General features: G+C 42.8%; 6 protein-coding genes and 1 long non-coding RNA gene across 11 annotated transcripts; 5 read left to right on the top strand and 2 right to left on the bottom strand.

The window, feature by feature from the left end:
• The first annotated feature begins 2,922 nt into the window (after positions 1–2,922).
• On the top strand, positions 2,923–22,170 carry npdc1b (neural proliferation, differentiation and control, 1b). Its single transcript, XM_040046547.1, has 9 exons — positions 2,923–3,269; positions 9,829–9,993; positions 13,682–13,771; positions 13,862–14,056; positions 16,298–16,364; positions 17,294–17,375; positions 19,710–19,789; positions 19,893–19,992; positions 21,411–22,170. The coding sequence occupies exons 1-9, from the start codon at positions 3,200–3,202 to the stop codon at positions 21,480–21,482; spliced, it is 921 nt and encodes a 306-aa protein (XP_039902481.1). The 5' UTR covers positions 2,923–3,199; the 3' UTR covers positions 21,483–22,170.
• A 15,533-nt stretch (positions 22,171–37,703) lies between these two features.
• Positions 37,704–43,571, bottom strand: LOC120742958 (fucosyltransferase 7). The gene is made up of 2 exons (XM_040046487.1): positions 42,279–43,571; positions 37,704–40,054 (listed from the first exon to the last, which is right to left on the bottom strand). Exon 2 carries the CDS (start codon positions 40,000–40,002, stop codon positions 38,965–38,967), a length of 1,038 nt encoding a protein of 345 aa, XP_039902421.1. The 5' UTR covers positions 40,003–40,054; positions 42,279–43,571; the 3' UTR covers positions 37,704–38,964.
• Positions 43,572–56,271: 12,700 nt separating this feature from the next.
• On the top strand, positions 56,272–158,565 carry abca2 (ATP-binding cassette, sub-family A (ABC1), member 2). Its single transcript, XM_040046497.1, is given in 49 exon segments — positions 56,272–56,660; positions 75,662–75,755; positions 81,716–81,827; positions 82,280–82,443; positions 83,238–83,359; positions 84,835–84,948; positions 89,300–89,518; positions 100,234–100,604; positions 102,749–102,908; positions 104,041–104,169; positions 104,323–104,490; positions 106,530–106,626; positions 107,403–107,576; positions 108,896–108,998; positions 109,243–109,357; positions 111,969–112,159; positions 114,547–114,697; positions 114,827–115,031; positions 115,121–115,285; positions 115,787–115,967; positions 116,287–116,499; positions 116,771–116,967; positions 117,213–117,386; positions 118,067–118,260; positions 120,419–120,539; positions 120,643–120,933; positions 123,526–123,599; positions 123,602–123,746; positions 125,053–125,155; positions 126,079–126,404; positions 127,595–127,808; positions 130,109–130,214; positions 130,295–130,406; positions 130,502–130,562; positions 132,263–132,437; positions 132,532–132,647; positions 133,198–133,345; positions 133,568–133,691; positions 133,976–134,108; positions 138,086–138,206; positions 138,349–138,527; positions 138,693–138,834; positions 149,509–149,643; positions 150,292–150,395; positions 150,498–150,590; positions 152,969–153,071; positions 154,064–154,201; positions 154,285–154,494; positions 155,249–158,565. Coding segments are annotated over 49 exon segments (7,389 nt in total). The 5' UTR covers positions 56,272–56,594; the 3' UTR covers positions 155,285–158,565.
• LOC120742968 lies at positions 91,003–94,456 on the top strand. Its single transcript, XR_005698006.1, has 2 exons — positions 91,003–91,049; positions 91,542–94,456. It is a non-coding gene; the product is annotated as an uncharacterized LOC120742968 (long non-coding RNA).
• A 4,757-nt stretch (positions 158,566–163,322) lies between the features above and the next one.
• Positions 163,323–174,335, top strand: hmgcra (3-hydroxy-3-methylglutaryl-CoA reductase a). Of its 2 annotated transcripts, XM_040046533.1 has the most exons (20): positions 163,323–163,455; positions 163,754–163,927; positions 164,006–164,117; positions 164,202–164,289; positions 164,373–164,457; positions 164,539–164,644; positions 165,119–165,225; positions 165,311–165,427; positions 165,507–165,667; positions 165,940–166,193; positions 166,268–166,428; positions 167,746–167,940; positions 168,867–169,025; positions 169,196–169,353; positions 170,393–170,498; positions 170,965–171,135; positions 172,115–172,255; positions 172,331–172,489; positions 173,421–173,575; positions 174,045–174,096. In XM_040046533.1, exons 2-20 carry the CDS (start codon positions 163,766–163,768, stop codon positions 174,094–174,096), a joined length of 2,649 nt encoding a protein of 882 aa, XP_039902467.1. In that variant the 5' UTR covers positions 163,323–163,455; positions 163,754–163,765. The 2 variants fall into 2 exon arrangements, with proteins under 2 accessions (XP_039902467.1, XP_039902466.1); XM_040046532.1 differs by lacking the exon at positions 163,323–163,455 and having other exon boundaries at positions 163,766–163,927; positions 174,045–174,335.
• Positions 174,336–176,025: 1,690 nt separating this feature from the next.
• Positions 176,026–183,711, top strand: fxn (frataxin). 2 transcript variants are annotated; one of them, XM_040046534.1, is made up of 6 exons: positions 176,035–176,875; positions 176,957–177,037; positions 178,392–178,483; positions 178,578–178,698; positions 180,423–180,520; positions 182,765–183,711. In XM_040046534.1, the coding sequence occupies exons 1-6, from the start codon at positions 176,783–176,785 to the stop codon at positions 182,901–182,903; spliced, it is 624 nt and encodes a 207-aa protein (XP_039902468.1). In that variant the 5' UTR covers positions 176,035–176,782; the 3' UTR covers positions 182,904–183,711. The 2 variants fall into 2 exon arrangements, with proteins under 2 accessions (XP_039902469.1, XP_039902468.1); XM_040046535.1 differs by lacking the exon at positions 176,957–177,037 and having other exon boundaries at positions 176,026–176,875.
• A 2,491-nt stretch (positions 183,712–186,202) lies between these two features.
• On the bottom strand, positions 186,203–215,986 carry apba1a (amyloid beta (A4) precursor protein-binding, family A, member 1a). 3 transcript variants are annotated; one of them, XR_005698012.1, is made up of 12 exons: positions 215,646–215,985; positions 215,525–215,564; positions 211,722–211,867; positions 207,259–207,291; positions 203,253–203,339; positions 202,631–202,816; positions 202,378–202,557; positions 201,921–202,133; positions 196,470–196,589; positions 196,227–196,367; positions 191,316–191,460; positions 186,203–186,564 (listed from the first exon to the last, which is right to left on the bottom strand). XR_005698012.1 is itself a non-coding variant. In XM_040046548.1 (11 exons), the coding sequence occupies exons 1-11, from the start codon at positions 215,823–215,825 to the stop codon at positions 191,389–191,391; spliced, it is 1,398 nt and encodes a 465-aa protein (XP_039902482.1). In that variant the 5' UTR covers positions 215,826–215,984; the 3' UTR covers positions 189,344–191,388. The 3 variants fall into 3 exon arrangements, 2 of the variants coding, with proteins under 2 accessions (XP_039902482.1, XP_039902484.1); XM_040046548.1 differs by lacking the exon at positions 186,203–186,564 and having other exon boundaries at positions 189,344–191,460; positions 215,646–215,984; XM_040046550.1 differs by lacking the exons at positions 186,203–186,564; positions 207,259–207,291 and having other exon boundaries at positions 189,344–191,460; positions 215,646–215,986.
• Between the last annotated feature and the right edge of the window lie 403 nt (positions 215,987–216,389).

Raw genomic sequence — 216,389 nt, 5'->3', positions numbered from 1 at the left:
AGGTCAAAGGTCGAAGCGGCTACCACTGTTTCACTTTCATTAAAAAAAATGTAATTGACATTAAAAATGTATTTTTCAAAAAAGATTTCACTAAAGGGGCGGAGGAAACATCACAGTACTATCAAGAGATTTACAGCTGCTTAACAGCACAGGAATAACAAAGTCATGAAGTCACAAAGATAATTAGTAATAAGTCATTTCTTTTTTTATATATATAAACCCTTCAAATTCCCTCTGTGAGCAAAGGTACACAGAAAAACTGAGAATCTCTTTTTAGCACATCAGCAGAACAGTGTGAAGTTCATGAGAACATCCACTAATGTATTAGGAATTACTGAGACAAATGAGATTTATTTCCCCATTTCCATGTCTGGTGGAAATATCTCAAACAGCAGAAAGGTGTGCAGGCTCAGTGGAAACAAAACCTGAGAGTCAAACAGCTCACATCACAAGATCCCAGCAGCGTACGTTACAAACAAGCTTCATGGTCCACTGAACGTCTGAACCTCGACTATTTCAGATCTAAGTGTGAAAGGGTGAAATGTTGCAGTTAGTCACAGTTAGTGTGATAATTTAATGAAAGTCTTTTAGGTGGAAACACATTTAATCTTGTTTATTTGTAAATGTCACAGCAGCTTCTAGCTTGTGCAGAACAAACACTGATTCTGTGACAGCTCAAGTCTGGGGAGATAACTCGCATTTAATATTCTGCTCTCGCTCTTTCAAGCACAGCAAAGCAGACGAATAACTCTTCAACAAGTGACAGGTGTTCTGTCTCCCCGTTAAGAATGCCGACAGGTGTTGAGCTTGTCGGCGTTTGTATAACTGAGTCACTGTTGTAACTAACAGGAAAAGTGTCTGTTTCCTTTAAAGCCTGGAGTAACCTGTAGGACTTGTTCATCCTAATGAATAATAACACTCAGGTTTTTGTCTTTACTGTTTCACAAAGTGAAATAATCAAATCACTTGAATTATATTTATCTAATTAAACTCTGAGCTAATGCTGATTTGACTCTACTCTTTGGAAGAAGCGAGATTAAAGAGGAGAACGAGCACATCGAGGCCTGAAGACGCACTTATTTCTTCTCTGTAGATACAATCCAACAGGAAAGGAGGCAGCAGGAAACAATAAAATCCAAATTCATACTGTAACACACGAAAAATGAGCAGAGAGTCCACAGTGTGCAGGTGGTGCTGGCTCCTTTGTTGTTACTTGCTGCAGTTTCTAACTGTGGAGGCCTACGACTCAATCTTCAGATGATGTCTCCTGCTCATCATCTTCATCATCATCTTCCTTTCTGAGGAACATAGGTCGTTCTCTTCCTCTTGGTCGTGACAGCTGCTCAAATGCAGGAGAAAGACCATGGGAGGAGTCCCTGGAAATATGGGCAGCCAGGTCAGGAACATTGATGCAGATATCAGGGAGCAGGAAGTAAGTCCAGTCATTTTTGGTTTCAAGAACCATGACTTTTAACAAAGGTCTTCTGAGTAATGCATTACTTTTTTCTGAGTAATGACCCCAACACTGATCACAACAAAGAGGGCAAACACCTCCAACATGCACCAACATGTGACCACACAGCATGAAGTTCATTTGCATGAATGTAATGATGGTGAACAGTATCATCGGGGTGTTAGACCGCACATAACCTGATTATCAACTGAATCGATAAGTGATATCAATAATAATGATATTAATAATAATAATAAATAAATTCTTATCTGTACACATACCTAATCACAGTACTTTGTGTGCTGTACACTCATAATTCAAAACTCCCATTGCTGAAAAAAGAGCATTTTATTCGACATATTAAAAACAAAAAACACAGAACAAAAGAAAAGTTAACATAATAATAATAATAATAATAATAATAATAATAATATAATAATAAAATAATAATAATAATAATAAAATAATAATATAATAATAATTAATAATAAAATACTATAATATAATAAAATATAATAAAATAATAAAAAATAATAATAATAATAAAATATAATAATATATAATAATAATAATAAAATAATAATAATAATAAAATAATAATAATAATAATAATAATAAAATAATAATAATAATAATAATAAAATAATAATAATAATAATAAAATAATAATAATAATAATAATAAAATAATAATAATAATAATAATAATAATAATAATAATAATAATAATAATAATATATAAACCAAGTGCAGAGGACACCTTATGGCACTAACTTCATGAACTCTTCGTGGAGATGATCCTCTGCGATGTCCTGGCAGCCCCCCTGAGAGCAGCGAGAGTGGAGACTTGGTGTTGTGGGTGGAGTAAGATGACTCGAGCAGAGCGTGTGTTTAGTCCACGCCCCTCCTTTTGTACCCAGTGATGTGTTTCCACCCTTCCACATGTTTCTGGGATCAGTGTAGTAAAAATCAAAATAACCGTGTAGCACATGTTTCCGGTTTGTGCATTTCCTTGTTGCTTTCATTCCCACCGGATCTCCGGGTGTAAAGATTAAGTCGACTGTGTTTCCTCTATTTCTTTGTATTTGACGGAGATGTTTTAAGAAATTTGTTGAGTGGACATAATGCCCCACATGTGTAATCGCACATTGCTCGCCTGGTTACACCAGGTTAGCTACAGACCATACAAAGGAGTAGTAGGGCCACATTAAGAAAAAACAATATCATTTTAAGATAAAACTCGAAATTATTTCAAAGAAAAAAGATATAGTTGTCATTTCAAGACAAACAGCTGGACCCTCTGAGTGACATCATGCTCCAGGCTCGGTTTAACAAGGATTTAAAGGATTTCTCTTTTTGCACACAAACATTGTGACGATGAGTATAAAAACATGTGATTCTGCATAAAGTGATATCGGACTTTAGACGCGTTTGATGTCAGCGGCAGGTGAAGGCAGTGCAGCGTGCTTGCGTCATAGCCTGGCGTCGTTCTGCCACAGCTGAGCCTCAGCAGCAGCAGGGACTGCTGTCCGGTAGGAGCAGGGCCGGAGGAAAAATGCAGACATCCTGCGGAAAACACGCAGAGCAGCGTCCCGACGACACTCGCTGATCCTCGTGTCTTCGCCGTTTTTCGTTATTGCTTTGTCTTCTTGCGTCCCTCTCCTCTCTAAACACCGGAGGATGGGGGAATGATCAGTGCCGCCACCATCTCCCCGTCCTCCGCCTTCGTCTGGTGTCTGTGCCCAGGATGAGGGCTCGTCTGCTCGGACACACGGTGGTGTTCGTTGCCCTTTTGGCGCTGAGAAGCTGCCTGGCAGGTAAGGAGACACATTTGGAGGCTTTATGAAACCGCGCCGGGCCTCCGGCACTGCGCACCATCACCCTGGGAACAGTTCTTATTGTGGAGGTGCTCTCTACAGAAATCCGTCTATGAGGATGATATCTAATGGGCATATGTTAGCCCAGTGAATATATGAAGCCAGTTACTGTGTTTGCTCCATTCAGTGTGTATATTGCTGTGTATATTATGGGATTTCAGTCTAAAGTGATTTGATGTTGTCAGCCTGCAGGGACAGAGTGTTTATCCTAACGGGGATTGTCTGTTTTTTCCTGCATATACTGATTTATTTGAAGATGACTCAGATGGCACTGAGTCAGTAACAGCTGCCATATGAAAAAGAAGTTAAAGGTGACGCTACAGCATAGCTTGTAATGGTTGCATCATGCTGGTCGTCACTGAGTCTTTCGTTTCCAGGGTTAAGATGTGCACATATGTTTGCTGGGCTGTAGTGCATGCATGTCAGCGCAGTGCAGACAGTGGGGGTGGTACTACAGTAGTTCTGGGGTATTCTCACCCTGTGATGTGTGGTGTTGTGTCAGGCTGGAAGACCACAACTGCACAGATCCTATTAGGCAGCGAAGAGGAAGAATATGTTTTCCAGGTGTTGTTCCACATGCATTTGTTAGCAAATCTGTTATCTAAACAGAGTTTGTTTGCTGTGGCCTGGAGGTTCTCAGGAGCACATTCCTGATGTCACAGCTGAAGAGCTCCCTGTCACAGACGTCAGCGGCCACGTAGAGTCATGCTGATGACACAGGTCTGAAGTTCCAGTTCCTTTTATAGCTCATATCTATAGATCTGTGATGCTTTTAAAAACAATATACATCATTTAAAAAAACAGCTGTTTCTGTTTCCAGTGGTGGATTAACCCACATTTGGTGCTTTAGTTATTGTGTGTGGCAGAATGGGGGTGCATACAGAACTGATCCATAACATATCACAGTCTGTTCAGTGAAAGAACATGCCGCTCAGTTCACCGTGGTAGCCCACTGTCTAATACTTCATGGACAACAATGGTTTTATGGGCATTAATGGCCATTTGTAAATTAGCGCTTGCTGGATGCACAAACAACCTGAACGCCTAAAACGTGCCAGGGATCAGCTGGTGTTCTTATCATGTAGTATCTTTATTCAAACAAAGGTTCAAACGAGTGTTTGTCAGATGAATGAACTGTTAAGAATCTCGGTTCGTTCAGTTTAGACACGTCAGGCCCGTAGCGATGACTGCTGATGAGCTAAATCTAGACTCCTGTTCGGGGTGTTCGACCACAACCTGATTATGGACCGTGCTGTGTGATGGAGACCACAGCTGCTGTCTTATTTCTGTGCAATGTGCTTGGGTAACATATGGGCACTCTGCCTAATGAGTGGGCATTTACAAAGTGATTTTTGAATAATTAAAGGTTTTCAAGTAAATGTTTAAGTCTCCGTAGCAGTTAATATTCCTAAAGAGGGATGTTTTTGCTGTACTGGAAATAAAAATGATAGAAATGTATTCATTTGCTTTTCATTGCCTGATTTATTTTAGCTTCGTTTTTGTTTGTTTGTTTTTTAGGTGTAACGTGTAAATCCACTAGACTGTGTTATGTTTAGCAAACTGTAACAGTCAGAAAACAAAATGTGAACTACCTTTGCACAACTTTATAGAAAGTCTGGCGATCCAATCTCATTATACACATGTGGAGCTGTTAATGCTTAATTAGGTCAATGCCAGTTTGATGCAAGCTGTTATAGTTAAAGACTGTTAAAGTAACGAGGAAATACACCAAGTATGCTGATCCCTCTAAAAAACCCTAAAATATTTTGGTGTGCTGTTTCTTTACTACCCAAAGAACATTTATTTGAGATTTGTAAGATTTTTATCAGAAGAATTCTTATTATATTTCTGTTTTATTTGTAACATATCACATTTTATTATATGTGTTTATTTCTATGTGTGTGTGATTATTAAATGGCCGCATACTCACATACATATTTATGTAAATGAGGGAAGGTAGTCAGGACTAATCTGATTACACTACCAGAAGGCAAGAGTGTAGACAGGAGTACAGCTACAAGGAATACAAAGAATTCCACAGGGAAATGGGAACCAACAGGCCAGGAAAGCCACAACACCAAACACCTGCACACGGTCACACAAGTCCTTAGGAACTGATTCAGTGGGAAGAACCAGGATCAGACAGAGGCTCAGGCAAGTCCCGAGGAGTCAGCTGAATGCTAAAAACAAGATCCGGGCTGTCAACACTGACGCCCTGCCTGTCGTCAGATACTCTTCATAACCAAGAGGCACCATCATGGAAGGGCTGGTCCCTGCACAGCATGTCCCACGGGCAGACAGAAGAAGTTATACTGAGAAATCCTACCAGTGGCTGGACTGAAAGACCGCACAGAGGAGCTAATCATGGCAGCACAAGCTCTGAGCACAAGATCCATAGAGGCTGGCGTCTATCACACCAGGCAAGACCCCAGGCTGTGTAAAGATGAGACAATCCAGCAGGGTGCATGGCATACATGGAGAGCCATAACATTACTGACTGGCATAGTAATACAGGAACATTTGTGCCGAGTATAGTCCTGGGATCAATTAGCCAGTGACTGACGAAGCCCCATGCCACCCTAAAATCATGGTTGTAAGTGTTAAGCTGACCATCTGTCTGTCCATCTGGCCTAGATACAGCAGGCTGCCCTGACTGGCTTTGGGTGCCCACCAAGTTTATTATGGTAGGTAACAGTTGGTGCTGTTCTCTGATCCCTGTTGGTCTGCAGGTGCACATTAAAAAAATGGTAAATGGTCTGTATTTGTATAGAGCTTTCCTGGTCCCTAAGGACCCCAAAGCGCTTTACACATCCAGTCATCCACCCATTCACACACACATTCACACACTGGTGATGGCAGCTACATTGTAGCCACAGCCACCCTGGGGCGCACTGACAGAGGCGAGGCTGCCGGACACTGGCGCCACCGGGCCCTCTGACCACCACCAGTAGGCAACGGGTGAAGTGTCTTGCCCGAGGACACAACGACCGAGACTGTCCAAGCCGGGGCTCGAACCGGCAACCTTCCGATTACAAGGCGAACTCCCAACTCTTGAATCAAGATCGTTTAAGTGTCTAAACGATCTTTGGGGACTCGGAATTCAGGAATAGAAACCAATATTATTGGCAAACAGAGCTGAAGTTCCTTTGTCTTTTAAGGAGACACACTTAGTTATTTTCATCTACGGTGTGTGAAGGTTTGTGGATTCATCACTGACGTCTGAACCTCAGACAAATAGTCAACACAGTCAGAACTATGTGGGACATCCACTCTTCCATTAAGGCCCTTTCTGAAACAGTAAATGTATCAACAGAAGTCCCAGATGTGTCTCTCAGGTGCTGTGTAATGTCTTTGCCAGATTGTTTTCCTACTTCTCTAGAATGTTACATTCAGATATAGTTCATCAGCTGCAGATAGCTGTTTAGGCTTGCCACTTTTTTCCATCTATTTATCCAATGTCCTCAGAATACTTAAGCGACTCTATGCCAAGATCTGGCAAATGTTAAGCTAGTGGAATACCTGACTTTAAAGTGCAATTCTTTTTATTTATCCAGAGGACAGCAATGTAACATTTCAAGTGTTGTGTACATTCCCACCTCTGCAAAGGATGCACCACATGATCAGTAAGCACAAAAACACACATTTGGACAGTGTTCGCATCATTCTAGGAGAATGTAATCACTGGAACGTTTGAAAAAGCACGCCAAAACTGTTACAGTAACATCAGGAAGGCATGCACTGAACCAAGCCTTTGGTAAATCTGACCATGTGACATGTCTGCTAAGATCTGCCTACATCAAACAGCTAAAGGCTAGCCTAGTCACAGTGAGAACTATTAATACCAGGACAGAAAGTGCACTGGTGCCACTGGTACTCATGTACTGGCCTGCTGTACCTGAATAGCAATAGAACCTACGCTTTTCCTGGATTACAGTTCTGTCTTCAACACAATCAGACCAGGAAAGTTGGACTTTCTAACCTCCAGAGCAGAGGTGTTCAGGATGGGAGGCAGGGTCTCCTCTGAGCTCACCGTCAGTCTCAGCCCTAAACTCTTCACCCTGTGCGTCCATGACTGTGTTGCCACCTAGCTTGACACTGGCAGGATCGAGTATGCTGATGACACGAGCATCCTGGGCCTCATAAAGCTGCCGGAGGAGTCCACTTACAGGCACGTCATCTAAAACATCACGGTCCAAACAGAGGAGAATGACGTCTTCAACATAGACAAAACATCTGAAATAAGCGTAAGATTTCAGGAAAAACGCAACTAAATAAAATAAAGAATAAACTGAACTCTGATCGTAGAAAATAATAACTGAAGTAAAACAAGTGCTTATGTGAAGAGGTGGTACAGGAGTGGACTGACACACGGCTGTGGGGGTCCCTGTGGTACCAACTCTATCATCAGAGACGGTTATCATCCAGGTCACAGCCTCCTCTGAACATCCAGCCTGAGCCGAGCAGAGTCTGGTGATATGCACGCAGCACGCTTTCCTGCCACATTATTCCTGATGGGAGAAACAAAATAAGGACAGACACGCACAATCTAATTTAGTTGGTGCAATACACATTTCAACATGCAATACATCTCTAAATGACAAAAAAAAGCCTGGAGAGCTATTGCTTGGGCAGATGTTCCAAAGACAGGAAGTGCAGTGGTACAGACCAGAACATCTGGTTTAACAAGCTGTACCACCACATCTGTTGTATCTGTCTGCTTGTTCATTACACACCGTTGTACAGTTGTGTACAATGTTGCTGTTTTTCCCCTAAACCTCTGACGAGAAAGCCTAATTTCTGCTATTGGACACCAAAGAAATGTCAACTTTCACAAATTATGCAAACATGCAAAACACTTTGCTGTGTCTCAAATCAAAGACATTTCTTCTGGCTTTTTTAAACTACAAAACAAACAACTGGACAGTCTGGGCAATGAGCTATTTTATACATTTAGTTCTTACAGTTTAAGTCCAAAGAGTTGTGCTGGCAGACTTCCTTCTTTGTCACAGCAGCTTTTTCTTCATCTCGTAGAAAAACAGTTAAACATGTGAGTTCTTTCACTGAAGATCAAAGTGGGCTGTATGTGGCCCACAGTGTAAAACGACTCTGACACCACTGGCTTAAAGCTCCTTTAAAACTTATCAGGCTAATTGTTAATTGGAAGGAATACACAAAGAGATGAAAGGGCTTCATTAAGACTTTGCTCAGTACTTTTTTATAAATATTTAGAAAATTAGCACCAAACTGAAGAGAATATCTTGTTTGATATATTTGTCCCTTAAAGACTTTTTCAAAAATATTAATAAAATGCTACAAACAGTGCTTAGCCTCGCACATAGAATATCCCAGAGTACTTTAGCTCAGCTCGTTCAGCTCCTGTGTGGGTTTGTGATGCATAAAGAAAAAAAGTTAGCAGCTTGTTTCCTGATCTGACAGAAACTTGTTCATTTGCAAACAGACGTGTAGTTTCTGTAGAAGTCTGTCAGGAAAAGACGCGTTTTTGGGCTCATTTGCTAATTTCATTTTCTGCTGAACACGATGAGATGAGCGTTTTGTAAGGTCCTCATTAGCATTCAGAAGTGTATAAAACAGGCTTCAGGACGGTCCTGCTTAATCACCTATTTGACAAGTTGGTACCATTGAGGGTCCAGTGTCACTTTCCTCCCCACTGCTGTCAGACTCCATAATAAAGACTTTAACTGATCAAGCACACACATCCATACATATGCAATAATACTAAGTGCAATAATCCTTTCTGTCATCGTTGTATTTTTTACTCAGTTGTATATAGTATTTGTATTTGTATTCTATTTTTATCTTATTGTATATTTATTTTATTTTATTCTACTGTATATAGTATTTTATTCTATTCTGTACAGTTGTGTACTGTATTTATTCTTATTGTATTCAAATTTTTGCCTCGTAACTTTTGCACTGTCCACTTCCTGCTGTGACAAAACAAATTTCCCACGTGTGGGACTAATAAAGGTTATCTTATCTTATCTTATCTTTGTTGGTTTCACTTACGGATCTCTGCTTGTCTGAGGAGACTTGCTGTCTTTTTTTGTTTTTACACTCAGTGTAATGTAGCACGGCTCAGTTACCGTCACAAGTCTGTCAGAGTAAGCTGTTCTCTGTTTCGACTAAGTGAATATTTGATAGAAATTCAAGCTGCTGGAGAAGAATATCATGTGTTTTTATGCCTCCATACTGGTGCTAACCAACAGAGGAGGCGTCACTCTGTTGGCATGTTAACACATGTCTAAGATCTAAAACATACATAATGAATTGTGTGCTGTTGTAATGATTCTGTCACTAATGGCCTGAGAGAGGATTTCACTGTAAATCCAGGGAGCAAAATGTGACCACTGAGATGCTGAAATAAAAACGTAATTAAAGTAAAATAAAAATTCAAAGTGTAAAATGAAAATAGAAACGTGAGACGTCTTCACTTCAGAGTATTTTGAAAAATAGTGCTGTGTCGTATGTTCATGTACAGGTTCTCCTCTGTGCCCTCGGAGTTTAGAATGTGCCCTGGCAGGAAGACACTTCTGCCGGCCTGGCAGCTCCCACTGTGGGCCTTGTCTGCGCCCCCTGGTGGAAAACTCCCGTGGACGCTGTGTGGTCAAGAGGAGACATGCTCCTCACACTCATTCTGTTAAAGGTAGGTGCTCCTACCTCATATTACTCACTCTTTTCACAGGATGACCAGAACGTTCTGTATTCACGCAATTAGATTCTGTATTCCAACTTTTAGTGCATATTAGTTCCTGCAGAACATGCATTAACTTTTTGTACAAGATCTTCCAACAGGTAACCTGAGAAATAGTAAATATGTGAGAAGTCATGGGAGTCATGTTTGACCAGGACGTGTCCTTCAACGCACATATTAAACAAATATGTAAGACTGCTTTCTTCCATTTGTGCAACATCTCTAAAGTTAGAAATATCCTGTCTCAGAGTGACGCTGAAAAACTAGTTCATGCATTTATTACTTCCAGGCTGGACGACTGTAATTCATTATTATCAGGAAGTCCTAAAAACTCACTGAAAAGCCTTCAGCTAATCCAAAATGCTGCAGCAAGAGTCCTGACAGGGACTAGAAAGAGAGAGCAGATTTCTCCTGTTTTGGCTTCCTGTTAAATCCAGAATTCAAAATCGTGCTCCTCACATACAAGGTCTTAAATAATCAGGCCCCATCTTATCTTAATGACCTTGTAGTACCATATCACCCTATTAGAGCACTTCGCTCTCGCTCTGCAGGCCTACTTGTTGTTCCTAGAGTATTTAAAAGTAGAATGGGAGGCAGAGCCTTCAGTTTTCAGGCCCCTCTTCTGTGGAACCAGCTTCCAGTTTGGATTCAGGAGACAGACACTATCTCTACTTTCAAGATTAGGCTTCAAACTTTCCTTTTTGCTAAAGCATATAGTTAGGGCTGGACCAGGTGACCCTGAATCCTCCCTTAGTTATGCTGCAATAGACATAGGCTGCCGGGGGATTCCCATGATGCACTGGGTGTTTCTTCTTCACTCACTATGTGTTAGTAGACCTCATACAATTCTGAAGAATTTCTCAGGTTTTGAACATTGAAACCAGTTTTTCCAGTAACAAAGTATTAAATCTCCAGTTCCTAATTGGTGGTGTGACTGGTGCACTGATGGTAATAGAGGGAATCTGAGTGTCTGTAACATCCATCATAATGGAGCTGCTAACTAAACGAGAGTTTGAGTGGTGTGCTGAGGAAGAGGAGATGAAATCCCTGAGAGTGGGATGATGACCAAACACTGCACAGACCAAAGTCACTCAGACTGTGTGTAGACGTGCAGGTTCGTTCACTCACTGCTGGACTGAGCCTGGCAGTTTCTGGGTTGAAAGTTGAAGTCCGTATTATAAGTGTGGTGTCAGTGACCAGAGAGTGAGGTGAAAAACAATGTAACAAAGATGGGTCATTAACATTTGCTCCATAATACTATACTTGTACAAGCTATGTACAGGATATGAACAGGATATAAATATGAAAAACTATACAGAATATGAAATAAATAACTTTACAGAATCTGAGATATACAGCTATACAGAAATGGGAACTATGCAAGTTGTAAACAGTTGTAGGATTAAAGATTATCGAATGTACAGAATGATTATTTACACAGAGCTATACAGTAGTGCAGTTAAGATAAGTGAGGGTGTAGATAGTTTCTACAGAGGCTATATAAAGTGCTGGTGGTTGTGAGTGGTGGTTCAGTCCATGTTATTATTGTGTGTTTGAGGGTACAGTTGTCCATTGTGTGTGTAGGTGGTTGTGGGTGTGTGTATGTTCAGTCCATGAGTTTAACGTGGGTCAGATGTCAGGGTCGTGAAGGAGGCAGAGTTCAGGAGTCTGACAGCTGTGGGGAAGAAGCTGTTCCGGTACCTGGTGGTCTTAGTCCGGAGGCTCCTGTGGCGCCTCCCAGAGGGCAGGAGGGTGAAGAGTCCATGCGATGGGTGACTGGGGTCTTTGATGATTTTCCCAGCCCTTTTCAGACACCGCTTCCTGTAGATGTCTTTTATGGCAGGAAGTGGTGCTCCGGCGATGCGCTGGGCAGTTTTCACGACCCTCTGCAACGCCTTCCGGTCCGAGGCAGAGCAGTTCCCGTACCAGACTGTTATACAGTTGGTCAGGATGCTCTCGATGGTGCAGCGATAGAAGTTCACCAGGATGTCTGAGGACAGGTGGTTCTTCCTCAGAGTCCTCAAGAAGAAGAGGCGCTGGTGAGCCTTCTTGACCAGCTTGGAGCAGTTGGTCGTCCAGGTGAGATTCTCGGAGATGTGGACTCCCAGGAACTTGAAGCTGCTCACACGCTCCACAGCCGTCCCCTTAATGTGGATGGGTGGATGTGGGTCAGCATTCCTCCTGTAGTCCACGATGAGCTCCTTGGTCTTCTCGGTGTTAAGCAGCAGGTTGTTTGTGTCGCACCACTCAGCCAGACGATCCACCTCTTCCCATACATACATGCATATATTGATTAAAGAAGTATTATTAATCTAACTTCTGGATCTGTTATATTGTTGCAAGTTGTGACGTTTGTCTCTCTGTTCATTAATATGGCCACACCTCTTTGGTAGAGTTGGAGAAGTGAGCGCGTACAGACGGTTTGGACAAATGAAGCTCCGCACTGGAAACACAACGACTGCCTGCAAACAACTCATTTAACCGATTAACAATTTCCTTAGAAGCAGTTCCACATGTTCCATGTTGTCATGTTTCAACTAACTCGTTGTTGCTGGATGTTCACTGAGGGGTGTGTGTGTGTGTGTGTGTGTGTGTGTGTGTGTGTGTGTGTGTGTGTGTGTGTGTGTGTGTGTGTGTGTGTGTGTGTGTGATGAAACATACTTCATAATGAGGGTGATGCCTCCCAGGAAAATGGCCCAGAAGACCCAGAGCATCTGCAGCCCTCCAACAGTACTGAAGACTCAAAGCCATACATCTCCATGACAACTGCGTGACCACTCCAGCAGAAGGAGGGAGGCCTCAGACTCAGTGAGCCCTCATGGTCAAAGGGCAAGAGCCCTAGAGAACCAGAGGTCAGCTCTCCTGGAGCACTGGCATGTCTCTCACACGGCACACATACAAACATACCGAAGATGCAGGAGCCCATTGCTCCTCCCACTCGTCACTGTTGGGAGTGATATGTTGGGTGCATGTGTTGGTGTATATGAGTGTAGGAGGTGCAAAGGCAGCTTATAACTGCAAACAACAGTGCTATTAAAACTGTGAAACTGTTCACCCTGTGTACATCAGCACAACTCTGGTCATACCACCTACTCCATACTGTGCTTGGATGTATAAGTAGGAGACAACACGGAGCAGTAGCTGATGATTTTGTGGTATGGGGTAAATATCCATACCACAAAGCTCACACACATACACGCCCCAAGTCCAGCACCCTGATCCATGAGAGGCCCATCCATGTGCAGTCTGTGTAAAGATGCACTCCCAGGGTGGTCGAGAATGGCCGACCTATCATCCTATTCCAGATACAGACGGACAAAATGACAGTGATGGTAGACAAACAGAAGAAGACGGCCGTACTGATCGATGCAGCGATACTGAATGACAGCAACATCAGGAAGAAGGAACAGAAGCTGGAGATGTACCAAGGGCTCAGAGAAGAGCTGGAGAAGATGTGGGTGAAGGTAACTGGTCCCAGTGGTAATTGGAGTACTTGGTACAATGACCCCCAATCAGAGATCTCTGTCCAGAAGAGCGCAGTCCTAGGAACAGCTAAGATACTGCTCGGTGGTGGACCTGAGCTTTAGTAAACAAATGTTTAGATGAAGATGGTAAGAATCCTGGTGTTGTGTTCCTCCAGATAAAGTGAGCCCATACCCTGAGCTCGATGAGGAGATTGACTTTCTCTCTGCAATCATCAGGGAACAGAGACCCGAGTCCTACAGCTCAGGTATTACACTCTTCTTCTTATCCATATTTGCTATGTGACAAAATTCCCTAATGAAGTAATAAATCCACACTCTTTACTTTCTGGTTTTAGCCCCATCCTCCCAGGAGATCACATCCAAGCAGTTTGAAGAGCATGGCTACACTCACAGAGCATCTTCTGTGGAACAGCCTCCTACTCAGAGTGTCCTGCTAACTAGCATCGCTTCACCCACCCCTAGAAACCACACTGCCGCTCTGAGCAGTCCCATCATCCTCCGCTACCCTCCTGACGACCATGTCTTCATCAGTAAGTCTTTCTGTCCTTGAGTTAGGACCCAGCTTAATTTCAAGAGAGCTATAGAGTCGTTTTGAATAATAGAACAGAAGACGTCACCTTACAGAGGCCGCTGTGAGGATTCAACTTAAACTACTTTTCACCACATGTGTGAAAAAAGTAATTGTGCAGTAAAATGGATAAAGCCGACGCCTCCTCCTGATCTCGCTGTATTTTAGTCTACCAACATTGTCCTGAGTGCTGTGGTGTGTACTTAACACACACACACACACACACTACAGGAGGTACCGTTTAACTAAACGAAATCGAGTTTGGGTTTATGTTCTGCTGCAAGAGGCCATGGTGTAAATCAGCGTCCCCAACCCCCGTTCCATGGACTGGTACCGGTCCGTGAGTCGTTTGGTACCGGGCTGGGAGAGCTGAGGCTCAGGAGGACGTTACTCTCAATGTTGTTGGCGCATTTCAGGAGGACGCTGCTGATACAGTTACACAATCACACGTTTAATATTATATTTACAAAACACCACAGTTTTTGTCTTGGTCGTTGTCATTTTGTTTTGTTTCTCTGCGACACCTTAAAGGTGTCCGTGAAAATATTGTCTGACATTAAACCGTCCGTGGAGCAAAAACGGTTGTGACTGCTGGTGTAAAAGTCTAAATCCAGTTGGACCATCATCATCCAGTAGAGCTCCAGAGAAATAGTTCTTGTCCCCTCCTCAAACTGACTTCCCTCTAGAATTGTGTGTAGCAGAAATGTACACCTGCATTAAAACCACAATCCTCACACATAACTTTTTAAATAAATCACTTTATCAACGTGAGACCTCATCAAAATGATCAAATATGCAATCATTTTCAGGATTTTAATCCTTTAAGTGCCAATTTAAATTTGAATTATAAGTTATTCATTAAAAAACACATAAAAAAACCTAATTATTTCCCATGTACTGAGCATTAAGGGGATGGGCCACAGGTGGGGCTTGGATATGTCAAATATTAGCCGGACGAGCCCCCAAACTGTTACGGATTCAAATATTGGGGATGGACACAAGAGGAAAAACCACAATAACAACACTGGTCCGGCCGGGTTAAGTCAAACGATGATTTTAATGAACACACGCGTGGGAGATGGACACCGTACGCAGACAGCATCAGATCTCAAAATGGTGGAGCATTGATCAACCTCTTATAGCCTCTAGTGGCCCCCACCTAATCATAAAAGCCTAAACATTCACATGCTTTCTCTCACACGGCGCCTAAGCTACGACCTTGGCTCCCTGTTTATCTGCTCCTGCTGAGATGGGGCAGAAAACTCCAGCATGCTCTCTTCTAATCAGACAAATAAGGCGATGACTTTCTGCGAACAGTATTTCTTATAACTCAGCAGTATAATGCATCATAAAACAATATCAATCATTCACAATAAATCAGCAGTCTAATATAATGCAAATCAGTTTAACTAATGCAAGAGTTATCAGCTTCTTCTAATTCAGGAGAATAATGCAAACTAAAACTACATAATAATTCACAATCTTTAATTAGGGGTCTAACATGGCATAAAATAATATTATAATCCCACACAACACAGCTCATTTGATTGCATTAGTATCGGTGTCAGATTTTAATTTTTGCACCCTCTGGACACCATTGTGCCAAAAATGGACACGCACAATATTTGCAATAAAATCTTCAAACAAGTGCACGCGTCATCGGTACCAACAGACATAATCATGTGACAAAAATACGTAAAACCAGAGGGGATGATGAGAATTCCCCAAAAGAGATGCTGACTTGGATTTGCTATGGTCGGTGTGGGAGGCACATGCACTCAAGCACACATAATCAACAATTCAGCCTCCAGCCAAGTTCATGGGTTGTCAAATACACAGTTGTCAATAACTCGTCAGTAACTCGTCCTGATGTTATCATGGCATGTGTATCGAGTCAAACGAAATCTAAGCCCCGCCTACTTTAAAATCTTGGGCCTGAACCTGAGTTTAATGCAGGACACGACAGAACTCAGACGTTGCTGTGATTAGTTCTGCCACACTGCATTACTGTTATCAATGTTGTTGTCTGTGCTGCTGCGGGAAACAGGCCTGACTCACTCACATCTATTTATTTTCAGCTGCTGTCCTTTCAGCTCTTCCCTCATTTCTCCAAGCTTTCACTAAAGGATCATGTCTTACTCTGATGTCTGCAGACCAGCAAACACTTCTATCATTCATGCTGTCTGTTGGTTTCTCCTCTCAGTCATGAGCAGCGTCGTCATTGTGGCAGGTTCCCTGGCACTGCTGGTAGCGTTGGCTTGCTGGGTCAGGTAAGCTTATTATTTTCTCTCTAAGGTGCTGCATAAACCAAAAGGTCCCCACTATCCCTCTCAGGAGTGGACAGGATGGCCTGCAGTTGCACTGTAGACGTATCCATCATCATTATTCTGTTAGAGATGCTAAATTGATTGGAACCATTTGATTTACAGTATTTCCATGTAATTTATTGTTTTTCTTATAAATCTTAAAAAGAGATGACAAAGAAACAGAGCTGTTCAATGTGCTCAGAGAGAGTTTTCCTTCCCTTTAGATTCAGACACCGACTGAGCCCTCCAGGCTTACACACACACTTCCTTAACCCAGTGTTTTTGGGTTTTTAGCTGTAAACTTTGCCCCACTCTGAGATCCTAAGCGCTCTAGAAGAGGCAGTCACATAGAAGCACACATTTTTATATTTTTCTGAATTGACTTTCCCTCACTAGTCTACCCATCCCTGCCAGTTCCAGGTTTCCCGGGAGTACGTTGTTGGAAACTGTGGACAGTCTTCCTTTCATTACACCACTACAGGATGGAGGTTTTTATGGTCTGAGAGTCATTTGGGTGACACACTACACATACTTATTACTGAGACGTGTTCTGTGAAGATTGATGGAGAAAAAAAATCTATTTTTAAATGAATCTGAAAGATAACAAAATATTGAAACATAGACAGTTTTCAGACCTGCGATGTACTCTGTGGTTTCTTAAGTCTTCTTCGTGGCTTGTTTGCATGTAAGTCACAGAGAGCTGAGCTGTTCCAACCATACTGGGAACAACAGAGTCAAGAGCTGCCTCTTGTTGTGAAATTCATAAGATAATGTGTTTTGAACGTTAACTGTCACTGTTAATGTGTTATAATACAACTTATCAGCTCTTTTCAGTCAGCGCCAAATGTTTCACTATGTGTGTTTGTTGTGTTTATTTTGTTTAATTGTTACAGGTTTCAGAAATATGTTCATATAAATCAGAAAGTGGACTACCCTTCATCTGGACTGATGAGCGCTCAGGCATTCGAGAATTTGGTGAGGAAACAATGTGACTAAATGTTTGGGAGAAAACACACTGAAAATACTTTTTTCAGTGTGTTTATTTGTCTCAGATCACCACTGCCTTCAATGCTGAGCGATGCAAGGATCTAAACTCTACCAGCAATGCTCCACATGCAGTTCATAATCTGAGTGCTGTTTAGTGAGCATAAATGTACACAATGTAAACCAAACACCCGAAACGCCTTAAACAAAAATCTTAACCTGATGAACAGTATAGAAACAGGAAACACAGGATCTGAGATATTTGGCCCTTCAGTTTCCACCTGCTGCTCACAGGAGCCTCGTCAGAAACGGCCCCGGTGAAAGAATTGTTCGCCAGAAGCAGCTCTTAACCCTTCAAAGTCCAACATCGAAGTAATCGCTGGAAAATTCAATTTTTGGAAAATGCTGTAATTATTTGAAGTTTATATTTTTATCATATTTGCTACATCAGACTTTTTTTCGCAATGTATCAAATTTATTCTAAAAGAAATCCAGCAAACTGATGATGTAGAAGCCTCGAAAACTCAAATATATTGCACTTGGCTTTAATGATTTAAATAAGGGAGAAAACAGTAAGGTAACAGTAACTACATAAAAACTAGGCTGAAAATCAGTGAATTCTAAAATGACGACTCTCAATGTAACACTTGTGGTTTAAGTCATCACCAGTGTGTGAGAGATACTGAGACCAGGAGAGGCACCTTCTGTGGGCATCTGTAAAAAGTCATGATGGAGGCTCTGGGAGGAATTGGGGAAAACTGATGGAATTATGAATTCAGAAAAGTACCATCAGATCTTTTCACTGTTAAAGAGACTCCCTGGTGGATGTCTGCCTTTGGTTCTTCTTCCTGGAAGCTGCTGTGCTCTGCTGTAGGTCCACTTGCCCTTCTTCTTCTTCTTCCTCCTTTCCTTCTAAGATTGTTCACTCTCGAGTCTGCCATCGTATTGTTGCTCCCTGGTAGTTGACAGTACACACACCGAGTGGATCTTGGAGTACAGACGATCCCAGTGCATTCTTCTTTGGCAAATCTCTCAAGCTCCTCTAGATTGGGTACTCTCCTGCTATGGATCGTGATCTTCATTTAATCCCACAGATGTTCAGTGTGATTAAAGTAAAATCTTTGTGCAGGCCAGTCAGGAATGTTCACTTGTTTCTTCTTCTGTTTTGGATTGTGTAGGAAGACAAAGTCATGATCCAGACCCATTTTTTGCTGGTGAATGATAAAGGTGTTCTTTAAAAATCTTTATAAATATATGCCTCTTTCTTCATGATTCCTTCTACCTTGACAATATTCCAGTTCCAGCAGAGTATCTGACAGCTAGGATGGTGTAGGTGTTGATTTCCGGGTTATGTTCTTCCCATTCAGCTGACTCTTCAGGAGTCTGACCCTCTGCAGGTATTTGGTGGTTGCAGGTTTCCCAGTGGCCTCTTCATGGTTTCCATTTGCCTGAGTAGCCGTCCTCAATGTCTATATGTTGCTTTCTGGTAGTTCGATCCCCTCAGTTCTGTCTACCTTTCCTCTCTTTGTTACCATCCGACTATAATACTCTAGTTCGAATGACATTCCCACGTCATTGTAGTACATTCTAGTGGTGTGGATCAGTGAGTCGATGTCTGGTTCACTCCTGCCATACAGCTTGATGTCATCCGTGTACAGGAGGTGGTTAACAACTGCTCCATTCTGTAGTCGGTACCCATAGGCAGTCTTGTTAATGATCTGGCTGAGGCCCATACAGAACAGTAGTGGGAGATTTACCAAGCCCCCTGAGCTTGGTAAATCTTGTGCTATTGGCTAAAGGTTGGCCTCTAGTGTTGTACGCCACATTCCTAACGAATTCCTGATGAAGATTCTTAAGGTTCTGTTCTTTCTGCAGTTGTAGGCATTCCGGGATCCATGTTTGGGGCACTGAGGGGATTACTTGTAGTCAACCCATAGTTAAGGTTTTGTCCCTCTGGTGTTTCTGCCAGTTCCTTCCTGGCACCCACTCATGTGTTGAGCCATGTGCCTGTTAATCTTAGCCGCTATGATGGAGCTTCCATGTGGTGCTGAGCCAAGTTATGGCCAGTAGTTGGACGGGACTGGTTCCTTCTGAGGGTCCTTGGAATCAGGACTGTCATGCCTTCAGTTATTGTAGGTGTGTCTCATCCATGGACACTCTGGAGTGCAGTTAGCTTCTATAGCCGGTAGGCGTGAATCATGTCAGCTTCTGGTTGCTGTCCAACTCTTCGGGCTTGAGACTCTTTCTTGCATGTCCACTACTGTGATGGTTACTTGTTCAGGAAGGAACCTTCTCATCTCCCCTCTACCCCTTGTTTACTTCCAGCTTGGGGACAAGAAGCTGGCCCACAGTGCCCAAATGTACCACTACCAGCACCAGAAGCAACAGATGCTCTCCCTGAGAAAGTGAGTCACCCTCCCTGCGCAGACATGTTCATCCTACCCTGGCATGTGTATCTCTATCCTGTCTCGCTGTTATCCTTGCTGAATATTTGTGTGTTCTCCGCAGACACAGGGTTGAGCCTAAAGTTCCTGAGTCTGCAGCCTCAACAGATGAGGAGAATGAGGATGGAGATTTCACAGTGTATGAGTGTCCTGGACTTGCACCAGTGAGTAAACGCTGCATTCTTATCTCCACATTCAGTAAAAGTTCAACTGTGTCCACTGTGTCATTGTGATGGTGTAATGCTGAGTCAGTGGAATCCATCAACAAGAAATAAGGATAACATTAAGGCATAATGTGGGTACAGATACAGCCACTGAACTGACAGGACAGTTGTGAGTGTGTGACAGATTCCTGACTGATTACAGCTGATGTTTGGCGGTAATGATATTCCCCGCCTGTGACGTGAACGATGCAACCATGAGTAGTAACGCCCCTAAACAGCATTTAGGAAAACTGATGGTGTGTATCCAAAAGCAGTGCGATGGTGCATCCATTTACACGCTGGCTCCACTGTATATTTATATCTTTTAAATTGGTTCAGGGATTCAGTAAACTCTGACACAACCGGCAGTTCTCACCATTTACACTTTCCCAGTAAGTTATCAGTCACAGTGGAAACGATCACAGTCATATCTGCTTATTTAAGTCGTCTGCCGCTAATCTTAGTGCATCGCTTTTGTGATGTTAAGACTCTGGTTCAAAAATGTTGTGCTGTGAAAGGGACGCTCCGAATCCAGGTGCATGTCCTGCAAATAAGTGTCCAACCTGCAGTATTTAACTAGTTAGCTAGTTAGGCAGCTGTGGGTGTAAAAACTCCATGTGCTGACAGGTAAGAGAGAATTAGAAGTTATTAGCGTTCAACCTGGTCCTAATGAGCGACTGTGCAAACAGCACCCACAGACAACACTTTGAGATATGAACATGGGAGAGTATTCACAGCTGATACTGATTTTATACATTTTCTGTATCATTTCCTGGGATTGTGCAATCAAACCATCATCATCATCATCATCATCATTGTCATACCCGTCAACCTGAATTTAAGGAATAAATCACACAAAAGTTATGGGAAACTACAGGAACTGTCTGAATAATGACAATGAATAAATAAACCCTTTAATAAGTATTTTAAAAATTATTATGTAGATTATGTCATTTTTATGTAGCTGTCTTAACAGCAGTTTTACTAATAATGTATAGATTGCATAATACACAGCGTGTAATCCAGAAGAAGGTTCATTCAGCACTCACTGTGGCCGGGTTTGTATTGTCTCCAACGCTGTTTCTGTGTGAAGAGCAGGAAGGTTTCTCAGAGATTCTCTATGCAACACTCGACCCTTTCAGCTGCTCTTTCAATCTTTCTGAACTCTGCAGAGTCAGAACAAAGACTTAGAGTCATGAGACGGAAAAGATGGAACACAAAACAAAAAATAAGAGCAAAGTAAGCGCAAAGATGTATGAGAAGCATAAGCAAACTAAGGAATAAACTGATGACATTTAACAATAACTGAACTTCCCAGGGCCAAGACAGGAAGTGTGTTAATCTAAGATCTTCCCCTCTGTCTCTTTCTTCTCCTTCAGACGGGGGAAATGGAGGTGAAGAACCCGTTGTTTGACGACTCCACCCTCTACCTGCAGAGATTCCACAAATGAACCTGGACACAGAGACGTTTCAGGCTCTAAATGCAGCACCTGTATGTACAAATATTTACACGTCAGTTTAATTGTTTCAGTGGACAGATCGGACGCATACCCTAAACAGCCAAACTACATTTGGTTTTTCCCGTTTTGTTTACATATTTCTTTACTGTTTATTACACACATATGCAACCATACGTGCTCAGCATTTATGAGCTCACTGATAGAACAGGCTTTGCTTTTATTTCAGCATTTTAAATGGATGTAATGTTGATATGAACACAACTCAGCTCAGCGACTTCTCTTGTGTGTTATGTACACATTGTTTTTCAGTTGATTTCCGTCTTGCTGACACCATGTCTACATGCATCTGCATTCTTACAGTTCATCCAAGAAATTTAAATATTAGACAAAGATAACACAAGTAAATTAAATGTATAACTGAAGGTGTTTGTGATTAAGAGGGGAAAAATCCATACCTGCACAGCCCTGTGTGATGAAGCGAGTGGGAATGTGGACTGACGAGACAAAGGTTGAACTTTCTGGAAGGTGTGTGTCCCATTGCATCTGGTGTGAAAGTAACACAGCATTTCAGAAATGGGACATCATACCAGCAGTGATATATGGTGCTGCTGGTGTGACAGTCTGGGTTGTTTTGCTGTCTCAGGACCAGAAGACTTGCTGTGGTAAATGCAAACATGAATTCTGCCAACGACCAAAACATCCTGAAGGAGAATGTCCGACTATCTGTTTGTGACCTCGAGCTGAAGCACATTTGGGTTCTGCAGCAGGACAATGATCCAAAGCACACCAGCAGGTCCTCCTCTGAATGGGTTAAGAAACACAAAATGAAGACTTTGGAGTGGCCGAGTCAAAGTCAAGACCTGAATCTGGTTGAGATACTGTGGCATGACCTAAAAAGGTGGTTCATCCTCGGAAGCTGTTCTGTGTGACTGAATTACAAGAATTGTGCAAAGAGGAGTGAGACACAACTCCCCGACAGAACTGCAACAGACAGTTATCACAAACTTCGGATTGCAGCGGCTTAACCAGTTGCACACACACACACACGCACGCACGCACGCACGCACGCACGCGCACACACGTATAATTTGAAAATTCTGTATGAACTCAGATGGTCTTGTGTATTTGGTCTACAGCTGACATTGTGTTTTCATGGTTTTGTGAGCTGTAAATAGTGGCTGATATGTACAGGAGCTATCTTACCTCTCAGTCAGTCAGTGTGGCAGGAGGTCCTGAGTACTGTGTCAAATGCACATCTGTGATTCGATTTCTTAATGTGAATTTGTATTTGTTGGGAAAAGACAATGTCATGCATAACACGTTAAACTTGATGCATTCGACTTTTGTACCCATTGTGACGAAAGCAGCGAGGAGCCACACCTTCACGTTCAACATCCCCGCCCAGTTTTACTTTGAAGAGGTCTCGACCTGCTGAGGCATCAACAAAAATATGAGAAAAAAAAAGGAAAATTACATGTAGCTGTGGACACGTCGCCATAAAAGAAACTTAAAATCAAAGAATCCGAACAAAAGAAACGACTGAGAATATTTTAAAAACGGCGCCGACCACAGTCCCCAGAAATATACAACTTAAAGCGTCGCAGAAACAGCGTTCCCTTTATGCATCAACAGTTGCAGTGTGCGATTGCAGCCTTTTCCAACAGCCTTTTAAATTTACTCCCTGGGAGATGGGGACATTTTGAAATGTATTCTAGAGAAAGCAGAACATGTGTTGGCACACATTGGATCAGGTTTTCTTTCCTTTGTCAAATCTATGTTTGTGCATTTTACTTTGTCCTGCATAATAATCACTCAAAGAACATGAAGTTTGATTTATGATTTTATTTAAATATTATGGATTGAATATTACACTCACTGTTACGATATTTCCATCGATGCATAAATGCAAACGTGCAACAAATCCTCCCTTTATGATCGTTCAAACTGTTTACCTGCACTGTACAGAGTGTTTCTGTCATTCATCATCATGTAAAAAGGCCATCCATATAATTCAGCTGCCCGTGTTCCAGGGCTTTTATGTTACGCTGCATTAGTTTTATCCAATAACCTGCCTACTGAAGGTACAGTATGCAGTCCATGTAGTGGGCTCTGCCTAATAAAGCGCACCGTTATAATCAATGCAAAAATCTCCTTTTCTTTGCAGACTTCATAACGGTCTCTGTCACTAACAGCAGAAACTCTGGATTTTTATGTTGACTGGGCGTTCTCTGCTTTTCCTGTACTAGAGCTGTTCGTCTGACCTGGTTAGGACTTAATATGCACAACTGCCTTTCTATATATGCTCATATCGCCCCACATAGCTCATAGATATTCTTCATACATGTAGAATGAGTGTCCAGCTGCAAACAGTGAAACAGTCCAGGAAACCTGGATGTAACCGCGTCTCTCAGGAAAGCCGCTGTCTGCGGCTCTTTCTTCATCCTGCTGCCGTCCCCCTCAGCCTGTCAGCACTTCCATACTGGAGGAACACATTAATCTGCACTGGAGCTGCTCATGTACGAGTGTCCACGTCCAAACTCACATATGTACCAGGGAATATTAACACGGAAGCCCTTTACTATGTTAAACAGACTGTTGAATCCAAACCTCTTAAGCTTGTGCAGCAAAATGAGTCGTTGGATGAGGAATTACAAGAAGAGATGTAATTCTCATGTTGTTTGTCTTTGTAAAGACGTTCTGCAGCTCTGCTTCACCAGTGCTGAGCAAAAGCCCAGCTGGTTGTCTTTATTTGCTCCTTCTTTCTGTGTACAACAAGTCATTCTCTACATGAGCTACATGTGAGACTGTTTGAAGGCTAAGTGTTATGATTCTGTACATTTAGGACAACTTCATTACTTCATGTTTAGCATGCTTGTGGATATACCAGAGCTGAAAGAAATAAATATTTATATAATCGCTGTCTGAGTAGTTGTAAAGTGTTTGTTTTTCTTTCTTTGTTGGTTTTTTTTTGCATCATCTTAATCCAATATTTCATAGGTTAGCAAATATTTCTGTCCAATCTTAATTCAAGGAGGAATGTTTCTCTGGTATGAAACTGAACCCTGCTGTTTCACAAACCTGTACATATGCAGTAAACTTGCACTGCATCGACATCAGCACTGTGACAACTATATATTATCTTTTTGTTTTTGTTAATAAAACATTGTATAAAAGTTGAAATATGATGGTTATGATTAAGACCTGAGCACTGTGTGAAAGCCTTACTGTATCTGCTCTGATTACTGATATTCAGGCAAATGCATGGTCTTCCTAAGGGCCTAAACATACTGTAAAACTCGTGAAAGTCTACACATGCATCAGGTCTTTTGAGGATTTGGAGAATATAAAAAGGCTCCACAGCGCCACGTCTGAAAGTATTCCCAGCGTGCAGCTGACCGTATGGTCCACAGCTGTAACAACCCAACACATAAAAAAACGCTGTGTGGGTGCGTGGTGCGTCACACATGTCTTACTCTTTCAGGTACAGCTTCAAGGTGGTTGATCAGAGCCATCTCAAATTTTGTCAGAAAAATGTAAAGGTGTTACTTTATGTTCAAAGTTGTGAGTTTTAATCCGAGGACATGACCCTAGCATCATGAGAACTTTTGATATGTTGCCATGAAGCATGCAATTTCAGACTAAAAAACAGCGCGTCCAATGTGACTGAAAGTTTCTCCCACCGAGGGTAAATCGAGACTTTACAGAGTCCAGGCCCTCTCCGTGACACTGCTTCAAGAGTCAGAGCTGTGTGTTGAGGCGAGCCTGACTATATTAGCCAGTATCTCTCAACCTCACACACCAGCTCAAGCTTCTTCCATGTCCCAGTAGCCCAATAGATTGGATTGCCAGGGCCTCTGCCGTTGGCCGCCACCCAACACACATTGCACCCAAACCCTATGGTGTCTCCTGAAGGGGGTCGGCCTATCGCAGAGCAGGCCCCATGGGGAAAGCCTCAGCCACCAGGTCCTCTCCGTTGAGCTCCTTCCCCAGGCCTGGCTTCAAGTTGGGGCCCTGGTAAACCTATCCTGGGCAGGATACAGTAGCTCTTGCTTATTCCTCTTTTGTAAGTGTTAACTGAATTGTTTTTGGTCTGCCCCCTTCACCCAGGACCAATTTGCCTTAAGAGACCCTACCAGAGGGTAAAGCCTGACAACATAGGTCCTGGACTCATAGGGTCACACAAACCCCTCCACCATGGTAAGGTGGTGGCATTATTATTATTACTATTCTCATTATTATTATTCTTAAAAACATTTTTCTAATACATTAAGCTGCCAAAACAGCTCTGGCTCGTCAGGCCATGCACACTCATAGGTCGTTGCTTCAGGCCTACGATCACACTCCGAAATCCTAAATATTGGGACGTGGGTGTGTTCTGGGTATTGCCATATGTGATGGAGTTCATTATGCTTCCTACTGTCCAAGAATACTGTTGACATGCTGACGTTGCATCAACACCAGGTCTCAGGGTTTCCGAATACTGCATTTCAGATTGTTGCAATCATCTCTGTGCTGCAGCATAAGTGCTGCAGCATAAGTTCACCAGGCTCCAGTTTTTTACCAATTATGTGGTCATGATTGACATTGTGCCTGCAGACAGCTTCAAGTACAAGTGGAAAAAGGCTTCAGAAACCACTGAGCTCCAGGCTCCATGGTACACATACATGCACCCTGTCAGTCCCACAGCTACAGTGTATTTATCTTACAGACATTCTCTGACAATCTGAATGGGAGCAGTTTGTGTGTTTGTAGAGCTGTTTGAAGTTATTACTGAGCACAGTTCCACATCGTTCCAGCTTTCACATATGTGCGCTATATAAATATGCACCACATATATTAACTAAGTACAACTATACTGTATGGTGTTTCTTTTCAGCACATTTGACTGACATGCAGTAATAAATAATAAAGGTCACACTGTAACAACACTAACACGTGGCACTTTTTCTCACATGTTTCTTATTTTAATCAGTTAAATTATAAAATGGATGTAAAAGGATCATAAAATTAATTTTACATTTACTTAGCTTGTATTTACATTTCATGAAACATTTGATTATAATACACCAAAGAAAAAAATGAGTTACACTAAAAATGAATATATAGTTTCTATTCTGAGAAGTTCTGTCAAGTAAAACAAATTCGATGCCATTTACTGGATAGACGAGCTCATGAGTTGAACAGAGAAAACTGAAGTATCCTCTGTTTCCTGTATCCTCTTCATGCATACAGTTTACTGCATGTAGCTCCTGTTTTGTAAAATAAATCCGTATCATCAGATGTTTTAAGTCATACAGCACAGTTCAATACACCTGATGTCGTATTTGATGCCTTTTAAACTAAACGTGAAGCGACCAGAAGAAAAACAACAATCTTGTAAATCATTAATTTTTAATCTTTATAAATAAAATTCAAATGTGACGATTTCTGCAGTTATGTCTGTTTCTTTACACTGGCCCTATGATACAGAAATGCATTAACTATAAAGGACAAGGCACGAAGATTTCAGTGATTTATTGTCACAAAAGCCATATTGATAATTTGCCCCGAGCACCACGTTTAGCTTGTTTGTGGCTCAGTTTGTCCTCTGTATACCTTTTTCCTTTTTTTGCTTTCTTCTGACCACTACTCCTGCTGCGGCCTTCATCTGGGTCTGTTTTTTTTCCAGGACTCAGGTCAGACTTTATCTTTTCAAAGATTTATCTATTGCTATTACGTGATGTGTGGTCTTAGAGACACAGACAACCATTCACACTCACATTCACTCACAGATTCACACCTATGGGCAATTTAGATTAATCAGTTAACCTATCCCCACAAACTGCATGTCTTTGGACTGTGGGAGGAAGCTCCAAAAAGAAAGACCCCGGCCTGATGGTGGAATTAAACTCAGGACCTTCTTGCTGTGCGGCAACAGTGCTAACCACCATGCCGCCCAATGATAATAATAATAAAAATAACAATAATAGTAAAAATAACAATAATAATAATAGTAATAACAACATTTTATTTATAGGTGGCTTTATACCCTCAAGGTCACCTCACCTCTGCTAACTTCTAACTCTGTTACATTTATTAAATTCGGTTTTTGTGGATGCCTGGATGTTAAACTTAATTGTTACTAGAGATGGACCGATCCGAATATCAGTGTCGGTCTGATACTGACCTAAATTACTGGATCAGATATCGGAGAGAAATAAAAAATGTAATCCGATCCATTAAATATCACGAAAGCACCTCACAAAACTTGCGACACGGCGTAACTCGCCTCATAACCATAGCACGTAGGAGCAGTGTGGTCACGTGATAGAGCGGCTGTGGCGTGCAAGACCTGTCCTGGAGCCTCGCTACCAAACCTGCATTTCATCTCCCAGAACGTTACCCCAGAGAAGTAAAGCAAGTGTGTAAGTTCATGTCTGAATGTTTGTAAAGCATTCCAGCGTTAAGCTTAACGACCGATATATGGAGCGACTGCCTCTCTCTCTCTCTCTCTCTCTCCTGTTGCTGCCTCAATCATGAAACTGATCAATGATCAGCTGATCGGCTTTTCTCTCTTCTTTGTTTTTGGCCCAGAAAGAGGAAACCAGCGGCTGAACAACAGCAGCACGTTTAAGCTTGATCAGCTGTTGTTAGAATGTATTTAATATTACTTTCTACACCAGGATCTTTTTCTACAGCTGACGGCTGTAACTGTGCAGGGGCGGATCTAGCAAAGTTTAGCCAGGGGGGCCGATAGGGCATGAACAGGGTAAAGGGGGCACAAAGGCATACTTTTCTTTCTTATTTTCATGTTTAATTTTAATAAATAAATATCTGAATCTTACAACTAAAGTTTTCACCTGATGTAAAATGTATAGAAGTCCATTATAATATTATTATTGTATAGGAACTATTAAGTCTAATATACCCTAGTAAGCTATAGTACTTTTTCCTTTGGGAACCATCTGTGCAGTCTGCAATTCTGTTGAAGAAAGATGTTGAATCTATTTAATTATTGTGGAAAAATAAATAATTTATTGTGATTTTTTTTTTTTTTACACGTGCATTAAATTTAAGTTGATTACGTCGATTAAGCATCACGAGGTGGTGGGTGGGGGGTGGTTCCCTATTTTGCTCTGCTGGTAGTTGACAACCCTATTAGTTAGGTTTGTTAACCCTTTAAGATCTACCATAGAACCAAGTCTGCCAGATCTTATATTATATTTTTACAGGCTGTAGTGTCATTTTTGGGAGCATTTCAAGTTGCTATACATCAATACAACCGTTATAACCCAAATTTTAATAATATGCATGCATTAAGTGCATAGTAATTACATAAACTGCAAAAAAGTGCAATAAACTACAAAAATATTGAAAATCGTTTTTGTTTTTTTAACATATATTTCTAGTTAGAGAAATTTAAGAGGCTTATCCCTCAAAACTGCAAATACGAAAAAGTTGCACAAAATAGTTTCCCACCACAGGAAATTTTGTTTGAGTGTCTTCATAGTTTAATTTTTGAAATACACCATTTTTTATATACTGCAGGAAAAACGAAAATAAATATTATACTGCAAATTTGCAAAAAAATGGCATCTGCATCAAAATAAACTATTTCCAGCAGTGCAATATGAGTCCTGAGCATCCCAGAAACGACACAGGAAGTCATAAAGTCAAACATAACTTTTAAAAACACCAGTATAGGCTTATGAGGCCCTGAAGTTAAAAGAAAAAAACGCTTCCGGTTTCAGGGAAGGTCATGGCGGACATGCGATAGTTCGCGCTGACGTCTATTCCAACGTAGGAAGTGTTACAAACAGCTGATCGGATCGGCAAAGCGTGTTTCTGGAATATTATGTTTTTGTTCCTGCAAGCGCTTTTTACGCAATTTTTGCAAAGCTATATGTGGAAGGAAACTGTGACCGAGGACAAGCTGATGGCATAAGATGTAAGTACAACTCCTGTTTTCATATGCAAAAAAAATTATTGCGCTAGCTTACATGGTTGCAGTTCTACCGGGATTTAAAAATAGTTACGCAAAACGGAGCGTGTCCGCTCCGACCGGCTTTAAAGGGTTAATATTTCCACTAAGTACTCTTTAAAATACCAGAATAGGGAGGATGGAGTAGGTTTAAATTTATTAGATTGATCAGTGTTGCTGAACTATGAAATATTTGGGGTGCAGTGTATTTTTTGCATACAAGTATAACAGAATAGCTTTAGTGGGTTTAAAAAAAAAAACTTGAGTATGAACTTATACAAAATGCAGCAAGATATTTAAAAAAAAAAAAGGTTTATTGATTAAAAAACACACTATATCGGATTCATATCGGTATCGGCAGATATCCAAATTTATGATATCGGTATCGAACATAAAAAAAAGTGGTATCGTGCCATCTCTAGGCTTGATTACTGTAACAGCATCTTTACAGGTCTACCTAAAAAATCAGTCAGACAACTACAGCTCATTCAGAGCTCTGCTGCTCGAGTCCTCACTAAGACCAAAAAAGTGGACCACATCAGTCCAGCTCTGAGGTCTTTACACTGGCTGCCTGTCCGTCAGAGGATAGACTTTAAAGTCCTGATGCTGGCCTATAAAGCTCTGAATGGTTTAGGACCAAAATACATCAGTGACCTCCTGACCCAGTATGAACCTTCCAGATCCCTCAGGTCATCTGGATCCGGTCTTTTATCAGTTCCCAGAGTCAGAACCAGACACGGAGAAGCTGCATTCAGCTTTTATGCTCCTTATATCTGGAACAAACTCCCAGAAAGCCTCAGATCAGCTGAAACACTCAGTTTATTTAAATCCAGGTTGAAGACTCACCTGTTCTCAGCTGCATTTGAATAAAGCACCAAATCCACACTTTTAAGCTTAAATTTCAAAACTTACATTTTAACTACTGATTTTATCTACTGTTCCTTTTTTTCCCATTTTAAATCATGCTTGTTATTGTTTTTGTTTTTTAATGTCTCTGTAAAGCACTTTGAATCACCTTGTTGTTGAATTGTGCTCTATAAATAAACTTGCCTTACTTCGCAGGTCGCATTTGAAGGCCGAGTCAGTGCATCCTTCATAACCCAACCTATCCCAGAATTCATAGCGCTGCCCAGCCAATTCATTTCCAACAGTGGCGGCAGCTACTTAGTTTTAATATTACTCTTTCTGGGTCACAAAATAAACGTTTTTTTTTCATCATCAACAATTTTTATTTATTTCATTTTAAACTTTAATAACAGAACTTAAAAATAAATACATAAATGAATAATTTTAAAAAACAAACAAACAACAAAATAACAAAAAACAACAAAAAACAAAAACAAAGGGAAGTTATCCTATTCTTTCTTCGCGCACCAATCCCCACACCACCACTCTGTCATTACTCTTCTGTTCTTCAAGTTACAGAAAGCCAGCATGTAAAGGGCCAAATACAATCATATTGATGCAATTTGTCTAATAAACCATAAGCCACTTTTTCGTAAGACGCCAACTTAGCCATTGTCTTTAGCCACTCTTCATAGGGAGGGGGGCTCTTTTTCCACCAATGTCTTAGCAGCACCCGTTTGGCCGTAGTGAGAGCCAGAATAATCCATCTTTTTGTATAACTGGAAAAATCTCCATCAGAAAGTTCTGTGGTTATACCAAGTGTGGACAGTTTTGGTGAGATACCAAATCTCCTTTTTAAAACACTGAAAATTACCTCCATTATGTTTTCCCACCAATCCCGAAGTGCCGAACAGCTCCACAAGATCTGTAAAATCAAAGCGTTTTGACCATCACATCTCCAACATTCGTCCGTAGAGGCCAGGTTCCATTTATACAATTGTTGTGGTGTTCGATGCCACCTATGGATTATCTTAAGTTGAATAAATCTACTGCCTGTTTCTTTATACGTAGTATTAACATTTTGAAAACATGAATCCCATTCAACTGAAGATGTGTCCAATGCCACGTCCTGGGCCCAGTAGGCCTTAACTTTCAGGAGAGGGTCAGCTGACCGTTCTTGCAATAAGTGATAAATCTTAGTGTTGGTACCTTTACCCAAGGGTGATCTTGAGAGCAGGACTTCCACAGGGCCGCCCACAGGACAACTCAAGGGGGTTCCCAGCCACTTCGATAATGAACTATGTATTTGGACATATCTCCAGAATTGATTACGCTTCAACTTATATAACTCCACAATTTTATCAAAGCTTAAAAAACATTTGGTCCCACAGTCAAATAAATCTGACACATTAAGGATGCCTGCTTTACGCCACTGTAGCCAGTCAACCGATGTCCCTCCAATTAAAATTCTTTTATTCTCCCATAAGGTTGCCAAAGGTGATTTAATAAAGTCCCAGCGACCCACCCTATGTAATTTACACCACAATGTCTTCACATTTGCAATTATAGGATGGTTAGTTTTATGACTGGTATCAAACAGCTCCCTCCAAGGAGAAATACCGCCATTAACTTCCGTCTCTATATGGGACCAGATGGGTTTAACTGGTGCAGCAGGTAACCAAGCTCTAAGTTGTTTCACATTCATCACCCAATAATACCATTGGAAATTAGGCAATGAAAAACCTCCTTGTTTTGCACTCGCTTGAAGTTTCTTAATACGTAAACGATGCGGTGAGCTACTGCCGGATCAAAAAGTCTAGATCTTTGAAATACTTCTCTGGAATGTGTAATGGAATATTGGATAAAATATAAAAGATCATGGGTGCAGTCATCATCTTAATACAACTAATTTTACCCCATATTGTGAGACGCACTCTGGACCATCTACCAAATTCCATTTTTATTCTTTCAAACATTGGCTCCATATTTGCTCGAACCATCTTAGTGTAATCCGAGGTAATTTGTATCCCAAATACCTCAAACCATTCACGGACCACCGAAACTCCCACTGTTTAAATAAAGTATGGGGGCAGTGTCCTGACATAGGCATTGCCTCTGATTTATCCCAGTTGAGGCGATACCCTGAAAGCAGCGTAAAGCTTTCCCAGGCTGGGTCATAAGTAACAACATATCATCTGCATATAATAGAAGCTTATATTGATTATTACCCATCGAAATTCCAAATATCTTTACATTATTTCTCAGTTTTTGTGCTAGAGGCTCTATAGCAATTAGAAAAAGCCCGGGGCTAAGGGGACAGCCCCGTCTTGTGGATCTCTGTAAAAGGAATAGGTCTGATATGAGCCCATTCGTCAATACTCGCGCTGAAGGCGAATCATATAATATCTTTATCCACCTGATAAAATTGTCACCAAAACCAAACTTTTCTAATGTCTTACACAGATAATCCCACTCAACACAATCAAAAGCTTTTGCAGCATCCAGCGACAGGGCCACTGTTGGATATACTGAATCATATACATCATTTTGCAAATTTACCAACCGCCTAATATTATCTGAACCATAGCGGTTTGGAACAAAACCAGATTGGTCTGCATGAATTATTTTCGCCATTACTGCTTTTAATCGTCAGAATTCAGCAAAGATATGGGGCGGTAACCACCTGGGTCTAAAGGGTCTTTCCCAGTTTTAGGAATAAATGTTATAAGTCCAGAGTGCATTGACTGAGGTAATGAGTCTACTTTGAACGCCTCATTATAAACATCGAGCAACAGAATTAGAATTAGAATTCAACTTTATTGTCATTGCACATGCACAGGTACAGGGCAACGAAATGCAGTTTGCATCCATCCAGAAGTGCTTTAGTGATATAGATATATTACAATATATATTAGCAATAATATAGATATGTGAGTATATTACAGAAATGGGTCTATTATGGTATGTTATAATGTACACGGTATGAAGTATGTTGTGAATATTCTATAACTATAAGTATGTACAGGCTATGAACAGGATAGAAATATGAAATAAATAACTTTACAGAAATCTGAGATATACAGCTATACAGAAATGTGAACTATGCAAGTTATAAACAGTTGTAGGATTAAAAATTATCGTATGTACAGAATGATTATTTACACAGTAGTGCAGTTAAGATCAGTGAGATATGTGGATAATTTCTACAGAGGTATATAAAGTGCTAGTGGTTGTGAGTGGTGGTTCAGTCCATGTTATTATTGTGTGTTTGAGGGTACAGTTGTCCATTGTGGGTGTGTGTATGTTCAGTCCATGAGTTTAACGTGGGTCAGATGTCAGGAGGCAGAGTTCAGGAGTCTGACAGCTGTGGGGAAGAAGCTGTTCCGGTACCTGGGGACTTAACATATCTTCAAATGCTCCATAGAAATCCAATGGTAACCCGTCTAATCCTGGAGCTTTATTAAGTGGCATACTGTTAATTGCACGGGTAATCTCCTCCACTGTAATTGGAGCATCTATAATCTGCTGGTCAGTAGTAGAAAGCTGTGGCAGGTTTAAATCAGTAAAGAATGCTTCGAATTTCTGTTCATCTAAACTACCTTGAGTAAAATAAAGATTATTGTAAAAGGCCCTGAATCCATCATTTGTATGTCTAATAGAAGTTGAAATAACCCCATCTGGTTGCCGTATGCCTGCGATATGGTTCATACTGTCTTTCTGTTTAAGACGGTATGCTAATAAGCGACTCGGCTTTTCTCCCATTTCCCAATATGCTTGATTAATGCGAAATAAAGCGTATTCTGCCTTTCTGTTGTACAGTACATTCAACTTATATTTAACTTTAACGATTTTATTCAACGTAACTCTGTCTTTTGTGTGGGAATGTACTGCCTCAAGTGCCTTTAATTTGGCTTCTAACGTAATGATATTCTTGTTAGCTGCCTTCTTTTTAAAGGGAGCGTAAGAAATTATCCTCCCCCTTCAGTATGCCTTCATAGCATCCCACCAAGTAGCCAATGTAGTGTCCTCTCGATTATTTGTCTGTTTGTAGAATTGTATGTCATCTCTTATCAATTTAATAAACCCAGAGTCTTTAATTAAGGACACATTTAAATGCCCTCTGCGGCTTTGGGGGATCTGTAAAATATTTCCAAGACATAGAAAAATTGGCGCATGGTCCGAGAATACTATATTACCAACACTTGAATCTATAGAGTTATTCACTAAGGCTTCAGAAATAAGAAAGTAGTCGATTCTAGTATAAACATTATGAGGCGGAGAGTAAAAGGAGTATTCCCTGCCTTCTGGATGCATTGTCTGCCAAATATCATTCAGACCTAAATCTGAGGTCATCTGCCTTATGGCAACTACAGATTTACTCTCTGTGCCTCTCCTAGGAAGTGATCTATCTAGGTCTTGATCCAGTATTTGATTAAAATCTCCTCCTACCACTATTTGTACACCTTCTAATTCCAAAAGATACTGTGACAGGTTATGAAAAAAGGCGAGTATGTCCGCATTAGGTGCATAGATATTACATAAAATGATTGGTGTGTCCAGTAGTTGTCCATAAGCCAATATAAATCTACCTTCCTTATCTGTTATTACTTTTGTTTTAGTAAAGCTAACTGCTTTATGAATCAGAACCGACACTGCCCTACTTTTACCAGCTCCAGGACTGGAAAAGACTTTACCTGCCCAGGAACATTTAAGTTTTAAGGCTTCTGACTTACACATGTGTGTTTCTTAAATAAAGGCTATATCAACTCTTGGTAACTTTAGATATGTTAATATTTTCTTCCTTTTAATCCCGTTATTCAACCCTTTAACATTCCAGCTGGCTGTTTTGAAATCTGTCTGTCTATCCATGTTACAATGTGGAATTCCATATAATACTCCAATTCATAAGTATATCCATTGTAGAGGGTGGTTTTATGTGAAGATAAACCAATTTATAAATACAAGCATTCAAACTAAATAGAAACAAACTGAACAGCACAAGGGAAGCAAAACCAGAAGCACTGACATAAGACATAGACTTTCAAAGTAAAACAGGAAACATAACACAGAGGCGCTGACTTCACAAGGGGATACAGCTGACAGGATCGACCACAACCATGGACCACAGAGACAGAACCAGAAGACTTAGAACTGTAACATTGAAACAAAAGACTAGAAATGGTAAATGATGACAAAATCAAAGTCCAATAATAATGTAAAACTCAAAACACTGGGGCACTGACATATATATTATACTATAAGACTCTTACCAGCTGCTCTTGGCAATTTTATTTGAACTGTATTGTTTATTTGTATTTACCTCACCCATGATGTTGATGGGCCATTTGTATTAGTTGTAGTCATTTTAAAAGATCATCACATTAAAAACAGAAACTCAGACACTCATAGAAGATGAAACCACAGGGGGTGAAACATGCCCACAGTGATGTTGTGGTATAATGAAGTCTCGACTCTGAGGTTTTTGTCCCAACCTCCACACAGAGAGTTTGAATTAGTGAGGGGTGGATCTGAGTGTGAAACCACATGCTTTTATCTCAGTCATCGACGCACCCATCACATCTATCGCTGAAATAACACACACCACATTTTGATTGTTTGTTATTCTCTTTATTCATCCAATAACTAACAATCACTGGCTGACTTGACTTGTGACAAACCGGCATTTCACAAAGAAAGAGCCGAGCACCAAGTTTTTGATGATGTAGAGATTTGGACACTGACACTGAATCAACTCCACCCTCATCAGGAGGAAGTGGCACTTTATGCTTCAGAGAAATGCTTCACATTCTGCTTTGCATCTTGTGAAAAACGGTTCACACTGCAGCGAGACAATGGACCTCGTTCACAGAGCAAATGCACCAAACTGTGTGAAAACCCTGCATATCATAGCATGCTTTAGAAACATTCAATGCAACTTTAAACGGAAGCTCCAACCAGCACCAAATTAGTCCGTGTCATCCTTCGTCTCTCAGCAAATCGTGTCTGTGTCAGTGGAACGGTGGTGAAAATGAGAGTTTAAAAAACAGATGCAGCTAAATGTTGAAGTACAGAGAGCAAGTCAGCTACAAACACAAAAAATAGACACAGCCTATTTGTGTCTATGTTCTGTTTCATTCTGATATTTCCACATATATACACATATACTCTGGCTGATTGGATGGTGGCCTTCACACACCTTGAAAACTCTGTGTTAGGACAGACCCGTCTATCAGACACACACATCATTTTCAGTCTTTCAAACTGGAAATTATCACGTTAATAACAACATATGTTAAAAATGTCCGGTTGTTCTGCCCGTGCATCTTTTGTACAAACAGCGACACTCTCCAGCTCCATTTGCCATTAAAATTGTCATCAAATGCCAAAAAGACGAAAAATGCATATTTAACTGATGGCACTCTCATTTTATTATTACATAGCAGATATCCAATAATACCATTAAGGTGAATTCTTTTAAACCACACAATCAATCAATCAATTTATTTATAAGCACATTTGAAAAGAACACAGGTTGGCCAACGTGCTGTACATAGTAAAAAAGTGAAAAGTAGATCAAACACACAAAGAATAAAACAACACTCAGTAAAAATGTGTTTTCAGAAAGTGTGGGAGAGATCCTAATATGAAGATGATCCAAAGTTTGGGCGCAGCGATCGGCCCGATCTCCTCTGTGTTTTAGCCTGCTGCCAGGGACAGCTAGAAGCAACTTATCAGCTGCCTGAGAGTTCTGTTTGGAGTATTTTTAGTTACCAGATCAGAGAGGTATGATGGAGCTAATCCATTTAGAGATTTAAAAACAAGCAATAAAATCTTAAAATCAATTCTACAATGTACTGGAAGCCAGTGTCAACGAGGCAAGACCGGGGAAATGTGGTTGTGTTTACGAGAGCCTGTCAAGAGTCGGGCTGCAGCGTTCTGAACCAGCTGAAGACGAGAGCAGAGCCTGGCTGATACCAAAATATTACAGGCATCAAGCATGGATGAAGTAAATGCATGGATCACTTTCTCAAAGTCAGCAAATGACAAAATGTTCAGAATTTATTTTTTCTCAAATGAAAAACTGTCATCAAAGAACACTCGAAGATTCTTTGCAATGGGACTTCTGGACTTTCCAGAGCACCAAGGTCAACCTTAAGAGAAGAGTGAGGCTCAGAAGGTCCAAATAGTTCAATCTCAGTTTTTTGATCATTTACATTCAAAAGATTTAATGCAAACCATGATTTAATGTCATCACCCATATGGAAAAGATATTTATAAATCTTATAAAGTTTGTTTGGTCTTGTGTGAAACTTGTATGAAAAGCATACAAGAGTGAAAACAGATATAAGATCCCTTGAAAAATTATATAATGAAACTTGTATGTTTTGGATACTTACTAAAACAATATATGAAAGTAAAGAGAAAGTGGCCACTTTCATGAGTAAATCATGTAAGTTTTTACTATTTCTTTTCCATATGGGCAAGGCCGTCTAGCAAAACTTTTAGAGCCTTCATCATGAGGATGAAGAGCCACCAAACCTGACAGAAAAACTTGTATCAGTTAAATAAGATCTGAACCATGCAGTTCCTTTAATACCCACACAGCTCTCCAGTCATGATAAGAGAATCCCATGATCCACTGTATCAAATGCCGCACTTAGATCTAAAAGCATTAAAATAGCAGAGTTACCAGAGTCAGCAATTAATAAAAGATCATTAAAAACGTTTAAAAGCACAAGCACAGTGCTATGTAGCGCTTTAAAACCAGGCTGAATGTTTCTGAGATGTCATTAATCTGGAGCTTTTTCCAGGATTTTGGACAGGAAGGGGAGTTTAGAGACAGAACTGATTGTTTTTTGGGGAAATGGGTGAATGTGTGGTGAGTGGAGGGTTGACAACAGAATTAATGATGTTGAATAAGACACAGGGCGTGTAGCTGTAGTTAGAGATGATATCTGATAAATACTTAGTTTTGTTTTTCGAACAGCATCCTGATAAAGAAACAGGGCTCCTCCTAACATATGAAAGGAAATCTGGAGTTGATCTTTTTTCCATTTTCTTTCCGCTTTCCTGCACGTCCTTCTGAGGCCCGAGTGACATCGTGTAACCAGCGATCAGTTTTAGGTCTAGTGCACTAAGGAACATCAAGAACATTTGAACAAGTGGCATTGAACAAAGTAAGCAAATGTTAATGCGCCTTCCAAGGAAGGGGCACCAATATTCTGATAAACAGCAGAGAAATGTCCAGCAGTGGCAGGAGAATATCTGCTACTGCTCACAAAGAATAGCCCTAAATAAAACACAGTGGCCCAGCATGGAGCCCTGAATTATTATTTCAGTCTGGTACCATGTAATGAAATGTATCTGTAGTGTGTATCTGCCATCGCTCATGTCCTTTGAGACGATACTGCACACCAGCAGTCAGTACTAACAAAAACCGTGCTTCTTGTTCAGTGGCACATGTTTACCTGTAGTTCGAACATGTGTAACGTGATTATTAGCAACCTACCCACCTGCTTCAACTTGCAGTTTCTCACCGTTTACCAAAATTAACTGACTGTGCAACAAATTCTCTTCCACTGTACTTCAAGTGTTCTGCATTTTACATTTGCATGTGGAAACTCAGCAGAATCCGCAGTCTGAAACCTTTGGTGAAGAAATCAGACACTAGCTGTTCACCCAGCTGTCCAGGTCGTGGTAGACTTTCCTGGCTGGTAAACTGGGATACCTGACACAGATCTGACACAGCCTTTCTCTCCAGTCACTGTAGGTTTTAATTCGGTAGGTGTTGTGCCACTCCAAGTATTTCTCATAGGCCTGCCTGTCTGCAGACAAAACCTTCAGATATGTTGCCAGATCAGCTGGGCTATTGAAATCAGCTACATGGATAAAGGAATGTGGGGGGGTCATGGCGTCGTAGGTGGCCTTGTTGGGGCCGAGAACCACTGGTACAGCCCCTGCTTGAAAAGCGTTCCTCCAGAGTTTCTCACTGATGTAGTCTTTTTTCTCAGAGTTCTCAAAAGAAAGGTAGAACAGACAGTTTGAAATGGTGGGCAAAAGCTTCTTGTCTGGCAAGGGTTTCTTGTTCCACCTGCCATACACCTCTATGGGGATATGCTTCTTTAGTCTTTGATAAAAAGCAGCCCGAGTCTGTTGAGGCTTGTATTTGCTGACCACCCAGCTGGCAAAGCAGGAGCGATTTGGAGCAGCTGGAAAACTTAGATTATCACCTCCCAGCATTGTTTGCCCATAAGGAATGGATATGTCTGCATCACGCCTGTAGCTCATCGTCCAGTTAAAGAGGCCGTTGAAATGTGTGAGGTTCACATTATTGACAGGAGGTTCCAAGGACATCCACACCCAGTGCTGAGACGTAGGTCGATCCAGGTGTAGGGGCACAGATGAAAGACCTCTGCTCAGCTCATAGTGGTGGAACACAACCACGTCGGCAGCAGAGAAGTCAGCTCTGTCATCAGTGAGTAAACAACGGCTGATGTTATACATCTTGAGGCATTTGTTCCCGTCCAGACTGTAGGAGCGGCCAAACGGCCAGTGCCACACCAGAATCCTGATGTCTCCATGAGCACCGTTGGGGTAACTCTGCAGCTCGCGGTGGGTCAAGAAGCTGTTGTAGAACAGCAGTGAGAGAAAAATGACGACATGCAAGGTGAGAATAAAGCAGGCCCTGGGACCAGATGTTGTCATGGCTGCTGGGTGTATTCCAGGTCAAAAGGCCACCGATCAATGGTATGGAACACTAAAAGGGAAGGAAGGGTAGATCAGAAATATTACTTTCACACACTCTCATCAGTGCAGGAACTGCACATGGGCAAGATGTAATCAACCAAGACAGAAACTGTGGCAGGCATGTAGCAACAGTTTCATTTTATTTTATTTTAGATCTAATATGGAAAATTGCTGTTCGTACATGACACCTGTTCAATTCAATTTTATTTATATAGCACCAAATCACAACAAAAGTCGCCTCAAGGCGCTTCATAGATACAGAGAAAACCCAACAATCATATGACCCCCTATGAGCAAGCACTTTGGCGACAGTGGGAAGGAAAAACTCCCTTTTAACAGGAAGAAACCTCCGGCAGAACCAGGCTCAGGGAGGGGCGGGGCCATCTGCTGTGATTGGTTGGGGTGAGAGAAGGAAGACAGGATAAAGACATGCTGTGGAAGAGAGACAGAGGTTAATAACAGATATGATTCAGTGCAGAGAGGTCTGTTAACACATAGTGAGTGAAGAAGAAACACCCAGTGCATCATGGGAATCCCCGGCAGCCTACGTCTATCCAGTTGTTCAGTCTGACGTCACTAGCCGTGTCTGGACCTAAACTCCGCTGCAGGTCCATATATCAAACAATCACTATGGCATTACTGAGAGTTGAAAAACTGTCTAAAGTCTTTCATCTTTAATAAAATGATCAGCGTTCTGCTCTACCAGGTGTAACAATTGAGTTTAACATCCAGGCATCCATGAAAACGGAATTTATGACATTTAACGGAGTTAGAAGTTAGCAGGGAGTTAGCTCGCTAGCTTCTATCTAAATACAATATAGCATGTCCTGACTGCGGGGTTTTGGAAACAAATTCAAACGTACAGCTCTGTTATCACTTCCAGCATAAATGAAGACAGAAAACTAAACAGCAGTGACGTTTGTAGGGTTACTGAAGTTGGGCTAGCTGGTATATAATGATGTGCTACGTGACCGCTAGCGACACAGCTATGTTAGCATAATATAAACAAGCTAACTTTTTTTCCACTCGATAAAAGTTAACGTGAGTGTTCTCGGTGGTCAGGAACAAATGTAATCGCATGGCAGGATGCTGTAAAAGGACCAAACTTCAGCCAGGAGAACAACTGAGATAATCCATCCACAATACGAGGTTAGTCATTCATATACTGCTGCATGGGCTGGGCTGTAGTTACATCCTAAGGTTTTAAAAACTGAGCTTAAATAAATGATTAGCGGTAATAAAAGCCGAGGGAGGTCAACAGTGATCACTGACTGTTTTAGGAGCTTTTTGAGATTAAATAGAAGAAAATACAAAACATTAAACATGTTAACAACACAAAAGCCATATTAAACGCAGACTACTTTAGGCCCGGAAGTAGGATTCGTCGCGTCATCACTGAACAACCGGATTGCAGCATAACTAAGGGAGGATCCAGGGTCACCTGGTCCAGCCCTAACTATATGCTTTAGCAAAAAGGAAAGTTTGAAGCCTAATCTTAAAAGTACACAGCAAAGTCAAGTGTCTATATGGGTCCACACCTCTGAGTGTTAAATTAACACTTTTGACAGTGTTATATGTTTAAAAGTAACCTAGTCAGTTTTGAAGATTAACAATGGCTAACACTGAGCGGTGCTGATTTTCTAACACTGGAAAATAACTCAAAATGTTAGAAATATTCCAGTGTTAGAAAATCAGCACTGCTCAGTGTTAGCCATTGTTAAGCTTCAAAACTGACTAGGTTACTTTTAACCTGTAATACCTACAGCATGTTCTAATCGCTCTAATAGGATATTATGGTCGACAGTATCGAACGCTGCACCTGTGTGTACACAACCCCTGTCATCGTTCTGCTCCTGCAGTATGTTCATTACACACACTGTAGCTGCTACAGAAATGATTTAGGTTTCATTTTTTTAAAATGCCAGCATTTCTTTTAATAATAATCAAATAATTAAAACGTCAAGGTAATTATTTCTGACTATATTTCATTCCTTTTCTGATCACTTTCATATATTTGTTAAACAGCAGTCTACTGAAATGAAAGTGGCACAGTGACAGCTGGGAACACCACAAACATGCGTCTAAGAACAGAACAGTTTCAAGAGAGAGAAAAGGGAAACCTTTTTCCCCATTTTTCATGCATCTGAACACACAAACAGCCATATTTCATGATTATAATAAGCAAAGACAGTCTAGCAGCTGAAAACAAATCAAAACAAGTTTGTGCTGCTTACCTGGGTACCATACCAAGCAGTCTGCAGCTGGTGAAGCTTTTTCCTGCTCAATCTAAAGAACATAAAGGAAACCCTGCCTATGCCAAATCCTGTGACTCATTTCTTGCCTCACACACAGAGTGTGGGCGAGGGGTGTGGCTGTTAATCTGCATGATTAATTGATCAGCCATCAGCAGAAACAAACACTATCATTTATCATGAAGTAATTTCAGATGAACACATGGGGGCAGAGCTGATGATTTATTGTATTAACATTCACCTGACTCTCAGTGTGGTGTGTTTAGCTCGCACTCAGCTGGTTTTAGAGTTACCACAGACATCTGCCACCAATACCACCCAGTTTTACACTCATTTAGTTATTTCTTAAATCACTCATGCATTCTGTTTTGCAGAACTAGCACAGCCACCAGTGGAGTCAAAAACATTGCCATTGCTGATTTTCGATTCGTAAACCACAAGCTGGTCTTCCTGTTCCTGTTCCCGTATCTCTGCAGAGAAAAGGGGCATTGGGTTACACCGCTCAATGAATGTGCCAACCACAATGTAACCGTTTCAGCCTTTTAGTGTGGCCTCCCACCAGTGCCTCTGCAGCGTCAGCTTTGACTTACACATTTAAAATTGTTTATGAAGTTGTAGTTATCAGAACCTGGTAGACTGTGCAAAAACTTCCCACAGAAGCCCAGTATTCCTGTTCAGTGATACTTTTGATCAGCTTAATTCTCTAACCCTCGCCTTGAAATGCTCGTTTTCTCTTGCTGTCACCCAAGATTCACCTTAATGCTCATATCTGCTCATGCTAAGTGATGCACAGTGTTGGGAGGTGTAAATGTATTGTGTACTTTGAGTGCTGATGTGAGGCACTGTATAGGAGGCAAACAACAGGGTCCCACTGACATCATAAAGGTGTCTGAAAGCTGTATGAAACCATAACTGTTTGGATTAATTTTAGAGCTGTGCTAATAGTATAGAAGTTGTAATTCTACATTCAATTCTTCATTCAAATACACTAAGGCACCAGTTGAAAAATAAACCAGTTGAAAAAAAAAAAGTCAACCAGACACCATTTTTGCGACCCATTTTTCAAATCACCTTGGGAGAGGGTGAGGCATGTTTCTCATGCACATGGTAAAGACCAGAGAGTCATTAGTGAATTAGTGTGGTGGAGTGAATCAAGGGTATTGGGATGGTTTTTGAAGTTTCTTTTCAAGTTTTCTTGCTAAATTAAACAACAATGCAGACTGGTTTCGTTCTTTAGAGGAAAAATAACGGTTGCACAGGCATTCAAACGAGTCTCGCCTTGTTGTCTAATATATATATATATATATATATATATATATATATATATATATATATATATATATGTCTAAAATATATATGTCAAGGCCACTGAGGAAAGCAAAACTCAAAGACAGGGCTCCTAACTAAAAGTTCAACAGGAAAAACGCACGGTGCAAAGAGGAATAGTGATCCAGAGGTCCAGATAGGAAGGGAATCCACACATCTGGAATCCAAACAACACTCTCAAACTCAGGGCAACATCTCTGCACACCCAAGGAAGGAATCCAGAGGAATCTGTGCAGAGAAAAACACAGTAAGTTGTACTGTGAGTGCTCAGGTAGTATAGAAAAGCACTGTCTCACTACAAGCAATTAAAGCACAAGAACTACAAACAGAGTATGTTGATATATTTTCTCTTTAACACATGTTAGAGTTAATTGGCTGAATGAGATGTGTTAAAAGTTTCACAGTCCTTTATTTACACATTGCCTTTTTCAGGCTGACACTGCCCACTAGCTCACAATGTTCCGCTCTGGGCTCCTTTCCTCTGCAGGTCCCACCATGTGACTCAAATAGGGGAGCCATGACCTGCAGATGATCCCCTCACACTTGCCCCTGAACCCACTACACCTTGCAGTTGAGCCATAAACCACACCCACCACACCTCTTATTTTGGAATTCATTTGAGAAAGAAACCAAAAGCAAATAGTAACTCACACACACACACACACACACACACACACACACACACACACACACACACACACACACACATCAATATATAACCCCAACCCAAGAAAAAAGAAAAAGAACAATAAGCACATAAATAATCTAAACTTTTTAAAGAAAGAAAGGGTCAATGAACACAGGATTAACAAAAAAATGCGAGGGCAAGGAATAGGCTTACTTTATGAGATTATGTGGAGTTATAATAAACTAAAATACATCACTTGGACTAGAACTTGGAGCCACTGTGTTAAAGGGAGCACCGCTGGACTTTCAGAAGAAGATCAGGTGTCATCTTGCCAAACTTTATGAAAATGCTAAGACCTGCAGCTGATTAATAGAGAATCAGTCGTGTTCTACTGTGAGACCAAAGACAGCAAAGCGGGATGACTGTGTCAGGTGTTGAGAAAATATTTTGGAAATTGTGTCATGATAATGTTCCCAAAACTTGTAAGCAAGGAAATAGTGGTAAAGTATATGAGTGGTTGGAATGTAAAATCTGACATTTATTGCAGTGGTCAATGACACTGGTAAACTTTTTTTGATAGGTGAATGCTACTGAAAACCTTGACTTGTGCAAGAGTGAACTGAGTGCATATGAAGGCTTTGAAAGACAAGAGCTGCCTTGTACCAGTCATGGCTGAGTCATGCAGATTTAACCTTAGATATTGGAATAATACAGTGAGTCTGCCGGCAATAAAAACATGACTTTGACACATCAGAGAAGGAGTCTCCACATCGCTTAGGGCTATGCGGGAACATGGGAAACAGGGATCTTGCACCGTCTGTAATCTGAAAGAAACAAAAGAGGAAGGTGGGCAGTGGGGAGAACTTGAAGGATAAAACAGTGAAGTTGCAAAACACACCATCTTCATAAAGATCCTTAAAAGATCAAAACAGTAAAGAGAGCCTAATTCCTATCCTTCACAAATGTTCTGCTGTGAGGCGTTGCCATCTTGGAGTCCTGCTTCATTTGAAATAGCAGGAACATTGGGAAAATGAGGTGCGTCATGCGAATCCGAATCGATGTTTAATCGGCCTTAACTGAATTTTGGAGAGTTGATAGGATTGCTGGGGTTAGTATCAGGACATAAGTGTAGATAACCACAAGAGATTAAATGGGCAGAAAATCCAGCAAAAAGAGGGATGTTTGCCATAACACGCAAAGCAAAACTAATGGATAACTTGTTTAGTGCCCCAGGAGTTTAAAAGATTAGTGTGTAGTTTGTAGACATGCAGGCCAGTGGGGGTGTGTATAGAAGACATACCTCATTGCCAGACCTGGCCCACATCTGGTTGACATACACTCTGTCATGACACCAGTCAGTCAGAAGTGCCAGCTTGATGCCGGATCTGGGCCAGACCTGTTTTCTATGGGCCTGGGCCACATAAACCAAACCATAATCGGGTCAAACATGGCATGCCAGCACATAGACAGTGGCATCACTGCCAGCCCTGGCCCATATCTGGATGACATATGTCTTATCATGCCAGAAGTCAACCAGCAGTGACGGCTTGATACCAGATCCAGGCCAGACCTGCTTGCTATGTGGGAGTTGTGCATTGGTCGAGTAAATTAGATGAAGGACAGCTAACAATCCGCTGATCTAATGTGGCAATGTGAGTAAATAATCTTTTAAATTAAGCTTTTATTCAGATGGGCAAAGAAGGAAATGATCACCCCACAGAGATGGGCCTTTAATCATTCCCAGCATGGAGTATGAAAATGGCTATTTCTCTGTTTGATTCATTGTGTCAAAGGCATTTTGAAAATACAAGTTTGGTGAAGTTGTCATTGAGCAACAGCAGTGGATTGCAGCTCCATGGGGAGGGAACGAGGTTGTGGATGGGATGAGACTTGTGTGTGATATTCAGGAGCGCCAGGTCTGTCCAGCATCCTCCCCCTGCAACCTGATCCACCATCAGGTGGTGATCAGTTGCTCAACCCGCAGATTGAGACACAGGCATTTGAGCCTCTTAATGCGTGTTTTGTTTGGGTTTCCACCAGCGTGGAATTACCAAAAACAGAGAGAGCATAGCCTAATATATGAAACAGGAAAAGACCGCCGTGCAATCCATGTATTTCAACAAAGTAACTGTATTCTGAATGCCACCCTTTTAAACGCTAACTGTAACAGAATACAGTTACTCATATTTTGTATTTTTTTTCTTTTTGTGTGTCCTGTCTGGCACTGTAGCAATCAGAATTATTGTCTGAAGGCCAAGAAAAATGCCCAACAGATTTGCTTTCCCAAGTGGGCCTTTTGCTATACTGGTCCACTTATTGTCATAGTTTATTTGATCTTTATTTGTTATTTTTATTCTAAGTTATTGTAATCGGGCCAGACTGGACTCAGGGACGGGAAAGAAAAACAAGAAGAAAAGCTCAGAAGTGTGTACACCTGTGAGCATGGACGCGCTTGTTTTTTTAAAAGGTTCCTTCATGTAATGAGCTGCTAGAGGGTGTGGGGGGGCCACAGCCCCGTCCTCCAGGGCATGAAGCAGGTATGGAGGAGATCAAAACTCCAGACATCCAGAGGCCCCCAGAACACAAGAGACCAAGGAAGACCAACAGAGGGGCAGCTGCGCCACTGTCCCAGAAAGAGCTGAGGAGAGCCCCAGATGAGGGCTCACTCAGCAGCCGCGGAGCAGAAGCCAGGGGGGGTTGCAGTGACGCACCCGTGAGCTCCGCCGGCAGCCAGCCCGAGAGGCCGGGGGCACCCCACCTCCGAAGTGGGTCCAGGCCCCGATTTTTCTAAAACCTATAAACAATAAAAACAAAGACAGATTTAGCCACAGTATTACACCAAGGCCTACCAGGAGATCATATGTCCAGTGCAGATGTCACACAACCTATTGCCACTCGTGTGAGCGTAAGTCTCTAGTTTACAGTTAGCATATCCTCCAGAACCTAATCCCGAGTTCAAACACAGGGCCAGGAGCCAGTAAGGGAGACAGTCATCCAGAGAGCATAGACTCAGACCTGGTCCAAGACCATTGCAGGACTGCAGCAACCACAAGAAACAACAAGAATTTCCCCCATTACAGCAACAAAGCAATCCATCTGTCACAGGCAGGAACAGTCTTTCATTCAAATGCAGCATTCAAGGTTTTTGTAAGAATGCCATCTTCAGCTGTAACAAATGCAGATCTTGGAAGCAGAAGAATTAGTGTAACCCAAATGTGACAGAGCCAAGAGATGATGGAAAATTGCTAATAGCGCTTGTGGCCTCTTTCAGCAGTCTTCAGTCTTCAGCTGTGAAACTGCAATAAACCAATAAAACTGTAGCAAAGCTGCAACTTCAAGTTCATTTTGCTGGCTGGTGCAAGAACATGTAGGTGTCGGCAGGGAACAGGTGAGAATGGAGGAAGATGAAACCCCAACCTGATGTCACCTACACTGCAGACTTTGTTTTTCACTCCAACATGTCCATGGGTGGTGAAAGATGGTTTGACTTTCAGTGACAGGATATAAAAAGAAGGGAATCTGCTTTGTGCAGATAAAGTGTTTCTCTGTTGTGGAAAATCTTTCTTTAAACTGTGAATGGAAAGTAGAAATAAACGGATACTGACTTGCAAACCAAGGTTATGCATTTTGCTGCCTGACAAACTCACCTGCTGGCCTCTACCACTCATCCCTCCCCAGCTTTCTGGAAACTCAAAGGTCAGCTTGCCATCCTGCTTTTTGCAACTGCTCAAAGTCAGACCTCTTGTTTCCTCCACTCTGACTCTCTCTGACACTCACCCAGAAACATCCTCCCATCTGGGACCTTGGATCTTAGCCGTGTCCAAGTAAGCAACCACTTCTGCCAGTTAATAGACTCACCTTGACTCTCTGTTGCAGTGGGCTCCACTCCTGTCTCGTCTGTCCAATAAAGCTTTGCACTTGTTGCCTATCGTGTCTGCTTTTGAGTCCCAACTTTGTGCTGGTCGTTCCAGCCTTGACAATTTTCACTTTTGTATAGCACTGAAACAGCTACTTCCCTGTCTGAAGTCACGACTGTACAGTGTCAAAGTTTTTACTTTGTTTTTAGAAGAAATTGTGGAACCTTGAGGTAACTGTTGTTATGATATGGTGCTGTATAAATAAAGCTGAATTGAGTCAGATAACTCCCATTTCAAACAGGGGTTTAATATCTGCACATGCAAATGAGCTTATTTATTTTACAGTCATGTTTTTACACTTTGAGGGACAGCATGTGGCAGTATGCACCGAGATCTGTAGCAACAGGGAGCCATTCCTGGGCTGTGTCTACTGTGCTATGAATCTCAGTGTTTAACACAAACTCATTCAGTGGCAATGCCCAGCATATAGGATTTATTTCTCTATTTACACAATATCAACATTAATAACGATTCTGGAAACTCATGCTGACAAGCTTAGTTGTGCTTAGCTTATAGCTAACTAGCTGTAACCCAAAGGTTGGCGGTCTAAGCTAGCATTACAGTCAGTGAAAATGTGTAACGAAGAAAAAATGAGCTTCACGTCACCAAATATAATCCCCGTGTCATTTTACCTCATTTTAGTAAATTTATTTTGAAGTGTAAACATATTTACCCCTGTTTTCCTTCTCTGTAGAAACTGCAGAAATAGTTTCCAGTCCATTTTTACTAAGAAATATGTTAATTACTCAATCTGGGCAGCCTTCCTGTACTCATTTGTTGCCCCTGGATGCCAAACACCTGGTGACTTTTTTCATTTAGAAATACTATATTTTTTTCTCTCCTCAGTACCAAGAGGCACAGGTATACGAGTATCATGCAGCAAACCTATAAAGGCTTGGATGTAAGCACCTAAATGACACCAATATATCAGGTATTGTTGTACCCCAGTTGCTTTGCACGCAACAGACACTTCACCTTGAAATAGAAAACCCAGACTTGAATATTAAAGTAGTAACACTTTTCATGATTTACAGGAACCCCAAATAACGTTTTCAGGGGGAGAAACGTTTCGTCAGGGGCGGATCTAGAGGGGCGGCATGTGCAACCCCAAAATGAACTCTTGCCACCACTGGGGCCTTCCTAGGTTTGCATGTGAGAGTGTTGTTTATTAGGTATTAATAGTATTTACACTTTGAGGCCAGATACAGCTAACAGTGAATATATTGCATATTTATCCCCCCCGAGCACATTTTGGGGGGATATTCACCATGGGGATTTCAGATTACACACAGGTGGTTGGTTGTTACACTCTGGAAATGGAATGAAGGTGAGTGTTATTAACCCTCACGCTGCACCTCCAAATCACATGACTGATTTAAGCTAACACAGCAACAAGCTGCAGCCACTATTTCAGTGTGTTGAAAGTATACACCAGTTTTCACATTTTAATGCCAGGCCACTAAATCTAGAGTTATGATTAAAAAATATATATAAGCCATCCTTTTTTCTGAACACTATTATCACGTTTAGTGTGAAATGGTTAAAAAAAAAAGGACAGCCATCTCTTTCCTATTGGTGGAAAAATGTACCGTATCGACCAATAACAAATAAAGGCAACACGTGGGATTTGGTTGTGTAGGAAGGTCGCCAGTTCGATCCCCCAGCTCGCTCTGTCCTGGTCGTTGTGTCCTTGGGCAAGACACTTTACCCTAGACAGAAGTGAGGCTGCCATATCGCACCACTGGCGCCTCTGGGGTACTGGTGGCCACTGGTGGCCACTGGTGTTGGCCAGAGGGGCCGATAGCGCGATATGGCAGCCTCGCCTCTGTCAGTCTGCCCCAGGGCAGCTGTGGTTTGCCTCCACCAGCGTGTGAATGTGAGAGTGAATGAATAGTGGAATTGTAAAGCACTTTGGGTGCCTAGAAGAGTGCCATATAAATGCAATCCATTATTATTATTATCTTATTGTGACACCTGATTGTTCTCTCATTTTAGTTACTTTACTTTATTTTAGTGTTATTTTTAAATAATAAATATAATAAATTCTCTGCTTAGGCTGCTGCCCCCACGACCCGGCCCCGGATAAAGTGGAAGAAGATGGATGGATGTTATTTTTAAGTGGTCGTACAAAAACAGCCGCCAGATGCATTGGCTCCATTTTTAGACAAATAGTTGTTCATAACTTTATTGTTTACAAAACTGGTGTCAAATTTGTGTCACACATAGTTTTCAAAATGTACAATTTATATTTGCATTTCAAGTTATAAAAAATCACGCACGAAACATGTCTGTGGTTTTTACAGTAAGACAAATATAACTCCTGGTAGGATTTTATGTTTTTGTGTGATTTCAGATCTGTTGTGTTACTACAGTACGGCAGTGAAAAACTACCTGTAAATTCAGACACGTGAGGTTGTGCTGAAAAGAATGATACCAAGCAAGGCAAGGAAGAAAAATGAAATGAAACAATTTGAAGGTGAAATACAAATGTAAACTCAAATGGACGGTTATATTTCAAGTATATTTTGGACCTCAGAGGGTGAAGACAACAAATCAGATTCAGTAAAAGGACTCGATGTTACAGTCCCTGGTAAAGCATTGCTTTAGATGGAGAGACTCTTGAGGGACGGCTGTTATGAGGAAACTTTACTAGCAGCACACATCGTTGTGTGCCTCATCTTTCGGTCTTTTACCCAGGCTGATCTGCCATTTTTCTTCCTTGGTTAGGTTTAGGGATTAGAGATCTGATCTAGATCATGTTATTATGATTTGGACACATCGTCAGTAGTGGACCTTGGATTCATCGGGTGTTTCGGCCATTATCACTAGACACCCTCATCCAAGGAGGCCCTGCCAGGGTTGATCAGGCCCTGGAGTGTCACTGGTTTATGTTTAATTGTTATTTCTCTTCTTCTTTCTGCTGTTTAGTTTCCTACAGTTTATTTTCTATTCACTGCAACTGAGGAATAAAACTTACCTCTTTAGTATTTATTGAGCCTCACTTCTTCAAAGGGACAGAAAAGGTGACAGAGAGAAGTAAGACAAAAGGGACAAGATAGGAGAGAGCAGAGAGGAGAGCTGGAAGGGGGGCGCCCGATCTGGGTTCCCACACCTCCCCGCCGGATCGGGCTGTACGCTCTACCTCCCCACTGCCTCTCAGAAAAGGGAAGAAGAGCAGAGGGGAACATTTTTCTTTCCTATTCTTTCATTCCTCCTTTTAGTTTCAGTACCATGAGGTTAACCGCACAGTCCCCAGGAGGCCCTGAGACAGCTGTAGCAGTCAACCATGTTTTACCCCTGCTGAGCCTAGAGATGGCACGATACCACTTTTTTATGTCCGATACCGATATCATAAATTTGGATATCTGCCGATACCGATATGAATCCGATATAGTGTTTTTTAATCAATAAAACTGTTTTTTAATATCTTGCTGCATTTTATATAAGTTCATACTCAAGTTTTAAAAAAAACCCCACTAAAGCTATTCTGTTACTCCTGTGTGTAAAAAACACACTGCACCCAAAATATTTCATAGTTCAGCAAAACTGGTCAATCTAATAAACTTAAACCTTCTCCATCCTCCTATTCTGGTATTTTAAAGAGTAAGCAACCTAACTAATAGGGTTGCAAACTCCAGCAAAAAAAAAAAAATAGTGAACCCCACCCCCCACCTCATGATGCTTAATCAACGTAATCAACTATAATTTGATGCAGTGTGAAAAAAATGCACATAAATAAATTATTTTTCAAGAATAATTAAATAGATTCAACATCTTTCTTCAACAGAACTGCACAGATGGTATCATCCCAAAGGAAAAAGTAGTATAGCTTACTAGGGTATATTAGACTTAACAGTTACTATATACAGTAATGGACTTCTATATATTTTACATCAGATTAAAACTTTGGGTGTAAGATTCAGATAATTATTTATTAAAAGCTCGACATTTTAAATGAGAATAAGAAAGAAAAGTCTGTCTTTGTGCCCCCTTTTCCCTGTTCATGCCCTATCGGCCCCCCTGGCTAAACTTTGCTAGATCCGCCCCTGCACAGTTACGTCAGCTGTAGAAAAAGATCCTGGTGTAGAAAGTAATATTAAATACATTCTAACAACAGCTTATCAAGCTTAAACGTGCTGCTGTTGTTCAGCCGCTGGTTTCCTCTTTCTGGTGCAAAGTGGGCCAAAAACAGAAAAGCCGATCAGCCGATCGATCAGTTTCATGATTGAAGTAGCAGCAGGAGAGAGAGAGAGAGAGAGGCAGTCGCTCCATATATCGGTTGTTAAGCTTAACGTGGGAATGATTTACAACCATTCAGAGATGAACTTGCACACTTGCTTCACTTCTCTCTGGGATCACTTCCTCGGAGATGAAATGCTGGTTTGGTAGCGAGGCTACAAATACACACGGCCTCTCTATCACGTCACCACACTGCTCCGACGTGCTACGGTTTTGTGAGGTTCTTTTCTGATATTTAATGGATCGATTACATTTTTTATTTCTCTCCGATATCCGATCCAGTAATTTAGGTCAGTATCGGACCGACACCGATACGTAATATCGGATCGGTCCATCTCTAGTTGAGGCAGGGGGCTGACATCTCTTGGGCAGCTAAGTGATGTCAGCCCTTTTTAGCCATAGCCAGTGACTGGTCCTCTCAGCAGTGGCAGCTAATTCTCTCGTTGCACCTGTCCTCTGACCCCAGTCTCTCTAAGCATTTTTGCTGTTGTACTGGCAACAAAGCCCCCCAGTAAAAAATAGGTTTAAACGTTTTGTGTAAATGAAAGATGCAACAATGTGATTATTTCATTATTACAAAAGAAGAGTTAAGTTAGACTTGTGGTTGTAAATGAACCGTCCCATGTTGTGTAGCTTTCTGGATTTCAGGAGTCTCAGCTGACGGCTGGTTTCCAACCTTATGAACAGGATGTTTTGTTATGTTATGTTAATTATGTTATTATGTTAATACTTTATTGAGAGGGATGAGCTGAAAGTGTTGAAACCCTTCTCCTACGTCACAGGTGAAACTCGAACATGAACACTAACACACATATTTTGGCAGGAATCCGTTGTGCTTTATATATTTTCATAAATGTCACCAACACTTGAAACACTGTCTGAAATTCTGAGGCTTCAGAGTCATTGCCTCAGTGTGCACGTGATGAAACACTTCCTGGATTTCTTGACACGTGCTCTGCAGCCTCGGCACAGCGCGTCCAATCACTACATCTCAGCTCCTTCACTCACTCACCTGGCTGTCTCCCCCACAATCACTGCTCTATTCTACAGCCCTCAGTCCTCAGAGAATGTCCTCCCAAACCAACTGTTCAAATTAAGTGGAGTAATCTGCCTCTTCCCCTGTGACGCTCACTCCCTACATTTCCCTGTAAACCAAGTCTTCTGTGTTTAATAAAATCCTCATTCAGAGCAATCAGCTGCTCATTGTGTCTGCATTGAGTCCAGACTGTGTTATCAGCCTTCAGGGGCCCTGACATTTTATGTTTTTGGTTTGTTTTGAAATGCAAATGTCATTTTGGTCATTGTTCTGTTAAAGCCTTTGTAATAATGTTGTGATGCTGCACTGGGCTCACGGCCATGACAACATACACATATAGAGATTTTGGCTTCTGAACAGTTTTCCAGCCCCTTGAAATAAGAAATTTTAAACTTTTTAAAAACCTTTTCAGTCAATAAAAATGCAGATGTGTTTGAAGTCTTTTCAGTGCTACAAACACACAGATTTGGACAAACAGTGAGAAAGAAGTGTGCAGAAACTGAGCAACAGTTTCCCTCTGATTAAGTCTTCTTCTAGCTGAGCAAGCTGTCATGTCTGCGATTTGTTTCTATGACTTTGTCCTGAAGGGATTTTTTAAAAGACGCAGGATTTTTACTGGCTCGTTCCTTTTAATGGAGTCAAACTGTAAAAGGACTATTTTAATTGCAGTTAGTAAATAATTTCAAATTTAATGATTTTGGATATTAGTTTAATTGTGTTAATGTGGAAAGTGGACTAATACGTGTGTGTGTGTGTGTGTGTGTGTGTGTGTGTGTGTGTGTGTGTGTGTGTGTGTGTGTGTGTGTGTGTGTGTGTGTGTGTGAGAGAGAGAGAGAGAGAGAAACATCACTTTGTAAAACTGACTTCAGTTTTCATTTAAATGTAATAATTTCCATAAATCTGATTTTGGAATAAAAATGTAAAATAATGACAAAAACCAGTTACATGTTCCACATTTAAAGAACTACCTAAAGCGTAACTGCTGCATCTTCTTCTTCTTGTTCTTATTATTATTAGTATTATTATTATTGTTGCCTAAGAAAAAAGTAAAATTTTTTGTTTGGTTTTTTTTGGTCCTGTTTGTGTGTGTTTGCGTCATCATTATGTCAGCACACAATAGCTCAAAGCGTTTTGAGTTATTTTTGATAAAACTTTGAGGACATATAGAGATGGGTGATGTCAACCATCCACTAACATCTGGCTTATGTCCACAGAGGTCTTCAGGGTCTTTTACTTAGAAACAGATATGTTAGAAGTGTGTATGGATGGAGAAAGAACCGTGTCCTGTGTCAGGCTACTTAAAACTACATGTGTCATTGTTTGTATTGCCAACATACAGGAATATGTAGGGAATGATAAATTGGGATTTGAAATAGCACATAACTTTATTATAACTTTGTTATGTACGTTACAGTAACAGGTTATAATTGTTTAAATACGTAACTATTTCACATGTTTACTTAATATTTAATAATAAACAATGAAATGAATGCTACACATGTTCTACAGGGTGGGCCATTTATATGGATACAGCGTAATAACATGGGAATGGTTGGTGATATTAAAGTCCTGTTTGTGGCACATTAGTATATGTGAGGGGGCAAACTCCTCCAGATGGGTGGTGACCATGGTGGCCATTTAGAAGTCGGCCATCTTGGATACTTTATTGTCATCTCTGCTACACACAGTCCAGTATATAGAGAGACGAGACGACGAGGCTCCAGTTACAGCAGTGCAAGTAAAAAAACAATAAAAATAAGAAGAGTAAGAAAATAAATATACACTTTAGGACTCGGAGTAAAGGATCAATAACAATTTAAAATTTATAATTTACAGTTTGATGATTTAAAGTCTCACACAAGCCGTCGAAAGGGGAGGGGCCAGCTGCTTCCAAATAGAGCACATTTCATTCATAATGATGTAAATCCAAGCCCATTATGTATTCATGATTTGAGTCCTGGGTTGTGTGAAATCCCAGAAATGCACCCTACACAAAGTGATTCTGTGAACTAAGGTGTGGGTCTGTTAGGTTAACTTGTGGTGATCCTCGAGTTGGGGGATTTGTGTTCATACTGGAGTGCAAAATCAAAACCAATGGAAGATGGACAAGAAACGTTCAAAGCCATCAGGTGCTCAGTTTAGAAAAAATAGAAAAGAAGAGGAGGAGAAACGAGCAAAAGCTGCAGGTAAGCAGATGTGTGATTGGATAATGGCAGCTCATCCTGAAACAATCAGAATCAGGATACTTTATTAATCCCTAAGAAAATAATGTGGGTAGAGTTGCTCCAAGAAGAAATGGTAAAAATAGCAACAGTAACAGACTAAACTCCAAACAATACATTATGTTACAGGTTTTAATATTAATTAGTCATTGTCAGTTGTTGATTTCTCTCTCGAATTATGATGGCTGTTTGGTATCCGTTTGCATACTATGCATACTCTCTCTCTCTTCATGTGTGTGTGTGTGTTTCTCTGGTGAAATTCAGTGTGGTTCCGACAACAGTTTTATGTTAATGTACGATCCTTAATGTGCTTTATGTGTGTGTGTGTGTGTGTGTGTGGGGGGGGGGGGGGGGGGGCGCCAGAGGGAGTGTTCGCCCGGGGCGCCAAACAGGCTAGGACCGCCACTGGTCAGAGGACAGATAAAAGGTTCGTCCAGTAAAGAGGATCTATTCACAACTTCTGTTGAGGGAAACAAGTGTAATCTTCACATTTTGACTTTTTAATCCAAATAGATTTTACTACTTTCTTTTCGTAATGTGGCTCTAATGCTCCACCGTCCAAATCTGAGTCAAGAGGCTTTTGTTTTGAAAGGTCTATCGGAAGTCTGTGGTTTGGAGCTTGTCAGGCTGCTCCCAAACTGCTTTCCTGTTCCAACTCCAGCAGTTGCATGATAAAGCAAGACTGTGAAGTGTTTACAGAGGATGACACTCAGTCCCGTCACGCATTTTGCCGCCGCTCTCGGATAAATGCTCATTTTTCCTTCCGCCTGCGCTAAAATAATAATAATAATATTGTTATTGGCTGAATCGGATCCAGGATGCCCAGAAACGGGATAGAAATCCCCTTGTTTTCTAAATCCAGCGTGACGTCACCGCCGTTATGCTGATTTGTTACATTTAGGACACCGTGAAGTAAAAGTGGGAAGGAAAATGGGATTCCTGCACCAACTCCATCTTCTGCTGTGGAAGAACATATCTCTGAAGAGGAGGGGGCCGGTAAGTGTGGCTGTGTTCTGCCCCGCTGCTGCATTGCCCACAGATGATATTTGGACTAATTCTACCTCCGCCCGCTTCGGTCTGCATATGTTCCCATCAGGCATTAGGATAATACCGCAGCGTGAGAGTGGCTGGGTGTTGCTGAGCAGGAACGTGTACTGTGCGTGTGCCCGTGCTGGCGAACAGGTTGCTTCGACACAAACAACTGTATGAATTGTGAGCAGGCCTATGCAGCGTCTGTGAGCCATGTTGGCGTGGACTGATCACGATTATGGTTGTGATCATATTCAACAGCTGTTGTAGTGTTTTAGAAATATTACAACATGTTTGATGTCAGCCTGAGAACGTAGGCTGTAACATGTTGTTGTCATTGCGGAGCTACTTCAGCACCACCCAATGAAACATAGATTTGATATGAACTTTTCTCACATTAAGATTTATGGCAACAGGAATATTGTGAAGCTTAATTTTGACTGCAGTGTTCAGGTAATTCATATATGCTGTGTGTGAGATAATGGTGATGAAATCATTCTGCTCGAGCAGGGACAGATATTTCAGCTTCTTGTTCGTGGAGTCAAACTCTGGAGTTGCTTTTGCAGTATGCTTTGGGTCGTTGATCATCACCAAATCGCAACAGCAGTTCCCTGAAGTGCACTTGCACTCAGACAATCCCTTCTGAGTAAGTACTTGGCAATGAAAGACAAACTGGGACAGAACCAGGGTTAGGGAGGGCCCAGGACCGTACTCTACTCTTTATCAGTTATATCATGTATACACACCTGTAACCCAGTTCCACTGGCGGCCATACCTGTCCCTGTCATAATAACGCATCCATCGTGTTTGACAGATAATGGGGTTTGCTTTGGATAATAAGCTGTTCCATTTTTTCTGGCCTTTTTGTCATCATTCAGGTACAAACTAATCTTGGCTCCATCGGTCCGAAGCTTTCCTGTGATAAATGTGCTGGTTATTACAAAGCTTTTCAACTTGAGCACTCAAACCAGTTGGAGTACAACACTGTGTTATGAAACCTTCTGTATTTACATTTTTACACTTGATAATGATACTCCCACCTCCTTCAGAGTGTTCTTGACTAGGACAGTGTGTTTTGAAGGGGTTTTCTTAACCATGGAAACATTTTTGCAGTTGTCCACTATATTTGTCTCACATGGTCTTTTTGGTGTTGCTGGAAGACACCAACAAAATGTAGCCATGTCACTGATAGGTCTGAAGGGAAGCGGGCCTCGCCTGGTCACAGAACTGCTTGATCAGTCGGTAGTTTTCTTTTTCTTTCTCTTTAAACGTAGCCGAGGCACCACGCGGCAAAAACTCACAATCTTACCGATTATATTTGTCTTATTTCTAGTCAAAATAATCTCATGACACTTAAAATTAAAATTCCAAACAGCACAAATTATATTCAAACCAAAAAATAAAGACCTGCCAGGAAATATTCAGAGTATGTTTTTTTTGAAAGAAGGAAGTTATAATTTAAGGGGTTTTTGTAACTTCAAAACAGGGAAGGTCCGTACTACAAGAAAAAGCTTTTGTGTTTCTGTTCATGGAGTGAAACTATGGAACAATCTGAATATGGAATTAAAGCAACGTCCAAACATAAAACTGTTCAAAAAGAGTTATAAAAATATGATCTTCTCGAACTATAAAGAAAAGGAAAATATTGAAATTAATTGAATGTCTCTATTTAAAAAAAACAAACTCATGTGATATTATAGTATATAGTAAATCAGAAATCTGTTCACTATTTTTATTACAAATTATATCAGTAAGGAAGCTGACTAAATATTAACTGATAATTTATGGCAAAGGGGTAGGATTAAATAAGTGTTTACTTCCTCCCTTTCAACATGTAAATTAATCAGAACGCTTTTTTGTATGTATTTTGTATAGTATTTTTTTCTCTCTTATTTTCTTTTCTAAATGTACCTGTATATTGTTCACATGTTGAAATAAATTACCAATCAATAGATCAATCAATCAATCAAAATAAGACACAATCAGCTACAGAGAAACATTTCAGTAAGATATAATGTAGCCATGTCACTGATAGGTCTGAAGGGAAGCGGGCCTCGCCTGGTCATAGAACTGCTTGATCAGTCGGTAGTTTTCTTTTTCTTTCTCTTTAAACGTAGCCGAGGCACCACGCGGCAAAAACTCACAATCTTACCGATTATATTTGGCTTATTTCTAGTCAAAATAATCTCATGACACTTAAAATAAGACACAATCAGCTACAGAGAAATTTCAGTAAGATATAGGAACTTGTTTTTATCTTGTATTAAGTGAAAAAAATCAGCCAATGGAATAAGTGAAAACTCTCCAGTTTCGAGATGCAGCTTTGTGTAGATGCACAATATAGAAGGCATACATACATGTGACAGTAATGAAACCCAGGGCTCTGCTGTAATGTGGTGTCAGTCTGTGGTACCAGCAGCTAGCAGTGTGTCTGACCTAGATCTAGTAAACAGAAGTGGGCTGGCATGGTATCTATGAAGACCACGAATAGCTGAGGACTCGTAGAAAAAGATTTTAAATGAAGAGATAACACAAAAACGGAAACACAACAGGAAAGGGATAAACCATCTGCACAGGAGAAAGGAGAGGATACGAGAGAGAAAGACTTTAGAGATGGAGGGATGAAGAATGAAGCTCCTGACTGATAATAGAGCGAATCTGTAGAGGAGCGTTTTAAGGACCACCGAGGGCTTGCACCGGAGACGTGACATGACCTCGAAATCCTTGGGTTTCAAAGTTCGACTCGACTTCAGGGCATTTAGATGCAGTTTGAGCTTCTCATTGTTCTGCTCCACACATGGATGAAGTTACTGACGAGGTTCGGATCTCCTTCACCAACTGTGTGTAATTTACATGCTTACAGACGAGGCTGTGTTCCTTACACAGACACATCCACAAGGCCTGACCGTGTGGTATAGGAATATTAACAGATCTGCAGCGTGTGCTATGTAATACATATTAAATACTCATACCTGATCAAAACTAAATATAAACCTGTCCCTTAAATACTGAAAACCTGGTTTCACAGAGAGAGTGCAGCACTGAACTTTCCTGCATCCAGCTGTTTGTTGGTCTGATCAGATCTGATATCTAAATATCAATGGTCAATAACGGTGACGTGAGAACACATTCGGGTTCTGGTTGGACTAAAATGTGAGGAATTAATTGTGAATTTCTGTTTCAAGTTTTGTGCACAATGAAAGAAGTGTGTGATTTTTCAGTTTGTTTGCTGTTTTTTGGATTTATCACAGTTAATTGTTAAAAGGACAGTTAACCTAAAAAAATATCTAAATATCTCTTTTCTGACAAATATCGAGCTTGTTCCAAATGGGTTAAATGAAGACTTGGTTATTTTTAAATATTCACACCAGGCTGTCCACGAGGTGTTTATGCTAAGACTATTAAAGCAGTTCTGATGCAAAATACTTTAGACAATGAAAGGCAGCTCAGAGCTTTGTCCACAGAGTGCCTGTTGTGAATGGATGCTGAGTTTCAGGAGCTTGATATGATCCGTTATGAAACGTACTGCAATCTGTTGGTGAAGAAGTGATGACAACAATTTGGTAGTTCTGGACCATCATCATCTTTTGCCTTTTGTGATGGTTTGTTTTTCCACAGAAATGCTAAGATGTTTCAGTCAGGTGACTTAAACCAAGAACTGGAGGATTTATTAGGGGTCAGTGAGAGTTGATTTTAGGCTGAAGGTAAAGACTTCAGTTTTAACTGTTCAAATATCAGAAATTCAAAGTCAAGCAAGGAAAAAATGCATGGAACCACATTTTGGGGGGGTTTCTACAGTATGGAAGAAGTATACGTGGCAGTTATGTTTGTGGAGTGCATGGATGAAATAAAACTGTCAGCACTGAACCACCTGACTGCCTCTCCAAGTATGCCAGCCCTGTTTCACAGCCTGTTGAGGAAAACTGCCTGATCAGCTGTGTCAAACACTGAAGTCAAGTCATGTTACTTAAGTATTGATTAAAATCCTATTCATAATCCTAAGCTTCTTGTGAACTGTTTTTAATTGTCAGACTGAAATGAATCAGTACGTTTCTGTGTTCCATTAGCTCTATAAGCTGCCTGCTAATTATGTTTTAGGGGTAATTTGCAGATTGGAAGGTAGTTATGATAGAATATACAATCGATTTCCAATTAAATATTACAGAGGTGGCACTGACATTCACTGGAACATGGTTAACTAGATTTTTAATGTTGTTGAAGACAAGTTACAGGTTACGTTTCATAGTGGGAACCATTTGATGTTAGTTAGTCATTAAAAAAAACACAACTGTCTCATATAAAAGGAGGTAGAGCAGGTCATCTGCTGATCAGAAGAACATGTCTATGTAGGTTCTCAGTCATCCACATCATCGTAGTCTAAGGACCTTGGACATGAAAGCAACTGGACTTCTTTAAGGTTCTTGAAGACATTTCAGCTCTCCTCCGAGAAACATCTTCAGTTCTAAAGCCAAACGGTGCAGAGTCCCAGGCATGTAAAGCCTAGTGGGAGTTTTACCTATTGATCATGTACCTCATCACATGAGCCAAGGTGTGAAAAAAGGGTGTGGGTTATTATGGGCCGAGGTTTCGGGTGCAACCACTGTGAGACCTTCCCTCACTCTATCATGTGATCACCTGATGATGTAGATGTGAGTGGATATTAAAGCGTGTGGGTAGTGATCTCGAAACTGCATTGTTGGTAGCAGACAGTTGTTGTTGGTTTAGAGTAGGGCTGCCACAATTAGCCGACTACTCACGATTACGTTGACTATCAAAATCGTTTGAAGCTTTGTAAGATCCCAAAAGACGCAGGAATAAGTAGTTTGGTTGAGATTAAAGTTATAGTTTTCACACAGCTGAATAAACGTCAAGCAGACAGCTGATCATCAGAAGTGTGAGATGCTCCAGAATTTACTCCGGTGTCCTGTTATATTTTAGATAGCAAGGAGTTTATTAAACTTCACCGAAACAATCTGCAAATTTCATTAAAATTTAATAAACTATCATCTTGTCTTTATTTTTAGTTAGCACAGACCTTAAACACTTAAAGCTGTAAGCTAATGATAGTTATTTAAGAGCAGATGCTGCTGGTGCAATAAGCTGTACGTTTTACGTCCAATGGATGATGATCTGATTAGTCGACTATCAAAATAATCGTTTGTGGCAGCCCTAGTTTAGATGCAGATGAACAGCTGAGTCTTGTCCTGTCACGGGGCTCTTCTATGTTGTGCCATGAGTTCATGCAGTGGCTGTTTGGTTTCTCTGAGGTCTGAGTACTACTTGTTGCACTGCACAGCATATACTGTCTATATTAGGTTTGGGAGATTTGTTCTTGGGATAAACCAGTGTTTGTCTGACGGTGTGGCTGGGTGACCAGGATGTCATGTATGAGCTTCTCTGATAAACCTGTTACATAAGGGATGACAGTGTTGTTCCTTTGCATGGTCCTAAATTACTCCCAGTTTGTTTTCCAGAGGGTGGTGGGAGTGAAAGAGGAGGTACTGGTCTGTGTACTGGTCTTCCGGTAAACTTCAGTGTTGAAGTTTCCATTCTCCTCAATGTTTACAGCACAGTCCACAAACAGGAAACTGTTATCTTTATGTCTTCCTGGTGAACTTTATGTTTCGATCCACTGAGTTGATGTGAGCAGTGAAGAATTCCACTTTTTGAGTTTTTATTTTGACACAGGTGCCATCCATGTATCTGTACCAGAGGCTATATACTGTCCCTTTAGAAGAGCCAGGAGCCTTTCTTTCCTTTTTATTTATTTATTTATTTATTTATTTATTTATTTGCCTGTCCCGTTTGGCTCTTTTGCCATCAGAATTATTGTTTAAAGGCGAAGAAAGATGCCCAACGGATTTACTTTACCAAATGGACCATCCCAGCCTTGCCGTAATGGTCTATTTGATTCACCTTTTATTGTTTATTTTATTTTATTTTATTTTATTTTCACTTGCTAAATACGGGACAGACTTGACTGGGGAAAAGAAAAGGGGAGAAAGAAAGAGGGAAAGAAAAACAGCAGAGAAGAGGGACAGGGATAAAGGGCAAAAAACAAAAAACAACAAAATAAGAAGACAAAAAATACATATATCAATCACCTGGATCACCTGTTGAGAAAGAAAAAAGAAAAAACAAGCAGAAGAAAAAAAAAGAGCAACATAATAAACAACATCACAATGATATATGGGAATATGACAGTAAATACTAAATATTAAACATTGTGCAGCACGTAAGATCGACAGCGCACAGTGTGCTTTGAGGTAGGAGCCAAAAAGGGTGTAGTTTGTGTGTGTGAGCACCCGTGTGTACACCTGTGAGCATGGACGCGCTTGTTTTTAAAAGGTTCCTTCATGTAATGATCTGCTAGAGGGTGTGGGGGGCCACAGCCCGTCCTCCAGGGCATGAAGCAGGTATGGAGGAGATCAAGACTCCAGACATCCAGAGGCCCCCAGAACACAAGAGACCAAGGAAGACCAACAGAGGGGCAGAAAGCTCCTCAGCTCTTTCTGGGACAGAAAGAGCTGAGGAGAGTCCCAGATGAGGGCTCACTCAGCAGCCGCGGAGCAGAAGCCAGGGGGGGTTGCAGTGACGCGCCCGTGAGCTCCGCCAGCAGCCAGCTGTGCCAGAGTGACCGAGCCCCAGACTGACCAACTCCTCCTCCTAGCCCCCCCGCTCCAGCAGGCCGCAGAGAACGGGGGTGTGAGAAGACTCCAAACCTCCCTCCGCCCGCTCATATGTAGTGTTGATGCATGTGTGTTCTAAGGTGCATTTATAATGGATTGCATTTATATATAGCGCTTTTCAGGACCCCTCAAAGCGCTTTACAATACCACTATTCATTCACTCTCACATTCACACAATGGTGGAGGCAGCTACAGTTGTAGCCACAGCTGCCCTGGGGCAGACTGACAGAAGCGAGGCTGCCATATCGCGCCATCAGCCCCTCTGGCCAAGACCAGTAGGCGGTAGGTGAAGTGTCTTGCCCAAGGACACAACGACCGAGACTGTCCGAGCCGGGGCTCGAACCGGCAACCTTCCGATTACAAGACGAACACACAACTCTTGAGCCACGATATTTAAAACCCAGGAGGGCATGGAGCTACCTGCCAGAGAGCAGCAGGTAAGCGCATGGTCCCTCCTGCTAGCCCTCAATGTCTACGTGTATTTAAAATTGAGAGGTGGGCAATGACGCCAGGGGTGAGGTGTACACCCTGATGGTCTTTTGGAGTCCGTGTATCGTGCCCACCCCCAAGATCCTATATGTATGTGTAATGAGAGTGTGAGTAATGTGAATGTCTAAGTTGTGGGATAAAATTGAGGCACAGGCAGCCAGAAGGGGACCCTGGTGACACACCTTTACCCCAAGGCCCTGCATGTGTGGGTGATTGTGGTGGAGCGGGAAGAGGGAGGCAGCTGGAGATGGGGAGGGAAGGAAGGGAGGGGAAAGTGACCCTCCCTGGGGCCAGCTCCCCCGCTGACCCCAGTAGGCACCCCCATACTCTGCAACCCACCAGGGAAAGGGAGCCCAGGCCCATCCGGACCGGGGCCCAGTACAGCAGCGCCGCCCGGCCCCACAGAGCCCGGGACAGCCCACCCGACCCCACCTCAGAGAAAACTGCACCCACCCCATCATCCACTCATCTTCCAGACTACATAAGACAATAGACGTCCAGGCTGAGATCTTCCTCCACCTCTCCTGTATCTCCCCTCCTGCAGAGTGAGTTCCTGAAGAGAGGAGAGCTCCTGCAAGATGTAACAACCTCCCCCACCAGTTGAAGAGACCCCCAGGTGGCTCGATGCACCGGCGGCACCCTGCGCCAGGACTGGGCCCCCATACACCCACCCGCCCACAACCCCGGCAACACACCAACCAGGACCCAAGCCCCCGAGGCCCGGCCAGGGCCCCAGCCCAGAGACGGAGCGCCCCCAGAACCTCACGCCCATCTCGGACCCACCCAGGGGCAGCCAGGCTACCAGGTCAGTAACCCACGTCTGTCAGCACAGACCCTCCCCTAGCCCCGCTGCACGCAGCCACGAGGAAACCCTCACCTAAGAGCCAACAGAGCCCCTAATTGGCCATGACCGCTACCCTGGGTTGAGCCCTCCAAGGAAGAGGCTCCTGGGGAACCCCCCGACGCCCTAAGCCTGTCCCTACCCCCACACCAATCACAACAGCAAAGGTGGGACTAAACTATGACCCCCCACCCCCACTAGGTGATGGAGCTGATCAAAGGAGCCCAGAGCAATTGATCTGATGTGGTGGCAGAGGCTGTATCAAGACTAATGTAGTCTAATAGATAATTTCTATATTGGTTAGAATTAAGATTATTTTTATTTTTCCAGTTCATGAGGACTGTTTTCTTGGCTATGCATAGGGCAGTGAAAACCATATGGGCTATATTCTTTTCTGAAGTGACATTATCTAAGCTGCCCAACAAACACACTAAAGGGGAAGTTGGAATGTTACATTTCAGACACTTCGATAAGTCTTCACATATCTCGCGCCAAAACTTCTGAACTGGTGGACAGAACCAAAGAGCATGGATATAATTGTCCGGTGAATTGGTTTGGCAGTGTGAGCAGTTGTTGGTAGACGTAAAGCCCATCTTGAACATCCGATGGCCTGTATAGTGCACTCTATGTAATATTTTGTATTGAATTAATTGCAGACTGGGATTTCTGATTAGATGAAAGGTTTTTAATCAAATCTGAGACCAGAAGTTTTGGTCTAAGTTAACTGATAAATCCGCTTCCCATTTTGCAATAGGAAGTGATATTGATTCATCTGTTTCAGAAAGCATTCTGTATATTTTGGATAGTAATTTGGGGGTTTTAAGAGTAAGAAATTGAACCACACTTGGTGGTGTTTGTAGTTCAACTTGACCCGGTTTAAATTTCTTTTTTACTATGGATTTAATTTGTTGATATTCTAAAAATCTTTTCTTGTTGATCCCATATTGTGTAACTAGTCTGTCAAATGAAATAAATTCTGTTCCTTCTAGTATATGTTCTAAATATTTGATTCCTTTACCACTCCAGTCTGAAAAGTTTATCATATTATTGTTTTGTAATATGTCAGGGTTGTTCCAGATAGGTGTACGTTTGCATGGGATTAATGAAGACGCCGTCAATTTTAGAAACTCCCACCATGCTGTCAGAGAAGAGCTGATGTTGATGCTTTTAAAGCATTCATGTCGTTGGATGTTTGAGCTGATAAATGGTAGGTCTGAAATCTCTAGATTATTGCAAAGTGCTTGTTCTACATCTAGCCAAGGTTCATCTAAGAGGGTATGTTTTAGCCATCCTGAGATAAACTGAAGCCTGTTGGCTAAGAAGTAGTGCTGAAAGTTAGGCAGTTCTAGTCCTCCTTTATCCTTGGTCTTTTGTAGTGTTTTTAAGCTTATACGTGGGGGTTTATTTTTCCAAAGGAATTTGGACATACATGAATCTAGAGATCTGAACCAATCTTGTGGCGGTTTAGTTGGGATCATTGAGAATAAATAATTTATTTTTGTTAAGACCATCATTTTTATAGCGGCAACCCTTCCCATGAGTGATATGGGTAGACATTTCCATCTAGCCAGATCATCTTCTACCTTCTTTAAAAGTGGGATATGGTTTAATTTAGTTAGATCTGCAAGCTTGGGAGAAACATTAATACCTAAATATTTTATATTTCCCGATTGCAGTGGTGTAGAAGAGGAATTATGGAAGGAGCAATTAATCGGAAGGACTGTAGATTTTGACCAGTAATCTGATATTCTTGCAAAAGAGTTTATCAATTCAATTACCCCAGAGATATTGGTTTGTGAATTTTGGAGAAAGAGTAACACATCATCCGCATAAAGGCTGATTTTATGTTCCACGTTCTTGCATTTTATGCCCTTAATTACTGAATTCTGTCTAATTGCTGCTGCTAGTGGTTCAATAAAAATTGCAAACAGTGAAGGGGAGAGTGGGCATCCCTGCCTGGTGCCCCTCAGGAGACAGAAGCTGGAGGATGTCTGGTCATTTGTTCTGACACAAGCTGTTGGGGAATTATATAATATTTTTAACCAGTTAATGAAAGAGGATCCAAAACCAAATTTGCAAAGTTGCAAATAGAAATTTCCAGTTAACTCTGTCAAATGCTTTTTCTGCATCTAAAGAAAATATTGTAGTTTAGGTTTTTACTGCATGAGTAGTCTATCAGATTAAGTAATCTACGTGTATTTGTTGATGAGTGCCTACCTTTTTTTTTTTTTTCCTCAGATATTTTTATTAAAGTTTCTTCATCCATTTTTACAAAAGACAAATTGAACAATATGCCGTTTTCTTTTTGAAGAACATAAAACAATATGAAACATACACTCCCACCTCATAATTATAGGAGTACCAGTGGGTGTACAAAAAAAAAAAAGAAAGGGTCCAATCTAATAATACGAGTAGCAAACCCTGGAGTACAAGATAACAGTTCCTGAGTGTACAAGAGAGATGTGGAGAGTTTCAAAGCCCACACCCCCACACAGACACAGAAAAAACAAAACACACAAACCAAGAAAAAAAACAAAAAAACAAAAAACAAAACAAAAACAAAACACAAACATAATGGACCCGGTAAAGAATTTTATCCCAAGAGTCATCCTGAATCACACACCCCAAATCCTGCTCCCATGCCATTTTAATAGCCGAGGTTGAGGAGTTGCCAAAGGAACATATTCTCCCATACAAACAAGAGATCAGGCCCTGTGATGAAGGGGGAGGCGATAGAAGGTTATCAAAGTCATGATAAGGAGGTCTAGATGGGAACTGAGAGGATTTCTCCTTAACCAAACTCCGGATTTGTAAGTAGCGAAAAAAGTGACTTTTTGGAAGGCCAAATTTCAATGAGAGCTGTTCAAAGGAGGCAAATGTATTCTGAATGTACAGATCAGAAAAAGACCTGATACCCAAGGAGGCCCACAAATAAAAAGCACCATCAACTAACGAAGGCTGAAAAGAGGGATTTTTCAAAATGGGTGACTGAAGGGAAAAAAAGGTCAACTTAAAATAACGACGAAATTGATACCATATTTTCAAGGTAACTTTGACAATAGAGTTATTATAAGAACCTGCACTCGGAGGCTGCTTTTGGGCATAAATCAGGGCTGGTAAAGAGGATGAGGCACAAGAAGAAATCTCCAAACTCAGCCAGGCTGGGGCATTATTCATGCCTTCCCCCTGTAGCCAGTACCTGAGAATACGAATATTACATGCCCAATAATAGAACATAAGGTTTGGTAAAGCCATCCCCCCATCTTTTTCGGTCTTTGAAGATATGTCTTGCGTATTCTAGGGGTTTTTTTTGTTCCAAATGAACCCAGACAGAATCTTGTCTAATTTAACAAAAAAGGAAATTGGGATAAATACAGGGACACACTGAAAAAGAAAAGAAAATCTGGGGAGGATATTCATTTTAATTGTATTTATGCGCCCTGCTACAGACAGATGGAGTAGAGACCATCTGTCCAAATCCTGCCTAACTTTCTCCACAAGTGGGTCGAAATTAAGCTTGAAAAGAGCATGAAATTGACTTGTAATTTTAACCCCTAAATATGTGAAGTTGTCCGATACAACTCGAAAAGGCAGTGCTGTGCACTGATATTTCTGTGCAGCAGCATTCAGGGGGAACAGTTCACTCTTAGCGAGATTCAGCTTATAGCCAGAAATAAGGCTAAACTGTTCAAGTATTGAGAGCACCAAAGGAATTGAGGATGCTGGTTCTGAGATATAAAGAAGCAAATCATCTGCGTATAAGGAGACCCTTTGTTCTATCCCATTTCTAGTAACCCCGGTGATACCTGGGTTTGATCTCAGCGATATGGCCAGGGGCTCAATTGCAATTGCAAAGAGCAACGGCGACATGGGACAGCCCTGCCTAGTCCCCCTAAACAGAGGAAAAAAGTCAGAACATGTGCCATTTGTTTTGACAGCGGCAAGCAGGGAAGTATAAAGAAGTTTCAACCAGGAGATGATTATTTTACCAAAGCCGAATTTATCCAAAACATAAAAAAGGTATCCCCACTCAACCCTGCCAAAAGCCTTCTCAGCATCTAAACTGATCCCAAACTCAGGGCTGTTGGAGTCTGAGGGATTGTAAAGAATATTAAACAAACGTCTAAGGTTAGAGAAGGCATATCTCCTTTTAATAAAGCCTGTTTGATCCGGGTTAATTACAGATGGCAAGACTGCTTCCACACGCATCGCTAAAAGTTTAGCAAGGATTTTATAGTCCACATTTAACAAAGACATGGGACAGTATGAGCCACATTGTAATGGATCCTTATCCTTTTTTAAGATCAAGGATATAGATGCCGGCAGTAGAGAGGGTGGGAGGGATCCAACTTCCAGTGAATGCTTATACATATTTATCATGAGCAGTTTAGGCATAAATTTACGATAGAACTCAACAGGAAACCCGTCCTGTCCGGGACACTTAGAACACTGCAATTTGCTGATAGCTTGCAGAATCTCTTCTACAGTTACTGGTCCCTCCAGCTGAAGGCTGTGTGTCTGATCAATTGATAGGAGCTTAAGATGATTGAAAAATGAGTCCAAAGCCTCAGTGCTAAATGCACACTCAGAGGCATAGAGAGATGAATAAAAGTCTCGAAATTGGTCATTAATTATTTTAGGATCCGTAGAAACACCGCTTGATGTCTGAATCCGAGGAATGGAATGTGCAGCTGCTGCACTACGAAGCTGATGGGAGAGCAGTTTACTGGCCTTATCCCCATACTCATACTGGGAGTACTGACACTTCAACAACATCTCTTCAGCCCGAGCAGAGGACAGGTGATCAAACTCAGTCTGCAAAGACAGCCTGTCATTATAGACCTCTGGTGCCGGGCAGACAGCATACAACTCATCTAATTGCGATATGCATATTATGAGCTCGGACAACTTTGCTTTCCTTTGATTTGCCTCAAAACCAGCATAAGATATAATATGTCCCCTGATAAAAGCCTTAAACGTTTCCCACAAAATGGAGGGTGATATTCCGGGTGTAATGTTTGTCTCTATAAATAAGTCTATCTTGGAATTCACAAATGTGGTGAACTTATCGTCTGACAGCAAGCGTGTATTCAAACGCCATGGAGCTGGTGGAGAACTTTGGCCCACTGCCAAATCTAGAGTCAACGGAGCATGATCTGAAATGACAATAGCACTATGAGAGCAAGAGCGAATCTGTGAAGTAAGTCGACTGTCCAGCAGAAAGTAATCAATACGAGTGTATGTATGATGAACAGGGGAGAAAAAGGTGTACTCTCTACGTGTGGGGTTGAGAAAACGCCAGGCATCAATAACAGAAAATTCTTTAAGGAACATATTAATAATTTTGGAAGAGTTGGATTGCCTACCAGGTTTATTTGAGGATCGATCCAGCGGCCCGAGCCAACAATTAAAATCGCCACCAAGAACCAAATAGTGGGAAGACAAGTCAGGAATTTTAGTGAAAAAAGTACTAAAAAAATTTGGATCGTCCCAATTGGGAGCATAGACATAGGCAAAAATGAATTTAGTGTTCAAAATACTACCACTCACAATAATGAATCTACCATTCTGGTCCGCTATAACATTAGAAGAAACAAATGGCACTGATTTGTGTATTAAAATAGCAACACCACGAACTTTGGATTTAAATGTAGAGTGATAGAGTTGGCCCACCCACCCCTTACGAAGTCTAAAATGATCTGAAATTTTTAGGTGTGTTTCTTGTAAAAACACAACCTGAGCGCCCAAAAATTGCAAATGATGGAGGACCTTGCTCCTTTTAATAGGTTGGTTGAGACCTTTACAATTCCAGCTACAGAACTTAAACGAGTGACCTGCTTGTTGATTATTAATATTTAATTGCGATACCATGTTAGAACATAGGTTGAAAAAAACCAAAGCTGACCGATGAAAAACACAGAAAAAACAAAGTCAGTGTACAGAACAGTACAACATAAAAAACAAAGAGCACCCAAACTTCCCCCTAAATGCTGAAGCATCTTCCCTAACAAGATGCGCGCACCCCCCACCAAACACACCCCTGAGCACTTCCTCCCAACCATTCGAAGTCCCAGTTGAGTTCGAGCTCCTTGCATTACAAGGCAGAGACAAATCAAGGATTGTATGAAAATGTATTAGAACATGAGTGCCTACCTTTTATGAAACCTGGGCCGCGAGAGTTGAGGCTCGGGTGTGAAATGTATGGTTTTCAGGGTTTTCAGCGTTATTTTGTTATCGTTTTTATCATTAACTCTGTTTTCCTGGGTCTTTTCACGTGTGTTATGAGTAAATCTTCTTTTTTTCGGTACCGGTACTAGTTTTATTTTGTTGTATTTATCCGCGACACTTTAAAGGCCGGTCCGTGAAAATATTGTCGGGCATAAACCGGTCCGTGCCGCAAAAAAGGTTGAGGACCGCTGCTCTAGGGCAAGATACTAACCCCAAGTTGCTCACTGATGCATCCATCAGAGTATGAATGTGTTTGAATGTTAGATAGAAAGCACTTAAGTATAGAAAAAAGTGCCTTTGTGAATGAGGCATGTTGTCTAAAGTGCTTTGAGTGCTCTGGGAGAGTAGAAAAGTGCTGTTTAATTGATGATGTTGACTATAAAAATTCATCAACGCATCATATACTTATACCAAAAATGTTGTTTTGTAACTGCAGTACACTACAGGTAATATTACAGTAAACCTTTTACACCTGACTTGTTAATCTGTGGGTTGGACTTTATCAATATTCAATTAAATAGTTTAATTGGCACTGAACACTACTCCACCTGAGAAACTATAATATACAGACATTAGTATAATTAGTTTTTGTCTAACTCTGTTTGTTCTGTTATATTAGTAGTAAGCACAGGCATTTAGATGAGACTGTCCTGTATAAGCTCATGCACCTCTAAAAGTGCTGAAGTCGTGACAGAGAGCATCTTCAGCATGTTATCAGCAGCTGGGAACATCACCTCAAAGATAAGAGCACGCCTCACTCCAGGGCATGTCCACTGCAATCGTGAAGTCATGAACTGAATCATCTGTAAGCTTCGGAAAATTGTTTCTTTGGACTGGAAAATAAAATCTTTTTTATTCCATTTAAAGCTTTATTTGAACTTATGGACAGAACCCATTTTAGTTTCCTATCATCTTTTTGTTTGAATACTACTAGCACTTTGTATTACCTGATATTTTTATTTATTTCATTCTTAGTGTGGCGGTCCTATTGAGATGTTAAAAGTACATTTGATTATTTTTAAATTCACGTGTTTCCTGTTTTAATTTGCTGTGGGATGAGACAACAGGGTGATATTCACAAGTGGGCAGACGTGAGCAGATGATTCTTATTTTAGAATCAATCCTTTTACACTTCCCTTTTGAACAAGCATGTGGCAACAGTCGGAAAGGCAAACTTCCTTTTAACAGGACGAAACCTCCGGGTAGAACCAGGCTCAGGGAGGGGCAGCCATCTGCCACCACTGGTTGGAAACATAGTTGGTAAAAAAGAAGTAATGCATCATGGGATGTGCCCAGCAACGTCTTGCGCTAAATAACTAAGAGAGAATTTAGGATCACCCGATCCAGCCCCAACTATTTGCTTTAGCAAAAAGTAAAGTTTTAACTCTAATCAGAAAGCAGAGATAGTGTCTGTCTCCTGAATCCAAACTCGGAGATGGTTCCATAGAAGAGGGGCCTGTAGAGTGTGGGGTTAAATGCTTTGGTTTATCCTGCCTCTTGCTCAAACAGGATTAAAAGTGCAACCTTTATGACAACATCTTTTTTTTTAGGATGAATCGAACACTTCTCTGTTTCCTGTGCAGCCAAAAGTGCCGTAAAAGCACCGCATTGATTCTGATAGTACAGGGTGGGCCATTTATATGGGTACACTGTAATAACATGGGAATGGTTGGTGATATTAAAGTCCTGTTTGTGGTACATTAGTATATGTGAGGGGGCAAACTCCTCAAGATGGGTGGTGACCATGGTGGCCATTTAGAAGTCGGCCATCTTAGATACAACTTTTGTTTTTTCAATAGGAAGAGGGCCATGTGACACATCAAACTTATTGGTAATGTCACAAGAAAAACAATGGTGTGCTTAGTTTCAACGTAACTTTATTCTTTCATGAGTTATTTACAAGTTTCTCACCACTTATAAAATGTGTTCAATGTGCTGCCCATTGTGTTGGATTGTCAATGCAACCCTCTTCTCCCACTCTTCACACACTGATAGCAACACCGCAGGAGAAATGCCAGCACAGGCATCCAGTATCCGTAGTTTCAGGTGCTGCACATCTCGTATCTTCACACCATAGACAATTACCTTCAGATGACCCCAAAGATAAAAGTCTAAGGGGGTCAGATCGGGAGACCTTGGGGGCCATTCAACTGGCCCACGACGACCAATCCACTTTCCAGGAAACTGTTCATCTAGGAATGCTCGGACCTGCACCCATAATGTGGCGGTGCACCATCTTGCTAGAAAAACTCAGGGAACGTGCCAGCCTCAGTGTACAAAGAGGGAAACACATCATCATGTAGCAAGTTCAAATATCCAGTGGCCTTGAGGTTTCCATTGATGAAGAATGGACCCACTGTCGTTGTACCCCATATACCACACCAAACCATCACTTTTGTTGTTCCAACAGTCTTGGAGGGATCCATCCAATGTGGGTTAGTGTCAGACTAATAGCAGTGGTTTTGTTTGTTAACTTCACCAGTCACATAAAAGTTTGCCTCATCACTGAACAAAATCTTCTGCGTGAACTGAGGGTCCTGTTCCAGTTTTTGTTTTGCCCATTTTGCAAATTCTGTGCGCCGATCTGGGTCGTCCTCGTTGAGATGCTGCAGTAGCTGGAGTTTGTAAGGGTGCCATTTGTGAGTAGCTAATATCCGTCGAAGGGATGTTCGACTAATGCCACTCTCCAGGGACATGCGGCGAGTGCTACGCTGTGGGCTCTTGCTAAATGAAGCTAGGACAGCCACTGATGTTTCTTCATTAGTGACAGTTTTCTTGCATCCACATTTTGGCAAATCCAACACTGAACCAGTTTCACGAAACTTAGCAAGCAGTTTGCTAACTGTAGCATGGGAGACTGGGTGGTCTCGTAGGGTGTCTTGCATTGAAATCTGCTGCAATGACCCGGTTACTGCGTTCACCAGATATCAACACGATTTCGATCCGCTCCTCACGTGTTAACCTCTTCAACATGTCAATGGCTGTGAACAAAGAGAAACTTGTAAATAAGTCATGAAAGAATAAAGTTACGTTGAAACCAAGCACACCATTGTTTTTATTGTGACATTACCAATAAGTTTGATGTGTCACATGGCCCTCTTCCTATTGAAAAAACAAAAGTTGTATCCAAGATGGCCGACTTCTAAATGGCCACCATGGTCACCACCCATCTGGAGGAGTTTGCCCCCTCACATATACTAATGTGCCACAAACAGGACTTTAATATCACCAACCATTCCCATTTTGTTACGGTGTATCCATATAAATGGCCCACCCTGTACTATACTTGTTAGGACCAGCAGTCACTTGTGAGGACACACAACCTGGTCCTCACAAATAAGATTTGAAGGCATTTTTAAAGCTCAAAATGTGGTTTCAGTGTCAGGGTTACAATTAGGTTATGGTTAGGTTTAGGGTAAGGGGTAGTCATTCGTATTTAATGGTTAGGGTTAGGTTAAGGGGCAAGGGAAAGCATCACATCAATGAAGGTCCTCACTAAGATAGCTGAACGGGGTTGCCTGTGTTTGTGTGTGTGTGTGTAGACTCAGACACTCTGAGAAAAAAACCTGTTGTTTTGTTCCCCAAGAAATGAAAAGTAATACAGTTTTAAAAACACATTAAAATCTCCTTATTTCTAGCATTTTTTTTTTTCAAGTGTACCAAAGTTGAGATGTATGAGAGTGCTGCCAGATTAAATGGATCATCTATAACAGAACTTGATATGTGAGAAGAGACATTTTTGTTTATTGTAACCTGTGTCAGTGGACTCTTGTCTCTGTCTAAAGAGCCTCTTTGTCTGCACTAACCTTCACAAACAGAACGCACACGCAGCAGCTGGGTGTGTATCTGTGGGCATCCAAGACAGAAGCACAAAGACATCATGGTTCCAGTAGTTCTGTGTGGACAGTGTTACGAAAGAGGAGGCTGTCAGATTCAAGATGATTCATGATTCCTGGAAAGAATCGAGGCCTTCATTTGGCTTTGTTAGCACACACCTTTCTTTTAGATTTCATTAAATGAAATGCACTGCAGCTGCAAGGGGTCCATGTCCAGGTGAAATTCAGGAGTGTTGAAAGAGAAGATGACAAGAAGTTGCCCTAGATGCCAAAGAGCTTGATGAAATTGCCTTGAAAATTTCTGGAGTAATTTCTGAGAATCATTCTGGTGGTCAGAATGCACCCTGATCATCTCACATTTGTAAAGAAATGTGAGGTGATAAGCATGCAATCTACTGTGAACCTTTGTTTTAAACTATGGTACTTTTGTCAGCATCTTTTCATCTCATCTCCTCCTCTGATTGTGAGGCACATATCTTGCAATGGACTGTACAGCAGACGTGGCCTATCAACCTGTCTCTGATGGTGTCTTTAATCTGTAACGTGCCCACAGAGCAAACTAAACTGCACTGCACAGCCTGCTTTAGAGTAACGGCCACATAAAAAGGGTTTGGCATTGCAATGAAGAGGAGCTGTGCAGGCTGGACATCTTTCTCACTCCCTCACCGATGTAAAAGATTGATATCTTAAAGTAAGCAAACTCTGTAAAGTCTATTGTGAAACATGATCTATGAACTGTGTGATGGGAACTGACAAGGAGAGTGTAATGGTAAAGACCCATGACTCAAGATCACTGACCTGAAACTGGACTAGGTTTAGCCCAGATTTCATTGAAATGGAGTGAAAAAAATAATCCTGTAAATTATCTTTCTTGTTCCGATTCAGTGGGTGCTGGCTTTTGAGATTTTCATCCCGCTCGTCCTTTTCTTCATCCTCCTGGGTCTGAGGCAGAAGAAGCCAGCAATTCCTGTCAAGGAAGGTAAGCAGAGTGTTTGAGAACCTAAAGACAGCAGTGGGAAAATTGTATTACCAGTAGACATGGGGGGTGGAAGCAATACATTTGACTGAAGTTGCTAATACCCAGGATTAAACGTCTACTGTATCTATCCTCAGAATCAACAACATTTCAGCACTCGTACTGCATCCTGCTGTTTACAGCAGTGATTGCAGCACAGGTATTCTTAGTGTCTCCATGATTTAGGTTAATCTAGTTTGTCAAAGCTACATAAACATTTCATATTCAAGTTCAGCATGTTTAGAGAATATTTTTATATATATTATCAATTATAATAATCAAAAAATGTTAACCTAAAGATACATAAAAATGACTAGACCAGCATAATAACTGTGTGAACAAAAAGTGCAGGTGTCTACCAGACAAAGCAAATCTTTGAAGCTTCCTGTCGGTTATTTCATTGGTTAATCGAGTAATTGGATAAGAAATGTTTTTGTTTTATTAATGAACATAAAATAAATATTTAAAAGAGAAAAAAACAGCTATTTCAAAATGAACTGCTTATTGGTTTCCAAATTAGAAACTGGTCATAAAGGACTGATTTTACAATTCACTCCGTATATATATATATATATATATATATATATATATATATATATATATATATATATATTAGGGATGCAACGATACCAATTTTTTCAAACCGATACGATACCGATACTTGGATCTGAGTACTTGCCGATACAGAGTACAAAAACCGATACTTCTACCACACACAAATGCAATGAATTGGAAGACAGGTTTTATTTTATTCTCTGCCGATAATAAATAATATCTTAATAAAAATGACCACAAAAAAACTTCCAAGTGAAAAATAAGCACTTCTGTTAAATTATTGCAGAGTCTCCACATTGTAATTTAACAAAATATCACTGAACTATTGGCACTGTCTCGAGCTTTCGGAATAATAAATAAACACTTGTGTTTGGAATAAAATAAACTTTTAAATTGTTGCAAAGTGTCCATATTGTAAACAAACAAACAAAATAACGAAAGCATTTGGCATTGACGAACAAACTCCCCATCTGCCCGTGGATCATCAGTCCACTGTGCCGTTAAACCAAGGACTGACATCGCGCACACACTGCTTGTCTTTACCTCTTCAGAAAGTTTTGGCACCATTATCTCCCTGATGTGTGGGCAGCTGGGAATTTCATATCGCAGCTCGAGTGTGCTGAGAAGAATCCTATGTTTTCCACGACTGGCATTGGCTGGTCATCCAGAGCGATAAAATGAGTCAGAGCCTCTGTTATTTTAACTGCCCGTGGATTTTCTCTTGACATTTTTCATCGCTTTTCCAAAACCTGAGTTAAAGTTGGCTGTTCCGGTCCACACTGCTGACATTTTGTTTAGCCTAGCTACAGCAGCCTCCAGTTTCTCTTTTTTTTATCTGGAGCTGCCAGTCTGACTCGTCTAACCCTGTGCCTGTTTAGCGCGGGATGTCCCCCTAGTGGCCAATCTAAAAAACTACAACAAAAATGACAAGCCACCCTCTGATTAATGAAATAAGTTAGTATCGGTTCATGGTATCGGTTAACTTTTACGAGTATGAGTGCACACACATTTTACAGTATCGGCCCCGATACCCGATACCAGTATCGGTGCATCCCTAATATATATTATACATATTTTTTTATGTGGGCGAAACTTGTTTTTACACGATGATGACTGAACACGGTCGTGCATGAAACACAGCACTGAGGATTTTGTATAATTGAGTTACTCTAATTACTCGATGAATCATTGCAGCCTTAGAATAAAGTATGCCAGTGTGGTGAATGCAGAGGGTTGCCAGTGAAGTGGCCAATACTGACTAGAATAAATGTGTTTCTATTTATGGCTTAAGTTTACCATAAAGGGGGTGGAGTTATGTGCACTGCCTTAATACTCCTCATTTTTGGTCAGTACTATTACCAGGAGGAACTTAAGTAAACTTGATATCATTATTCAGCTCCTGCTTCGTGGTGAGGCAGCAGCTGCTGCTCCTCACTGCCTTCGAAGGTAAAACATGCAACATGAAACTGCTTTTACTAAATAAAAAACATTGGAAAGGAAGCTGCAGACCAGCCGACAGTAATACCTGCAGCATCATACCAGCAGCTAATTTAGTCTTATATGGACCGTTTATACTGTCCTCCCACTCGATCCACCAAAAGTATGAGATCAACTTCTGCAACATTTCCTGTTTTTGTGTTCGTAGTTCATCTCCTAGTGATGTGTCTGCTCAGCTGTTAGCTGGTTTTTCATGTGTAACTGTTCCCTGTAGCCATCAGAGCACCCAGTTTATTTGATTTCTTTGTCTTTTATTCTTTTATTTTACATTTCTTTCTTTCTTTTTTCTGTCTTCCTTTCTTTCTTCTGCATGATGCATGTTCTCAACATTTTGGATGGACCAGTGTGTAAGTGTCATTGTGCATTTGTTTTATGCTAACAGATTATATAACATATCCTCTGTATATTGGAAGGCCGAGCTCTTCCCGGGCCCCGGATTGATTCTTTGGCTGTTGGAGATTTCTTTCACTTTGATTTAAATTGCTGTCAGATTTGTTTGAGTGATCATCTTAAACTGTCCCTTCTGTTATCTCTTAAGGTTGATTTTTGATACAAAGTCAAGAAACGAATTCATGGTTTAACTATAAATGGAGCATTTTAAATGCACCACAGAGAAAAAGACTGAACAGGCAGCCAAGTTTGATGCATCTTAAATGTAGTGATGTATAATCATGTCTCATAAAGGAAACAAATGATCAGGTGTACACACACACTGGTGTATATAGTTGTGGTTGCAGTTGGGCACACTACTCACAAAACCAAAGGATGTAGATTGAAAAAGCCAGTTTCATATTCCCTCTGAATCTGTACATTGGACACATTTACAGGCTACTCAACACATTAGATGGTAAACAGTATTGTTGCCCAGTCAGGAGCCGGTACGGATAATTCCAACAGTGCCTTTTAAAGTAACATGAATAACGAGCATGATGTATTTGCTCCAGGTGCATAAATGAATGAGCTCAGCACATACAGAGTCGGTAAAACGTGAGTGCAGATGAGTCTGATGTCTAAAACTTGGATTGCAGAGTAACTTCAGTCCCCAACATGATGCTTTTAGTGTAGTCCTAGCATAGTGGATGTTACCGTTCTCAGTCGGGACTTTACGTCTGCTCGCTGGAACGTTTTCAACTTTATAAGATGCAAAACAAAAAAAGGTAATGAAGGGAGTTCATCTTACTTTTTATCTCATGAGCTCCTGAATTATCTGGGTTGTAATTCAGTGCGTGCACTCAGGTAAAAAGGCTCACCTGGCTCCTGTGAGTGTGCTCCGCTCAGGTCACCTCAGAACCAGCACTGTGATGCACACTGCTGGTTGGCGGACACAGAGAAGCACATCTGTATTGTCATCCAATGGAATTACGAGAAGTAATCTAATCCACGACAGCGCTAACAAATATTTCTGTAATTACTGTTGAATCTTTTCACCATGTTCAGTGTTTCTGACCAGGCTATGAAAACTTAATGAGCTGCTGTTTAGTGCATGCTAATTCTGTTTCCTACACCATGCTGTGCACCTAACACTCCCTCAGTAAATCTACCAGCCTGTGACCTGATCAGAGAGGACAGATGTCAGTGAGCTGAAGAATGAACTGAACTACTCTGTAGGGCACATTTTACTTATATTTTCACACTTCCATTATAGAAATGCACGATGGCATTATTCACTGTGGACTCATCACTGAATAAATGATGTCTATATATACTTGGTGACCTGTGACATGTAAAGACCATCTTTGCTGTTGCCTGGATCTCGTATTGACCCTGTGATCTCCACACAACCTGTGGACTGGCAGTTAAATGCAGTCATGAGTTTAAGGGGGACTCCATAGTTTCTCCACCTTTTGTTTCATTGATTTTTCATTTGAAAAGTGAACATCTGTAAAAGTCAGCTTTTTGTGTAGTTAAAATGTTCCCACTGCGTCAAAGGGACATCTTTTATGTCATTTTGGACATACGATTTTAGTCCACTGACGAGGTTGTTTTGTAGCTCCAGGTGACGTCGTTTTTTATTATTACACTTATTATCTATTACACTTCTAGTGTTGATGTCAGTAGGACCTCTGTGGACGGGCTTTTTATAGTCCAAATCTGGTGGCTGTGGACGTCGTTTCAATGTCAAACTTAGACTTAAATTAGATGGAGTTTTTATAAAGCTTCCACCTGTATAGGCTCTGTAGTCCCATGTTTCCACAGGTAGAGGGCACTGTCCTGAAACAGTAAGCAAATGTACTGTTTATGAGAAACCTGCAGTCAGCTGAGCCTGAAGAAGTCACCTGGATGATGATGAAACATTTCTCCCTCTGAAGACGTCCAGATGAACAGAATCAACCTTTTCGGATGGATTTCAATGTTTTTAATATTTCACATTTTTTAAATAAATGGTCGTTTTAACCTAATTACAAACAAATAAGTTGAATAATTAAAATAAATAAACCAGTTAAGGAAAAACTGGAAAACTTAAAATAACAAACAAAACAAAAACCCCACATGTTGTGAATAATTTGAGTAACACAGAATAAATCGTGTTTGTTTATCTATCTTACGTCCGATGTTTAGTGGGTCAGGTTAATAAAACTATTCTGGAAAAACTATTTTTAGCCAAAACAATCATAAAATGATGATGATAGTTTTTACTATAATCAGTCCGGTAGTTTATTTTAATGCTGCAGAGTGTATTTGGGCACACACAAGGAAAAGGATAAAGGGGTGGAGCAAGACATTGAACGATGCTTGTTCTTGGTCAGACTCCGTTTGTTACAAATGAAACCATATTTCACTGTGGGTTTGTCTTCAACCCACCATGATATTCTGTGAAGTGTGTTAGTTTACATTTTTCTTTTTGACTTTTTGTGGCTATAAAGCCTAGTGTTTCAGGGGATTTCCCTAAACGTAAACTTTTAAATACAATACAAATGAAACATTCAGCTTCAGACCTGCAGTGACACCAGGGTAAAACAATGAAGGCTAGAAGCTGGCACCAGACACCTTTCTTTATGAGGGCAGCAGGTGTAAGAGTATGCAATCCAGAGACTACGACAGCCAAAGGCAACCGTTAAAGAGAGAAGTTCAATTCAATATAATTCACTGTTATTTATATAGCACCAAATTGCAACAACAGTCACCTCAAGGTGCTTTATATTTCCAGGTAAAGACCTTCCGATAATAGAGAGAAACCCCAACAACCAGAAGAATCCCCACCCCTATGAACTAGCACTTTGGGGAAGGAAAAAAGAGGAAAAACTCCCTTTTAACAGGAAGAAACCTCAGACAGAACCAGGCTCAGGGAGGGGCGGCCGACCGCAACCGGTTGGGGTGAGAACAGGATAAAAGACATGCAGAGTGGTTATAAACATGTGGTAAGAAAGAGAAACTGTAAGAATGGCATAGCTGGACAATACAGATATGAGAGTGAGCAGGAGGACAGTGGGAAGTGTTTCTGTGGGTAGGATGAATCCACACCCACAGGCAAGCTTCAGGAGCAGAGTAACCATGGAAACCTGGAGCAATTAGCAGGAACCAAATTTTCTTTTATCACCGGCTGTGAGATGGTCCAGCTAGCATTTATGGACAGAAGTGGGAAAATATCACAGACCATGACAACATGATGAAAGGCTTCATATTCAGCATTGACATGTGGGAGCCTCTTTGGCCATTAACTGCTGTGCTGCCTGACAGCTTTCCTCCTTTCTGACTCTAACACAATCTCTCCTTCTCCTTTTTCATACTCATTGTCCTGTTTGGTGTCTGATTTCCTTTACCAACCCTTCATATTTACTTCCTCTGTTTGCCTCGTCCCTCTCACTCTGTCTGTGGCTGTGTCTTTTTCTCCTTCTGTGGCACCTGTCCCATTTCCCCCCCCTCATGTCCAGCCTTTTACAGCGCTGCGCCGCTCACCTCGGCTGGCATCATTCCCATCATGCAGTCGCTCTGCCCAGATGGACAGAGAGATGAATTTGGTTTCCTGCAATATAAGAACTCCACGTGAGTAGGGCTCTTCCACAGTCACTTGTTCATTTGTGTTTTGGCTGACTTGTGAGAAATACGTTCACTGCTTCTCGAGCGCACTCTAAGGTCAGTTCTTCTACATATGATGGTTCCAGTGCAAAGGCCTCTGACCCCCCCAAGCCCCTCACGTTTCCCAGCACTGAAACTAGGCCTTGCTGCAGCTGAAGAGGCTTGAATCACTTTTGTGATCAATGTTGCTAGAATGTTACAACATTATAAATTTTTATTTATGTTAATAGTTATTTTAGATTTGAAAGATCATAAACGTAGCATATTTTCTGCTGAGGCAACATGTACAACACTGTTTTTATGTGCAGGCACTAAAAAGTCAACATATTACAGAACCCGTCATTAACTCCAGCCTGTAGAGAGACTGTGTTCTTCTTCTTTTGAGGTGTGAGAATGTTTCATGTCTGAATCTGTTTCAGTGTGACCCAGCTGCTGGAGCGGATAAGTGAAGTGGTTGAACAGAATCAGCTCTTCACATCTGATAGACCTGGTTTAGGTCAAGAGCTGGAGACCCTGCAGCAGCACCTGGAGAGCCTCAGCTCCACCCCATTACCACATGACCACAACTTTAACAACAGCCAAGGTGTGACTTTTACACTTTAGACTTTAGAGCTGTTGTTGTCATTGTGCAGATTCTTGTACAGCGAAATTGGATAGCTGGACCGCAAAGGTGCAAAGTAAAGAAAACAATATACAACAAGGAAAAAGCAATATACAGTACATATATGTGAGTAAACTATATAGAAACATTGAAACAGACACATTGTGGGGCTGTACACAAGCAGTTATATGATATAAATAAATAAGGGTGGAGGGGCTATGGTCATTTAGGGTGGGGATGGTAATTCCACTGAGACCAAAAATATAAATAAAAGGAAAGACTGAGATATTGATCATGGGATGGCAGCAACATAGTTGATCAATAGCAGCGTCACAGTGACTTCCAGCTGTACTAAATCCAGTTTGACTGTTGCTTTGTGGAAGTCTCTGCTTCACCATTTCAGAACAGTTCTTGTGTTTTGAATTTCCTTTTGAGAAAGAGGACAAAGTGTTAGCGAGTCGGTGCAAGATCCTGCATTGGGACAAGCCACAGTGTGTTTTCTTCTTCCAGTGATGACCCTCAAAATGAAGATGAACTCAGTTTAGCTCCACAGTGAAATTTCAAACCAACATATGCACAGTTGGGAATCTAATCTTATGTAGCAGGAGAGCCATGAGCAGAATGATGGCGCTCGAGAAGAAGAAACTCGTTTCCTCTGAGTGCAGTAGTAGAACGTCTCGATCATACATCATACATATATACATGTTACTTTCAAAACTCTTGTTTTACTGAATGACATGAAAGCGTTGACATGATTTCATGTGTTTTGGGTGCAGGCTTCACTCTGGCCAGCGTGTTGAAGAATGAATCCGTTTTCCAACAGTTCCTGATCAAGAACCTTTCCTTGTCTGACTCCATAGCCAACCTTCTGCTCAACACTCCAGTGAGCCTCGCAGAGGTGATTTACCATTACTAACAGAAAGTCTTCACTCTGTTTGGTTTATTCAATTCATCTCACCTCAGGTAAATTGCTGTTATTTTATAATATGTCACGCGACTCTTTTGGGTTTGTTTTTTCCGAGTTGCTATGGTCATTTTTCCCATCCCATTACAAAATCAATTTAAAAAGCAGCCAACGTGCAAAGGACAAAACCTTCATAATGCCCAGAAGGCAGTTACAAAATAATTACAGTAGGTAAAAGTCTGGGAAGATAAACATGAATCTTCAAGACTTTTTGAAGTTTAAAGAAATGTAAAGGATAAATCCAAATATAAAGTTGTAAACTAAATGATAGGTGATGCTCAAAATTCATCAAAAAGTTTTTGTGATGCTTTTGAATAATCATACAATATAATCCTGAATTAAGTGAAGGGTTGGATGGCATTGGTGCAGTAAACGCATGAACAGCTGTTGCTTAATGTTTGTTGTAATCATTATGTTCTGCTTTGATGAGAAACTGCAGTTTCTGTATCCACCAGATAACTCATCCATATCACCTGAAACACCTTCTCAGTTATTTCAACTACTATTCAGACAGTATGTTGTGCTGGTGTGTTCTTGAGTACATTGTTGCATTGTTAGCTTTAGTACTTTAAAGAACTCTGTTAGTGTCCTGAGAGGGAGTCAGAGGATGGACAGCTTCCTTCAGTCAGGCATTAGCATGTGGCTGCAGAGGGGAACTGGATTCCAGTAACACACTGGTCTCTAACTCTTAAGAAGGATCTGCACTGCAGGGAATCCAGTTAGCTCACACAATACTGCAAATGTGTGTGCAATTAATAAGCTAGTTTAGAGTAAATGTCTTTAAGCCAACCCAGCTTCAAGTGCTGGATTGAAGCTGGAAAGAGCAAAGAAATATCCCGAGATCAAACGTCCATTACAAAGTTGTTCAGTAAAGATGGATCGCTGGTCCTGTCCACGATCTGTGCAAATTACACCTGTGAAGACTTGGCTGTGAAGCCCCTCCTCTCAGTCCCTCCCAAACATGCCGGAGGAGTTCCACGGAGCATAAAAAGAAACTGTTTTGCACAAAAGTAAAAATAAATAAATGTATAAATGTATTTTAAAAACAACATTTTTGTATTATTAACGTTTGCTTTTTAAGTTGTATCTTATCCTTCTATACCAGTTTGTTTTCCAATGCCAAAATCAAGTCACACAATTCTGGCCATCAGTTTGTGGCCTGACGTTCAAGCACACAAAGGCTCTGCAGCACGAGAGTGATTGGAAACACACCAACAACTCCACGGCTGAGTGGTTAAAAAACAAAAGGTTTTTGAGTGGCTTAGTCAAAGTCCGTACTTAAATTTGGCTTGACGTTTAACGGGCCTTTCATACTCAAAAACCCTCCGGTGTGGCTGAACAGAAAGCACTAGAACAGTGATCCAGAAGCTCCGCAGTGACTCGCTGACAGTTTTGTGTGTGATCTGTAGGTTTACAGCCTTATCGTCGGTACACATTTCGGAGATGGCGGAGGAGCCCACAGCTGGATTCAACAGGCCAAGGGCACCACACAAAAACCTAGAGACCGAGTCCTTCAGTTAGAAGTAAGTGCTTCAAGACTTCAAGGCTCATGTGGGCAACGACAGTGAGACCTGGAGGGGTGTAACTGGGAGGAATGGTCTGCCTTATCTGCACCCAAGCGGTGTTGTATTATCTGACTTCTGTGCAAACAGTTTGTCCATAACGAACACCATCTTCCATCATTACGGTGTCCATACGTGCACATGGCCCCAGGACATCCTAGGCTGCAGCTCAATGATCGATTTTGTAATCGCATCATCAGGTCTGAGGCCGTATGTTCTGGAGCAGTCATTCTCAAACTGTGGTACGCATACCACTGGTGGTACGTGAGCTCCCTCTAGTGGTATCAGGGAAGTTTCCCCCAAAAAATTAAGATTAAATAAAATACCATGTTCTGATTTTCGAAAAATTTAGTCGTACAGCTCTGCTATCACTATAACATAAACTAAGACTAAACAGCAGTGGCGTTTGTAGGGTTACTGAGGTTGGGCTAGCTGGGCTAGCTGCTTCACTGAGCGAATGGGTTAAATGCAGAGAATAATTTCCCTACAGGGGATTAATAAAGTATACAAAAAAATGTGCTGCATGGTGGTTAGCTACAGAGCTGCTGCCCCAGCATGTAACAGCATAGAGGATGGCACTGGTCACAAAGATGATGTTTTAAACACTTCAGCTGCCTCAGAAAATAGACACGACTCTGGCCCGTCCTGTAAAGTGCAGTGGCGTTCTAAACCCCGTCCAGTTTATTATCTATGTGCACTCCAATGTATTTATAGTCCTCCACAATCTCCACATCAACCCCCTGGATTGTAACAGGGTTCAAGGTTTCCTGGTCTTCCTAAAGTCCACAGTCAATTCTTTAGTCTTTCTACTCGCACCACGTGACAAAGGAGTCAACCACAGCCCGGGACTCCATCTTATCAACCTCAGTGATGCATCCAGCCATCCCAGAGTCATCAGAAAACTTCTGAAGATGGCAGGTCTCTGTGCAGTCTCCAGAAGTTCTCTGAAGGATGCTGGACAGACCTGGCGCAACTGAACGTATAGTGACGGTGCTCTGGAAACACCAAGCAGAGGCCTCGGTCCACAAGATCTTCAACTTGCACCTCCGGAAGAGCAACAACAGCGTTCTGAGAGAGACAGGGGACACTGAGTCCGAATGGACCATATTCAGCACCTCCATTGCTGAGGCTGCTGCACTGAGCTGCAGCTGCAAGGTATCTGGTGCCTGTCATTATGGTAACTCCCGAGCTAGATGGTAGACACTGGAGGTGAAAGGAGCCACCAGGCTGAAGAAAGAGTCCTATCGGGCTTGGTTAACCTGTGGGGCTGGAGGCAGCCAGGAGGTACCGGCAGGCCAAGTGGAACGTGGCTCTGGCAGTGGCTGAAGAAAAAACTCGGGGGTGGGAGGAGTTTGACGAGACTTTCAGACTGCCTCAAGGCAATTTTGGCAAATTGTCTGGTATCTCAGGAGGGGGAAGCAGTGCTTTATCAACACTGTGTTTGGTGCTTTTAACATATTGTCACACTGTGGAAGGAAAACTTTGAGGACCTCCCTAATCCCTCTGGCACGTCCTTCATAGAGGAAGCAGACTGCGGCAGTTAAACAACAACTTGGAGGCAGAGCCCCTGGGGTCGATGAGGTGTATCCTGAGTTCCTGAAGGCTCTGGGTGTTGAAGGGCTGTGCGGGTTGACACGCCTCTACAATATTGCTTGGCAATCCAGAGGCAGTACTTCTAGATTGGCAAACCAGGGTGGTGGTTCCTATCATTTAACAGCGAGACTGGAGGGTGTTCTCCCACTATAGCTCCTCAGCCTCCCTGGTAAAGTCTATGCCAGGGTTCTTGAAAGGAGGATCCATCCATTTGTCAAACTTCAGATACAGGAGGAACAATGCGGTTTTCGTCCGGTCGTGGAACACTGGACCAGCTCTTTACCCTCGCGGGGATATTTGAGGGTGCATGGGGGTCTATCCAACCAGACGACGTGTTTGTGGACTTGGAGAAGGTATCAGACTGTACAAAAGAAAAAGTAGTCAGTCTGACCTGTGTCCTGGAGAAAACTCCGACCTAGATGAATTCCCTAGCATGAGTAGTGGTCACATGTAAGCAAAAAAGTGTATTTGAATTGGCTCGGGACAAACCAATTGCTACCATCTCATATCACTTCTCCAGCTTATGATTCTTCTGTTCCCCCAAATTTATCAACTATATTAGCATCTACCCCAGTCCCCCACCAACCAAGGCGGACACACAGACACCCTAAAACAGCAGCTGCAGCTCTCCAGGCCCCAGGAAGCCGCCACAGACAGTCCCAGAGACCACCTTCATCCACCGGCAAGGCGACAGGGAGACAGAACCTTAGCCGACCACATGTACTAATGGAATTGCTCAGTGGTCCAGATAAACATCATCCAGTTGGTATTTTGAAGAGGCAGATATTCTCTGCAAACTTATGTGATCTAGGAAGAGATTTTTGTACTTCTTCAGAATAGTTTTCTATTCTGAGAGAGAGACCGGTGCATGATCACTGATAGTTTCAGGATAAATCTGAGTGCCTATAATAGCCTCATCATGGAGCTGCTAACTAAAAAGTAGTAAAGTAAAAGTGTGAGTGGTGTACTGGATGACCCTGAGAGAGGTCAAGGTCAAATTTATTTGTATAGCACATTTCCAGACAAACAATGCTGCACAAAGTGCTTAACAATATAAAATGCCATTAAAAGAGACAATGTAAAACAATAATAACAATATAATACAATGATAGGACAATAAAATAATTAAAACAATAACTAAGAATATTAAAATAAGACCAGAATGCTTGGGTCATAGTGTGTTAAAAGCCAGGGCATACAAATGTGTCTTTACTAGTGATTTAAATTTGGTCAAGTGTTTGTGCAGATCTAATATTTAGGGGGAGACTATTCCAAAGTCTGGGACCTGCCACAGAGAAGGCTCCATCACCACGAGATTGAGACTAGTCCGTGGCATGGAAAGCATTAATCTTGAGCTAGACATGATGGTTTTTCCTGGAGCATAAACAGAGAGGAGCTCAGACACGTAAAAACAAACAAGTGAAAGTTTAAATTGGATCCTGTAGGAGACAGGAAGCCAGTGTAGAGAAGCTAAAACTAGGGTTATATGCTCTCTCTGTTTGGTACCAGTTAGCAGGCGAGCAGCTGGATCTGAAGACGATGGATGGAGGCCTGGTCTAGACCAAAATACAATGAATTGCAGTAGTCCAACCTGCAAGTAAGGAAAATGTGAATAACACGTTGAAAGACGTTAGCCGGGAGGTCTGGCTTTACCTTGGCCAGCTGTCTTAACTGAAAGAAGCAGGACTGAACTACTGCACTCACCTGCTTATTCAATTTAAAAGAACCATCAAGGTAGACGCCGAGGTTTTTGACATGTGTTTTACAGTAGGAGGAAAAGGGGCCCAGAGAGCTATCAAAAATGACAACTTCAGTTTTATTTTCATTTAGCTTTAGAAATTTAATGAAATAAAATGCTGTACCGTGAGAAGATGGAGCCCAATGGCAACAAATAGAGGGCGAACAGGGCAGGGCCCAAAATAGAGCCTTGAGGTACACCGTATTTAAGAGGGGCTATTTTGGATTTATGGGGGCCCATATTGACATAAAAAGACCTTCCTGACAAGTGGAACCGAAACCACTGTAGGGCAGATCCCTTTAAATCTCTTAAAGCATGATGGGACACAGCCTGTAGCAAGGGACGTATTAATTAATCTCAGGATAAAAGGCCCGACAGTATTAAAAGTGCTTTTAAGCAAGCTTGGGGGGAGACAGTCAGAGGGGCAGTGTGATGATCTTAGGTTACTAACTACCGCAGTCAAGTCATTAAGGGAGACGGGATCAAAGACAGCTGAGCACACAGGAGAAAGACTCGGATCTGAGGCAGCAGACGACATGCACACATCCAGCCCGCGGGAAAGCACCAAGTCCAGTGTGTGACCTTTTTCTTGCCTCTGAGAGGGATGTGAACGCCACATCGCAAAGACCAAAATCACATGTGTGTTGTTTGAGTGTAGACTGTCAGTTCCTCTGACTCTTGCTGTCAGAGTGAAGGTGAAAGTGAAGAGAAGAAGGTATGAAAAAAGGAGGGGTCATCAACATTTGGCCCACATATACTAACAATAAACAGATCCATATTTTCAATACATATATTAAATATTAATACTTGCCTTCTGTGTGTGTGTGTGCGTGTGTGTGTGTGTGTGTGTGTGTGTGTGTGTGTGTGTGTGTGTGTGTGTGTGTGTGTGTGTGTCACACAGAGCCTGAAAGTCTTTATGAAGACTTTACCGACTAACGTATCAGGACCTTTGGTCATGTAAAGTGTTTCTATTGTTCACAGGACAGCCTCTTAACTGCATCCACACTTGAGGACCTCACCTGTGGGGACAGGTCCTCTGAGCTGAGCAAGATTCTGCTGGTACCTGAGAAGCAGCGACCCGTGATCCAGGCGTATCGCAATTCTGTGTGTAGCGAAGGGGCGGAGCAAAAGTCAGCACGCTTCAGGCAGCTGAGCCTGGAGCTGAGAAAGCAGATCGACACGCAGAGTGTCACCGAGAAGGTAACATGGAGGACATTGTCCATCAGGCCATTTTTAAACATTGGTATAGTTACAGTTATCATTGAGAAATAATATTGTTAACTATATGCATGTTTTTCATTTCCAAGACCTACTCTACTTACTGTTTTGAGACCTCCAGCCCTGGAGTTTAGGGATAGGAATTGATAAGAATTTAGCGCTTCCGAATCCATTATCGATATCACTTATCGATTTGATTCCTTATTGATTCTCATTGGCTCCGTTTTCAGAGTAACCATGATTGCTAAGCAGTAATAAAGAAATTACATTGATGCAAATTAATTGCATGAGAGTCTTTCTGCTTTAGAAACATGAACAGGTAGAACGGGAGTTTGCAGCCTAACTGCTCATCAGCTTGTTACCTGTTGAAGTTCAGGGTCTGGCTGCTGGGGTCGGCATTCACTTAGCTTTCACTCTGGGCTCTTGGCTAGCTTAGCATTAGCATGCTGTCTGTGCAGAAGCTTGCAAAGAACCAAAGTTGTGTTAGCAACATAATGCGGTTGTTTATGTCCTGGATGCAGTTTTCCACTTTACCATCATGCTGTCGTCCTTTGGTGCAATAAAACTATATTTCTATATGCACTCTGTAGACTGCGCCTCTGTTTTCCTCGTCTGACACACGAACTGATATTAGCTGATTGTAGAAGGAGTGCACGAACTGATAAGGGGAATCATTGATAAGGCAGACTAACAATTCCAAGGAACTGGACTTCTAGGGACCGGTATTCTACAAGAATTCGCTCTCGACTCCCATCCCTACCTGTGGTAGTCTAATAGTTGGTGCCCGAGCACTGAAATTGCAAGAGCCCTATTGTATCTGATCCATTTAGTGCGAAACCCCTATTCTGTCTGCTTCATTCAGTTTTAGGTCTTCAGCACAAAGTGCAGAGGCGTTATTGTGTCTGCTCCGTGGATTATTATTATTTTATGGAATGAATCAACGTTCTAAAGTCATGACCGTGTGTGCACATGCTTCAGTAACAGAGAAAATGTTCATATTTTACAGGTTTCACATACTGAGACTACAGGATGCTTTTTTTGAACTTTTTGAACTATATTTGCTCAGTTTCACATACATCATCCATCTGGACCAAACCTGTCATATGGGTCCATCCCTGAACCCAGTACTATGTTAGCTTTTAACAATAGTCACAGCACCACATAGTGGTGACAGAAACTGGTTTCTCAATTGTCAAGTCTGTCAAAAACTGGGCATGCTTGAGTCCAAACTGTCAGACATCTAATATTGGTCACTATTATGGCGCCACCTAGTGGCAACAGAAAATATGCAGTAGATTATAATCATCATCCCATCCATCCATCCATCTGTCCATTTTCTTCCGCTTATCCGAGGCCGGGTCGCGGGGGCAGCAGCCCAAGCAGAGAAGCCCAGACCTCCCTCTCCCCAGCCACCTCCTCCAGTTTATCTGGGGGAACACCAAGGCGTTCCCAGGCCAGCCGAGAGATATAATCTCTCCAGCGTGTCCTGGGTCTGCCCCGGGGCCTCCTCCCAGTGGGACATGCCCGGAACACCTCGCTCAGGAGGCGCCCAGGGTGCATCCTTGTCAGATGCCTGAACCACCTCAGCTGGCTCCTTTCGGTGTGGAGCAGCAGCTCCTCTACTCTGAGCCTCTCCTGGATGGCTGAACTTCTCACCCTATCTCTAAGGGAGAGGCCAGCCACCCTTCGGAGGAAGCTCATTTCTGCCGCTTGTATCCACGATCTCATTCTTTCGGTCACTACCCACAGCTCGTGACCATAGGTGAGGGTAGGGGCGCAGATCGACTGGTAAATTGAGAGATTTGCTTTTACACTCAGCTCCCTCTTCACCACGACGGACCGGTACTGTCACTGCAGCCGCTGCACCAATCCATCTGTCGATCTCCCGCTCCCCCCTCCGCGAATCGCTACCTTATCGTGGTGGAGGGGTTTGTGTGTCCCAGGGATCCCAGGGGCTATGTTGTCTGGGGGCTTTTGCCCCCTGGTAGGGTCTCCCATGGGTGAGGGACCAGACAAAGAGTAATTCAGAAGACCCCTATGAAAAGACCATCGAGGGAACAGTTCACCCTGCCCGGAATAGGGTTACCGGGGCACAGCCCTGGAGCCAGGCCCGGAGAGGGTGCCCGAGGGCAAGCGTCTGGTGGGCTGTGCCCGAAAAAGGGACATAGGCCCATCTTCCTGCAGACCCACCACCTGCAGGAGGCACTGTAGGGGTCGGGTGCAATGTGAGTCGGGCAGCGGCCAGGAGCGGAGGTCCTGGCGGACCGATTCCCGGCTACCAATACTGGCAACTGGGTAATCATCATCCCATGTAGGTGAAATTTTAGTTGGTGCTTCAACACGATATAGATCAGCAAGACATGCAATAGTGAGTATTCTCCATTGCACCTAAACGTGCAAGCACCTCATTGTATCCGGCCGGTTTAATATTAGTCAGGGAAATGTCTGACCTTTGTGAGGACCTAAACATGTCAGCTATGGTGAAAAATAGTAACATAACAGGAAGTCCAACATTTTGATTTTAGTCATTTTATCATTAGGACCTGATAGAGTCAGCCAATCAAGTACCCAAAAGCAAAGGAAGTAACTGTATGGCAGGAACTGGAGACGACCTAAACCACATTCTTCACTCACTACGTCTAAAGATTTTAGAAACCAGTACTGGTACTGCATGTACTGCAGAGCTCTTAAATGGATGTAACGTCTGAAGATAATTAAAGTCTCCGATCGTATATAACTGGTTCCACATATAAGTGTGCATGTGTGACCCCCATAACTAGCACCTTTGCTCATGTATCTTGGGCTGGCCTCTGCCTCCTCCTTTTAATTGATGTGTTTTAAGGTTTTATTCTGGTACCTGTGATTTCATGTAATCTGAATAAAAACCTGCTGAAAGTGTATTTTTTTATACAAATTATATATTTATATATATTCAATATTAAGGTACTAAGCTCAATGCCATATTTAAATGCCATACGTATAAAATAATAGATGTCTGTTAATTAATTTCTATTTTATCATGTGTGACAAGTATTTTGGGCTTCAGTCTCAGTTTATGCAAATTGGAATTATTTCAATCAAATGGAGGATGCTTTAATTAATTTTGCTTTATCCTGAGGCTAGGGAGAATTAAACCTTATTTAAATATTTACATTTTGGATGATTAAATCTCTATAACTTGCTATTGTGGATTGGTAGTACTACTTGTATTTAGACTGTGATCTGAACGGCACGTTTAACTGGCAGATATAAGTTTTTTATTAGTCATACTAAGCGTGGGTGTGGACTCTTGCAACTGTACGGTTTGATTTGATTTTTGTCTGGGTCCTTTTCTTTAGTTTGTAATTCTCTGGGAACCATGAAGACCCAAGCTGCTGCTACAAGTTTTTTTCACTGTCCAGGAGTGTGAATGTGGACTAGCAGCTCTGTCATCGAGGTCAGCGTGAGGTTGTGTGGGTCCAGTTTGCAGAAAGACCAGTTGATGCCTGAATGTGAGTCAAAGAGGCACACGACTACAGAACAGACTTTGTTACTTACACAAAGAGTTTCTGAAAGTCGGCCTTGCGAAAGACAGTTGTAACAGTGCTGTGTGGTTCTCTGCCACCCACAGTGCTGTCAGATGGTAAGCATGTCTATTATAGTCTACGCTTCATAATTGTCTAGCAGCCTTTGGACATGCATTTGAAATGCAATAAGTCTCCTAATCAGCTAGAAATATTAACAAATTTACCATCTAGTCAAAGGAAAGAAAAAGCAACTAAAAGCTATTAAACAATGACAATGTTCAAAAATTTAAATAAACATGCATTGAAGTCAAAGTTAGTGTTGAATCATTCCTTAATTTGTAGAAGCGCAAAGACTTTACATTTGTCTTTGGTTGAATATAAACCTGCTGTAATGATCATTGTTGAGTCATTTTTGTTATCTGCTTGTGCTACTTTTTGAAGGAACAATCAGATTGGTTATTATTGCCAACATGTTGGGCTGCTTCTTCTTCCGAATGTTGTTTCAGTTGGTCAGTTTCTCTGTTTAACTACTAAAAGCTCCTGCACCTGGTTCAGTGTAGTTTCTTCATCTTCTCTCTATGGTTGAGGTGAGTTCATTAATCATTTGACAGATTGTTATCATTGTCACCAGAAGATCTCTCGCTATCCATATGAGCAACAGGCAACTTAAACAGGCTCGTTATAAGGAAAAAAATAAACCCAGAATAATGGAGCTCACGTGACCCCAAGTGTTCGCAAACCCACTGGTTAATACCAGGAGGTCCATGCCTTGTCTTACCTATCCGGCATTGAAGACAGCGGGGAGACTGCGCACAGTGATTTTAGTGAGAGGTAATCGAGAATAAATGCTGACTGCACCTGTGCTGCTAAATAGTGAAGTCAGTGGTCACCCTTCCCTTTTGTTTGACTGTTTGGCCTTGAGACATCCATCCACATGTGTGTGGAATATCTGGATGCCTGTGTGCAAGCCCACATCCATGTCTACAGTCAAAGTCGTCCCCTTCCTGGCCTCATTATGTCAAGATTGGTAATCTTGGTAAGAGGTAATCTGCCACTATATTACACTTGCTGATGGTGAACCTAAAAGGCTGATGTGAGAGTTACCATTGTAACAGGCAGCTGTTGTAATTCTGTTCGAATTGATCCAAGTGGCTGCTTGGTGGTCAGTTTCCAGATCAAATTCCTATCTACACAAATAATATTGGAGTTTCTCCAGTGCCCACTTAATGGCCAAGGCTTCGTTCTTCACAGTGGAATACATTGTGTCATGTGGGTTCCGGCCAAGATATAGGACTGGATGTTCTTTTCCATGGTCTCCTCGGGCCAGGACTGCTCTAGAGTGATCTGTGGAAGCATCAACAATCTTCAGCTTAAGTCAGGACTCCTGCAGAGAGGTCTGTTAACACTGTGAGTGGTAGTGAGTGGAAAAGGTGAGTGGAAAAGGTGACTGAAAAGGAAAAACTCAGTTTGAAGCCTAATCTTGAAAGTAGAGATAGTGTCTGTCTCCTGAATCCAAACTGGAAGCTGGTTCCACAGAAGAGGGGCCTGAAAACTGAAGGCTCTGCCTCCCATTCTACTTTTAAATACTCTAGGAACAACAAGTAGGCCTGCAGAGCGAGAGCGAAGTGCTCTAATAGGGTGATATGGTACTACAAGGTCATTAAGAGAAGATGGGGCCTGATTATTTAAGACCTTGTATGTGAGGAGCAGGATTTTGAATTCTGGATTTAACAGGAAGCCAAAACAGGAGAAATCTGCTCTCTCTTTCTAGTCCCTGTCAGTACTCTTGCTGCAGCATTTTGGATCAGCTGAAGGCTTTTCAGTGAGTTTTTAGGACTTCCTGATAATAATGAATTACAGTCGTCCAGCCTGGAAGTAATAAATGCATGAACTAGTTTTTCAGCGTCACTCTGAGACAGGATATTTCTAACTTTAGAGATGTTGCACAAATGGAAGAAAGCAGTCTTACATATTTGTTTAATATGTGCGTTGAAGGACATGTCCTGGTCAAAAATGACTCCAAGGTCCCTCTCAGTGTTACTGGAGGACAAGGTAATGCCATCCAGAGTAAGAATCTGGTTAGATATTATATTTCTAAGATTTATAGTAACTTCAGTTTCGTGTAAATTTGAGAAAATTAGAGGTCATCCTGGTCTTTATGTCTTCTAGATTAACTAATTGGTGTGTGTTAATTGACTTTGTGGATAGATAAATTTGGGTATCATCTGCACAGCAGTGAAATGTGTGCTATGCCTTCTAATGATACTGCCAAGGGGAAGCATGTATAATGTCCCATATGGAAAAGAAATAGTAAAAACATATATGATTTACTCATGAAAGTGGCCACTTTCATGAGTAAATCATATATGTTTTTAGTAAGTATACAAAACATACAAGTTTCATTATATAATTTTTCAAGGGATCTTATATGTGTTTTCACTCTTGTATGCTTTTCATACAAGTTTCATACAAGACAGATAAAAACTTTATAAGATTTATATATATCTTTTCCATATGGGGAAACCTTTTACATTTTTGGAGTACACATAGATAATAAACACCAATGCACTCTACAGGAAGGGCAAGCGTCGTCTTTATTTTCTTAGGCAGCTGAGGTCTTTTAAACATCTGTTGGAAAATGCTCGGGATTTTCTATGAGTCTATTGTGGCCATGCTATCCTTCGTGAGGTTGCATGATGGAGCTTCAGGTTGAGGGTCGCAGATGCCAACGGACTCAAACTGGTCCGCAAGGCCAGTAATGTTGTGGGGATGGAGCTGGACTGCCTTAAGGTGGCGTGGGAGAGGCAAATGTTGTCCAAGATAAGGACAATGCTGGAAAATACCTCCCACCTACTCAATGACGTGCTGGCCAGTCGCAGGAGCACGCTCAGTAAGAGGCTGGGATTACCCAAATGCAGATTTAACAACACAGGAAATCATTCCTGCCTGCAGTAGCACTGCATTGGTACAAGATGATAACAGTGGAGAATTATACCCTTTAGTTAGTTACAGCACTTTCAGAAAGACGTCTACTGTGAGAATATCTGTTCTCAATGGTGTGTAATCTCATATTGTTAATTTATTAAGAAGTGATCAGAGAAAAGAAGGACATTAGGGAATGTTGTTAAATATTCAGTTTCTATGTCAGAACAAGATCTCTATTGTGATTAAAGTGGTGGGTGGGTCCTTTTACATTTTCAGAGAAGCCAATAGAATCTAAGAACACATTAAATGCCATGTTGAGGCTGTCATTACATTGGAGATTATGTATCGGAATTTCAGGAGCGGGACCACGCCTCCAAACATGCTCCTTCCGGTTGTCATCTATATAGGTTCCCCCCAGTTCTGCAAACTGTTCATTCTCGTTTACGTGCAAACAGGGTCCATTCTCGGCAAATACCTTTAAACACAGCTCATCTCTCAGGAGTAACGTAGTTTTACAATCACCATCTCGTCCGTCAGCGCGTCAGACGAACAACTACTCAAGCTCTGCATCCATCGCTTTTCCTCCGGCAATCCCAGAAACACACCAAACGTCACAGCGGCGCTTCCAAAAAACCGAATCCTGACAACCTTCTAGCAGTTTTCTCTACGTCCATCCATCCAGTCGGTTTATCTTCACTAAATCCAGTCATGAAGTAACTCCGGCCGCCCGCCACTTCAGCGAAAACCAGCGAGGCCGCCCGGCAGCAGAACTCACAGCTCCTCTCACGTTGCTCCGAAACGGGTCACAGCCCGGGCGAGTTAGCCGTCAGCGCCAAACCCACGCTTCCAAACAAATCGCAGCTCTAACAGCAAAAGCTACAGCGTACTTCGTAGCTCCACCCACCGGCCAGCGCCAGGTAGCAGGGAGAAGTTCAGCTCTGTTCTCCATCCTACTAACACCATTTAATGCAAGCTGGAAATCTGTCGCTAGCTCCATACTCTACTGTTCTCCATCATCGTGGTGTTTCCATCCCTCCTTACGCTAAATGCTTATGCATAACCCTATCCTCCATTCGCAAACGCAGCAGCAAGCTCCCTACCACCGAACTGCCAGTTTCTCAGGAAAGACGACACACAAAACAAAAAAACAAACTCTGCAGCAAACGTCGGCACCGAGTTTCCAGGTTCCCAGCCTCTCATCCCTCCTCGGCTAAACTCTGCAGCAAACGCTGGCACCGAGTTGCCAGGTGCTCAGCAAACACCCCCCCCCCCCTTGCAAATTCTCCACCTAACCTCGGCACCAGGTTGCCAGGTACCTTTCTCCTTCATTCGCAAAAGCAGCAGCAAGCTTTTCGACCATCAGGTTGCCAGTTTGCATAGTTAAGGAAAAAAATAAAAGGGCACAGAGTTGCCAGGTTCCCAGCCTCTTCCATCCTTGGCTAAACTCCGTAGCAAACGTCGGCACCGGCCAGGTTCCTTTATCCCTCATTCGTGAAAGCAGCAGCAGCTTCGGCAGTTGGCAGTTGTCTGCATAGACAAATAAATAAAAAGGCACCGGGATGCCAGGTTTTCCTTCATCCCCCATTTGCATGCAGCATCTAGCGTCCCTACTACCGAACTGCCAGTTTCTCCACTTCTATCATTGCAAGCAGCAGCAAACCCTTCTAGCACAGTGGTGTCAGGGTCTTGCTATATCTGCCATGTGCAAACCGCAGTGACAAGCTTCTTACCCCTGAGTTGCCAGTTCCTGTCCATCCATCAGGGCTAAAGCAGCAGAGAATCCTTCTAGGTGGTTCCTTCTATATCCATCATTCGTAATCGCAGCAGCAATCTTCTTCCACCACGTTGCTAGTTTCTCAGCATCCGTTATTCCAAAGCAGCAGTAAAACCCCTCTGGCACTAAGATGACAGGTTCTCTCTTTATCCCTCATTCGCAAATGCAACAGCATGCCTCCGGCACCGAGATACCAGTTTCGCTGCCATCTTTCCTGCCTTTGCAAAACAAAGGTGAACCTTTGTGGCATCGAGATGGCAGGTTCTGTCCTCTATCGCTCCTTTTAAGACATCCAAACTGCGTCATGCGTATAATTCTTCATAGCGTGCCTTCACTTCTCATGTGCTTTCACCAGCATCATCAGGCATCCACCCTCAACACAATCATTTGAGACCGCTCTCTAAGTCGACTCACGGTTCTGACTGCGTCTGAACGACTTATCATCTCCCATGAAGTCCAGTGGACTCGCACTCTGCTCTCGGACGATTTTGACGTTATTATAGCAGAGATTATTTTCCTCTAATCAGTCTTTCAATTCATCAACTCTCCCCAAGCTGGTGCTGTCACTTCTGTTAATTCAGAAATCAGCTGAGGCGTTATTGCTACCTTATCTGAAGTAATTAACCAGCTAAGCACCCCCTCTCCATCTTCTACTCAAAGACAAGCTTTTTGAGGCGCCGAGCCCTACCTCAAATCTCAAATCCAGCATTCTTCTCTGTCAGAGCTTCAGCTCAAAGTTGAGCCACGTCGCTACCCGATCGAGGGTTCCCCTCATTCATCCATTAAGATTTCCGTTGTTTGCAACTTCCTTTGATCTCTTCTCCTGCCATTCCTTCTGAATTGTCCAAGCTCATCCTCTCCACACAACGGAGCAACGTTCGCTCTCCATGCGATCGTCTTTGTCCTCTTCTCCTTCTCTCTCCCCACCTTTACCTACTAAAATGCTGTCAATCCGAAAATGAGGACGTGGGTCCAGCTAGTGAATTGGAGATTATGTATTGGAATTTCAGGAGCGGGACCACGCCTCCAAACACGCTCCTTCTGGATGTCATCTATATATAGGGGGCGATCGTGGCTCAAGAGTTCAACAGTGTATGAATGTGTGTGTGAATGGGTGGATGACTGAACGTGTAAAGCGCTTTGAGATCCTTAGGGACTAGAAAAGCGCTATACAAATACAGGCCATTTACCATATAGGTTCCCTCAGTTCTGCAAGCTGTTCATTCTCGTTTACGTGACCCACCCTTCCTCCCTCCTTGTTCTCAATTCTTTAACTTCTTCCTATTTATAGCACGGGGATCTGCCAGGCCCGGGAGCCGTCGCCAGTCCCCTTCGAGGCCTTCCCCAAACCGCAGCTCAATTAATGTCCAAGCATCACCTTTACCTGCTAAAATACTGCCAAACCTAAAATGAGGACATGGGCCCAGCTAGTGAATGGATGTTAAAATCACCCACAATAATTATTTTATCTGAGCTGAGCACTAAGTCAGATAAAAAGTCCCAGAAATCAGACAGAAACTCAGTGTAAGGCCCAGGTGGACAATAGATGATAATAAATAAGACTGGTTTCTGAGTTTTACAGCTGGGGTGGACGAGACTAACCATCAGGCTTTCCAATGAATTAAAAGTCTGTCTGGGTCTTTGGTTAATAAGCTTGAGTGGACGATTGATGCCAAACCCTCTTTTGGCCTGTACTTCGAGGATTCTGATGATTACTATGACTGAGGGACATTCATTCATCTAAATTAACATTATGTTGAAACCAGGTTTCTGTGAGGCAGACTAAATCAGTTTATTGATCAATTGTTAATTTATGTACCAACAGGGACTTCAACGGGAGACCAAATAGTAATCCAGATTTCACTGTTTTACTCTTTGGTGCAGTCGTGGATACTGTATTGTTCTTTCTTTGTGATTTCTTTGTGTTTAAATCATTTTTTCATGATTTTTGGTGATTTGGGAGTAGACATAGTCTTTAAGGGGATTTTGGAGGGATAAGGGAAGGAGAGAAGCTGCAGACAGCTCTGTAAGACTCTGTCGCTCTTTCTGGTAAAGATGTTGGACAAATCAGGTCATCTGTTTGAAGCACCTCTTGCACCTCTAGTTCTTCGGCATCTCTGGCTCCACACTCATAATCCAAACATTAATTGGTCACATAACAGCATTTCTGGTTAGATCACATGGCATCAACCCAACTGCATAAAATCTGCATCGCCACCCTTTCACCTCCTGCCGAACCACCAACTGATGTGAAACTTTCAAAATGTTTTCAGTTCAGGTATAGTGACAGCACAGGGAGAATTAAATTCATGAATTCAGTTATTCATCTACATCAGCAGGGGGTCTGGAGCAGATTGCAGTTGTGTTTTCAGGCAGCTTCAGTCTTTAGTTTGAGTAAAAATGTGCACTGACATTTGAAAACAGGGTCCTTTTTCATATGTCTGCTGTAGCCATCATGTAATTTGCCCATTTCCTCCTTTCTTCCCATCCAGCTTCACCTGCAGCCCAGCTCTTCGGCTCTTCTCTCTCAGTCTAACGTTGGGGCTCTGTTGAAGGAACTGGCTGATGTAGAGAGGCTTCTGAAGGATGTGGACCTGCTTTCTAGTCTGGCTCGCCTGCTGCCCAAAGGGGCCTGTGCTGGTCGAACTCCAGCATCGCCAGCAAACACAACATGGCCTCTCAATGCCACCACATGGGGCCCCAACACAACTGACATTCCCATAGAGGGTGATGAAGGAGGAGAGGAAGGTGGAGGAGCAGGAAGTGGGAAAGGGAAGAAGGAAACGGAGAATCCTCATTCTCAGTTTTCAGCATTTGTACAGTTATGGGCTGGACTGCAGCCCATTCTGTGTGGGAATAACAGGTGGGTATGACAAAAACTGTCTTTAATTGTATGAGGAATGCTTTTGTCATGTTGTTTTAAGTAATATGAACATACATTTAAAGAAGTGCCCACGTGTTTAGACTACTCATTTTTACAAAAAAGCTACCCAACCGAAGAGAAACAGAAGCAGCCACAGGTTTTATCTTTATATGAACAATGGTCAGAGTACAAAGCATATGCAATGAGAAAGCTCCTCCTCAGCTTCTCAACATAATAAAGTTCTAGCACATAAATTAAATACCAATCACATCAAGAATACGAGAACAGAGAGATTGTTAACAGCTTAAATGGGAAGAAATTAAAATACCAAAATACCTGGATATCAACATCAGCAAGAATGTCAATTAACTGTTTGTGAAAGTGAAATAAGAGGATTACTTCTAGGACTTGTAGACAGTCAACTGTGTGGAATTAAATGAACTGAGCTCTAAAAGGATAAATGGACTGGTTCTTATATAGCGCTTTTCGACTTTATCTGAGCGCTCAAAGTCTTTATACATTCTCACATTCATACAAGCACTTTTTTCAGTTTTTTTCTGGTTAAACACTTTCTAACATTCACACACACTCATACTCTGATGGATGCATGGGAGAGCACCTTGGGGTTAGTATCTTGCCCAAAGATATTTAACATGCAGACTGGAGAAGCCAGGGATCAAACCACCAACCTTCCCATTAGTAGATGACCTGCTGGATCTCCTGAGCTACAGCTGCCCCACCTCTAACTGATATAATTGTTGTAAATCAAAGTAATTATTGCTAAAAACACAAAATACTATGATAATAAATTTTTTTAAATTATTTTCAAACTACTCTGCTGTCCATGCACTTTATCGGCATACCGTTCTTTACGTAGTAAACAAAAAAAGTGTGAAATATCTCAAAACATGCTTTATATTTTAGATTCTTCTAAATAGCCAACCTTTGCTTTGATTACTGCTTTGCACTGTGGCATTTATCTGGGCTGAAAGTATCCTCAGCAGCAGAGGGACTCTTGGTCTTCCTTTCCTGCAGCGGTCCTCATGTGAGCCAGTTTCATCGTAGCGCTTGATGATTTTTGCGACTCCACTTGGGGACACATTCAAATTTTTAGCAACTTTTTGACTGACTGACTTTCAGTCCTTAAAGTAATGATGGGCTGTTGTTTCTCTTTACTCAGCTGATTGGTTCTTGCCATAATATGAATTCTAACAGTTGTCAAATAGGGCTGTCAGCTGTGTCCCAACCTGACTTCTGCACAAAACAACTGATGGTCCCAGTGGCATTAAGAAGGCAATAAATGAACAAATGGACCCTGACAGGCACACCTGTGAGGTGACTACATCATGAAGCTCACTGAGAGAAGGCCGAGGGTTTGCAGCGCTGTCAACAAGACAAATGGTGGAATCTAAAATATAAACATATTTAGAGTTATTTATCATTTTTTCTTTGCTTCCATATATCTGGCTTCATCTATTTGATGTCTTCAGTTTGCATCTACAATGTAGGAAGGGTAGTAAAAATAAAGAAAAAACATTAAATGAGTAGGTGTGTCCAAACTTTTTACCTGTAGTGTATAACCTAGAAGATACAGATCAAATTACAAAGTACTGTTAGTTATAGTAGGGCTTCACTTGATTGGTCTCAGAATCTCATCTCTGCTTTTCACGGATGATGTGGTTCTGTTGGCTTCATTGAGTGATGGCCTCCAGCTTGCAGTGGAACGGTTTGCAGCCGAGTGTGAAGCAGTGGGAATCAGATGAGGCACGCATCCAGTTCAGCCATCCGGGAGGGACTCGGAGTAGAGCAGCTCCTCTGCATCGACAGGAGTCAGTTGAGGTGGTTCGGGCATCTGACAAGGACGCTGCCTGGACGCCTCCTGGGTGAGGTGTTCCGGGCATGTCCCATTGGGATGATGCCCTGGGGCAGACCCAGGACGTGCTGGAGAGATTATATCTCTCAGCTAGCTGGGAATGCCTTGGTGTTCCCCCAGACAAGCGGGAGGAGGTGGTGGAGGAGAGGGAGGTCTTGGCTTCTCTGCATAGGCTGCTGCCCCCGCGACCCTGCCCCAGATAAGCGGAAGAAAATGGATGGATGTTACTTAGCAGTACAGTCTGTGCTCTTAACCATAGATCTTGTTGCAGGATAATTGAACCGGAGGCTTTGAAGCAGGGAAACATGAGCTCTCTGGGATTCACCAGCAAAGAACAAAGGAATTTGGGCCTACTGGTTCACTTGATGACTACAAATCCCAAGATCCTCTACTCTCCTATTGGCTCCCAGGTGGACAAAGTGATTCAGAAGGCATGTAAACAGCACTCTCTTTCGTGTATATGTACAAAAAGATTTAAATTATCAATCAAGTATGAACAAAGCTTTTGTCTTAACCAGCAAAAATACACTGTCCAAGCTATTAGTGTGTTTTCTTCCAAAACACTGGGAGGCAGAACGGACTGAATGAGTATTATGTAGATCACCACCATCTAATTTTTAACCCTAACCTGATACAATGTTCATTCAGAACATTTTCAATGTGTTGGTGCAACATGATCTATGCAACACTCCATAATGACAAAGCAAAAGATGTTTCCATTCACTTGTTTTAGAATTGTTGAAAAAAAGGCTGATATTTTGCATTCATACTATTAATCACGCACTTGGATATGACTGTGCTCTGTTGTCTGTGAAATGCTTTTAGAATTTGATTGGAGTCCACCTGTCATAGAACATATGTCTGTGAAGGTTCTCAGTCATCCAGGTCGTCGTAGTCAAAGGAGCTTGCAAAGAAAAGCGTCTGGACTTCTTTAAGTTGCTTGAAGACGTTTCACCTCTCATCCGAGAAGCTTCTTCAGTTCTAAGGTCAAATGGTGGAGAGTCCCAGATATAAACCTAGTGGGAGTTTCCCCCCACAGAGGGACAATCACATGATAAGGTGGGGCCAGGTTTCACAATGAGCTCACCCGAAACCCTGGCTGATTGGGACCCACACCCGCTTTCACACCTTGGCTCATGTGATTAGAGGATCATCAGGGGGTCCTTTTGTCCCTCTGTGGGGGGAAACTCCCACTGGGTTTAAATCTGGGACTCTCCACCATTTGACGTTAGAACTGAAGAAGCTTCTCGGATGAGAGGTGAAACGTCTTCAAGCAACTTAAAGAAGTCCAGACGCTTTTCTTTGCAAGCTCCTTTTGACGTCATAGAACATAATTGAAAAGGCCAGTGAGACAGGGCTGTGTCCAAGCACAGATCTGGGAGTAAATATATTTAGGATGTTTAAGACCACGGTGCCCTCCACTACTGTAAGAACTGTGTTACTGTATTGGAAGAAGAAGAAATATAATAGAAGACATTTTATTCATAGATATACATATATTTGTTTATACAGATTCATACAGATTGTAATGAAAAACTAATGTGTTCACTTTTTTCTTTAAAGGCCAATGAGACATTTGCATTTGTTGGGAATGTGACACATTACACCCGGGTGTGGCTCAATATCTCCTCCCAGCTCAGGAGTTTCCTGGAGGAGGGCCAGTTCCACAAGCACCTGGTGTGGCTGCAGCAGGTACATTTACAAAAGATCCCACTGACATGACGCTGCAGTGCTGTCTGTGCTGGAACATTTACATCCATCTTTTTCTAGAATTAGATTTTGAGTCAGGAGCCTTTTAATTGTGCTCTGCTTCTGCTTCATTCATCTTGTTTTTCTTTGCTCAAGTTGTTCTCAGATCTTCAGCAGCACCCTGAGTTGATAAATGGCACAGACACTGAGCTAATGCAAAGTCTGATGGAAGGAAACTACAGTCTTCCCAACACCTCCACCTTGCTAGAACAGCTGGACACCATTGACAATGCTGCCTGTGGCTGGACACACTTTATGTCTAAGGTCAGCACAGTTTTTATCTTAAATTTTACAAAGATAAAACAATGCATCACTCCAAAAACTTATTTTTGACCTTATAAAAAAGCAGTACTATAAATTCAGCCACATGACCACATGAAAGCAGCGGCCCAGGTTTGAGTCTGATCCATGTATGTCTTCCCTCCCCCTCTTGCTCAGCTTTTCTGTCTATCTCTACTATTGCTATCCAATAAAGGCAAAAAAATAAAAACACTTATGCATCCTGGATAACTATGCATAGTGTGGATATTGAGTTCAGAAGAGAAAAAGAGTTCTCATTAAGAAGGAAAATACAATAGCTGATTTAAGAAGGGGCCTCCCGGGGAATGAATATGGAGCTGGGACAGGTTTGGACCAAATACTATAATCCCAGAACCAACTGGTGGACATGGGAGGTGATCAGGTTGAAGAAAGTCTTACCTGGCTTCGTTAGCCAATGGGACTGCTGATGCAAAAACTTGGGTGTGGGAGGAGTTTGGGGACATAAAACAAGACTTTTGGTCAGCATCAAAATGATTCTGGCAAACTGGCAAACGACTCAGGAGGGGGATGCAGTGTTCCACTCGCAATATATAAAGTGATCGCAGAACACAGAACCAGCTCTTTAGCCTCCTGAGGTTATTTGAGGGTGTGTGGGAGTTGTACAGTTGTCATCACGTCCCACGGGGTCAGCCCTGGGGTGTCTGGCCTGTTGCTGTGGGCCATTTGCTCCCTCTACCACTGCAGCGCGAGCTTGAACCATATTGTTGGCAATAAGTAGGACTCAGTGAGTGCTGAACCGTGCCAGTTCTGCCCTTGGTCACCAGTTTTGTTCATAGTTTTATGGACACATTATCTAGCCCTAGCAGGTGATGGAGGCTCTTGGGGTCTTGTTCATGAGGTCACAGATACAAGTGGTGGAAATTAGTTTCTTTCAAAGGGTGGCTGGGTTCTTCCCTTAGAGATGAGGTGAGATGTTTGTTCATCCGAGGGGGACTTGGAGTAAAGCCTCTGCTCCTCAACATCAGGAGTCCTACTTGATGCCTCCTAGTCGAGGTGTTTCAGGCATATCGTACTGGGATGAGGCACCAGGTCATACCCAGGATATGCTGGAGAGATTATATCTGTCAGTTGACCAATGCAGTGTCCCCCTGGCTAAGCTGGAAGAGGTGGTCAGGGTGAGGGAAGTCTGGGCTTCTCTGCAAAGACTGCTGCTCCTGCGAGCCGAACCTGAATGCAGGGCTGCAATAATAATGACAACAATATTCATTCATTTTTATCTGCTTCACAACAACAACAACAACAAAGAAATAATCTTTCTTTATTAATGTTACTTACAGAGTGGGGTCATTATAAGACAAGTGACTGCTATCAGCTTTTAGCTACGTCTTTCTTTTTCTGTTTAATCACGTACCAGTATTTCAAATGTTTGGATTACACATGAAAACACGACTGGTACGCTGGTGTGATATTCACGTGAATTAACTTTTTTTTGCTTGCTTGATTCCGGTGTCAGTCACAACAGTCATGGATGACTCTTTGTGTTTATATTTTATTAAAATTGTTATTAGGAATCCACAGATAATTGCAAAGTCATTGCATTAAATCACACTGAGAAGTTTTTACATTCTATTTAATGTCTTTGGACTTTGTAGAGAAAACAGAGACAACAGCACACGATCCTACTGCGTGCTGTAAATATGTAAAGACTTTAATAAGCTCATATGATGGTTTCATCTTGGTGCTAAAACACCAACAGCCTTCTGCAGTGAAACATGATTAGAGTAGAGTAGAATAGAATAGAATAGAATAGAATAATTACTTTAATTGTCCCACAAGGGGAAATGTGGTTGTAACAGCAGCAAAAAACAAAACAAAAAAACCCCCACATATACAAACAGAACAGGACACAGAACAGAAACACACAATCTTCACATATTTACATCATGGACAATAGTTACCAAAACAGAGCACTGTACAGTTATTAAAATTAAAGTGCAGATAAGTGGCAAACCCAGGTGTGTGTCTGTTACTTGTGTTTCCAGGTCAGTGTTGATGTCTTCAAGGGCTTTCCTGATGAAGACAGCATTGTCAACTACACCCTGAATCAGGCTTACCGGGACAACGTTTCTGTGTTTGCCAGTGAGTCGCCTTTGCATGTCCGACTGTAATCATAGTATCTAATGCATTTAAAGTGCAGGAGTGAGGACATGCTCTAGATTTTCACAATGTCCTGTTCGTGCTTTGCTTGCAAAAAGGTCACTTGGGTACCCACAGACCTCAGACTGCTTCCAGCTAGAGGTCAGCTGACTCCTGTCAGCTGACTTCCCTTTGGGCATATCTCATTCCACTGAAGCTTCTTCAGTTCTAAAACCAATCGCTCCCAGATTATTTGCCGTAGTGAGAGTTGTCCATTATGAGGGTCGCTGACCCCCTAATGATTCTCTACCTAATCACATGAGCCAAGGTGTGAAAACGAGTGTAGGTCACAATCACCATTGTGGACCCACTGCGAAGCCTGGCCCCACCCAATCGTGTGATTTCTGAGGTCAAAAGGCCCAGGATGTGAGTGGGCGCTAAGGCATCTGGGAAGGCTCTCAAAACGTATATGAGTGTGCCCCACACTGCTCCCCCTGGTGGATACACATGACATTACCACTTGATTTCCTAATTGCAGTTTAGGGGCGTTACTACTCACGGTTGCATCATTCACATCACAGGCGGGGATGTCACTGCGCTCACCCATCAACCAGCAATCAGTCAGGATTCCTCACAGTCCTGTCAGGGATGAGCAGCTGTTTCTGTTTCTATATTATTCAGAGTCGTTCATAATCACATGAAGCATATCAAATGCCCACATCAGAGTTTTGATGCAAAATTAGATTTTCTTTTACTATTCTAATGTTTTCTTTCCCCAGGTGTGATTTTCCAGACTAATAAAGATGGCTCCCTTCCACCACATGTTATGTACAAAATCAGACAAAATTCCAGCTTAACAGAGAAGACCAATGAAATCAGGAGGGCCTACTGGCGCCCTGGCCCCAACACTGGGGGGAAATTCTATTTCCTGTATGGCTTTGTTTGGATCCAAGGTAAGGAACTGAAATTCACTTACTTCCCCAGTGCTGACGGTTTGATTGTGGTTGGAATGAGAATTCTCAGTCTTGTGTGGTTTTTGAACAGTATGTAGATCAACGGTTTTATGCACAGGACCCAAGGGGTGACACACTGATATCAGTGCCGTTTCATTTGTTTTTATGAAGTAAAGGTAACGTGCTTACCTGGCCTTGTGTCAGATTGGCACCCTGTCCAGGATGTACCCTGCCTCTTGCCCTGTGGCAGCTGGGATGGGTTTCAAGCCCCCTGCAACCCTGACCTGGATGAGCAGAAGGGGATGGATTGATGGAACGTGCTTACAACGCTGCAGCAGCAGCCTTTTCTAACTACAAATCATATTTTATTTAGTTGCTGAAAGCAGGGAAGCCACTCAACTGACACAGAATATTGAATGATGAAATCAGAGTGATAGACGTGTCTGAAGACAACGCAGTGTAAGGCTGTTTAGCCAGGAGAGGTCACAGGCTCTGACAGGGTTGGATCATTATAAAATGACTACAAATCAAACTTTCAGGGTCTCGTGTGTGGGAATGGAAGGACAGGACCCAAATGCAGGACTCACGGGTTTATTAGTCAGACGACTTCCACCTCAGCTCTTCCTCCAGAAAGGAGAGCGGTGCCTGCTCCCGCTCGTAGAAGTCTGAGGGGTCCAATTCGTGTCTTCATGGGTCTCATCAGGCTATAGCATAGAATGAAATTACAATAGACTTTTATTGGATGTCATTCCTATGAAAACTGGTCACACTACAAGTGTGGTAGCTCTTTAAGGGTCTGTGGTCTTTATCACTGCAGTTTATGTTAAAAGGAAACAGTTGTTTTAAGTTATTAGAATATTTCTACTTCAGTTCATCATCAGCCTGTTTAAAGAATGAGCTTTTAGCTGCTCTCTGTTTATTACCCTCATTCATAACTGAGTACAAGTCACGTGCTGATGTGTAAGCCTGCAGAAGACAGCAAATATATATATATATATATACATATATATAATTGAGTCCCTTGTATTTTATAATGTTCTAGCTCACTCTTTCTCCATATTTATGTCGAATATTGTCACTGAGTTTCCCATGAAAAATGTTTAAGCATAAATATAAAATGAAGGTTATATAATTCTACTGTACTGTATATTTCATCATGTGAATTAAAAAAATCTTAATTTTTTTAAAGTGATTAATTTGTAAATCAGTCTGACTCACAACATCCTTTATTACCCAAACCGTCACCATCAGCTGATATACAAATATGTAACACGCACGCTGGAGAGAAATACGAACCCTGTCTCGATTCTCTTTTCCAGACATGATAGAGAGAGCGATCATCAACACATTTGTGGGGCATGACGTGGTGGAGCCTGGCAACTACGTTCAGATGTTCCCCTATCCATGCTACACCAGAGACGAGTAAGGAACAGACTAACATGTAGCCCTGTACTTTATTTACTGTGATTCTGTTTGTGTGATAATAATAAACAAAATAATGACACGTTACCATTAGAAAGTCATGTAAACAGAATGTCTTAAGCAGTTTGAAAAGTTCATTTAAACGTGACCAACGACCGGTTTGGATGAATATATTCCTCCATCAGCACATCTGTCTGTTACTGTGATCATCAGCTCATACCCTGTGTTACTGTTGTCTTTGCAGTTTTCTCTTTGTGATTGAGCACATGATGCCTCTGTGTATGGTGATCTCTTGGGTTTACTCAGTGGCCATGATGATTCAGCATATTGTAGCTGAGAAAGAGCACAGGCTTAAAGAGGTGAGTGTTTGTTAGTGTGATTGGTCCACACGACAGCGTGCTCAAAGATTGTTGGGGATGGGAGCAAACAAAGCAAAGATTGAAACTTTAAACAAACATTTGAAATATAGGGCTTGTATTTACAAAAAACATGCAGTACAGCTCAGTGATAGAATCGCTCGCAGCATTTCGTGCATGTCAACACCCCCCAAGCAAGTCCAGCTTATTGCTGGTAATGTGGAGCAGTGTCTCACAACAGTTGGACAGTGATGGACAGTGATTTCAGTGATGGGCCCAAGCACTCATGTACCTGAGGGACATGATCGCATGTCTCCATGTCCACACCCACTGGTCCAGAGCTGGTCCAGTGTTCTGCAACCAGGACAATAACTGCATGGTTCCTCCGGGATCTGAAGTCTGATAAGTAGACGAACTTTCCTGACCAGGTCCAAGATGAAGCGACTCTCTCCTGCTCTGGTAGAAACCCGTCATACAAGCAGCAAGCTGAGGGAATGCAAGGATGCTCACCCTGCCTGTTACCTCTCACCGAGACCAGTGGAATAAATGTGCACGAGCAAGCAGCTGCGAAGAGTCACCAGTGAACTGCTCCCAGTATGTGTGCAGCTGTGTGGCTCCTTTATGTTTCCTTTAGTGTTGAAAAGCAGGGTTGCTCCACAATCCATGGCAACATTGTTCCACGCTGTACATCAGCGCGCAGCCTTAGTGCTGCTCTTTGCTGCCTCCTCTCAGGCCACTTTGATACTGCGACCACGCCAGCCTTAAAAACACAAACATGGGTCCATGTTCTGCTTAGTAAACTTATTTCTTGATTTTGTGCCACTTTTTACATTTTCACATTTTTAATGATAAGATTATAATGGTTTTTTTTACATTGATTAATACCTTACACCAAATACATATTATATGTTAACTTGTTGAATGGAATTAAATTTTATAAAACAGTGTAAAAGTACTTTTACTGCTTAAGTACTTTTGAAACATGAGAAGTTTTATTCAATCTTACGCTGATAGGTTAATAAAAAAAAGACGAGCTGCTGTTTCTCCCGGCAGTCAGGGACTCGTCATCACTTTCCTCCTGCTTACGGCGTCCCTGTCTGATCTTTGACTTCTGTTTATCGTACACTCGCTCACAGCTCTCAGTGTGCGACAAATCCTCTCTGGGCACCAGTATAACTCAGTGGGCGAGCATATGACACAAGGCAGCAGCCTGGGCTCTCTCTGCTCACCTGTCTGTCGTCACTACTGGTGTCAAATAAAGACAAAATACCAAAAAAAACAGGGGGCGATCGTGGCTCAAGAGTTGGGCGTTCGTCTTGTAATCGGAAGGTTGCCGGTTCGAGCCCCGGCTCCAACAGTCTCGGTCGTTGTGTCCTTGGGCGAGACACTTCACCCTACTGGTGGTGGTCAGAGGGCCCGGTGGCACCAGTGTCCGGCAGCCTCGCCTCTGTCAGTGCGCCCCAGGGTGGCTGTGGCTACAATGTAGCTGCCGTCACCAGTGTGTGGATGTGTGGATGACTGGTAGTGTAAAGCGCTTTGGGGTCCTTAGGGACTAGGAAAGTGCTATACAAATACAGGCCATTTACCAAAAAAACAACATTAAAAAACGAGAAACGCTCTGTGCAGACTGATCATGATGATGAAAGACAGAAGACTTTATGTCTTTATTTGCTTTGTTGTGAAGCAAACAATCCTGCAGCATAAGTCAGGGCCCAAAACCAAAAGCCACCAGTGGGAATATGTAGAGAATGACCCAGAATTTACTTCAGCTTAGTGACACTTGGACATTATCCTGAACTGTGTGTGTTACATTAAAAGACCTCAAAGTGCTGCAGGTGTGTGTGAGTGGGTAAACATGGGTTATAGTGGTCACTAGAAATATAACACCACTCCCATTACTTCACAAAATTCACTTTCACAAATTTCACAAATTTATCATTAAAAATAAGGATGTGTGTGAAACAATGAGTGATGGAACAAAGTGTCTCAGTGTGGAAAAGGTCAAAAAGCCGTTTCTAAAGTTGTGGGACTCCAGCGAACCACAAATGCCAGAAACACAGAATAGTGGTGACCCCTCCCAGGAGGAGCCGACCAACCAGAGTTAACCCTGTTTTTCTGTCTCAGGACCTGAAGACTTGCTGTGGTAAACGGAAACAGGATTTCTGCCGTCTGCCAAAACATCCAATAAGGAAAATGTTTGTCCATCTGTTTGTGACCTCAAGCTGAAGCACGCTTCAGCAGGACAATGATCCAAAACACAGCAGCAAGTCAAAGAAACACAACTCTGACCTGGTCAAAGTCCTGACCTGAGTCAGACTGAGATGCTCAAAAACCCTCCAGTGTGGCTGAGTTACAACAATTCTGCAAAGACGAGTCAAATTTCCTCCACAGAGTGTAAAACGCTCACTGCCAGTTATCACAAACACCTGAGTGCAGCTGTTGCTGCTGAGGCCCAACCAGGTTTAGGGGCCGTGTAGCTTTGGGGTTTTGTCCACTTATTCATAAATACTTTTATTTAGCAACTGCATTTTGTGTTTAGTGTGTTGTATAAGGGTCAAAGACTTTTTCACACTACTGTGCATACTTGCAAGTAACCATAGTGTCTCTGTCGCAGGTAATGAAGATGATGGGTCTGAACAATGCAGTCCACTGGGTGGCGTGGTTCATCACGGGCTTTGTCCAGCTGTCCATCTCTGTCACTGCTCTCACGGCCATTTTAAAGTACGGCCGGGTGTTGCTCCACAGCGATCCCTTCATCATCTGGCTGTTCCTTACCATCTATGCCGTGGCTACTATCATGTTCTGGTAAGACTTCTGGCTCAATGCCTCAGTGTGCACAGCTTCACGGGTAATGTTTAGTACAGAACAGGAAGGGGATACTCTCACCACAGGGTCAAAGGTCAGTTCTGCCCAGACCTCCAATATATCTACTGGTGTGCATGAGATAAACTATGAATTGAAATGCTATGTGAATAGAGCATGGTGCATTTAAGCCTAGAAAGATAAAACTCATTGAAAAAAAATTAGGAAATTGTCAGTTAGCATTTATCGGTACGGAGAACGCATAATTTAATTTTTACCTCTGACAGCAGTTTGATAAGATTAAGCACTTCCTTCCTACCATCTGCAATCAAATCTTATTCGATACTCGCTGGTCGTTCTCACTTAAACAAGAGGGTGAATGAACTTTAACATGTGTAAGTCTGGCAGTGTTTTCAGTAGTTACAAGAAGCACTCTGAGCACAAACCTCCACCAAGGCAGCTCACTCTTTAGGTTTCAGGGAATAAGATTATAATATGCATTTATTATTTTTACTTTATTCTTTTAAAGAATACTTTAAGATGTTTGCAGTGCATGAATGTGCAGGCTTTTGTTATTTGTCCTGTTGAAACCCACTTATACTATTTTATTATTTATTTATGTGGCAAGTACACGTGTAGCATTCATTACACATTTAAATGTTTCGTTGACCTTGAAGAAGAGGTCAGACGTCAAATGACATTTAAATATTAATTAGATATTTTCTATTTGTTGACAATACACACGACTGTGAATATAAACTCTCCACCCATTTAACGTTTCATTTTAATCTATTCAGGACTTATCGAGGCATCATGTTTACAGACATAATGACAGGATGAGATGCATGCAAACTCTACCAGGGAGGTACTTCATTACCTGAAGTAACTTTATTACCATATACCAAATAAAATGCCCATCCTTCCTGCGAGCAGTCTTTATCCTCGGGTCCTCTGCCAGAGGCCTGGGAGCTTGAGGGTCCTGTGCAGTACTTTGCTGTTCCTGCGCTCTGCTGAGGCCACGCTCCCTGTTGGGGATCACTGCTCTGAGCGCTCCGATTAGGACTGGAGACCTTCACCCTCCAAATCTTCTATTCAGTTTTATTTATACGGCAACAACAGTCGCCTCACAGTGCTTTATATTGTAAGGCAGACCCTACAATAATACAAAGAACACAGAAAATCCCAACAGTTAGATGACCCCTGTGAGTAAGTGCTTTGGCGACGGTGGGAAGGAAAAACTCCCTATTAACAGGAAGAAACCTCCAGCAGAACCAGGCTCAGGGAGGAACTCACATCTGCTGCTATTCGATGGGGATGAGGGGAGGAAGACAGGATGAAGACATGATATAGAAGCGAGACAGAGATTAATAATAACTAAATGCAGAGAGGAATGAGAAAGGTGACTGAAGAAGAAACACCCAGTGCATCATGGGAATCCCTGGCAGCTTACGTCTATCGCAGCGTAACTAAGGGAGGATCCAGGGTCACCTGGTCCAGCCCTAACTATATGCTTTAGCAAAAAGGAAAGTTTGAAGCCTAATCTTAAAAGTAGAGATAGTGTCTGTCTCCTGAATCCAAACTGGAAGCTGGTTCCACAGAAGAGGGGCCTGAAAACTGAAGCCTCTGCCTCCCATTCTACTTTTAAATACTCTAGGAACAACAAGTAGGCCTGCAGAGCGAGAGCGAAGTGCTCTAATAGGGTGATATGGTACTACAAGGTCATTAAGATAAGATGGGGCCTGATTATTTAAGACCTTGTATGTAGGGTCTACCTTACAAGGCGCCTTGAGGTGACTGTTGTTGTGTTTTGGCACTACATGTAGACTGACTGGGCTCCCAGTTGGATTTTTGCAAAAAGGTGGCGTTCCCACCAGGGAAGAGTTGCTGTCCCAAGTGGAGGAATTGAAGTATCTTGGCGTCTGTGATGGAAAACAAAAGATTGACAGATAGATTGGGGCCATTTTTGCATGTAGTCCTACCTGGAGGAGGCTCAGGGCACGCCGGAGAAATGTCCCTCCAAAGGCCCAATAATCCCCTCAGTGTTTCCTGAGATTCCTGAGGTCTGAGTCTCTCTTGTTAGGCTGCTGTCCTTAAGACATGGTTATTCATGGACAGATGGATGGATACTAAGCTGTCAGTATGTCAGTGTAAGAGGAGTTTGTAGTCAGCCTCCTGTGGTCAGGACTTTTTCGATCAGTGCTGGAGGTTTCTGCCAGACATGGAAAACCTGGTGTCTTGAGTTTTAATGTTAGTGAACATTGAGTGATGATTATTTTTGTAAAATTGTGAACCTTGTCTTTATATTTAGTGATTTTGCTGCACATCTCATTGTATTTTTAAAAACTTGTGGAATATGTCCTGAAACAAATGAAGCGTAACTTTTTTCCCAGTTTCCTGGTGTCAGTAATCTACTCCAAAGCTAAGCTGGCTTCTGCCTGCGGAGGAATCATCTATTTCCTCAGCTATGTGCCCTATATGTATGTGGCCATTAGGGAGGAGGTGGCTCACGACAAGATCACTGCCTTCGAGAAATGCATTGCTGTAAGGCATTTTACATTTCCTTCCTTTTTCACCAATCAAAACTCTTTGAATTTGTGGTGCGTTGGTAAAATGCTCTTAATCTGTTGTTCTGTGAAATCAGATAATCCACATTGTTTCCTTCTCTTTTAGTCTCTGATGTCTACCACAGCTTTTGGCCTTGGCTCCAAGTATTTTGCTCTATACGAGGTAGCAGGTGTTGGCATTCAGTGGCAGACCATAAGCCAGTCACCTGTAGAAGGCGATGACTTTAACCTCGGCCTCTCCATGATGATGCTCATCATTGATGCTGGCGTGTACGGTGTGCTGACCTGGTACATAGAGGCTGTGCATCCAGGTGTGAAATCCTTGCTCTCTCAGGTTTTCTCCCAACAAACGTTATTTAGGAATCTTCTGCTGATTCGATTTTCCCTAATTTTCCATTAGGAATGTATGGGCTGCCGCGCCCATGGTACTTCCCACTGCAGAGGTCCTACTGGTCTGGCAGTGGCCGTGTGGAGACCTGGGACTGGCCTTGGTGCGGAGGTGGAGCTGCCAGGCTCAGTGTGATGGAGGAGGATCAGGCTTGTGCGATGGACCACCGGAGGAATGGTAAAAACCAACAATATGGTGCTCGAGGACAAGATTCCCATATTCTGTCAATCAGCTTAAAAACACTGTAATACACACCGTCCCTAAACTTCAGTAAAAGGATAAATATTATTTTTCCATCCATAATATCATAATAAAATTAAATATTATTATTTCCTTACACAGGAACCTTTCCAAGTTTGCATGTTTGAGCAGGATTATGAATTTCCAGATTCCAATGTGACACACGAGACAGTTCAGTTCAAAGTGACATGAAGCCACGCCCCTTTTATTTCCTTATTTGTCCCGAGTAAATAATAGTGCTGAGTTCAAATCTCCATGCAGAAACCACAGGGCCTCTCCCTGTTTCAGGCATGTGGTTATTTGCCTCTCCTCTTAGTGCTTTTAACAAAAGAAGTGGAATTAACGACGGAGAACTGAAACACTTTTTAAATCAATATTTTTATAAATGATTCCGATTTTGTTCTCACTGCTTTTTCTTCTGTGTCATTCCAACTCCAGAGGAGATCCGCGGGATAGAGGAGGAGCCCAACCACCTTCCCCTGGTGGTGTGTATAGACAAACTGACCAAGGTGTACAAGACAGGCAGTAAACTGGCCCTGAACAAACTGAGCCTCAACCTCCATGAAAACCAGGTGGTTTCCTTCTTGGGACACAATGGAGCTGGGAAGACGACTACAATGTGAGAGGCAGTGTGCAGCATGTAGTAATGGTTTTTATTGTGCAGCTCCGGCACTGGAGAGCTCAACGATTTACTCTTGCATGGTTTTGTAGATCACACTGAGACGTGCAGGTTTTATAAGACTCATATATAATGAAATATAAACATCCGTGATCTGTTCTTAAATGTTCAGCCTGCTGCAGCTACACACAAACAAACAAAAAAAGAAGAAAATAAAAATATGATATTTTTTAAAGATATATTGGACCAAACAGCATTTAAGCAACAAATCCTGTTTAATGTATCACTGTGACCTGTAATCTAAACTGTATGTTCATAGGTCCATCCTGACAGGGTTGTTCCCGCCCACGTCTGGCTCTGCCACCATCTATGGCCACGATATCCGCACTGAGATGGAGCGTATTCGACAGAACCTCGGGATGTGTCCGCAGCACAACGTCCTGTTTGACAAGCTGAGTGTGGAGGAGCATCTGTGGTTCTACTCCAGGCTCAAAGGCATGGCTGAAGAAGACATCTGCAAGGAGATGGACAAGTCAGCTGCTTTTATTCAATTCAGTTTTATTTATGTAGCGCCAAATTACAGCAGCAGTTGCCCAGAGGCACCTTGTATTGTAAGATAAAGAGCCTATCCTGAACCTTTATGGAAATTCAAACTGTGCATATGTAAAGGCACTGAGGTCACAGCTTAATGCTGTTTAGTTGTTTGGGACTCATTAGGGTTTAACTTGCCTCACAACCTTTCACTCAACCAGTGTCAGTGTCTCCCTGACAACCAATAACTCTGTGTGTGTGTGTGTGTCCAGGATGATTGTTGACCTGGAGTTGTCCAACAAGCGTCACAGCTTGGTGCAGACATTGTCTGGTGGGATGAAGAGAAAGTTGTCTGTCGCCATTGCCTTTGTTGGTGGTTCCAGGGCCGTCATCCTAGACGAACCAACCGCAGGGGTGGACCCCTACGCCCGCCGAGCCATCTGGGATCTCATTCTCAAGTACAAACAAGGTGAGTGACTCCTAGGCATCGTGCAGAGTGACATGACATCAATCCAGGGATTCAATCCTCACCAAAGATATTTAAGTGTTGTTCAGTCTGTGCATATTTCTTGTATGCACGTGGGAAAAGATTTCCTCTGCGTTCAGTTTTCAGAATATTGTTGCAGAGGCACGCTCTATCCTTTTTTTGATGTCCTGCTTGGTAAATGTAACCCAAACCACCTCCTACATATGTGTGTGGCTCCTCTGCCTTAGGCCGCACAATTCTGCTGTCTACTCACCACATGGATGAAGCAGACCTTCTGGGAGATCGCATTGCCATCATCTCACACGGGAAACTCAAATGCTGTGGCTCCCCACTCTTTCTCAAGAGCACTTATGGAGATGGATACAAGCTGACACTGGTCAAAAAGCAGAGCGAAGGCCGAGGTGTGTGTGTGTGTGTGTGTGTGTGTGTGTGTGTGTGTGTGTGTGTGTGTGTGTGGTAGTGTTTTTATTTCCTGCACCTGTGATGCTGTCAGCCTACAGAGCATTTGCAGATTTACACTAAGAAGTCTAGCAGAGCCCCTTAATGATACATATGGCCATGATTTATGAATGCATGTGTGCATTGGTATACACAGAAGTGCAATCATATACACTGCATACATTGTTTGTCTACTATATGATTTGTACATTTGGGATTTTATTGGTTTTATCTGACATATGTACAACCTTTGTCTATACTTTGGTGAATTACAGTAGAAAATACTTACTGGTGTTCTGGTATCACCACAAACGTACATCCAGCATTCACTTCAATAATCTGATTATAATATAATCATTTATGAGGTGAGAGTTCAGTTAAAGGAGCACCTCATAAATGATGTTCATTTTATTCAGTGTGTGCGTGGAGTTGAACTACACACAGCAGAAAGGTGTTAGAAGCAGAGCAGTAACACGATTATTAAACCTTCAACCAAAACTGCTTTTAATAGAAAGGCAAAACAAAAGCACACAAGCAGAAGAGCCCTGCACTATGCAAACATGTGCCCACCACCCCCACCTACCCACCACCATGCAAAAAACCAAAAGTCTTCATGCTTTGTGTTTTTTCTTTCAATGCTAAGGCCAGGCCAGCCAGTTCCAGCCTCCGTCTCTGTCTCCGTCCTCCTCTCTGTCGCCTTGCTCAGAAGTTCAGGTCACTCAGTTTATTCGTCAATTTGTGGCTTCCTGCCTGCTGGTGTCCGACTCCAACACTGAGCTGTCCTACGTGCTGCCTTCTGAGGCTGTCAAGAAGGGCTGTTTTGAGAGGCTGTTTCAGGTACATTTACACAAGCAAAGAAAACTCTTCTGTTACAGAATAAACTCACAGCTATTGATCGCAAGGTTGGTAGTTTGATCCCTGGTTGCTCCCAGTCTGTATGCCAAATATCCTTGGCCAAGATACTAACCTCAAGTTGCTCATCAATGCATCCATCAGAGTGTGAATGTTTGATAAAAAACACGTGTGTAGAATAAGAATAGAAAAAAGTGCTGGTGTGAATAATGAGTAGAAAAGCAGGTCATTTACATCTTTTCTGATGCTGCTGCTGATATGTTTGAGTTTGTTAGCATTCTATATATGGTCTGGCTAATTGCATAAAAGACAATGTGTTTTAAATTTAATCTAATTCAATTCAGTTTTATTTATATAGCACCAAATTACAACCACAGTTACTTCAAGGTGCTTTTGTAAACTAACAACTCTACAATAATACAGAAAACAACTGCCTTGGTGGCTGTGGGAAGGAGAACTCCCTTTTAACAGGAAGTAGCTTCCTGCAGAACCAGGTTCAGCAAGGAGCAGTGATACTCTGTGATAGGTCGGCCGTGCAGGGAGGAAGACAGTAGAATTGTGGAAGAGGGCCGTGGATTCATAATCGATGGATGGATGAATGGGTGGATTTGGCCTGCACCAAGCAGACCCCCCACCGGGCACCAAAGAGGCCCAAGCCAGGGGAAGCAACTACAAATGAGTAGCAGTAGGGAGGGGAAACCCCCAACCTCCATGACCATGGCCTGCAGTGGGCAGGGCTCAGAAAGGCCCAGGCTCAGGCCTAGCCAAATATACATGTTCCCAAAAGGAGACGAGCAAAACTGAGAATGAAAAAACTAAATGGGATATAATAAAAACTTAAAATGACATAAATAAAGGACAAAGATGTGGAAACCACACAAGTAGTACTAAAATGTTGAACTCAAAATGCTAGTACAAAGACCCAGCACTGTAAGTGTGACATAAAAAACAACTTTTTAACAGTGTTGTAGTACCCCAAACCTTGGCAGATCTTAGCATGGTGTGCAGTGTCCTCAAAGAAGTGGACAAAAGAAGACCCATAAAGGCTGACAAACTTCAGTTCAGTTTTATTTATATAGAACCAAACAACAGTCGCCTCAAGGTGCTTTATACTGTAAGGTAGACCCAACAATCATATGACCCCTATGAGCAGCACTTTGGTGACAGTGGGAAGGAAAAACTCCCTTTTAACAGGAAGAAACGTCCGTCAGAACCAGGCTCAGGGAGGGGCGGGGCCATCTGCTGTGATTGGTTGGAGTGAGAGAAGGAAGACAGGATAAAGACATGCTGTGGAAGAGAGATTAACAACAAGTGTGAAAACCTCCCGGAGCAGATAACCAGTATCTAAAAGCCACGTCCTTTAGAAACGGGGGAAAAATACAGCACCTGACACAGGACCACGTGCACCCGGCCCTTCATTTGACCTACTGTTTGCTGAAGTCTCATCAGAAATGATCTAACTGTAAGAGTGGCTGTCAAGAAGCCATTCTTAAGGAAGTATGCCAAGTTGTGCAAGAACTAGACTGAAACAGGCCTTAAGAATGAAGCCAAGTGTTTCATTTTTGTATCAAATCCTCAGTTTGTAGCAATCAAAAGAAAGCTGAGCATATTTATCGACCTTTAAAACATCTTGACATAAATTTGTTATGATGTTTTACAGGTCGATCTCATAATTAAGCCAGCAGTGTTGCCGATTTTGTTCAAATAGATGGAAATTTGAAAGGGGAAAAAGTACTGACAGGTTGTGATCTATCATGGAGTACCGTCTGGTAAGCATTGGCTTCATTTTTTAGTGATCCCAAACACACTGCAGTGCAGTAAAAGCATATCTGGGTAGACAAATTCCCAGTGAAACACTATCAGCCATTCACTGACCTGCCCAGGAACTCAATGTTATTGTAGCGGTGTGGAATCATCTTGACAGAGAATGAAGCAAAAGGCAGCAAACAGCCACAGATAAGCTTTGGGATATCCTTCAAAAAGCCTGAATAAGTATACATGAAGACTACTTCCAAATAAAGTTCATTCTTCATTCTGTGCTGAAGAATAAAGGCGGTCATACATAAAGACAGACTTTGTACACTTCTAACAATCTTCAAACTCTCATTTTGCCTTATTTACTAATTTGCCATTGTGCCTCCAGGCTTTAGAGAAGAGCTTGGACTCCCTGGCACTGACTAGTTTTGGGGTAATGGACACCACCTTAGAGGAGGTCTTTCTCAAAGTGTCTGAAGAGGACCAGTCTCTTGAAAACAGCGATGCTGGTGAGCACATGTTTCTTATATGTTCATATGTGTGTTTTGACTTCATTGGTTGGCACATGGCTGACATGATTACCTTCTTCCCACCCCTGTTATCTCTGAGCAGACGTAAAGGGTTCGCCAGGGGGGAGCTCTGTAGGGAAATCATCAATCGGTTCAGAAGGTTTGGGGGGACCACAGGGTGAGACAGGATCCCAAGTGGAGCCTGAAAAGCCAACGGTGGAACTAAACAATCTGGTGAAGTGCTCCACACTAAGCCAGAGCCAGTCTTCTCTAATGTCCTCCTCATCTGTCGGCTCAGTAAGAGGCGATGAAGGAGGGCTATATACCGACTTCTATGGAGATTACTGTCCGCTCTTTGACAACAGACAGGGGGCTGACTCTGCTAGCCTCCAGGGTAAGACAGCAACAACAGCAGATGTACTCTTGTTTGATCGTTCTTTGCCACATCTTTCATGAATTTATACACAAATGAAAAACATTTTTGTTTGTTTGTTTGTTTTTTGCTAGTTTATTAAAAACATCTTTACATTCTCTTACTCTGCTGAGGCAAATGATGGTGTGGTGCACTCTATTGGTTTGAGCATCTTTAAAATGTGTCAAGAAATGATGGTTGGAGACCAGATGATGCAGAGTGACAGTGAATCCAAAATTTGGGGAAAAAATGACCTTAATAAAAGAACAAGTCAGTCATCCGTCCATCCTTCCCTCCCTTGTTATGGGGGCAACAGCCTAAGCAGAAAAGCCCTGATCTCCCTCTCCCCAGCCACCTCACCCCACCAGTGTGTTATGGACTTGCTCCAAAGCCTCCTGCAGATGGGTCATGCTGACAATATCTAACCTAGGAGGCAGCCAGGCAGCGTCTTGCTCTTGTTCCATCCTGCATCTGAGGTTTGACTAATGGACGAGCTGTCCCTGAGAAGAGACCTTTCTAGGGAAGCTGAGGAGTGTGACCCCCATGTCTTTATCCACAGCATGTCTTTATCCTGTCTTCCTTCTCTCACCCCACCCAGTCGCAGCAGATGGCCCCGCCCCTCCCTGAGCCTGGTTCTGCCGGAGGTTGCTTCCTGTTAAAAGGGAGTTTTTCCTTCCCACTGTCGCCAAAGTGCTGCTCATAGGGGGTCATATGATTGTTGGGTTTTTCTCTGTAGGTATTATTATACCTTACAGTATAAAGTGCCCTGAGGCGACTGTGATTGGGCGCTGTATAAATAAAATTGAATTGAAAGAAACCCTCTGATCCCCCCCTTCTTAAAGATGGGACTCACCACCCCAGATCTCCATGCAGTGCTGCAGAGGAGTATCAATCAAAACAGCCCCACAAGATTTGGAGCCTTTACGAGCTCAGGGCAAACCTCCTCAACCCCAAGGGCATGGCTAGGCTCTTGGTCCTCTACAGAAGATGTGTCAGTGGATTAACATGCTTAAAGTATTCCTTGCAATGCCTGACTACATCATGAGTTCAAGTCAGCAGCACCCACACCCACTACACACTGTAAGTAGTGCTCTGCTTTCCCCTCCTGTACCACTCGTTTGCCAGAATTGCTTCAAAACAAACTGAAAGTCTCTTTCCATGAAGTTTTTGCTTCAGTTACTGCACGAGCCGCATTCTCTTGGTCTGCCGGTAACCGTCCGCTGCCCACAGTGTAGTAAGCCCAATAAAAATTCTTCTTCAGCTTGAGGTTTACCCTTACCTCCTCTGTTCACCATTTGGTTCAGGGATTACCACCACAACAGGCAATAGCATCTTTACCGCAGCCTCAGCAATGGAGATGGAGAATATGGTCGATATAGACTCAATATCAGCCTCCTTCAGACTGCTGTCAACATTCTAGTTGAAGAATTCCCAGAGCGGAGCCTCTGCCAGGCACATTTAGGCGTGCCAGGTTCAATATCCTCCCCCACCACCTGATCCTACTCATTACCAGGCGGTGGTCAGTTGATGGCTCTAGCCCTCTCTTCATGTGAATGTTCGGGATAGATCAGAAATCTGATAATACAATAAGACAACTGACCATCAACCTACGGTGTCCTGGTACCATGTGTGTGTATGGGCACCCTTATGTTCAAAAATAGTGTTCGGTATGAACAAACTGTGATTTGCACAGAGGCCAAAAACAGAACCCTGATCTGGTTCGGATCAGGCCATTCCTCCCAGTCACCCCCTTCAGGTCTCACTGTCCACGTGAGTGTTGAAGTCTCCCAGTAAGAAGACAGAGTCACTAGATGGAGCAGTGACTTGAACAGTCCAGGACCTCTCCAGGAGACTGGTTCCAAACCAAAGCCATGTGTTGAGCCTGCTATAGCCAATATCTCTCAACCTCACACACTAACTCAGACCCCTTCCCCACCAGAGAGGTGGCATTTCATGTCCCAGCAGCCAGCCTCGATATCTAGGGATCAGACTGCCACAGCCTCCATCCCTGACCACTGCCTGACACATGCAATGTTTGAATGGATAAAATGTCAGCCAAGGCACGGACAGAATATCTGTGGAGGGATATAAAGATGGGATTCACAGGCACTTCCATGCATGTCAAACAGAATTTAAGATAACTGAACAAACAGGTGGTAAATATTTATCTAAGATGACTTAAAGTTGAACACGTTTTTAAAGGAAAGAACAGACTTTTTGTTTTATAAAAACACACAGTTATCACCCTCATCATGAGTTTAGATGCTCGAACTCATGAATCTCATGGCTCGTTTCAGGGTTTAGTGACTTATATTGTCAAAATTTAGATGAATATTTTCATCAGTTTATTAGTTAATACATGCAAGTGACAATGCTACAACATTAAATGTTTTTTTCTTAGTTTTTGTTTTTCTTTAGATCTTTTTTCTTTTCATGCTTCTGGAATAAAAATGCTCATAGTGAGCAGAATAGTGTGAGCACTAAAGAATCATACAGACCGGCGTTGTGATTACTGTTCTCATCCATAATTTGTCAGTTTGTCTATTTCATGTTTTAACTTTTTCACTTTAGGAGATGCAGAGAACCCCTCGTCACCAGAGCCGGAGGTGCTGGAAGGGCAGGGCACCTTCAAGCTGGAGGGTTGGTGGTGTTGAAACTGAGCCAGTTTCACGGACTTATTATCAAGAGGTTTCACTGTGCCAAGAGGAACACCAAGGGTCTCTTCTCTCAGATCCTCCTGCCTGCCTTCTTTGTCTGTGTGGCCATGACCGTGGCCTTATCTGTGCCCGAGATCGGTGAGATTTTACTCGTCCTTTGCTGGTTGTAATATTGCTGCTGTCCCACTATTTGAAGATGAACAGGATTGTGAAGTCTACTGCTAAACAGTTCTTATAGATGTGGTGATACAGTGTACAGAGCTCCTGTAGGAGCGGGCTCTCAGCAGTTTAGACGATATAAGTTGTTGTGATTTGGCCACATGTAAATAAAACTGTATTGAATTTCACATTCATCGAACAGTCTTTGCTCGTAAACATCTTCCTAAAATAGAAAAACTTAAAATACGTGGATCAAACTTTACAAGATAAATGTTTGAACCAAAGTATTAAAATGAATCATGAAGGTGGTACACTAAGATTAGCAGCAAAGAAACCGAGTAATAGAATAGGATAGAATAGAATAGAATAGAATAGGATAGAATAGGATAGAATAGAATAGCCCTTTACTCCTCCACGATTGACAATGACAATAAAGTATCGATGGTAAGACAGCAGGAACAAATCTATACAAACAAGAGAAAGGCACATATTGGAGAACAGGTTGCAAAGCGCTTAGAAGTAGTGATAAGGACCCTGAGTCCACGAGTGATGACTGATGAGGGTTACTCAGACCAGATTGTTGAGCTGGGTTGGCAGGGTGGGGTGGAACCCGACTGACCTGAGACGTGAACCAGAACCAGCGGTGGGTCAGACGGGTAATGCTGCACATTTAGTCAGCAGGCGTGACTGTGATCGCTGCCTCCATGATTGTTGATTTTTTGGAAAGCGTAAATGGCGAGGAGGAGTTTTACACACAGTGCCAGAGATTCATGTCCGTGTCCTGCAGCAATCACCTGAAATATTCAGAAAAGAGCCCCCATATTTGTAGCAGAAACACGCACATATGTGAGTGTGTTTCATGTTTAGATTTCACATTTTATATAAGAACAGAGCAGCGTAGTTAAATAATCATTTTATGCTTTCATGCTTAGAAACGGAGAGCATCAATAATCATGGACTGAAAGCGTCACTTTGTCGTCTTGTTGTTAAGTTTGGCTCATTGTGACTCGTGTTGCTTTTTGTGGAGCTCCTGCAGCCAGCTATGAAGAATGTGTGATATACCAGGGTGGAGGGTAGCAGTAGCTGGTGAGCACGCTCACTTCAGTCGATATTTAAATTATTTGTTTATTTTATTCACTCAACAGTTAAAACAGTGGAGCTACTAAACTAATGAAATACATGGGTTTCTAGGGCTCAGTGCACTTTATTTTTACAATTAGCTGTAAAATCTACGTAAAAAGATCCCTGATTAATGGGTGGATGTTGTGTGTGAATTATTTTACAGGAGATTTGCCACCCTTGATCTTGTCCCCATCTCAGTATCATAACTACACCCAACCAAGAGGCAACTTCATCCCTTATGCCAATGAAGACAGACCCCAGTACAGGTGGGATGATGTTTAATTTACTGATATAACTCATGCAGATTTTTATCATTAAAACTAAATATTGCAGATGTTTCTTTGACAGTGAAGTCACATTTCTCAGCTGTACATTTACCAAACAAACTGTTTGTGTTTGACTTCTTTTATATTACTCGATATTAGAAAAGTAACTGCTCGTGCTCACTCTAGTGCACGCTAGCCTGAAGTAAAGCAAGTACAGCAACTTGATTGACAAATAACAATGTCTGATATCTCTGTGAATTAAACTGGAACAGCGCGTCATGTTTTCAGCAAATAAAAATTCAGCATGCTTGATATTATTTATACTAAACTGTCTGTCAGGTTTAATTAGCGTAGACTCCCTGATTGTAACTGTCCTACGTAAGTCCCCACACTGCTGTAGCAGCTTGTCTTTTGCTTAGTAAACAGCTGCATATAAGAAAGCTCTACCAAGACATGGAAAGGGTTTCTGGTGGTGAATCATCTCCACATCAGTAATGAAAGGATTAGTTTCAGTATATGTGGCTAAATTGTCAAGTTGTGTGATGATGTGTGCTGATTGTTTATGCCTGCTACTGTCACCCTTACACACAACAGCCAAAGTGACCTGTGTTAAAAACGATATAGCCTTGTGTTAGCAGGACTGTCAGCGATGAGTGTGCCAAGCATAACTATGGTTCAGGGTCATGGACTAACTCGATCACCTCATATATTATTCCATGGAGTCCTGTCACCTCGACCTGTAGCAGAGCTTAGCAAGGTTGACCAAAAGAGATCTTATGAGTCCAAATACTGGAGCCTTTAGACGCTGAAATAAGCTGTTACTTTAAACAGAATCCTGGTGCACAGCAGCATTTTGCTCAAGTCAACACTGACACAGTGGAATAGAAAGAAAAGCGACTGACACATCTTTGGTCCACTCTCAGGAACAAGCTGTCACCAGACGCCAGCCCACAGAAGATCATCAACACCTTCCGCCTGCCCTCGGGTATCGGTGCTACTTGTATCCTCAAAACCCCCTTCAACAGCACCCTGGACCAGCTGGCACAAACCCTCAACCCCAATGCCAATAACTCCAAAACCCTAGCTGCCAAATACTTTGATTCTATGTGTCTGGACTCCTTCACTCAGGGCGTCCCCCTCTCCAACTTTGTGCCCCCACCACCTTCGCCAGCACCTTCAGATGACCCAGACTCTAATTTTGAGGACGGTCTGTGGAACCTAACAGTCACTCCTCCAATTACAGTTCATAGTAAGTGCTTCCATAATATGCGTGCGACCCATTTAACATATGTAGCTCTAGATCTGAAAATCAAGACTTGACTTAAACAAAAAATAATTAAAGGAGCACTTTGGAAACACATCATCATGCTGCATGTCTGAGGTGATGTGGTCCAGGTAATATATTAGGAGTGAAGGATGACACATCATTTGATGAAAATGATCAATCTACAGAGGGCTGAAGTCGGAGTGAAAAAATGATGCAGCATGCGAGTCTGTTTGGTGGAAAATTAATTGCAGCAAATGCATGCATGTACTTTCTCTATGGCTTCTCCGGACCCGTTCACGTCTGTCTCACAGTAACAATAACAGGGCACCACTGCTGGACCTGCCAGTTCTGGTATGGTTAAAGGCCAGTCAGGCTCCACAGTGCTGGGCAGTGACCAGAGGGCCCCACTAAAGGACCTCGGGCTCTCAGGCCCTGCTTATGATTGTTGGGTTAGAGACATTGACAGCAGTGGGCTGCTGGCTGTCACTTGTAGGTCTCTGGCAGCACTCATCCTGTTCCACCTGCAGAAAGGAGCAGATACTGGTACAGCTGATGGGTTAAGGACTTTGTGCGGTCCTGTCCAGCTATCCTAGCCTGTGTCTCACGGCATGCTGAGACACAGATAACCTCTGATAATGAAATGTATTGATGTGCCTCGCTGTAGGAGTTGGCCTGCCTGTGCAGCCTCTGTAGGGTGCAGGGAGTACTTCATGCCACCAGTAATGACGCTGCAGTCAGAAAAGATAAGGAGACAAACACTGTCAGTGGCCTTAATCTGAAAACCATTTCTGTTTGGGGGTTGTCTCGTTGTTGCCCATCTAGTCCACCTGTTGTTAATATTATTAACACCAGAGCAGCTGAAACCGATCAATAACCCCTCTGCTCCTTACCTGACCAGATCACCAAGTTTAATTTATGTGATGCCATACTGTGATTGCAAAGTGTTCCTTTCATGTTTTTAAGCAGAATATTGTTATTGTCTTATTATATTTTGCTAATGTGGACCAATAGACACGTACAGTGATGCCTACTTGTGTCTTGGCTCGTTGGGAGAGCTAATAAATCATTTCTAACGCAGTTTATTCCCCCTGTGTTTTTTCTGTTTTGAGAAGTCCACGTGGACTAAGGAAAAGATCCGCTGAATGAATGATGACTCTTTCACTTTTGCTTAGAGCCTGTTACATCTCCACCTACCTTTCCCTTGTCCATCCATGAGCCGGTGCGCTGCGTCTGCTCTATGCAGGGGACAGGCTTCTCCTGTCCCAGTGGGGTAGGAGGACAACCCCCTCTCATGAAGGTGGTGACCGGTGACATTATGGTGGACATCACAGGCCGGAACGTCTCTGAATATCTGCTTTTCACATCAGACAGAGTGCGGCTGCACAGGTAGGACTGCTGCTGGAGCAACTCTAAGGAAACAGCCACACAACAGAAATACTGACAACATACTGCAAACTGATGAATGATGAATCTAATCACACAAAATACTAGTTGGATCACCTTAGTTTAAACAGAATTATAACTTATATGTTATATGCCATGGGCTGCTACTGGGACCTCCTGAGCCTGAGTAGCTGCGAGCTCCCCTCAGAGTACACAGCAGGCATCATTGTTGAAACGTGTGAACACAGAGACACAGCATATAAGGCAAAAACAGAGTTTGTACAGTTCTTTATTCTTCCACACAGCCTAAGCTCTCTTAGGTAATCTTCAGGAACAGTTCTCCAGGCTTCTTGAAGGATATAGCAAAGCTCTTCTTTAGGTTTGCTTAGTGCTCTGGCAGTGTTTGGGATCATTGTGATATCTGTGAAGGTTCTCAGTTCAGGTCATTATAGTCTAAGGAGCTCAGAAAGAAAAACATCTGGACTTTTTTAACTTGCTTGAAGACGTTTTATCTCCCATCCGAAAAGCTTCTTTAGTTCTAAGAGCAACTGGTGGAGAGTCCCAGATTTTTAAGCCCTATGGGAGTGTCTCTGAGGGAGTCATGGACCCGGTATTGATCCTCTGCCTAATCACGCGAGCCAAGGCGTGAAAACGGATGTGGATGAACCAGTTTGTGTCTGAGTGTGTGGCTGGGTCTGAAGTACACTGGGATGTCGTGCTTGGAGAAGACTCCTGAATTTCTCTAATAAACGCGCTACATGAGGGCTGACAGTGCTGCTCTGTTTGTCCTTCTGATTTTCTCTAGCTGGTGTCTGATCTTCTTTTCTGTGCATCTTTGCTGACTTGATGAGCTTCCTTTACATGTGTGTGTTCCTTATTTTTCCCTTCAGGCTTAGGCTTAGGGCTGTGGTGGCTGTGGCTCAGGTGGTAGAGCAGATCAGCTACTGGTTGGAAGGTTGGTGCCTTCCCCAGTCTGCATGTCAAATATCCTTGGGCAAGATACTAACCGCAAATTGCCCTCCGATGCGTTCATCAGAGTGTGAATGTGTGTGAATGTAGATTAGTTTGCACTTGTGTTTAGTGTTTGTGTGAATGGGTGAATGAGGCATGTTGTATACAGGACTTTGAGTACTCTGGGAGAGTAGAAAAGCACTCTGTAAGAATCAGTCCATTTACCTTCAGGCTTAGAGGGAACATGTTCTGCCCGGTGGTGTAGGGTCCTGATTACTCCAAGTTTGTGTTGCAGAGGGTGATGGGAGTCGAAGAGGAGGTACTGGTCCGTGTGTGTGGGCTTCCGGTAAACTTCGATGTTGAGGTTGCCGTTCTCTTCAATGTGCACGGCGCAGTCCAGGAAAGGCAAACAGTCGTCCTTTGTGTCTTCCCTGGTGAACTTGATGTTTTTATCCACAGCGTTAATGTGCGCAGTGAAGGATTCCACTTCTTGTGTCTTGATTTTGACCCAGGTGTCGTCTACATATCTGTACCAGTGGCTGGGTACTCTTCCTTTGAAAGAGCCAAGAGCCTTCCTTTCCACTTCCTCCATGTAAAGGTTGGCTACAATAGGTGACACAGGGGAGCCCATGGCACAGCCATGTTTCTGTCTGTAGAAGCCTTCGTTGTATTTGAAGTATGTTGTGGTGAGGCAGAGGTCTAACAGTGTGCAGGTCTGATCGGGTGTGAAGTTGGTCCTGTCCTCCAAGGAGCTGTCTTCTTGTAGTCGTTTTCTGTCTCCACGGCCTCCGTGGTGGGTATGCACGTGAAGAGAGAGACTACATCAAAGGACACCATGGTTTCATCTGGATCCAGGGTAAGTTTCTGGACCTTGTCGGTGAAGTCGGTGGAGTTCTTGATGTGATGGTCCCTACAAGGGGCGCTAGGATGGTGGTGAGGTGTTTGCAGTGTTGTAAGTGGCTGAGGTTATGCTGCTATCAATGGGTCTGAGTGGGACTCCTTTGTGGATCTTTGGAAGTCTACAGGGTATTACATCCCCTTCGTCATGTATGATGAAGAAGCTTCTCGGATGAAACGTCTTCAAGAAGCTTAAAGATGTCCAGATGCTTTTCTTTCCGAGCTCCTGAGATCATTGTCATGCTGAAAAGTAAATCATCAATCAGACACTTTCCAGATGTTATTAATGGTGGATCAGTATTTGCTGGTACTTTTCTGAATTTCTAAGTCCATTAATTTTGCCAAGTCATACTTATTGTAATTGTGCATTGCTCTTTGGCTACATTTCGTCTTGATTTCACATGGATACAGTAACATGCACATACTGGTTTTCTGTCAAATTAATTTTGTTACAGATATGGTGGTTTAACAGTGGGCAACATTCAGAAATCAATCCCAACATCTTTTGGGAGAAATCTTCCACCTATGGTTCGTAAAATAGCGGTGCGCAGATCAGCTCAGGTAAAGACAAAGACGCAATGACTCTAAACTGGACAGGTACAGTATACAATACTGCTAACAGTGCAACTTACTGTGTCCAGGTTCTCTACAACAATAAAGGCTACCACAGCATGCCAACATATCTGAATGTCCTCAACAATGCCATCCTGCGTGCCAACATGCCTCCCTCCAAGGGCAATCCTGCTGCCTACGGTAGACACGCCAGATATAGCTGCTGAATAAAGTTGTGCCAGTTTGGTTGGTTATTTTTAACTACACAACAGATTGTTTGTTCTGTTTGTTTGCAGGAATCACAGTAACAAACCACCCGATGAATCGCACCAGTGCCAGCCTTTCTTTAGACTATTTGTAAGTGTCTGTGGCTTTACCTCATATATTTATGTGATAGATTCACATTTCTGTTCACGTAAACAATGAGTCTTCATTGTTAGTAGCTCTGGAAGAAAGCAGACCATCTACTAATCAGAAAGTTGGTGGTTCGATTCCCGGCTCCTCTAGTCTGCATGCCAAGAATCCTTGGGCAAGATACTAAGTTGTTCTCCCATGCATCCAACAGAGTATGACTGTGTCAGTGTTATATAGAAAGCACTTCAACAGATGAAGCACAGAAAAAGTGTTTGTGTGAATGCGGCAGGTTGTATAAAGTGCTTTGAGTGTTCAGATCGAATAGAAAACCCCGATGTCAGAACCCGTCCATTCAGCATTCATCAAACAGAAAAGTTAGTCATAGACTTCCTTAACCCTCAGCTGTAAAACACTGGGGGTCGTCACCCTTCATGGACACGCTACTTTGTGAACACGATAACTCAAGAACAAGGCGACATATGATTTTCAAATTGATACCATCGGTGCATCTCCTAAAAGTCTCAGATGAGTTTGGATCCTGTTGACCTTGACCTCAAGTTCTGCTAGGAGGCGTAGGAGTAGCGCTGGCAGCTGCTGGTATTTTGTCTCTTCTCTTCATTGGAGTTAAAGTATCTGAATTTTAGGAGCAGGACCCCGCCTCCAAACAAGCTCCTTTAGCTTCTTATCTATACATGCTCCCCCAGCTCTACAAGCTGTTCATTCTCGTTTTCGTGCCCCACCCTCCTTCCCCTTTTTCAATTCTTTCACTTCTCATTGGTTCATGGGGGATCTGCCAGGCCCGGGAGCCGCCACCTGTCCCCTCTGAAGCCTTCCCCAAACTGCAGCTCAGTTCATGTTTAAGCCATTCACCTTTATCTACTACAAACACTGTCAAACCTAAAATGAGGACGTGGGTCCAGCGAGTGAATCCAGCCATATGGCTGATGGCTGCTACGCCCTGAGCCTGGTTCTGCCAGGCCTCTCTTCCTGTTAAAAAGACGTTCTCCTAAAAGGGAATGCTTCTCCTGGGCTAGTGTCTATTAAACCCCTTTTCCATTCGTATCTACTCAGATCGACTCGGTGCGGTTTTCAGGGTTTTCGGTTAGGTTGTAGTACCTGGTACCAGGTACGTTTTTAGTATCTGCTCACCCGGGATCCAAGCAATCCGAGCAGGTACTAAAATGTGACATCATCAGATTGAATGCCACCGATTGGCTGGTCAGTAGCATCACTTGATGAGTCATGAGAGCGTCGGTTTCTATCACATTTAACTGAGCCTACTCACAGACGAAATGCTGGTTTGGCAGCACGTAGTGAGGCTCCAGATGCTTTGAGTGTGAAGTAACTCCAGACGTCTCACACACCACAGCTGCTCTATCACGTGACGCATACTGCTCCGACGTGCTGAGGTCACTACCATGTGGCGAGTTATGTGAGGTACTGATATCAGATCATCCATCGCAGTTATAACTGTGCTTCGGAAAAACAAATAGCAGAGGAGCCACAAAGAGGCCTGAGAAGAGGACAGAGACAGAGAGAGAGATTCCTCCTTTACTGCAAAGATTGATGTATAGCTTTAACTAAAGAGAGTTTTGCATAACTTTATGAATGTTTCTGTCAAAAGTGCTTTGAAATGACTGTTGAGGACCAAATACTGTCAACTGAAACTGAACTAGCTCTCCTCCTTGTTTTTGTACCTGCAGGCTCCAGGGCACAGATGTAGTGATTGCCATCTTCATTATTGTAGCCATGTCCTTTGTCCCAGCCAGCTTTGTGGTTTTCCTAGTAGCAGAAAAATCCACAAAGGCCAAACACCTGCAGTTTGTCAGTGGCTGTGACCCAGTCATCTACTGGCTAGCCAACTATATTTGGGATATGGTGAGGATGTGATGTTGCAGATGTGAATGTCTTACTAAATGCTTTAACATGTGTGCAGCTCCTGAACATGGTTTCTCCTTTTATCTGTCCTCAGCTGAACTACCTGGTACCTGCTACATGCTGCGTTATTATTCTGTTTGTGTTTGACCTGCCAGCCTACACCTCTCCAACAAACTTCCCTGCTGTCCTCTCCCTCTTTCTTCTCTACGGGTGAGACATCTGCCTGCACACACGATTTTCCACCTTGGTTCTGAGTCTCTGCTCACATTGTTATGTAGTTTAGTTGTATACTGACTTCCATTAAATAGACATAATATACAGAAGTCAGTCCACTTCCACCACCTGCACTTCTCCTTGTAATTGTTTTAGCGCACAGTTCAGACGATTGGTGCTAATGCATTATATAAAGTAACATAGGGATGCTTTTATTACTGCTAGCATATTATCATCACTTTGCCTTTCTCTGATATCAGCTGCACACTTGTATTTTTAACAGCTGTAATTTTATAGCATTAGCAAACTATTTTCACAAACAGGGAAAAATATTAAAAACCACATGTCGTGGTGGTTCCAGTACAGTGGATGTCTCCAGGAGCACATTTTGTCATATTGACATGCAAACTCAACTCTAGTATCATGCTAGGTCCTGTTTAGGTGCAGTTTTCACAAAACTCTACTACTTGTCTAAATGTAAATGAAATACTAAGATCTTTTTATAAACATGGAAACATATAGCAAGTTTCTTTCTTCCCCTTTCCAGTTGGTCGATCACTCCCATAATGTATCCTGCATCCTTCTGGTTTAAGGTTCCCAGTACAGCCTATGTCTTTCTCATAGTCATCAACCTCTTCATAGGCATCACTGCAACTGTTGCAACCTTCCTTCTACAGCTCTTTGAACACGACAAGGTCTGTTGGATTCTTATATCTTACCTCAGACACACAGCCAAACGCCATCACTCGTTTCCCCTTCAACAGCAAAAGTACAGATTTGGAAGAGATGGTGATCTTTGAGTTAGATCACCTGCTCTTCCACATACTGGAATGAATACTACAACATGGAAAAGTATCTGACATGACCTTTGCTTTTTACTGTATTTCTTTCTTTTACTTCTTTTTTTCTTTTTGCAGGATTTGAAAAAAGTGAACAGTTACCTAAAGTCCTGTTTCCTCATCTTCCCCAACTACAACCTGGGTCATGGCCTGATGCAGATGGCCTACAACGAGTACATCAATGAATACTACGCTAAAATAGGTACACTAAGCACCGAGCTGGCTAATTACAATAAAGTTAAATCTTAAACTACTATGATTTATTTAACAGAGATGAACCAACACTTCTTGCAAGAACCTAAAGTTGTGCTATACATACTTAAAGATTTATAAGGGTATTCAGAGCACATTCTTAGTTTGGTGCTACAGAAGATTTGTTGAGAACAAAGATTTACAGTCTTGCAGGCTTTTTTGTTTTATTCATAATGATTTTTGGAGATTGAAGAGCAAAGCTGCACATTAAGTTGTTGTAATTATGTGTTTTAGGGCAGTTTGACAAGATGAAATCACCATTTGAGTGGGATATTGTGACTCGAGGACTTGTTGCAATGACAGTCGAAGGCTTTGTTGGCTTCCTCATCACCATCCTGTGTCAGTACAACTTTCTGAGGAACCCGCCGTGAGTTTTCTATATATAGTTTTGAACTGGATGCCTACCTCTTAGTTACACAGAGGGTCGTATGCTGAGAGATCTACAGTTATAGTTGGCTGAGGACTGTACTAAAAATGTACTTACAATATAAACAAAGGGTACGTTAAAAACACAACTAAGCATGAATGACTTAACAACAGGAAAAAGGGGGAAAAACCCCAGAACTTATGTACTGTACCAAGCCGGCACCAAAGCAGCTTTCAGATTGATGCTTCGTATATAAGACAAATAATGTAGTAGGGTTTCCTGCTGTTACACAGCTTTCAAATATCAGTGTGGCAGGGCGTGGTCTGAGGCGCAGCTGCTTAACAAAATAAAACAAAATAATTCCCCACTCGCCCCTGTGAGCGGTCTGGCCTTCATGCTCGGGTCGTCTACCAGAGGCCTGAGAGCTTGAGGGTCCAGTCCAATTTTATTTATAAAGCAATTTAAAATACCCAGCACAGGACCAAAGTGCTGTGCAGAAAACAAGTTAAAAACAGTAGAATAACAGAAAACAGCAAAAATAAGTAAATAAAACACAGGGTCCTGCGCAGTATCTTAGCTGTTCCCAGGATTGACTCTGGACAGACAGGATCTTAGCTCGCACCCTAGAGGGCGTCTCCCATTTTGACCTCGGGACTGCCAGTCCATATTCAGCACAGATGTTCCTGTACACTAAGCCGGCCACTTGGTTATGGCGTTCCATGTATGCCCTGCCTGCTAGCATCTTGCACCCTGCTGTTATGTGCTGGATTGTCTCATCTTTACACAGCCTGGGGTCTTGCCTGGTGTGATAGACCCCAGCCTCTATGGATCTTGTACTCGGAGCTTGTTCTTGTGCTGCCATGATTAGTGCCTCTGTGCTGTCTTTCAGTCCAGCTTTGTCCAGCCACTGGTAGGATTTCTGGATATCAGCCACCTCTGCTTTCTACCAGTGGTACATAACGTGCACCCTTTGCAGAGAGCTCATTTCCGCCACTTGTATCTGCAATCTCGTTTCTTCGTTCACTACCCAAAGCTTGTGACCGTAGTTGAAGGTAGGGACACAGAGAGCTGAAGGCCGGACATAAGAGCTTCACTTTAATGCTCAGCTCTCTCTTCACCACAATGGACTGGTACAGCATCCGCATCACTGCAGGCACAGCACGGATTGGTGCTGTGCCTGCAGCACTCCCCTCGCTTGTGGATAATTATTATTAAACCTTTATTTAAGCTGGAAAATAGCACTATACCCTAAACAAGACCTCAAACAGCTGCAAACAGCTGAGCTGGAGGCCACCACCTGATGAAGCTAACAGAACCACATCGTCTGCGAAAAGCAGAGATGAGATTCTGAGACCACAAAAAGTGAAAGCCTTCTGCCACTTGGCTACACCTAGAAATTCTGTCCATAACAACTATGAAAAGAATCGGTGACAAAGGGCAGCCAAGTCCATCACCCACCGGAAACAAGTAAAACCTATTGCCGGCAATGCAGACCAAGCTCTTGCAACAGTTGTATAAGGATCGAATGGCCCGTAGCAATGGGGCAGACACCCCATATTCTCAGAGCACCTCCAACAGGACAGCCCGAGGGACACAGTCGAATGCCTTCTCCAAGTCCACAAAACACACATAGACTGGTTGGGCAAACTCCCATGCACCCTCAAGTATCCTTGAGAGGGTAAAGAGCTGGTCCAGTGTTCCACGACCAGGACGAAAACCGCATTGTTCCTCCTGTATCTGAGGTTGGACTAACGGACAGACTCTCCTTTCCAGCACCCTGGCATAGACTTTCCCAGGGAGGCTGAGGAGTGTGATCCCCCTATAATTGAAGCAAACCCTCCAGTCCCCTTTCTTGAAGATGGGAACCACCATCCCAGTTTGCCAGTCTAGAGCTACCGCCCCTGATCTCCACACAACATCGTATAGGCGTGTCGACAAAGACAGCCCTACAACAACATCCAGAGTCTTCAGGAACTCAGGCCGAAGCTCATTTACCCCAGGGGCCACCAAGGAATTGTTTAACTGCCTCAGTGACCTCGCCCACGGTGATAGACGACTCATCCCCCTGGTCCCCAGACTCTGCTTCCTCTATGGAAGGAAGAGGTGGGATTAAAGAGGTCATTGAAGTTTTCCTTCCACCGTCCGACGGTCCAAATCATCAGTGCTCCACCCACACTATGCAGAGTGTGGGTGGAGCATTGTTTTCCCCTCCTGAGTCACCTGACAGTTTGTCAGAATCTCTTTGAGGCAATCTGAAAGTCTTTTTCCATGGCCTCTCCAAACTCCTCCTACAGTTTAAGTTTTTGCTTCAGCCGCTGTTAGGTTTAAATTGTTAAATGTTATCATTGTGTTACTTAAATTTGTAAAACTGTATGACCAAAGACATTCCTTTGTTTCTATTGCCCTCCGCAGCCTGTTGACTGGTGGGGGAGGCTGTAGTGTTTATTGTAGGCACATCCTATGTGAGGGTTCTGTTCTCTTGGTTAGTAAGCTTCCTGCTTTTATGATCCTTTTGTGGGCAGGAGGTCACACAAACGCACCCCCAAACACACACACACACACACATTCTCGCACAGGCATACACACACACACGTGCTTACACACATATGGTACCTTATCTTTTATAACCATAGGGGGGTTTACAATGGGTGGTGCTGTGTGTACTGTAACTGTTTTCAATGAAAGGCGGCAAGCGGAGGCCGGGGTGGAAGTGGTCTGAACGAGGGCAGAAGGGCTGCTCTGAGATCCTCCCTTGTGCAAGTAAAATCGCTGTTCGTCTTGCTTCCTTGCTTCCTTAATGGGAATGAGTCTCTAAACCAGTGGGGCCTGTGGAAGCGCAGACCCAACAGCCGCTGCCCGAGCCAAGTTCTGCTTGGCCTTAATCTGTGTAATTTGAGAAGCCAAAATCAAAATCTCAATGAAATTGATTTTCACTTTTCTTTGCTTGTATATGGCTAACGTGAACAGAGATGGCACGATACCACTTTTTTATGTCCGATACCGATATCATAAATTTGGATATCTCCCAATAGTGATATAAATCCAATAGAGCATATTTTATAATCAATGAAACGTTTGGGTATTTTTTCAATATCTTGCTGCATTTTGCACAAGTTCATACTTAAGTTTAAAAAACTAAACTAAACTAAAGCTATTCTGTTACACCTGTATGCAAAAAATACACTGCAGCCAAAATCTTTCATAGTTCAGCACTGATCAATCTAATTTACTTAAACCTGCACCTCCTCCTCATTCTGGTATTTTAAAGAGTACTTAGTGGAAATATTAAACAACCTAACTAACATGGTTGCCAACTCCCAGCAAAAAAAATTTAAAAAAAGGGAACCACCCCCCACCCTCTGCCTTATAACGCTTAATTGACGTAGTCAAATTTAATTTAATGCACATATAAAAGAAAATGCACAGAAATCAATTATTTTTCTACAATAATTAAATAGATTCAACATCTTTCTTGCACAGATGGTTCCCAAAGGAAAAAGTACTATAGCTTACTAGGGTATATTAGACTTAATAGTTCCTACACAATAATAATATTATAATGGTCTCGCACGCCACAGCCGCTCTATCACGTGACCACACTGCTCCGACGTGCTACGGTTCTGAGCTGAGTTACGCCATGTGGCAAGTTTTGTGAGGTGCTTTCGTGATATTTAATGGATTGGATTACATTTTTTATTTCTCTCCGATATCCGATCCAGTAATTTAGGTCAGTATCGGACCGACACCGATACGTAATATCGGATCGGTCCATCTAAATACACATACTTTTAAAATACAAATACATTTAAAAAATGTTGTTGTAAAAGTCTTCACAATACAGTTCTGTAACTGCAGACCAAGGAGAAACTATGCTCATATCCCCCTTCTTGTAGTTGATAAAAGATATGTAAAGACAAGTGGAATTACTGGCTGACAGAGTGAATACGCTAAAAGATGACTGGAGTATATGTGCTTAGGAGGGTGCCGGTCAGCTCCAAGCCTATCGATGACGATGATGTAGACGTGGCCTGTGAGAGACAAAGAGTGCTGCGTGGAGACGCTGACAATGACATGCTGAAGATCAAGAACCTAACCAAGGTTAAACTTTAATATGTACTTTGCTAACTTTTACACAACTGCATATCTTAAACTATTCGTTCAGTTATGCCATTACTTTAAAATGATCCTACTCTGTTAAAGTGGTCATTACTATCAAAAAGTTACATTGCTTGATCCTCAGGTATACAAATCCAGAAAGATGGGACGTATCCTTGCAGTGGACCGCCTGTGTCTGGGTGTCCGGCCCGGAGAGTGCTTTGGATTGCTCGGAGTAAATGGAGCTGGGAAAACCAGCACCTTTAAGATGCTGACAGGAGACGAGTGTACGACTGGAGGAGAGGCTTTCATTAACAGAAACAGGTTAGAGTGCACTGTAAATGTGACTGTAACATTCTTAGCAGATACTTTAGCAGCAAAGGACATCAGACATCAAATACATGGGCACTGACTATAGTCTGGGTTTGTACTGCAGGACCGCTGCTGAAGTGATGCCAAGTGTGCTTGTGTGTGTGTGCATGTGTGCAGTATCCTGAAGGACCTGTTACGTGTGCAACAAGGTATCGGCTACTGTCCACAGTTTGATGCTCTGTTTGATGACCTGACAGCCAGGGAGCATCTGCAGCTTTACACTCGCCTGCGTGGCATTCCTTGGAAAGACCAAGAAAGGGTTAGTCTCTCTCTCTCTCACACACACACACACACACACACACACACACACACACACACACACACACACACACACACACACACACACACACACACACACACACACACACACACAGCTTTAGGTTTACTAACAGAAACTGTGATCAAAATCGTAATAATAGAAAAACAAGTATCAGAAGTGAGGATACGCCAGCATGTTGATCATGAAGATTTTGGCCAGTCCTCACTTTCTCAGTGAAGAGGATAATGCCTCATATTCATGACCAAACTCGTTCTGGGTCCGGCATTTCATAACCTTCCTACAGTCAAAGTGTCACTGGCTAACTTGGAAACATGGATATATTTCCTCAGACAGTCGCTGACCCACTGCTAAAGCCATGGTGAATGTAAATGGACTGGTTCTGATATATATTCTACCTGAGCACCCAAAGCAGTTTCAACAACTTGCCCCGTTTACCCATTTATACAAGCACTGTGTGTGCAGGCTGTGTAACATTCACACACATACAGTTGTGTTCAAAATAATAGCAGTGTGTTTTAAAACACGAGTAAAGCTCAAAATATAATAACGTTTTTATAACATTACAATGCTGTAATGTTGTAACACTGCACATTATATTTTAGCATTCCTGCGAATCACTAACCTAATATTTAGTTGTATAACCACTGTTTCTGAGAACTGCTTCACATCTGTCCTGCATGGAGTCGCCCAGCTTCTTGCAGCCCAGGATGATTGGACAACCTTCCACAATTCCTCTGCATTTCTTGGTTTTGCCTAAGAAGCAGCATTTTTGAATGTTTTGAATGTGTTTGGGGTCGTTGTCTTGTTGAAACACTCATTTCAAGGGCATTTCCTCTTCAGCATAAGGCAGCATGACCTCTTCAAGTGTTTTGATATAAGCAAATTGATCCATGATCCCTGGTACGTGATAAATAGGCCCGACACCTTAATAAAACAGCCCTATATCGTGATGCTTGCACCACCAGGCTTCACGGTCTTCAGAGTGTTCTGTGGCTTGAGTTCAGTGTTTGGGGGTCGTGTGACAAACTGTCTGTGGCCCTTGGACCCAAAAGGAACAATCTTACTTTCATCAGTCCAGAAAATCCTTGAAAGTGAAATCCTTCCACTGACCGCTGCAGCACACCTGCACCAGGGTAAACCTCCGCCTGCCCCACCCCTGCTTTACAGGTGAAAATAGAGCAACAGGACCGCTGAGTCTTTGACTTTATTTATTTTCTGCTGTGTTTTACTTGCATCTATTTGAAAGACTGAGTGTAAACACAAAAAATATTTTATTTTATGTGCTGGAATGTGCAGAAAATAGGTTTAAATGTTAAACTAATTTCTTCCAGTTAGTGTCACGTGGCCGGGTGGCCGGTACTGAACAGGACTCAGGTGCAGAAACCCAGAGCGGAGACAGCAGATGATGCAACAATTTATTAGGTTTAAGTGCAAGAGAAAAACGTGGCAAAGACAAAAAAACAACGAGACGTGGAGTCTTGGTGCGGCGTGGCCTGGGGAACGTGGCTATGGCGAGGGAATGAGGCCTGAGATGCGGAACGGAGCTGAGTGGGGAACAGTCACACTGAAGGAAGAGGATATAGGAGTTAGGTAGGTAGTGAAGGCAGCTCTGCAGTGGCCAGTTGTAAGAGCAGCAATTCTTACTTGCAGTTAGGGACCTGGAGTGTTGAGAGGGGGGTGATGAAGATCCAGGGGAGGCTGAGTGGTGTGGAAAAGCTGGCCTGAGATCCGGGGCTTCAGATGGAGTGTGATGGCAGGAGGGCAGGCAGGTGAGGCACAGAGAGATTTCCAGAATGATTACTAGGTATCCTGAGTCCAGAGGTGGAGTGTGAGCCAAGGTGGATACAGCAACTGTAGCACAAGAGAGTCGTGTTAACAGGATGAATCACAGCAAGAACTTAACGTATACGGCCTGTTACCAACATGTGTTGATGACGAACTGGCAGTGAATGAACATCAACGTGTGGTTTAAATCCCTCTGGCTTGATTGCCTGCAATAGGCTCCAGGTGTGCGGGAGCTGGAGTTGGCCCTGCCCAGGGGCGGATCCCAGGTCAGTTCAGGAGCCTTATGGAAATTCCAGCCACCCACCGCAGACCATGACAGTACCCCCCCTCAAGGGACGCCTCCCGGCGGCTGACCGGTCCCCAGCCTGCGACGCGACCTGAAAAATCTAGAGATGAGAGCAGGGTCAAGGATAAACGAGCGAGGAACCCAGGCACGTTCCTCAGGCCCATACCCCTCCCAGTCCACCAAAAACTGGCGACCCCTACCACGGCGGCGGACGTCAACGATCCTCCGAACCGTATAGGCCGGATGACCATCGATGAGCCGGGCGGGCGGAGGGGGGTCGGAAGGCGGGCACAGCACACTGGACAGCACACAGGTCTGACTTGGGAAACATGAAAAACCGGGTGAATCCGAAGACAGGGAGGAAGCTCGAGTTTCACAGCAGAGGGCGAGATGACCGAGTGGACGACATACGGCCCTATAAACCGAGGAGCCAGCTTGCGGGAGGAAACCCTAAGGGGAACATCCTTAGCCGACAGCCACACCTTCTGCCCTGGAGTGTACCGAGGAGCTGGTGATCGTAGACGATCTGCATAGCGGCAGTGGCGGGCAGCAGCTTTCTTCAGTGCCTCCCGGGTCCGAGTCCAGACACGGCGGCAGCGCTGGAGATGGTGCTGGACGGAAGGCACAGCCAAATCAGCCTCTTCCTCAGGGAAGAGGGGGGGCTGATAGCCCAGGGACACTTCAAATGGAGAGAGACCAGTGGATGCGGAAACATGAGAATTGCGCGCATACTCTACCCATGGGAGATGTGCAGACCAAGTAGCCGGGTTATGGGAAACCATGCAGCGGAGCATGGACTCTAGTTCTTGGTTGAGCCTCTCAGTCTGCCCATTGGTTTGAGGGTGGTAACCAGAACTGAGGTTGGCTTGAGCACCTAGGGCAGAGCAGAAAGATTTCCAAACCTGGGATGTAAATTGAGGTCCCCTGTCAGAAGTGACCTCAGCAGGAATCCCGTGGAGTTTGAAGACGTGGTCAACCATCAGTCTTGCAGTTTCCGTGGCAGTGGGTAGTTTCTCCAGGGCAACGAAGTGAGCCGCTTTAGAAAACCTGTCGATCACAGAGAGTATTACTGTTTTACCTGCAGACCTAGGCAGTCCAGTGACAAAGTCCAGGGAAATGTGGGACCAAGGACGAGAAGGTACGGCTAGAGGTTGTAGAAGACCGGAGGGTCGCTGATTTCGGGTCTTGTTCCTGGCGCACACGTCACAGGCAGAGACGTATTCCCGCACATCATGTTCCAGAGTTGCCCACCAGAAGTGCCGACGTAGTAGTGCGATAGTGCGGCCAATTCCAGGATGGCAGGAAAACCGGGAGGCATGAGCCCACCTAATTACAGCCGAACGGGTTGCTGCGGGAATGAAGCGGCGGCCCGGAGGACCTGTGCCAGGGTCTGGTTCATCCTGTAATGCTCGCTGGATGGATTCCTCTATATCCCAGGATAAAAACGCTATGCGGCAGGAGGTAGGAAGCACAGGAACTGGTTCGGTGGGTTCAGCGTCTGGGTCGTAAAGACGAGACAGGGCATCGGCCTTGGTGTTCTTGGAACCTGGACGGAAAGAGATGGCAAACTTGAAGCGATCAAAGAACAGAGACCAACGGGCCTGGCGGGCATTTAGACGCTTAGCCGTCTTGAGGCAAGTAAGGTTTTTATGATCTGTGAAGATGGTGAATGGGTGTTCAGCCCCTTCCAATAGGTGACGCCACTCTTCCAGGGCTAACTTAATAGCCAGCAACTCTCTGTCTCCTACATCATAGTTGCGTTCAGCTGACGAGAGTCGACGTGAAAAAAAGGCGCATGGGTGTAACTTGGCCTTGGGACCTGAATGCTGTGAAAGGACCGCTCCGACGCCGACGTCGGACGCGTCTACCTCCAGAACGAATGGCTTGGAGTGATCTGGGTGACACAATACAGGAGCTGAGGTAAATAGTCGCTTGAGCCTACTGAATGCTGCCTCAGCTTCAGGTGTCCAGATGAACTGTCTTTTGGTGGATGTGAGTGCAGTGAGAGGAGTGGCTACCTGGCTGTAGTTGCAAATAAACCTCCGGTAGAAATTGGCAAAGCCGAGGAAACATTGTAGGAGCTTGCGTGACGTGGGCGTGGGCCACTCCAGGATCGTGCGGATCTTGGCTGGATCAGTCTTCACCTGCCCTCCTGCGAGTATATAGCCAAGAAAAGTGACGGATTGTGCATGAAACTCACATTTCTCGGCTTTGACGTAAAGTCGGTTTTCCAGGAGGCGTTGGAGGACTGCTCGGACGTGGACATGGTGTTCCTGGGGAGTCTTGGAGAAAATGAGTATGTCATCAAGATAAACAAAGACAAACTGGTTCAGGAAATCACGGAGCACGTCGTTGACCAGGTTCTGAAAGACAGCGGGGGCATTGGTTAACCCAAACGGCATGACCAAATATTCAAAGTGACCTAGAGGCGTATTAAAAGCCGTTTTCCATTCGTCCCCCTCCCTGATGCGGACGAGATGGTAGGCATTGCGGAGATCCAGTTTGGTGAATATGGTGGCTTCATGGAGGGGTTCAAAGGCAGAGCTGATAAGGGGTAAAGGATATTTGTTTTTAATGGTGATGTCGTTTAACCCTCTGTAGTCAATGCATGGACGGAGTGATTTATCCTTCTTTTCCACAAAAAAGAAGCCGGCGCCCACTGGAGAGGAGGATGGGCGGATGATACCTGCAGCTAGTGACTCGTGGATGTACTTTTCCATGGACTCTCTTTCTGGTCTGGAGATGTTGAACAGCCGGCTAGAGGGAAGCGGAGCACCAGGTAGAAGGTCGATAGCGCAGTCATAAGGTCTGTGAGGTGGCAAAGACGACGCTTTGTCTTTACTGAAAACTTCCTGGAAGTCATGGTACTCAGGTGGGACGAGTGTGAGGTCAACCGGATCAGTGTCCGAGGTGTTAGTGTCAGGGGTACCCGGCGGTAGAGCAGACTTGAGGCAGTGGGCTAGACAAAAAAGGCTCCAACTAGCGATTTTACTTCCAGACCAGTCTATATGAGGGTTGTGTTTCTTTAGCCAGGGGTAGCCTAGGATGAGTGGTGAATCAGGAGAAGAGAAAGTGAACAAGGTAATGGCTTCATGGTGGTTTCCAGAGGTGACGAGGGTTACGGGGCCAGCCTGATGGGTTATCTGAGAAAATATTTGATTGTTTAATGCGGTAACAGGGATGGGAGGATCGAGAGTCTTGAGTGGCAAGTGAAGGCGTCTAGCGAGAGCTAGATCTATTAAATTTTGCTCTGCTCCAGAATCAACGAGAGCATGGAGGGGGTGAGAAACCTGATTTAGACACAGGGTGACTGGTAGGATTAACCGGGGTTTGGAACTGAAAGAGGATCCGCCCACCTGTATCCCCGAAATTACCGGCGGGCGGAGCCTTTTGGCCGAACCGAACACTGTGCTAACCTATGCTCCACTGAGCCACAGTAAAAACATGCACCCGACCGAAGCCGTCGTTCTCACTCCTCTGGTGTGAGACGAGAGCGGCCGATTTGCATAGGCTCCGGAGCGGCGTCCGTTTCTACGGAAACAGGAGCGGATGTGGACACCGGACGTGATGGCGGAGGAAGTGAAAACGTGCAAGGCGCGGGTTTACGATGTTTCTGGTTCTTTTCGGCCTCCCTTTCCCTCAGACGATTATCTATCCTAAGGGAAAGGGAGACCAGGTCTTCAAAAGACTTGGGCTCATCGCGGGAAGCGAGCTGGTCTTTGAGCTCATCGTTTAAGGCGCGACGGAACACTCCCCGAAGGGCATGATCGGGCCAATTGGCCTCGGCGGCTGCGGTACGGAAGTCGATAATGAACTCTGCGACACTCCGGCTCCCCTGTTGTAACCCAAGCAACCTTTCATCAGAACTACCCTCCGATACTGGATGAGTAAAGGTCCTTTTAAACTCACACAGAAAATCATCATACAAGCAGGTTGGGAGCGGATGAGCCGACAGGTAAGCCTCAGCCCATAACAGTGCCTTGCCCTGAAGCTTAGTCACCAGATATGCTACCCGAGCTGATTCGCTAGCAAATGAACGGGGAGAATGCGTGAACGCGAGAGAACATTTTAGTAGAAAGGCCGTACAGCGACCCTGCTCCCCTGAGTACGGCTCGGGTTCTGGGAATGCAGCATCGCGAAAAACGGAGCCTGAAGGGGTTGGAGCTGGGGAAGACTGGGGAGGTTCTGCCACGGGTGCAGGAGACGCAGAGGACGGGCATGGAGGAGAGGAAAGAGCTGACTGAATTTCCTGCAGGGAAGCTAAGATCTTAGCCTGAGTCTCGCCTATGGCTTGACACCGGGTGTCGAGAGCCTGCAACGCTTGCTCATGAGCCCGTAAAATGGCTCCCTGCTTGGAGACTGCTGCACGTACTGGGTCTGCTGAGTCCATTTTTTGGCCAGTTCGTACTGTCACGTGGCCGGGTGGCCGGTACTGAACAGGACTCAGGTGCAGAAACCCAGAGCGGAGACAGCAGATGATGCAACAATTTATTAGGTTTAAGTGCAAGAGAAAAACGTGGCAAAGACAAAAAAACAACGAGACGTGGAGTCTTGGTGCGGCGTGGCCTGGGGAACGTGGCTATGGCGAGGGAATGAGGCCTGAGATGCGGAACGGAGCTGAGTGGGGAACAGTCACACTGAAGGAAGAGGATATAGGAGTTAGGTAGGTAGTGAAGGCAGCTCTGCAGTGGCCAGTTGTAAGAGCAGCAATTCTTACTTGCAGTTAGGGACCTGGAGTGTTGAGAGGGGGGTGATGAAGATCCAGGGGAGGCTGAGTGGCGTGGAAAAGCTGGCCTGAGATCCGGGGCTTCAGATGGAGTGTGATGGCAGGAGGGCAGGCAGGTGAGGCACAGAGAGATTTCCAGAATGATTACTAGGTATCCTGAGTCCAGAGGTGGAGTGTGAGCCAAGGTGGATACAGCAACTGTAGCACAAGAGAGTCGTGTTAACAGGATGAATCACAGCAAGAACTTAACGTATACGGCCTGTTACCAACATGTGTTGATGACGAACTGGCAGTGAATGAACATCAACGTGTGGTTTAAATCCCTCTGGCTTGATTGCCTGCAATAGGCTCCAGGTGTGCGGGAGCTGGAGTTGGCCCTGCCCAGGGGCGGATCCCAGGTCAGTTCAGGAGCCTTATGGAAATTCCAGCCACCCACCGCAGACCATGACAGTTAGAGAATGTTGCAGATAATAAAATCTTTGCTTGATGCATAAAGTTAAAAGATTAAAACTAATAAAACATGTTAAAAAAAGAGACTTTTCCATTTGATTACATTTTGTATGATGGATTATGTAGAAAAAGTAGAATTAGGCTGAAAGATCTATCACTTTATCACCTACTCAGGTTGTAAATCATGTTTTTAAAAAGTAACTAAGTAACTAAGTAATTAATTACTTTTGAAAATAAGTAATCAGTAAAGTAACGGGATTACTTTTTTGGGGAAGTAATCAGTAATTAGTTACTGATTACTTTTTTCAAGTAACTTGACCAACACTGGTCACAACTAGTCGCGGGGGGATGTGGCGGCCCCACTTTAGAAATCCAATATATTAAGCCTGAAGGGTTCTAATGTTATATTTATACTTTTCATGCTTTTTAAAGTTCTGTAAATTCGCGTTTGATTTGTTTTGTTTTGGGTATTTTTTTGTGGAGCACTCTGTGATGTTTGTCTTGAAAGGTGTTATACAAATAACATTTTACTTCCATCAGGCATCACTTTGAGCAAGATAAGTGAGGCGTGCAACAGCAACAACAGCTGATATTATGCTTCCCGTTTCCATTGAGATTAATAAACAGGTTCTTTTGATGTTACAGAACTTATCGCTTCGTTTGTTTGTACTTGAGCAGAGACAGAAATCAGAGCTAGTTACATACCTGCTATCTGGTTGTGTATCATTGTACAACTTAAGGTTGAAATTAAGGTTTGTACTAATCCAGTTCTCTTTCACATATGTTACATATATGTTACATATTACATGTACAGTGTATGACCCTCCGATACTTGTTTAAGGGTTGCCCAGCTACATCTTTCAGCTCATCCATAAAACAGGTGTGAAATCACTGGTTGGTTGATCTCCACCTAGCGGTCAACTGCCCCGTGTGTTCAGTCTCTGTCATTACAAATGTGGGACAGCATTTAGTCCTTCCAAGATCGCTGTTTGTTTCCTGGGTTGACTCTGGCTGTGATAGCGTACCAGCGTATTGCTCGCGTGCTGTGTGGGAGCTGACTGTGGTGTAGAGGTTGGTGGGTCAGGTGAGTCAGAGTTTCTCTCTAGCTTATAAAGAGAGCCCGGTGGGTTGCTCATGGAGTCACGCGTTTGCAGCCTTAGAGTCTTCTGTAACCTGTGGTCCTTACTGGCGTGTTGCTCGTGGGTTATGAGTTTACATGCTGGGTGGGACCTTGATTTGGTTCAGTAATCTGGTGGTCAGTGAGGGTTCCTCTCCAGCCTGCAAAAAGAGCCCAGTGTGTAACTCGGGGAGAAGTTTGCTCCGCACCTCCTAAAATTTAATATAGGTTGGTTGTGGCCCCTTACCAGCGTGTTGCTCGTAGGTTGCACGCTAACACACTCAGTGTGGTGCTGGAGTTCTGGATTTGGACCCAGATATATTAGTTTGTATGTTTGAGAAGCTTGTAGAGTCACGTGGTTGGTCGGATGGTGAACAGACTTTGTTTCTACAGAGTCTCAGCATCTCTTTGTGCTGTTTAAATGTTAATGTGCGGTGATACAGGGATGTTTGGTAAAGCCTTACCTTCAGCACCAAGACTTCAGAGTATTGGAAGATGGGATGCTGAAACATCATCTTAAAAAAAATTGGTGGGAAGCTCTGGGCAACTTGTACATTTGGATGAAGATAAACCCGAACAACTGATTGACATCAGACAGTTACATACACTGGAAACGCTGCATCCAGATGAACAGAAGAAACTTTTTGGGAACATTATAGTCTTATCTGTCTCTGTTCTCAGGTACACCATCTTGTGGTCATTTAGTGGACCATGATATTGATGATGCTCAGCCTATTAAACAGCATTTTTACCAGTCATCTCCTGATAAGCGACAGATATTAGAATCTGACGTAAATGGTAGAAAATGGTGTTGCCTTCTTCCTCTGCTTGTTCATCTCTGTGTTTGCTGATGTAGAAGTCAGATTTCAAATTTAGGTCTTGCACTGACTTTTGCTAAATTAATGGCGTCACACAGCCAGGTGCATATCCTCTTCCCAGAATGAAAGATTGTATTGACCAGGTAGCCACGACAAACTTTGTGAGCAAGTTTGACCTTTTGAAAGGGCGTCGACAGGTTCCTCTGTCTCAGAGAGCCAAATACATTTGTTCTGTCCTTCAGGTCTGTATTTATATCCCGTCATGCCAGTTGGTCTTTGAAATGCAGCAGCTTCTTTTCAAACATTAATGAATACAGTTGTGTCAGGATTATAAAGCAGTGCAGTTTATTTAGACGACGTAGGTGTTTACAGTGAAACCTGGGAGGAGCATGTAGAGCAAATGAAGACACCTGAACTGGTTTGACCATCAGTCTGGCTAAATGTAAATCTGCTAGAGCCACTATTACATGTTGTTTTTGTTTCCTGCCCATGGAGAAAACAAAAACCAAGAACATGAAGGCTCAGTAAGCTGAACTATAATCACAGACACCAGTCAGGATGCAATCCCTGACATGAAGGGGAAATATCTCTTTCCTCCACTAGGTTGAACCCCAATTCTCTACTGAATCATTCAGAGACCCTCGACCTCAGGCTCTTGTCCTGCCAAAGAGGTGATGTTAAACGGTCATGTTTGCTAACTGGCCAGCCTACCGTCAGAGCCTCAGCTCCTGACAGCCACCGAATTCACAAAGCCCCGACCCCCTCGTGTAGTCGTGTGTCTGCAGCAGGTGAGGTCCATCTAAACTGATAAAACTTAACTGCAACTTTTTTGTGATGACTGAGTGTTCGGTTCATTTTTCGAGCAGGTGAAACCTGAGTTGACTCATTGAGCTAAAAACGACTTCACATTGTGACGGCAGTTGTTGGACTTTGTGCAGTAAGATAATGAAAAGAATATCCTGTGCATGATAAACTTGCTCACTCTGTGAAGCGTGTTTTATCACCGTTTTTTGTGAAGTAATTACAAAGAAAAAGAGCTGAAGTTTAGTCTTATGCAGTAATCTTCTCCCTCTGACCTTTATTTCCCAATAACCTTTATAACTGCTGTTTTATACAACAGTTAGTTATTTTAATTGTGTTTTTTTTTTTTATCAGACTCCACAGGACTCTGTGTAGCTTGTAACTTTGTGGTGTCTTGTAATTATCCACTTAACACAGCCAGCAAAACATGCAGACATGTTAACCTACAAGAACTTTTGCTGATTGCGCAGTTATTTAGTAAAAGACCCATACTTACGGTCAGAGTCAGACCCAACATGTTGGACAGAGAATGCAAACTGAGGATCAAATATTGGAACGATTCAGCAAATGTTATGCAGTTCCACATTAAGGGGGGATATCCTACCGTTGTCTCCTTCATCGCCTGAACAGCAGAATTTCAACGGCTCACATTACTCTTTACCCCCTGCAGGTGGTGCAGTGGGCATTGGAAAAGCTGGAGCTGTCCAAGTATGCAGACAAACCAGCGGGCACTTACAGTGGAGGAAACAAACGCAAGCTCTCCACTGCCATTGCTCTCATCGGGTACCCATCACTCATCTTCCTGGTAAGAAGAATAGATGCTCTCTGTGCTCGGGGCAGCGTAGCAAAGATCAGAGGGTCAATCCGCCGGTTTCTTCACATTCTGTTTGAAGCTTTAGTTCATTTTTGGAAGCATGTTTAACATTGAAATGGAGCCGATAGAAGTGCTTAAAAGCATAAAATGAAGGACGATGTGAATGTGTGACTATGGGGCTAATCAGTAATCCGAGTGATCATTTATAAATATTTTTATAAAAACTTGATAGTATTGCATACATGTATATAAAGTATTACAAAAGTAGTGATAGTATTATATAAGTTAGTTACTCTGCAAGTTCTACTCGTACCTTGGATTATATTTTAATGTCTGTGTGCAACACAGTAATCTTTTGATATAAACATCGTAATATGTGATCATTTTTAATGATTAAGTGTAACATGGATACAGAAAATATGCAACCAGTTTTACTTAAAGACTGCAGTGAGTGTCCCTGAACAGCCTGTGGAGACAGCATCAACCCAACATCCAGTTGGTCAAATAGTAAAAAAGTCCAAAGTTGTCCAACATTTCTCCATCACACATGCCAGCCTATCAACGTCCCAGGCAGTAAGGTTCAGAGTCCATCCAGAGTCTGTCGCTGTTTTAAACATTGTTGTGTTTGCTTGTGTTTAGGATGAGCCCACCACTGGGATGGACCCGAAGGCCCGCAGGTTCCTCTGGAATTTAATCCTGGACATAATCAAGACCGGACGCTCTGTAGTGCTGACGTCACACAGGTTATAAAGCTTAGTAATGACATGCATGTTCCTCTGGAAAACCTCCTGTTATACCATCTGTGTTACAAATGTTTCACCAAAGTGTTTTCACTACATCTGCAGCATGGAGGAGTGTGAGGCCTTGTGTACCAGACTGGGCATTATGGTGAATGGCAGGTTTAAATGCCTGGGGAGCATCCAGCACCTAAAGAACAGGTCAGGACCTTCTTTAATCATAGTTACTCATAGTTATATAGTCCAGGTTCCTGAAGACACGGTTACTCAGGACCTGCAGCTCTGAGATTTGGCACATCCAGAGGTTTGATGTGTGACATCTCGAGGGTGCAGCAACACATCCAAGAGTCGTCGTCGTTAAAGATTCAGCTCTGCAGGAGAAACCAGAGGACACCTGAAGAGCTGGATTTAGGGCAAACTGGGAGTCATGGATTTGTCCCACTGTTTATGTCTGGTTTCAGTGTAAGAGTCTCTTTTTTAAGGTGCAGTTTACTCTTTCCACAGCACTGCTCCGAGGACGTGTTCATTTGTCCATGTTTGGGACTCTGTCTGCAAGAGTGAGGAGACAAACTGGGTTTCATGACTTCCAGGAGGACAAATCATGGATCAGATAGGGGCCACTGTGTCAGAGCTTCTGATGTTACGATTTCTTAAAGAGAATCATCCTACTTACCTGGAGTCGTGTCAACAACAGCACTTTGGTTGATCTTCTTGGGGGATGGACCCATCACATACATCCCTAGCAGCCTTTGGACCATCGTTTGTTGGTGTTTGCCTGCTGGTTGCCTGCTGGTTGCTGGTTTTGAAGTTTGTACAATAGAACACATTACAGTTTTGCACAGTCTCCTGAACATCCCAGCTCGGTTTTAGCCAGCAGACCATTTCTGCAATCGTCAGTAGGTTTGGTGTCTTCCCAGATGTCCAGGGGAAGGATTGTGGCTGGCACATGGTCTTGTAGGGAAGCTTGAGATAGATAGATAAGGCTCTGTTTTGATGACATGGTGGGATTGATGTTATATCTCCTGTATCAGTGATTTTCTGCTTCAGGGTGTGACTTTCTGGTTTTCTGCTCTGCCTTCCACCTCTACTGTAAGCTTCTGTGAGGGGCCCTGTGGAGCACAGATGACGGTGGCACATTCTGACGTGGAGACACGAGGAGTGTCTGCTGAAAGAAAGCAGTGCTCTGGTCATCCACCACGCCCCCCACTTATCTTATCATCATCAAACCAATACTTTCCTTCTGAAACATCCAGCTGCATACCAGTGAATAATATGAAATCTAAACTCAGTAGAGCAGGAAATGCCGTCTTTGAAACAAGCACCACCACAGGCACATGCCAGCTTTTACTCTAAAGAGTCATTTCTGTCTCCATCCAGCCCAGCAGCTAGCTCGGTGGTCTGTTAGACAAGTACATGAGGTGAGTTTGTCAGCTGGGGAGTATATGTCGAACCAGTACCCACAACAGCATTTCCAGTCTAATGTTTCACAGTTATGGAGACTTTCAACTGCCACAAGAGGGCAGTAATTTCTCCTGGGCTGTGGAACAGCTGGTGTTGGACAGTAGAATGAGATGTAACGCTGGATGTGAGGGAGGAGTATTTTCACCTGATGTTTGTGGTTTGGGATGAGGTGGAGTAAATCTGAGGTGAGACACTGTTCTCCTGTGATCTCATCTTTTTCCAGCTGTTTTTACAACCTGACCATGCTCATCCACAGCTCTGACTTATCATTTTAAAATCAGCTTGAGTACTGTGAGGTCATTAATATCAGGTTTCTACCTTTGGTATAATGAACAGTACATATAAGCTTTCCTCCTCATCCTGCACTCATGCCCTGTCTCCACTAGTTCATCCTCACAGTCCATGGAAAAACAGGCAGTCCTTAAAATCAGACGAGGTTTATGTGGCAGCTGCACCAGATCCTGCAGTCTGTTCTGTCCAGGACATTGCACACAGCTGCCATCATTTCTTTAGCCATCAGAGGATGCAAGGACAGAAAATCTTTACATTTGTCCACATTTAGAAGCAGCTCTGCTTCATCATCCATACTCCCATAGAAACTGAAGCTTAATTGGGTATTTTCCAGGGGATCCCACAGGCAACCGCAAAAGACCACCCTTAACCTCAGGTCATCGTAGTTGACTACAGATGTGCCAGCTGTCAAAGGGTGAGAGCCAGGGTGCACCCCAGACAGGTCGCCAGTCTGTCTGACAGACCACCATCCACACCCATGAGCAATTTGGGATTCCCCATTAAGCTGTCCCCACTAACTGCATGTGTTTGGACTGTGGGAGGAAGCCAGAGTACCCAGTACCCAGCAAACACTGGGAGAACAGTTCTTGCTGTGAGGCAACAGTGCTAATCACCACGGCACAGTGCTGCCCACGTTCATGAGGTCAAAAAAGACAAAGGTATATTAAAAAAATCCTAATTAGAAAAAAGTTTACAGTTCTGGCTCGCTCAGTACTCATATAACATATGTTGGGGTGCTTTTTTTAAAGGGGCAGAGTTGGAGAACTTTATGATCGTACCATTATGTCCTGACTTGGCACAGTCATGCTTCTCTTAACATGTTATAGGTTCGGAGATGGCTACATGATCACAGTGAGGACAAAGAGCAGCTCCAGCGTCAAAGAGGTGGTTCGGTTTTTCAACAGAAACTTCCCCGAGGCTCTGCTGAAGGTACGTTACAGCAACTCTCCAGTGTCGTCATTTTACCCACAGAGCACCAACCTGACAGACGTAGCACCAGACTAAACCTCACTATCAGTTCAGTTGTGTTTTCATGATATAGTGTAAATTCACCCCAACAGCTGCTTTATATTGTAGAGCTAAAGATCCTCATCAGAGAGAAAATAATACCACGGTTTAATAAATATAATAAAGAGCAAATATTACCTGAAGAGTGTGGTTATATACCAAAGCTGGTGGTAGATCTTTAGCATCGGCATAGAATCGATTCAAGAATGTAAAGTTTTGTGTGGTTTAATTAGAAGATCTGTATTGTTTCATTAAGCTACCTTGCCTGTGCTATATCACTGTAATAAAACCTCTGCACATAAAGTCTGACGATGTGGACATTCAGTACTTACCTGTCCATTCAACAAGTGCAAGGAGCCTCCTACAACTGGTACAGCTGTTGACTGTGCCTAACTTTAGGTTCTAGTGGGGTGCATCTTTGGCTGGCTGTAGCTCAGCATGTAGATGATCAGAAGGTTGGTGGTTCAGTCCCTGGCTGCCCCAGTCTGCATGCCTTCAGCAAGATACTAACCCTAAGTTGCTCGCCGATGCATCCATCCGAGTATGAATGTGTGTGAATGTTAGATAGTAAGCACTTAAAGCATAGAAGAAAGTGCTTGTGTGGATGTGGCATGTTGTATAGAGCGCTGTGAGTACTCTGTACTCTTTATATAAGAATCAGTCCATGTAGCATTCAGCTGAAACAGGGCAGGTATCCGGTCGTAGGCAGTTAAAGCTAGGCCAGTATCCTCAACACCAGCTTGAGTTAGCTACTAATTACTAACCTAATAGGTGATACCCACAACTAACCTAATAGGTGATACCCACAGGATCAAGAGCTGGTCCATATCCCTATAATTGGAGTCACTGGCCACAGTTACAATACCACAGCTGAAAAATGTGGTAAACTGTAAACCGTGTTATCATATTTGCAGGAGCGTCACCACACCAAGGTGCAGTACCAGCTGAAGTCTGAGCGCATGTCCCTGGCTCAGGTCTTTAGTAAGATGGAGCAGGTGGTGGAGGTGCTGGGTATTGAGGACTACTCTGTCAGTCAGACTACTCTGGATAATGTGAGTGACTCAGTTTCATCCAAGACTTCAAAAAGGAATATCTTAAATAAAAAATAAAGTACAGGATCTCTTTTTCCATCCAGGTGTTTGTTAACTTTGCCAAGAAACAAAGCGATAACCTTGAGCAGCAGGATGTGTCGCCGCTGGGCAGTGGAAAGTCCCCCCTGCAGCGCATCTTCAGCCTTCTAAAGTCTCGCACGGCCAACACAGAACTCAACGCTCTGATCAGTGAGGCGCCAGAAGAGCTGGAGAGCGATGATGATGAAGGTCTCATTAGCTTCGAAGAGGAACGGGTGAGCAGATCCTGCCTAGAGTTTTCTGTTTCTCTGTTCATTGAAGTTCAGAGGGAGGGGTACACAGGTGAAGGTGCAGCAGGCCCCACATCTGTGTCTGGAAGGTCAGTAACATGAGACAAACAGAGATATCGTGTGTGGAAGAGACATCACCCAGAACTTGGGCTAGGACATACTTTAGTGTTACCACGAGATGTTGTAGCATCAGTGTAGCTTGCAGCAATGGAAACACTGCTACTACTGTAGAAGGACAGGTACTCAGTGACCCTCATCACCACAGCACAAACCTCAGGAGACAACAGTGAAGAGTTAACACTGGAGTAGCTTTTCACCAGCAGAGTAAACAAATGTGCTTAACCAGCATGGTTTCCTCTACACATGTAAAAGCTAATGATTTAAACACATTCAGCCTGTTTTCAATGCAGCAGTGGCCTCTAAAGGAGCGAACCATCTAACGCTGACAGTGTTACATAAACGTAAGTGTTCACACAGGGTCTCAGCCCATCTATCATCAGGTAACAGAACAGGATTGCACCCTGAACAGGTGGTTAGTCTGTCAGACTTCAGACTGTGGAGCAACAGGTAGTATGTGCAGACTCTGCAGATGAGCTGCAGGTCTGAACCAAGAACTTTCTCACACTGTTCTCAAACAAACACTGGATTTTCTTATGCGCGCTCCCTGACAAAGACATCACCACTACGTGTTAGCACGTGTAGTGATTTTCTGGTGTGTATATTTGTGTGTGTTTGGCAGGTGCAGCTCTCTTTCAATACAGACACCCTCTGTTAAAATGAGCTACTTTCACATCAGAGAGCAGAGGGGAGGGCAGAGGGGGGACCCCTGATCCCACTGGTCTGAGCTATGCGTTCCTGAGAGTATGGCACCGCGACCCTGAAGAGGACCAAAACTCTCTGAACACAGCACCTGAGGTTCAGTATTTCAGGCTTCAGATGGACTCTGCACTAGGACGGCAACATTATACTTTGAGTGTGTGAATTTGAACCCTTTATGAAATGTTAAAAACCAAGTCTTTGATTCCACTGGTGTCTCTGAGCTGACTGGAATCACCCCCTAATCACAAAGGGTCCTTGTTACTCTGTAGACCTGCCTTGAGAGCATGCTGTGATGATGATAATACACCCTGTTTTTCTGTGGTAAGATTTATTTTGAAGGCAGCTACAAACTGCTGTGTTGGTTCGTTTGTTTAAATCTTTTTCTTTCTTTTTTTTGCGTGGGGGGGGGGGTGCACCCTGTAAGGGGGCGTGCGTGGACCTGTGGGGGAGCAGGAGGCCTTCTTGCCTTCTTTGATGTTACCAGGTGAATGTACACGGGTGTTGTCATGGTGATGCCTCCTCCTCTCGGTTTGTTCTGACACTGTACACGTGGTCGCTTTCTTTTCTGTTTTACATATTAGTATTTTTATTTATATTCTTATTATTTTTATGAATATTATTGTAACATGTTATTATGTTGTGCATCCTGGTGAGAAGATCCTCTGTAAATGGGGCACTGTGTATAATAAGAACAATAACTCCACCTGCAGTGAACATGAGCAGCATTGTAACAGCCTGAACGGTGGATTTGAATTCCTGACAACAACTGCACTCCTATCACTGTGACACTAACAGGGACCTTCAGATCACATTTGCAGTAATATGTGGGTACGCTCCATGTTTTATGATTTGCAGATGAACTTGTAATTTTTTCATGGCTTCTGGAATCAGCACATTACAAAAATATGGCTCTCTCACTGACCGTGTGTTGATATGTTCTTTAAACTGATCTCATGTTTCGTGATAACTGAGTTGTCCTGTCATCAACAACTCCTGTGTTGCTTCTTCTTTCACAGCTAGCTGCAGTCCTGGTTTGGTTATTACTCTGGTACTGGTGGGCTTTTTTCCCTGTTGCAGATGTTATCATTAAAAAAGAGTAACTGTCACCTTTCATGTCTGAGATTGTGAGCTTGACGGATAAAAGCAAGTCTGTCATGGACTTTAACAACTGTATGTCACCTACAGCCACTGGAGTTTTGAGCATTCATAGTTTAAAATAAATCTAAACTGTATGTTTTGGGATGTAAACATCAGATTCATATGTGAACTTAACCTTTAATAACGCCGTTGAAGCGTGTGTCTGATTAAACGACTGTTTCTGAACTGTAACTTACACTGAACAGAGGCTCTTTTTATGCTTTGTGTTTGTTGCAACAGTGAGCTTCGTCCCACACATCTGCAGCTCTGCTGCTGTGGACCTCTCGCTCTGATTATAAAAACGAGCCACGTGCCCAATGGAGTCAAATATTTTGAGCTTCTTCAAGACACAAGTCATCTTTTCTTGGACTTTTCTAAAGTCTTCACTCCGGGACTGTGTGAAAGCTACACCACGTTTGCATGTTCCTTGTCATGCATCCATATTTTGATGAAATATGATGTCATCAAACATCCTTTTAGTCGTTTGATGACATCATATTTCATTCTAGTTCATCGAACGCGGTGCAGGCCAGTCGCATTCTTCTAGTTTTGGCCTTTTGCACATTATTGGACTTATTTATTCTTTTATTTAATTCACTTTTTCTTTCTTACTCTTGTGCTGCCTGTAACAAAGCATCCTCACACATCTGGGGTTATACCTTTTTTTGGTTGAACATTTTGAATATTGATATAAATATGATGAGCTGGGCTCCACTGGGAGAAGACAGCAGAGAGAAAAGAGAACAATATGTTTTTATTAACTCTGTACTATGAAATGTAAATTTGCTATTATTGTTTTAATAGTGAGAATTAATTAGGCGATTACACGGACTGAGACGGAGGCTACCACATGGGTAATCTGTTGGTGTCTGTCTCCCTCACTCTGTCCTTTACAGTGTCAGCATTCAGCTGTGGTGCAGCTTTCACACAGTCCAGGAGTGAATAATGCAATAAATGAATGGCAGCATTCAGTTATTGCATATTCACTGCTCTCCGGTTTTAGGTCTTTGCTTTTTTTAATGAAAAGCAGCAAAAGTGGTAATCTGATTAGTAACTTGAAAAGAACTAATACTTTAAACATGACACCTTATAATATGTTTAAATAGCACAACAAAACACAACAAAATGTGGGGTTCCTATTTTGGCATGATACTAAGGCCCTAAGTACGCTTTAATTATTTGTAATTCCAGCATAACTATATTTACTACTAAGGTATTTACCTTCAAATAAGGGAATCGAGTCGTTTAACCTTATCTAACGTCCAGATGTTTTACTGCTTCCTTTAGTTCACCCCTTTGTGTTGTGAGTCCTGCGTTTGCGTCCTATTCCTGTCTCCTGCACAGCACATCATGAGGTGTGGTGCTTGCATGTGGAAGATTTTACTGTAAACAGACAGCACACAGTCAAGGGAGCAGGTGGAACAAGCCATCCGTAAACTGCCAAAACAGAGGAAATGCATCCAAGAAACTGCTGCAATATTAGAGTAGCGAACTCTACAGGTTGGTACGTCCTGAGAAAGAAGGAAAGACGTTTGACCTTTAACAAACACATTTATTCATATCACAATTCAATAATACAAACAAAACGCTCACAAAGTCAAAGGAAGCATCACAAAAACACCACCCAAAAACCACACACACTTAGATCCACGTGTAGTTATCAAAACAAATACACTGAATAATAATATCACTCTAAAAATGCAAAACAAGTGCACCATCCTCCCTCAATGAACATAAAACATTTCTAATACACCACAAATCTGTAAACATCTGTAGATTACAAGTAACTCTATAAAAAGCATCCACTTTCAATCTTGATGCAACTAAGCCCTTAAAACTTAGTGCTGCATCAGTCCAACCCTGTCCAAGCATTTCATGTTTCCTCGTTTTCCAAATTGCGAACTTTGCCATACCAAGAAGGAAATTGAATAAGACATGAGTCTTCTTTTTCAAAGCTCTGTACTTAAGACTAAAAACAAAAACTGCCATAGAAAAACGCTCACCCAGGGCTTCCACCCATTCCTGCAATAAACTAAACAGGCTTTTTAACCTCACACAGGACAAAAACAAGTGTTCCAGCGACTCCTGTTCTTCACAAAATAGACATCCACCCCTAGTAGTCTGGTCTAGCTGTGTGTCTGTTCGTAGCTATAAATCCTCCAGTGGAGGTCACCAACCTGTTTCTCAACAGGTGGCTTATACAGGACCCTCCATCTGCCCTTCGGGGCAAGGTCTGAACCAAAAACCTGTGTCCACCTCGACTCCCTGACCCCCCGAGCACAAGTTCAGCACCTTGGCACAACTCTGGTACAGGTGCTTCTTCCCACATGAACTGAGAACACCCAACACCAGTCCATTCTCCTCATGCCATCCATCAAAAGCTGGCGCAGCTGAAAGTACTGGAAATACGTACTCGTACCCATTATGCCACTGGTCAGCTAGATTGCAATTTTCAGCAAATACTTTCAGTGACACAGGTAAGGACTCCCAGACCTCTTCCAGGATCCTCTTTAAGATTCTGGTGGACTTGATGTTAGTAAGGTTGCACATCCTTTCTATCGATAGTTTTGCGAGGTGACCCAGTTTCACAATCCCAGCTTGAATGAACTTGGTCCTTATTGTAGGTGATGACAGCAAACGAAAAGTCATTGTGAAACAATGGTTCCTCAAAAATCCCCAGCCAGGTCTAGGGTCAGGATCACGGAAAATCTTCAGCGTTTTCCAAGCATCCAACACTGAATGATAAAAAGGTGTTAAACCCATCATATCAAGCTCTGCTGTTTTAAGCAAAAACAGATGCTTATCCAGTCCAGGATATCCAGCTTTCTGGGGAAGCAGCCGAGCCAAGGGCAGCCAACAGTAACTACTTCCATAAAGCAGCTTCTGAGCAGTTTGTAATCTGAAGGCAGTGGTCTTGGCCATGATATCCACAAGTCCTTGACCTCCCTCTGACACGGCAAGAAACAGTACAGATGCCTTAAGCCAATGCTGCCCGGACCAGAAAAAATCCACAATGAGACGCTGAACAGCCCAGCAGGTGGAACCAACCCCACCAAGCTTGTGCCACAGGCACGAGGCAACCAGATTATTGGCAATCAGAGCCCTACCCCTATATGACAGCTGGGGTAGCAACCATGTCCATTTAGACAACTTGGACTCAACTTTTTCCTGTACACCCCTCAGTTATTTTTCTGAAATTGTTCGTTACCTATAAAAAGTCTCAGTGTCTTAATACCATTCCTTCCCCAGCACATATTTCCTGGCAGGGTTGGACTGTTCTCTACGCACCAGTTACCCACCAATAAGTCTGGGACAATCGCCTGGACGCCGAAACTCCTGGTAGCCAGGAGGATGCGATCCGCCTCTTCCGCAAGGGAGCGGTAATCCTTCGTGGCCAATAGCGGGGAGTTGGTAAGGCCAGCGCGCACTGGAGCCGGCAGCTGTCGGAGAAAGAGGTGGGTGAAGAGGAATCCTCCGTCATCCGCACCCAGTAAGGACAGCATGCTCTCCATTGTTGCTTCTCATGCTCGCCCAGGCCCGCGAGGGAAAGGAGTTTCTCGGCCCGCTCAGCATCAGAGAGGGAGTAACGCCGCAGCAGCGCCTTGAGGGCGGTGTACTTGCCTTGGGCGGGGGGGTCCCGGAGGAGAGTCATCACGCAGCTGGTTGACAGCGGGTCAAGTGAGGCCACCACATGGTGGTATTTAGCAGAGGTGTGGACTCGAGTCACATGACTTGGCCTCGAGTCAGACTCGAGTCATTAATTTTATGACTTTAGATGTTCTAAGACTTGTGACTTGACTTGGACTTTTACACCAATGACCTGGGACTTGAATTGGACTTGAACCGGTTTACTTGAAGAGACTTGATATTTCACCCCAAATATAAAAGTTAACACGCATATTATATAGAAAGTGTGCACCATTAATTCAATTCATTCATTCATTTATTCAAACCACACTCCGTACATATGTGTGCGTGAGCTGTAGCACAGCCAATCAAATTAACCAGGTTTTTTTTTTTAAAGAAAAAAAAACGCTCAAAAATGCTGCAAAGAGTTATTTTTTTCAGGTACATAAACTATGAAGTAGTCAACAAAAAACCGAAATGCAACATGCAAAACATGCAAGAAGAGAATCACAGACAGAGATGGAACAACTTCCAACTTTGTCCGACAGTTGAAGTTGCATAAAGAACAGTAGGCGGGGCTTCTCTTTTGCTACGATGAGATAGCTGACTTCATCTAACTAGCAAATCTTGTCCAGGCTACGTTGGTGATGCAGTTTTTTTTAATGTGTATGATATTTTTGTCATGCGATTTTAAAGCCGGTCCTACAAGCGTCCAAGCATCCAAGAATAACATGCAGCTTATCTCAGAACTGTCGGTGAAAATTATTCTTGGAGCTAAGTTTAATTGAGCTTTTAAAGAGGTGCAATTTCACAATTTGTGTATATTTTCTACGTTCACTATTTCGTCATGTGTTGAGAAAAACACAGATTTAAAAATTACATGGTCTAATACAGCGGTCTCCAACCTTTTTTGTGCCACGGACCGGTTTATGCCCGACAATATTTTCATGGACCGATACCGGTCCGAGGCCCGGGGGTTGGGGACCGCTGGTCTAACATTTACATTTAGCATATAACTGCAACATGCTTTTTTTTTTTTTTTAAAGACTCGGGCAGAGTTTCATAATGCAGATGGACAATGACTGAAAACACACAGCCAAAGAAACCCAGGACTTTATTAAAGCAGAGAAGTGGAAAATTCTTGTGTGGGCAGCTCAGTCACCTGATCTTAACTCAGCTGAGCATTGAGACTGACCTTTGGACAGAAAGGCCCACAAACAAACAGCAGCTGAAGGCCGCTGCAGTAAAGGCCCGGCAGAGCATTAAAAAGGAGGAAACCAGCATCTGGCGATGTCCATGAGCTCAACACTTCACGCTGTCACTGCCAGCAAAGGCTTTTCAACCAAGGATTGGAAATGAACATTTTATCTTCACTTATTTAATTTGTCCAATTACCTTTGAGCCCGGAAATGAAGGGCTCACTGACAATTAAAATAAATCAACAAAATTACTTACAGTATAATCTGTGTGTCCTTCCCAGTACTTAAAATGACTTACACAGTAATTAAGATTACTGCATTTACAGTTACTCTAGAAAAAGGATTGTTTTGTTTGGCACTGTGTAGTTAAAGCTTGTTTTCCGGTTAAGAGGTGTTTCATGTTCTTTGTTTTTCATTAAAGGTGAATAAAAACAGGCTCAGATATAATAATGAGAACTATCAATGTATCATTTTTATATTTCATATAAAAAGACAATTGAATAAGATAAGAGATAAGATAAAACTTTATTAATCCCTCGGGTCGGTTCCTCTGGGAAATTCGGTTTCCAAAAAACACAGCACCGACAGAAGTTACAGAGTTACAGAATATTATATATATATACACACATATAAATACAGAGACATATATAAATAAAATATACAAAGGGGATAAATAGAATAAATAGGAATAAAAATAAAAATACAAGTGAATTGCACATTTCAAGTATTGAGGTCTATTGCACCGTTGACTATTAACAAAAGTATTGCACAGTGAGGTGAAGAGGCACTACAGCTTAGTTGTTCCCCCCTCCTTTGTCCTCCTGTCTCCCCTCCCTCTCCCCTCCCTCTCCCCTCCAGAGAGGAGTTAAACAGTCTGATGGTGTGTGGGACAAAGGAGAATATGCACAAACCTAAGCAGTACTTACTCAGTAACTCCTTACAATTTGTGTCTCCTTTCCTGTTAAACACCTGGATGTTAGATAAGGTAAAATAACTCTATTCCCTTCTTTTAATGTAAATACCTTAGTATTAGTAGGTAAATATAGTTATACTGTAATTTCAGATAAAATAGGGACCCCACATTTTATGTTCTGTTGTGCTATTCAAACATATCATACACAAGATTATATATATGAAATACATTACATTTAGAGCAATACAGCGCAGTGACAAAAACTGTAAACAGGACAGTGATTAATGAAATACTGCAAAATGAAATACCAAACCTAAATCAGCTGAAGAGGAAGTGACTGTGAAGACTGATGTCATGAAGTGCAAACTGAATCCAGTCGGATTAACACAACGCTGTAGCTGCCAGTTCATATTGACTTTACTATTTAGCTCTTGTGGCAAGAAAGAGTGAATTTGCTCTTTTGTAATCTGACACACACACACACACACACACACACACACACACACACACACACACACACACATATATATATATATATATGAACGTCAAAAGCTTTAGAGCTTCGTCAACTTTTTTGCTTAAAATAAAAAACAAAGAAGACTTCAGGTATGAGCGGACTAAGTTCATTCATGTCTCCCTCCTGTATTTAGGGTCGCTCCACCCCGGTCCGTTGGATTCAAATGGTGCCGCTATATTGGTACTACATCGCGGTTAGAATGTGTTATTTAACCTCCAAACACCCGAACTCTTCCACAGCATGCATTTTTAATTTCTCTTTGATATTTGGTCATATTGGGGCCCGATGAATGTAAAAACAAAGAATTACCAGATTTTTTTTAACCTTATTTTTGTTTTTAAGAAAAATAAGAGCCAAAAATGAGGATATTCGTTTAAAATTTTGATAGGTTTTGTTTTTTTAATTTATTTAAAAGAAATAAAAGGGGGACTCTAAAGCCTGACAGCTAACTAACATGCCATGATCTTTACATACAGCCTGGTGTGTGTGGCGAGATTAGTCGTTTTAGCTTTGGCCATGCCCTAGTACTACTGTCGCCTAGGAAACGGGGCGGGGCAACGACGCTAGCGAAGCGTCAGACGGAGCTGATAGGTGGAAGTGCTGCATGACACCATAGCGTGCCATGGTTCCATCGGTGTGGTGACACTGGGAGGTGAAGCGCAGTGTAATCTGCAGCTTCACATCTCCTGCACGGCGGGCTGTTAATCGGACCTCCATAATCATCTTCTTACCAGGTAAGTCAGTCACTCACACAACGACATTTTACTAGCAAAATAACAATAACCTGCAGCTTTATGTGAGTAATTGGCTTATTGAAATAGTATAAATAAAGTTTCTTATTTAGCACTTTAAAATAGCTGTGGTGTAAAACCGAACCCTGTCAGTATCCATTTCTACGGGCTGTTATCTTAACGTATTAAGCGCTTTTGACCAGACGCTGTAGAAATCAAACCAATCGATCCCGTTTCAAACTGTCAGATTATCATCGGGCATCCTCGGGAAGCTCTTCGGTTTACATGTGTTATGTTGTAGCCCCGCTGCAGCATGCTGACCCGCGTGTTCCGTGCCCACGGGCTCGTGGTGGCCTCTCACCCCTGGGAGGTGATTGTGGGGACAGTCACCCTCACTGTCTGCATGATGTCCATGAACATGTTCACTGGGAATGACCAGATATGTGGCTGGAACTTCGACTGCCCCAAAACAGAGGTGAGCAAAGGATCAGTGTCAATAATAACAAGTGGTGCGATTTTATTCTATTAATTCTATTGTTTTTTATTATTGCAGGAGATTCTGAGCAGTGACGTCATCATCCTCACCATTACGCGTTGTATCGCCATCGTCTATATTTACTTCCAGTTCCAGAACCTGAGACAGCTGGGGTCCAAATATATTTTAGGTACATTATCAGTGCTCGTGTGTTTGTAGGACATGCCAGTGATGTTTCTCCCGTTTGACCTGACTCCGTCTGCGTTTCCTGTAGGCATCGCTGGCCTTTTCACCATCTTCTCCAGCTTTGTATTCAGCACAGTTGTCATTCACTTTCTTGATAAGGAGCTCACTGGCCTCAAGTAAGGACACACTCGATACAAAGGCCCTTTTTTCAGGAGCTCTTTCAGAAACGTGCGATAAAGAGTTTGATCCTGTCTTTCAGTGAGGCTTTGCCCTTCTTTCTGCTTCTCATCGACCTCTCCAAAGCATGCGCTCTCGCCAAGTTTGCCTTGAGCTCCAGTTCTCAGGTATGCACTATTATATTTTGGTTTTTATTGCCACATCCTAACAGCAGCTGAGAAACTGATATGTCACTCATATGTTTTCAGGATGAAGTGAGGGATAACATTGCTCAAGGGATGGCAGTACTTGGACCTGCCTTTACTTTGGATGCTCTGGTGGAATGCTTAGTGATCGGAGTGGGAACCATGTCAGGTATGTGCTCCTGTTGGGTGTTCGCATTAGGAGAGACTAGCTTGTGGGTTCCTGAGCTTGTTTTCCACAGTTTCCATGAACCGATGTCAGACACAAACATACTGTTTTACATGTAACCTGAAGCCACTTTAAGTTGCTGTGAAGTAAGCACTGTTTGAATCATCTGTTTTCACAGCTTGCTGGAAGCTGTCGTGTATTTATGTCTGGTCACTTTAGCACCAGTTGAGTTTCCCACATGTTTGACTATTAATCACAAGTTTTCTTCTATTTGTGAAATCATTTGGACATAACTGCATTTGTAATCAGATCAAAGGTTGTCTGACTGCACATTAGTGCCAGGTGTGGTTTCTTCCCTTTAGACTTTAGAAACTGAGTGTTGCTGTAGATAGTGAATAACGCCTTTCTGTTTTCATAATTATGATGCTATAGAGGTGTGACTTGTTGTCGAGCGGATATCTGTGTGGTGTCTTGCAGGTGTAAGGCAGTTGGAAATCATGTGCTGCTTTGGATGCATGTCTGTCTTGGCCAACTACTTTGTGTTCATGACTTTCTTCCCAGCATGTGTTTCCCTGTTGCTGGAGGTAAGGGCACAGCTTTCCTGCATGTGTCTGACATGTTGATGTTTGTGCGGGTTTCTTTGATTGTTCCTGTTATTTGTTCGTTCAGCTGTCCCGCGAGAGTCAGGGGGGCCATCCTATCTGGCAGCTCAACGATTTGTCCAGAGCAATGGAGGAGGAGGACAACAAACCCAATCCTGTAACACAGAGGGTCAAAATGATCATGGTAAACTTCTAACGGGTTACTTAGTGTCTTTGTCTTTATTTGAAGAATTGTGTAATGTTTGTCTCTGCTCCACGTTCAGTCTCTCGGCCTGGTCATGGTTCATGCTCACAGCCGCTGGATTGCTGAACCAGTGTCCATAAACTCTGCAGTGGACATGCTCGGGGTCGGCATGGAGCTGGACCACTTCTCACCCAGGAGAATTGAGCCGGATAAACCTCTTTGGCAGTTCTACCTCACGAGGTGATGCAGTAGTTTAGGTTGTTTTAATTTAACGTTCGCACAGTTGTGATAACTGCCCCATGGAGCATTGCACATGCTGTTGAGCTGCTGAACGTATGAGACTTTCTGTGTGAGACATAAAGGGCAAAAACTCTGTTCTGTGAAGAGATGGATGGTCAGGGTCACCTGTGCTTTGTGTTTGTGTTCATAATGGAATTGCAGAGTTTTCCTGGACATTCCTGTTGTCGTGCTTTTGTGAAGTGAAACATGTTCCTCTTCATCTTACCTTACAGGATGATAACTATGGACATAGAGCAAATGATCTGTCTGCTCTTGGCCCTGCTGCTGGCTATCAAGTACATCTTCTTTGAACAGGCTGAGATGGAATCCACGCTGTCACTGAAGAACCCCATCTCCCTTTCCACACACACCCTAAATCCTCCATCCCCATCCGAGCCCTGCTGCAGGGAGGATCTAGTTACGTCACGATGCCACGCCCCCGCTCACACCATGGCTGTTCCAGGACCCGCCCATAAGGAGGAGAGAGGTGTGTCTACTGATAGTGGTAAAACAGACGGACTTGTTAGCGCTTTGTTATCAAATTCAACCTTGTTATCCTAGACGAGGTTATCCGGCCCCTGTCTGCTGCCGACAACGATCATCATCCAAGGAGCTTCTTTGTAACGAGGGAAGAAGAATCCAAGTCTGAGAGCACGGAGAACACGCTCCCCCAAAAGCCCAGAGACCTGAACCACTGTGTGACCATCCTCAACGACCCTAAGGTCAGCCGTTAGACGCAAATCGCTGAAGCCCGTCTTCGAAAAACTCGTTCCACAAACGTTTAGTCATTTTCTTTGTTTTGAATCATGCGATATTAAAGCTGTTGCCATCAGTTGTGATCTTTTAAAGAATGCTATTACTTTCCCACACATATCTGCTCAGGCATCAGTTGTATATGTGCTGGACTTCAGGGTCGTTATGTTGCTTTGAACGCACTTATGCTGACATAACATGTTATGTTGTTGGTAATGAAAGGAGCTCGTTTCAATCAGAGTATAGAATCAAGTCACTGACCTCATCAGGTAGGTAGTCGAGGGTGTCGGCCTCAGCGGCTTTGGTGTTAATGTGGAGAAGAGGGGAAAACAATGGCCCCCAAACAGGAAGTGTTTCCAGGTGGAGGCCATTGACATGTTTGTCCTTCCTCATCTTTTCTGACTGATGTCGTTTCCCTTTCAGTTGAAACGGTTCGGCTTTATCACAGGAAGACTGACAAGCCCACAAAAAGTTTCAACTTTTGATTTAGTAAGAGCAGCTAACTGCAGCTACAAGATGGGACTGCCTTCACTTTAAAGCAGACCTGACCCCGCCTACCTCCACCTCGTTCAGTTGCACTTTGATAAGTTAAACAGATCACCTCTACTTAAAGAGACAATACCTGCACAAAGGTGTGATCTGCAGTGATTGTAGAGCTGCAGTTTACACACACTCGTCACGGTAACCTCAGACGCATTGATGTCTTTGAACTGTTCTTTTTCCAACTGGAAAGATTTTCAAAAACAAGAATTTGGTTCACAAGTTTGAATTTTCTGTCATTTGTGTGGTAAAAGTACAAACACGGGGACAAAAGTACTCATACACACAGCAGCTACTTTAAATAAACTCTGCCAATGATGCAGGAATCATGCGGCCGACGTGCAGCTTACAAAGTAACATTAAACCAAATTACCATGAAATTCAATGAATTAGTGAATGTTTGACCACAGCGTGCATGTAGTCCACAGCATTTACTGCTGAGTTAGGACTGTGTAGATATTTATATAAGCAGCATGTATGCTAAGCTATAAATGGTGTCAATGCCAACAGTCATCATCATTTAATGAACTGGCTATGACCTGTTTTCCATAATGTTTATTTGTTGTGGGGGGAAAATGACATGTTTATGAAGACGTTTCAGAATTATTTCTGTCTTTTAGTTATTTTATCTTACTGTATATTATTTTATTATCTTACTGTATATTATTTCTTATCATGTATTTAAAGTAAATCCCCAGCGACTGGTCTGCGCAGACTATAACTGACCGTGAGTCTGGTTGTTGCAGCTGGGCCCTCGTTTCCTGAGTGATGCTGAGGTGATGCTCCTGGTCAGCTCTAAACACATCCCTGCCTACAAACTGGAAGCCATCATGGAGACCGCAGAGCGAGGCGTGGCCATTAGAAGAAAAATGTTATCAACCAAGCTTCCCTGTTCCTCTGCGCTCTCCTCTTTACCGTACACAAACTATGACTACTCGAAGGTGAGACACAACTACGTTCTCCTCTGTTGTCGTCTAATTTCTGCCTGAACTGCTCCAAACTTACCTCAACATTTCAAGCAAAGGGCCTTACCACGGGGCAAGGACAGGAGGAAGACTTTAGTAGTGTGTTGTACCTGTTACACATTCTTTGTTATAAGCTATCACCACACAACTGTTAATGACTGTTCACACACATCACAGCAAAGTCCTGTTTATAAAGTAAAGTTTATTTTGATAAACAGGAAGTGACAAAGCGCTGGGTAAAACAAAGAAAACAGGCACCAAACAGATCAAACAAAAGGTCAAAGGTCATTTAAGGTTAAAAAACTCAACAGAAGTTTTATTAAAACAAACATTTGTAACTGCAACATCTGACCATGTGAGCCTAGTTATACTGATCATTACCATTTATAATTATTAATATAACTGTAACATTAATGAACACGGAGCATTGCAGCCTGACCCACAGAGCAGTGGGAGGAAAGCTCAGGTGTATTTGCAGTCGCACAGGTGACAACATGATGGAGCATCACGTCGTACAGGAGGAGCACACGTACACACTACAAGAACTGTACACACTGAAAAGTACACAGTCAGTGTAATGAGCGGGGCGTCTCAGCGTGAGCTACTGTATATGTTAGCTGTGTGTAATGTGTTGGGACATTTATGATTACAGCTGCTCTGCTGTATCTGTGTTACTGATTTTAGTTGCTGTTCTTACTGTCCTGAAGCACCTGTGACCAAATGATTTCCTCTGAGATTAATAAAGTTCTCATGTTCTTTTCTCTCACCTTATTTACTGGGATGTGGTGGTGATTCCCAGTACAGTTTTAATTTTCTAAGAAACTATTTTGGTACAAACATCAATTCTTAGATTTAAAATAAAATGTCAGTAAGTTATTTTGAACACAGCCCTTGTTTCCCAGGTTGTCGGCACCTGCTGTGAGAACGTGATTGGCTATGTGCCCGTACCTGTGGGTGTGGCTGGACCACTACTTCTGGATGGCAAACAGTTCCAAGTTCCCATGGCAACTACAGAAGGCTGCTTGGTAGCCAGCACCAACCGCGGCTGTCGAGCAATCGCAGTGAGTGTTGCATGTGTTGTTACTGCTACTCTGCATGTGCTGCAGGACGAGTTACAGCATGAACGCAGTATATGAAAACACTGTGAACCATGTGTTAATATTTACCATATATGTGTGTGTGTGTGTGTGTGTGTGTGTGTGTGTGTGTGTGTGTGTGTGTGTGTGTGTAGCTGGGTGGGGGAGCCCGTAGTCGTATCTTGGCTGACAGCATGACTCGAGGCCCTGTAGTCAGACTGCCCTCTGCCTGCCGTGCTGCTGAAGTCAAAGCCTGGCTGGAGAGCACCGACGGTTTTCAGGCCATCAAAGCCGCCTTTGACAACACCAGCAGGTAAACTGTCTGCAGTGTGTGTTTGTGTGTCTGCAGTGTGTGTTTGTGTGTCTGCAGTGTGTGTTTGTGTGTCTGCAGTGTCTGTTTGTGTGTCTGTTTGTGTGTGTGTTTGTGTGTCTGCAGTGTCTGTTTGTGTGTCTGTTTGTGTGTGTTTGTGTGTCTGCAGTGTGTGTTTGTGTGTCTGTTTGTGTGTTTTGTGTCAGTGTCTGTTTGTGTGTCTGTTTGTGTGTCTGTTTGTGTGTCTGCAGTGTCTGTTTGTGTGTCTGTTTGTGTGTGTTTGTGTGTCTGCAGTGTCTGTTTGTGTGTCTGCAGTGTGTGTTTGTGTGTCTGCAGTGTCTGTTTGTGTGTCTGTTTGTGTGTGTTTGTGTGTCTGCAGTGTGTGTTTGTGTGTCTGCAGTGTCTGTTTGTGTGTCTGTTTGTGTGTCTGCAGTGTCTGTTTGTGTGTCTGTTTGTGTGTGTTTGTGTGTCTGCAGTGTGTGTTTGTGTGTCTGTTTGTGTGTGTTTGTGTGTCTGCAGTGTCTGTTTGTGTGTCTGTTTGTGTGTCTGCAGTGTCTGTTTGTGTGTCTGTTTGTGTGTGTTTGTGTGTCTGTTTGTGTGTGTTTGTGTGTCTGCAGTGTCTGTTTGTGTGTCTGCAGTGTGTGTTTGTGTGTCTGCAGTGTCTGTTTGTGTGTCTGTTTGTGTGTGTGTTTTGTGTGTCTGCAGTGTGTGTGTGTTGTGTCTGCAGTGTGTGTTGTGTGTCTGGTTTGTGTGTGTTGTTTTGGTGTCTGAGTGGTCTGTTGTTGTGGTGTTTGTGTTGTTTGTGTCTGCAGTGTGTGTGTCTGTTGCGTGTGTTGTGTGTCTGCAGTGTGTTTGTGTGTCTGTTTGTGTGTCTGTCTGGTGTCTGTTGTTGTGTGACGTTGGTGTGTTCTGCAGTTCGGTTTGTTGTTTTCTCTGTGTGTGTCTGTTTGTGTGTCTGCAGTCTCTGTTTGTGTGTCTGCAGTGTCTGTTTGTGTGTCTGTTTGTGTGTTGTTCCTGTGTGACGGAGGACTGCTGTCTGCAGGTTTGCGAGGCTTCAGAAGCTGCTGGTGGGTCTGGCAGGGAGAAATCTTTATATCCGCTTCCATTCAAAGACTGGAGATGCGATGGGGATGAACATGATCTCTAAGGTAACTGTGGTCGTGTCTGCAGCTTCGTTTAATGTGGAGAAACACACGTGTTGTTTTGTTAAAGGGATTTCTGCGACATCACCCGTTGCCTACTGGTGGTGGTCAGAGGGCCCGGTGGCGCCAGTGTCCGGCAGCCTTGCCTCTGTCAGTGCGCCCCAGGGTGGCTGTGGCTACAATGTAGCTGCCATCACCAGTGTGTGCATGTGTGTGTGAATGGGTGGATGTGGTGTAAAGTGCTTTGGGGTCCATAGGGACTAAGTGAAGCGTTATACAAATACAGGCCATTTACCGTTTACTTACACCATCACCCAGTGCTCACTCATACTGGATTAACAAAGGTTCTTATTCAGCACTTCTGGAAACGCTGTTTTAGATGGATCAGCGTTTCTCAACATGAACCTGCGTCGCTGTGTCAGATGCATTTATGACGTAGCAACCATACGTGATGAATCTGATCTACCCGCAGGGCACAGAGGAGGCTCTGAGGTTACTGCAGCAGCACTTCCCAGAGCTGCAGGTGGTGGCTGTTAGTGGGAACTACTGCACAGACAAGAAGCCAGCTGCCATCAACTGGATCGAGGGCCGGGGAAAGTCTGCTGTCTGCGAAGCCACCATCCCTGCCAAGGTGGTCAGAGAGGTAGGAAGCACTGTGTAACCTTTACTGGGACTAACTGTCTGCCAATAGAGTTTCAGCAGAAACCTGCAGTGAAGCAGACTTTCACTTTAGAAGATGCACGTACTGACTCTGCTTTTTAGAGAAGTATTAAATCTAAGCACAACCTTAAGGGTTAAAAACAGTCTGACAGAAAACAGGATTCAATTTGTCACACAAAACTGAAGAAACAGGATCTAAGTTCAAAATTATTGATCATAACACTCAGAAGTCTGATGGACCTTTATCGTCTCTCTCACAGGATGACGTCACAGAGCACAACTGTGTGGTTTTACCCACCAGGTGCAGTTAGAGTTCTTTACCTGTGCTACCTATGAGTCACTGGGTGTGTCCCATCTGGAGACTCCAGTGTCCTCCTGGGGGACCTGCTGAGCTGAACCACAGTTTGAGTCAAACGTGTTGATCTGATCATTCAGTGCTTTTTTATTTCCTGCAGCACAAAACACTGAACTTCAGAATCACATTCTTTATAACACAATACTGTAAGAGTGCACGCAGTGCTGTGTTACAAAGAATCACTACTGTGTGCACAGTGGGGTGAGAAGTGTTTGGCCCTCGTGTATTTATGTTTGTCACACCCGAATGTTTCCGATCATTAAACAAATGTAAACTTTAGACAAAGACAGCAGTTTGTAAATGAAGGTGTTTATGATTTAACCTACATGAAGCACATCTTTCTGGCAGAGACTCGTCTTTAATCGAAACACTCCACTCACATCTAAAATTCTATTTTCATTTGAAAAGATTTGAATTTTAAAAAGTATTTAAAGTATTTCCTGTTGTCATTTAACAACGACTCGATGTTTGAGAACGGCTCCACCTGTCAGGTCTCTGATGTAGCTCATTGGAAGCAAACCGTGGCTGCACTTTTCATGAATCGCTTTGATGGTTTGTAAAAGGACGCCAGCGTTTCATGCTGCTGTCTCGGTCTCGCTCCCTTCAGGTTTTGAAAACAAGCACAGAGGCTCTGGTGGAAGTTAACATCAACAAGAACCTGGTGGGTTCAGCCATGGCAGGAAGCATCGGAGGTTTTAATGCACATTCAGCCAACCTGGTCACAGCCATCTACATAGCATGTGGACAGGTAAATGACCTGTGAGGAAATGCTGCGCATCACAGTTATTCCCATGTGTGTTAATGTGTGTGTGTGTGCACACAGGACCCAGCTCAGTCAGTGGGCAGCAGTAACTGCATCACCCTCATGGAGCCGTCAGGCCCAGCAGGAGACGACCTGCACATCTGCTGTACTATGCCATCTATAGAGCTGGGCACTGTAGGAGGAGGGACCAACCTGCCTCCACAACAGGCCTGTCTGCAGGTACGAGCACATCAAGCATGTCAAGCAACCGAAGATCAACAGTTAACACTGGGCAGTCCTTTTCATTTTGAAGTGGTTACACAACTGTTAGATGTTTAGGATCATGTAATATTGTTCAGTTAGCGGTGTCAGTAATGACAATGACGAGAAAGACTGATGGATGCGTGGTGCACGGTCTGAGTGCATGAAGAGCTGAGCAGGAGGGAAGCCTGCAGGGTGAGCACAAAGTAAGAGGCCGTAAAAACTGTCAGTCGTGTAACTCGCTGCTGTGACAGTAGATCAGTGAGTCACGTGAAAAGAGTTTAGCAGGCTGCTAGCTAAGGTGACGGGAGAGAAACAAAGCAAACCCGTTTACAGTCGGTCATCTGCAGCAGGAAAAGTGAAAACAATGACGTTCCACTGAAGCAGGCGTAGCTTCCTCAACAATCCTTTCAAAGCTCTTTTCAAAAAGACTTTGATTCAATAAAGACAGTTTTTATTTCTGCTTCCCTCCCAGTTCATGTCTGTCTGGATGATTATAAATCAGTGACACGTGTCCCCGAGCACCTTTTATTAAACACACACAGTGAACACGCCACACATTTACTTTATGCAGATGTTAAATGTCCAGCAGTGTCCGTAAAAACAAAACATTTTGGAGTTCAGCTTGGACCGTGTCTCCATGACGACTGTTTTTAGTTTGCACAGTCTGTTGTTGTACCTGTGCGTCTGCAGTGAGTCACAACTAAAAACTCGATTTGATTTTAGGACCAAGTGCAAGTGTGAGCAGAGGTATATGGCGTGCTGGTGCACAGTGACACAAACATGTCACAGTCGTGTGGTTTTTAGATCCTTACATGGATAAATGGATTAGCAGCACTGTTTCATTCAAAGCTGCATCCGTGGAAGGATTTGGTTGCCATATAACTTGTGTGTTCATGTGTGTGTGTAGATGCTGGGTGTGCAAGGAGCCAGTCAGGACTGTCCAGGTGAGAACGCCCGACAGCTGGCCAGGATCGTGTGTGCCACCGTACTCGCTGGAGAGCTCTCACTGATGGCTGCTCTGGCTGCTGGGCATCTGGTCAAGAGTCACATGACCCACAACAGGTAAGAGTGTGTGTGTGTGTGTGTGTGTGTGTGTGTGTGTGTGTGTGTGTGTGTGTGTGTTTGTGCCGATGGGGGGTTCTCGTAGAACAAAGGGGGGCCTTGCAGAAACAGTTTGGGAACCACCTTCTTAGACTAATTTGTGTTTGTACAAACTCTCACCTAATGATTCTTTATCTACAGCCAGTCAAACAGAAGCGCTGCACTTCACTGAAGCAAGCAGACTGATTTGTGTTATTGAGCTGCTCCTGATATTTGCAGGGCTGTCACAGTGTTGTCCAGATCAGAAGAATTCCCTATAATGAATTGTAATAATGAATAATTCATTTCAATGATTGTGTTATACTTAAAATGTGAATGTCAATAATCATTATTTAATTCTACCAACCACAGAGATCTAATGCATCTATTCTGTCTTTGTTTTGGTGCAACGACGCCATGATGGCACCTGTTCTGACTCTTCTGTTCACAGGTCGAAGGTAAACCTGCAGGAGGCAGGAACGTGCACCAGGGAAGCATCGTGAAAGAACAGCTGGGTCTGCTGGGAAAACTCACGTGGCCAATCGGAAAGGGGCGAGTGATTCATCGATGACCTTAAAGACGATTCAAATCAAAGAGACTTTCTGCTCAGCAGTTTCTATTCTGACATTAAAGGATGAATCCGTATGTTTACATGAACAATCAGTTCATGACTTCTTTATTTCAGCAGAATGATGTAAGCTTTACAGCCCACTGGAGTCAAATTAAAATGCCTCCCCTCCTACGTCCAGTCTGTGAGCTGTGAATACAAATACCATCATACGGGTCACTGATGTGTGAGACATGCTGTTTATCACACTTTATGCTTCATAATTATTTCATTTCCTTGTCTAACAAGGACACGTTTCAGCTGTTAAACATTCAGTCTGCACTTCGAGAACTACTGATTACATTTGGCTGGTTTTATAAAAACGTGTCCACATCCTGACACAAACACTACAATACTGCACAAAAGTAAAAGCACATGTGTGGTAATGCAACAGTAGCTGACTGCCTTTGACCATAATCGCACACGTGACAGCAACATTAGCATTGCTGCTGCAGACATGTGTGGATCCCACAGAAGAAATCATCACACAGAAGCTTAACCACAGCTTTATGTGCTGGAAATGGCAAAGCAACAAAACTGGAACGAAGCTGAGTTACAGGCTGACAGAAGGTCACGCACCACGAGGGAGCTCACAACAGACAACAAAGGGAACAGCCCACAGCTGACACTAATCCAGATCAAAGGAAGCAAAATCACAGATTAAAATTACAGAGGAGACTATCAAAATAAAACAGGGAAACAGCAGAGAGACCCGGGCTGGGAATCAGTGGACTCAGATGAAGTCAGGACCAAACCCGTACAGAGAACCAGAACAGCAACACCTCCCCAGCCCCAAAGACTCAGGACCATGACAAACCCCATCACACATCGCTCATGGTGCTGGTGGTGGAGGTCAGTCAGTTGGCCTGTTGTTTCTTCTTCTTTCAGCTGCTCTCTGTAGGGTCGCCCACAGAGGGTCATCACCCTGTTCCTCACCCACTGCATGCCCTTCATCACTGCATCCACGAGCCTCCTCATTGGTCTGTTTCTTTTCCTCATTTCTGAGAGCTCCATTTTCTGGATCCCTTAAGTAATTTAAGCAGATGAAAATCTGAAAATTGTGTTGTGTATTCAGCCCCCTGTGCTCTGATACCCCTAAACAAAACCCAGTGATATCAGTTGCCTTTAGAAGTCACCTAATTAGATAATCAAGTTGGATGGAGCTAAACACGTGGCAGAAAACCTGTTGGAGGCTGCAAAGGACTTGAGCTTGGGGTGGAGATTGACCTTCCAGCAGACAATGACCCTAAACATACGTTAGAGCTCCAATGTAATGGTTTATATCAAAGAATATCCACGTGACTGGGTCTAAATCACACCGAACATCTGTGGCAAGACTCGAAAACTGCTGTTCACAGACGCTCCACATCCAATCTGACTGAGCTGTTTTACAACAAAGTAGTATTGACCCCATGGATCAATATTACAAAGTATGATGTAAAGTTTGTGGTCATAAGGTGACAAAATGTGTTCAGGGGGTGTGAAGTTAGAGGTACTAACCCATACTGAAGGCCTTATAACATGATGTAGTGATAAAAGTTAAATACAACAATGAGTAAGTAAGACTGAGAGTGTGCAAAAGAGGATTCTTAAATCATGTACATCAGACACTAAAGTGTGACGAGATCCTGCAGGGTCCCGACAGCCGGGGACCACAGGACTGCAGGACCCTGCAGGACTGATGCAGGGAGGAGGGATGTGATGCACCTTATGTCGAACCCTGATTTATGATGGGAAAGTAACTAAAGGTTATGACAGCCATAGTTTTTATGAATATGATACAATTATGGCAACGCGGTGGTGTGGTGATCAGCACTGTTGCCTCACAGTAAGAAGGTCCTGAGTGCTCTCTGATGCTGTAGGAACAGGGCTTTTATTTTAAACGCACATACAGTGCAGGCATATATAGAGCGGTGTTACAGTTATGTCAAAATCCACACAGATGCATCAAAGAAGACAGGCGAGCAAAGCGGGATATATTTATTGTTCCTGAGTTTCATGTCAAAGTAAGAAAAGGATCAGTGACAGTTTCAGTTCTGTCAGCTGTCCAGTGGACTGAAGACGCAAGACCAGTAAGATCAGTGATATGTTCACACTCATCATTGGCTAGTTTACAAGACAGTGACTCAGACAGCAGGTCAGACATTCTGATAGAGATTCAGCAAACACTGTACAGAGTCAACGACATGGAGCTTAGAGTCACCACCTTATGGGTACCATGGGTATCAGTGGATTGGTTATCAGTGTTAGCAGGACAGAGATTAAGAGCAGAACACAGCAGAAAATAGAAGAAAGATGTCAAAAGTATTGGGAGGAAAACATGTTTTACTGTCAGAAATATGATGCTGAAAGAAGACAGCTGATCCAGAAGCTCGGTGATATGGAAGTGGAGATGGACTCGAGTATTATCAGGCCATATTTAGTTTAAGACGAACTCATTCTCCACACCGGCAGGGGGCGGTAATACACCATTTTGCTGTTTGCCAACCGCCAACAAATGACGAAAAAGAAAGAAAGCCGCAGACGAGGAAGAAGCAGCGTTGGCTGTCAACACACCGGGACTGTTTATCGGGACCGTCACCATGCGTCTGCTCTGTAAGACACCGCGGATTTACTCACGCGTGTGTCAGCTCAACCTGCTGACGCAGCAGAGGAAGAAGCATCTGTGGAACCAGGTACGAGCTGCGTCCATGGCTGAACATGATGCTAATGGTAGATACGAGCCACACTCACAGTGACCTTTATGTCCACTGTAGTTCTGGAGATTATCTCACCTCCCGGGGCTTCGTCCGTTCATTAACCGCACGCTGCATCCCCCCTGCCGGCCGTCACACAGCGTAAGTTCAGCTTTTACTCGCTGGTGATTAGTTTAAACTGAACATACTTAATGACGGGTTGTAGTTGTCACCGAGCTTCTCGACCATCTCCAGTTTATCTACAAATGTTTGGTCTGGTTCTTACAGAGACGACACACACACACACACACACACACACACACACACACACACACACACACACACACACTCACTATGTGACAAATCAATATGAACTGTATCAAATTTAGGCCTGTTTAAACTCTCCGTCCTCACTGTTCTGCTCTCCGTCCTGACTGAGGAGTTGTTCAAATATTATTACTTCTATAGTTGAATATTATTACAGATATTGACTGTTTGATGGTGTAGCGGCTATCGGAGCCTTTTCCTGGACCTGCAGCAGAGCTTTCATTTCTGCTCTGGCTCAGCACCAGTGTCGGATGCACAGGCCTGATGTTTGGTTTCATAATGACGTCGTACATTATCCTCTTTCATAACTGCCACAGTCTCGGTGCAGATCAAACAGACACGCGTCCCCTTGAGTTCTTTGAAGAAACATTCACTCTCCCACCGTGTCTGAAAATGTCTGCACTCACTTTTCTGCTTTTCGCTTCTTTGGTTCTGACCTGTTTAGTAACTTGGGGAACATTTCTTCTGTGATTGTCGTTTTTGGTGGAGCAACTGACTTGATCAACAGCAGCTCCCCCTGGTGTTAAAACTAAGAAGTGCAATACACTCAGGCAAAAGTTGAAGTGCGGCCTTATTCTATTCTATTTATGAAATTACTTGCGGGCCAATTAAAAATGGACCGCGGGCCGGAGTTTGGACACCCCTGCTATAAATCATATTAATGGAAAATTCAGCTTAAATGAGTAATGTTGTAATACAATAAACATCCTCTTTATTGCATGAGTGTGTTGCATCTGTTTGGAACAAGCCTGTGAAATACTGGGAGAATATATTCTGGAAAGATGACACCAAAGTTGAACTCTGCCACAGGCGGCGAGAATGGCTCAGCCAATCACCTGACCCGAATCCAACTGGAAAACCTATGGAAAGACCTGATGCTCAGAGTTCATAGAAGGGCCCACAGAACCTTTGAAGAAGTAAACAAAGTTTACGGTTAGAATTAGCTTATGTCTCAGTCCAAAATCAGGGAGTGCCTTGCACCTCCAAATTCAACACTTTATTAAGGATAAAGTACGCGTCACAAATGTTTCACATCGAGTGATTTCATCATCTGTCTTCAAATGGGAAAACAAACTATAACTTTCAAAGTTGGCCATAAATACTCTATAAGGTGCATACATGTCAGAAACCAGCTGAGCATAAAGGAGAAGAGTAATTAAACAAGTTTGTTGGTGTTTTTCTGTTTCAGTGGTTCGGGAGCAGAATTAATGGCTGCAGGTGGAGCAAAACCATCTACCTGAATTCACAGAGCCAGAAAAAAGTCACCCTCGTGCATGTAAGGTAACCAATACTTTGGTTTTGGTTTTTCTCCTTAAGCATTGCTTAAGCTTTGACTACTTGAACTCATTTATAACTTTGTGTCATTCTCCAAAAGTGAACTGTCTGCGGCAGCATATGAGAAGCTGGCCGATGAGACATTGGACGCTCTGGCTGATTACTTTGAAGACCTCACAGATGAAGCTTTTACTGGGGCCGACTATGATGTTCTCTTCTCTGTAAGTCTATGGATGTTGTAAAGGTTGCTAACTGTGAAGTGAACTTTAATGGTAGCTGTAATAAATGATGGCAGAATGATCTAAATGCTTATTTACAGAAACTAAATGATGAACATACAATTACACGAAGGCTGCCACAAACCACTATTGTATTGTACCATATTTATTTGACAAGGTTTTAGCTGTTAAAATGAAGTAGATTTGATTGAGTTATTAAATATAAATCAAACCAAAAGCAACACCAGTTTATTCAGTATAGTGTTAATATCTGAATGAGGCCCCGGGGCCACCTTGTAGTGGAAAGCTTGGGCCCCGAGGTAAAAAAGGTTAAGAACCCCCATCTTGTCATCTTTGAGGTGATTGATGTGTCCATCTAATCATAATGTTTGATATCCCCATCCCTCACTCATCTCCTAAACAAACCCTCACCGCCTCTTTTCTGCAGCCTATGACGTCTGAAATCTCCTTTAACCACCTTTGAATGAAACTTCTCCTTGTGGCTGTAACCGTGATGAGCTGCTTGCATGCTTTAGTTCAGCTTGTACCAACAATGCACAGACTGCATCAATTAGAAACTCAGCCTTGGGTAAATAAAGTCCCTCGTGCTGTCAAACAGAAAGAAAATGGAAGAAAGCTCAGCGTTGTGTTTAGAGATTGTCTGAATAACTATCAGGCAGAACGAGTAAATCAATTTTATTACAAAGAAGTCTGGGAATCCTAAAGTCCTGTCCAACACAATCAGCTCTGTCCTGCATCCCACCGTTACAGCCACGTCTGAGACCGCCGCACACACCTGTGAGGATTTTCAAAGGTTCTTCACTGGAGAAATGAATCCTATCAGAGAACGTCTTCTGCTCCCGTCCCCACAGCCTTCAGAACCACCTACGTGTTCCTCCTTTCTCACCTACTTCAAACCAGTCTCATTATCCCATCTTACTGATATAGTAATGCACGTGACACTTGCCCTGTGAAAGTGTTACCTACACCATTTCTCAGAGAAGACAGTCGTCATCACGTTTCGAACATCCTTTGTTAGCAGCAGCGTCTGAAATGGAACTGCTCCTCTTCTAAACCAGCTGCTGGTTTGGACCCGTCAGTTCTGTCATTTTCAGCTACTATTCTGGATACATTCAGTCTGGCTTCAGAGCAACACAGTCTGCTCTACTGAAGGTGCTCAATGCTTTCAGCTGCTTTAATTCTTCTAGACCCGAGTGCAGCGTTTGACACAGTTGATCACACAATCCTATTAAACCATTTGAAGACGTGCGTCTGCATTCGAGGCCCTGCTGTAAGATGGTTTGCCTCTTAGAGAGCAGAACATACTCTGAGATGCTGGGTAACACGTGTTACCCTGCTACACTCGCTTGTGGAGTTCCTGTTTTATTCTCCCTTTACTTGCTCCCATCAGGCTTCATTTCTCAGAAAACACAGCATTTCTTATTGCTGTAATGCAGACGATACATCGTTGTATCTCTGTCTAAACCCAGGCGTTGATAGCACATCGGGTAAATTGCTACAGTCATTTTAAGGGCAAAAACAGCTTTTCAGTCATAGTCACCAAAATCAAACAGAAAGGGATTGAAACAATTTACGTTTATTGCGATAAACTTTACATACATGTTAAATAAAATTAAGATTAGTTATATTCCATGTAGATGTTTGGTCAAAATTGCTTTGTTAACGGATGAAAGCAGAACCGTTCTCTTCTGTTTCTTGTTTGACAGAGTGGTGTTCTGACAGTGAAGCTGGGTGGAGACCACGGCACCTATGTGATCAACAAACAGGCGCCAAACAAACAAATCTGGCTTTCTTCTCCTACCAGGTGAGACTCGAGCTTTGTATCGCTTCATGGTAATATGAGTAACTGGAACCCAACAATGTCTCTGTTCAGTTTACTTAACACAGTTCTGTCAACATTTTCCACTCAGCTGAGTTTTGTTTTTATAATTCTAAATGATTATTAAGATGCCAATAAGTGACTTATGTGTTACCAACATAACCAATCTGGTCAGCTTTGATCTAATAAGTAATAAATCGCTTGATTGATTAACGCAGACATGCAAATATTTCATTATTGTGGCGATTAAATCCTGTGTTTTGACGCTCTGGTTGCTAGTTGTTTGTTAGTACGTGCACTCACAGTTCACCACATTCATGTGTCATTTATTTCCTTTGCAATGTCTGGTTTTCCTGACATTTCCATTCACACAAACACAACAGGTAACTACATTAAGCACAGTAGAAACCGTTTGGCCCTTCTCATCAGCAGCAGCTGAACAGAATTACCTTTGACCTTAAATAACCCCGCCCCTGCCTCTTGCACAATCACGCCACCTATAAGCAAAAGTCCTTTCCATTTTCTCCGTCACCACCTGTTAGTTGTAGCTCTCTTGCACATCAGCCAATAGTGCCGACCTCTCTTCCTCTACACAGCAAAATGCCCACTGTGAAATTGACACTGAGTGTTAAAGTTAACACTAGAAACGTGTCTGTATGTGTCCACACTTGAGTTTTAAATGAGCGCTTTTCAACATGTTATATTTTTAACACTGACCTAGTGTTTATGACACTAACACTGAGCAGTGTCAACAATATTCTACACTGTGTGTAGGGCTGTTCGATATAACGAGATATATCGGATGACGATATAAAAACGTCTGTCGTTTGTTTCTTGGTGTCGCAAAATAAACTTTTTATCATCATTTTGATGGTCACTGTAGAGTTTCTTAAAGTTCTCCCTTTCTCTTATATTTAAAAAACCACACTACAGACGGACAAAGGACTGTTTTTACGCGTTGTCGTTAGCAACAACGACGCTGTCCGCTTGTTTATTTTCCACATGGACCTTTCACAATAAAGCTGAAGAGCCTGTTGAGATTTTCAAAATAAACTGAATCACGTGAAATAGTATGCAGAGTGTTTACGGTTTCAACTTACGTAGCACTCGACTCCAGCTACACGACGCCCAGCTGGAAACACTTCACGCAAGTTCAGCTGCCCGAGATTCACAGAATCGACAGAAAATGTAAATTTTTGTGATAAATATCGTTGTCGGGACGATAGATGTCTTATATCGGGATATGAGAGTTCGGTCATATCGCACAGCCCTAGTTTTAAGTGTTAAAAGATTAGCACTGAATAGTGTTGGTAGTACTTTACACTAAACCTGGTGTTTAATGTAACACTGAACAGCACTGATTTTCTAACACTAGCGTCGTCACTGCCAGATAACAATGAACTCGCATTCATCTCTGACATCTCTACTACTGCAATTAAACGTATTTACAACCACTGTACCCACCACAGCCATCAATGACAAACACCCATTAAAAATGTAAGAGATTAATTTACAAAGATGTATTCAAACAGTAAATCATCCAGTTTGTTTACTGGTGTAACTTGTACATTGTCCCATATTTTGTATATTTAGTCAACAGTGTCATTTGAAAATTGCCTATTGTAAAGTCTATAGTACACCAGATCATCTACACAGGTGAGTGTGAAGGCATCCAATCCATCCTCAATACTAAATGCATTTAAGTGATCATTGTAATACATTGTTGAGACCTTAAAAGTCAGAAGATAAGCATTGTTAGTGTAACTGTTAGAGATGCAATCTTACTCCTTTTCAACATCAGAACAAAATTACATCCCGACTTGATATTCTATTGTTCTGTCTCTGCATACATCAAAACCGAGAACATGGATTCAGCTATTTTCCATTTTTGCTCGCATTGTATTAACCCTCCGACTAAATGGACTCCAACAGTGTACCCGAACAGCTGTCCTGTGACGTACTTGGACCGAACACAGGTCTGGGCCGGCTTCTCCCCAACAGCGCGCACGAGCCAATGTTCTTGTGATGGACCGTACCCAACACAAGCCTCAAACCGCCAGGATTTTCCCTCCGGAGACTCGAACTCCAGAGTCAGCCAGCGTTCCCCCCTCAGCCAGACAAAATTTATATTTATATTTCTCTGTTGACAAACTGGTGTAATAAGAATCTGTTATAAGTCAGTATAGAGTAATGTTACTTCCCTCTTCCTTTCTTCTCTTGTGCTTACAGCGGACCCAAGCGCTACGGCTGGACAGGTGAACGCTGGGTATATACTCATGACGGCATCAGCCTTCACCAGCTGCTTTCTAAGGAGTTTTCCATTATCTTTAATAAGAACATTGACCTGTGTGGCCTGCCCTATTCCTAAAACCCTGTTAAATGCTTGGAGTATTCACAGACTCAGTGACTCACATCTGAATTTCTGTGCAGCATACACACCATCTGTCAAAGTAAATAATGAAGTTCTGTATGAAATGCTGTTTCTGTTGCATTCTTCATTCTTCAGCTGAATGACGTCATCACATTGAGCTTCTTCACCAGTCGTGAAGAAATATTGGAGTTAACTGTTTATTTGATCAGCCTCTAAACTTGGCATCTGGGTAACTGATGTTTTCAAAGACCAACTTCTCAGTAGCAGAATTCACACTAACTGGCCACTTTATTAGGTATTCAACTGCTTTTTCACAGAATATCTAATCGTGCAGTTGCATAGCAGCAACTCATTTAGGTATTAATATGCCCTGCTGAAATCCAGAATCAGAATGGGGAAGAAAGGTGATTTAATTACCTTTTAAACACGGCCTGGTTCGTGGTACCAGATCAGTTTGTATGAATATTTGAGAAACTGCTGTTCTTCTGGGATTTTCTCCCTGGGGCTTGTTGATGCTACAGGTCAGTGGAGAGTGTAGACTTCACGTGTTTCCCACACCTTGTTGAATCTGTGCCACAGAAAACTAGTGTACTGCTAAGGTTTAACTGATAAAGTGACCAGTGAGTGTACATTAGATTACTGCAGAGATCATAGTTCAGTTATTTAGACACCACAGCATCAGATTAAGCTCAGAGATGTCCATCATTTGAAGTCTTGTAAGAGTTCAGTAGTTGTGGTCAGTGTGGCCACTGGAATCCAATTCTCTGAGTTTTTCAATGAAAGTAATTAAATGCTTTACCTGTCACTTCTGTCTGTGAACATGTCTTTGTAGAGTCTCAGTCATCCAGGTCATCTGAAAAGCATCTGGAGTTTCTAAACGCATCGTTTTCTCTCCGTTTTGGCCTCCCGTCCACACTGAGACGGTGTTTTCCCCGAAAACGCAGCGTTTGGAAAACGCTCTCAAAAACGAATACATTTGAAGACGGTGCTTTAGCGTTGCAGTGTGGACGGTGAAAACGGAGACTTTCGGAGACGGAGACGCATGTTAGTCATGTGATGCAGTCATGTGACCAATTAAACAAAGATAGCGGAGGGCATTATACAGCAGTTGTTTTGTCTGACAGCCCTATTAAAGATTAATATCAGTGTGTACGCGCTCCAGAGAGCTTTTCTTCAAATTCTTTAATTCTCACTCGCTTTTGCAACTTTGTACTTTTGTGTTACTCGCAGCAACAACTCCACCTCATTGTTAGTCCATTTAAAAATCTCAGGAAAGTAAATAAGCGGCAGACAGAAATGAGGCAGGTCGAATCTTCTTGCGTTTCACGCATGCGCAGGACTGGAACACAAGCGTTTTCTGGCCGTTTCAATGTGGACGCACAACTCTGTGAAAACAACTGAAAACACTAGTGTGGACGCGGAGCGTTTTCAGACGAAAATGCCGTTTTCGTATCTGTCCGGGCCAGTGTGGACGCAGCCCAAGTTCATGAATATGTTTCACTTGTTGTTTCAGAGGTTTCTGCAGAACTGCAGCATGAATGATGTTTGATGACATTTTGTGTAATATTTTAACGTTTGATTATGATCTATATCAGGGGTCGGCAACCTTTCTGATGACGAGTGCATCTAAAATTTCCTCAGAAGTCAGTGTGCCATATGATTGCATTAGCAATAAATGTAATAACGCTCTACATGAACAGTTACACACTTTATAGAACAACCCTATAGGATTATGTGTTTGCAGATGTTGGCAGCTGTCAGCGAATAGTTATCAGCTATCTGGAAACAAAACACTTTTTATCCATAACAAGAACTCATAACAGCAAATGAGCTGAACAACAGAAAATGCAAATGCTATTTATGGTCTCCTCAAAACAATGACAAGAAAAATAAACTGGCATGTTTGTTAATACAGAGACACATGTTAATGTGATCTCTGGTCTCCCACTCAGAGACACAGGTCTCCCAGTGTCCAGCATTCAGAGGCTACCTGAGGACTCCTGTGAGTGTATAAACACCTTTCATTGCTTATACCGTTACAATAAATAAATAAATAATAATAATTCATCAGCCCATAAAAACTAAAAATCACCATCGGCCCACCGAGCAAATGCCCTGTACGCCCGACGGCCAGTCCAGCTATGGTTGTGCCATCAGTTAACCCTTCGCGTGCCAGCTGTGGCATGCGTGCCTAGGGTTGACGACCCCTGGCATAGACAAATTAATTAAAAGGCACCGGGTTGCCAGGTTTTCCTTCATCCCCTATTTGCATGCAGCATCTAGCGTCCCTACTACCGAACGGCCAGTTTCTCAGCTTCTATCACTGCAAGCAGCAGCAAACCCTTCTAGCACAGTGGTGTCAGGCTCTTGCTATATCTGCCATGTGCAAACCGCAGTGACAAGCGTCTTACCCCTGAGTTGCCAGTTCCTGTCCATCCAGCATGCCTTGGCCACCGACACACTTATCTCTGTGTTCAAAATGCAAATCCTCTTGGATTTATAACCCTCAAGATGTCTTAAGATGATGTCTTCAGCTCATTGAAAGAACTACAGAAAAAAACAACCAGAATATTCTGAATATTTCTCTTTTATACTCTTTTGCACATCTGCCTCCCTCTCTCTCACCTCCTATCTGGACATCCAATCATCATCATTTATACAGAATCACCTGATATCTAGCCACACCCTATCCTCTCACCTTACCCACTTTTAACTAAGGCACAAATTACTTCATGAAAAACCACTTCATTACATTTGTCTTATTTTCCACGTGACATAGAAAATTCCATTACATATGAACATCCAGTCACATACATGCGGGCATGGAATGATTGGAACACCTGAAATCAGTGATTTGTATGGGTAAGTTAATATGTTTGGCAATATAGACACATCTGTGCTTGTGTGCTGATTGTACAGGTTAGAGACTGCACAGCTTGCCTCACAGGTTTGTGAAGGCAGGCGTACTGTTCCCTGTTCAATTCAATTTATTTATTTACACAGCGCCAAATCACAACAACAGTCGCCTCAAAGAGCTTTATATTGTAAGGTCGACCCTAGAATAATACATGCAGAGAAAAACCCAACAATCAAGTGACCCCCAATGAGCAAGCACTTTGGCGACAGTGGGAAGGAAAAACTCCCTTTTTACAGGAAGAAACCTCCAACAGACCCAGGCTAAAGGAGGGGCGGAGCCATCTGCTGTGATTGGCTGGAGTTAGGGGAGGAAGACAGGACAAAGACACGCTGTGGAAGAGAGCCAGAGATTAATAATAACTAACAATTAAAGGCAGAGAGGTGTTTTCATTTATTGCCTATAATAAAAACAAACCTTGTATATGTGCTGTTTGTTTGTTTACTGTCTCGTAACCCCTCCCTTAGGATAACAGCAGGAACAGGTGATATACGGGTGTGATGTGTCCCTGCAGCTTTACTGTAGAGCCCTCTAAGGAGCGAAGAGCACAGCCAGTGTGCTGTGTTGATGACCCCGAGCAGTGTAGCAAAAGACAGCACTCCAAAATGATAAATAAATAAATATATTTGGTTCATTTTAAAGACAAACCTAGTGAGCAGCTGAAGGGTCTGCACATGACAGATTTAGCTGAAGCATGGTGGAGCTCGTTGGGAACAGGAGACTGGTCAGCCTTAGCCGAGATATCTGATGGAAACATTGTGATTGGGATGGTGATCAATCAGGTGTATAGAGAGGCTGCAAGAAGTGTTGTTTATTTCACTTATCACAAAACGGCAGAGGCTAGAATTCTTTATTCATATTTATATTTTGAATAGTAGAATATTTGAGCTTCTTTATTGTTTTTGTACAAGCAAGGTATAGTGTACATTCTTTAGGCAATGCAGAGTCCCCTCAAACCAAAAACAGACAGTTGTACATCCTGCTGCTGCTTGTACATTCACACACAGCCACAGTCATCACATTTGTGGGTTACGTTATACAGACGTCTTTGTACATTGCTGACTGTTTGATATAAAAGCCAAAATGAAATTTCAAGGGTAACAGGGTAAGACATAAGGTAATATCTGCCCACAGATATTACCTGCATTCATTATCTCATGATAATTAATACAGATGCAATTTATACAATGTATTTGCATAAAATGCATCTTAGGGAAAAAGCTTGACATAGATTGACTGTCATCACTATAAAGAAACATAACCTCATATTAATTTAAATTGATTTATTTAATAAAAATCAAAATGCAGAAGCAATGTGTAAAAAGTTAAGTGTACTCGAGCTTGTAGAACGACCTAAGCAGCGCTCTAGAGTGTGTCCGCAACTCTGAGTCTCCGTGTGGTCATCAGCTGACACACATCGTGCCCCTATCGTGTGTCCCAATCAGAGATGGTCAGGGGCGGGACCTCTGTGATTGGCCGTGGTCCTTTTGTGTGTATTTGAAAGTGCAGGCAGATAGAGAGGTGAGTAGTTTGAATAAAGCGATATCGATTCATTAAATCCTGAATCGACTTTTAAATATAAATGTCGAAACGCCAGAATCTCAGGTTAAAGCTCTCAAAACTATTTCAACAACCACCAAACAGTAAATGAGAGCAGGTAACGGACTCCACACAAAGACGTAAACACAGCGTGGACCCCACGCATCAGAATCAGCTTTCTCACCCGACGGCCCGAACACGGACACGCCGTCGGGGCTGAAAGCCGGCAGCTCACCGACTCTGATGCGTCGGGTCTGCTCTGTGTTTACGTCTTTTTGTGCTCGATTCTGATGCTGCAGGTTTTATTTCTCTCCAACCAAAATTCACTGAACCAGCAGCAAAAGAAGCAGCAAACTATGTTTCACATTTGATAAATGTCGTCATTAATTCCCTCTGACTTTTGCTGTTTTGCTTCCAGCACAATAAAATCACACAGCTCTCTCTCTGTACTTCAGGAACAGTTTCCCGTCTCAAATCTCTGTTTATCACCCACCAGTCTACCGTTGTCTTTTTCTTTTTTGTTAATTAAATGTCCTCGGACAAGAAAGACTCATTTCTGCTGTTCAATACTGAAGAAATTTATACTTTTTAAAATTATGCAAAATTGCAGAATATTTTTAAGGTTATCTGCTATAAAAAGCCAGGCCTGGAAAATCTCCTTCGTTTTCTGTTTTATTCTCAGTTACTTTGACACAAAGGCCTCTGCTGTGATGTTCACACCTCTGATGAAGTCTCACAGTGTCAGTACTGATAAATCATCAGAATTATAATATTTCTGACTATTTGAGGCAAAACTGAATCGAATCGAATGGATTACAGAAATCAGTGACGATACGCAGCCCCAGTGAGCAGCCTAGGCCCGACAGAAGCGGATGTAGCTGTCAGTAATGAGGAAAGATGAAAAGAACTATTGATAACTTATTTGTTAAGTTAAGGCCTGATCCGTCTGAAATTCATAGCCAGCTCTGACACGGAGCCATCAGCCCCTGAATTCTGAAAAAGCAGCAGTGTATCCAGAAACACATTATATGCTGCGATAAAAGTGTCCCCTCCCCCCGCTGCCTTTCAGCAGCAAACAGGTCGTCAGAGGAGCCGATGTGATGATTAAGTTTAACATTGTCTACAATATTGCCAAAGAGTGTCAACGCTCTTTAAACACAAGCACTTTTTCAGTAACTTTGTGTTGACAAGATTGTTAGTTAATCATTTACACATCAGTGTTGTCTGTATAGACAGCAATTCCCCCCAAAAAGTGCACATGTAAAACTGCGGTGTTAAGCGATGCGGTTGAAAAATTTGGGTGCGCCTAACGTTGGTGCTGGTGCGCCTTGCAACCGTGGCAAAAAAAGTTAGTCTAGAGCTTTGCCTAAGCAACCAAAGACGTTAGTAATCTTTTGTCATCAGTCACTCAGGTGTCTCGTTGTCCTTCACACAGCTGCTTCCATGCTTTGTCGGTTATGAACAGCTCTCTTAAGGTCCACTACAGCATTTCACCCAGCTTGAGGTGGGACTGGGCCATTGCAACACCTTCACATTTGCTTTGTCACATTTTACTCTAGAATACTTTGGTATACCGAGGAGTTTACTCAATGATTGCAAGGTGCCCAGGTCTTGTTGCTGCACAAGAAGCCAACGAGTTAGTTCAGATGCAGTTTTGCAAAGCTAAGCCATGCTGGTATATTCTTTTTAGGCTCTTTTTCTCGGAAACAAATGCAAAGATGCCATACTTGTTCCATGTTTTTTCTTACTGTATTATGTGGAACTTCAACATTTAACGTGGCTAACTGAGGCACGTGGAGTCTGAGTGTAGCTCTGAGTATTGCAAGAGCTGGAATGAATTTGCTGAGACATCCACTGAGACGCGACGACAGGAAACTGCCATGAATGTTTTCCACTTGTGAAAAGTCTTTGTCGCTGTAGAATGATGGATTTGAAACTGTTTGGAAATGCTCTTATGAGCCTTATGGGTAATAATTGCTTTTTAGGTAACTGCTGATGTCTTTTCTCCATGGCAGTGAAGATATTAGATAACTGAGTGCTCCAGATCCACAAACTGCTAAAACTTTTCCTTTTCTAGAGGTGATCAAATCTACTGATAATCAATAATCACTGATTATGCTCATGCAGGATAAATAGGTGTATTTACCCACTTAATTCCTACAGGAAACAGTAGTTAATTTTTCACACATGCTTCTGCGTTTGGGCTGAATTTATATTAAGTGAATAATGATGTTGGAACATGTCATGGTTTGTTGTTCCTCTGAGGTTATATTTACCTCATTTTAAAATGTGATGACGGATCATTTCGGGTTGCTGTAGCTCAGGAGGTGGTGCAGGTCATCTACTAATTGAAATGTTCATGGTTCAATCGCTGGCTGTCTGCCGAATATCGTTGGGCGAGATACTAGCCCCGAGCTGCTCTCCGGGGAATCCACCGAGTATGAATGTGTGCGATTGTTAGATCGAACACAACCCCCAGAAAGAAGTGCTTGTACAAATGGATGAATGAGGCAAGTTGTATAAAGCGCTGTGAGTGCTGGGATAAAGTAGAAAAGTGCTATATAGGAATGAGTTAATTTACCACTAAATTCTGGTAATAAACAAGAATAATCTGCTCAAAATACTGTGATTCTGAGCTGAGAGTAGAAACACGACTGAGCCCACAAAGTGAAACCTACGTAACTTAATTCTACATAAACGAGGTTTTTTTCATACATGGGTTTGGTGTAGAAAATGTAACTAGACATCGGCAGTGCCCTGTGGTGAAACTCGGGGTACTAGTAGCAGATACAGGTATGTTCAGAGGTTTACATACAGCCATCATGTGCATGAACGTTACATTTATTTTGGGCCTTTAAAGTTTAAAAAAAATAAGAATGAGGTGAAAAAGTTTGAATTTGTTTTGGATTTTCCCTCATCCATGCTGGGTCAAAAGTATACGTACATGCAGGCTCTCTCACTCTCTATACATAATGTTTAATAACTTGTGCTGATTATAGATTATAGATTAATAGTATTCAGACTGATTGATCAATACTCACAAATTTAAAGGAACTCACTAAAGCGCAAAGGACTGTAGATTTACACACCATCTTACAATGCTGTGATGGCAGACATTCCCCAACTCTGTGAATGGTACTCATGGCCACTGATCAATGGTTGTTGATTAACGGTCATGGCAATTTGCATACTACTGATCATAAGCTGACCTCCCAGCCCAGTGTTCATTCAGTGCTGCTGGTGTCAGTCACTGTGCACATGTCCTGTTTCTAAGGTTGGAAACCTGCAGTCAGCTGAGACTGAAGAAGTCAGCTGATGATGACGAAACGTTTCTCCCACTGAAAACTCTGCGGCCAGACTTTTTGGGATTTCTTTAGCTGGATGATTGAGCATCAAGACAGACAACATCAAGTAATGTTTCATCTACTTCTGGAATAGCTTTCCTCAGCATGTTTGGGCCTAGCATGGGTCCATGCCAGGAAAGCAACCAATTTAAATGAACTTGACTAATTGTGGCAAGAAGAGTGATCAAATATTCAGCTGGAATTACACCAGAGGTTTGTTGATGGCTACCAAAAGCATCTAGTGACCCACAATGTCATGAAAGTATGTAAACTTTTGCCCACAACTGTGTCTGGATGTGACTCATGTGTAAGATTGGAAATAAGATTTTTACTGTGCAAAACAAACATCATTCCTCTAATTTAACAATGAGGAAACTGATTTAGTTTCATGAACTAAGCGGCAATACACGTTACTATATATTGTGTTTCAAAATATCAACAGTAAACCATGAAGAAACTCTGCAGACTCTGGGGCACGACTAGGTACTGAAAATGTATCTGGTGTGAACATCTTTTTATTGTAATAATAAAAGCCTACATACACATGGATAATATTGGTTTTTGTGTTGCAGCTAGATGAGTTTGAGCAACAGAACAATCTTAACAACTCACTACAATTCATCAGCTATACAGGATGAGGTCCGGGCTGGGCTGAGGGAGTTGATCTGTGAGGTCAGTTTGTGGGTTAAATGTAAACAGGCTGCTCCTGGGCGGTCAGCAGGCGATACATAGCAGCAGGCATGGTCTTCATATGAATCTAAGGCAGACAGAACAGAACAAAGTAATCATCATGGAATTCTGATATAAAGGTTCTTATTTATATCATTACATATCTAATGGTATAATGGTATGTAATAGAAATTCGGGTAGGAAAGGGTGCCCAAGAATCAGAGATGCCTGAAGCCCTGAAACGATTGTCAAGAACCGTGCAGAAGTAATAAAAGGGGCTACATCCTGACATCAAGCCACTCGTGGACCACAAACAACATCAGACTACGGAGTGGTAAATGGACTGGTTCTTATATAGCACATTTCTACTCTGAGCAAAGCGCTTTATACAACTAATTCATTCACCCAATTACTTCCCATTCACACAGGCACTTATTCTACACTGTTAAGTGCTCACTGTCTAACATTCATACGCATTCACGTTCCGATGGATGCATCGGAGAGCAACATGGGGTTAATATCTTGCCCAAGGATATTTGGCTGGTGGAGCCTGGGATCGAACCTTCCAGTTAGCAGCTGACCTGCTCTACCACCTGAGCTACAGCCACCCCACAAAGACTGTTGTTCAATTGTCCAAAGTCCTCTTTTCAGATAAAATTAAATTTTGGATTTTAATTGGAAGTCAAGGTTGTAAAAAAGGCACATGAAAGTCCCACCCACAGTGTCCTAAAGCTACTGTCAAATGGCACTGTTGTTGACCGTGACCACATGGGGTCTTGGAGTAAAAGGAATAGGAGAAACACCTGACCCAACGATACAGACCAGCTGAAGGCTGCTATTAAAGCAACATGGGCCTCATTAACAACCTCATAACCCACCATAAGTTGGTCAACAACAACACCTACACCAGAATGCTGTTTATAGACTTCAGTTCAGCGTTCAATACAATCCACCCCTCACAACTCATCAGGAAACTGACAGACCTGGGCATCAGTTCCCTCATGTGCAAATGGTTACTGGACTTCCTGAACAACCGCCCCCAACATGTCCGGCTGGATAACCGCTGCTCATCTACCATCACGATGAACACCGGTGTACCACAAGGCTGTGTGATGAGCCCTTTCCTCTACTCCCTCTTCACCCACGACTGCAGACCTGCTGATGGTTCCAACACCATCATTAAGTTTGCAGATGACACCACGGTGATTGGCCTCATCAGTGACAACGATGAGGCCGCCTACAGGGAGGAGGTGGATCGTCTGGCTGAGTGGTGCGACAGAAACAACCTGCTGCTTAACACCGAGAAGACCAAGGAGCTCATCGTGGACTACAGGAGGAATGCTGACCCACATCCACCCATCCACATTAAGGGGACGGCTGTGGAGCGTGTGAGCAGCTTCAAGTTCCTGGGAGTCCACATCTCCGAGGATCTCACCTGGACGACCAACTGCTCCAAGATGGTCAAGAAGGCTCACCAGCGCCTCTTCTTCTTGAGGACTCTGAGGAAGAACCACCTGTCCTCAGACATCCTGGTGAACTTCTACCGCTGCACCATCGAGAGCATCCTGACCAACTGTATAACAGTCTGGTACGGGAACTGCTCTGCCTCGGACCGGAAGGCGTTGCAGAGGGTCGTGAAAACTGCCCAGCGCATCGCCGGAGCACCACTTCCTGCCATAAAGGACATCTACAGGAAGCGGTGTCTGAAAAGGGCTGGGAAAATCATCAAAGACCCCAGTCACCCATCACATGGACTCTTCACCCTCCTGCCCTCTGGGAGGCGCTACAGGAGCCTCCAGACTAAGACCACCAGGTACCGGAACAGCTTTCTTCCCCACAGCTGTCAGACTCCTGAACCCTGCCTCCTGACATCTGACCCACGTTAAACACATGGACTGAACATACACACACACCCACAATGGACAACTGTACCCTCAAACACACAATAATAACATGGACTGAACCATCACTCACAACCACTAGCACTTTATATACCTCTGTAGAAATTATCCACATATCTCACTGATCTTAACTGCACTACTGTAAATGCTGTATAGACAATCATACTGTACAACACGATAATTATAATTCTACAACTGTTTATAACTTGCATATTTCATATTTCTGTATAGTTTTCATGTTTATATCCTGTTCATAGCCTGTACATACTTATAGTTATAGCATATTCATAACATACTTCATACCGTGTACATTATAACATACCGTAATAGACCCATTTCTGTAATATACTCACATATCTATATTATTGCTACTATATATTGTAATATATCTATATCATGGCTAAAGCACTTCTGGATCGATGCAAACTGCATTTTGTTGCCTTGTAAGTACATGTCACAAGTGTAACATGTGCAATGACAATAAAGTTGAATTCTATTCTATTCTATTCTATTCGAATGCATCTAATGCATCACTCTGTAGCGTTCACTTACATCTGTAACTAAAAACAGACCTGCAATAGAACCGTATCTAGGAGCAGCGTTGTGGGCTCAAATTGCTCTCATAAATATTTTGTACTTTTAAATCAAATGCGTAGTTGTGAAGTTTTGTAACCTTGAAAACCAAAATATCTGAACCTTTGATGTTTGTGCATCGATTGATGAGAATTTGTGTTTGTAAAAAAATATTTACACAAGTTAGTTTTTTCCCGTTAAGGTCTGGTTACAAATACAAAGCAAAAAAAAGAGCAGCTGTGTCCCAAAACCGCATCCTTTGGAGGACCCGGCCTTCGCGGTCTATGTGGGCCGCGTCCTTCGAAGGCTGGAAGTGTGAGGCTGTGAAATTGGACGGTCTAGCCTTCAGATTTGCGTCACCGCTGTCTCGGAGGAGTTTAATAACAGGACACTGGCGTAAATTCTCGACCATCTCACACTTCTGTTTAATCAGTTAATCAGAAAACGATGTGCTGGAAGTTTGCTGCTTTTGCCGGCTCTAGTGACCCTTGACCTCCTGGTCAGCTATCGAGCTGGTGGGTAACAACGTCTCCGAAAACGTTGCAGGACTTTGGCAAATATGTGATATCTTGATAAACCGAGCAGATATTTGAAGTTTACACAGCTACATTCTCAAAATATGTTAAAAGTTTAATAAGAGTAATATTAAAACTAAGGAGCTGCTGCCATTGTTGGAATCCTGAATCCTGCAACACGTTCTCACTCCAAAAGCGTAATATTTTATGCTAGGTGACATATCGTCAACATATTACGCTTCCAGGCGCCCAACACATCTCTAAATGACGAGATCAGAAAAATGAGGAAACATGAGAACCATTTGGAATCTACACATTCATTCATTTTACTTCAATCACTTTGGAAAACACTATTTGAAGTCATTAAAGTGCTTGTTAAGGTTACGGATAAGGTTAGGGTTTGACCCAATTTGACCCATTCCAGTTTTTGTGTTGACCAAAGTACTGAAGGTTTATGACTTTTCCTTATCTGGGGTCATGAACTGGTGTGTAAAATATGGACACTTTGATGTGTCCTGGGATGTCTTTGCAGTGTTTGTATACAAAGATGATGTTGCAGGTCATTTTGACCCGCACACTTTTATGCAAGTAAAAAGCTGTTCAGATCCAAAATAAACATTTGTCTTTGATGTACTTTGTTTTGATTGCCTCTGAATATACATCAGACCCAGGTGTGTATGTGAGAAACTTTCTCTCCCCTGTTCTTGTCACTGTTCTCGTGTCATTTCTACACACCAAAAATGAGCTCCTGAAGGATGACGACTGAAGAAGCCTTATCACTGCTTTTGAACTGGGATAGTGATGAAGAAGAAGGTGTTTCAGAGACAGAGGATCTTTCAAGACAAAGACTACAACTCGCTCCAAAGGAGTCACAGCAACATACAGCTGCCAGTGCAACGCAGCTCGTTGGCCCTTGGTAATTTTCTACAACATTTTGGATGTGTCAGCTTACAATGTCCTGTGGACTGAAATCATCCAACACTGGAATGCCAGCATATTGTACCGACGTCGGCTTTTCCTGGAAGAACTGGGCAAAAGTCTTGTCACTCCCAAGACCCAGAGGCGAGTCAGACCAGCAGCTTTTAACAGGAAGAGGCTGCCATGACCAGTTGTGGTGAGCGAAGGAAGTCAGGATTAAAGACATGCTGTGGCAGAGAGCCAGAGATGAATAATAAGTTAATCTGCATATTTATTCAATGCAGAGTGGTGTATAACATCTTGGTGCCAGATACTCCATGGCTCAGTGGGTGAGAGCTGTTTTGGTAGCAACAGGGGGACTAAAATAATATTAGGCAGGTTGTCATAATGTTATGCCTGATCAGTGTATATAAAGCTTTTTCCCACATACTGATAAAGTACTCTATCCTATAGATGTAAGTGCTGTGTGCACCTTGGATTCATACCTATGATCGATTTAGAATAACCAGTTAACTTTACATGCATGTCGTTGGACCAGGAAGGAAGCCGGAGTACCTATAGGGAGGCTGTAGGAGGCAGAGCAGGTCACCAACTGATCGGAAGGTTGGTGGTTCGATCCCTGGCAGTCTGCATGCCAAGTATTCTTGGGCAAGACACTAACCCCAACTTGCTCTCCGATGCATCCATCGGAGTATGAGTGTACTTAGAAAGCACTGAGTGTAGATTGGGTGAATGAGGCATGTTATATAGAGAGCTTTGAGTACTCCGGGAGAGTAGAAAAGCGCTATATAAGAATCAGTCCATTTACCATAGTACCCAGAGGAAACCCACAAATGCACCACCCAGAAAGGCCTTAGGCACAATAGACTGCAGTGTTTCACTTTTAACTGTTGTGCATCGAAAGATCCTGATTTCCTTGTTATGTATAATGTGATGCAATGTCTTACCTCTCCCACAGCACTGGACAGGATGTGGACAATTTTTTCATGGGGCGTGGCCACCACACTCTGGCTGTTGATCTCGATGATGCGGTGACCAACTCTGACCCCACCCCGTTCGGCAATGCCCCCACGCATTAGGCTGCAAATCTGTTGAAGAGATGTCACTTTTTCTTTAAAAATAACAAATAAAATCACTCAAGAAATGTAACAAAATTGCAGTTATCATGTAACAGAGCCGACACTACTCACAATGCCATTCTGGACACTGAAACCCAGCTGGTAGCGCAGGTCTGGCCGTCTGATGAGTACAGTAGTCACTGGGGGACATCTCACAATATTCAGCTTGATATGAGACTGGTTCTTCAGACCCTACAGGAAAGAGAAGCAGGAAAGAGCAAGTATTGGGATGAATTAAATTCAGCAGCAAATAATGTATGTATACATATTATACATAATATGCACACACACACACACACACACACACACACACACACACACACACACACACACACACACACACACACACACACACACACATATATGTGGTAGCAAGCGCTCTCTCCTATGCAGTGGTCACTGCAGGGCAGCTTAAATAATGGGAAAAAGGCAGCGATTTCGAGCATTTGTCCCATACAGGACACCGTAGTTCAAGCTTCTCATTCGTCCAGGCACCATCTTGGCTCAGTGTTTACTGTGTTTGCTTTGCAAGGCCCAGCAGCAGACTCGGAGTGGTTTATGCCCCAGTGTGTAAATGGTGCGGTCCAAGCCACAAATTGAACGCTTGTGTTCGATCACACAACGCAGAGTCCTGCACTGGTAGTTTTACATACACACACACACACACACACACACACACACAATATATATATATATGTGTGTGTGTGTGTGTGTGTGTATAAAATTTTAATGTTTTCTCTTTATTTTTACTACTTTCTACATTGTAGATACAAACTGAAGGCATCAAGTACTTGAAGCAAGATATATGGAATTATGTAGCAAAGAAATAATTAATAATTCTAAATATGTCTTATGTTTTAGATTTCTGAAAGTAGCCCCCTTGTCAAGGTTCATTTGTGAATTTATTGCCTTCTTAATGGGGTTGGGACCATCAGTTGTGTTGTGCAGCAGTCAGGTTGGTGCACAGCTGACAGGCCTATTTGACAATTGCTAGAATTCATATTATGGCAAGAACCAATCAGCTAAGTAAAGAGAAACAACAGCCCATCATTACTTTAAGAACTGAAGGTCAGTCAGTCTGGGAAATTGATAAAACCTTGAATGTGTCCCCGAGTGCAGTCGCAAAAACCATCAAGCGCTACGTTAAAACTGTCTCACATGTCTCACATGTCTCACATGTCTCAGTGAACATGGCACACCTGTTACCCTTCAGACACTTTCTTCTGAAGCGTTCTTTAGGAGCTGCCCGACAGACGACTAGTGTCGGAGTATCGACTTTTCTGGAGTGCCTGTAAATCTGCCAGCCTGCCTACTGGAGCCTGTGGATTATTTTCGCTGGTGACTGTACCGAGTTTTGTTTCCTCACCAGGATTTTCGTCTGTCTGTTTCTCTGGGTCGCCTCGTTTGGTTTGTTTCCCTTCCGGAGGTTTTTGGCAAACAGTACCAAGTAAGCTCTCCAACTCTCGGTAAAGTCTCTTTTATGCTTTTCTCAGTTTCAGGCAAGACCCTCCTAATTCTCCTGTTCCACTCAGATCGAGTGCGCTACCGGTGTGCGTCTCCTCACCTGCACATCCCGGCTCCACATTCACATTTTATTGTATATACAGTGTCCCTGAAAATGCATCCCCTTCACTGTAAACAAATTGTTTCAACTCTGTGCCTCTGTGCGTTCTGCTCTCTGAGTCCACCGGTATTTTTCATAACACTGGAGGATACATTCATTCAAGTCAGCCTCAGAAATAACAAGTTAACAGCATGCCTACCACAGCATGCTGCAGCAACATGTCATCCCATCAGGTTTGCATTTAGTTTATTTTTCAACAGCACAATGAGTCCAAACACACCTCCAGGCTGTGTAAGAGCTATCTGACCAAGAAGGAGAGTGATGGAGTGCTGACCAGATGATCTGGCCTCCACAGTCACCTGACCTAAACCCAATGGAGATGGTTTGTGATGAGATGGAGCTCAGAGTGAAGGCAAAAGGACCAACAAGTGCTCAGCATCTCTGAACTCCTTCAAGACTGTTGGAAACAATTTCAGGTGACGACCTCATGAAGCTCAGAGAGAGAGAGCCAAGAGTGAGCAAAGCAGGAATCAAAGCAAAGGGTGGATGTTTAGAAGAATCTAAAATATCAAACATGTTTTGAGTTATTTCACACTTTTATGTTTAGTACATAATTCCACATGTGTTCATTCATAGTGTCGATGCCTTCAATGAGAATCTACAATGTAAATAGTCATGAAAATAAAGACAAATCACTAAATGAGAAGGTGTGCCCAAACTTTTTGATGATAGTGTATATTGTACATTATTAGATGTGCACAATAAGGCTTGTAAGACAGCTCAAACTCATCCTGTCTATCTGCCTATTAATGGGCTATTACTACATGCCTTCAGGTTGGCAGTAAAACCATCACAATGTCTGTGAGAAGTCACTATGATCCCTGAAAAGGGTGAAGGCCGGCAGCAAAACTGCAGCCTATGACCCTGGGACATCATTTTTAAAACCTATGTGTGAAAGGACCGTGACACACTGGCTGCTTTTATGTCCTTTTTATTTATGACACACAGTTTTTGCAGCTTCTCCGTTGCACTTCACCACACTTCCCCACTTTCTGAAGGGAAAAAGCTACAGGATCAGCCCAGCAGCTCTCCCAGAAAGGCAGGTGAGGGAGGAGGGAGGTGCAGGAGGTGGAAGGCCTACTGTTTTAGAGTCGGGTTTCCACCTGACACAGCCTCCCATTTCTCACTGAAAGTATCAAAATGCTGCAGTTAATGCATGGGTCACACAAAGCATCTCTCAGGTGATCTACTCCAAAACAGCTGGGGTATAAATCATGGACAAAGCTTAGGTTTTCAAATAAATTAAAACCCTGTCTGAGTCTTCGGTTGATTAATAAGCTGGAGTGAAAGATTGCTGCCTCGACACCTTCTCCTCTTGTGTCCAGGGACTTAGAAGAGAAGGAGCTAATCCCCATTTCACTGTTTTACTCTTTGGTGCAGTGGTAGACCAGTGTTGGTCAAGTTACTTGAAAAAAGTAATCAGTAACTAATTACCGATTACTCTCCCCAAAAAGTAATCCTGTTACTTTACTGATTACTTATTTTCAAAAGTAATTAGTTACTTAGTTACTTAGTTACTTTTTAAAAACACAATTTACAACCTGAATAGGTGATAAAGCGATAGATCTTTCAGCCCAATTCTACTTTTTCTACATAATCCATCATACAAAATGTAATCAAATGGAAAAGTCTCTTTTTAAAACTTGTTTTATTAGTTTTAATCTTTTAACTTTATGCATCAAGCAAAAATTAAATTATCTGCAACATTCTCTGACTGGAAGAAATTTGTTTAATATTTAAACCTATTTTCTGCACATTCCAGCACATAAAATAAAATATTTTGTGTGTTTACACTCAGTCTTTCAAATAGATGCAAGTAAAACACAGCAGAAAATAAATAAAGTCAAAGACTAGCGGTCCTGTTGCTCTATTTTCACCTGTAAAGCAGGAGTGGGGTAGGCGGAGGGTTACCCTGGTGCAGGTGTGCCGCGGTCAGTGGAAGAATCCACGAGTTTCTCTGTGAGTTTCCCATTACGTCGTAGCTACTCGGAGCTTGCTCGGAAGTTTAGGGGTTTTTTTTGCTGTAAAAAGAAGTTTTCTTCCCATGCAGTGAACAGCGGATGCTAATGTTTTTGTCACTTTTTATGGAATCAAACTCAAAGTAAGGTCAGTACTTCCACGCTTTAAACGCTGCACGCTCATACTCTCCCACAATCGATATGTGATCCATTGTTGATCTGCACACAGCTGTTGCCACGAACGGTGCACTCGCTTACGTCACTGTCGTGAAACATTCTCTCAAAAAATCACGGTTTTAGTAACGCAGTAACGCAGCGTTCCTACGGGAAAGTAACGGTAATCCCTTACTTTACTCGTTACCTGAAAAAAGTAATCAGATTACAGTAACGCATTACAAGTAACGCGTTACTGCCCATCTCTGGTGGTAGATACTATATAGTTCCTTCTGTGTGATTTTTTATGTTAGGTTTGTTTTTTGGTGGTCTGGGAGCTGACACGGTCTCTCAGAGGATGGGGTTTTATGGACATAACAAGAGAAGCTGCAAAGAGGTGTGTAAGACTGGAACTCCTGGTCCCAACTGTGGATAGTCACGTTTTAATAAATTTGATCAGATTTATAGAAACGAGAGCTGCTCAGTCCAATGTTGTATTGATGCTCTACCTTCAGCTGCACCGACTACAGGGCCCTTGCTAGCTGTAGGTTTTTCATAGGTGTGAAGCTGACTCTCCAATTCTGTGATCCTTGCCTCTAGAACTGTAAACAGGTTACATTCATTACAAATATAGTTATTACTAAATGAGGCTGAGGAGTAACTAAACATCTGACACAATGTCAAGGGACCGCTGAAGAGGCTAATGCTGCAAGTAAGTCGGCTACAAGCTAAGCTAGCGAGTCTCTAGCATCACAGTGACTCACTACTGTGAATGTAATTAGCAGGTAAGAAACACAACTAAACAAGTTCATCTGACCAATGAAACCGGGAGAGAACTTTGAATCCAAAGAGCATCTTCAAGCACAAGATAAATCCCAACATTTGTAAAGATAAGCTGCTTCAACAGACGTCATTGCAGCTTTTACGTGTCGCCAGGTATTAGACCCCTAAGTTCCAGGAAAGCTCTGAATGCTGTGAAGTTGTACTGGATACACCTCTGCCCCAAATTGGGGGTAGTTCCTCTGGACTGGCAGATGTGGAGATGGTCTCTCTTAGATATGAAATGCTTGCTCTAACTTCAGCAGATCATACTCAGTCTTCCTATGAAGGCCTATGCCCTTCATAGGGGAGAATGTGTCCCTTTGTCAAAACTCAGTTCAGAAGGAGCAACTTCTGTCTAGTCCTGGGACACTTGCACAACTGGTCTGTACGTGCTCTGTGGTCTTGGTGCAGACTCATAATCATGTTGCTGGAATGTTCTGTGGTTAGTTTGGGAGCATAGATTATAAATCCTGTTGCTTCAGACTATTTGGTCCCTGTACAGCTGTAACATCAGCATGGTTGCTTTGCTAGAGTCAGACTCTTTCCCTGTGAATGCCAAGGTTGTATTTTGTCGCCAATTCTGTTCATAATTTTAGAATATAATAGAGAGCAGCCAAGAATGAGGAGATTTCTGGTTCTGTGGCTTCAGGATCTTACTTTTCTTTGCAAATGATGTGGTCCTGCTGGTCTTATCATTTGGTGACCTTCAGCTTATTTGCAGCCAAATTCAGTGCAGGGAGATGGGAATTAACACCTCTGTTTTTGAGGCAAAGATTCTTAGCAAGCAGTGGGTGGAGAACACGCTCAGGTAGGGGATGGGTTGTTGTATCTCATGGAATTACACATGAGTGGAGGAAGTGTGGAGATGGAGAGACTGAATGGTGCACAGAGTGCTGAGCATGAAGCCAAATGAGATTGGAGAGCTGGAAATGAGCCTCCACCAATGGGTGCACATACCATACATACCTTTATAATGCTTTGGCAGGTGGACAGTGGCAGTCCCACCAAACTGGTTCCATTGATTGACATGATCTGGTCTCCTATGTTCAGTCTGCCAGACCTCTCAGCTGGCCCAGCATGCATCATGTTGGCAATAATGACTGTAGGTAGGATGGAGCCCCATCCACTCTCCACGATGACCACGCCCAGAATCTCCCCCTTAGCTTTCTCTACAAACACCTGTGGTCACAGCAGGCAGTCGACAGGCAGAGAGAAACAAAAACAAATCATTTTAAATTACGTTTCATTGGAATTCATTTGTCTGAACTATCATGAAAAAAGGATGCCATATTAATTTGTCATTCTAATCTCTACTACATATTCAGCAGTACAGACGTGATTATGCCAACCTGTGGATGGAAAGCAGAATAAAAAATACTGTTATGAAACCAGAAATGTTTGAAAATACATGCAGCCCTCTCACGTTTTTGCAGTTCTCAGATTTGGAGAAGTGCACGAGGTCATCATTGTACATGTCCTGAGTGTTCAGCAGGTCACTGTATTCCTTTTGGCTAAGGTCCTCAGGGTTAATGCCATTGGCCCGTAAGAATTCTTGATAGGCCACACTAAAGGCCTGTCCAATCGACTGGGCAATTAACTGGGCCTAGAGGACATGGCAGAGTTAGAAGATATTGGAAAAAAAGTTTTCAAAGACAGAAGTATGTTGTTGGACTCACATCCTCAGACTCAAACACATGGCAGATCATCTTATACTGGCGCTTGCTGTCTTGACTTGGCTCTGAGGTTTCCACGTTCTCCTCAGAATCAGTGCGAGGCATCCTGCGCCGGGCCATCAGAACCACTATGTTGCCAATGTCAGCAATGTAGGAGATAGTCCGCAAAGGGTGGTCCATCATAGTTTCCTTAAAGGCATAGAAACATTTACAGCCCTCCTCATGTGTACAAGACGCAGATTTTCTGCATTTGTTGTAAGTACTTTAGAATCTAACAATATATGTTATTGCATTTAAACCCCATAAACAGTGGGTGTAGGAAAGTGAGGTAACGTTTGCAAACCATATAAAAAATGATAGATAAACGATATACATGAGCTTCTTGCTTTGTCCACTGTTATGCATCACAGTAATATGAGGCGCCAAACATGTCAACTGTTGCAAAACAACCACATCTTTGATTCATCTGTTCAGAGAACATTATTACCAATGATCTAACATACGGACCATTAATCTGATGTTAACACAGATGTTACCACAACACTACACAAACTGCAGAATATGCAAAAAATTAAACGGTAATATAGATGAAAGGGAAACGTGTGCCTGCAGTGTGAGTGGGTACCTGAGAGTCAGCGTTGAGCACTTTTATTCTCTGGGTAGAGATGAAAAGATCCACCTCTGTGAGAGGCTGAGGCTCACCCTCAGGTTCCTACACAAACACAGTCAGAAAGCAGTATTAGACACGGTGACATGTCTCAAAACCAGTACAGCACACGCGATTAGGCAAACATGACCAAACAGCTAAAGTGGTCAGTAAAAGCAGAGAAGTGCACTGCCTTCAGTTCTGGGTTTAAACTGGTCACAAACCGGCTGTGTGCAGGCAGGAATAGGACCCAAACACTAACTCACAGAAGAAAACGTGAACGCAAAGTAACACAGCTTTATTGCTGAATGCAAACCAATACAAAACTAAACCAGGGAAAATTCTAACAATAATACGGTCCAGGAAACACGGAGAGCCACGAGGGACACGGAGCAACACGTGACTGAGGGAGATGCTGACATAAATACACAGATAACGAGGGACGTGGGAGCACACGGGGAACACAGCTGACACGAATAATCATAACAAGACAGGGGAAGCCAGACTGAACAGAGTGAACATGAAAACACGGGACCTTCACAATAAAAAAGGACACATGACGCAGGAGAGGCAGACGAGAGGGAACGCGAGGGAACGTGAGGGAACACGAGGGAACGCGAGGGAACGCGAGGGAACACGAGGGAACGCGAGGGAACACGAGGGAACGCGAGGGAACGTGAGGGAACACGAGGGAACGCGAGGGAACGCGAGGGAACGCGAGGGAACGCGAGGGAACACGAGGGAACGCGAGGGAACGCGAGGGAACGCGAGGGAACACGAGGGAACGCGAGGGAACGCGAGGGAACACGAGGGAACATGAGGGAACACGAGGGAACATGAGGGAACACGAGGGAACGCGAGGGAACGCGAGGGAACACGAGGGAACGTGAGGGAACGCGAGGGAACGCGAGGGAACGCGAGGGAACGCGAGGGAACGCGAGGGAACGCGAGGGAACGCGAGGGAACACGAGGGAACACGAGGGAGAGCACAGACATGACGGGCGGGGGAAACATGGATAACATGAAGGAATAAAAAGCAGAAGAACTCACACAAAAAAACAGCGACACACAGAAGGCAAAGACACAAGGGGAGCCTAGATGTACAAAGGTTAACATAGAATAAACTCAGGATACCACTAAGAATAATGGACCATAACACAACAGAAACACAAGGGACTCAAAACGCTTCAAAAGGACCCCGAACCATGACAAAACTGAGCAATCATTAATATTTATTAATCGTTTTAGTTTCACGACACAAATTAGGTTCCTGCACTTGCCAAATCTCACTGATTTTATTACATTAAATTAATAAATAAGCCTGTGCTCATCCTGCAGTATAATTAAACTCCACAAACTACAAACTACAACAAATCACATGAGTTATTTTGTCCCATCTAAGAAAAAACGAGGGCATATACTGTGCTGCCAAAAATATTTGCCCCTTCATGATTTTTTGGTTTTTGAATATTATTTGTTTTATTTATGTTTTATCGATAAAACGTTAATTTTAACCAGTGATGAACAAAATAAATGCAAAATGCAGTTTTTAAATGATGTTTCCTTTAAGATCATGAAGTAATCCAGGTCTGGTCCTATGTGGAAAAGTCATTTTCCCTTAAATCTAATAACTGTTGTTCCACCCACGGCAGCAAGAACTGCAATCAAGCATTTACAGCGTGTCTTTTGTATCACGAGATTGGCCCAGTCTTCTTTGCATCTTTATTTGGTTTCTGAGCATGAAAAGCCTGTTTAAAGTCAGACCAAAGCATCTCTTCTTCTTGGTGTATTTTGGTTCATTGTCTTGTGATCGTTGCTCCACCTGAGCTCACAAACTCTTGGCTGGACATTTTCATTCTGTTAACAGGGCAGAATTCACGGTTCCATCAATTACTGCAAGTCATCCGGGTCCTAAAGCAGCAAAGAATCCAGAGGCTTTCACACCAACAATACCTGCAGTTTGCAGTGGTTTCTTCTTGAAATTCTCCCATGAATATCACGGCACACAGTCTCATGCTGTTGAATGTTGTTTTGGGTTTTTGTGCCCTCCTCCTTGATGTGCTCATGGAGTTTTTTTCTATTTGTGGATGATGTCTGTTGTTTGCTGGAGTTACTACACTTTTATTCCTATCCTTAATCCTCCTGCTGCACATCATTTGGACCTAAATCTTTCTGTCAAGCCAACTGACACAAGTCACTTTTGAGTGAGTGAATCTAACCAGCATCATCAACTTAAATTAAACTGATGTTCTCAAGCAAGTTGATACTTCATGTTGCCCTCCACACCGTCTAGTCTCACATTCAGCTCATGACAAGCCTTTTCTAGTGCTTTTGCCTCCTTTGTCTTTATTCTAGACTCTAACTACTCCTGACTATTCATCTTTGTCAGCCTCGTCCTCTAAATACTTTCCAGTACTTCCTCCTTCCACCACCAAGTCTCGCCTTCTTTGCTACCTTTACTCATCTACTTAATGTCTAAGTTCATTTGTTATTTGCTATTTTAATGAACAATAAAAAGAATCATAAAAGCACTTCTAAAAGAACAATGAATCCATTAACAGACAGTAAAAAATAGAAAGTGGACTTGCAGAAATAAAGCTAAACACTTCTTTGCAAGACACAGAAGGTTCTGAACTCTGAAGAGAAAACGGAAATCAAGAGGTGAACCTTCTGTGAAGATACAGTGGTTTTCAGACATGTTGAAATTCAAGGAAAAAACAGTTCGAGACGTCAAATATTTGTCCAAAAAAAAGAAAAAGTGCTTTGGATGTTTTTAACCAGGACATCAGTCAAAAAGCTGCAAAAGAAGAAGTCTTTGTGAAACATGTTTAGGAAAACACCCAAAGTTTTACAGGAAGATCACAAAAAGGAAGAGAGAGAGAAGTGCAGTGATGAGCATGGGGAGAGTGTAAAAACTCAAAAAACGCTGAGTCAACAGAAGGAACAAATGAAGCTACATCAAACAGATCAAAGCATGGAGCATGTACTCCTCTACAGTTGTCCCAGTATGGATATCTACATCAAGTGACCCAGAGAATGAAATCCTCGTTTATGCACTACATGATGACCAAAGCGTTACCACATTCATCATGCGAGAGGCATCTGGGAACAAAACGAGAGCCAGTGGAGTTAAAGCTCTCCACACTTTCATCCAGAAACACGATCATCCCAAGTCAGAGCTGAGCTGCACTGCAGGTGAGAGGTTTCTGCTCGTCAAAGGTTTCTCTCCCTGTAACCTACTCAGTGCAGTTCATTCCTGCCAAAGTCACATTCCTACACCTCTGGGAAACAGTGGTCTCGACTATGCATCCATCGGAGTGTGAATGTTAGCTAAGCAGCACTGAAGTATAGAAGAAAGTGCTTGTATGAATGGGTGTGAATGAGGCATGAGGCAATACTGTTGCTGTCTAATGTTAAGTACATTCAATATATGCTCCGTTCAGGACAAAGACTGGGACCAAATGTTAAATTATAATGTTTCTAATTCAACATTATGCAGGTCATCTATTGTGCGACCTGCAGTCAGGTTGTTGACTCCTAAAAAGAGACACAGAGCACATACCACAGATCATAGTTGTGGCCATGTGCTCTTTAGCTGCCATGATGCCAGGTCTCTCTCTGGATAAATAATAACTAACTAATAACAGGGCTTACAAGGCCAAACCCCACAAACCCCAAACGTGTCAGAAGATTCAGACTGTTACCTGCATCGAACACGTGGATTTCTTACATGACAAAAACTTTTCTATTTTACCAAGAATGAGATTTTCCAGGTTACATAGACAGTCCAACGTGTCCAATGTCCAACATAAGACATGCAACGTTGGCATTTAGGTTCAGCAAAACGATAATTCATCAGAATGACATTTTAAAAGTATCAAAGGACAACGATAATCATATAGACACTGAAATGGACAGAGAGTAAAACACATGAAAAGCTGCACTCAGCAGTGATAAGGATAAGACAGACATGTAGGTACTGCACCTTCTTCTTGTTCTGGGCCAATTTCTGAGCCATCTGCCAAGCATGGAATAAAGCACACAGGACAATCACGGGTTAGGTCAATACACAGTAAAACATGGATTTGTGTATTAAATAACTGTCAATGGTGCGCCAAAAGGCTAATGCTCCAGCCTTTCAACAACCTCTATATATATACAGAATATTAATGATTAACAAACAAGGCTTGTCTAAGTCACCCAGGCTTGTAAGCAGCACAGTAAAATTGATTTAATGCAGTCGGTTCCCTAGATTTCCCAATGCATGCTAACCATGTGCAATGGAAAATATCCATATGGAGATTTTACTGTTTATTTGTGGATAATGAATTGGATGCATAATATTTATTCCCTGTATATAGTAAATAATACACCTCATGTAGTGTGAACTTCCACAGCCCACAGTGCTTTATTTATAGTGCCTTTTGTGTGCACCAGTAGTCCAGCAGCTCTTGAGCCACTTTGGCGGACTCACACTCCGTCACTTGCTCTGTCCACTCTTCTCCCTGTAAGATCCCAGCACCCAACTCAAACAGGGGAGACATGATGAGATGATGGAGATCAGCCTCCCCTGACACCACACCCCGAACCCGCTGCTCAACCCCTCCCCTGCAGTCGAGCCATAAACCACACCCCGCCACGTACCCCCATCACTTGACATAGAGCGGGGAGCCGAGGTTAAATCTTACTGCACGTCTGTCATTCTCCTTTGCAGATATCTTCGTGCAGTCATGTCCATGTCTTTGTCACATCCATGCTATTAGTTGCTTATCAATCATTTCAAATGCTTGCAGCCTAATCTACAGTCCTGCCATCATCACCGTCCTAGAAACACTCATATAAAAGCCACAGCAAAAGCAGTTCTCTTGTCAGCAAGGGCAATCTAGCTCTGGCTTTAGCGCTGGGCAGTTGCACTTGTTTCCATTCTCTCATCCACAAACCTTAACATGCCCCCATCAGCCAGTTTTGCCACCGGGAGCAGGCGATAGCCTGCTTCAGCAACAGCACGCAAATTTCTCCCATTTGTGTCTTTAATATTCGCACAAGTGTCGAAGAATCAGAAAGGTAAAGTCCAGTTTAAGTTGTCAAGGGTAAAATGAAGGGAATGGGGACGAGTTGTTGCAGTCCCTTCATTTTACCCCGAGCACTCGGCTATGACGAACCTCTTATCTCTTGCTGTTTTGCAATCATCTTACTTTTAGCTGAAATTTTCTTTTGTTAACACTAAATCCAGACTCCATATATTTCAGATCATACTGACAGTCCCTGTTAACGAGCTCACATTCCCAGACTAATCAGCCCATTTATTTCAGCAGCCCAATCATTCAATCAGTCATGTGTGGTAATATTATTTAAGCCTGTTTGACCAAATCAACTTCCAGCAGTTATAAAATTCATTCTCTCACCTGCAGAGTGGTTTTAATTGCATGCACTCAGCATTTGCTTATTCCCCATTGGTTTAAAGTTGATCAGTTTTTTTAAAGCATAACCCAACTGAAAACTATAAATGTTTTTAGCTCTAACACTCATACCGTCACAGTCCTGGGTCAGTCAGTTTGAGTTTTGCATTATTACTGAACTTTGATTTTGTCAGTATTTATCATTTCTAGTCCTTTGGTTTCTGTGTCAGTGTTCTTTGTATTCTCGCCCTGAGTCTGTGGACGCAGTGATTTGGGGTTTGGTGTATTATCATTATTATTATCATTTGTGGACTCATGTTCTAGCTTTGGGATGATTTGTGTTCTGGTTCTGGGATTCTGGGCTGGTGCTCCCCCTGTTGGTCCCTGGTGTTAGTGTTTCCTCTGTGTCGTCAGGTTAATCAGGTCCAGCTGTGTCTCACACCTGTGTGTGATTTCCCAGTGTCCCTCTGTGTGTATTTCATGTGCTCGTTACTGGTCCATCTGTGTTTGTCTCCTGGAAAACTGTCTGTGAACTTCTTGTGTTTGCCTTTTGCAATAAACCTCCCTCACAACTCCAGTAAATGCCTGCATTCGAGTCCTCTTTCCCACTGTGTTCCATGGTTGCTCTGTCTCCCCTGTCAGCTGTCTGCGTCTATGTCTTGTGTTTCCTGTTTTACTTTGTAAGTCTGTGTCTCATGTCAGTGTGTCTAGTTTGGCTTCCCCTGGTCTTATTGTGTGTGATTACTCCCAGCTGTGCTCTCCTCCTGTGTCCCGTTCCCTCGTCATCCCTCTGTGTGTTTTAGCTTTGCTGTGTATGGTTCCCTCTGAGATCGCCGGCCCTAGTTTCTTGGTTTTGCAGTGTTTTGTATTTAGTTCCCAGTTCCTAGTTTTTGGTTTTGCAAGTATTTTTTGTGCACGTTTTGCCACTGCAATAAAGCAGCCTCCTTGAGTTTATTCCTCTGTCTGTGGACAGTGTGTCCTGCATTTTGGGTCCTACATCCTGCCTGCCACAGCCGTTTCATGACAGAACGACGCAACCACACAATGGACCCAGCAGCACTCGTGCCGTCTGAAGAGCTGGATCAGACGTGGATCAGCTATGCAACCAATGGCTGGATTTTCCTGAGGAGGAGTATCGTCGCGCTGTAGCTAGCCGGCTACAGCGACTGGTTTCTGGTCTCCCCTGGCTACTGAATTCTCTTCACCTGCTTATACAGGACTTTCTTCTTAATACACTGCATCTCCATCCCCCAACTGCAACCGCTCACCTGCCCAGCCTGCAGGAGGACGAATCAGGCGATTCGCAGGGTCCTCCCTCTTTCCAGAGAAAACGGCCTTCACGCCGCCGTCACCCCTCGCTTGCTGAGCAATTTCAAGTGGTGAGCGATAATGACTGTTTACGCGCACACAGCTCACACCAGCACAGGCTTTTTATAAAGCACTGGGGCGCAGCCACATCAGAACTTCTCCACATCACCATCAGTTTCCCCTGCCTCTCCACCTCCTCCTTCTCGGTGGAAGCGATGTCCATGCCATGGGCAGTCATCCCCAGATGTGGTGAATCAAAAAGACTGTGTTCCTTCTGCTCCTTCTGAGCCGGGACTTAATAACCGTGTGTCAGTCATTCCTGAGTCTATAAACTCTGTCTGCTAACTCCGGATTTATAAAGTTAGAAATCATCAATTTCTTCCGAGGCCACATTTTCTGGCTCCATGGATTGTAGAGGAGTTTCTCCTGCTCCTTCAGAGCCCAGGGATATAATAACACATCCAGTTAATGTTGGCTTCGAGTCTGGGAGACCGATTTTCCCCAGGGCTTCCCCTGACTTGAGTTGCTGACCTCAGCTGGCTCTGGACCCCCGGAGGTCACAGAATCTGCACAGATTCAGTTATTTGGGCTTAAATCTTTTCTGTATGACAGATTTCAGATTCTGATATTTAAGACATTTTCTGTTGTGATTCCATAATTTGATATAAGTTCTTGAACTGAAGTAAAGTTTTCATCTTAAAGAACATGTTCTAGGTTTTTGTTATCCCCTTCCTATGCCCTGACAGAAAAGGTAGTATTTTCTATATGTACTGATCCAAACAGGTATCAGTTTACATGGGATAAGTTATCTTTTAATTCCCATAAGGCTGTCAGGGAGGTGTTTCAGTTAAAGCTTTATTATTATAAAGCAGTTACGATGCTTAATACTGGAACTTATGAAGGCAGATTATATATTTTACTTTTCAAAATAGTGCGTGTTGTGGGTCCAGCCATCGACTGTCTAAGAAGCCTGATTTAATGCAGTTTGGGTCCTCCTGGTTCCCCATCAACAGGACCCAAAGGTCCAGATGAACAGAATCAAGGTTTTGGGATCTACTTACCTGAAACATTGAGCATGCACCCAGACACAGGCTTCAGTCAACACTGCATCGTCATGCTCGGTGCTGCCCAGATTCATGTTGGGTCTTGTGTTATTAGAACATAGTTTTAAATCACGGAGCCCAAACAATAAATTACTGATCAGCTTTCATAGGGATTTTTTGTTTTTTCAAATACAGATAAATTATAAAAATATTTCACTGTTTATCAAAACAGGGAATGATGTTTTCCCCACTGCTGGATGTTATTGTTGCGGGTCTCTCTATGAACACTGTGAATGTTTGTAAATAAACAACTCTGCCCTTCAAACAGTCAAAAGTCATTTGATTTGCACAAACCGGACTTTGAGAGTAAAGAGTTGCATGCAGGGGTTTGGAGCTGCTGCAATGCTTGCGATGCAACACTTTCATGTGCATGGTGCCTTCTTTGTGCTCGTGGAAAGTGGACGCAGTAAATTCTGCACGTAGGAAATAAATTTTTTTCTCATGCTGAAGTTTTGAACTATAAATACACAATGCTGCAAGTCGTCAGAGTTGTTCTGGAGCGAGGTCGATACAATGTTACTCGTGGTTTTGATGTTTTGGCTGGTTTGTATACACAGACACTGAATTACTGAGTCTGGGACTCTGTGCAGACAACTTCACACTACAGTGTGTCTGAGCCTGAACTATGTGTGTTTTACCTTAATCCGACTGACAGCTTCCTGTGCCTGCATCATTCGGATGTTCTTCGATGGTGTCTTATCTGACAGCAGCTGAGTGGAGCCAAGGTAGTTGGCTGCAAAGATGATTCCATCAATTAGGTCATCTGGGTCACAGGGACCTGGAACTGGAGTATGACACAGAGTCACTACATGATACACACATACACAAAAACGCATAAAGGCTATACATAAGTGATTTTCCTTCAGATAGGAACAGCTTCTCCTCAGGCTGAGTTTGACTTTTTATAGGATTAAAGTCCTGAGGAAACATTAAGCACCCTTACTGCTTCCATAAGAATGAACAGGGTACAGCAAGGTGATGATAATGACGCGCACGTGATTAAATGATCAACAGCAAGTGTAACCCCATCATTAAAATTAGAACTTCTGACAGTTTGGGGCTCTGAAGCAGTCAGAGCTGAACAAACCAAAGTGGAAATGTTTGGTCACATCTAGCAAAACCACACACAGCATATCAGTGCATAAAGTCACTAACTGCCAGCCACAGTGGTGATTGGGATTTGTAGCCATAGGAACTACGCAGCTTGCAGTCACTAAGTCATCCATGAACTCCTCTGTATACTGAAATCAGACGGGAAACGATCTGTCCAATAGCTGATGCTTGGCCAAAGCGGGGTCAGCGAACGGCTGATAAAGAAAAGGTGCTGCTATAGGCCGGGCAAAGTCCTGACCTCAACTCAAGAACTGTTCACAAGCAAATGCCAGCAAGCTACAATGAACTAAAGATCCACAATGATGTAACCGTGTCGTAAAGTCATACAGAAAAAATATTTAAAGTCATTGCTGCTAAATGTTGTGGTAGAGAACAGAGACTGATTGGGTGTATTTGTTTCCTCATCACTGCAACAGTATCCATGTTTCCAATATGTAACAACATCATCGACCTCTGTGGGAGCAGAGTTCATGTAGCTGCTCTGCTCTGTCGGTACGTGGCAGACCAGTGGCTCCACACTGTTTTTGCTGGGCCCCCTTTGTTTTACAAGAAAAATGTTCACCCCCCCCCCCCCCCCACCACCACCACCACCACCACGCAAACACATCCTCCAACCACACACGCCAATATTTTGCTCCATTGCGGTTTATTTCATACCTCAAACATTTAGTAAACAATTAAGCAAATACAAGTAATCTGCAATAAATTACAGGCAGTAATAAAATAAACTACTAACTCTTTTACGCTGCGTCCGCACCTACACGAGTATTTTTGAACACGCAGCTGTTTCGTCCACGTAGACGGCGTTTCGAATCACCGAAAACTGAGATTTTTTAAAACCCTTTTTTGCGTTTACGTGTGGACGAGGAATACAGAGTTCAACACGCAACGTCAAAGGTATGCGCCTTTTTTCATGTCATGCTGTGGCCACGTTATTGTTTACATGAGATGAATTGCAGAATGGCAGATAGAGACAAAATACTGTTAATCTGACTGTCTGCAGGTTTTACACGCAGTTACTGTCCCTCCATTTACAAAGGCAGAGGCGTCACGGTGTCATTATTTTACTGTAGTTGTTTTTTTCCTGTGTAATAATATTCAACATTGATATCAACACATTTTTCAAAAAATGCCTCTCTGTGCAAAATGGGTTCAAAAACATAAACAGCTGTGGGATCCTGTTTGTCTGTGATTTGAACAAATCGTGGCAGGATCAGCCTGATGTTATTTGTATCCCGCTGTAACTTTACTGTATAAAGACCAAACATTTCCAACATGTCAGGAGCAGTTAGTCATTACAACAAGTGTTTGTGAACTAAAAATCACAAATGTGGGATCCTGTTTGTCCGTGATTTAAACAGCCCAGCGCTGCTCACAGGGAAACCCAATCCTGCAGGGAGACCTACCTCGGCACGTGTGCAGGTGAAGCCAAAGGGAAGATTTGCTTCACCATATTTTCTAGTCTTTGGTGTGGAAGGAAGTTGGTTTGGAAACATATTCAGTGATGCTTCATCTCCTGCTTTGCGTTTGTGTGGGAGCCCCGTCAAAAACATGTCCGTTATGCCAGCAGTGTCTAAGAGTTCTTTTTTCTTTTCATACCGCGCCCCCAATTATTACAATAATACAGCCTTGAGGCGACTGTTGCTGTGATTTGGTGCTTTATAAATAAATTTAATTGAATATATGAGAGTTATGTTTTTAATTTTCAAGGACGTCCTTGAAAATTCCTTTTCGCCTTGTATACAGCAGACTTTAAGTACAATTCGTAATCCTGCCACATCCAGAAATACTTGGATGACACTGTTATTGAAGTGTGTGTTAGAAATGGACAGGAATCTGAAAATAGGGATCTTCTAAAAGTTTTCAGCCACCAGAGTCTTCCCAGAGATGCCTCTTCACACACTGATGCACCATCCTGGAGTATTTTATCCTTTGTTTTACCGACTTTTGAAATCTTTGGACTTGTCCTGCACTTTGGGTTCTCTCACTTTCACACCTAATACAAATTATTTGTGACAGTATTGTTGTAATTTTTATTAAAAACTGGAAAACAAAGCATTTTAACTTTTGGTCTTTTCCCTGTGGTATCAAAGAGTTTGACTCATCTTTGCCCAAAAGTGGAATCAAAGCACTTAACATCCAGGTTTTTGGTTAAACTGATGTCATGTTAAAACAGAGTTTATCTGCATGTTATTTAATAGTTAATCAAGCTTGATTCTAATCAAAGTATAGTCACGAATAAACGGATCAATATGATGAATAATACAATGCAGTTTGAGTTATGATGTGTTCTTGGCTCTCTGTGTGTGGGAGTAAAAGACAGATGTGAGACTCTGTGACTTTAACGTGTATGATTTAAAAGGAAATAATACAGAGTGCACTGTGATTGTGAAAGTGTTCCTGTGTAACTGAGACGTCAGGCTGGAATTATGAAGACGCATGATATTCATGTGTGACTGAGCTACAGCGTGCAAATGTATATGCAGCATAGAAACAGGAAAATGTGTTGTTGTGTTGAAATGAGTATAATGGCTGAATTTTGCTCCAGTTGATCTGTGTGAAGATCAGAGCAGGAACGACAGAGTGGCTCAACATCGGGCCGTGTGAGTGTCACACAGGGTGACGGTGGTGCTGAGGAGGGGAGGCAGAAAGAACTAAAAACTAACCAACTAGTCTAAACTAAGAAACACTCAGATATTGAGTTAAATGTAAGAACCATTTAATGGACAATGTCAAAAACGAATGAAGGCATTTCAAACCATGAATCGCATTCTTCAGTGATGAATGATGCTGCTTAACTGTGCAGCCGTTCAATATGGCATGTTACTACAGAAGATGTTCACGTATTACTAAAGTACAACAAAATAACAAAATCATTTAAATAATTTAAAAAAAGAATAAATCACAACTGAAAAGTGTGGTGCACTGTGCATTATGTCGTGGAAAATTCATGACAACCACTTCAATAAAAGTTAAACAACAACACAATAAATAATCCAGACATTTTCTTCTGCTTATCTGAAGTCAGGTCGCTGAGGCAACAGCCTAAGAAGACCTCCCTCTTACTCCAAACACTGAGCTGTTACCAGCACATCTGTCCAGCATGTCCTGGGTCTACGCTGGGGGCTCCTCCCAGTAGGACATGCCCAGCTGGAATAGCTTACAACTGAGCTCCTCACCCTAACACTAAAGGAGAGTCCCTCAGAGAAAGATCAGTTTCTTTGTATCTGTGGTCATATTCCCATAGATCAGGCTTAGCCTGGGCCATTAATGACTGACATATGAAATGATCTCATATCATGGAGTTGTGGGGCAATTTGAAACTCACCTTCTACATATGTGGGAAAGGACGCAAGGCTTCTCCTGGACTGTAAATGAAAAGACAAAAGTATGTTAATTGTTAACTGTGTGAGTTGACTACTGAACGAGTAATCCAGTGTTGACCTCACCTCTTTACTGGTGGGAGAGGTTTCAAAGCTGTCGTGCTGTAGCAGGTGCTGACTGGAGGACTCTGCTCCTGGTGGAGAAGGTGACGCTGAACCAGGCGACTGCAAAAGAGAATGAAAACAAGCACAATAACAAACACATTTTAATGCAGATCTGTGATTTCTTACTACGTAGAACAACATTCAATTCAGTCTTATTTACAGTGCTAACTTTACATCGTAAGGTAAAGAGCCTACAGTTTAATAAAGAAATCTGACCAGTCACACAACCCCTATGAGCAAGAATTTGGAAGTGGGAAAGAAAAACTCCCTTTTAAGATAAGATAAGATAACCTTTATTAGTCCCACACGTAGGGATGGGTACCGGTATCGTTCTGACATAAACGGTAGTAACCAGACCGAAAAGCAGCGCACATTTTGGTGCTTTTTTTCCTGAGCTGTGACACACTTTAGATTCTAGCCAATCATTTTACGTTTCCGAGGATAGTAGGCGGGTCCAGGTACGTGCGTTCTTTTAGAGCAGAGCTACAGATTAAAAATGCCCAAAGCGAAGCGGTCAAAAGTCTGGCTGTACTTCACAGCAAAATATGCAAACTCAGCAGCAACAAGTGCTTTAAGCTGATACTGTGATACTGTCAAAGGAGGTAACACCTCGAATCTGATGAAACACCTGGCGACGCATAGCGTTTTTTAAAATGCGCCGTATTTGATAGCTTGCTGCGAGACCTCACACCGAGCGCATCTACT

Source organism: Simochromis diagramma, unplaced genomic scaffold, assembly GCF_900408965.1.
Source record: "Simochromis diagramma unplaced genomic scaffold, fSimDia1.1 OVJJ01000005.1, whole genome shotgun sequence".
NCBI lineage: Eukaryota > Metazoa > Chordata > Actinopteri > Cichliformes > Cichlidae > Simochromis > Simochromis diagramma.
Note: the sequence above shows the minus strand (reverse complement) of the source record. Positions and strands in the feature narration are given on the sequence as shown.

Coding starts and splice junctions, on each gene's coding strand:
- fxn (XM_040046534.1), top strand. CDS start 176,783: ATGCGTCTGCTCTGTAAGACACCGCGGATTTACTCACGCGTGTGTCAG. Junction 178,484..178,577: donor GTCACCCTCGTGCATGTAAG/GTAACCAATACT, acceptor ATTCTCCAAAAG/TGAACTGTCTGCGGCAGCAT. Junction 178,699..180,422: donor ACTATGATGTTCTCTTCTCT/GTAAGTCTATGG, acceptor CTTGTTTGACAG/AGTGGTGTTCTGACAGTGAA.
- npdc1b (XM_040046547.1), top strand. CDS start 3,200: ATGAGGGCTCGTCTGCTCGGACACACGGTGGTGTTCGTTGCCCTTTTG. Junction 9,994..13,681: donor TCACACTCATTCTGTTAAAG/GTAGGTGCTCCT, acceptor GTGTTCCTCCAG/ATAAAGTGAGCCCATACCCT. Junction 16,365..17,293: donor GCGTTGGCTTGCTGGGTCAG/GTAAGCTTATTA, acceptor TAATTGTTACAG/GTTTCAGAAATATGTTCATA.
- LOC120742958 (XM_040046487.1), bottom strand. CDS start 40,002: ATGACAACATCTGGTCCCAGGGCCTGCTTTATTCTCACCTTGCATGTC.
- apba1a (XM_040046548.1), bottom strand. CDS start 215,825: ATGTTGTTCTACGTAGTAAGAAATCACAGATCTGCATTAAAATGTGTT. Junction 202,817..203,252: donor TGCTCAACGCTGACTCTCAG/GTACCCACTCAC, acceptor TATGCCTTTAAG/GAAACTATGATGGACCACCC. Junction 191,461..196,226: donor TGTCCAGTGCTGTGGGAGAG/GTAAGACATTGC, acceptor TGTCTGCCTTAG/ATTCATATGAAGACCATGCC.
- hmgcra (XM_040046532.1), top strand. CDS start 163,766: ATGCTGACCCGCGTGTTCCGTGCCCACGGGCTCGTGGTGGCCTCTCAC. Junction 165,668..165,939: donor TGGCAGTTCTACCTCACGAG/GTGATGCAGTAG, acceptor CTTACCTTACAG/GATGATAACTATGGACATAG. Junction 166,194..166,267: donor CGCCCATAAGGAGGAGAGAG/GTGTGTCTACTG, acceptor TTGTTATCCTAG/ACGAGGTTATCCGGCCCCTG.